Below are 288,358 nucleotides of genomic sequence, written 5' to 3' on the forward strand. Positions count from 1 at the left end.
AGCTAGGATGAAAATCTATTTCTAAATAAGCTTAGGAAATCTTCTATGATAAAAATATGTTGGAGTTTAAAAGAGCTCTTTCAATAGCATCAACAAAAAAATTCTAGGATTCTGTTGTAATTTAATTGGTAGATCATTTCCCCCTGATCAGTTTGTCTTGGACTTGATGAAATACATTATGTCTCCTTCACAGTCCCCCTAAAGTACTTACTTTTTTTTTTTAAGGGAAAAAAGTTCATTTTGTTTAATGACCATGAACAAATGCACACACTCTCACACCCCTAAAACAGTATTTATCTTTACCATGTAGTATGTACTGTGAAATTTTTTATTCTATGTTCTTTCATTTTAAAAACATGCTCAAATGATCTGCCTGCCTCAGCCTCCCAGAGTGCTAGCATTACAGGTGTGAGCCAGCACTCCCTGCCCAAACATACTTTTCAAAGCATCTTAAAGTAGACTTTACGTAGGACCATCATGATAGGTATAGAGACCATGACAATGGGCTTTAGAATTGGGGAGAGAGATTGGGATCCACTCCAAATACAGCATGGGCAAATGGAAATTTATAGCCATGGAGCAAGATGGAGCACAGTGGATGGCAAATTACTAACAGAAAACATCTGAGGGAAGAGGGATTCTGGCTAAATTGACCAAATAGGATTATTGCTGAAGATTGGATATCACCTGGGGGAAGATGAGGAACCTTATCAGAAATGGAGGGTGATCAGATATTAAAATTTGAAGGGGAGAGGTTCTTCCCCAACTGACTTAGCAGAGTTCTTAGCTAAAACCGGATTTTACAAGGAAGTGCGCAGATGGGCCTAGGAGAAGGCTCAGGAGCCCGACTAAAGTTTGGCCAAGCAGAGAATCCCTGTCATTAGCGGAGGATCCCAACACAAGCACTCCTAACACCATGTTTCTTTTCTTATTTCAATCTATAATTCTATATTTGTGTAATGAAGTGGGTGTCTATCCCCCTCAAAGGCCCCCACCAGTCTCTTAAGTTCCAAGAAGGAATGAATTTTATCCTGTTTTTCTCAGTATTTTTTCGCCCAGTGCAATCCATGAACGCATGGGGGATGCTCACTAAATACTTGTGAAGACGTGAGGACAGAAGGTGGCAAGACGGGAAGAAGAGACTTAAAGAAGAAAGGAGGGCAGGGAGGAGAAGAGGGCAGAGGGGAGCAAAGGAGAGGGTGAGGGCGGGAGCGCAGAGAGGGGCTGGCAGAGCAGGGAAGGCGAGAAGCGACAAGGAGATGCTGATCATTCCATTAGGTTACTTTGGAAGCCGCCTGCTTCCTTGAGGTAGCAGAGGGTATATTTGGAAGTGTTATATTGTAATTAAGGGTTTGGAACTCCGTATTTAAACTAGACCTGGATTTAAGTCCCACTCAGCTTTGCAGCCTTGGGCAAGTTACGTACCTCTCTTCTCCTCACTTTCCTTATCTGTAAAATGGGGCTGCTGGGGATGTGAAGATTAAATGAAACAATGCCTTCATGGCTCTCGGGACACGGTTTGGCATGGTCAGCACTCACTCAGTTTGGACACCTATACGTATTGCAATAACTTGCCCCGAGCCGGGCCACTGCGGCACCTACGCCGAGTTTGCTCCCTCGTCGCTCGCCCATTGGCCGAGACGCGGTCCACTTCCACCAATCAGCTTGGCTCGAGAGAGAACCTGGCCGAAGGGCAGAGCCAATGGGCGTGGGGGTTCTGGTCTCCGGGATACGGCTGTCAACAGCAGCGGCGCAGCCGGCCCGGCGGCCCCAGCCTGAAGTGACCGTTACAGACGAGAGCCGGGGTCCGGCGTTTGCTGCCCGCGCCCGGCTGAGAGAAACGCGGCCATGGCGCACGGCCGGGAGCGAGAGGACACCAGCGTCCACCCCGCCGGCAGCCCGAACCTGTCCGTGAGGTGCGGCGTTTACCGCCCCGCGACTGGCTTCTGTCTCGCGGAAACCCCTTCTGACCTACATCCCCTCCCTACCCTCTTCTTCCTCCCGTTCTTGAGACCCGCTCTCCCCGCAACTTCGATCTCTTCCCCGCCACCCCCAGCACTTTCCCGTAGAGTCCCTGCCTGTGTGACCTCTCCTGTTGGCTCCTGCTCCCCTTATTCGATGACCCTGGCCCCAGTTGTCCCCCCCCCCCCCGTTGTTCTGCGGCCGGACCCTCGCTCGCTTACCCAGTCTTCCTCTCCTCCACCCTTCATCTCTGCCTCCTCTTTCCGGCTCAGTGTTCCCTTCAGTGACCCGGCTCCCCTGGTCGTTCATAGACACCTGCCTCACCCCCATCCCAGGGACAGCCCTATGCCGTCCTTGTTGTCTTTGGCGATTTTCCCCCAAAGTTAGGGCCCTCAGTCCTTTCCTTCCAACGCCCATCCACTAACTTGGGGTTTATTTGCATTTACAATGGCCTTTGAAAAGCATAAAGCGCTGCACAGGTGTAAGTGGTGTCTCTCCTTCCACACTGTAGCGTGTTCCCCACACTCCATTCCATACAGCGTCCTCCACCAGTCCTGTGCTCTCCAGTCTCTGGAGGTGCCTCACCAAATCCGTGCTCTTCACTTGCCTTCTCCACTGTCTTTGAGCATGTCCTTAATATTTTAATAAAAATATAATCTCTGTCATCTCCGACTCTCCTTCTTTCTAACATGCTACCACACACTGCTTACTTAAAAGTATGTTCCTTTTGTGTTTTAACTCTTTCGTTCATGTCAACTTCATTCCTTTTATTTTCTGCATTTATGTGTATTTTTAGTTCTAAAATGTGGTAGGATATTGAAATGATTTCATTTGTATAAAGAAACTGTTTTCCTACTTGGCTCACAACCAACAAGCATGCTTTCCTACTCAAAGTTGTTTTTTAAAGTTGTTTTTTTTTTAAATCAAACTAATTATAAAAGTATGGCTCAGGATGCACATTTTTTATAACTGGTATCAAATTCTTTTATTTCTTTGTCGTTTTCACGTTTTCCCTTCCAAGTATACAAGGCCTTAGAACTCCTGAGAGTTTCTCAGTCTTGCTTGGAGCGTTTTCTTTACTGGAAAAGAAGGAAGGCTACTGAGTATTGAGGCCTATGGAACTTTAAGTCCATGTTTAAATTGCCAGAGTTCATTGACTCAAACTGATTTCACAGCCAGCATGTGTTCTTTTATCTTAGAGATTGTTTGGGGCAGAAATGGCGTGAAGAGGGAATAGATGTGTTTCAGAAATATTGATGACCTTGTCTTTTCTTTGTTAAAAAAAAAAAAAAAAGGAAAGAAGGAAAAAGTATTTGAAATGTATTCTACTGACAATGACATCTCTTTTCCCAAAGATGGGTGCAAGGATTCCCTAAGCAACATGTTAATTTTGTCAACGACAACACCTTTTGCTACCCTAGTGGGAATTACGTAATATTTATTGACATTGAAACCAAGAAAAAGACAGTACTGCAATGTATTAATGGAATTGTGGGCGTCGTGGCAACTAACATTCCCTATGAAGTTGTGGCTTTTTCTGACCGGAAGCTAAGACCCCTCATCCACATATACAACTTTCCTGCATTGACCAGAAGGACCAAATTAAAAGGTATCCTATACTACTATATGTGCCACCTAAAAAAATAAAATAAAATAAAAGGTATCCTGTAGGACCCTTCTTCTGCCCATAACTCAAGGATTATGTTATAAGATGTGACCAAATATAATTGTTATAAATGAGGGTGGTTTGTTTTTCTGAAAGGTTTTTTAAAAATACACATAAAGAAGAAATCAGGCTGATCACTGAGGATTTAATTCAATGGGCTAGAGCCTTGCTACTCAAATTGTAGTCTGTTTACCAGCAGCATTGGCACTACCTGGGAAGTTTGTTATAGAGGCAGAAACTTGGCTCCACACCCCCACCCCACCCCTGACCTACTGAATCAGAATCTGCATTATAACAAAATTCCCTAGGTGATTCTTAAGCACATTAAATTTTGAGAAGCACTGGGCTAATAGACTGTATTACCTCTTTTAGAACAGTGATTTTTTTCTTCCCTAATGATTTATTGAAAATCCAGGTGAAGTGATATTTGTATAACTTCTAAAGACAAGTCTCTAAGCCTCAATTTTCTCATTCATGAAATGGGGATAAAGCTTGTATCTATTGTTAAGGCTGCGATGATGATAGATGAAATTTTACATATAGATTTTGCATATGGATACATGCCAAATGCTCAATCAACGTTACCTACCATTTGAATTACTATTGACTCATTCCTAGATCCAGCTGGCCCAGACTGAGCTGTTGCACATCTACTGGAGCCTCCATCTAATGATTTTAATTCATCATTTAACACAACATGGTCAGAAAGCTCATGCTTGAGGCTAGTATTAGTTCTGTAGCTTTATGGGTCAAAAAAACTGTTTGGGTGAAGTCAAGGAAGTTCACTATAATTTATAATTATTACAAAATAAATATTACAAATATTTTGTGGGGAAATTTGTGCTCTCAACAGATTAAGACAACTTTTAAAAGATAACCCACTCACACATTGGAAATTGTCTAGATGGCCTATAACTACTCTTTGTGTTTAAAATTTCCCCAGCTTAGTTATTTTGCTATAGCTCTGTCCAAGCAATTGAAAGTTAATTCAAACCAATAGCCAACATTCCTATTGAATAATGAAGCCCTAAAGAAATTCACAATAAAATTAGGAATAAGTCATCAAGGATATCAGCTATTACCACCATTATTTAATATCAACCTGGAAATTCTAGCCAATGTAGCAAAATATGAAACTGAAAAATATTATAGCTATGGGAAAGGAGATTACCGGTAATGCAATAATCTACTAGGGCCATTAAGAGAATGCTCAATAAGTTGTTAGTTTCAAAATAAATACCCATGCAGTTAGATTTGTGTACTTAGAAATAAACCAAGGAAGAAATCTAAGTGACCTAGATGAAGAAAACTACAGAAATCACAGGTTTAAAATTTAAATATGTAGAGACATATTCCTAGATGGAAAGACTGGCTATTACAAATAAATATATTTTTGCTATTTGTCACAGAAAGTAATTCATAGGTTTGTCATATGTTTTAGATAGCAAGGAATACTTAAATGAAATGATTCCAGAATTCATCTGGAAAAAAAATAGAGAATGAGAATCATTGGAAAGAGAATGATAGCAAGGCAGAGGGTTATTTTAACATCATGATGCTGTAATAATTGGGTGTGTGGTTTTGGTGCAAGGATCACCAGGTCAGTGGAAGAATTGAAGACAACTGGAGACAAGAATCTAGGATACACAAAATCTGAGTATATGATGAAAGAAGCCACCTCCCCAAAAAGAGGATATGGATTATGCAACAATGGTATTAAGAAAATAATATTCGAACAAAAGTATCAAGTTAGATATTCATGTTTTACTGTACATCAAAACATATATCAGATGAAACTAAGCATTCAATATAATAACAAAGGAAAAACTTTAAAAGATTAGCATATTTGATTATGTACAAATTTAAAACTTATGAACATGAAAAAAGACGACTAATAAACAGGAAAATATTTTGAACAAATATGATCAAATATTTTCAGAGTATTTATGAAACAATAAGAAAAAAGACCAACATCCCTTTAGAGCAATGGAAAAGGAACTTGCCCAGACAAATTACAGAACTACAAACAACCAAAGATATCAAAAATTGTTCCATCTCAATATTCATTTTAAAAAGTGTAGTTTAAACCAAGATGCTATTTTTCTGCCTATCAAAGTCACAAAAGATTGTAATTGCTATGCAGAGCACAGTGAAATTGGTAGCACTCTTATTTTTCTGAAGGTGGGAATATAAATTGATAGACTCCTTCTAGGAAGTAAATATTTACTCTCTTTGACCCCGTGTACCCACTTCAAGAAGTAGAATTTAATTTTAAGGAAATAATCAGAAATATGGTCAAAGGTTTGTGTGCAAAGGAGTAACAATCACAGTCATAATAGCAAAAGATTGGAAACAACCTACATCTCCAGTATTATGAATATGGTTAAATAAGATAAAACATCCCATAAAGGGGTATTATGCAAACAAACATGAGTTTTAACTTTTTGAATAAATATTAAGAGAATACAATATAAATAAAAAACCAATAGACTGCAACACTATATATGATCTAAATTCCATTTTAAATGGATTGCTATATATAATATTTAATTCATGATTATTATAGCTATAAAAAGCAAAGTTATATTTAAAGAAAATATATTTGTATATATTTTTACAAGTAAACAGAAGAAAATACTAGAAAGAAATTTACCAAATTTGGTAGTAGGATTACAAAATATATATTTCTTTTCTTATGCCTTTTTTGGGGGGTATTTTTTTCAAATACATTTTTTTTAATTTAAAGAATATATTAAATTAATAATTTTTAATTATGGGAAGAAATGTCCATGTATGTTTCCTTTGACAAAGTCCAGGATAGAAAATCCTGGATGGAAAATCATTCTATCCTTGCCATATAGCAAGGATTTTTTTCTATCAGACCATAGAATAATCATTTTAATTTTTGCATTACATGTTCAATTAATATGTGGGGGTTTTGTTGATTAGACTATGCTAAATACATTCAGTAAATGAAAAGTCACGTTTTAGGGTTATGTTATGGACAGTTAAAATGTGAAGAGTAAAAAAAGCAGGAAATAACCATTAAAAATATACAGAAAAAGCAATAGAGACACAAATGTAAAAAGAGAGACCTAGTTAGGGCAAAGATTGCACCTGTGGAACCACACTGACAGAACATAAAGGAGACATAAAATCAGACCCCCACTTACTTGGAAGCAGAGATAGACACTTCCCTGTTTTAGCATCTCCATCATGCACATTTTGAAGATGTTGTTGCTAAGACTTTTAAAGTCATGATGCATTTCTTCAACTATAGGTAAAACTGAGAATAGAACTCTTATTCCAAGAGCCGAAGATATTATGCTAAGGGCCAGATATTGTCTAAGGTAAAGAGATAAGGAAATAAAATAAGAATGATTACAACTTTCCAAGGTATTAATATTTAAAGTTGTTTATTCTAATTACATCTCATTTATTTATTACATATTTTATGGTTCTTGGGCCTTTTCAAATCATGCTGGGACATACATAGTTCAATATGATCAATTCTGCATTGAAGTCTAGAGACAGTAACTAATGGTCTTAATTCTCTCTAATATCTTTAAAAAATGAATCTTAACTTTGTTTAGCTTTTCATTCATAGTCTTAGAAATCAGCCAGACATCTCTTATTTCAATAGTCAAATGCTTTTGAATTATGTGAAAATCATTAGAAAAGGAAAATAAGTGTTAAGACTATAGTTAATCTGAACATGATAATGAAATCCTTGCAATGGATTTTATATTTTAGGCAATGTTCTTCTGGACTACACTTTACTTACATTCAGTTACTGTGGCACCTACCTGGCTAGTTACTCCTCTCTCCCAGAATTTGAACTGACCCTTTGGTAAGTTTCTGCATCCTGCAGAATTCCTTTCACTGGGTTACATTTTACTCTTATCCCTCTGGATTTTATCAAAGGAAATATACATGAAAATTTTGAAACAAGGAAAAATAAAAGGGAAAAAAATCCTAGGTGTAAAGTTTAATATTGTTGTTATGTTTAGGCATAAAATTTGGTAGTCAAGGCAAAAACTACATAAGAACTAAATTATTATTGTCCTTTTATTAGTGTGCTGTAATATTTTCTCAGATAAAGAATACATTTATAAATACATAAAGTTTCACTTTTTCTGAAAATAAATGGCATCATAGAGTTATTTGCATGCTTTTCACTAATGCTGAAATTTAGATAGTCTCTATATGATAGCTCAGTTTGAAGTAATTGTTTTTAGAGACATTAGAAGAATTACACATTCAGAGAGTGCAACATTATACCACATTTGCCAGCTGTATAGCAAATACCTGTGGATAAGATGCATCTCTCATCTTTGCTGGGTCATTTCATGTGGCCAGCTTCAAGGCTGGCCATCTTCCATCCATAATATAAATCCCTTCGGGATAAATTTGTCTTACTAAGGGGAAGTACAGAATATTCCAGAATGATTAAGGATAACACACCAGCATTTCTTATACAAAAATATAAGAATCTAGGTTCAGAGAGCCACATTTAGTTTATGTAGAGTTTCTTTAAAAAACGACTTTATTGAAGTATAATTTCCATATAGAAAGTAGACAATTTGATAAGTTTTGACTTAAGAATAAACCCATTAAACAATCACCATAATCAAGAAAATAAATGTATCCATCACCCCCAAAAGTTTCCTTTTTTCCATTACGATACCCTTTATTGGCCCTTACTGCTGATGTGGTTTCTGTCACTCTTAGTTTGTGTCTTCCAATATTTCATATACAGAGGGTCATACAGTGTATGTTCTTTTCTTTTGTCTGTCATCTTTCATGCAACATAATTATTCTGAAATTCTCTTATGCTGCTGTGTGTTTATCAATAGTCATTCCTTTCTATTCCGTGGTGTGGATATACTATACTTTATTCACCTGTTGATGGGAATACTATTTTAGCTGACTGTGGGCCTAGACAGGAGGGAACTAGAAGATGAATGGGCAGAAGGATGCATTTGGGTGACAGCAGTTAGTCTATGGACTCTGGGGACTCCCATAAATAATTCAGTGAAAGTTCAAAAGAGGCGAACTTCTGGTCAGACCAAGAGAAGTTCAAGCACCATGATTCAACTCCTGGAAGTAAATAGGTCCAAACAAACTTTATGTTCTAATGTTTAAAATGGATTCATATAGTATTTGTGTAATTAAAAATAATAATTTTGAAAAAAATCTAAAATAAGGAGGGAGTGGTCTCATGGTTGTAGTTCCAGGCTGGTTAGCTTATAAACAACAGAAATTTATTTCTCTCAGTTCTGGAGGCTGGAAAGTCCAAGATCAAGGCACTAGCAGGTTCATGGGTTGGTGAGGGTCTGCTTCCTGATTCATGTGTCCTCACATGGTGGAAAGGATGAGCTAAATCTCTGACGTCTCTTTTATATGGGCTGTAATTTCGATCCCAAGGGCTCTGCCCTCTTGATGTAATCACTCCCCAAAGGCCCCACCTCCTAACATGGGGGTTGGGTTAGGATTTCAACATATGAATTTGGGGGGGACACAAACATTCAGCCGTAGCAGTTCCTGAGTGCTTAAAGAGAACACACACACACAGAGTCTGAAAAAGAAATGTCTAAATAAAATTTCTAGCTTGGATACAGGAATGGTTAACTTCTCAGATGTCTTGAAAATCATAGCACCTTAAACTTAACTGTTCTACCAGGCAGTACAATCATCTTGTATGTCCTAGAGTTAAACTCTAACCAATAAAAACATGCCTGCCTTTATCACATGGGTGCTATTAATTAATATACTATGACAATAAAGTTATACTCCCCAGGAGTGTCAGATAGGGGTCAAAGCAAGGTACAAAGTCCAGTTTTTGTTTGAGGAAGCTTATTGGAAGCGTGATATGAGAAATCAAGCCAATGCAATTTTTATTTTTACCAAGTTTGAATTGTTTTGATCTTATGAGCTATTATTTGCCTAAACTTATGTGGTTAGTGAGTTGCTAAGTGGGATTTAAACTCAGAGGGGTCTGAGCTGTTTTATAGCTTCCAGTGATCTCAGGTACAATGGGAACATACAGTAAGGGTACCTCATCTACCTGATTGGGGTGGTCAGGGAAGGCTTCCTGGGGAGGGGAGGTAATGTTTAAGTTGATATCTGCATTTGTTTTCTAAGTCAGTCATAACAAAGTACCACAAACTGGCTTAAACAGCAGAAATTTATTATCTCCCAGTTCTGGAGACTAGAATTCCAAGGTCAAGGTCTCAGCAGGGTTGGTTCCCTCTGAAGGCTGTGAGACTGAATCTGTCCCGCACCTCTCCAGTGGCTTTCTGGCAGTTTTTGGTGTTACAGAAGCATCACTCAGATCAGATCTCTGCCTTTATCTTCACATGGCATTCTACTTGTGTCTGTGTTTGTCACCAAATGCTCCCTTTTTATAAAGACACCAGTCTAATTGGATTAGGTCCCACCCTAAAGACCTCATTTTAACTTAATTGCCTCTGTAAAGACCCTATTTTCACATAAGGTCGTATTCTGAGAGATTAGGATAACAACATACGAATTTTGGAGAGACACAATTCAACCTGTAGCAATACCTAAAGGATAAGTAGGAATCAACCTTGTGAAGAGGAGAAGGAAGAGGACTCCAAGCATAGGAATGGCATTTACAAAGGTCATGAGGTAGAAAACATGGCAGGTTTTAATTAAAAGGCCATGATATACCCAAAGGAAAAGAAGTCATTTTATCAAGAAGACATTGCACTTGAATGTTTATTGCAGCAAAGTTAACAATTGCAAAGATGTGGAATCAACCCAAGTGCCCATCAATTCATAATTGGATTAACAAAATGTGGTATATGTATACCATGGAGTATTATACTACTCAGCCATAAAAATGATGGCTTAATGCCCTCTGCAACAATTTGGAAAGAATTGAAGACCCTTATCCTAAGCAAAGTATCTCAAGAATGGAAAAACAAATACCGCATGTACTCTCTAATAAATTGGAACTAACCAATAGGTACACAAGTACACAAAGGAAAGTAAAAGTAATTGGAAATCAAGCAGTGGGGAGCGGCAAAAACCCACCTAACGGGTACAATGAACACAATGTGGGTGATGGGCACATTTATAGCCTTTACTCAAGCCATGTATCAAAGACATCTGTACCCCCTTAATATTTTGAAAACAAAAACAAAAACCACAGGCACAGTGGTTTGCCAAAGGCTCCAAGAAACTCCACCCACCCAAAAAAGCCATAATCATGAGAACCAAAGATTAGCCATGAGAGAGGCAATCCCGGAGGGCAGTCTGAGGCCAGTGCTTGAGCAGCCTTATAAGTAGGGGATGATGTAGTTTATCACCCAAATCAGGATACTTTTGAGGCTAAAAGAGGATGTCATTAATAATTAATGCAGTGCAACAGACCTACACCGGGTGTCTGCTGGGCATACTGGGAAGGGTACTCACCCCACATAGAAGCCTTGCTAATGGACACATCCTCTACCTCAAGGGCAATGGGAAGCTGCTAAAGGGTTTTGAGCAGGGATGTGACATAATCAAATGTGCATTTAAGAAGACTCTTTCTGACCTTATTGTGGAAGGCACATTGGAGAGAAGCCAGGCAGGAACGTAAGTGAGGAGGCTGCGGTGGTCCAGGGGAGAGACTACTGAGGCATGGGCAAAGGTGGGAGTAGACATGGAGGAAGTGGAGTGTTCTAGAGGCATTAGGAGGTGGCATCATGGGACTTGGCAACTGACCAAATGTTGGGTGTGGTGCTGAGGAGGGGGACAGGTGGAAGGTCATACAGAGTTATAACTTGGGCAACTCGGGAACATTATGGTGCTAATCAGAGAGATATAGAGGAGGAGGAGGGAATTTGGAGGAGGCAATGCAGGAAGATGGGTTAGGGGACAAACTGAGGTGAGGGTGCCTGAGATTAATAAATGGAGATGTGTAGTTGGCAGTTGATATGTCAGTTAGGATTTAGGTTCAATCCCTGGCACAGAAACCCACATCACCAGCAGACGTTTGTTCCTCTCACATGAGCAGTCTGGGTGTGAGCGGCCAGTCTCCTGTCTTCCACTATCTTACTCTGCCATTCCTAGAGCGTTGCTCTCATCTCTAGTCTAAAATGGGGCACCACCCATGTATTTTGGGGAGCCACTGGGAAGCAAAAAGGAAGAGGGGGAGGGCACAAGCCTTCTGTTGACATGCACAGCGTGGCAGTTGCACACAGCACTGCCACTCATGTTCATGGACCAGCTCAGCCACAGCCATATCTTGCTACTGGGGATGCTGGGACATATGGTCCTCACTGTGAGTGGTCATGTCCTGGCCACAAACCAGGAGTTCTATTACCCAGAGGGAGAAATGGAGAATAGATGTTGGGGGACACACTATGACTCCACCACAGACATCCAGAACTGGAGCTCAAGAGAGAGGTCTGGAGGTAAACATTTGGGAGTAGTTATTGCTAATCGAAGTGATGAAAATAAAAAAGAACACCCCAAGAGAAGCCTGGGACAGAACCTAGAGGGACATCAATGGAAGGGACAGAATGAAGAAGACCCCACATAGGAGACTCACAGGGGTAACCCTGGAGGGAGGAGGAGCACTAGGCAGGGAAGGTTCCAGAATAGCCTCAGCCTGGGTTCTACAGAAAGCAGAGGCTTAGGCACAAGCTCATGAGCCCCTTGTTTAGTAGGAGGTGCAATCCCAGGGAAGGAGGCAGGGAGGCAGCCAATGTGAGGGCACATTACTCTGCCAGCCACCACTTGGTACCAAGTACAATTGATCACTGTGTCTTGAAGGTGGTCTTCCGGGAGGCTGGATGAGCTATTGTGAATCTGGACAGTCTAGGCAGTGGGTGGGGGAGGGGAGAGGAAGAGACAAGAATTATCCACCCACTCCTGTATCCCATCGTACAGAGTGTGAACCCTTCACATCTTCGGGTTTATTGTGACCTCCCACATCTCAGTCTCAGAGTCCACAGGGAAGCCGGTGTGAGGCGAGGCACAGGTGGGCCATGTCCAAGCCCACACAGAGCTGGACGCCCACTGAGCCAGCTAGGCAGGAGATGGGGTCAGAGGCCGGGCACAAGTGGGGCTGCCCCAGGAGAGGCGCATGACAGTCTAAGATGATCCAGTAGGCAGTTGTGGTGAGCAGGGTCAAATTCTGCAGAGCTAAAATGAGACAAGGACCAAGAAGTGCCTGCTGGATTTAGGATGGAGATGCCTATGGATCTCGGAGAGAGCCGTGATGGAAGGGTGCTGACCAGATGCACATGTCCTCGCACGGGGCAGCATGGGAGTGAGGAAGCAGAGGCAGTGAGTTAGAAAAACTCCTGCCAGAAGTTTGGTCCAAGGGGAGGGGAGAGAGGCATAGAAGTCAGAGACTGAGGGAAGCCTTTCTTAAAAGATAGTGAGCACTCACCTGTTGGCAGGAAGGAGACAGGCAAGAGGGAGGGTCTGAAGATGCAGAAGAGAAGGACCCACGGATAAACTCATGTTCCTAAAAAGGCAAGATGGTAAGATCCAGAGCCCAGATGATGAAACTGGCCTTAGGTAGGAGGAAGGATGTACCTTCCATGGTAACAGAAGAGGAGGAGGAGAGAACTGTGCAGACCCCAACAGGTAGTTATACTTGATAGCAGGGATTTGGAGCAGTTCTCAGCTGATGGCCTCTATTTTATTCATGGGAATCAAGGGCATTTGCTGTGATTGGGAAGGCAGTGGAGGTGAGAATATTGAAAAAGTCTGCTTTAGAGAACAGAAGAGATAACTGACCAGAGAAACATAGTAGGACTAGAGATTGTATTAAGGATCTGGAGGGGGCGATAACCACGGATTTATGGTATTACTGACATATGCAGACCTGGAATCTTTGTTCCCATGTCCCCAGCAGCCCAGGCTTCCAGTTGTGCCCATCCAGTGTTGATGGTTGGTACCCGAGGTGGAAAGTCACAGGATCAAGGGAAGTGGGGATTTCAGCAAGGGAATGGTTGATGTGATGGACAGGGTATGTGTGATGGGGAGGGAGGGGCGTGGGAGCAGGAGGGAGCCAGAAGACAAGCCGCGCTCAGTACATGTTAGTCCCGCTTCCTAGCACAACCCCAATGGAGCGCTGGCCCCACAGACGAGGGCAGAGCCAGATCAATTTTTTCCTTTCTTTTCATTGTTCACATCAGAGGTTTAGGGCATTCTCTCAAATGAGTAAATCAATAAATACATTTTAAAATACTACCACTTTGATTTTAAAAACTCAGTAAATGATCAAATGGCTTGGATGAGTACAGTCACCCAGAGCCATATGGAGTACTCAGATGTAGTACTTGGAGACTGGGGCACCCACACTTGTTTTTCAGCAAATGTGATAGTATATTGCAATTTCTAGGTTTGGCTGAGTTATATTCAAACTTAATAAGGAGGCTAAAATAGCCTTGGCTGGTGTAGCCTATGACAGTGTAATATTTTAAAAATATATAGTCATTTTGTTTTCTTAGGATACAGTATAATGAGAAGCATGATCATTTATAAATTTAACATGAATGTCATGGATTACATAGGTTGTATCATAAATTTATGTCCCGATTTATGTAAATTGTTTTAAAATAATTTGAGAAATGTTCTCAAGACATGAAATTCAAATTAATTACTTTTTTCATCAAATGCTATTTTCTTCTAAGGAACTGGGAATCGAATGTCATTTTGTGCAAGAAATCACAACCTGGCGTGGATGTGAGCCAGATGTCTTTTAACCCCATGAACTGGCGCCAGCTGTGCTTATCAAGTTCAAGTACAGTGACCGTGTGGACCATTGAAAGATGTAACCAGGAGCATTACTTCAAACCAAAGTAGGGGGCTCTGTTACTTTACAACAACAATGTAGTCTTTGTTTGCATTCATGTAATGTGATTGGGCCAAACTGATGAATTCAATAGCTTTATACATACATAATCACACACACCTACATACAGCTTATCTTGTTATAACATCTTTCTACATATATAATTACCTTGGAGTAGTTGTTTGCATTTCAGAAAGATTCTCTGTGACTTGGTTTCCCAATGATTTTCTTTTAAATATCAAGTTCTCTGGAAGCTTTTTCCAACGTGGTTTAATTTTCCAAAATTTGATTTGTTGTTACTATTTTAAAACATGCCTATTATATAAAAAGGTCAGTTAGGACTTTTTGCTAGTATTTTGAAGCACTACTGGACTCTCAAAACTAAGAAACTGATATGGAAAGTGTACAGATTATACATTCAGCCACATTATCCACGAACAAAAGGGTAGTTGCATATATTGGAATCATGAGCGTTACCCATGTAAATAGAGCTGGGGCAAAGAGGAATTCTGTGACAAATGCCCTGGTGATAATGGGTGCCTTTGTTGAGAAAGAGTTCAAATGCTCAAGGTGCTGACCGTTTTTAGCATACTCCACAGAGTCAAGGATCAAGAGATGCGGGACAGGCATACCTTTGCAATTGCGATTTTTAAAAAATCATCTTAAGCGAAATGTAAAGCTAGTAAATAAAGTTTCCAAAATGGAGAGCCCTAAGAGAGGCATTTCTTTCCATTGGTACTCTTCATGTTTCAACTTCATTTTCACAGGAACCCATTGATCAGCCAAATCTGTCCCTAGTCAGAGTTGACAATGCTGACCTTTTAATAAACCGGGTAATATCTCTGTCAGATGATTGTCAAGGCCAGCAAGTAATTTATCACTCCCTTTTCTCCCTTTGCTTCCCTCAAACATTCCAGTCTAGTTTTGAATGTTGGGTTGCGACTTTTCTATAAGCAAATAAAGTGAGACAAAAATGGGTGGATCATCCTGGTTCATAAAGCAAGCAGGATTCAAAAACACCTAAGCCTTACATTAGCAGTAGGTACTGTTTTTTGAAATTATTTATCATTCATAAAACATAACCAAGGAAGTTTTAAATTTCATGCATTAGGCCATAAATTCTTTAAACTAACCTTTATAGTCATATTATGGGTTAAAAGTAAATATATGATAAATTTGAAAATGAATTCTTGATATCAGAGGTTGCAAAGGTAGCTGAATACAGCCTACATATATATTTATTTTGGCCCACAGTGGTTTTTATTTGAATTAGTTGCTAACATTTAAAATTTGAGAGATTTCTCATAAATATCCATAGATTGTGGTATCCTCTTAAAATTTTGGAACCAAAATTCTCACATGTCAACAACCCTGTTGGCTGGAACTGAGTGGCACCTGCCACTTTGATGAAGGACAAACACTTCCCAATTTGCCACAGTCCCCAGCAGCCACACACTACCTGCCTAGACCCCATTAACATTCAAATTTACAACTCCTGCTTTAGATAGTAACTTTGAAAAATTTTGATAATCCCTGTGTCCTTAATTTAAAGCTGGGCATAACTTTTCCTTTTATAATATATATTTTTAAATCTACCATTTAGCTTTATCTTAATTGTTTTTTATAAGTTAATACCTCCCCACCTGTCTAACCACTGACATGCAGTCAATGATTAGTTTCTCTTCATTCGATGGTTCTGATGTCTCTTTTTTCTACAGGACAGTAAAGCTACCTCTAGAAGATGGGTCTTTTCTTGATGAAACAGACGTAGTTTTCCCCCAGTCCTTGTCCAAAGATCCCATCTATGGACCTGTGATGCCGCTCTCAGCCATCGCTGGGCTAGTAACTGAAGAGGCAGAGACTTTCAGGGTAATTACCTGGCGTGGCTCCCTGTTTGCCTAACGGGCTGAGGTCCAGGAAGTGAGATCTCATTGGATTGTCACATCCTGACGTACAGGATACAGGGGATCATGTTGGTGTTTAATGTGGATTAGCCATGGAGACTGGGAGAGATGCAGACTCTGAGTTTTAGGTTTGGATTACTGGGACAGTGATGGCACTGCTAACAGAAACAGGGAGCCCAGTTGGGATTGCAATGCTGGACATCCTGAATTTGGGGTGCAGGGAAGACATCGAGGTGGAGGTGCTGGGTGGAAGTCGGCAAAGTGGACGTAGAGTTAGGGAGGAGGAGGTGGGGCTGGAGACACGGATGTCAGTGTCCTCTCACAGACGGGAGGGTGAGAGCATTGAGGGGCATGTGGTGACCGGGGGAGAAAGGGTCCAAGGGGAGAGAGGAGAGCAAGGACACGCTGACTGCCCAAGGTCGGGAGGAGACAGAGGATCTGAGCAGGCACAGTCGCAGAGGAGGAGCAAAGCCAGGAGAGAGGAACAGGCTGTAGAGAACAGAGGGAGAAAGTTTCAAAAGGGAGTTTGTCTAATGTCACACATTCATTAGTTCATTCATCCAACAGGTATTAAGCTCCTTCTGTGTAGTAGACGCTGTTTTAGGCAATGAGGGTCACATGGTGACCAACCAGGGGTAATCCTCATGGAGTTTGCAGTCAGGGAGATAGAACAACAACAACAACAAAAGTAAAGAGACACATTAAATCATTGCAAAATGTGATCATTATTATAACTGAATAAATGACAGTAGGGGCAGCAAAGAAGGGATTAGCACATGCTGGTCAAGGAAGGCCTCTGGGGAGATGACAGGGAAGCTGAGACATTACTCATGCCACAAGCAGGGTAGTGTTTTAGGTGGAAGGAACTACATGTGCAAAGGCCCTGGGGGGAGAAGAGAACTTCGTCTGTGTGAGGAACTGAATATGAACGGAGTGTGAACTCTATACAATAAATGAAGGGGAAGAGAGGTGCAGGTGCGGATCAGGAGGGAGGCGGGGAACAGAGAGCAGCACGTGCGTGCCCTTGGGGTTAAGGTAAGGAGATTCCCTCCTCCTGAACCTGTGTTATACTAATGTTTCTGTTTCCTCTAAGCCAGAGGATAGAGGAAGTGGATGTTCCCAAATGTTTTTGACCACTGCAAGGAATTAAGCTATCAATGGTAAAGGCAATTCAATGTGAGAATTAGTTTATTTAAAAAAAAAAAATCTCTGTGGCAAACAAGAGAAAAGGTTGCATGCCCTTGATTCGATTTTTTTAAATTATGGAAAGAGATTACAGTCAACTCTCTGTATCCATGGCTTCCGTAACCATGGAGTCAACCAACTACAGATCAAAAATATTTGGAAAAAAAAGAATGGTTTTGTCTGTACTCAACATGTACAGACTTTTGTTTCTTGTCATTCCCTAAACAATACAGTATAACAACTGCTTACATAGCATTTATATTAGGCATTATAAGTAATGTAGAGATTTAAAGTATATGGAAGGACATGTGTAGGTTGCATGCAAATACTGTGCCACTTTATATCAGAAAGTTTGAGCATCCGCAGATGTTGGTACCTGTAGGGGAGTCCTGTAAGCAAGCCCCTGGAGACACTGAGGGACGACTGTCATTCCTGTTACAGCATAGGTCTTTGCCTTGGAAATATAACCACATGCAGCCACAGTGGGGCGGCAAAGTGAAAACAAAGAGATCAGCCATCAAGGTTTACAAACTTGAAAGAATGTTTCTATGTTAAGTATTTCAGTTCCCTGAAATTTCAACTATCTCAAATTTGTTTTTGTCCCCAGTAGATTTCTTCAGGGGCCCCCATCTTGCACCAACATGATGAACCCTTCATAAAACATTTAAAAGTCAGACACTTGTCCTTGTCTTTTGAAAAATGCTATGAAATACCTTCTTTAAATATTCACGTGGGCTGGTTGTGGTGGCTTACACCTGTAATCCTAGCACTCTGGGAGGCTGAGGTGGGAGGATCACTCAAGGTCAGGAGTTCGGAACCAGCCTGAGCGAGACCCTGTCTCTACTAAAAAAAAAATAGAAAGAAATTAATTTGCCATCTAAAAATATATAGAAAAAATTAGCCAGGCATGGTGGTGCAGGCCTGTAGTCCCAGAGACTCGGGAGGCTGAGGCAGTAGGATCGCTTGAGCCCAGGAGTTTGAGGTTGCTGTGAGCTAGGCTGACACCATGGCACTCTAGCCCAGGCAACACAGTGAGACTCTGTCTCAAAAAAAAAAAAAAAATACTCATGTGAAGTTACCATTTTAAAAAATACTCATAATAAATAGACATCTTTATTTCCTAGGACTTTTGCACTCTGTATTTTAACCTTTTTCTGGAATCAAAAATTTAATGCTATAGTTTGACATCTCTAAATCACACAGGGAATATTAATAAAGCAATATACTTTATATTTCAGTTAGAAATTAATTTTCCCAGTAATTTACTTTTTCATTTTATACCTGAATAAGGTGAGGAAGATGGCAAAAACATTAGTTAACGTCTGTACATTGAACAAAAGCAAAACAGAAATAGATTTCAAACGTCTTGATTCCATTCCTTCCTTTGAAGGTCGTTTCTTTTGCCCTGGTTATCAATGGCAAAGGAATCAATAACGACTTGATCTATATAAGGGTCTTAAAACTTGACAAGCTGTGGACTTTTAAAAAATTACAAACATTAAATTGTCCCATTATCTTTCTTGTAGCTAACGCTAGAAGGACACATTACAGGCCTTTAAAGAAGGCCTGATTCACATTGCACACTGACTTAGGGCACTGGAAACGTATCCAGTTTCAAGTTGTGGCATGGAGGAAATCAAAGGCAAATGTTATCTGGGTAGAAATTGTATCCAAGTGAAATCCAAATGAATTTAACCCCAAGTGTCTAGTATCCTTTTTCTATCTACCTTTTTTATTTTTTTAAAAAGAAGTTGCTAAATATAAAATCTCTTTTATAAACTCAAATATTTTGAAACATGTCTGGATTTTTACATTTTCTAAAGCAGTATTAAGTTGGACTCTAATTTTTCATGTTTGATCTCCACATCAAGATGTTTGATTTTTGGTTCCAGGGGACTGAAAAAGGAGATGGTGTTATCGACAGATATTTTTAGACACAACTGACACCTTTTCTTTTAAAACTCTCAGAATTTTCAGAATTAAAAACTATTGTTTCTGCTCACATAATCTGTATAATATCACATTCATTTTTAAATGGCACCAAACATATTTACTGATGAAAGAAAATAATAGGAAGACATGCCCAGGTTTATCTTAAAGAAAGAAAAACCACAGACAATTCTAGTTTGACAAACCAAGGCCAGAAAAGTCCAAGTTTTAATCCTCGCATTCTGTTTCATACACACAGATTCAGTGACATTGTGAGAATGAGATATTGCTGTGGTTTTTGTTTTGTTTTTAAGCTTTCGAGCTTATTTTTATACCAGATAAGATTCTATATTTTTGTGATTTATAGTTTGAGGTTAGATGTCATCAAGACAATTCAAGAAGCTTTTAAATAATGATGATTCAGCGAATAACTCTTTTCGTTATGAGTCAAATCTCAGTCAGACACTACAGAAATGTCCTTAATCAGCAGCAGTTTAATCTACTTGGTTGATTTTGCCTTTTTCGTTGTCCACTGGGTGACCAGATCATTACTCAAGTATTTATTTTCTGGTTATCCAAGGCTGTGAGGGCATGAAATAGATCAATCATACAATTAAAGTCAATATATCCTTTAAAAAAATCATCATGATGAATGCTCCTGTGTGATAGCTGCCTTAGTCATACTTCAAGGTCCATCCCAAAAGGTAATTCCTCTCTCCCCATTCTCCTCACTCCAGGAACTAATGTTCCTGTAATATTTATACTCCTCTCTATTATAACCTACCATGCTTTCTCATTCTGATATTTGTTGATACTTTTTCCCTCAGGAAATGATTAACCTGTTGAGAAGAGGAGTCCCTTTGGACTTGGCACAATGCCTGGTATATAAGCAACACCCAACAAGTTATTTATTGAAATATCAATCATGCCACAAATTTGTATCAGTTGAGAATCTAGTGGAAATAGTTACTTGGGCAGTGTCACACTTGCCACTACTTTGAATCTACAAATCTTGTGTAAATTAAAAGAGTAATATATAATATGTTATTCAATCAATTGAATATTTATTAGAAAGGTAGCTTACATACATCAGGGATTTTTGAATAGAAAAATGGCTGTTTATATAGGTTCACAATCTTCCCCAACTGTGAAATCTATTCCAACTTACCCTGCTTTGTTTTTCAACACATACATACACATCATACACAATATATAACAACACACATTCTTACACAATATACACATTCTGTATATTTAACTTGTTAATTTATTTTCACTCTCTGTTTCTCCTCACCATGATATAAACTCCATGAGGGCAGGAACTTCTTTTTTTGGTCTGTTTCATTCACTGCTACATCCCTATGCTCAGAACAGAGCCTGGAGTAGAGCAGTGCCCAACAAATGTTTGTTAGATGAATGAATACCTGTGTGAAAGAATGAAATAAACATGGATTTCTTAAGGAAGTTCAGAATTTTGTTAATTTGGCTTCTTAAAAAATGTCTTCTATGTTTGTGTGTATAAGGATACCTAAAGAAAACAAAGACTGCTTTCTGTTGTAGCAACTGCAATTCTAAATAATAGTATAGCATAACAAAATGCTCAGATAGCATTAAACATTATATTCTCAATAAATAAATAAAAAGTATGCTAGTATGTTTGATTAGTCAAATAAAAAGGATGGGGTGCCATATTATGGCATTCTGAATTCAGAATCTTAATCAGTGCAGTGGGAAGCACATGCCCCAAACAGTTCTTGGAGCTACCTTGACCTCCAAGAGGGCCAGCAGGTGGTCCTCAGTTTACAGGGAGGCCTGCCCTGTGCTGACGGAAAGGGGGAGCAGCCGCTCCCTGCCGGATACTTGAGTGTTGAGTGTTCGCAGTTGCAATGCTGAAGTGTATCATCTAAGGCAGAGATCAACAAGCTATGGCCTGCTTTTTATGGCCCAAGCTGAAGAATGGTTTTTACATTTTTTATGGGTTAAAGAAAAAAAAATGTTTTTTATGGACCTCTGTGGTCCATAAAACCTAAAACATTCACTATCTGGCCCTTTACAGAAAAAATTTGACTTAGACCCATGATCAATATTGTTTTTAGGCCCCTAAGTCAGCTTTTCTTCTAGATACATCCGCTTTTCTTCTAGGTACATTTTGTGCATTTCTCTTTCCTTTGAATCAAAGTCACGTAGGATGTTTCATGAATCAAATTACAGAAGCCACCAGCACCAGGCAGAGGGCTGTCTTCTCGTTCCCATGAGTGCTGCTAAGCAGAGGATCTGGGCCAACCTCTTGACGGAAGCTCAAGGAAAGTCACATCTGCGCCCCCCCCCCCACAGAACCAGGAGACAGAAATGCTGATGAAAGTGTCCTTCAAAAAGGGTGATTTTAGCTAGACAACGACCTTCTTAGATTCAAAACACCAAAAAAGTCTACAAAGACAGAGTTTAGATGTTATTACTTATAACTTCCATGAGAATCTGTGACACGAGGACTAAATACACTAGCATGAACACCTTATTTTTTCTTAGTGAATCAAAATGTGGAGAGAGAATCGTGGGGAAGAAGGAGTAGTTCACTTAGCTCTTGGCAAGTAGCAAGACCAGTGAATTTATGTAGGCCCATATTCATTGGTTTCTTTTGGGCAATTGTTCTGCTGGGTATTTCTCTGGCTCTTAGCCATGATCGTTGTCTCAACACAAGATTTTTATTCTATCTCTGAAGCCGAAAGACGATGTGTATCCTTTGCTTCACCCAACTGTGCATTGCTGGACTCCAACAAGTGATCTGTATGTTGGCTGTGAAGAGGGTCATCTTTTAATGATTAATGGAGATACCTTGAAGACAACCATGCTTAATAAGATAGAGGAGGAATCGCAATTGGGTGAGAAACCAATCTGCTTCATATTCCCAGAAGCGTAGCTGTGGGTGTTGGTTCTATTAGTTTTCCCTGTTTTCCCCTATCTTAGAGACATCCTTGATTCCTCCTCTAGCTGGTTACCAAGTCCTGTGGATGATCCTGACAGCTGCTGCTATTTATTGATGTCACTGTGCTCTTGGCATTCTGCTACCACTTTGCATGCATAAATCCTCAAAACAACATCATAAGGAGACACACCTTTATCTCCATGAGACAGATGAGCTATATTAAGAACCATGCCCAAATTCATATAAACTGTGGAGCTGACACCTGAACCCAGGAAATAAGACTCAATATATTTTACGCAATTTAGAACTTAATTATATGTAGTTTTATATTGTTCACCATTTCCTTCCTACATACTATTTCTTATGATTTTCATGATATATTCTAAATGCTTTCAAATACATATTTATCAAGCCTCTACAATGTGGAAGACATTAAGCAGAGTGCCTTAGAGGTTACACAGATGACAAATGCATAGTCTCATAATTTCCATCCTTAAGGGACTTAGATTTTATTAAAGAGGATAAGACAAGTAGACAAATAATTACGCCCCAGGTAAGTTAAGATGATTTCATTAAGAAAGAACTTCACAATGTGCTATGGAGAGTCAGATGAGGGAAACAGTCCGAGTTAAATCATTTTGAAGGTTCTATTTGAATTGGCCCTTGAAGGATGGTTGCATAGGCAGAGATGTGGGTAGGGGGAATTCTTGGCAATGGTATCTATATGGACAAAACATGAGGAAGCCTGAGAAATAAGGAGTGATTCAGTTTGTCTCAAGCTTCAGCTATTACAAAAAAGTAGAGGACGATGAAGGGCATTTGTACCGTATCTGGCCTTTCATGCACAGCTAAGGTGTTTATACTTGATTCAGCTGACAGTGAGTAACATCAAAAACTCCTAAATGGGGATGTACCCCAACTGGGATGGCTCTTGGGCAAATTAATTTAGCCACAGTTCAGGAAAGGAAGATCCTAGAAGTGGGTGGCAGTAACCAGCAAGCACCTGGGGTGCCCATGTTAGGAGTCATAAGAACCTGGACTCCAGTGGTAGTTGTAAGAGAAGGGACTGCTGGGAGGTGTGAACAGTCTTTGAAGGAAAGGCAAGTGTGCTTCATGGCATCTAGCAAAATGTCAGGCATGTAGTATACAGCAAACAAATAATTCGATGGATGCCACCTGAGACTTTGATTTTGTAGTTCTCATGATTTGCCTAAATAAAATGTTAATAGGCCTTTTTTGTATTTTCCCCCAAAGATAGTATTTTATTAATAACAAATGTTCTTATAGAAAATCTTTTCTTTTCACTTTTTGTCTACTGTAATTTATTTATTGAGGTATAAATTTACATACCATAAAATACACGAGTATTAAGTATACAGTTCCATGATAATATAGTTTTGGTTTGTTGTTTTTTTCCCCTGACCTCTTAAAATCTCTGACAAAACTTCCCTAAAAAATAAATTTATTATATTATTATATTAATATTATATATTAATTTATTATAATCCTATAATGCCAGTTACACAGACCTGGTGATACGGACCTTACAACTTGTGTGATTTATATTAGTAATCATTACTAAGCAATTTTTATTATATATTCATTGTTATATTATAATTTTAATTATGTCACCTGCTTTACCTTCTTTTTCTTTTCCAACAGAAAGAAGAAATCTTATCAGTCCAATAACCTTGGCATATCAAAAGGAGGGCGTGTTTGCTTCTGGAATTGTAATGTATTTTTTTTCAGAATTAATTGCTTTCAAAAAAATACACAATTTCAATTTACTGCCATGTGTTACAAGCCATATTTTGGGAAGCCAGGGCTATTAGGTTATTAATTAAGATTGTTTCCCCTTTGGATGGTACTATAAAAATTTTTATTATGAAGAATTTCAAATATATACAAAAGGAAGGGAACAGTATAATGAACTACCATATACCTATCTATTGCAAATGAACAAAAATAAAATTTAAAAACCCATTGTCCTCCCCTAGTGAAAAAAGTACCTAATATCTGTAACCCAGTTCCATGCCCATTTCTGCACTTAATGTATTAGGTTGTCAGACATAAATTTAAAAACTTTTATCTGAGCTGTAGCTTAGACTCTTGTGCATGCTCATATAGCTTGCATGTATTATCCTGTGATTGTTGATATTAGCCTTAGTATTAATAGCCTTTATTTACCTGGTGCTTACTTTGTGCCAGGCACCAAGCTAAGTGCTTTACTTGTATTATCCTATCAGTCTTCACAATAACTTTATCAAACACAAACTATTGACACCCTCCTTATATAGACAAGGAACCAGGTCTTAGAGAGTTCACCAGCAAGTGAGTAGAGAAGCTAGAGCTGGAACCCGGGTATGTCAAACTCCAAAGTCTTTGCTCTCATTTGTTAGAACACACGCCCTATGTACATATGAAAAGGGGTGAGCCCATGTTTTTCCATGCTGTTGTCATCAATATCACCAATGATAAGGTTTGGAACTGACCTATACTAAAATTTTAGGTTTAATCATAGCTGTCCTGAGTCCACTTTTAGCTTTGTCTGTTCCATTGCCACAGATCACACCTCCAATGCCCTGAAGGCAGCTAGACAATGATGTCAGAGTAAGAGATGTAGTTGCACCCACAAGAAGCCATCTGGAGCTCATACACCTACAGTCAGCTTGGAATTTTCTCCTCTAACCCTCCAGTAGACGATCCCCTTCCCCCTCCTACATTTCGTTTGCATGACTTTCATGACTCTTGTCTCTTGAAGACCACCCTTGGTGTTTGTTTTAACCTACTTTAAAGAAATGATTGTAGCATTTGCTCTGGTGAGGAGTGGAGAATTATGATGAGCTTGGAGAAAGCACCTTGCGTGTTTTCCCCTCCTGGTCCCAAGCATCTTAACCCAGCCATCTCACAAAGACCTACTCTTCTTAGTCATGATGGGGTTTAAACTAGAAAGTGATGGATAGATTTGCCCCAAACTCACTGTTGTAAAAATAACTCAAATTCTTCTTGAGAGTAGTTAAATTAACCTAAGCCTGTTTACCATCAACCAATCAATCAGACCATTTTTATTGGACACCTGCCATGTTCTAGCATGATATGAAGAACTGGAAAAGAGGATGCAAAGGGAATAAAAGACACACTCCATACCTCTAGGTCATTTAGGGAGGTAACAAATGCATATAAAACAATGATTAAAAAACATACCTTGGCAAGGAGGGAGGCTGCTATGCATAAACCACACAATTGCTGCCTCATTTGCTCCCCTCTTGTAAAGTAAAGAATGTGGTAAGAGGAAAGCTGCTAGAGAAGCTCAAAGAAAGGAGAGATCAGTGAAATTTTAGGTAATTGAAAAAAATTTGTTGGTAAAGAGATAAAATTAAAGCTTGACCAGCTAGCATGTTGAAAAGTTACCTAAACAAAGATGAGAGGATAGTGCATTCCAGATAATGTAAACATAGGGTGTTTACATTTAGATGATGATTCCAAATAAACAGTAGATCAGTTGGTAAGTCTTAGCTTATTTGATGAGGAAAGTATACTATGCATTGACTGAGACTGATTTTCTGTATTTATCTCTTTGTTTTTGGTCTCTAGGATGGCTTTGTGTATTCCTTTATTATTAAAGATTTAAGTTACAAAATAGAGGATTTTCTTGAGATTGAAAGGCCTGTTGAACATTTGATGTTTTCTCCCAATTACAGAATGTTGCTGATTCAAACAGACAAGGTATGCTTGGTGGAAATTTCTTTTCTTTTCTTTTTGAGACAGAGTCTCGCTCTCTTGCCTAGGCTAGAGTGAGTGCCGTGGCGTCAGCCTAGCTCACAGCAACCTCAAACTCCTGGGCTCAAGCGATCCTCCTGCTTCAGCCTCCCGGGTAGCTGGGACTACAGGCACGAGCCACCATGCCCGGCTGACCTTTATATACATATATATATTAGTTGGCCAATTAATTTCTTTCTATTTTTATGGTAGAGACGGGGTCTCGCTCAGGCTGGTTTTGAACTCCTGACCTTGAGCAATCCGCCCCCGCCTCGGCCTCCCAGAGTGCTAGGATTACAGGCGTGAGCCACCACACCCGGCCAGGTGGAAATTTCTTGATACGGAATTTTCAAATTATATTATTGTCATCATTCCATGCCAGGAATGAAAAGCAGAATGCACTGCATGGTACTCTACCAGTCAAGACTCTTTAGGTTACAAATAAAAAATACCCAATTTAAAAGGCTGAAATAACAAAGAGTTGTTTGTTTTTATGCATATAAGTGAAAGGGGAAGGAGATGATCTAAATCCAGGAGCTCCCATGATGCCTCTGGGCTTTGTTTTCCTGATCTCTTGGCTCTGTTTCTGTTCTGTTGTCTCCATTTCCATAAAGACTTTATACTTTGTGGTATGAAGAGAGCCTCCTGTAGCTCCAGCTTATATTTCTATCCTCTTGGTGACCCTGGTGGAAAGATAGCAGCTGGAAAAAATGTTCTGGAATCTAGACTCATTGCACTAACTTGGATCACCTGTTTACCCCTGAATCAATCACTGTGGCCAGGGGAATTCCCAGCTCTGATTGGATAAACCTAAGTAACTTACTTGCTGGGTAGAGTCAACCTACTCAAACATGAAGATTAGGGACATGAGTGGTTCACTAAGTAAAATATGGGTTCTGTAAGAGAAGAAGAGAGGGGAAGAAGGGTAAAAACAGATGTTCAATTATACTGTTAGGAAGACTCCTAACTAATGGAATGGCCCTCAAAAATCAGGATTATCAGACATTTATATCATTAGGCAACAATTTTAGATGAATTGCAGGCAAAGTTCAATGATTTTTCTGCCTAAAAGATCACTTAAATTTGAATACGCAACGACTTCAGTTTCTGATAATTACCAGAAGTTTCAAAACACTGTGCTATGTTTTAATAAATAAAAGACAATCTTAAAATATCTTAGCTCATCTTAACAACTTTTCTGGTTTTCCACATTTTCCAAATTCTCTACATAAATAGACATTATTTTCAAAATCAGGAAGTAGTATTTTAGTATGTTTTATAATTTAAAAAACAAATGCCTGGAATTAAAGAAGAAGATCCTATTTATGATTATTTTAAATGATGAATAAAGAAATGAATGAATGAATCAATCAATCAATAAATGAACAAATTGAGCATCTAGATTTTAAGCTCCTCAAGACCAGGTTCTTAGTGAGTTTATCTATGACTTCCCATCACCTTCTCCCACATGGTGCCTTGCTTACCTAGGCATTAAATATTTGTTGTACTTTATACACAACAATTAACCATATGTTTCTTCTTTTTTGTATGTTTACCAGGGATCTGTTTATATCTACACTTTTGGTGAGGAGACAGCATTACAAAAAGTCCTAGATGCTTGCGATGGGAAATTCCTGGCAATTGACTTTGTCAGTCCTGGAACCCAACACTTCATGGTAAGGAATATTCTATGGTGTCACAGTAGGATTTAAGGATATGCTGTTTCAAGATTTAAATCTCTATCCATATGCAACTGGGTAACCTTGGGAGTTCATGTGCAAAGCAATGCAAACAGGAGGCAGTAGAGATGCTAGCCACTTCCATCATCAAATCCACTCCCCAGTGAGAATGACACCATCATATTGTGACTTCATAACATTGTCTTCTGAAAACAGCCAACCAGTTGAGATCTTGGGCGCCATCCTTTTTGTATTCAGCACCCAAGCTCTGCAAGCTGGGCCATTAAACATGTTCATTGCTAATGAGATGTCAATACCCAGTAAACTATTAGCATTTACTTCCTTTCAGAGTGCTGCAGCAGCAGCTGAGGGTGAAAATGGAATAGTTGCTATGCACAATACACGAATTCAGTCTAAGAAGTCAATAATAGTATATCAATATTGTCTCATCAATTGTAACAAATATACCACACTTAAGTAAGGTGTTAATAATAGAGTGGTTGTATGTGTGGAAGGGGAGGGGAAAAGGAAGAGGAACTCCTTGTACTTTCTGCTCAATTTTTCTATAATCTTAAAACTGCTCTTAAAAAAATAAAGTCTAGTAATTTTAAAAAGAACAGAAATAATCCCATTGAATTTCTAAATAACTTTTGTCTTAAATATGGTACATGAAATTTTATACTAAATTACTTCTCTAATTCTAATTAGTTATTATGTATTACTTAAGTTGCATTAAAGATAATAGTGAATATTTGTTCAGAAAAGCACTATTGAGGTTGAAATTGTAAAATAATTATTTGTGATCTATATAAGTAAGATGAAATTTTATACTAAATCATCAGATTGACATACTAGAAAGGAAGATAAAACATGCTTCCATAGAAGAGTCTTATTTTCCATTTAGAGTTTTGCTTTTCTTTCTTTTACAGACACTCACACATTCAGGGGAAGTTTGTCTTTGGTGGATAGAAGATTGTACTTTCGTAAACAAGATTTATCTGAATACCCCAGTAAGTATACCCAACAAATGGATTTTTTTTAAATGTCGAATTCTAATCCAATCTACTTTTTCGTATTCATATGTCAATAGTCTGTGGAAATACTTGCTACAGAGGTCTTACTGCATTTTTATGTTATAGAATGGGAGTAAGCCCTGTGTGTAAAGTGCAAGCCACAGCCCAGAGAGTGGAACACAACATACTCTTTTGGTTATAGGAAAGGACAAGTTGTCCTGTGGTGGCAGTTATTTTTGAAACCCTAGTGGTTTATTTCTTACTCATGCTGTAATTCACAGTTCCTCAGGGAGCTAGGCTGATGGAGATTCCACCAACCAATAGCTCCTCAGTGCTAGGGCAAGAGAGTGCTGGAGGGCCTTTGGTGGGGAGCAGGGAGCTCTTGAATCAACAATTAAGTGCTTTTGCTCAGAAATGAAATATCCCTTTGGCCATAACTGATTAAATGGCCCCATCTAAGTGCAAGGGGATCAGTTAGAAATGAAAGAAAATTGCCACTCTAACCAGCTTAAGCCAAAATGTAAAAAGTAGGGATTATTGGCTCAGTCATCTATAAAGTACGGAATTTACCTGGCCTCATGTGTGCCCTAGTCCTGCAGCTCAAATGACATACCAAGGACGTTGTCTTTCTATCTGTCTTGCCTTTAGTTTCATCCTAGGCCTCATTTAGTGGCACCCAGAGGCCACAGGTTCCAACCTCACATCACACTATCAGGGGAGAGAAACTCCTACAGTAGGGGAAGGAAGAACAAAGAAGTTTCTCCTTTCTAGAAGGTTTGATAAATACATTCTAATGTCTTAATAACATCCCTGAACTAATCACTATGGACAGGGAGACATGAAATGCCAATTGGCATAAGCTGAGCCCTGGAAATGGAGTCAGAGCCATTCCAATCAATCCTGAAAATAGGGGAGGGTGGTCTCTCAGTGGATATTCAAGAAATTTTCAGGAGGGGATATGGATGCTGAGTGGCAAACCACAACTGCTCACAACACCTGCCACAATGTGATACCACTATTCATAGTGCATTTTACATAAAATAATATTACAGGGCCTGGCGCAATAGCTCACACCTGTAATCCTAGCACTTTAGGAGGCCGAGGCAGGAGGATCACTTGAGGCCAGGAGTTCAAGACCAGCCTGGGTAACATAGTGAGACCCTGTCTCTACAAAAAAATAAGAAAAATTAGCCAGATATGGTGGTGTACTCCTGTAGTTCCAGCTACTCAGGAGGCTGGGACAGAAGAATCACTTGAGCCAAGAAGTTCAAGGTTGCAGTGAGCTATGATTGCACCAGTGCACTCTAGCCGGGACAACAGAGTGAGACCCTGCTTCAAAAACAAACAAACGAAAATATTACAAAACATAAAATGACCACAAAGCAATGGTAATGCTGGTTTTTTTTAAAGTTATTGTCATTTGTTGCATTATACAGCTGAAGATGATATATGGATCTTTGTATTAATAATAGGTAAAGAAGTTTCAGTCCTTCCCCTTTATAAAGTTAAAATCTCAATAATAAAAAACTAAGCATCATACCTTACATAAGAGGATTATAAGATGCCAAAGATACATAATTCAATGGGATAAATAAAAACTCTCTCTAAAGAATAAAGATAAAAGTTCTTACCTAAAATATCATGAAATATGAAAAAACTATAATCTTTATGACAAACACTTATATGTATTCACTTCTATTAGAATTACTAGAACTGGAAGAGATCTTACAAGTTCATCTGATCACAACTCCTTTTACAGATGAGACACATGCAAATGTTTAACAACCTATCCAGAGGCCTATGTAATCAGGACTTACCTTGTTCCTCTTGTCCAAGGAGGGGTAATAGGCACCATCAGAAGGCTTTGTTGAACCTTTGTTGCGCTCCAGACCAGGCAGGGTGCACTCACGTGGTTCAGCCTTTACGGGGAGATGCACTGATCTTCTTCACTGGAGGATATGGCTGCTCTATGGAGAACTAATCAGTGGATAGACCCAGTGATGCTGAGGCCAGGTCTGCCTGCCTGTGCCTGGAACTGTGTTGCCTGTGGACTCCTTAGGTAGTGGTCCTTGGGGAGCCCAGCCCAGCACCACAGTGGCAAGATACTGGACACTAGTGGTTTCCCTTGATGGCACCTGCAGGAGTACATAAGACCCCTCTGGAGTGCAGATATTAAAATCACATCTATCACCTTATACTAATCAGGACAGGTATTGTTAGAAAAACAAAAGATAATACATTTTGGCAAGGATATGGAGAAACTGGAACACTTGTACATTGTGGGAATGCAAAATGCCATAGCTGTTATGGAAAATATTATGGATGTTCTCAAAAATTTAAAATAGAATTACCATATGATCCAACAGTTGTACTTTTGAGTATATATATTCAAAGGAATAGAAATCAGGATCTTGAAGAGATCTCTATTCATGGCAGATATCCTCAATATTTTGATTGTGATGATTGCACAGGTATATACATATGTCAAAACTTAAAATTGTATACTTTAAACATGTACAATTTATTGTATATCAATTATACCTCAATAAAGTGGTTCTAAAAAAGTAAAAAAAAAGACTCCCTGTGGCTATTACTATACGTTTTCAGACTAAGCCACTATTGTCCTGGAATGGAGGAGAATGTCAAACTGATTATTTTGGGAACAGACACCACATATACACATTGAGAAAAGGTTTTAATTAAAAATAATAAAAGCCCACTCAGTTTGAGACTGTATGTGTTCTCATGAGGCAGGACACCTGAGTGCTCACCTGAACTTTGTCACCAGCTGTATGCAGATTGGCTATTTTGCAAAATGATGGTCTCGTAAGTTCTTTTCCAGCTCTAACTTTCCATGATTTCATTCAAAATAATTTACAAAGTATAATTATAGAAGAATAATTCTGATTCCATAAGTATTGTGAAAATAAACTTATTCTCTTAGATATTATATTGTGTATAAATAATTGTGAGATAAACAGGAATCTGTTATGCATTTTTTTGCTGACTGAATACATGATCCAGTGATATAGTTATTTTCTTAAGTCTTCCTCAGGCATACCAGCATCTCACGATCTGCCATTATTCCATAGATGAATGCTGATTTTATTTATTTATTTTTTTTTTTTATTTTTGCTAAGCCTGTGCCCAGGTAGCGAATGCTGATTTTAAAAATCACTAACATCCTACAAAAATGTACAAAAGATGCTAGAAATTTATTTTAAATTTCTTACTTTATTTTGCATTATTTTGATCTAATTGTTTCATAATCATTTATGTAGATATTGGTATCATATTTCATCACCATTTAGGGGTAAAAGTGAAGCCCTGATTTAAAGTGTAAGAAATCCATCTATATTTTTGTCATTCTAATTTATGCTAAAAGTTCCTGTGTCTTCCTATGCAATTGATTAGCTCAGGAATGTTGAATCTCTAACTTGGAATAATGCACCACACATCACCTGCCACTCTTCTCATTCAGCAGACTTTTCAAATAAATGGTAGAATTCTTATATGTAGGAGAGCAGGCTTCGTGCTCTGACTCAGTGAAGACAAACCTCTGGGTTTATTTTAAACAGGCCACGGTTCTGGCTTGCTGTCCCTCCTCCCTCTGCGCTGCCGTGGGCACCGTGGGAGGCTCTGTCCAATACATCAACGTCCAGGATCCGGAATCCCTCCACGTACTTCACAAGGCCTTTCTCTCTGAATCACCCGTGCAGCACCTCGTGTAAGTAACTCCTGCTCTGGCAGCAGCTCCGTGTCAGGCCTGTCTGTCAGGAATTCCCATGAAGCCATCATTTCTATTAAGTTTTACATGTTTCATTTATTCAAATAGTAATACATTCACTCAGTTCAACATTCAAAGAGTAGAGAGGGGTGTTTAGAGGAGCCCCCCACCCTTGTCCCCACACACCCAGTTCTCTCCCTGGAGGCAGCCTGGTACCGATTTCTTTATGTCCCTGTCCAGAGATGTTTTATATATAAACAAGGAAAAAGATAAGTACCTCCTTTTATTTATATGAATAATCATCAAGGATTTACCCCCTGCTCTCTGTCCGATAGTTTTTTGTGCTTCTTTCTTAGATTCTTTCCTCTTATTCTAATTTGCATTTGCCCACTTTTTCCTAATTTGATGAAGTTGTAGAAATGTTTCACTATGTTTTTCCTCCTCCTGCCAGGTACCAGACACAGGGTAATGAAACATCACGCCCATTGCTTATTTGAGAATTGCTTATTTGCATTTGAGGCATCAAGAAAGCTCTACTGACACATTTCCTGCACTTATGATGAAACAGTTGCCCATCTTTACTGAGTCTTCTAGAGTGTACTTATAAGTCATAACCTGGAAATAGCATTGGCCTATGGTATAATGATTATACCTATAGATAATCACCCAGCTTTTATGAGGTCAGAGAATGTTAAAAATCACAAACCATAAGAATGACTGGTTTCAAACATATCCCCGTGGTCATTCAATAAACTTGTTAACTAGTAACTATAGTTACAAGTTAAAAAATAAATAAATAAACTTGTTAACTTTCTCATTGGTGAGACAAGTTATAATCTGATAATCAGATTTTCTCTTTTCTAGCTATGACCAGAGAGGAATATTTCTGTTGGTTGTAACATCAGAAGGAAAGGTCTTTATTATCAATGCCAACCCCTCAAGCTCATTTGAGATTATTGGATTCACAGGTACAACATATAATGTGTATTAATTTAAAAGATTGATCACTTAGTCCAAAGAATTTAAGGTTGTGAAAAAATGGAACTCTAAACAGTTATTTATGGTAGATTTTCTAAAAGAGAAACATTTAAATAACTTAAAGTTATTTAGGAGAATTCTCATGTTATATTTAGATGTATTTGGAATATTAGAGTTATCTGCTTGGTACACAGTTGATGCTAAATGAATCTTTTGAATCAATTGTTAAATTAATGAAATGGCTAAACATTTCTAATGTTATTATAAGAAGAAGTTGGGTTGATTTCTCTCTGAAATATTTTTAAAGTAATATTTGATCTCTATTTAATAAAAAACTAATTATTTTCCTCTGGCTTTAAGTACCAAATATGTGTGTATATTCCTCCATCCCCAATTTTAAAATCCATCCATTTATTTATAAAATTTATCAAGTGCCTACCAGCTGCAAAATGCTGAACCCAGGCCTCGTGAGGGATGAAAGCATCGGGGAGACAATTTAGTAGAGGAGGAAAGAGCAGAGTGCTGTGTAGGCTCAGAAAAAGGAGCAATTAATCCTGCCAGGTATGAGGAAAAGAGTGGAGGGGAAGGTGGGCACAGGTAAGGGGGCACAGAAGACTGGGGGAGAGTTTTCCAAGGGTTTAAAGTAATAGGATTCAAGGATTTTCATAAGTGCAGGATGGTGCTTTTTAGTATCCTGTTCAAAATAATAATATGAACAAAGGTACTTGGAATGATAAAAAGTCTGGTGTAACAGGTAAATGGAAGAGTTTACTAGAAGATTATCATGGCAATGATGTCTGAGAGATGATGAAGGGCCTTGAACAAGTCTGGAATTTCTTTTGTGGTTGATGAGACATCATCAGGGCTTCCAAGACAGAACTGGCATGATATGACTTGGTTTTTAGAGGGCAACTATGGCACCAGTGTGAAGGATGGAGTGGAAACAGAAGAGAATGAAACAGAAAAGAGGAGTTAGGAAGCTATAATACTAGCCAAGACAAGAGATGATAATACCCATAATCATAACAACAGCCAACATTTATTGAGGAATGCCTTAACAGCCAGTGTTCTAAGCCCTTGGCATGTGTCCATTCATTTAACTCTTAGATAACTGTTATGAGGTAAATACTACTATTATCCCTATTTTGCAGATAAGGTTAGTAAGGCACAGCGAGGTTAAACACTTGTTTAAGGTCGTACAGCTAGTTAGTGACAGAGCCATGACTCAGACGTAGCAAGTCCAACTTCAGGGTGTGTGCTCTTATCAACAATGCACAAACCCATGTAGCAGTCCTGGAAAGAGAAAAGAGAGGGTAGCTATAAATGATGGAATTAATAGGACTCGGTATTTGATTATATGTGAAAGGGAGGGATCAACAATGACTCCAAAATTTCTGGCGTGGATAGTGGAAGTTTATGTCATTAATTGAAGAAGAAAGTCTGAGGTTGAAAGATAGGGTGAGCTGACAAGCTCTGCAGGTTTAAAGCCAATAAGCTCTTCATTTGGGGATATGTGGCATAAGTTTGGAAATAGAGATATGCAGTACAAGGCTTAATGATAGAATTCTTGATCTTGAAATCATGGAAGCTAATGAGATGGCTCAAGAAACCAGAGTAGAAACAAACCTAAAATGTTCAATGGGGCCAAACAGGTGACCTCGATATGTAAATTAGATGGCACTGAGAGTGGTAGGGCCTGTGGCTGACCTCAGAGTGGATGCATATCCTACCTAAATATTCTGTCCTTTAACGTATCTGACTGGCCATAGCAGGGGTCCTCAAACTTTTTAAACAGGGGGCCAGTTCACTGTCCCTTAGACCATTGGAGGGCCGTTGGAGAGTGCCGCGCACATTCCACACATGCCCGCTGTGGGACTGGGACGAGTTGGCTGCTAAGCAGGGCAGGCAGCGGCAGCAAAAACATCCAGCGGGCCGGATAAATGTCCTAGGCAGGCCGCATGCAGCCCGCGGGCCGTAGTTTGAGGACCCCTGGACCAGAGGGTAGGATGGAAGAAGCTGTGACTAGAACCCTGGTCTTCAATTTACACTGAAGATGAGGCAGTGAAGAAAATTGAGAATGGGCCAGAGTAACAAGAGAACTGGGAGTCGCCCTCTCCAGAAAGCGCTTGAAGAAAGAAGGCTGGCTGAGGTGCAGCCGGTGACAAGTGTGAGTGGAGTGAGAACAGGTACGAGGCCCTCACGCGTTCACCAATCACCGGGTGATCCCTGGGAAAGCTGCTGCTTCAGAATGGAGAGACAAAGAGGTTAGGGAGGAAACAGAGGTAAGAAAATGAAGGCAGTAAGTGGAGACGTATTAGGAAGTTTGCAGTGGAGAAAAGAGAGTCAGATGGTAACTGTTGTGAGGAAGCAGAGTTGAAGGAAGGTTTTATTTGAAGATAGTGGAGTCTTGAGGGATGAAGAAAAGGAGCCATAAGGGACATGAGAAGATGAAAAGAGGTAATTGAGAGTGGATGGTCTAATAGGAGATTGGAGGAATGGTCCCACAATCACAGACAGGAAGAGGTTACATTTTGTTCCCACATCATTGTCAGGAAAGGAAGGGGCAGGATGGAAACAGACAGCTGAGGGTGAGCTTGTGTCAGATGTCCTGGGTCTTGTTAAGTAAGAGGAAAGGTCTTGTGCCGGACACCTAGGGGAAGGCTGATATGGGGGCCTAAGAAAGTAGCCACCCAAGTTCACGGGCACAGTCCCGTAAACAGTGGAAGGGTGATTCTGGAATGAATCCAAGGAGGGCCGCAGCTACGGCACACCTTGCAAGGGTGGATGCTCACAGTCCCTTGACCACAGATGCAGAGGACACTGAGGCCTGAGTTTACAGATATCAGGAGTGGGTCACCTGGCTGGCGTGGGCATGTGAGGGGTCAGAGCATACGGATGGTGACAAGGTGGTAGAGATGGCGCTCCCTGGGGGCCACCGCAGAGATTAGGAGAGAAGCCTGAGCCAAGCTGGGCTGGTTTGAATCTGCTAGGAGCATCCTTCATCTGGTCATCAAAAATGTCCCTGTCATTTACACTTAAAGGTCACTTTAAATGCCTGATAAATTTGAATCTAAAGATTTAGTAAAGGCAAGTCTACGGTGTGATATCTTAATTGGGATGGTAAAAGATTCTTTAAACTTACCAATGACCACTGTGGTGTTGATTTCTGTTTGCTTGTAGAGGTGGGCAAAGAGATTTTGCAAATATCCACAGTGTCTCTTCTGGAATCAGATGTCGTGGAAGTTCTGGTGCTTTCCCCACTTCCAGAAACAGGGAGAAGCAGGCTGGAAATGTTCACTCTGCCTATAATACTACCACAAGGTAATGAAAAAATAGAAGCCAATTCTGTCCTGGGCCCAGATAAGTCATTGGCTTTTTGTTTTTTGTTTTTTGGTTTTTTGTTTTTGTTTTTTGTTTTTAATCATAGAAGAGGAAAAATGGCTGCCTTTTGTCTGTCTTTACAAAGTAAAACTGATATGGCTGCTCAACAATTTATAATGTGACTTACACAAATCTGCTTGATTGCCAGGGAAAAGAGACAGGATCAACTGACACTTTTGTCATGTTGATTTGTCATTTTGTGATATCTCTCGTTTATAGCTTTAAATATACATACTCAAATTCAGGTAGATTACAGTGTAGTTACTTCCACTGATAAAATTACAAGGAAAGCTTCCTGGATAAAAAGGTATGAGAAAATAGACAATCTTTGTTTTAATGACAAATATGTCTGGGTAACAATTTTGCAAATATATGATTATAGAATAGAAAAAGCTGAAAACCTCAAAGTACTTGTATGTTTTAAGTAAGAATCTCTATACCATCATGAATTTCTTTTAATGATATGTCTCTTAAGTTAAATGACAAAATTTTACCAAGGACTTACAAAAGATATTTTACTCACTATCAGTCATTTAATACTCAAGTATTTGCAGTGGAGACAAGTTGTTTTTAAATCACTTTTATCACCTAATACCCTCTGCAATATTAATTGAGCATTTAAAATTTTATTTTGCTTTTCATAACTGTTCATAATGATTTAAAAATAAAATCAATATATTGTGCAAGTGATCTCTCTTCTTTTTCAGATCCAATGGTTTCTGAAACCTTTACTGATGAAAGAGGGAGGCTGAGAGATGAATTAATTCATAAGTACCTGTATGAGGTGGAACACACTCTGTCCTCTGCCGTCTTGGACTTTCAAAGTCACCGAATATGTGGCTTCTGTAATCATGTGCCTTACATCTGTAGCTATCCTATTCCTCGAGAAGTATGTCAAAGCTTAAGCGTGCTCTCTTTTATGTTAGTAATCAAGATTGACATATTGTCCTGATTATATATGATCCTCTTGACTACTTTAATGGAAGCATCCAGTTAAAACAAATGGCTTTATTATATTAACATAATTCCCTCGAGTTAGATAATTAATGTTATTTGTTAATCCATCATAAAATATATTTGAGCAACCTCATACTTGTGCCACATACATCATAATTGTCAGGTAAATATGCAGATGATACTAGTTTATTGCCTTAAAAAACAATATAGCATCAGAAAATCTATTCTACAGATGCCAGGGGCTACGGGGTAAATGATTTTCAGTGGAACTTTGCACCTGGGCCTTAAGGAAAATTGCACAAAATAACAAAACTGTGTTTCTGGCGTCCTTCCATTACTCTCTCTTCCAGCTCCTCCTGCATTGTGTCACTTCCTGCTGCACATATTAGCCCCATGCCTTCCTACTTGCTGCCCTTTGGCCATTGATTTTGCTGTGGATGCCTGTCTTCCTGCCCCAATAGTATCTACCTCCATTCCTCTCTAAGTTCTTCAGTCAAAGCCTTTCTCTCCCACAGTAGCTGGTATTAGACATAGAAATCCAGGAAAGAAAGAAATGGTTCGTGGCAAAGGGGATTCATGAAAAGGCTCATGGGCAAAGCAATATTTGAACTGAACTTTGAAGGTCAGATTTAGACATGGAGAAATATTGTGTGCAGTCTTGCTGGGTGTGGGCAGTGCTGATGCAGGGAGGCAGGGCGGACTTGTGGGGATAGAGTGGACAAGGGCAGTCCTAGCAAAAGGAAGGACACGTGCAGAGGCCTGGTGGGGGGAATGCATGAGACACACAGGGGGAATATTGACTTATTTATTTATTTATTTTTGAGACAGAGTCTCGCTCTGTCGGACTGGGTAGAATGCAGTGGTGTCATCATAGCTCACTGCAACCTCTAGCTCTTGGGCTCAAGTGATTCTCCTACCTCAGCCTCCTGAATAGCTGGAACTACAGGGCATGTGCCACCACGCCCAGCTAATTTTTTCTATGTTTTGTAGAGATGGGGTCTCACTCTTGCTCAGGCTGGTCTCGAACTCCTGAGCTCAAGTGATCCTCCCACCTCGGCCTCCCAGAGTGCTAGGATTACAGGCATGAGCCACCGTGCCTGAACTGATTGCTTTATTTTGACTTGAGTATGAGGACATATGAAAATGATTAGGAAAAATAAAGGTTGTCAGTGTAGACTGGGATCTTTAATGAAAGGCTAACATATAAAGAAGAGTTTCCTTCATTGGCAGAAACAAACTTTTATTTGCAAACAAAGTTGGGGAAAATGTGCAAATACAGGTGCCCACTTTATCCTGCATCTGTTTGTTTTAATGATAACGTCTGTGGATTTGAAGCTGATTGTATATGCATTCACATCTGCAATCCTGAAGAAGACGCTACTCACCTGATCTTTTCTATAATGTGGTTGTTTTCTTTGATTGGCAGGAACATACCGGTGTTGTCATTCTTAAACCACACCAAAAAGTGCAAAGCAGACAGTATGGATCTGGAATGCTCTATCTGTCTTCACATGGATTGTGGCTTGCAACAATAGCCAAATGTGGAATTCTGTGTATCCGAGATATTTATACTTTGGTAAACTCCTTTTAAAAAAAATTATGGGATATATATATATATATATATATATATATATATATATATATATATATATTGATCTTGTATAAGGAACAAAATCCCTTAGAGAAGGAATTGGAACTCTTTCTTAAGTAAATTGACTCAACTTTTTTACCACTGATGATATTAATGACTTTAGTATTTTTACCAGAGTTCCTATATGGTGAGGTTTGAATCTCTAAGGCAGGAAACTCCAAGCAGTACGATGCAAATAAAAAGCACTGGGCAGGGCAGCAGGGAGACGCACCAGCCCTGCTCCATCATCAGCTAGTTCTGTGTCTTGGAAACTGACACAAAACTCAGCTTCACTGAGCTTCAGGTGCTCACCTGTGAAATTAGGGAAGCTCTCATCATCCTGCGGGATTCTGGTGAGAGGGCTGTGCAAAGCTGCTTTGGAAACAGTGAACTGTGTGCAAACACGCTGTCTCCCTGGCCTGGAGAGCCTCCAGGATTGTTGCTGCTGCCTCACCTGAAACTTTCAGGATGCTGCAAGGGCAGATGAGGGCAGGGTGCAGCCCTTACTGAGTCCTCCTCGCTTACTTGCAGCCCTCAATGTCACCACCACGGCTACCATTTCAAATTTTCATTGTCCTCAGACCCCTGAGAAAGTGAAAATAGTTGCTTTTCCCAAAAAGGTGTGGAATCCTTTCCTAGGTTTTGAGACCGAGATGTACTGGTCAATGGTCAAATTTAATTGAGTCAGTGATTCTTTCCCAGCTTTCTACACCCACACACCTGAAGCATTGCAGTCACCCAAATGCCACACCCCCTGGGCCCCAGATCAACTAGGCCCCTGGTTGTGGCTCCTTTTGCTCACCTCTAGGAACGCATACTTGGAATACAATTGGGGCAAAACTGATCTTACTATATAGAGAAAGTCTTGAATCCCTTAGAGATTATTCTTAAGAGAATGATTTGCAAACTCTGCTACACCATCTATTCAAATGTGTTACAATGTCTGGTATACCTGATAGTGGCAAGATAGGCAAGGCCTCGGAGCTGTTCTGGATGATTCTATTACCTATGCTCACATGAAAAGCACCTCATATATTAGATTATTCATGGCAGCACTGTTTGTAAAAGCAACCCAATATCCATCAACAGAGGACTGGGTAAATAAATAATGGCATGCAATTAATACATAAACAGTATGGAATATTATGCAGCCGTGTAATACAACATGAGGAAATCTTTATGTAACAATATAGAAAGAACCTCAAGATATATTGATTGTTAAGGGGGAAAGCAAGGTGTAACATATATATTATGTATAATTTATGTAAGAAAAACTTATATTTATATGAAAATTTGTTTATACATGTAGGAAAAAAGGTAGTGAAAGGACCTAATTCTTGAAAGGTAGTGAAAAGGTAGTGAAAAGGTACCTCCTGAAAAGGTAGTGAAGGACCTAATTACATTGACAGCCACTGGAGGTGTTGGGGGATAGCGACAGGAGATTTCACAGCACACTGTTTTATAGTTTTTGAATTTTAAACCCTTTGAATGTACTAACTATTCAAAAAAATTAAATGAAATAAAAGCACCATGGTTGAGAACCAGTATGACACAGAAATCCCAGTTTTTAGTCAGGAAGTTTAAACTGTTGCCCAATGTACCATATTGGTGATGTGCTTGCATTCTGATTAAAGTGGTTTAATCAGCATCCTCCTGGGCATGTTATCTTCCATTCTTCACAGTGCCACCACCCTCTCGCATCACACTCCTAAATGGGACCTGTCTGATTCTTGAAGGTGTCTGACTTTGCCATCTCTGCTTGCTCAAGGCCCTCCCCTCGCTGTGTAGACTCCCGCACTCCATTCACTTCTCCGTGTCTCGGTTCCTGTTATAAACTGGTGATAATATTCCCTCTCCATCCACGCTACACAAAGGCAGCAGGAGAATAAGTCAGTGTTGGTGCACGTTGTTTGCACTAGGGATTTTAAGTGCTATTTATTGCCAAGAGGCTATTTCCGTACCAACCGAAATGCTGTTAGCAAACAGAAAGATTTATCCTCAAGCAAAAGTGCATGTAATCCTGTTAGAAAGACTATGCCGTAAAATTGTAAAATTGTTGTAATTTCTCCACCTTGTTCCTAAAACTATCGAGGAAACATTTGCTCGGTGCCGGAGTCATTCTCACCAGGGACGTGGGATTCAGTCAATAAGAATTTCAGCAAATGGAGAAAGCATCCTGGTGAATGGGAGAGATGATGGCACCCTTATCTACCTAAAATGGAGGTACGTGCAGTGCACAGTAAGCAACCCCGTGGGGTCGTGTTTTTAAATATATTAATAGATTTTAGGCTGGGAGCAGTGACTCACACCTGTAATTCTAGTACTCTGGGAAACTGAAGTGGGAGGATTTCTTGAGGCCAGCCTGAGCAAGAGTGAGACCCTGTCTCTACCAAAAATAGAAAAAATTAGCCAGGCATGGTGGTGCATGCCTGTAGTCCCAGCTAGTCAGGAGACTGAGGCAGGAGGATTGCTTGAGCCCAAGAGTTTGAAGTTGCAATGAGCTGTGATCATGCCACTGCATTCTTCGCCACACGACAGAGTGAGACTCTGTCTAAAAATAATAATAATATAGATTTTATTTAATTCAATAAATATAATATATATTTTATTATTGCTTAAGTACACACGAGGAAGCACCATCTGGGTCAGGAAGCTGGGGAAGTGGGGAAAATGAGGACAAGGGTCTTTAGTATGGTTTCCAGGGGAAGGATTCACAGGTTCAGGATTGGCTAGTTTGAATACTATTAGTGAGTTCTGGGGTATAGGGCTGCCCAAGATGTCTGGTACTTGGCCATGGGGTGATTAGGGGAGGGAAATGGTGTCCCTGATTGTTAAAGTATACTTTCACAATCACAAGAGGAGGTTGGGGTGTGGCCTCTGGATTGGCTAATTTCCATTTGAAAGTCATGCTCCAGGGAGAGTTGTTTACTATCTCTAGAAATTGGCTTGCCTTCAGAGGGATATGCCCCCACCCTGAGCAAGACCCCAGATATCAAAGCATCTATATATATATCCATAGTTTATATATGTATAAGCATAGCTTATATATATGTATAATATAGAGAGAAATAACTTTTAAAAATTCCTATTTTACTACCAAAGATACACATGATGACCAGGGGGTAGACACATGAAAAAGGTGTCCTCCTGCATTTTCAGTGTTGCCTTGCTTGACCTGCCAATGGATATCACTAGTCAACGAGACTCATTTCATCAAAAATAATATTTCATTGTCTCCTGTGATCAAAGCAGCAGTAAAACATGGCCTTTCTCAGCAACATTATGAAAAATGTTAAATATTGTGGAGATTTTCTATCATAACAATTTTGGTAGCTACTTATCTCAAAGACTCTTTTGAAGACTACATCATTGTGCCCACTTCATAAATGGAATCCTGAATAAAATACTCACTTGTATCTCACCACATAAGTCCTAACATATCCTTGATAGTCAGTGAATGAATAGCATCTCAGGTGACAGCAAACAAGTGTTGGAGCCCTACTTATGACATTATGATCCATCGACAATCACCTGGACTTCTGACTTTAAATGATCCATAACAATGTTATTCCAGTGGAATCTGCAGCATCAGTGAGGTTGTTAGGAACACACACTGTCCAGCCCCTTCCAGACTTTCTGAATCCGAATGTCTGCAGAAAATTGACCACACGTTTGTGTAGATATGGTTAGGTATCTGGAAATAATACTGCTAAGGGTGATTTTTATTCATTGTGATTTTGTAAGCTGTATGTTTTCTTTTTTATTAATACAGGCGTTTTGGAGGAAACTTAGCCGCTGAAATTTTTGACTATTCCCAGAGACTATTAAGTTCTATGATCCGTACCATGAACGAGGAAAATGATTATTTAAGTACAGCATCCGAAGGTCCCTTAGACTTGGGACTGGAACCTGAACCTGAACACACAGTTGAGTTCCAATGTGGCTGGCTAACTAGCTTGCCAGCTTGCTTTCTTGCTTTTTCTTTCTAAGTCAGGTAGAGGTTTGTGGTTTTCTTTAAGAAGATATTTCAATATTTCTCTTTATCCAGGTATCTCATGGTTTTCAGAAAAATATCAGCTACATCTGAGAGAAAATATTCAGCCTTTCTCAAAGCAATCACAAATATTACATCTCAGATCTCATTTAAACCATAGTGCAAGATCTGGGCTTGCCTGGAAAAAAAATCTACTAAAACTGGTGCTTGGTTAAACCACTCTGTATATACTTTCATGTCACATCTGTTGTTTAGGAAGTGTCTAGCTAGAGTACAACATTCATTTCACAAATATATTGAGTCCCTATAAAGTGCTAGGTTGTGGTGGATACAGTCATAAACAAGACACCAAAAGTTTCTGATTTCATGGAGTTTACATTCTAATTGGGGCTGGGGGTGGGCAGGGAGAAGCAGATACATAAGCAAATATATAAGAAATGATTAGATAGTAACAAGTTCTATTCAGCGAATATGATTAGGTGGATGTGATAGTGTTTGGCTGGGTAGCCTCTCCAAAGAAAAGACATTTAAGCTGAGATCTGAATGAAAAGAGGACACCACAGTGCAAAGGGTGTGGGAACAAGAATCCTGGAGCCAGAGGGGAAAAGAGCTGGTGTGGGATGTGTGAGAACCTAGGAAAGGCCTATGCAGTCCAAGCAAGCAGAGGAGAAAGTGCTAGGAGGTGAGGTCCTCAAAGTGGGAAGGGACCAGGTCACGAAAGGCTTTGCAAGCCAGGTAAAGAATTGGATTCTATTTTACATGTAATGAGGACCTAGGCAAGTGTTCTGAGTAGAGGTTAACAAGATCTTATTTAGGTTTTTGAAAAGATTACTTGCTGCCGCATGGAGAATGTTTCCTGCAGGGGACAAGAGTGGAAGCAGAGAGAGGACTCAAGGGCCTTCTGCAGAGGTCCAGGTGGAGGTGCTGGGCTAGAAGAGTCTTGTGGGGCAGGAGAGAAGTGACAGATCCAAGGTGGGTTTCAGGGGTGGAGTTGATAGAACTCGCTGACAGATTGGACAGAGAGAGAGTGGAAAAGAAAGGACTCGAGACCAGCTCCTAGATTGTTCTACTTGAACAACCGTGTAGAGGTAGTACGATTCATGGAGCTGAGGCAGACTGTGGGGGAGAAAGAAGTAATCTGAAATCAGTTTTACCCATGCTGAGCACCAGAAGCCTGTTAGACACCCAAGTGGAGATGCTAAGGAAGCCGCCGCTGGGTAGATGAGCCTTGAGTTCTGGGGAGAGGCTGGGACTGGAAATGTTGGTTTGAGGGTCAAGGGCATGTGGGTGGAATTTAAAGCCATAGAGCCAGGTAAGGTCATCATGGAAGCATGAATGGTGAGAAGCAGATGAGGACCCGACAGAAAAACTAGAGAGCCAGGGAAGCAGGGGCAGCCAGTGAAGTTATGGGAGAGCCAGGAGAGGATGATACCCCATCCCTTTCAGAACATTTTGCTGCAAAGGGGAGCATAGAAATAGGGTGGTATAGCTAAAGGACAATGTGGTCGATAATTGACAGTAGTTTTCCTAAGGCAGGAGATACTAGAGCACTTTTGGATACTATTGGGAAAGATCCAGAAGAAGGGAGAAATGGATGATGCAGAGGGAGATTCAATTTCTAAAAAAGTGTAAAGAACTCAAGAAGGAGGGAAAGATTAAGATCTTAAGCACAGATGGGGGTGCAGCCCTTGATGGGCAGGTGTGTCTGGGCCACAGTGGTAACTGGAAGAAGGCAGAATGGTGATGGTGTGGCCTGTCTGAGCCTCTCTGCTTTCTCAGTGGATGGTGTGGCTGACATAAGGACAGACCGGTAGGAATTAAATTAATAAAACACGACCTCTTGGGCAGACAAAATACTTGATACTATTATTTTTAAGAATGCAACAAATGCAAAGGAATTCAAAGCATTCATTTCTATCAGGGTGTGAGGGGAAGAACTTGATGAATTTTAAATGTAAGAAATATTTGTCTTTTTCTAAGGTACATCAGAGGATGAGGTCTTCTAGCATTGACTCATCACAAGAGGAATTAGTGTCAACTGATGTTGCAAAGGAAATTCCCTGGATACAACAAAAAAGCCAAGAGGTATTTATAAAACATGGGATAGGTTTGAAATTATACTCTGTAGGTGTGCCAAATAAATTAGTTTCCTATGGAAACCTACTGGAAAGTTAGAAGGTAGAACAAGACACTACTTGGCAGAGCATTACATCATACAAGTGTAACTTTCCAGAAAGTAAATAAATAACCTAACCATAGCCCAATCTTTTAGATCAAGTTATATGAGCCTTAAGAACTATACACAGGCTAATAGGAAGTGCAGCAAAAGTGTCCAGGTAAACCAAAGCAATGGATGAACTGCAATACTTCATTTTGGAGTGAGTTTTGGAGGATGCTTGTCTTAAAGGAAAGGGGTGGGCCGGGAAGAGGAGGGAGGATGCTGTGGCGGCAGCTGTCCAGGAAGGTGATGTAGGTAGAAGACTGATTGCAGCTTGTGTATGATTTAGCCTGTTGACCTAGTCTCACTCAAGTTCCCAATAAAAGAGGAGACTGATTTCCCTTTGTCAACTATTCACTATTTAATTTTTCACTACTTAATTATTTTCTTTCCATTGGCCATGTAATTGACAACAGTTTCAAGTTGTTTCAATGGTTGCTTACATAGTAATAGTTAGATTTAAGCAAGGTATTGCGGTGGTGCATTTCACATGTAGTTTATATTATTAGTCTTTAGAAATTCTTTATTTCTAGCTGGGCATGGTAGTGGGCACCTGTAGTCCTAGCTACTCAGGAGGCTTAAGTGGGAGGATTGCTTGAGGCCAGGAGTTCGAGACCAGCCTGGGCAATAAAGTGAAACCCTGTTGAAAGAAAAGAAAAGAAAAGAAAAGAAAAGAAAAGAAAAGAAAAGAAAAGAAAAGAAAAGAAAAGAAAAGAAAGAGGGGGGAGGGAGGGAAGGAGGGAGGGAGAGAGAGAGAAAGAGAGAGGAAGGGACAGAAGGATGGAAGGAAGGAAAGAAGGGAGGGAGGGAGGGAGGGAGGGAGAGAGATAGGAGGAGGAAGGTGGGAGGGAAAAGGAAATAAAGAAATTATTTATTTCTGTTTCTAGAGAAGTGCTACCTATGTATTGCCCCCCCACACACACACACACACACTTCTCTTGCTTTGTTAAATGGTGTACTTGTTCAATTTCAGGCCATCAGAAAGGAAGTTTATAGGTTTTCACGGAAAAGGAAAGAGATAAAAAGAGGAATCAGAGCACTTGCTAAAACTGTAAGTGTTAGCATTTCATACACTAATACATTCGGCCTTTGGTCTACAACTACTTTTTGAACTTGATTTTGTTCAACACAACATGGGGAACTATACCCCTTTTCTCTCTGCCTGTAAGCTCAGTTCTCTGGGGTACTTTAACAGGGTAGAGTTTTTGCCATAGCAGTGGTTTTCTTCTCTGTCTTCCCCAAATACCCTGTCTTATTTGGCTTTTAAATACTCATTTTTATTAAAGTTACACATTTATATTTTTACAAGTTAAATAATACTGAGTTACATAATTAAAAATAAAAAGCAGCACGTACCCTACTTCTCTAGACTCTGATCCCTGCACTTCTGAAGGGACTGCTTTCAACTCTTTTCACTTTTTCGTTTGGCTATTTACCTCCGTCTTTCTAAATTGTCTTCATAATACTGTTGCTATTTCTTGATATCTCTGTTTGACACTAACTGTGGGCTTCCTGGTATGGATGATGAATAGTTAGGTTCTCTTATACTCCCACCACTACAGCACACGTATAAACCCATGCTTAGTATACACATTATTATAGTTACATCAATGTTCTTCAAATCTGAGCACATGGTATATTATGATTACATTTCCATTTTTATAACTTCATTTTCCTTGGAATTAACAATTGCCTTTGTTTTGGATTAAGCCTTTCTATGTACTTACTTCCTATTTAGACTCTCTCAAAATGCTGGAAAACTGTTCTCATTACCGTCAAATACCTGAAGTGATCGATCTGTCAGTGTATTTTTTTAAAGTGACCTCCCTTCTAGAGCTTTCCATCTTCTATCTCCAGTTGTGGCACTTTCTCTTGCTCTGTGGACCAGGCACATGGCTGCTGCCCTGGGGACTTCTCTTGTCCATCTTCCTGGAAATCCTCTCATCTGTCTTCTGAGTTGGAGCCCCTATTTCCTGAATCCATGTGTTTTACTTGTTTCCTTGGGGTGTGTCTTTCAGTTGCTTCCTGAGCAGGGCTGCTGTGTTGCCCCCATGCTTGGGAACATCCTTTATAATATAGCTGTGCTTCTGGGGTGCCATTTAAATGTAGTCCAATGTGAATGGTGCCTGCCCCCAGAGCTGTAAGATGCTTTGGCTCTCTTCTTGAGAAAGGGTACATGGGAGGTACATTTTCTGACACGTGGTTTTTCGTAAAATGTCTTCATTCTACTTTCACATGTATTTGATAGTTTGCCTGGGTGTGTGATGATTTCCCTCAGAGTTTTGAAGGCTTGCTGCATTGTCTTCTAGCTTTCAGTGTTTGCTTTAGAGAATCCAATGTCTTTCTGATTCCTAATTCTTTGTTGGTAACCAGATTTATAACTCTGAAAACCTAAAGGGTCCTCTGTTTATCCCTGTTCCAGGTGCTTCTACCTGGAGGCAAATACTCAGGTTACTACTGCTGAGCCACAAGAAGCTTTACTGGGTGGGGCCACATACAGGTTCTGTCCACTGCCTGTTTCTAATGCAGTACCCCCAACTAATCAATCTGCCAGTTACTTTTAGGTAACTCCTGCCTCCCATATCTGGTATAGCATCTGCCTTTTTTTGAATACTGTCCTGTGGGCATTTGGGGCTATGATCATCCCTCTGATCCATCTGATTTTCCTCTTTCAGATGTTATAGTTTCCATGCTCCTGAAGGATCTTGCTTCCTCTTTTCTTCTTAACGGCAATAATGGATTTATCTATTTATTATATATTTCTTTTCTCTTAATTTTATGTTTTGTGGCAAGAAAGGACAATTGTTAGCTCATTCTCAGTTCATTGTTTTGAAACTGAAGACCCATTTTTCTATCATATTGCCTGCCTTTTGTTGATTTGTAAGGGCTTTTATATATTAAAAATATCGATACTTTGTCATATATGTTGCAGTGTGTATCCTCTGCCCCTGAGTTTTTTGAAGTTATGAGCTTTTAAAGATCATTTTTATTGTACAAAAGTTGAAATCCATACAAAAGTGGAGATAATAATATAATATATCCAATGGCCAATATTGTTTCATCTATCCTCCCATCCATTACCCCTTTCCTGATTATTTTGAAGAAAATCTTAGATATCATACCATTTCATCCTTAATTATTCTAGTATATATCTCCAAGGGATAAGGATTCTTAAAACATATAACCACAATACTATTAGTTTACATCCAATATCAATAATTCCTTAATATCATTCAATGAAGTGATGGAATTAAGCATTTTTACAGTTTCTGTTATTAGATGAATGGTTTTTAAGGATTAAACCTTAAAACTTCAGTAACAACAATAAGCCCATAACCTGATTCTTTACTCAGTAGTACAGTTAGATAAACCGAACATCTGTTTTTTTATTGATTGCTACCTAAAGAGACAAAGAAACCCATCTCTCTGAAGTTTAATTCTTTACTTGTCACCACCCTTTTTTATTTTAAAATTCAGGTTATGAAGATGATGGAAGAAAATGAAACAGTAGATAATATTGCAAAATTAGACCAACGTGAATTTGGCCTGGATCTTGAGGAACTGGAAAGGCTTAATGATGAAAGTGAGGAAGAAGTGGCAAAGGTATGAAAAACTTTAAGCACCATAAAGTTATAATGAAAGAGGTACAAATAGAGAAGGTAACTTTTTCAGAATAATGTGAATAGAACAAAAGCTTTCGCAGTATAATGTGAACAAGGCAAACAGTGCATATGAATGTATTGAGTCAGAGAATGATTGAATCTGGGGGTTGGGGCAAGCAGAGTGTCTAGGCCAGCCAGACATCTGATGTTTGTGTCTCCTCCATGACATTCACGCCAACCATTTTCCACCACATGTTTGAACACTTTGGGAAGTCTTCTCAGCCACCTTATGCCAACTTCAGACCCTTCTGGCTTAGTAAACTCTTTATTAGTTAGAGTTGAAATCTTTCTTATAGTAGATTCAAGGACAGTTAGGTAGATTATAATTGGTTAAACTATTATACCAAAAGGATGCTAATTATTTAACTGACATCTCTAGGAAGGAGGTTTCCAACATGTGTTCTAGGACTTGGTCCTGTTAAACTTGTTTATTAATGACTGGGTGAAAATATGGAAATGAAGCAGATTTGTCAAATTGGTAAATGACATGAGACTGAGAAGAAGAGGAAGTATATTGGATTACATAATTAGGATGAAAGTTTCTCAACAGACTGACTTCCTATGATAAAATTTACCTGGGATAATCATTCATCCATTCATTCTGCAATAGTTAGTGAGCACTTATTATGTGCCAGGCATTATTCTAGGTGCTGGGGATACAGTAAATAAGAGAGACACATTCTGCTCCCATAGGGCTAACGTACTGAAGAAGACAGACCATAAACAAATCTCTACATAGTGTAAGAGGGAAACACATTGGATGCTGTGATAGATGTGGGGTGGGGTCTACTTCTGTGGTCAAAGAAGCCCACTTTAAAGCAGTGACATTTCAGTAAAGAACTAAAAGAGAGAGAGAGATCTAACTGTGCAAAGGGAGCAGCAAGAGCAAAAGCCCCAGCAGGGATGGCTTGTAGTATTCCAGGAACAGAATGGTCAGAAAGGCTGGAGCACAGTGCCTGGAAGAGAGTGTCGCAGAACGAGGTGCAGGAGGTGGGTAGAGGCCAGCTGCTGATCCTGAAGACCTTGTATATTGTGATAAATAATCTGGCTTTTTGCCGGGTGCAGTGGCTCATGCCTGTAATTCCACCACTTTGGGATACCAAGGTGGAAGGATCACTTGAGGCTAGGAGTTCAAGACCAGTCTGAGCAACACAGCAAGACCCTCATCTCTACAAAAAAATAGAAAAATTACCTGGGTGTAGTGGTGCATACCTGTAGTCACAGCTACTCAGGAGGCTGAGGCAGGAGGATTGCTAGAGCCCAGGAATTTAAGGTTGCACTGAGCTATGACGATGCCACTGCACTCTACCCTGGACAACAGAGCAAGACTCTGTTCAAAAACAAAAATTTGGCTTTTGTTATTAAATGTGCAACAGGAAGCTATGAGAAAGTATCCCATTTTCTTATTGCAACAGGTAGGTACCAATCTGGGAGCTTTTAGAATGTTATTTATTTTGTTCATAACAATCCAGAAAGGTAGATCATTGTTTTCCTTGCTTGAGGAAATTGAGGCTTAGAGAGCTAGAATCACTTGGCTGAGACCAGAGCCAAGAAGATCTCCCTGTCTGCCACTACCAAGCTGCAGTCTCCTCCTCCTCCTCGGCTCTGGCTTGACTCAGGCTCGGATGCCCCTTGCTAATCTGCACTAGGTTCTCCAGTCAGTTCATCTGGACCACTTGGCAATCAGTTTGGGTTGGTTGCCTGCCCCTATCTTCTCCCTATCATTGCTTTTCTGTTTCCACGCTCGGTATGACTACTGGACACCACAAACCTGCTCCCCTGGCCCACTGGACTTCTTGCCATTGACGAACTCACCCTACTCATCCCATCCTCACCCTGTGCCTCTGCCCCAAATGCCCCTCCTTGCCACTTGTCAAATTCCTGTGCATCCCTTGAGAATTCTTCTTGATCCTCTGAGGCAGGCTTTGGTGCAGAGAAAGGCTCTCCACATGCTTGTTTTCCTCATATTGTTTATTTTTCCTGAGCTCTGGGCTTTTGAAGAGATATTAGCACCAACTTGGTTGCAGTTGTGGTCCAGGAGAGAACAATGTTAGCAGATGGCACCATAAACCCAGCTGGCTTTTGGCATGTTTGGGAGCAGAATATCAGTCCTTGGGAAGAGACAGTGGCACCTACCAGTCGGAGTTCTCAATCCCGAAGAGACTAGCCAGGCCCAGCCAGGATCTCAACAAAACAGAAAAGACCAAAACCCAATAAAGACAATCTGGACACAGTATCAGGGACTGAGCCTGGAGGATCTGATCAAATAGCCTCAGCAGTGGAGAGAGGAGGACTGAACGGTTTGGGAATTGGGCAGGTTCTGACAGCGGATATGCCAAACCAGCTGTTTATTTAAGAAAAAATAATTTAAAACTGTATTAGTCATTAACTCAATGGATCAGAATCAAACAGAAAGAAATTGCAAATTAAAGTCATTTGATCAGACAATGAATAAAATAAATAGAAATAAAAAAGGAGTGAAAAAATACATTTTAAAATCTGGGAGATATTGTTCTTAGCTGGATTGATAATTATTCTGCCAACAAAGTGAAATGCAGAAAAGGTTCCAAAGAGGATTTTAAAGAGTAAAGATTGGTGGGTCCCATGTTCACACCAGGTCTTTTGGCTTAAATAATAAGCAATAGGATTATTTAAACAGATAAAACTAATTGAAGTACCACATGTGTTTGTAAATGGGAAAATGTAAATCATATGATTCCCAAGAGTGGTGGAGCATTCTTTTTATTGTGATCTTAAATAATTGAAGAATTAAGTGCAGTAAAGACTCCCAAACAGAGGTCACAAACTGGCATTTCAAATATGTGTTGGCAAGAATTAAGCCAACATTTAGCTATCTGACAGCCTCACATAAAAATGTAAATTCCAAACTTCTCTAATGAAACAGGAAGACTTGGCTCGGTGGTCGTGCGTGCCTGCTGTCCCAGCTCGCTGGATCTGCGCACGTCAGCTATGCAGCTCCCCTCGGGGATGCCTGTCTGTCCTGTCCTCACACCCACCTCGCTTACGCGTGTGACCTGATCGCCTTCAATAGTCTAGAGGCACCTGTGTTTGACTTCAAGGAAGGGAGTCCAAGCCTACAGACACAAGCCTCCTGAGACGTTCTCCAAGGCAGAGATGTGTTCCCCAAAAGCACGTCTTACTGCAGGGCAGCTCAAGTGTCAGGGAAAGACAACCAAACTCTGCCTCTGAGTGTGCGGCTGTGACTACTTGGTGAATTTACGGCGGAGGTCATTGTTTCTCAGGCCACATTTTCATTTTTATCTTTTCCCTTTATCTGTGTTCTTTCAGTTGAGAAGGGATGCAGAGATGCACAACCTAGCCAAGAGCTATTTGACTGAACTGATCAAAAATGAATGCTGGGACTCCATGGTGGTAAAAGGTCGAGCTCTTAAGGTAACGGATAAAACCCCGGGTACAAGACTTGATGAGGATTGTCGCTGAAAGTCTCATAGCAGGAGATTTTTAAAAACAAATAAACGTAAGAAAATCCATATATAGCAAAGCACCGAAAGTATGCCTTGCTCCTTCCCATACTGAATTCCTGATGGGCACTGTCTCCTGACTCCTTCTTCCTTCTCTGCTCAGTCCCCATGTGCTTCCAAGCCAGCATCTCCGAAGATGATAGTTCCTGAATCCAGGTCCTAATACCTATCTACTCCAAAAGGTCACCTCTCTCACATTCCACACAGATCGAAGATGGACAAAGTCTTGTTCACATTTCTACTTGTGCCTGCCTTCACATTTTCTAAGGAGCTGTTTTTCATGCTTTTTCACTGAGATTCCTCCAAACACAATTTCCCTCTTTGTATAGGGTGACTGACTGAACAAACGTTTCAGTTTATTCCTGTGGTTCTATAGTAATTATTAACAGCACCCTTTTCACTTTCAAATGTGCTCCCAGTTTTGATAATGAAGTCTGTGGGCACCCTACATTTATGCAATTGAGTATTGCTCTAGAATAGGGTTTCTCATGAGCTGCACGTTTTGGGCTGCATCAGTTTTTGTTGTGGAGAAGTCCTATGTATTGTAAGATGTTTGGCAATATCCCTGGCCTCTGTCTACTAGAGACAGTAATATCCTTCACACCCAGTAATGACAACAAAAAATGTCTCCAGCCATTGCCACATCTCGGGTGGAAGGGCAGAAAGAGGGTGGGACATGGCAAAATTGCTCCTAGTTGAGAACCACTGCTCTAGAAATAAATCCTTCACAAAAGCACAGCATTTTATACAGTTTATGCCAATACTAATGGAATGTTTTATTTTAAAAGAGGTTTCCTTTGTCAATTTCACTAACCTCTTAAGTTAATTTTAATCGGAGAAAACAGCCCCTACTGCACCCTCAGATACACACAATTGTACTAAAAATGGATTTGTTTCATCTTGCTTTATTTCCCAAGTGCTTTCACATCCCCTATGTGGTTGAGAACTTCCCAATGAAAGAGCGCACAGTTGAAGAGCAGAAAGAATTGGAGAGAATTCTGGAGCAAAAGAGGATTGAAGCAGAGTGTCTGAAAGTACAATTTTAAGTCTATTTGTGTTTATACAAGTAATGTGCTTTATTTTAGGGTTTCCTTCATACAGATTTGAGTTAGGGTACAATTTAATGTAAGTTCAGAAATTGTATGCATTTGTAGTTTTATTTCTTGTTCATTTGTAGAATATATTCAAATGAATATAGAAGCCTGTATCCATACCATAAATCAAGAAACCTGTAACCTGTACAACACTGGTTAGCCCTCAAATATGAGGACATACTTTAAAAAATGCAATTTCAGATTTTGTTCTTATCCTGCTCAGAGGTCATCTTCATCCACTCATGCTCTTTCGATCCTCCCTTATCACCAGGGATTGTGTTTTATGATAATTGACCAAAGATGAAGTAGAATCTACTCTGATGGAATTAAGGGTTTTCCTAAATCCCAGACTTTTTAGCAGTAATCTCTGTCAAACAACTAAAAAACACTACCCGTTTGGTGTAGTTTTGTTTTGGCCAGAACTTTGCATCCACTCTTTTTCTGACACAAAATGAAGGCATACTTAATTATCCTTAACCTTTACCCACCAGTCCTATGTGAAAAGATTTCTTTGTAAAATACAAAGAGAAGATATATTTCTCTAATTTTTAAGTACCAAGAAAAACTCAAAATACTTCCAAGTATGTGTCAACCTGACAGAAAAATATAAATATTACCTACTCTCAAGGACAATATTTGTTCTTTTGATTTATCTACACTTTATCAGTTTCTGAAGCTTTAATACTTCTGCAGCAGTTTCGGGATCTATCCATCATTTTGAATTCAGTTGTTGGCAAGACAATTTAGCATCTTAAAATGATTGTTTGTTGAAATAATTAAGTTGTCACATAATTGCCTTTTATAAAATTTTTGTTATTGCATAACTTCCATGTCATCTTTTTCTATATTTAGCTACGAAAGGAAATTGTAGAGGTTCATTCTGCAATTAACTTGGTTAAAAACCATGCTGAAGAGGAGGATGAGGAAGAGGACGATGAAGACAAGCGAGCAAAAAATGCCAACTTGCCCAATTACCTTCTTGGGAGTCTGAGTACTGATTTTGGGGTGGATACCTCATTGCTGACAAGCCAATTGGAACTTCATTCCAAAGAGGAGAAAATTAACCAAATTATATTACTAAAAGTGGGTGAATTTTTTTATCCTCAAAAATCTCTAAAACTCCCCATTAGGTGTCTTTAAGGGGCTCACATTGTAACCTAATGCCAATCAAATGATGTTTTGAAAATACATAGAGAGCCTGGGTGCAGTGGCTCATGTCTGTAATCTGAGCACTTTGGGAGGCTAAAACAGAAGGACTACTTCAGGCCAGGAATTTGGACCAGCCTAAGCAACATAGTGAGACTCTGTCTCTACAGAAAAATTAGCCAGGTATGGCGGTGCAGGCCTGTAGTCCCAACTACTCAGGAGGCTGAGGCAGGAAGATTGCTTGAGCCCAGGAGTTGGAGGTTGCAGTGAGTTAGGATAATGCCACTGCCCTCTAGCCTGAGCAAAAGAGGAAGAACCTATCTCAAATATATATATATATATATATATATATATATATATATATATATATATATGTTTTTAAATAAATAAAATAAAAAACACAGAGAAATATACAGGTGGCCAGTGTCCATGTCCTTTAGACAGAGCTTATGTATGAGAATTGATTTCAATTTCAGACTAGGTTTTTTGATACCAAGTTTTCTAAAGAACATCCCACCCTGGCTGACACTACAAACTCTTCTTCTGCTTAGATCTTCAGTAAGCTCAGAGATAAAAGAAATCCTTGAATTCCGTATCCTTGGCAACCCAGATGCCAACTAGGATCTCCTTGTAAGATCAAATGTGATTGGCTCAACCCTGGGAAATAAAAATTTCCTCTCTAAGATCTCTGTAAACTTGGGGGTTCAGAGATATGGTGTGGGGTCCCTGTGGCTCTAAGCACCTATTCCTTACTTTCTACCAAACAAGTCAGTCTCAGAACACATCTGTACATTACAGGACCAAACTGGGATTTTGAAGATGCACTGAGATTGCACCAATGCAGATAGTTTGAAATTTAATGTTGGCTATTGCTATTCCGAAAGCCATGTCTGCAGTTTGAATTCTAGCTTCCTGCCATGTTCTCAGCTTTCTCTTCCTATCCTTTTATCTTCTTTTTCTCCTCCACCCCCTGGAATTCCTGTTAATTTATACTCAGAACTATTTAGTTATGTCTTGTGGCTCAGCTTCCACTGACCCTTGCCCCCAGAGTCTCACCTTGCTACTTTATTTAGATGTTTTCCTACAAGGAGGTAATTTCAGCCCAAGAGAAATTCTCATGCTATCTGTTAAAATCCCTTTTTTCCCACCCTACTTTAATAATTTCATCTTCAGTAAGATAGATATATAGACTGCATTCTGATGGTAACATAAAGGCCATGTTGAGTTGACCCATCAGCAGGAATAGGGGCAATCCAGTTGGCACCACTCTCCCTTTAGGAGCTAGTTCATCCAGCTGGCCAGCTCAAGTTTCCTTCCTACCTGAGAATGACCTGTCTCTATAGAGGAAAAATATTGTGTATGGTGGTGCTGCTCTGGGAGCTTCTCCAACCACCCTCTATGGGCTCTTTCTTCCTCTCCACTTCCCCCCCAAACAAAATGCCAATGTGTCCAAAGACTTATCAACTTAAGTCCTATATATTGCCTTTTAAATGGGTTTTATGATGGATTTTGTACAAAAGTAGAGAGAATAGCCCAATGAGCCTCCAAGTACCCATCACTCACTTCAACATTTGTTAACATGCCTGCACATTAAGCTACAACTTATATTTCAGGAAGTAGTTATGATATAATATGTGCACTGTTGCCTTAATCCTACCCAAGATTAGATGGCACTGTAGATTACTGAACCAAGAAATGACTCAATATAAGCAAGATTCCAGAAAAACTATTTTACCTTCTTGAAAGATAATTTGTGGAATGATTTTGGAGGGAAAGTATAACAGTGGGATCATGTTGCCAGTAAAGGTACAATATGTGATGTATTTTCAGTAACATATTGATATTTCAGGATATGATTTACAAGGTAAAAACCGCTTTCAATTCTGAGTTTGATGCCGCATATAAACATAAAGTGTTTGAAATTGCACGTGTGAAGGAAAGAAATGTTAGAATCCAAGAAATTATTTTAGATCTGGAGTTGGAAGAAAAAGTCTGGCGACCAGAATTTGAGGACTGTGAGGTGCCGGAGAGAACGCTCGTTGTGGAAAACGAGGAGGTACTGACCAGCTGCGTCCCCTTTCCCTTCTCTGTCGGGTGGTTCTGCCCAGCTCCTGTTCATTCATCCCGTTTACACCACTGGAAGCAGCTGCATTAGGCAGCACTCTTGTCACAGGTAGCAAGGTCAGGTGATAGCGCCTCAGCAATAATTGGATTTCTTTTATGAATGCCCTGGAGTCCAGGGGGATTTGGACACCGAGCCTAGGAAGAAGCAGGGACCAAAGACTGGAGGCTCTCGGGGGAGCCCAGAAGCCCTCTTTCTCCATCTCTTAGTTCACTGCACTCTGCATTTTAGTTTCCTCTGGCAATTTCTACTTTAATCTCCTCCACACAAGAGAGCAGCTGGTCTGAATTAGAATCTCTTAGTCCCAATTCTGGGTTTACCTGGGAAAGGGCTCCTTGGCCCAGCCTTGGTCCGGTGACTGCACCAGCCAGGGAGGTTGGGTCGCACTGTGGGAATGAGGCCAACAGAGCTCCAGTAATTATCCAGGTCATTCGGGCAGTGTGGGTCCCAGAGAAAGGGGGCTTTCTGGACAGCTTTCTTCAAAGGTGTTGGTGCAGAGGCAGTTGCAAATAAATATTTGCTTAACGAAAACAACTAAAATAAGTGTATTTTCATTTTTTAAGTAAAGAAAATGCTAGGGAACACTCAAAGAAAAATCCATGCTCACATGAAACCAACTTGATTACTTGGAAGTATTATAATAGCCAATATTTTTACAGTCCATTAGATGCTGGGCACCATTCTAAGTGCCCTAGATAAATTGAAACAAATTTATCATTATAAGACCTTATAAGTATGAAACAAATTTATCATTATAAGACCTTATAAGTATGAAACAAATTTATCATTATAAGACCTTATAAGTAGGTACCAATATTACCTCCATTTTACAAGTGGGGAAAGTAAGGCACAGAGATGTTAAGTAGCTTGAACATAGTCACAAAGCTAGTAAGTACCAGAGTTTGGGTTTGAACCCCAACCGTCATGCTTCAGAGCACATCTCCTTATCCTCCAGCCTCTGCTGTATTTGTTTAAGCAAGTCATTTTTTCCTGAACCAGACGCTTGCTATGTGACCTAAGACTCTGGAACAAGGTGACAGCAGGGCCTCACTCTGCTGCTCTCTAGGGGTCCCTGTGTGGGGCAATCACTTTGTACCTGGGTAATTAGCTTCTCCACGCTTGCTTCTCCTTGTATTCTAGTCCATTCTACCTTTAGGAGAGTGATCTTGTTACAAGCCAAATGTATTATGTCCCTCCCCTGCCTAACTCTTTGCAGTGGCCAGTCACTTCCCTTAGCACAAAGCCCACAAGCCCCTTCCTGACTGCCCCCCCTTGTCCAGCTGCTGTCCCACCTGGCTGCATTCTGGCCATGCTTCATTCTCATGGGTCATGGAATGCCCCAAGCTCTTGACCTCCTAGGACCCCCACCCTTCAGAATTTGGCTTAGGTGACACTTCTTTGAGTCGCCCTCTCCCCCCTTAATCTAAATCAGGTCCCCTGTAATAATCTCTTTTGTGACGGAGACAAGCTTTGAGAGCTAATAGAGAAGCTAATATAGAAGATCTATTTTCCCAACCCCCTCATGTTAGATCTCATTTTCATTCCAAAATAGGAAATTGGTTGCAAACTCTGGATACCCCTTCCTACCCTTAGTATCTTCTAGCCTTATTCCAGTATGTGGAAGGAAAGTCTGGTTTGAATTTTGTAAGGATGACAGCAGGAAGCTGCATTTTCTCTTTCAGATCACAGTTCGCAAGCACGTTAATCCCTGGCAAAAAGCCAAAGCGGAATTGATTACAGCCCGCGAAATGCAGCGTCGGCTTCAGTCTCAGGTACGCAGTCTCAGGTACACAGGGTACCTAAGACCCTCTTTCCTTTAAGGATACTGGTTCCTGGTTTGGTTTGATCGTCTTATACTGGTATTCCACTGTAGAAACACCTGAAGGCATTTGTCACTGTCAGCGGTCGCTCCAGTTGCAGCTGGCCTCCTTCCCTCTCTCCTCCACACCACTGCCCACCATCCCCAGGCCCAAACGCACTCAGTCATTCCAACATCTCAGAGGGGGGGGAGATGCCCCTGCTGCCATGCCAGATCCCTGTCTCAGCTACCCTCTCTGCTTCCGGCTCTTTCCCAGAGCATGGACACGAGACACCGAGCCCTGAATGACATGATGGGAGGTGTTCTGGAAATGAAGAAGGAAGATATTTTGCGAATGGTGAGATTTCTGGCCATCTTTGTGGAAGGTGGGGTGGGGTGAAAAGAGCTACTTAAATTTTACCATTTGTGTCCTAGATGAACCTGGGTTTTAGAAATTCTACAGCAACAAATATTATGCAACCTGCTAGTCCCTTATAAACTGAAGACTTACCTTCTAATCTGATAAAAAGCAAACAAATGAATAAAAATGAGTAACCGCAGTGCCTTGGGGCCCTACAGAAGGCAGGGATACTGCTTCATCCAATTCTTAGATACACCAGGAAACATTTTCTTTGATACCTGGTATAGGAGTTCCTGGAGCTCAGGTGTAGTTTTAGCTGTGAAGACACCAACACACACCTTTGAGTCTGTCACCTAAGAGACTGGGCATATCCCACACTGCCCACCATTACTCAAGTCACACAAAAACAGGTGTTACATTTTTACATTGTCCTTGCCAATGTGAAAGACTGTACCTCTGTACCTTTTTTTTTTTTTTTTTTTGGAGACAAGGTCTTACTCTGTCTCCCAGGCTAGAGAGCAGTGGCGTCATCACGGCTCACTGCAACCTCCAACTCCTGGGCTCAGGTGATCTTCCTGCCTCAGTCTCCCAAGTAGCTGGGACCACAGGCACACACCACCATGCCTGGCTAATTTTTCTATTCTTTTGTAGATAGGAGGTCTTGCTATGTTGCCCAGACTGGTCTAGATCTCCTGGTCCCAAGCGTTCCTCCCAACTCAGCCTCTCAAAGTGCTGGGATCACAGGCGTGAGCCACCTCGCCTGGCCAGACCGTGCCCTTTTAAAGGGCTCCTTTTTCCTACAGTAGTGATCACTCTGGGGTTTCCCCGCGCTGCCACTGTGTCTGAGCTGCAGCATATGCTTTCCTTCATATCTCCAGGTGATTCCTCAGCCTCCTTTCATGGCAAAACCGGATGCCATGTGGACCGAAGAGGAAAGGAAACAATTCAAAGAGTATGAGAAAAAAGTCAAGGAGTTAAATGAAGAAAGAGATAAGTACAGAAAGGTCAGAAGATCAAAGAATTACTATAACCTACCACCTCCACAGTTTTATTTCAATATCTTTTCAATTGTGCTTTATTTTCTCAGTGTCTTTAATAGCTTAAGGATAGGGTTTCAGAGAGTTTAAAGAAGTAGGTGGAGATAAACTTAAGGAGTAAGAACAATTTAAAACAAGAAAAATGTATAGCAGTGGTTTTAAAAAGTTATTGATTTCAACATTTCCCACATAGTTACAATTCTGTCCTTTATTCATTCTTCAAATGTTTAACGAATGCCTATTATCAGCACATTCTAGTCACTGCAAGGTATTGCTCTGTCTTGTCTTTATGTATTTGAGTTCAGTAATGCTCCTGTTTGATTTGTGTCCAATCTCAAGGACAGGATTTGAGGAAAGCACAGCACAATCAATGCAGTGCACACTCTACAATTCTAATATGAGGGTTTTGCAATGCAGTTCTGCTACTTTTATCCCCTTCTATTGCCAAGAGACATTGCCACATTACAGATGCTCACAACTACAGTAGAGATGTAGAAGAGGATGGTAAGCAACCACAAAAATAATACTTGCTCTTCTATGAAGAAGGTAAAATCATACCGTCACTCGAGGCAGGAAAGCTCACCAGCATGCTGGTGGCTGTATCTCATGAATAGCTTCCTGGAACTTTTGTTCACCTGTCCACGTTTTTATTTACCGCAGTCTTCTAGGGTCCCTTGCATTTTAACCTAACATGATACTTGCCTAAAACCCAAAACGAGTCCCGAAAGAAGTGAAGATTTAAAGGAGTTAGGGAGTACAGATGCCTAAAGAATGAAGGGTGACCTTTGAACTGCATTTTTACCACACGGTTTTGTGTTGTAAAATATTCCCCTGCCTGCACCTCCTGTTCCTTCCTGGTACTCACGTAGGGAAACCCCAGACTTGATTAAATCTAGCACTCTGCCTTCTCTGCACCTGCACCCATGCAGTGGATAATGAAAAGACTCCTGGCTGGTTTCACTCTAAGTGGGTGACCTCAATTTCTACTGGGCCCTTAGAGCTGCTCCACGATGCTGCTCCATGTCCCCTAGCCCAGCGCTCTCACGCTGGAAGACCCTTTGCATCACCCGAGGATCTTGCTAAAAATGCAGATTCATATTCCATCGTGGCCATCCTGGTTCTGGGGAAATGAAAGGACACTGGGATTTTGCACTTGTAACAAGCTACTGCTGGCCAGTGGAGCCTCCTTTGAGTAGCAGGATGCTAGAGGAGCCCTTTGCACCTTACCGGTATGATCGCCGGTAAGGAAGTGTTCTCCAGATGTCTTCACTATAAAGGGTCTCTTGCTCTCCTTTGCATTTAACGAGTAATCTGTGGAGTGACATTTGAGACCATGACTGTTCATTCTGTCTTTTGGCAACCACTGATGATCCTTGCCTGAATTAATTATTACCATGCTGATTGCAAACTGGTGCCTTTCTGGTTTTTATCATTTATTCTGTGTTTAGTTAGTATTCTTCAAAGAAACGCTTTCCCTCTGCCCTACTTCATGTCTACTCTTTTTAAAAATATATCCTTTTTAAAACCTAATGTGCTTTAACCCATTACTGCCATTATTCTCTCTGGTGCTTAAAGCATTCAGAGCTCCTTCTAGTTGTCATTTGTATTCTTTTCAGCTGTCCCCATCAGTTTTTGAGCACTTTCTTCCTTTCTAACACAACAAGATGCTCTAGGCACCTGGAATCTGCTATTTTTCTAAAAATCCTGATTCCTTTGACTGGGCATTGGTATTTAGAGACCAAAATCTGGGAACTAGTTGTGCTCATTGCTACGGAGATGAGGAGTCATTGCCACTAGGTCATTTCAGTGGACAGAGCTAGAAACACACACACAGACACACACACACACACAGCTACCTCCAGCTCCATTGGACAGCACAGGGTTCTTTTCTCTTTCTCTCACTTAATATTGAGATCTTTTTCAGTGAAAACTCTAGTTCCCAATATATAAGTATACTCATTTGCTTAGTCCTACAATGTGCACAAAATACATCTATCAAAAAGAAATCTACTATGTCAATTTTAAGATTTTTGTACTTTTTTTGTTGTTATTAATAGAATATATCCCATTGAGAGTACACAAGCAGCATATCATGTTGAGAATTATTTGAACTAATCCTTTTTCCCCTTTCTGTGTGGATAACATTATGAATTTGATATATAGTTGAGTTCTTTGAGAAATGGTGTTCTCATTTGAAGGGGAAGATGCTGGCATGTCTTCTGACTCCATGATTTTCTTCTGTTTCTGCAAGACTCTGAACCTCCACCTCTTCCTTCCTTTTCTCCCTTTACCCCCACGTCTCGCAGTGGCACCTCCCTCTTTCAACTTGCCTTCTCTCCCCAGGCGCAGCCCTAGGAGAACACACCTCTGCCCTTTCAGGACCCTTCTTTTTGCTTTCCCAGGAGCTGGTCTTCTGACACCTCTACAGCTACACCATAAAGAGTGCTCCCTCCAGAAATCACAGGCACTGGAATCCTCTTTCAGGCTTTGCTTCTTTGACTTAAAACAGGGCCCAAGACTGGGCCCAAGGAAGGCTTCCTTGAGATTGTGGAATTTATGCTTGCACTGGAAAAATGAGAAAGCATGAACAGGTCAAAAAGGGGGAAATGAAGACTCCCCCCCACCCCCCACCAATGTAGTCTTTTTTAAGCAAAAATCTCAGACACACAGCATATTAAACAGATCCAAGTGGAGTATCTCTGGTTGAAGGGGGCAGAGGGCAGAGAACACCTAGCAAAGTTTGCTCTCCTGTCCCACATCGTGACAAAATGTAAACACCACTTCCTCGGAGCATTAGATATTCCCAAACATTGACTTTACTATTGTCTTCCTTTTAGTCATTAGAAGCAGAATTGAAGAAACTTCAAAACTCTATTCAAGAAACCACACAGAACTTTGATGACAATTTGAAAAAACTCTTTGAAAGGAGAGTGAAGGCAGAGATGGTTGTCAATCAGGTAAATAAAAGCTTTACTTGCGTGACTTTTTCTTTTAAGGAGCCTCCAGAGGCCTTCCATTGTTCTTAGAATAAAGACCAACACCCGGCCCTGGGTCCCTCCCCATCCTCATTGTGGCCACCCTCCCCCTGTCTTGCCACACTCTCTCTTTCAGTCCCTTGGACACACCCAGCACGTCCTTCCTCATGACTCTGTCGACTTTGCTAATCATACTCTCTACTGATTTTCATGCCTCCTAGACTATATTTGTCCTTCTGGTCCCAGCTTAAAATTTCATTCCCCAGACTAGGTTATATCTTCCTACTATATACTCTCTTCTTTTCCCTTCTACCACATATTGCACCTGAATTTTAATTTATGTGAGATTATTTCTTAATGCTTCCATGAGTCTTTCTTGTTCATATCTGTATCTCCAGCAAGTAGCAAAGGGCTTGGTTCATAGTATATACTGACTAAATGAATAATCCTCATGCCCGAAAAGATTAGATGAAAAATCAGTCTTAATTTCATCCAGCAGTAGAAATATAAATTAAGTGTGCAGTAACTAGAAGCAAGAAAATCAAGGAGTGATGCCTTCAAATTCTGAGGGAAAATTACTTCTGACATTGGATTCTATTCCTAACCTATCAATTGAGTTTAAGAGGAGAATAATGATATTTTGAGAAATGCAAGATCTCCCAAATTTACACGCTCTCGTTCTCAGAGAACTATTGGAAGATGGGCCTCCCCAAAGCAAGGGTTGAACAAGAAAAAATGATGCAGCACTGGAGGCATGTGGAGGGACTTTCCAGGAGGATGGCTGCACCCTCAGGGTCCCAACAGGCATGATACATGGAACAGGTTACATTTAGCAGACTTTAATGGAGGCACATTTTACAGAAGTATGGACAGGGTTAAGGGAAATGGCAATGAATGGTAAACATCTTGGGACTAGAAGCCACTGGCCACCAGCACCATCTCTACAGCTAAGAGAAGCTTAGAGGCACGGGAAGAGAGCTGTTCCCAGAACCCAGCAAGACCTGTGGCCATAGGAAAGGACAGCTCCTCAGCAGCTGTGGTTGTAGACAGAAGACCACAGCCACTGGCCTGGCAGAGAGTGGTGTGTGTAGAGTAGGAGTGAGAGGGAAGATTGGGAACAAATGCCCCTGAGTAGTCACAACAGCCAAAAGGTGGAAACAACCCAGATGGACAACAGCTGTGAATGAATAAATAAAATATGGTTTATCCATGCAGTGGAATATTATTCAGCAATGAAAAGAAATGAAGTGCTAATGCATGCTACAACATGGATGAACCTTGAAAACATGCCAGGTCAAAGAAGCCAGACACCAAAGGCCACATATTGTATAATTCTGTTTATATGAAATGTCTAGAATAGGCAAATCTATAGAGTCAGAAATTAGATAAGTGGTTGCTTTTGGGGAAAGGAGGAGGCCTCTAGTAGGTAAAGGGGTTAATGGGAAATGACTGGTGAAAGATTTCTTTTCAGAGTGATGAAATGTTCTCAAATTCATTGTGGCAATGGTCACACAACTCTCTAAATATACCAAAAACTAAAAATTATACACTATATTAAAATTATATACTTTAAAGGGTGAATTGTGTGGTATGTGAATTATATCTCAATAAAACTGTTGTTTAGAAAAATATATACTTAGAATATCTTGTCACACGAGATAATGAGGAAACTACTAGGTAATATCAAAATGTCTCCCCAAATGTCTCCCCAAATTTAAGATTCAAAGCTGATAATAATCATAATTAGTTGAAACCAATCAAATTTATTTAAATTCATGAATTTGTGATTTTATTTTTTTAATTTTTTTAGACAGAGTCTTGCTCTGTTGCCCGGGCTATAATGCCATGGCATCAGCCTAGCTCACAGCACCTCAAACTCCTAGACTCAAGCAATCCTACTGCCTCAGCCTCCCGAATAGTTGGGACTACAGACAGGCATGCACCACCATTCCCAGCCAATTTTTTCTATATATTTTTAGTTGTCCAGCTAATTTCTTTCTCTTTTTAGTAGAGACAGGGTCTCACTCTTGCTCAGGCTGGTCTTGAACTCCTGATGTTGAGCGATCCTCCTGCCTCAGCCTCCCAGAGTGCGAGGATTACAGGCATGAGCCACCACGCCCAGCCAAATTTGTGATTTTTAATAAGAAAAATGTTTATTGGCCACTTTCAGAGGATGACGGCCAATTCATTTTCTGCAAACTGATAAAGGGAGAGCACTGAATGTTTGGTCTGCCTTTCCTATATGAACTGTACCACTGGGTAACTAAAGAGTAGATAAAGAGAAGCAACTCTTTATCAAAGCATTTTAATTAATAAGTGAAAAAGGAAACTAGAAATAGACTGTCACCATTTTGCATCTCTCAATGGATTAATGGACCTTGGCACTGAGTATCTACAGCTGCTGACATCACAGAAAGAAGGAAAACAAGATGTTATGTGTCTGCCTGTCAAAGAACACAGACTCACTTGTGGTCTTGCTAAAACCAACAAACCTAGGTCTGATCAGGCCTCTGAACCCAGCTGCCAATTTTTAGGAAATACAAATGATGAAGGAGGCTGATGGGTTTGTAGTCAGTAAAACCCAAATTAGGCAAAAGTTCAGAGACTGCTGAAAACTACAAATAAATTGTGAGGAAAAGAAAGGGATGAAAGTGAACATGAAGATTATAAGATAATTAAAAGACATGACAAATTTTTTTTTAACGAGTAAGTTATACTGTAATGCCTATGTCTCTGTCTCAGTCCTTTTTGTGTTGCTATGAAGGAATACCTACCTGAGGCTGGGTAATTTATAAAGAAAAAAAGATTCATTTGGCTCACAATTCTGCTGGCTGGAAAGTTCACTGTTGGACATCTAGTGAAGGCCTCAGACTTCTTCCACTCAAGGTGGAAAGCAGAAGGGGCACCTGCTTGTGCAGGGATCACATGGTGACAGAGCAAGTGAGAGAGAGAGAAGGAGCGATGCCAGGCTCTTTTTAACAACCAGCTCTCTAGGGAACTACTAGAGTGGAACTATTCATTCACCCCTGAGGGAGAGCATTAATCTATTCATGAAGGATCTATCCTCATGACCCAAACAATTCCCACTGGGACCCACCTCCAACATTGGTGATCAAATTTCAACATAAGGTTTGGAGGGGATAAATATCCCAACCATAGCAGTATACACACTTGGGTAATAAAACTACAAAGAAACACAAGGAAATTATTACTATAAAAGCCATGTCAGTAGTTAATATCAGGGTTGAGATATTGATGAGGACACCTAAAAGGAACTTCTGCAGTGGAAAGTTCTATTTATTGAATTGAGTGGTGATAACAAGGGTGTTTGCCTTTATCATAACTTAATAAACTATGTATTTGCTTTGTGAGTTTTTCTGTAGATGTGTTTTACCTTATAATAAAGTGATGAAAAAAGTGAAGTAACCGAATAGTTACTATAACTATCTATATTCCCTTTATAGTATAATTTTTATATAGTATATACTATATAGCATAATTGTTACTATATAGTAATAATCTGTATTCCCTTTTTCTTTAAAAGATTTCTCTTACTTGTATGCCATAAACTTGTTTGGTCACTGCCAAGTCTATGACCATCAATAGAAAGTCCTCTCTCCAATAGAAGTATTGATCATTTCCTCTCCACCTTTTTTTTCCCAAAATATTTCTACAGGAAGAATTGAAAATAAATAACCTTGTTTTCTCTTTACTGTTGGATGAAGAATTAAGCTCCAGAGAACTATTCCTGAACAACTACCTCGCAAAGCAGCATCATGAGAAAGTAAGTGTCGTGTTTGCTATCTGAGTACGAGCATTTTCTGACAGACGTGCTCATGGTTGAACAAGAGCTCATAAGTCTAGACCTTCCTTCCTTCCTTATGCCATTCCTACTCAGCCATGTGTATCCCTTGGCTTCCCATGTGGACTTTGCTCAAGGGCCAGGTGAAAGTACCCATTCCAATCTATTAATAAAGTTATGTGATTCTGCATCTGCAATCATCTAGTCAAAAGAACTGTGTAGCTTTCACATGACATTGCGTTTTATAAAATGAGGCCATGCAGCTTCCTGGTTGAAAGCACCAGCTTTTAACCACTGAGTGGCTGTGGGATCTTGGATAAGGCATATAACCTTTTAAGCTGCTTACACGGTCTTCTTTAGGGAATATTGTTTCCTCTGGACCATGGGACACATTTTACTAAACATGTAAATAATGGGTTAACTTCCAGAATAAAAAATTTCCATAATCTGAAAAACTCTATCTAAATATGAGCATGAATAGATACAGTTCATTAAAGAGACAATGAATACAAAATGCTTATCATATAATAAGTTTCAACAGATGTCAGCTTTATCGTAGTATTAATAAAGGACATTTATGAATGGATAACATTATATCATAAATGACATATGAACTTACTTTTTTCTAAGAATCTGTTAAACAGCATATGTGAAGCACCTTCTAAATTAACCCAATTCAGAACAAGCCTGTAGTGTACTAGATTTCTTTCACAGAGAAGACCATCTCAGAGAGGCTGGGTAACATGCCTAAGTCACCCACTAGTATGTAATAGAGCAGAAATTGGAACTGTGGAAATAAATGAAGCCCACCCAACTGAGAATAAGCAGAGGCTATTTAGTCAGAGCTTGGCATAGCAAGGGAATCGGCCACCGTCACTTGCATTTGGCCGAGACCAGCTTTCCCATTTTGAGTGGGAAAGCTTTACAAAGAAAAGAAGGGAGGGCTTCAGGTACACCCTGCTCAGAAGTTGTTGGCATGAGGAAGCTGGTGGCAAACCAATTAGAACAACCTATGCTATTGGTTTGGGGAACATATTTGGCTTTCTCTGCAAGGTCCTAAGTTGGAAATGGGGGAAAAATTAGAGAAGCTGGCAGTTATTGACCAAATTTTGACAGTTTGAGGCCAATTGCTACAAAGGTTGTGGTTAGCTGGTTGCTGCAGAGGTTGTGGGTCAGCGTTCTACTTTTATGAATGGTCTCACCATTGTCGTCTGTATATATATTTAGTCTCTCAGAACCCAGGTCCATGAGACTCCCAAGCCTGTGCACTTTGATCATCCACACTGCCCTGCTGAGAATGCGGGGTGCTCCATAGACTTACTCATATACAGAGCTGGCTATCCTTAGAAAGAGGTGATTGGATGTTTAATCTTTCCAAGTCCCTAAATGGTTTATTTTCTTCTATAAACTTTATCTGTAATGGATACTTCATTAACATATTTACCTTGTACTAGGAAATTCTTTGTTCCTTTTAGAATCCCCAGTATTTTTGTTTATGCTGAAAAATCTCCAGTTCCATTTAACTATTCCTGATGTTATTACAGAACAACTCTTCAGAAGCCATCCGGAAATCTAGAGAAGACCTGGATGTATACAAGGAACAATATGACAACTTACTGGCAGAAGACAAAGTGAGAGTCATTGTCTTAGTCACTCAACAATGCAGTAGAGTTGTTGCTGCCTGGATTTGGGGAAGGATAAAAGAGATCTAATTTAATTTGCTCACAGATTTTTCTCCTACTATAATTCTCTGTTATGGGTGAACTTCATTCTATGCCATTACATATTTCTGAAAATCCATGAGTAAAATGAATTTTTGTTAACTTCTCTGGTTTAGGCTTTCTCTTGTTCAGAAAATAGGGACATTATCTAGCTTTTAGGGCTTTTCTCAACTTTAGGTTGCAGACTCCATTAGTTGGTCATGAAATCAATTTGGCAGGCTGTGACCAGCAGTTTTATAATACAAAAAAATAGGGTAGACTAGTCTAAAGTAGACAGAATAGAATGGATAGAATATAGAATAGAATAGTAACTTGCATGCCTTGTGGGTAAATACTATTTTGGAAACTTCTGTTTCTCAAAACAAATAAAAAGTTTCTGAACAAAATTGTAATCCTCACAAAGCAGTCTTTGTCCTTAGGTTCTCGATCGGAGCTTTAAAAAGGAATTTTCTGAAATCCCCAGTCATCAAGTTGAAATACTCTACAAACTTTTTAAACGCCGACCAAGGTTTGTTTCTCCTTTGCTATTATGTTTCTGAGAAAAAGTTTGTAAATGAAAAGGAGTGTTGTTTGATTTCAGCTTTTTTCTCCCAATTAGATGGAAATATTCAGTATAATAGTCTTTTAGGTGGACATGTTTAAGTGTCTTGATCATAATTCAGTGTTTTTTAAGATGATGCCTGTATCTTAAGGTAAGGAATGAAGAAGAAAAATTTAGTTTTATTATGTAAAAACAGTTAAGTATCTGTGTAAGTGTAGTATTATCGGTTCTACTTTATATATGAAAGCAGTTCCTTTTAAGACATAGATGGCATGTAGATTTATAAACGGTTTTTCCCAACACGTATTCCGACAAATATGAGTCCCTTGCAGTATGAATTGTGATTGCATGTAATAGTCTTCCAGGACTCAATGAGTCTGGGAGAAATACTGGGTTTTGAAAAAATAAGATAAACAGCTTTCGTTTATGCAGAATTTCTCGGAACTTGTTATTGCCCTTTGGATCTCCAGGTATAAGAAAAAGAGTAAGCAGTGTTTTCCACAGTTAGTTGACCACAAATATCATTTCCTCAAAGTGTCTTATGTGATTGTGCTCAAGAAAAAGGTTGAAAACACCAGAATGAATAGCAGAAGATAAACATTTTCTAAAGAATTCTAAAATATCTGACTTTTTTTTCTGAGAATAGCTTTAGAATTACATTTCATTGACTTCCAATGTTACACTTTCACATTCTCATAGTTTTCAGTCAAATGTAATCTAAAAATCATAAAGTTTGTCACAAAGGTGTAGGATAATTTTCTGCCTGAGATACAAACTCATTCTCTCACCTGGGACAGGTTACATGCAGCATAGAGAATTGAACCTGGAACATGCCTCATGTCTTGGTTTCCCTGTCTTTAAAGGAATGAGTTACAATAAGCCCAAGTACATACCTTTTCCTCGTGAAGAAAGAAGTGAGACTTCCTATATATTGGGAGGCAGAAGTAGGAAAAGCACAAAGTTTTGTTGTCAAACAGAATTAGTTTTAAATCCTAACTCCACCACCTTTCAGACCTGCAGCCTTGGACCAAAAGCTTCTCTCAGAGCCTGGCTTTCCTCATCTGGAGAAGGGGGGTGAGAATATAGTATCACCCTCACAGTCTCTTGGAAAGCACTCAATAGTTAGTGTTAGGGTATGAAGTTCATATATGGGTGAGAAAGAATTATCAGGCAAAGATTAGGACATACAGAAGCAAAAGTTTTATTTGTTTTCCTGAAAAGGAAAGAAAGAGAGAGAAGGGAGTGGCTTCAGCACACAGAGAAAGGAGTGAAAATGCTGGGCAATTAAGGAAAATCAGCTTGTGTTTTAAAGGGTAAAAACGTCTTTTTTATTCTCTGCTTTAGCAGACTGATAACAGGAGCAGCTGAGAGATGTCGGGGAGTTTTTAAATTTTTCTCTGGGAGGCTGACTTTATCCGAGTCCCTGCAATCTGGTACTGGCGAGAACTAAAGTGGAGAGTTTGCACCACTACTGTCTGCTTAGGGCTCTTCGAGGCTGAGAAAAAAAGTCTTAGCAATAGCGAGTTAGACCACAGGTGTTTTAATTAAATGAAACAAAGGGGGTAGTTGAGATCTGAGTTTCCTTTTCAAAGTAACAATTATGTGCCGTGAGTTTATTTCTCTTACTTTTTGTTCGATAGTTTATTTTCCTCTGTTAGGTAGGTTATTAGTAAGGCCACCTTTCAGTGAGTGCCCAGCACAAAGCTTTGTACCCTCTTTCCTTTCTCAGCTGCAGCCCAGGGCAACAAAACTAATCTATTAATGTGGATTAAAAGAGGCACTCCTCCCGTTTCACATACTTCTAAACATATTACTGGCTACTCACCTGCAAAAAGGATTCCAGCAGAGGGTGTGCAAGACAGAGCCAGGGAATACCCACACTTCTCTTGGGCATTTATCTGCCTGTTTACAATACACAGAAGGAGGACATGTCCTAGCACAGGTAAAGCTGTCAGTGCTGACAACAGTTAGGGACATCTGTAGTCCAGTCACACACAGTCATGTCTGGGAATGCAGAGTATGGAAAAACAGAGCAGGTGCCTTTCTCTGTGGAATAGCTCACCCACAAGCCCTCAAGTGCCAAGGGAGAGAGCCATACAATGTGCCATACCTACTCTAATGGTCTGATTTGTTTAACGTTGATTTTTTTTTTGTCAAACTAGAAATGTTGATGGGCTTTTCTTGATAATACCAGGATTCACAAGCTTAAAGCACACACCGAAACAACCAGTATTGTCCCTTTTGGAGAGCGACCAGGATCTGCCAAGTTGAATAAGGACAACTTTGCCCAGTTAATGAAGGCCATGGACGAGTTGGACAATATTAATAACATGCCAGAAGGCTTGGACCCCTTGGTCTGGGAACATTTCTGCACAACCAGACGAATAAAAGTGGAAAATGAACAGAAAGTATGTAACATTTTAATTTAATCTAATTTAATTCTTAGTGTAATATCGAATATATAGTTTACATTAGTCAGTATATCCACAAAAGCTAATTATTTAGATATTCCTGCTAGGGTATAGTTGGCAATAATAGCAATAAAATAATTATATTAACTTTGGTGCTATTGAGGGCTAAGTATAGGCCTTTGCTTATGGACTGGCGCTGTCAAAAATAGTGGCCACTAGCTATCTGTGGTGATTATGCACTTGAAATAAATGTGGCCAGTCCTAATTGCGATGTGCTGTAAGCAGAAAATTTAGAAGACTTTGAATTTGAAAAAAAGAATGAAAAATGTCTCATTAATATCTTTATATTGATTATAAGTTAAAATGATAACATTTTGGATATATTGTATTAAATAAAATATATTAGTAAAATTAAGTTTACCTGTTTCATGTCACTTCTTATAATGTGGCTACTAAACTTAATATTACATACATAACTAGTAGTTATGGCTCACATTATATTTCTCTTGGACAACACTGTTGTAGATTATTTTGTTTTGCATAGATTAGAATTATATCTAGCTCAGCAGAACCAACTTTATAGTTTTGCTAGAATAAAAAGCCAGTGTAGCAAATGGTAAAAATGTGAGAGCATCTATTTGGGAAGATGCACTTGCTGCTTCTTGACCACTCCCTCAAATTTCCTGAATTCCCATATGCATCAGGCTAGCATATTGTTGTTAGAGTATCTATGATGTTATAATATCACCTAAAGTGATGAGAACAAATTTAAAAATAAGATATAAGAAAAATTCTAATTGTTTGCATACTTGATTTTCACCAAGAGGCAAATTTGGTACTTTTCATATTATTCATGGAACTTACCATATAAGTTTTAGACAGCTTTTACTACATAATGGCAGGGATTTAAAATTTTATTACTTTCTTAGAAAGATGGGCTTGTTAAGGTTATGAAACAAAAAAGTTAAAGGATAGATATTTTCTAAAGTTGGAACTCTGTATCTTCTGATATCTGTGGTTTGTTTCTTCAGGTAAAGCAGAAAGCAGCTGGCTTAGTGGAAATGGTGGCTTTCCTCCGGAAGAGAGTTGAGGAAGATGAAAAGGTGCAACAGGAGATTGAGAAAGTGTTCCATGAACTCATCCTGTAATTTGAACCTTTTTTTCATGTTCACTTATTCTAAGCTTTTAGGGTGGGAATTTGTATTGCTGGCTTTGAAAGAATTCTTGACACAAAGATTAGGATGGAAAGAAGTAAAAAGTTTATTTTATGGTGCCATGGCTCACACTTGTAATCCTAGCGCTCTAGTAGGTCAAGGCAGGAGGAACACTTGAGGTCAGGCGTTCAAGACCAGCATGAGCAAGAGTGAAACCCCATGTCTACTAAACATAGAAAAAATTAACTGGGCATGGTGGCGTGCACCTGTAGTCCCAGCTATTTGGAAGGCTGAGGCAGGAGGATTGCTTGAGCCCAGGAGTTTGAGGTTGCTGTGAGCTAGGCTGATACCATGGCACTCTAGCCAGGGCAACAGAGCAAGTCTCAAAAAAAAAAAAAAGTTTATTTTACTTAGAGAGAGAGAAAATGGCTTGGCACACAAAAGAAGTGCCAGCCCTGAGGGTTAGGGGTTTGGGGGTTTTTACTGGGAGTAAAGGGGAGAAAATGTTTATTGTTGCAAACTGATAGCAGAAGACAGCTGTGAAACGGCTATGTTCATTTTTCCCTTTTATTTCTCTTCTTGAGGCTGGCTCATCAGGGTCCTTGGAATGTGGTCTGGCAGGAACTGAGGGCTCCCCATTCCTTCTATCTGCTCTGTTCTTTTAAAGTGCTGTAAAACAAACTCTCAAATAAAACAATTTAAGCCACAGGTGGTTAATCTTGAAACAAGGAGTTGAGCCACAGATAGTTAATCAAACAAAGGAACAGTTGTGTGTTGTGGTCTTTCTCTTCAAAAGGGAAATTATGTGCTGTGAGTTTTCTCCTTTTTTCCCCTGGTAGCTAGTTTGTTAGCAAGGCCATGCTTTCATAAGCCAGGACTAAATTACATTCATCACTGGGGAAGAATGCCTGTTGACTGACTGGTTTACAGCTGGCCCGAACTTACCTATCTCAACCCCAGCATTGTGCTTTAAAAAAATCTCCTTTTTAAAAAGTGCATTGGGTTATGTAAGGCCTTAATTCAAGATGGAACTTCCCCACATGTTCCCTTGTTCATTTTACAGATAAACAAGTTTAAGAAATAGTTCAGTATTTTTTAATCTGCACCTTCCACATAAAAATATAAAGAACCTGTTTCTGCCAATCAGTACTTTGGGGCTGAAGCTAACTCTGTGGAAAATTAAGCAGATGTCCAAGAACTTGCCATGTAGACAGCCAACTAATATCTTTTTCTTTAGGGGAGCTTATTGTTTTTTACTGAGTGATTGGGATACTGTTTTAAGTCCTTGCTTCACTTTTGGCCATATTTACAGCCACAGTGACAAACACTTCTCTATTGTTCCCAAATTCATTGCTATACATCATTTTTAGATCCTGGCGATAGGGAGAAATATGAACTACCCAGAAATAGATTTGATAAGTAGCATACAGATTAAATAGTGTTAACATAGTATCAGAAATCAATAAATACAGTCAAAACTTTAATAGATTTGTTATTAATACTTAGTAGCATCTCCATTCTCTTCATTTTTACTTTACTTTCATTGCAATCAAAATTATACATTCTTTTCTTAATCCTAAAGTAAAATTTTATAAAGGTATTGCTGTTCATACTATTCTTTGAGCAACCCAAGTGTAATTCTTTATCAATAGGAAGAAGTTTCAGAGCAACCTCTAGGAAAGCTCATCCTTAGGAAAATACTCTGTACGTTAATCTCCAGAATGTTTTCTTTAAGATGATTTGAATTTTATAGTCTCAGATAATAGGTGAAATTTGAAATATAAACATGTTACAACTACTTGCTTTGAACCTTTTTAATTTAGATTACAGGAAGATAAAGTGAAATTCCAGTTGAATTTGACAATCCAACTTCTTCTTAAACAAGGACAAATAGAACTGGAGAATTTCCAGTTAACACTGGACTATCCTGACGCAATTCTCATCAACAAGAACATAATCGAAGACCTGAATTCTGTGATTCGGGTAATTATACTTTTTTTTTAAGAGAAAAAGACAACATATTTTCTGCTGTATCAGATATTTTACATTATTCGCTCATTTCCACGATAAGTAATTTTAATTTAGTTAACTCAGTAGTTCCTAACTGTGGCTGCACATTAGAATCACCTTAAGAACTTTACCAATGTGCCAGACCCCACCTTCAGACATGAGTATTTTTTTTATGGACTCAAAGGTATGAACGTTTTACTTTAAAAACTTACTTAGTTAAGAATCTTATAAAATGTTTATAATAGCTTCCATTTGTATCAAGGCTAGCTAATAAAAATTTGTCAGATAATGTTTGTAAACTATATTTTTACAGCCACTGCATAATCTAATTCTCAGCTTTTGCTAATGGAAGTGTTTCATTGATTGGCCTTCAAGGTGCCACAGAATTTTCATCATTGTTTTCCTTTTTCTTAAGTGGCCTTCTTTTATGTGCTTCTTTAAAATTTCAGAATATTACAGGGGTACAAACATTTTGGTTACATGGATTACTTTTGTACAGTTTGATTCAAAGTTATAAGTGTGTCCCTCACCCTGATAGTGTACATTAGACCCGTCAAGTGTGAATTAACCCATCCCTTCCTCCCACCTCCCACCTGCTTGATTTCCATTGAATTTTACTACCGTGGAATTTAAATTCAAATTTCCATTGAATTTTACTACCATATCTACACATGAATGTTTATCATTTAGTTCCAATTTACTTTTTTTTTTTTTTTTTTTTTTTGAGACAGAGTCTCACTTTGTTGCCCAGGCTAGAGTGAGTGCCGTGGCATTAGCCTGGCTCACAGCAACCTCAATCTCCAGGGCTCAGCGATCCTCCTGCCTCAGCCTCCCGAGTAGCTGGGACTACAGGCATGCGCCACCATGCCCGGCTAATTTTTTTTGTATATATATTTTTAGTTGGTCAATTAATTTATTTCTATTTTTTTGGTAGAGACGGGGTCTCGCTCAGGCTGGTTTCGAACTCCTGACCTTGAGCAATCCGCCCACCTCGGCCTCCCAAAGTGCTAGGATTACAGGCGTGAGCCACCACGCCCGGCCACATTTAGTTCCAATTTAATACTGAGTACATGTAGTGTTTGTTTTTCTATTCTTGTGATGCTTCCCTTAGGAGGGTGGTCTCCACTTCAATCCAGGTTGTTACAAAAGATATTAGCTCACCATTTTTTATGGCTGAGTAATACTCTGTGATCTACATATATCACATTCTGCTAATCCAGTCATGTATTGATGGACACTGTGTTGTTTCCACATTTTTGTGATTGTGAATTATGCTACTATAAACATTCAAGTTCAAGTGTCCTTTTTATAAAATGTCTTTTTTTCCCCCTTTGGGTAAATACCCAGTAGTGGGATTGCTGGATCAAATGGTAGGTCTACTTATAGTTCTTTGAGGTATCTCTATACTACTTTCCATAGGGGTTGAACTAGTTTGCAGTCCCACCAACAGTGTCTAAATGTTCTTTCTCTCTATTTCCACACCAGCATCTGTTGTTTTGGGACTTTTTGATAAAAGCCATTCTCACTGGAGTTAGGTGATATCTCATTGTGGGTTTGATTTGCATTTCCCTGATGATTAGAGACATTAAGCATTTTTTCATATGTTTATTGGCCAGTAGTCTAGCTTCTTTTGAAAAGCTTCTGTTCATGTCTTTTGCCCACTTTTTAATGGGGTCATTTGATGTTTTCTTGCTGATTTGCTTAAGTTCTTTATAGATTCTGATTATTAGCCCTTCATCGGATGTACAGCATGCAAATATTTTCTACCATTCTGTAGGTTGTCTATTCACTCTATTGATTGTTTCCTTGGCTAGACAGACGCCTTTTCATTTAATCAGGTCCCATTTATTTATTTTTGTTGTTGCTGTCATTGCCTTTGAGGTCTTCTTCATAAATTCTTTGCTTAGGCTGATATCTAAGAGAGTTTTTCCAACCTCTTCTTCTAGAATTCTTATAGCTTAGTGCCTTACATTTAAGTCTGTTATCTATCGTGAATTAATTTTTGTGAGTGGTGAGAAGTGCATGAGTATTTTTTTTTAAATCTTCCCCCAGAAATTCTAAGGTACAGGGAATCCAGGACCACAGCTAAATGCTCATTCTAATATAAATTCTAATATTCTAATAAACAAAAAACTATTTTTGTTAGACCCAATCTACTCATCTGAAGATAACCTTAGATAAGATTAGTTAATTTATCTCAGACCTTGTTTCTTTTGTAATATGAACATTTAATATTATGGATTTCCCTCTAAGCTTTCTTTTATCTGCATTCTACAAATTTTAATATTTTGTATTTTCATTTTCTTTCCATTTAAAATATTTTCTAATTTCCCTTGTGACTTTCTATTTAACTAATGGATTCTTTAGACATGTGTTATTTAATTTCCAAATATTTGGGAATTTTATGCAATTTAGGAATTATATGTTAATGTTACCATTTGTTTTACTTTTACAAATGCTATAAACCCAAAATATATTGTTGTTATTTTTGCTTTAGACAGTCAATTATCTTTTAGAATAATTTTAAAAAATGTGAAAAAAGGTATTTTTTATTTACCTTTATTGTCACTCACTATTTCAAAAGATCTTTATGTCTTTGTGTAGATCCAAGCTTCCATTTTGTATCATAAACCTTCTGCTTAAAGAATTTCCCTTAGGCCTGGCGCGGTGGCTCACACCTGTAATCCTGGCACTCTGGGAGGCTAAGGCGGGTGGATTGCTCGAGGTCAGGAGTTTGAAACCAGCCTGACCAAGAGAGACCCCATTTCCACTATAAATAGAAAGAAATTAATTGGCCAACTAATATATATATATAGAAAAAATTAGCTGGGCATAGTGGCACATGCCTGTAGTCCTAGCTACTCAGGAGGCTGAGGCAGGAAGATTGCTTGAGCCCAGGAGTTTGGGGTTGCTGTGAGCTAGGCTGATGCCATGGCACTCACTCTAGCCTGGGCAACAAAGCGAGACTCTGTCTCAAAAATAAATAAATAAATAAATAAAAATTTCCTTTAACTTAACTGAAGTATGGGTCTCCTAGCAATACATTCTCTCTATTTTTCTTTGTCTGAAAAAGTTTTAATTCACCTCCATTTTTTTTTTTTTTTTGAGACAGAGCCTCACTCTGTTGCCAGGCTAGAGTGCCATGGTGTCAGCCTAGCTCACAGCAACCTCAAACTCCTGAGCTCAAGCAATCCTGTGCCTCAGCCTCCTGAGTAGCTGGGACTACAGGCATGGGGTCTAGCTCTTGCTCAGGCTGGTTTCAAACTCCTGACCTTGAACAATCCACCCACCTCGGCCTCCCAGAGTGCTAGGATTATGGGCGTGAGCCACTGCGCCCAGCCTTTCACCTCCATTTTTGAAAGATATTCTGCTGGATTCAGTGGATTGGCAGGTTCATGCATTTGTTTGTTCCCTCTACGAGTCTTTTAGTGGAGTCGTTAGGGTTTTCTAAGTATAAGATCTTATCATCAGCAACAGGCATAATTTGACCTCCTCTTTCCTGGTTTGGATGCCCTTTGTTTTTTTCTCTGGCCTAATTGTTCTGGCTAGGACTTCCAGTACTATATTAAATAGAAGTGATGACAGTGGGCATCCTTGTCTTGTTAGAGTTCTTAGGGGGAATGCTTTCAACTTTTCCCCAGTATGATGTTGGCTGTGGATTTGTCATATATGGCTTTTATTATTTTGAGATATGTTCCTTCTATGGCTACTTTGTTGAGGATTGGTGCTGAAGGGTTGTTGAAGAGGTGCTGGATTTTATCAAATGCTTTTCTGTATCTATTGTGATAATCATATGGGGTTTTTTGGGTTTTCTTTTTTTGTTTTTTGTTTTTGTTAAATATACCTTATAATCCCTTCTGTTTTGCCACTATCATACTTTATAATGATTTTGCCCATTTTTAATATCTGCTATGTTTTTAAAAGAAAATATAATTATCTCTGTGATCCAAATGTTTTATAAGAATAGCATTTAACTTCAAATATTCTGGATCCTGCATGCAGAATCATATTATTTGAATATTAAATGTACTTTTTTAAGACTCAAGGACAAAAGAAAGTTGCTAGCATGATGGAAACTAAAGATGTACACAAAGGAATATTTCAGATTGAATGGGAGCATAAAAAAATGGAGATGGAAATGGAAGATCTAAATCAAAAGGCTTGGGATATTCAGATGCTGTTTTTCTCAAGAGATCGTCAAAAGGTAAGTTCTCCCTGCCCCTTCAACATAGTTTTTATTTTATTCATGAATGTATTCATTCATTTAACCAGTATGTAATCAGAAGCCTCTGTGATGTCAAGTGTATTCTCAGCCAGGAGTGTTTCCTCATGTGTCTATGAATTCTTGTCTTTTTCTCCCAGTTGTTTACATTTGCTACCACCACTTCTTCATGATGTATTCAGTAGAATAATTCTGTCTTACAGTTCCCTAAGGATTTTCTAGTTGTCAAATCCTATGGTCAGATTTTCCCCATCATTACCATCCTTAAATTCTCTGTAGCATTTAACTATCTTGATTACCCATTCCTTTGCTTTTATCACCCCTGATTAATTTTACTTTCAACATGTCAGACCTCCTCTTCTCCTCCTCCTCTACTGGATTCTCTTTTGCCTCTAACTCTTCCATATAGCCATTCTTTAAGATTCTGCCCTTAGCCATGTTTGTGTTTCTTTCCATGCCTCTCCCTTGGTGATCTCCTCTATTTTTCTTACTTCCCTGATCACTTTAAGAGACTAATCCAGCTCTGTGGATTCCAACAAGCTAAGCTCCATTTCTATATTTCCCACCTCTCGGGAGCTCCTCTTCTTAATTTGCTTATTTCTGTTCTTTTCAGCCACTTGCTCAGGCTTGAAGTTTTAGTTATCTTTTGTTCCCCTCTTTCCCATGCCTTCCAAGTCTTGGCTAGTCTATGTATGTATTCCCTCATTTTCTATCCCCACTGCCCTGGTCCCAGGTCAGTCCTCCATTTTCAATTGTTTAAACAATTTTATAATTAATCTCTAACTGGTCTCTTGACCCTGGGTCGTCTTCTTATCTAATCTATACTGTATATTGCTGTTGGATTAGTATTCCTATTCAGTTCTAATGACATTACTATCCTTCTTATCTATCTAGCAAATGAATTATGAAATCCTTAGGCGGGCAGTGTCTTTCAACTTAACTTCAAACTCATGTCTCACTGTTCCTCTTATACATTAGTATTCTCAAATGAAACTTATTACTATTTTCTAGGATTCTACCTCTGTGTTTTTATCCATATTGGCTCTTCTATCTGGACTGTCTCCCCTAATTTTTGTTTTGTATACCCCAAATCTATCTAATTTTCAAGGTCTAGTTTAAAAGTCACCTCCTTTGTAAACCTTTTTTGATTTCCCAAGTTTGGAGGAATTCCATTCCATCACAAACCACCTTTAAATTTGCATGACGTTCTACATATCTTCTGGCAATCAATCATATCTATATGCTCCCTTTTCCTTGAAGGCTAAGTCATGTTATCTATCTCTATGTCTTCCTCAATGTCTTTAAATGGGACACTGTTAATGTGGGACTCAAGTGGAATACTTAACAAATATTTGATGATTTGAATAATAATGAATGAATGAGGAAGTAAACCCTAGGCATTTGTAATAATTTGTGTATTGAGTGAAATCGTGTACATGAGTGTACTGATGGCTAAAAAAGGTAAATATCATTGGCACAAAAGTCAAATCAGGCCAGGCGGTGGCTCACACCTGTAATCCTAGCACTCTGGGAGGCCAAGGCGGGTGGATCATTTGAGCTCAGGAGTTCAAGACCAGCCTGAGCAAGAGAGAGACTCTGTCTCTAACAAAAATAGAAAAGAAGTTAATTGGACAGCTAAAAATATATAGAAAAAATTAGCCAGGCATGGTGGCACGTGCCTGTAGTCCCAGCTACTCGGGAGGCTGAGGCAGAAGGATCGCTTGAGCCCAGGAGCTTGAGGTTGCTGTGAGCTAGGCTGATGCCAAGGCACTCTAGCCCAGGCAACAAAGTGAGACTCTTTCTCAAAAAAAAAAAAAAAAAAAAAAAAGTCAAATCAAACTTACATACATATTTATTATGAAAAAAGTAACTTTCAAAACTATAACAATCATTATGAAGTTATCCACTGAAAGAGAAAAATATCCTTACATATATTGTGGTTTTTTTGTTTCTAGTTCCTAACTGAACCCAACTATGAGTCTCTGATTAGTCTTCAGATTGGCATAATGGAGCAAACCATTGCTGTTATAGATAAGGTAAGTCTCAAAGAAAATGATCATTATAATCCCAAATCTGTGAATCATTTGAGCAAAGTAATAGTGCTTCAAATCATGAATTCAAACAGAGCCTAACAAAATCTTGGGCATTTACTAGAATTCATGAAGTAATTAGAAATCGCTGAATCTTTGCAACCATAACCAGTAGAATGGACTAAAGCACTTCTTTTAATATTAGAATTAACCCCTGAGGGACTGAATGTAAGTGGATTTTCTATTTCACATTAGTTTACAATTTATGTAATAGATGTGTTGATAATCTTTTCTAGGCCTTGTAAAGGCTTTATTTTATCATAACTAAATAAAAAATGCTTAGTTTTTATTATATAACATATAAAATAGAAACAAAGTAATCTCAAGCTTTTAAAATATTCTCTCATTTTTAAGAGTATAATAATTTTTTTCTAAAATGTGGTATTAAGATCCCATTCTATTTTTCAACAATTAATTTGAGTGCCTACTATGGATAGGTAGTATGTTAGGCATTAGGGATATGGTGGTAAGATGTTATCTTAATGATTATAATGTATTTAAAATATAAGAATAATGCCTTTATAAAATAAATTATTTTTTAATTAATTTTGTGGGGTGTCATGTTAACAAAATTTCAGACCCACAAAAAAAATGTGGAAAACTGCAAAAAACTACTCAAAAAACTGGGAAAGTGCAGCAATCAAAAAGATGTAGCAAATTATGGTCTAAGCTGCAATCTACGAGAAGAGTTGGTAGCTGTATCAGAGAGAAAAGACATCTGTAATGCAATGGGTAAGCATTATTTTTCTTTAATCAACTGTTTCATTAAAAGTAATCAGTATCCCTGAAATCTGTACAATAGTTATAAAGCTTCCAGCAATTTTTTCCACATGTTTAATTGATTCTGAGTACTGCTTCTGTGTTTTAAAGTATTGATAATAATCCAGCTAATCCTTTCTTCTCCATTTTTGGAATAGGGTCTAAATTGACTTGTGAAAAGATTGTCAAAGAACGATATGAAAACATGATGCAACAACAGAAGTTAACAAATATTTCAAAACAACAAGCTGAAGAGATTTCAATACTACAGGCTGAAGTAGAAAGATTACGGATGAAAACATTTCCTGCTCTTGTTAAAATGTAAAAACACGCAGGAAAACACAAGGCCAAATTAGTCATTTTAAAAATCATTTCATTTAGGTAAAGTGATTTCTTTTTCTTTCATACTGGGAAATTTAAGTAGAGTCTCTTCTTAGTTGCATATTTTTAATAGCAAATTGTTTAATTTTATCCTTGATCAGCATATAAATTTTTGTCATGCACGAATAAAAGTGTAAAATACCATGAATTGTTTTTATTCATGAATGAGCAAGATTCTAAGTCAGAAAAAAATATTCAAGATCTATGTTATTCATTTACTGTTAATTGGTTCAAAGGTATGTTCAGATTTATGGTATAGAAAATCGTATTTTTTTACTTTAATTCATTTTTAAGAGGCAAGGTCTTACTCTGTCACCTGAGCTGGAGTGCAGTGACACAATCATAACTCAATGTAACCTCAAATTCCTGGGCTCAAGCAATCCTCCTGCCTCAGCCTCCCGAGTAGCTAGGACTATAGTGCATGCCATCACATCCAACTTTTTTTACTTTTTGTAGAGTCTAGGTCTCACTGTGTTGCCTAGGCTGGTTGCCCAAAGTACTGGGATTATAGGCATGAGCCACCATGCCCAGCCTAGAAAGTCTTAAAAGATAAAAAATATTCTTAGCCACTGCTAGTATTTCTAATTTTATGGATGATGTCTTTTTGCTTTTCTATATTTGCCAGATTTTCTTCAGTAAGCATTTCTTCTATAATCAGAAAAAAGTACCAGAATATTTAAGATGATTCCCTGTTTACCAATGAGAACAAGGTAAATTATTTACCTTTTCCAAGATTTACATCATTTGTAAATCATTACATATTTTAAAAACATAATTGTCTACATTTCTTATTTATTGTAACAATTCAATTTTGTGCTCTACCCAATAGGATTTAGCAAATAACAAAAAAAGTACTTTCTCATTTCCATAAAATAGTTTATTGCTTTATTCACAGATATGATGACAATTATGTAATAATGAGAAGACTAACTGGCCAGAAAGCCGCTTTTACCCTTCCCTAGCCTGTGGACTGCTATGTCATTGGGATCACTAACCACAATCTCCAAATGATGCCAATGTCTCACTGTTCTGTAATTTATGAACTAAACACTAAGTTTAATCCACAATACTATATCTAGAATACACTAGTGTAGTAGGTAAAGCAAGAAAGCTATTATAAAATTTTCTACTTAGAAAAAAATCTTTAAAAGATTTATTGATCACCCACATAGTGATCAATGCTCGATGGGGATGATAAGGAACATGACAGGACCAGCATCATTTTGATGACTCACCTGCTTAGTGCTAGAATGATTCAAGTAGTCAGTTTGGCGGATTCAGCATGGAAATGCCCATTAGTAACATTTCTACATCCAGGGTCCTTCAAAATTATCCCTGAGACAAGAATTTGGAGGGTAGGGGGAATAGATCTGAGGGTGAGGGAGTGTTTGTGGGGTGCAAATACTTGACAAGATGGGATTGCCAGTTCTCTGTCCTGTTGGTTTGAATCAACCATAGATATACTAGATTTTTTTTTTTTCTGGTGATACAAATTCTATGTCACCTGGATTAGCTACCTGGAGACTCCATTTGCTAATAGCCAACGCCAAAAATTTCAGTAGATAATGCTATGTGGATTCTCAGGTCTTAACAAACCAAATGGCCTGTGTCATTTCTATTTGTTAGTTATCAACCCTAGGTGACACTGGCAATGTTCCTTATTTGACTGCCTCAGATTTGAGGCATGGAGAGGGTGGGGTTTGACAGGAACCTCCTGCCCTCAAGAGTATTCCAGTAGAAGCCTTTTCAACAGGAGGTAACTTCTGGTTTGGGGGATTGGCAGGTGCTTTGGAAGGGCACATGGGTCATGCAACCCAACCCCCTATTGACACTGTTCACAGTATGGCCTCTCTCAGCTTCTGTTGAACTAACAGCAATCATATCTCTATAATCTTTTACAATATTATATTATCAACTAGTGATATATTAATAATCAATCAGGTCAAACATAGCATGGCCTTAAACATAGAATTATGAATATGGGGTTCTGTTGCTTAGCTGCCTGGTTCAAGTCCTGGCTTTGCCACTTAAGTTTTAAGTAACCACTTAGTTTTAAAATAACTAATCTTAAATTTCTCATGTTTTTCATACTGGATGTTGATCACTGTAATACCCAAATGAATTAATATACTTTTAAATATGGCACAAAGCAAGTGCTATGTTAAATGTTAGCTCTCATTTTTAAAAAATAAAAATATGGCATTCAGTGGTTCCTAATAAATTCACCCCACTAAATGGAGGTGAAATTCAACAGAAGGAGCACAGAAGACTACCGCATAGTTATCACCAGACCCCAAACAGTCCCATAAGCCTCATCCCTCCCCCATGACCCACACCTCTGTGCTGTTTGGAACCTCAGCACCCAGCCAGTCCCTTGCAAAGCCCCATCACTATGCCCCAAGCTCTCCCAGAACCAGAGTCCCACTGATGCTGCAGTTCCCACACGTGGACCTGTAAGGGTTACCCCAGGGAATGTACCTATCAGCAGTGGGCTGCTACACCCTCCAAGATCTATATAGGGACCACACATTTACCTACCAGAATGCCAGCACAAGGGACAATGCTTCCTCTGCCACATTCAGGCCCCTGGCTGGCAGCAAGCAGTGATGAAGGCCAGCTGGTAGGCATGAGAAGAGCACAGTGGCGCCCATCTAGGAATTCCAGGGCCAGAGCAGGCCCATGTGAGGCCTGGGGCAGTCCTCTTGGGTTCATAAAAGCCAGTGTCTAGAAGCAGGAATTTGTGTAGGTGGGCGGGGATGAGTTTACAGGCATGGCACTTACAATTAAACTGATACAAGGGCAGAGTCCTAGGGTCTACTTTTTAAACATAACATTTGTTAATTATGGGAAGACATGGGTCTGAAAGTAGGGTGCACTTGAAGGGAGGGGTTAGAGTAGCAGCTATTTACTAACTAGTAGGGAAGTCTTTTTTTTTTTTTTTTTTTTAGCTAAATAAAGCTCTTTTCAACCCTTCAAAGGACTCAAAAGCAGAAATCCAAAAAGCCCCAGGAATGACTGGCAACTAGAATCAAGAAGCCATGGCCCCACAAAGTTCTCTCTCAATCTATCATCTCTGCCTTTCTATGCAAAAACACACAGTCCTTCCTAAGCCTGCCAGCTCTGTTACTTCCACATTTATACACAGCAGCTCCAGCCACAGAGATGGGCTTGCTTTTCAACTCAATTCCAAATTCCCAGGGACTGGCCGGCTTGAGTCCTATCTGCATATATAGCAGAGATTACAGGTACCCTCCCTCATATAACTTGGCAACAGAAACCCAACCCTGCAAAGGTGGGTTTCTGACTAAGGAGTCACCGTGAATTGGACACTGAAAGTTTCATCTATTTTACAGATGAATGTGAAGGACCTTGTGTGCCACAATACCTTGATGTGGGAGATGAGGAAATGTAGTTTTTTAAGAAACAGATGGCCATTTCACTAAATGAGGAACATGAGAAACAAATGTGAAGAGAGACAGGGAAGAATGCAATTTTGGACATGAGTTTAATTACTTGCTGGATCATCAGAGGGAAATATGTGGTAAATAGAAAAGAGCTTCATAAACTTAGCAGAGGCAGGCATTTTAGACCAGTTTAAGTTCAGACATCTACCCAACTGGACAATTTTTTAACATTTAAAACAAAACTTTTTGCCATAAAAAACAATGTATTAAAACTGGTTTCCAGAATTACCCAAATTATATTTTAAACATGATTTTTTTTTCACATTACTTTAAATGGCAAGTTTTCTTTGGCAAATCTATACAAAATACTAACTTTTCACTCAGAACTTAAGAGTTTATATTTATGTATTAAAGTGCCCTAAACTGATGTTTGGCAGGATACCATCCTCTAAGCCATAATGGTTTTATGCCTTCCCTTTAAAATGTAGAAGTGTCTTTTAATTGTCATTCTCAAAGATATTTTAAAGAAAAAAAACTATTAAACACCTATAAATTCTTCTTCACTTCTGTTATAATGTAGCAATTTATCATCTAACCCATAGTGGTCTATCAATTGAGTAAGGCTTAGTTTCTTGTTCTCTTCAGACAGAGCTGATTGCAACTCATGAAGCAATAGCTGGCTACAGCTTCTCCACTTCTTTATTAACAACTGTAACTGAAATAGGTCATTCTGAAACAGAAAACAAAACAAACATGAATGTATGTCAATAACTAGATGGTCATGCTATTTTAACTTACATAATGAAGTTGTCAAATCAGTTGATGTGCAGGGTTAAAGGCTAACATACCTGGAGATGAATAGGACTTCTACCTAGGAAAAAGTAGGATGGTCACAAGTAGAATGGTTACAATGGCACAACTGAATTCTATGGACATTTTGTTTGTTCCAAACTCTGGACCATCCTTATCCTCAGGGAAAAATCAAATCATTAAATAGGAGAAAACTAGTAAAAAAAAAAAAAATACACTTTTTCTATTACAACTGTACTTTTTAAAAATGACACCATGGTGTACCTTCCACTCAATTTTGCTGTGAACCTAAAACTACTCTTAAAAAATAACAATATTCAAATTAAAAAAATTTTTTTCAACATTCACTATCTCATAAATAAGTCATATTTAGAAAAATCCTAAAAATTCAAGAAAGCAAATGATATACACTATTCCATCATTTTTTCCAGATTGCTGGAGAAGAATGAGCCATTGCATATACATAAATTACCCAAGTAAGAAAGGTTAACTCCTTCCAAGTGCCCAAGTTCTACTTAATTCAGCCAAACTGGGTTGAAATGTTAAATCTAATATTAATATATTAATTTATATTAATATAAGTCTAATATTAATATATATGTTGCTTTCTCAAAATGCCTGAAACACTTTAATTATTTGAGGAAGACACAAGATAAAAATGCTTTTTATTGTACTCTGGCCCATTTTTAGTTTCATTCATTCACCGTCAGCTGTCACTTCTCACCTAATATTTAAAACCTCTAATATTGCTATGGGGTAGAAACTAGAGAGAAAAGCTTCAAATGCATATTAAATGAGTTGGGGCTCTCAAATAAAGATTTTATCTGGTGTTTAGAGGCTTCTTCTACTCTAAATCTATGATTTAGAGTTTAATTAAAGTGTTGGAAGTCAGGTTTCTGAATATTTGGCTTATTGTTTACTAGGCTAAAAAAAAAAACCCTTATTTTCTATTTTTGAAATTACTTTTCTGCAATTTATGTAAAAAAAAAAATTATTCTGCAATGGTCCTGACATTCTCACCTTTGATCTATACATTTTGACTAGTTTTAGCCTCCGAAGAAAGTCTTCTTTCTCCTGAATCTCCTTCACCAATTTTGCTTTTTCTTCATTTAATCCTTGTTTAGGAAGATTCTCACTCACAAGCTCATCTTGGAAAGCACTGCACAACCTATCAAGTGATTTAGATTCACATACATTGACATTCTTGAAGGTGTTTTTCACATATGTACTTTCTTCAAATTCACTGTCCATGTGTTTAAAACTTTCTTGACATTCCAAACAGTTTTCTTCTGTGGAAGATGCTGGTTTCTCTGAACAGGCCTGGTCATTTTCTTCATCCTCTACTTTAAGACGTTTTACCACATTGTAACAGGAACTAAATGAAGATCTTGTTTTCCTTAATCTTTCTCTAAGTGTTGCACTCATGGGCTATAAAGGGCACAAAACATTAAAAATGTTAATCAAGAAAAACATTCCGGGCCGGCATGGTGGCTCACGCCTGTAATCCTAGCACTCTGGGAGGCCAAGGCAGGTGGATTGCTCAAGGTCAGGAGTTCGAAACCAGCCTGAGCAACAGCGAGACCCGTCTCTACTAAAAATAGAAAGAAATTAATTGGCCAACTAATATATATAGAAAAAATTAGCCAGGCATGGTGGTGCATGCCTGTAGTCCCAGCTACTCGGGAAGCTGAGGCAGGAGGATCACTTGAGCCCAGGAGTTTGAGGTTGCTGGGAGCCAGGCTGACACACCGCACTCACTCTAGCCTGGTAGCCTGGGCAACAAAGCGAGACTCTGTCTCAAAAAAAAAAAAAAAAAGAAAAGAAAAAAGAGAAACATTCCTGATGTAAACAAAGTGACTAGAAATAAAGGCCTTACATTTCTAAGATAGACACCACTAGATGGCTTTCTGTCTCCATAAATCTAAAGTAGCCATCACAAAACACCTTTAATTTCCAGCTTCGTGAGTTTTGTTCTTTTTTACCTCAGCAAAGTCAACACCCTTCTAAAACAGTGTTGAGACACTTATCCCAGTAATCACTGTACATTTGTCCAGCATTTAATAGCACATCCCTGACACTACCCTAGGAGCTTCAGAATTAAAGATTAAGGAAAAGACCTAGATCCTGCCAACAAAAAGCTTCATAACAATATTGCACAGTTAAAACTTCTTCACTTTGGAGTATTATAATAACCTGATCTGAAAATAAATGAAATGAATTGATTCAAGATGAAAATCTGGCAGCAAGCAAGTGTGAGGAGTGTCATACACCTTATCTTAGAAGAAAAACCTAAACTTCTACTTAATGAAATATCTACTTATGCTACATATTATGTTAGTTAACAATCTTCAGTATACTTAAAACCACCACTGCCGCAATAATTAAACACAGAATGAATCCACTAGGAAAACTAAGATTTTCATACTTGTTTTCCTGAACTATTTGTATGAAGAGATGGTGGATTTGCACAGGCCTCCGGAGTCCTAGGTAAAATCACAGCTGAGTCTGATGGACTTTCCATCTTGAAAATGAAATCTTGGTTTACCTCTAAAAAAGAAAAAATAATTATAAAATGGGAATCAAATTAACCACATCTCTATACAATCCTTAATTTTTATCAAAGAATTTCTATTGATGTATAAAACATCCACAAGTAGGCCAGAAATTTCTCCTAATTTCATTTAGTTGTAATTCATTCTTGCTCTTCTTGCAGTTTTCCATTTACCTTCCCACAGAGACTAAGTTTTTTCATGACAAATTAACCGGCTAGTATCTCAAAGAAACAAGATTCTCCTTGTTTTGTTTTTAGGTATCAAAATACCTTCAATTCCGCAGTGGGGGAGGGGAGAATAACAACTTTAGATAGGAATTGATTTCGTTATGGCAGCTTCAAATTAAAGGAGATACAGCTTAAAGCTTGACTCAAAAAATATAACCAGACCTGTCAGTCAACCTAACTCTAAAAGGTGTGTGACTAAAAACTGTTAACTCTCCACGCCCGAGGCTTAGGAAACAAGCCGAGATAGAGATACGTTGACGCGCCCCAGCACCGTTTTAAGTAGCGAACAGACACTGAAAAGGAGTCGATCGCAGTAGTTTCCTCCAACAAAGGCATCAAGTTTAGCGGGTAAAACCACAGGGAGGAGTCCTCCCCGTTGCACAAAGCGCACTAGCCCGCCGGAGACTCCAGGCCTGACGGGGAGTCGAGTTCCCCCGGCAGCGGAGAGGGTCCACAGTTGTGGACTCGACGCCACAGCAGACCCCCGAAAAAGTCCAGTTCTCACACCTGCCCTCGTAAGCAGCACACTTCCCCCCTCCACCATCCCCAGCGTGGCCAGAAAGCGCGCGTAGCTGCCCCGGTAAACCGACCTGGTACCAGGGGCGGGGACGCACGGGAGGCGGAAGAGACGCGCGATTGGCCAGATTGAGTGACGCGCGCGGCTGGGCTTCGCCCGCCTCCCGAAAACTACGGGACTGCGCGCGAACGGGGGCGGGACTTGGGCACGCTGAGGGGCGACTGAGACTCGTGATTGGCAGAATTGACTGGCGCGCGCACGGCTCTGCCCTGCCCTTCGCCCGAGAGCGGCGGGATGCGCGCGCGCGGCCGCGATTTTCCTCAGGGTGTCGAGGGCGGAGCTTGTGGACAACTGAGTCATCCCGACGGGGGCGCGCTTCCGCCCGCGGCTTCCCTTCCCTTCCCTTCTTTTCCGGCTTCCTGGTTTATGTGTCTGTGAAGTGCACAGAATGTGTCCCTCGCCCGCATTCTCCCGGCTGCGGCTGGTATCTCTGCGTTCGCCCTCGCCGAGGCTGTCCTCAGGCGTGGCGCGACTGGAGACCACAAAAGAGCAGCGCTGGGTTCCAGCCTGTTGCGAATGAAACTTGTTAGAAATCTCTGCCAGTGTCTCGGCACTTTCAGTCGAGCTCATCTCTAGGCAAACGCGGCACTCCCCTCACTAGGTTTTCTGTGGTATCTACCTCAAAATTCAGGTTCCTCAGCTTCAAATCTTTTAGTCAAGTCTGAGAGAAAAATGTAGCCCAACGAAATGTATTGTGGCGCAGAACGATCACTGAAGAAGATTGTGTCCATCCAGAATCGGGATACTTGAGACAGACGCGGCCCTGGGCGAACGCCCGCGGTTCTGTCGCTGTGCAACGGCAGAGTTGACAGAGAGTTGACAGGATCGGGTGGAGCACTGGGTTTGGGGAAATTCAAACTGAGTAACTGCTGAGTCACCGGGAAGCTGCCCGTGTTCCCAGTCCTCTTATTGAATGGCCACCTTAGGCGTTAACGCTGTCCCTTAACTAGCATCTGGTGATAATGGCTTAGAAGTAGCCCAAGGAAGTTACTTGAGTCCTATACAGTCAAGTATAAATACAGAACCTGAAGACAACCTAATGGAAACATTAGGAACATAAATGTTGTCTAAGCTCAAATCCTGGCACCATATTTTATGTGCTATCTACTATAGTGTTTCTGTGCCTCAGTTTCCTCATCTGTAATCTGACGTTAGAGCTAGGTATCTAGGAAGTACTCCATAGTTATTTTACATATGCAAGTGTATTCATGCCATTCCTTAAATGATTTAAAGGAATGTGTCTCACACACTTTCATTGTTCACTTATCTCTCCCCCCAAAACCCCATATTTAAAAAAAAGAAGTCAGCTGTGAGATCACACGCAATTTAAACCATAAATAGCAGAAAACTTGGAGCCTCCACATATAATTAATATGTATTCCACGTCTGAATTTTTCAAAAATTATATAAATTAACATCAAGGAATTTACAAAGTGAAAGAGAGAACTTGTGGTTTTGTGATACAAGTGTTATTCACCTCACCCAAGTCACAGGTCTCAGTCTGCACATTTATTTCTCCCTTTACTCATCCACTGGCATCAGTTAATCTATGAAAAAAGCAGAATGATTTGTCCACAATGCAAATGATGCATGTTCTTTATACCTCAGGGCATAAGGGTGAGTTGTTTTTATGAGTCCCTAAAATCAGCTGCTCCCAAATCCTTTTATCATTACAACCTAAGCTTAGAGCTGTGTTTTTGCTGGCTGCATAAAGGAAAACATCTTGCCTTGCAAATGTTCTGACTTGCTTGTTATGTGAACCGGTATATTAAAATGGGATTGTTTGGCCAGATTTTCAAAGAACTTCAGAGCACATATTCAGAAAAACCCGTATTTCAGATACGTGCATTTGTTGACCTACATCTCTGACTCCCATGCATTATTAGGATCAAACGATCTCCCCACACATATATTTGTATTTTACTTACTCCCCTCATATAACAAATTGGAAATCCACCTTCCTTTCTTAATTTAATGTAAGACACCTGCAATATAGCCTTATATTTTTCATTGTACCTTCAGAAAACATTTCCCTGTCTTTAGTGACTGGCAATTATATTAGCCTATGGAGAGTTTGTTGTTTCTGACCTAGGACATTGTATGTTTCATATGAAACTTTTCAGGCAGGGAAAATTACCCACCCCAGTGAGCAAAGACTCCTTACCCTACCCCAGTGAGCAAAGACTCCTTACCCTACCATAGAGAATAATTTGAGCAATAGAATTCAATAATAATAGTAATTAATATCAACCTAAGTCAGATTTTCCCTGTATTTTTAAATTTCTTCACTACCCAAGGCTACTGTAGGGCACTTTGTTATTCATCAGGAAGTGGCAAAATGCTTCTTCCTTTGTTGTCTGTGATTGTTGTTTGTGGGATGATGACATAGACCTAAAATCTTTATGAGGTTTTGTTTGTTTTTTATTCTTTTTTAATGACAAGAAAAAAATAGTGAATAGTGTCTCTCTCTCCCGATTTCTCTCTCTCTGTCTATACACACACAAACACACATGCACACGTATTTTCAGCCACAATTAAAATTTTTATTTCTGTAGATTTATTTTTGAAATTCAGGACGTTAGCATTACTTTTAAAGTCAAGAATAATCTCAGGGCCGGGCGCTGTGGCTCACGCCTGTAATCCTAGCTCTTGGGAGGCCGAGGCGGGCGGATTGCTCAAGGTCAGGAGTTCGAAACCAGCCTGAGCAAGAGTGAGACCCCGTCTCTACTATAAATAGAAAGAAATTAATTGGCCAACTGATATATATATAAAAAATTAGCCGGGCATGGTGGCGCATGCCTGTAGTCCCAGCTACCCGGGAGGCTGAGGCAGAAGGATCACTGGAGCCCAGGAGTTTGAGGTTGCTGTGAGCTAGGCTGCCGCCACGGCACTCACTCTAGCCTGGGCAACAAAGCGAGACTCTGTCTCAAAAAAAAAAAAAAAAAAAAGAATAATCTCAGGATGATCTAAATTCCATTCCATAGACTTTTCTCTATTGACAAAAATTATTGTGTCATGTGGACATAACTAGTATTCATAGGTTATTTTATAAACAAAGATATAAATATACACCTTTAAAACTAGGATTAAAATCCACTTGGGGCCGGGCTTGGCGGCTCACACCTGTAATCCTAGCACTCTGGGAGGCCAAGGCAGGCGGATTGCTCGAGGTCAGGAGTTCAAAAATCCACTTGGGTGAGGAATTGTATAAAATCTACAGGATTAAGTTGATGCATAATGTCCATTAGGACAAATTAAACAAACTAAATTTAATACAGATTTATAACACTCACAAGAAAATCTGCTAAATTGTCTTAACTGACTTTCAATATTTCTTATGACATTTGTACATAAGTTAAAAATAACCTTCAAAAACTCTTCTCTCAATCTCTCTTGCCATAAATTCAAGTCACATCTTACAGACCTATCCATGGTAAAGAGCTGTTTTAGTGCTTTGCCACTTCATAAATTTCCCTTTGAGAATAATTGACAAATATTTATATTTCTTTTCTCTATTACCTAAAGATCTCATATGGAACTCCATAATGTGGGGTGGCTACACTTGGAGAGACTACTGAATACTTTGTTACCAAAGGGTGACCTTTATGGATTAACTGCTTACTATTGTTTAGCCAAGTTAAGCAAGAGAGTTTTATTTTCAACCCCAAGATGAAAGGGCCCTTGACTTACCGTTAGACATGCCTGAGAAATTGCCTCACTGAGAATAGGATGGTTACTTGGAACATTAGTGCGATAAAACCTTTCCATCACCAGGGAACTGGAAAATTTATCTAATAAATAATATTCAGGAAAATGTACTAAATAAGAACCTAAAGGGGCTGGGCGCGGTGGCTCACGCCTGTAATCCTAGCACTTTGGGAGGCCGAGGAGGGCGGATTGCTCAAGGTCAGGAGTTCGAAACCAGCCTGAGCAAGACCCCGTCTCTAGCAAAAATAGAAATAAATTAATTGACCAACTAAAAAATATATATACAAAAAATTAGCCAGGCATGGTGGCGCATGCTTGTAGTCCCAGCTACTCGGGAGGCTGAGGCAGTAGGATCGCTGAGCCCCAGAGATTGAGGTTGCTGTGAGCCAGGCTGACGCCACGGCACTCACTCTAGCCTGGGCAACAAAGTGAGACTCTGTCTCAAAAAAAAAAAAAAAAAAAAGAACCTAAAGGGCTCCCTTCACCTAAAGTTCCTGTCCTTTTATTCTACCAGATCTGGCATTTGGTCAACTCCATTAGACTAGAGAAGCAATAGTGTCTATGATTCACTGCTGTTATTGGGTGTGTTTCCTTTAAGAAGAATAGAGTGATTCAGGTTAGATTAAAATGGTGACGGAGGAGGTAAAAGAGGGGTTGAGGGGGGGCGGTAGTGGCATAGGAGTTACATTGTTAAAAGGTAATGGGAGTAAAAATACTGCTCAGGGCACCATCCTTCTTAGATCCTTTTGACTCAGAAATGTCACCCCTGCATTATTTGGAGAAAAAGGGCATTAGATGTCAGCAAATACTTAAGCAACAGAACATGTCTTATAATCATCTTTAACTACCTTGAAGCTTGAGAGAGAACAACCCCCGAGATAATTTCACAGTATTGAAATCTGTTTGAAGTGCCGGCAAACAAGTCAACTCAGTTTTCTACTCTTACCTCTCATTACTGTTTCAGTCTTGAGGGTATAAAAGGCTTCATCTTAGTGATGTTTTTTTGAGCGGGAAGCAAGGGTGTCTAATGGTGCCAGGAAACTAAGGAAATAAGAAACTATGGTCAAGAATAATATTGATCTTTTTGTTTCTGCTCTTTTACCCTTTGGCACACTTTGATATGTGTAGTAGATATGTGTAGTAGAAAAGACAATCTGCGGATTTATCCTAACCAGAAATTTTCTGGCCCACTTCAGGATCTGAGAACAAGATTGAAATTCAGTCCCTTTCCCAACACCCCACCAATTAGAGGAAACCGTAGGTCTCCATTCCCAAAGGCAAGGTAAAATCTCTTTGATGTCCAACACCAACCATTAGGAGCAGTATCAAACCCTCAAGTGCAGAGTCCCTGAACAGGTGATCTGCACTCCCAGCAAGGATCAATTGGAGGCATGTGATCAAATATGGGGGGAGATGGCTTAAACAAGGCACCTTTTTATTGATCCTTTCCCTTCCACCTCCAAGATTGTGCTGAATGTCCATGTCCCCAACACTGTGTCTAAATTGTACCACTTGCTAATGACAGCAACAGTACCCAGCTCTCCACCTCCATGATACCACTATGGCTACCAATATATAAAGTGTGAAATTTAATGACAACACTGGTGAGTCTCAATTGGCAAATGATATCACTCTTTCTTGACACTGAAAATATTATCTTTCTCACAGAGAGGATCTTGGAAAAGAAGCACAGACTACAAATATATTCACCCTTCCATGGACCTCCAAGATTTCACCCAGCTGTTTAGACTTGGTTAGCACAAGATTAAGACAGGGAATATTTTTCCTTCAACAATGTAAACCTTTAACTCAAACTCTTCTGAACTCTCACACCTCCCCAAATTTCTGCTTATGTGCCACTGCGGTTATTATTATATCAATCCCATATATCAAGGACCCTCATCATCTCAAGTATTTTTCACTTGATGTAAGTACCTACCTCTGAGTCAAAGTCTCCTTTTCTTACAGCTACTTTTAAACTTTTATCTTTTTTTTAATCAAGAGAAGGATTACTTGAACAAGTGTTTTCCAACACTCCTTAATACATGGGAACGATGGCTTGATTTATCTCTATTGTACCATTTACTCTCTTTCTTCCTCTCTGTTATGACTTCTATCTATGCCCTTCTGTGAATGCTGGATATTGAAAATGCAACCTCTGCGTTGCTGAAGGTCTGCTGTGAGGGGAATTCCTACCAAGTGCATGGATAACACCCACCAACAAAGATGGTCTTTCCAGACTTTGAAAGCCTGTCACTTAACAGAAAGCTGCCCACATACCAAAGAATACAGTTTTGGGTTTTGGAGGGCAGACAACTAATCACATCCACATTTGTTAAGCAAATTCTTTTGAAACTATAAATTATAACCTACACATAGGTTTAAAAAAAAAAAAAAAAAAGCAAGCATTACTAAAAGTTGGCATTGTCTGAAATGCTTTCCTAGCCTAACTCTGGGCCATTGAAATAGAGATTTTGAACCTGCACGTACAAGTTTAGGATTTTTGTTAAGCTGCCAGATCTTTAATATAACAATAATTAGCATAAAGCTTGTGCAATTAAGCTGACCTGAAAAGAATGAATTTGAATCTTTGGCAAGATGTTCCTTTTAAAAAAAAAAAAAAAGCAGTTTTACCAGTTCTTATTATTTTCACTCAGAGCTGTTTCCCACAAGTCTTGAAGAGATGTAAACCTGACTTTGTTTTATTCCAATATTGTCTTCAGGGATAGCAATTTGTTTCCAGTCACTAGTATTCAGAATGAATCAATCAACCAAATTTATCTACCAATACCGCTTGTCTGCTATGAATACTTTCCATTTTTACAGTTGAAGAGAATCGATTTTACTGCTCCCCTCAAATTAGATAGAATTCTTCCATGTTCAGAATGGATTAAGTCTCCCCCCCCCCAAAAATGTGAGCAAATGAAATTCAGAGACATCCAACAGTAGATGCAGTGAGCCAGTACCTAAAGTGACTTGGTTTTGACGTGAAAAATAGCATGTTATCACAGGTTTGAACGACTGCAGGCAAGAATTATGTGGACTAATGAGAGTATTTGGAAGCTGAAATTAAACATTTGCATACTAATTAGCAGCTCAGGGCAAACCCATCACCTTCCAATCAATAGCTGCTCAAGCTGAGATTACAGGAAGCTTTCTTGGACCACTATATTCATAACTGAAGTCAGTTCTCATGGGTGTTCAAACGTTTTCTGCCAGAAATTATGCAGAAGGAGAAGAAGGAATAGAGGAGGAGAGAGGGGAGGAAGGAAAGGAAGAAAGCAGTTTCTTGCCCTTAAGCAGAACAAAAACTAGTGTTCTAAAACACTATTTTTCATAACAAATTACTGATTACTAGGTTTGTTTATGCCATACTGCAAGGTATTGTGCAGATTTAACCTGGGTTTTGAGATCCAAGCAGCAGATCAAACACCAAGAATCCTAGGCACATTTAATTTGGGCTAAATTCTGAGAAAGTCCTGATTTTTTCCTTAATCAGAAATACATACTTTGTGTTCTTGAGGCCTTTTGATATAATTAAATAAACAGGATTATGGAAGTTCAAGATTTTGTATTTAATAAAGATATAAGCATGATTCATGTGTACTTTCTTAGGACTGGTGGAATATTATAATGATCAGGTTAAACATGATTATACCTTGTAAATTAGATAAGCCATGTTTGGCAGTAGGTGAAATTTTGAATGGGTAAAGCCATAAAGCCACAGACCTTACTTATTTGGGTTTTCTCTTGCATTCCAAACCTTGTCTTTGTTGATTTTTGTTGCTGTATGGAGTGAACTGGGGGTGAAAATGGATGTGGTTACAAACTGTGCAGGTGAGGTTGCTTAAATCTGTGAGATAATCATAGGTTGTTGGTTTAAATTGAGGAAAATGGGAAAGTCTTTTGGGATTTGAGATTTCAGTTTGAATACAAATTTTGGTGAATACAAATTCATTGATGTTTACAAATTTTTTCTCTGAGTCATTCATTTCCATGGAAGTATGGCTGCAGCAGGATAGGCCTGGATCAGAACACCTGAGTTCTTTATTGGCCCTGCCATTAACAACTAATGAGTTGTATGACTTCAGCAGGTTCGATGAAATTCTGTAGCCTCAGTTTTCTCATCCATGACTTATAAAGAGAAAGGTGATGTTTTTCTAGCTCTGAGTTTTTATAATTCCAGTTTGGGTACATTTTGGTACATCTAAAATTGCCAGTTCCCACCAGAGAGTTTAATGAAGTTACAGATAAAATTCCCTGTATTAATACTATGGAAGATGTGCTAGGTGCTGTAGATGGAAAAGTAAATGTGTTTTTTAGGAATCTACAAATTGGACATTACTATTTATCACATAGATTCAATCATAGCCAGCCTGGGAAGAAGTGGCATATAGAGGATTTTTTTTTCTTCTCTTTCCTCTTAGAAGCCCTCTCATGTCATCAAGTCCCACCCTCCCAAGGCCAGGGCTTCAGGCTAATTCTTATCAACCACCACTTGCCTTTGCAAGACTTAGCTAATGAACTTCATGGCATGGTGAATAAAGAGTTTGGGGAGAAGGAGTTATAAACTCCCCAGGCAAAATTCTATTTTAAAAAAATCTCCTGCATTGCTGGTGGGAATGAAATATGGTATAGCCTTTGTGGAAAACAGTATGGTGGCTCCTCCAAAAATTGAACATAGATTTATCATATGATTCAGACTGAGTGCGTTGGCTCACACCTGTAATACCTGCACTTTGGGAGGCCAAGTCCAGGATTTGGAGATCAGCCTGGGCAACATAGCAAAACCCCATCTCTACAAAAATTAAAAACCGCCGGGCGGGGTGGCTCACGCCTGTAATCCTAGCTCTTGGGAGGCCGAGGCGGGCGGATTGCTCAAGGTCAGGAGTTCAAAACCAGCCTGAGCAAGAGCGAGACCCTGTCTCTACTATAAATAGAAAGAAATTAACTGGCCAACTGATATATATATATAATAAAAATTAGCCGGGCATGGTGGCGCATGCCTGTAGTCCCAGCTACTCGGGAGGCTGAGGCAGAAGGATCGCTCGAGCCCAGGAGTTTGAGGTTGCTGTGAGCTAGGCTGACGCCACGGCACTCACTCTAGCCTGGGCAACAAAGCGAGACTCTGTCTCAAAAAAAAAAAAAAAAAAAAAAAAATTAAAAACCTAGCCACGTGTGGTAGCACACGCCTACAGTCTCAGCTACTCAGGAGGCTGAGGCAGGAGGGTCACTTGAGCCCAAGAGTTCAAGGTTGCACTGAGCTGTGATCACACCACTGCACTCCAGGCTGGGAAACAGAATGAAACCTGTCTCTAAAAAATAAAGAAAGAAAGAAAAATAAAATAAATAAATAAATAAAAAAGAAAAAAAAATAAAGAAAGAAATAAAAACATACATACATAAATAAAACTGTTTTTTTAAAAATCATTATATGATCCAGCGATTCCACTTCTGAGCATGTACCTGAAAGAATTAGAGACTCAACCAGATATCTGTACACCCCTGTTCATGGCAGCATTATTCACAGATTCACAGTAATCAAAAGATGGAAACAACCCAATGTCCACCAGCAGATGAATGGATAAACAAAATATAGTGTATACATACTATGGAATATTATTCAGGCTTTAAAAGGAATGAAATTCTGGTACATACTACAACATGGATGAACCTTGAAAACATTATGCTAAGTGAAATGTCAAACTCAAAAAGATAAATTGTATTATTCCACTTATATGAGGTACCCACTGTAATCAAATTTGTAAAGACAGAAAGTAAAATAGTGATTACTAGGTACTGGGGAGAGACGGGAATGGAGAGTTATTATTTAATGAATATAGATCTTAAGTTTCAGATGATAAAAAATTCTGGAGATGGGTGGTGGTGATAGTTGCAGACAATGTAAGTGTACTCAATGCCACAGAACTGTACACTGAAAATTGGTTAAAATGGTAAATTTTATTTTGTGTATATATTATCACAATTTTTAAAAATCTCTGGGGAAGACTATTTTGACACGATTGATATCAATATTGAACAGCTTCTCTAAGGGGGAAACTGTTCCTCAAATTTAATCTAAACCTTTTAGCTTCATGTCTTGTTATTTCTTATCATTGCTTTGGATTGTTCTGTCAGTGGACCTTGGGAGATTGCTTTCACCGTAGTAGAAACAAACACTAAACATGCGCCTCTTCTTTGAATGATGCCACTTTCATCTTTGGAAGAGGTGCCATTTGTGCACAATGGGATGGATTTTAAACAGCTTTGTCTTTTCTCCCCCTTGCCCAATCCTCTTGTGGAGGTAGAATGTGTATTGATTTATTTTAAATGTTTATTCAACATTCAACAAGTATTTGTTTTATAAAAGATTGTGGATTTTGAGGATTTTTTTGTAAAGACTCATACACATGTATTAATAGTTTGGTCACTCTTCTCACTAGCATTCTTGTTTCTAGTTCATATGGCGAAATTAAATATGGCTCCTCTGCAAAGAGCACCCTGACACCCCCTGCTTGACCATCTGCAGAAGTACAGGGTCTGCTGTTGCCAGCATTCCATTGTTGGAAGCTTTGGAGCCCTGGGTTTTAAGACACCCTGAAGACTTTACTGCAATATCCATGGAGAGCCCAACTGGCACTCTCCTCACACCTCTTACGTTACAGGAGCACCTCTTTGCAAATGTAGCCTTTAAGAACAAACAAACTCTTGGTTGCTGCACACTTGTATTATTTGTGGTATACACTATGAAAACAGGGCATCTATATCTCCTGGAGTCACTGTTCATGAGGATATCCCAAAGAATGGGGGTAAGAAGAGAGGGAAATGGAGAGAAAACATGCCCTGTTCCAGCCGTGCTCTGTACCAGTCATCCTTAGGAAGAGAAAGCCCGGCTGTTCACAGCTAATGACTGAACAAGGTTTGGAAAACACACATGATTACATCTTGACTCATCTTCCTCTCAGGAATCCTCTGGGCCTCAGTGTAACTTGTCTATTGCTTGTTCTTGATAAGTAGGCGAGTCTAGAACATTTTAATGAGCATGACTTATTTCTGAGGACTGCAGAGAGCCGATCTGGTGCATGGCCTTGGGCAGCTGTTGTCTCATGGTGTGGCTCAGCGTTACTTCTGTGTTTAACCTAGCAGGTCTTCCATGTCTATTCAGAGGTGTGGAAGAAAAGGGATTTGGAAATCTCTTTATTCAGACACAAATGGAAAGGCTAAAGAACATGGCATAAATGTTGGTCCTTATCTGGCCGAAGGGCCTGGATAAACACTTCAGTTTGAGTGAAGTTTCATTTTTGCAAGTAATGCTTCACATTCAGGCACTAACATAATCATAAATTTAATAGGTACTTTTATTAATTACTTGTCTCAGTTACTGGTTTATTACTATGAAGTGAATATGATATGCCAATAAAAACTAGGACTAGCAATCCATCCTCCTGAGGCTTCTGTACCCAGGCCACAGTTGGATTTATAATATCTTGATGGTTAGCTTTAGTATTAAATAAGGAGAATTCAGAAGCCTTTTGTAAGAATTTCCTAGAAAATTCTTCTTTCTTATTGTACCCATGTGAACCCTGTTATTGCTAAGTAGACCACAAATAAATCCTTAAGTCCACAAAATCTTTTTCTGTACTTCAACAACTTTGAATTTAAGGAATTACAATCTTAACGGTTTTTACTTCTAAATAAACAATCTAGCCAAATCTCAAAATGTATAAAAAGAATGACCAAATTGGGTTTATTATAGGAGTGCAAGGCTAATTTAGTACTTGATAATCAACACATTAATATATTAACAGAATAAAAAATTTAAAAATTATATGACCATCCAAACTGACGGTTAATTAAAAAAACTGATAAAATTTAACATTCATTCATATTTTTTAAAAAAGCAAATTAGTAATTAAAAGAAACTCATGGCCAGGCATGGTGGCTCATGCCTGTAATCCTAACACTCTGGGAGGCTGAGGCAGGAGGATTGCTTGAGCTCAGGAGTTCGAAACCAGTTTGAGCAAGAGCAAGACACCATCTCTACTAAAAATAGAAAAATTAGCTGGGTGTCATCACACATGCCTATATTCCCAGCTCCTGGGGAGGCTGAGACAAAAGGATCCCTTGAGCCCAGGAGTTGAGTTTAAGGTTGCAGTAAGCTATGATGACACCACTGCACTCTAGCTCATGTGACAGAGCAAGACCTTGACTCAAAAAAAATACAAACAAAATTAATTTATGGTGTTGAAAGTTTATGAAAAGCAGGGCTTCTGAGGTGCTGGTAATGTTTTATTTCTTGTCCTAGGTGGTGGTTATGTGGATATGTTCAGTTTATAATTATTCATTAAGCTATATATTTATGATTTTCATAGCTTCCTGTATATATATTATTCTTCTATATAAAAAAGTAATTTAAAAAGTCTCAAGATTTATACCTTTTTTTGAATTCAGAAGTTTTGAGACAGCAACAAGCTTGTCTACATAATATTTGTGAGGTACATTATATATATTTATGGAATGTTTTTCTTTTGTTACTAATAGACTTTTTTTTAGAGTACTTTAAGGCTTACAGAAAAATTGAGCAGAAAGTACAAAGAGTTCCCATATGCCCCTTCATTTCCACCCAACCCCACCCCCGACTCCCCTACTATTAGCATCTTGCATCAGCAGTGTGGTACCTTTGTTGCAATTGATGAGCCAATATTGATACACTATTATTAACTGAAGTAGATAGTTTACACAAGGGTTCACTCTGCGTTGTGCATTCTATGGGTGTTGACAATTGTATAATATGCATCCAGCATTACAATTGAATGGGTTTTTCATTTATTTTTAATTTGTTGTTTGCTTTCTTAGCTTCACGCAGATTCCATAATGATTATTCTTTCACATTATTGATTGATTTTGCCTTCTTTATAACCACAGCTATTTCCTAAATGAGATGCAGATTTCTTTTTATGCCATTAGCCTATGTCTTAAGTAATGTTAAGATGAGGATTTAAGGCCAAGTGCTTGGGCAAAGCATGTTGCTTCCCAGGCCTATAATTTCAAGGATAGCCTATCTTCCATTTGACTTTGGCAGTTAGAAGATGTGTCAACATTCTAGTGAAAGATTCTATCACAGTGCTTCAGGGAAGAGCTGCCATGGGCCATTCTACCCTCAGCCCCCACACTGTAGATCCCTGAGTTGAGCTCTGAATCAGCACGAGATTAAGGACAGGATGTGCAAGTTCCTGCTCTGGCACAGGCATCCGGAAAGGCCTAGGACACCTTCATATGTGAATATCGACCATCCTCAACCTGGAGAAGGTCTGGACAGAAAATTTCTTCTCCCACATTCCCTCTGCACTCCTCAGGGCAGCATCTCAGAGTGACTAACACTGTGACAGGAAAGGAAGACAACTGTTCTCACCTGCCTTAGTTCATAAAGGAGAAGCAGATAGTGGTGGCTTCTAATAGACCTCGGGACTAAAGGGAAAGCTCTAGTGACTGTGTTTTGGTCTGAGAGTGAACTTTGTTGAACATGTAACTGTGAGCACTGGTTAAGAGATAAACCCACTTTTTAGTCATTGAATATAACAATATACAGGGAGTATTGACTTCCCTGAAACATTGCAATAGAATCTTTCACTAGAATGTCGACACATCTTCTAACTGCCAACAACAAATGGAAGATAGGCTATCCTTCAAATTCTAGGCCTGGGAAGCAATATGGTTTGCCCAAGCACTGGCCTTAAATCCTTATCTTGATGTTACTTGACTTAAGCCATTGGCTGATGGCATAAAAAGAAATTTGCATCTTGTTTAGGAAATAGCTATAGTTTTAAAGAAGACAAAATCAATCAATAATGTGAAAGAGGCCGGGCGCTGTGGCTCACGCCTGTAATCCTAGCTCTTGGGAGGCCGAGGCGGGCGGATTGCTCAAGGTCAGGAGTTCAAAACCAGCCTGAGCAAGAGCGAGACCCCGTCTCTACTATAAATAGAAAGAAATTAATTGGCCAACTGATATATATATATAAAATTAGCCGGGCATAGTGGCGCATGCCTGTAGTCCCAGCTACTCGGGAGGCTGAGGCAGAAGGATCACTGGAGCCCAGGAGTTTGAGGTTGCTGTGAGCTAGGCTGACGCCACGGCACTCACTCTAGCCTGGACAACAAAGCGAGACTCTGTCTCAAAAAAAAAAAACAAACAAAAAAAACCAAAAAACAAAACAAAACAAAAAATAATGTGAAAGAATAGTCATTATGGAAATTGTACATGTTGGAGGAAGAGGAGATACACTCAAATATGTTTTAAAACAAACAAAACCCTTGTCACATTAACACAATCCATAAGTAGAACCGATGAAATCCTAAATTAAGAATAACATAAAGACAGCTCAAAGTTGCCATGAGATGGGTTTACCAGCATTCAAAACCAGACAATATTGAAATTACCTCTAGCACAATCTCGTTCTAATACTAACTTTACTAAATCAAAGCATTGGAAAGGATTAGGTTGATGTTTATGGTAGGCTTAATGAACTTTTTCTTCATGGAAATATTAATGCAGTAAAATTATATGGAATTGTATAGAATTCTAAGAAAATAAAACCATTGTTAAATACTTTATTATCTATTTGTATATCTACAATCATGATGATAATTAGCTATTCAATAAAACAGTGCCTCTAAGAGCTACAATGAAGCAGTGTGAACATTACCTGAGTTTGAGTTACTACAAAACAAAGGTAAATGCTTTACCTTCATTAATTCTTCTATGTCATACTTCTCTGCATGAAGTCTTATTTTAAAACAGCAAATATATCGGATTATCCTTCTTTTCTGAAAACAGTCTTATCTGATGGTGCATTATGACCTGTGGGTTCAGGTATAGCTGAAAAGGTCTTTGAGATATGAACAGGCTTCCCACTCTGAGGCCATGTCAATTCTGTTCTCTAGTAAGTGCCATTAGCTGGTTTTGAAGGGCAAAGTTCTCAGACATGTTAAGGTAAATAGAGCTGCACAAACAAATAGCAGAATGCAGGGATTATCCATGGGGTTAGCATAATCATGGAACATCAGGACTCAGCTAAAAATGAGCTGTGTGCTCATTCCATTGGCTGTGTGGTGGGTGTCATTTACTTTATTAAGAATGGATGTGTCATTCTCACATGGAAATTATTCTTGTATTTGAACTCCAATTTCTTAGGCCAATCAATCCTTTGAGCTGTAGGGGGCTGTCCTGAGCCCTAACCTGTACTGTAGCCAAATTTCCTTGTGGGCACCTTGCCTGAGGGCAACAAGTTGTGTTGTGCTTCCAATATTCACTTATTAGAAATCTAGAGAAAGCTCTTAATAGAGTTTGTACAGTATAAATAATTTATTTCTATGAATACTTGTACTTTTTGTTTAAAGATTAGAAAAAAGAATGTCTCAAGTCTCTGGGCCCTGGGTTTCAGCAGGAAGGGACCTCCTGTGTTGGTTTTCACAGCCGGCCTCATGTGCTGACTGAGGGAGTTAGTTCACAAACTCTTCCCCATTTACAAGTCAGTAAAACTCTCCATTCCAATAGAAAAACCTCTCCCAGGAAGCTGGGGTGTATTGATTAATACTCAGCATGTGAGGACAGCTGCCTTAGGAACAGCAGGTGCTTTAACTGGTTAAAAAAAAATCACAGAAGTCCTCTAAGTCTCTTTTTAAAACAAGTGTGTAAAAAAACAATTTCTCAGGAAAATGCTCTTTTCATAGATCTAAGCATTCTTCAAAACTGCCAGGTGTCAGCATGGTTTCACCACGCCCCTCACAATGAGGGGATATTTCTTACAGCTTTCTCTGTGGGCTAGAATGCACCTCCCACAAATAAAACCAAGGAGTGCCTGCATCTTGCCTTTACCTGAAAATGTCTTGGGGTTACAGTTATGACATATCATCACTCAAAGAGATTTGAGCATCAGACTTAAAATAAGTTGGCAACAGAAACCCCCAAAAGAAAACATACAATAAGTTACAAGAGTATAAAAACTCCAGGACCAGAAGAGCAAGCAAGAGCTTGCTCCTTGACCTACCTCAGGCAAAATAAGGGATCGTTCCCCACGATAAAGAAAAACAAATGAACCTCAACCCTGAACCTCATTTCAGAGCCTCATCTCAAGAACGACAAGGTCAGGAACAAGGAGTCTGGTTGCACTTTTTATTTTTGCCAAGTGTTATGCAGAATCATACTTCAGAGTGGAAAACAAACCAGAGGCTGATACTATCTGCAGGAATGGCTGAAAAGGTGGAAACATGCCCATGAGTCCTTTCTCTCATCACACCCACAAAACACTGAGAATCTAACCCAAATTGGAAACAGTTAATAAAATGCCAGAAGGGAAGTAGAATGAGGTGGGAAAGCGCTCTAGCTCTTGTTTAAGGGCTCTACATTCATTCTTTCCCTCTTGGTTTGGGGAAAACCAGCCAGAAAAATATTCTTCTTACCCACTTAGCCACATTCCTCCTCTCCTCTTCCCCCTTCCCCTTGCACCTCTCTGTAGCCTTCATGGCTTTTGTCTTTATTTTACTATTTTTGTTTTTCATACTCCTTTTCCTGTTCTTCCCTTCCTTGCTTCTCTCATTCCACTTTCAATGCATAAGCCAAGCAGTGGGCCCAGCACAGAGCAGGCCCTGCAAGGTACAAAGATGGAGATTTGGCCAAGGGAAGGGAAGAGAGGAGAGAGAAGTAACTAGTGACGGTTTGAACCACCTGCATGACATCCATGGAGGCTGAGAGTAATAGCTGGGAATGCTAACGGGAAGCTCGGAAGAGGGGATGTTTGATGGAATATTATAGGTACTGTGTTTGAAGTCCAAAATGCAATGAAAAGATAAAACCCAGTTCACTTCACTGAGGGCTTTAAGAAAACAAGTGAGAGGTATGGAGATAAAAGTATGGGCAGACGCTGAGGAAATAGGGTTGGATCAGGCCCATGCTGGGGAATGGGCAAGGCCAGCCCCTCAGTTTCACAGAGAAGACCAGCCAGGCAGGATTGGCCCTTGAGGCTCTATTGATGCCAAAGTGTTCCAGCCAGTCTCGCCAAGGGGGTGTTGGCATTTCAAATTTGTGTTCTCTTTTCTCTAACTGCACATTGATCTTCCAGTAGCAGAACAGTCTCCATTTCTACATGGGGAAAGGAAACCTGTGGCTACATGTAAGATCTCCTTCCCATGATGTTTAACACTTGCTGATTTTGCAAAATAGCCAATGATCTGTTACATTTGTTCCCATGTATTTCATAGTGCCCAAGTAAGGAGCCTGAGGGTGTTCTGGGAGGAGTGCACAGACTTTAATAAAGTTGGCAGTCTGATGGGCGGGCTGCAAGAGTTTCTTGGGAGTACAAGTAGATCATTGCTATGGACTTTTTCTATCTTGTGAAATTTGATGAAATTAACTTTCCATTTCAGAAACATTCCCCAGTGTGTGTGACAAAACCCTCTTTGACAATTAACTTATTAGATCTTTGAGCTAATAGAGATTCCCTCCCATCCCTTCCCACCCCACCTGCATTTGTGTGAGCATTAGAGAAAACTCTCATGTCTCTCATCAGCCATTCATTTGTGTGTCTCTCTCCTAACCTAAAAAACCCTTATAGGCTGGTTAAGTAAGTTAAGGTTTACATAAACAACTCAACTTTTCCAGATGCCTGAGTTAACCTAGACAAACCAAAAATGGAAACCCAGAGGGCACATACTTGCTGCATTTTTAGCCTTTAAAGGAAAAGTCCTCTTTTGTATTTTTTTCTCTAGCAAGAACATGGCTTTCTACCCACCAGTTATCACTAAGAAAACAGGCAGCCCTGAGCGCCAGTGTGGAGTTCCACATGTGAGTCACCATGGCCACCGTCAACTTGGATATTTCTTCTCAATGATGTCTGTGTTTGTTTTTCCACGTTTTAAATTTAGATCATTCACTTGATTTCAAAATTTCCTATTAAAGTGTTACAATTTAAATTATGGTCATATATTCTTAATCGTCTCTTGAACCTTACTTAGGATCCTCTTGCAAGTTACAAGAGGTGATTATAAATACTTATATTGAACTTAATGTTGCTTCTTGTAAGAAAGAAAGAAAAATTGCTTACTGTATCTTTATAGTTTTTATCCCATTAAAAAACTTAATTAAGTATGCTAGCTGCAGGCCAAAGAGGTGGAGGATTTGAAATAACTGGAAAAATAACATTTTCTTTTAAATTTTAATACTTCATTTCAGTTGCTCTTCCTGCGATAGCTGGAAGTATAAAGTATATTTGATTTTGCCATTCTAACTATGCTGCCAAGTATCTCATAAGTATATAGGATGGCTGAACCTACTTTTTACTCCCAAGAGAAATGAGTAGATGATAAAAATCACCAAGAACAAGGTTATTCTATTTGAGTTCATCATCATTGTCACATTTTATTGAGAATTGCTGAAACTTGCACAGGATTTTAATGGCATAGAGTTGGTCTGTAAATTTTCAATAATTCTTCAAGCTCCTGATGATTTGGGATGGTTAAGAGGCTGGAAAATAGTTTTAAACAATTTTCTAGAATGCCACAGCAAAAACTGATTCTGCCATTAACTACCTTCAGCAAGTTATTTAGTTTATTTGGGTCTCAACTTTCTCATTTTGCAAACTAGCTGACTCAAACTAGGTAATCTATACGGCCCCTTTGAGCTGTAAGATTTTATGATATTACTATTAGAATTATACCCACTTTTACTAAAATTAGTCTCAACACTTTTAACATCTTCCAAGAGTATTTAATCTCTTCATGGTATTTTTAAGTCTTTTTTTTTTTTTTTTTTTTAATGCCTAGTAAGATTGGCAATATTTTTAAGTCTTCTACTTCTATGTGGTCTTCACAATGGGGAAGTTATAGCCTTCGCATATAAGAATCACTCTTGAACTTTGTAAATGTGAATACCTCTCCTTAAGGTTAAAATATTTTGCAGAGTTCCACATGATGTCACTTGTAGTTTTGTAATCAATTGGTTGCAAAATCAAGTAATGCCTGAGGCCAACTTTGACTCAAGTAACATTTAAAATGAATTTGTCTTTATTATCCATAACTGCACCCCATATGTTTAGAGAATACTATTACTTATTATTTTATACCAGTGAGAATGCTTTCAACTTTAATAACTGAAAATACCAACTCAGATTGGTTTACATGGAAGAAAGTTTATTATCATACATACAAGGAAACCAGAGGTAGGGCAGATTCAGGGCTGTTTATTTAGGCTCTCAACATTGTCACTGAGGAGCATGGATGTTTTCAATCCCCACTGTGGTGACACTGTTGTGAACATAGTGCTTTAGCAGGTCCATGTCACAGCCAGACAGAACAATGTCCTGAAAAACAAAAGGGCTGTCTCCTAGGAAGCAATAAACCTCTCCTAAAAGTCCCTGGACAGACTTTTCTTCATGTATCAGCGGCCAAGAAATGAGTCACATTTATTCCTAAATCCATCACTAACGAGGGCAATGGATAAAGAAGAACAGCTTGGGGAGCAGCATGGGGAGGTGACCACCAGGACCACTCTAATGTATTATATATTCTCAGTCCGCAAATAGTGCTTATGCACAGGGCCCTTGTAATAACTCTACATGTACTGCCCACTTCAGCTCCCAAATATTCTGAAAATCCTTGGTCAATTCCTCTCTATGAGACCAAAGTCCATTAAGCTCATCACACTATTGATGATTTGTATTCTTCAGGGAAAAAATGAAATTAATGATTCTAAAGTCAATCATCCTAACTTGTATATATATATCTTTCCTAGGAAACAAATCTAAAATATTGCAACAAATAGAATATAGAATGGTTTCTTATAATTTAATGTTGCTACTGAAAAAGAAAAGAGAGATCTACCACTCCAATGAAATCATAGAAATTGTAGCTGGATATCATCCCTGCCAACCATTTCTGCCACAGAGTAGTAATAAAAGGAGTCAGAACACCTCTTCTTTTTGAAACTGTTGCCTGATAACAGGCAAAATCCACTGTATCTGTTCCCAGTCAAAAACTGGGTACTCCAGAATTGCTAGGTCGAAAAATAAGAAATCTCAAACAGAGGGCTCAAATTTGAATTATTTTTTTATATTGTATTGGGAAGAGAATAAAGGAACAATAGAATAATTCTTTGATTGTCTAAGTCTCTTGGAGTCCTAAAATCCCCACACTACTGCTTACTTTAAAAAAGAAATTGTGAGTTCCACATGAGCCTGGAATGTACAAAGTTGAAATGGGCATTGCTACCACACAAGTAACAATAAAAAGGCAAATGAACCACAAAATCATAAATTTCCTTGAACCCATCAGAGAGCTGAGGTTGCAGAGCAATCAAATAGTCTGAAATCTGAGGAAAAGCAGTCCTTTCCCTAAGACAGAACACAGGTACTGGTCACCTATGGCAGAACACCGGGGAAGGTGACTTTAGTCCCCTTTCAAGTGGGTAAGAAGAATTTAGGCAAAGTTTTTAACAAATTTCTATAAGTCTTTTTTCAATCATATATTAAACATTCATGAAGAAAGACGCTTTCTGGGATGTAAACAAACCTCAACAAATTTAAAGGGATTAAAATCAAACGAAGTATGTTTTCTGACCACAACACAATTACACTAGAAATTAATAACAGAAGATATTTGGAATATTCTTGAAATATCTTAAAATTAAAGAACATATCCATGATTAAAGAGAAAGTCCCAGGGGAAATTATAGGACATCTCGAATCAAGTGAAAATAAAAACACAGCATATCAAAATTTGTAGGATGCAGCAAAAGCAGTGCTTAGAGGAAAATGTCTAGCAGTAAATGTTATATGAGGAAAAAAGGGAGATCTCAAATCGATTCTCTAAATATCCATATTAGGAACCAATGAAACAAAACTAAGAGAAAGCACAAGGAAGAAAATACTAAAGATAGAAATAAGAGCAGAAATCAATGAATTTGAGAACATGAAAACAATGAGGATTGATAACAGTGATAATAAATAAATAATTAAACTAAATTAAATTAAACTAAATTAAATTAAAATTTAAAATATCAGAAATGAAAGAGGTGACATTACCATAAATCCCACAATGTTATGAACAACTTTATATCTATAAATCCTACAACTTAGGTGAAATGGATAATCTCTTCAAAGACACAAGCTATCAAACCTCACTCAGAAAGAAACAGTCAACCTGAAAATTCTGTATCTGCTAAGTAAATTGTATTTGTAGTTAAAATCTTTCCAGAAAATAAAATTCAATGCTCAGATAACTTCACTGAAAATTATCATTATTATTATTATTTTTTGAGACGGAGTCTTACTCCATTGCCCGGAGTGCCATGGCATCAGCCTAGCTCACAGCAACCTCAAACTCCTGGGCTCAAGTGATCCTTCTGCCTCAGCCTCCCAAGTAGCTGGGACTACAGGCATGCGCCACCATGCCCGGCTAATTTTTTCTATATATTTTTAGTTGGCCAATTAATTTCTATTTTAGGTAGAGACGGGGTCTCACTCTTGCTCAGGCTGGTTTTGAACTCCTTACCTTGAGCAATCATCCTGCCTCGGCCTCCCAGAGTGCTAGGATTACAAGCGTGAGCCACCGCGCCCAACCAACTTCACTGAAAATTCTATCAAACTTTTAAGAAAGAAAATTCTACTCAAATTCTTATAGAAAATAGAAAAAAAAAAAAAGCGAGCAATTCCTGCCGTATTTTATGAGACCATTATTACCCTGTTCAAAAGAAGACAAAAACTTTACAAGAAAGGAAAGCTACAGACCAATATACCTCATGAATAAGGACACAAACATTTTTCATAAAATATCAATAGTCAAATTTAGCACTATATAAAAATGAAAATATGTCATGTCTAAGTGGGATTTATCCAGAGAATACAAAGTTGGTTTTACTTTTACCCCATCTCTAAAAAATAAAAATAACATTAAAAAATCAAATCAATAGGAGTTACATAGTGAAAATGGTGTAGTAAGGACCTTCTGAATATTTTCTCTTCCATGAAGCAAGGAGGAAACTGGGGGGGGGGGGATGGTCAACTATTTTACAACTCTGAAAATTAATCGAAGTCTTGCAATAATCTGGGAAGCATTTATTCAAGAAAACGGCTCAGTAGAAACAGCAAGTTTTGTGGCACTTTTGTTTGCCCTTCTACCCGCCTCCCAGCTCTGTAACAGCCTGGGAAACCAACAGTGGTGAGAACCAGCAGCCTGGCAGCCACTGGAGGGAGCAGAATGAGGTTGGAGTTCATTCTAAGCCTTATTCACAGAGAATTATCATTATTTGACTCATCTGGTCTTCCTTTGGAACACTCCACTTAAAAGATTGTGTTTATTTGACCCTGCTTAGAGCTGATTGAGTGTGAAAAGCCTTTTCCTTAGGGCGTTTGTCAAAAGCAATTAGATGCAATTGTCTGATAATGTGGCTACCTGAGGCACTGGATAACAGTTGGGGCAAATAATAGTCTACCCTACTACCTAGCTTAAAGGAAGAGCTGGGGAATAAGATGTCCATAGGGACTTAAAAGTTTCCAAGATGTTTCTGGGAATCTAGAAGGCCATGCGTGTGCACAGGAATGTGTGCGTACCCAGGGCGGTGTGTGTGTTCAGGAAATACCTGGGGAGGCTCCAAGCCTGCCCCTGTGGATGACTTTGTGGTTCTGCAAAAGCAGGAGACTAGAGATGGGGGTGGACCACAGTGGAGCACCAGGGCACGTCGGGGTGTAGTGGGACTGTTCTATAGCTTGAATATGGTGGTGGTTACATGACTATATGCATTTGTCAAAACACATAGAATACTAAAAAGCATGAATTTTACTGGATAAAAAGTATCTGATTTGATCCGATTCTAGCAAATTGCTAAAACACCAGGGTCCTCAAAACGCAAGTTGGGAACCACTGGCATAACAAATGCTCACAAACTTTTAGAGGCGTGTTATAATCAGGGGGATGTTGAGTCAATGAATATGTCAGGCCCTGAGACCTGATTCTCAGCGTGAGTCTATGTACCAGAGGAAATGTACCCGTGAGGAAAATTGTGGCAACCACAAACCAGACAATAGGGTGCGGTCTTCATGTTAATGAAGACAGTCCTTGTGTGGACATGTTTTGTGAAAACCAAGCCCAGCTCCTGAATCATGGCCTACAGCACAAAAGAATGCTCATCACCTGACGCAGACTTTTCAGCTCTTTGGCCTAAAAGCCATGAAAATCATGAATCCATCTGTCAGGTGGCTTCCTACTGTTTTGTTGAATTGTTTTTCCTTGCTCCCCAGAAAGGATCAAGCGTAACACAAATTTCAATTCACTGGTCTATTTACATAAAATCACTCACTGTCGAGAGCATATGTTTTTCTGTGAGCAGCACTGAATGCACGTTCCCTCTCCTGGACGCTTCTGACACCCCTCCCGTCGTTTCCAAGCAAACAAAGTGCGGCTGAGCTGACTTACCTCGGCTCTTAGACAGCCTTCCCCCTGCCAGGGGAAGCGGGGAAACATTGCCAAGCGTGAGACTAGAAATGACTTCCCACCCTGGCAGGAGGATTTTTACCCTTCCACTAATTGGGGAAATCTTTTGAGATATTTTTTCTCTGATTATGAAAGGTATCTTCATCTGTTTTGTGCTGCTCTGGTATATACCAGAATATACCAGAATATTCTGGTATTCTGATAGAATACCAGAAACTGGGGAATTTGTAAAGAAAAGAAATGTATTTGGCTCATGATTCTGAAGGCTGGGAGGTCCAGGACTAAAGGGCTGGCACCTGGCTGGCATCTGTCTTGCTGTGTCATAACATGGCAGAAGGCATTACTTGGGAGAGAGAAGCTGAATTCATGCTTTTCACACGGAACCCATTCCCATGATAACAACCCACTCCCATGACAATGGCACTAATCACGACAAGATCCCACCTTAAAGGTCACACCTGTCCATGCTGTTGCATTGGGAATAAAGTTTCCATCACATGAACTACTTTCGGGGACATATTCAAATCATAGCAAAAGGGGAGCAACTGCTAAGGCTGATGCTTCTTTGGCTAGTTATTGTCTTTTGATAAAACTAATTTATAAATGTTAAATTATTAGAAACGAGTTACAGATAATTTAGTAGGTCATGTGTTAGAAATAACATATGGTGGTTTAAAACTAATTAAACATATCACCCACAGGGGATATTAATATTATCCTACAGTCTTAACATCTGAATTCTTCAAGATGGAAAACTAAATCCTTTTTTTAAAAGCTCCCTTTCACAATGTGTTAGGTGGTGAACACAGGACAAAATGGGGGCAGGGAAGAGTCCAATCCAAAGGGCACGATCTTGTCGTTGTTTTCACATCCTCCTCTGGAATGTTATCTTTAACACGTGGACTTTTGAGAAAGAAACTTGGCAGGGAAGGGGAGGGAAGTCGCTGTTGTCAGTGGACGGCCTGGAAAAGTCTCAGCATCGTCCTAGCTCCTAGCCTGCAGTCTCTCTCATCCTAACAGCAACCACTAAATGAGTGTCATCGTCTCTGTCCAGTCTCACCGATCTTATCCCGTTCAGTTCCTTCTCTTTTCTCTTCTTTGCCTTGCTAAAGTTCATGCTCTTCTCCAAGCTATCGCTAGAGTGTCCTCATCAGTCTATCTCGTCTCTTTCTGTTCTGCTCCATTGTCTACATCGTCACCAAAATAATTCTTGTTCAATGAAGCCAAATGTCTGGTGACTCCCCCTCAACCTCAGGATGACGTGGACACTCCTCAGACGGGCACTTCAGACTCCCCACGACCACACTGGCACAGCCTGGTCTTCCGACCTCGCCCATCTTCTCTCCTTCCTCGCACCTGTCCCACCATCTTCACCCGAGCCTCGCTCCTTCCTGTGTCTGTGCCTCTCACACTGGACTTGAAATGCCACCTCCACTCTCCGCTCCTTACTGCCAGCCCGTCCTTTAAGGCTCAAATGGCACCTCTTTCATGAGGCATTGGCTGATGCCTCCAGCTGGGAGTGGATTTCCATAGTTCTTAACTCTCTGATGGTTGACATTCTCCCTATGTTGTCATTGTTTGTATAAGTGATGAATATATCCATACATCTTTTTTTCACATTGTAAATTCCTTGACGGCAGGTTTTACATCTCACCCTCAATTGTATCTATACACTGAATGCTCACGGTGGACACTCAATAGGTAGTGGTTTGCTCACTCAGCAAATACGTATGGGTTTTGAATGGATAAATGAATGAATAGATCTGAAGTTGGGAATGGAAGAAAGGAAACCGGGTGCTTTGTCATTATAATAAAGGCAGCAAGGAACACAACTGGGGACAACTCAAGAAGCATTATAGACAGGAAGAACAGGTGGAGACCTGAAGCCTGCAGGTGGAGGGCAGGAATTGATATACTCTCAGCTGCATCCTTCCAAAAACCAACCTGCTACATGAACAGTGACATATGCTGTTGCCGTAAGTGTTTACAGGGAAGCCTTATTATCCAGAAGCACATGCAGAAATATGGCCTTCTAGTCTTAGAACAGTAGTAGCAAACTGTAACAAATAATTATTGTATTATTTTTATTTTAATATGTAGGAATTGGTTTTTGAAAAGTCAGTGGATTTACTGTCCAACAAAAGAGCTGAATCAACAATTGTAGATACTGGAATTATCTCACTAAATATAAAATTACTTTTTCTCACCTCCTTCTCAGGGAACTTGGCTTCTCATTGTCTGTTAGGAATGGAGGGCAAATGCATCCCAAAGCTTTAGAGTCCCTGATTGAAAACGTAATAAGCACATCGTAGCACTGCCATGTGATGCTGTTTAATGAGAGTCACAGAATAGGTAGAAATCTACCCACAGGGTTTATACCCCTTTAAACCAAACACAGAAAGAAAATTTGCATTGACAAAGATGAATGAGGTAGTGAACCAACACTGACAAAAGCACTCACCCTGGCCACCAAAAACTAGATTTACAAATCACTTTTCAGAAACGCACCAGCCACATAAAGCAGAAGCCACCTGTCCTCACATGGCTCAAGAACGATGGTGCGTCCGGTCACTTGGTGCCAATCTGAGCCACATGTGAACAGACATCCTTTCCCCCAACCCCCTTGAAGAGTCAGTGGATAATTTTGGAAGTATGACTATTTTTCCAGTTGCCTTTTAAGGAACTTTTATTTCTAGTCAATCAAAAACTGATTAATGTGACTCATTAACATAGCCCCAAATGCAGTGAGGAAGCAAGAAACACCTTTCCGGTGTCTTAGTCACTTCTATTTCCTAAAGCTGACTCTGCTTCGTTTTGGCAAGAATTTTGTTGTTTTCCGGTTAACTTAAAACATTTAAAAGACAACTCCCTTAGTACCAGGTATATGGTAGGAACTTAAAACATGAATGTTGAACGAATATAAGGTTTCTTCCACTCCATGTACCAATGTAAGTACCAATTAAGTCTTATTCATAGTTTTGCCAAGGACAATAAACTATGAATCTTGAGTAACTAGAAGCTGAGTACTTGAATTCTTTTAATTTTCTTCTCCCCTAAAGTATAGGATTCTGCAAACAGTACTCACACGTCCACATGTGAATGTGCTGGAATATGCGCACACACACGCACACAGGCTTACTAGCTATTCAGTTAGCTTAGTGGATTCTTGATCAAGTAACTTTGGGGATTATCTATAACGGGTCTGCGATCTCCACTGTACCTGGAGAATACCAATCTGATTGTAGAAAGCCAAAGGGAGGATTCTGATGGCTGCTTGGCATGTTTGGTTTTATATATAAAGTTAGAGCTGAATAATTTATTGGTCTCTGGTTGCCGAGTCCCCTAGACAGATTTCTATTTAAAATCATCAACAAGTTATTCCAACACCATAGTGCTGTCGACTGAAAACATCCGCACTACTCAGATGGTTTTGGTTTATATTTAAGTTGTCACTTGCCCTCAGCCTGATCTGTTTCGATATTGCCTATCTTCTTTCATTTCAATGCTTTGGGCATACTTTTCATTTTCATAGCACACAAGGCAGTGGGAAACTAAGGTTCAAGCGTCACATGGAATATGGACTCTGCAGCTTATGAGATTTACGACCTTTGGCCTGTTTACTCAGCCTCTTGAACATCACTTTTCTCAGCTATAAACTGAAGATAATAATGATCCACAGGCCTTACAGGTGCCTTGGGGATTGTGTGAGATAATGGATGTAAGATATCTGGTGCATAATAGACCTTAGAAAGCATCGATTGCAGTCTCTCTTCTTTCCTAGGATTAATAATCCAAACACTCGTACGGCACCTGTAAAGAGTTGCTCCTGAATGTGGATTTAAGGGCATTTGCCGGGTTGTGTGCAGTACAGCCAGCCCTCCATGGCCTCCGAGGCCTGTGTGCTCTGGTCCTGCCCCCTCCCCAGCCTCCCTCAATGATGCCCTCGACACATTGGCCTTGTCTCCGTTCTTCCAACTCACCGTGCTCCTCCCACCTCACGGCCTTCTGAAGACTCTTTCCCAGAACATTCTTGACTTTTCCTGTGTGATCTCCATTCAACCTTCATCTGTTAGCTTCCATGTCACTTTCTTAGCAGGACTTTCCCTAGCAGCCTTCCCAAGACTATGTCTCCTCTTACGCTCACTCATGGAATCTAATACTCGTTCTTTATAATAGTTATTGCGTTCTTAATTATATATTTGCACATAACTGTCTGTTATGGACTGAACTGTGTCCCTCCAAAATTTACACGTGAAGCTCTAATGGCCAGTACTTCAGAAGGTGACTGTATTTGGAGATAGGGCCTTCAAAGAAGTAATTAAGTTAAAACGAGGCCTTTAAGGTGGGCCCTGATCCAATCTGACTGGTGTCCTTATAAGAAGAGGAGATTAGGTCACACAGAGAGAGAGACACCACGGATGTGCGTGTACAAAGAAAGGTCATATGAGGACCCAGGACAGCAAGGAAGTGGCATCTTCAAGCCAAGGAGAGGGGCCTCAGGAGAAATCAAACCTGTTGATAGTTTGATCTTGGACTTCCAGCCTCCAGACCTGTGAGATAATAAATTTCTGTTGTTTAAGCCACCCAGTCTGTGGTATTTTGCTATGGCAGCCCTAGCCAATTAATACACTGTTTAAGGCCTGTCTTCCTCCACTGGGCTGTGAACTCTGTAAGGACAGGGAATATGTCCACATTTCACCACTGAGCTCTCAGCACATAGTTCAACGTCTGGCTCCAAATAGGACCCGATATAGTTCTGTTTAAATCATGAATAAATGAATGAATGAGGCAGGGATATGTCAATTTTATGCTGAAAGCTCTGTGTCTTCTGGGTTCTTAATTGTTCTTCTCCTATGACATTGACCACAGGCATGTTGAGTAAGTATTTATTTGTGGCAAGAACATCCCAGAAAGCAAGTGTCAAATGCTAGCTCATTGAAAGGGTTCTGAAACACGCTATTCCGGCACAGAATACGAGCAGTTTAGGAGCAAGAGCCCCGCAGATGGTTCTAAGTGGTCTGGTATCCCTCCATGGGTGTGAGTGCCCACCATGGGGTACAGACATGCATTAGCGCTGAGCTGTAGGACCCCACAGCACCTTCCAGGATCTGAGAATGATATTGCAGACCTGGGAAAGGGTCCCCAAATGTGCTATGGCCCCAAAGGAGCACTTGTACCAGTTCCAGGTTCAGACTCCCATTTTACCAAAACCAAGAGTCTGAAGCTAGTCTTTGGGGGTCCTGGAAAACCAGACGCTGCCCAGGTATTCATGAAAGCTATCTAAATTGGTGCAAATTGACCCTCTAGGAAAACCTAAAGTCCTCCTGGGATGTACTTGGAGTTACAGGGCATCTGGGAGCCCATGCATGTCCTTGGGTGCATGGTGACTTATGTGGTCGCCTGCTTTGAAGGACAAAAAGGTCCTTACCCTTCCCCAGCAGCGTCCATTATTAGGTGGGAAAATGCCTAAAATCCCATCACTAACATGTCCCATCATTAACTCTTTTAGGTCGGCATCACTGTATCTAGTTACCTCTTTTTAAAAAATGTACCCCTACTCCACCAATTGCTCAGCAGTTTCAGTCACTGACAACTCATTATGAATTAATTAACCAACTATTTTCTCCAGATGGACTTGACCTGGCTTGAGTCAGAAAGGGGGAAAAAGACAGAGGCATATCCAGGGAAAACAGGTCTCAGGTCTCGAATATATATATGTCCTGCCAACATCACAGGTTTTCTAGGGCTCAGGCACTCTGACCACAGGCCCTCACGTGTGTGCCCCGTGAGTCATGCAAACTGAGATTCCGGGATCCTGTGGCACCGAGGAAGGGGAACACCAAGTCCTGGCAGGTCTCCAGCTGTAGGTGACAGCAGTAATACAAGGGACTTTCCTTTATGCTGGCCCTTTCTTCTCTTTGCTGTGGGTCTGCAAGTGGTTAATTTACCTAAGCTAGAAGGAGCAGCTTTCCACCTTCTTGTAAAGTTTGATTCCTGGAGGCAGATTTTTTTTTTTTTAAATCCAGCAAGTGTCAGATAATTGGAAGGGTGGGGTAAGGCTGTAAACCACGACACACCTTTGTCAGGACTTGTTTGGAAGCACAGAGCTGAAAGAAACAAGGTGGAGAGAAGAAGTGAACATTTTTGAAAGATCACTCAGCTTTAACACACCTTGGCTGGGTCTGGATAAAAAAAGTGGGCACTGCGATTTCTAGAAGAAGGCGTCAGGGAAAGAGAGACGGGGGATTTATTGAAAGTTGTTTCCTTCAAAATCCCAAGCCAGGTAAGTAATAAGAAGACTGACCTTTCTCCTTCCTTCTGAGACTTTGATTTAAGGTTTGCCATTTAGAAATTAAATGTGTATTGGAGAAAAGAAGATGAAGTTCTTTAGTTTCTGTGTTCTGGTTGAAGTGATTAATTGGCCATAAACGGTGACTTTGGTAGATGCTTTCTGCTTAGGGTAGGTCTTTTAAAGGAAACAAGGAAGGTCCATGGATGAGAAGGAGGAGAAGACCAGTTAAGATACACAGAACTCTAGTGGCAAGATTTTTCTGTATATTTTCAGTATTGTAAAATGACTTTTATTAAGTTGTTTTATTTAGAATATGATAAGGGCTTATAATTCCTTCTCTCTCCCCCTCAATTTTCCCTCCCTCTCTCTCTCCCCACCAGACAGAATAGAACAGCTCAGAGGTGAAGTCAAATGTAGGGTGAGGGGTCCTTCTAGAAGAAGCCCCTGTGCTGCTGGGCCTCTCTGCTTAAACTGGGGGCCCAGGCAAACATTGCTATTTATCATGCTGTAAAATTGCTCCTGCCCCTAATCTAAAGTGAAATCTTTGAAATGCTCTACCAGGAATTTCCTAGAGTCAAACTTGGAAGAAGACAAAAAATAAAGGAATTTTTTTTTTCTGGGTACATACTCTTACTGGCCAACTATGGCCCCATCTCCCCCAAAAAAATGACTTTGAGGTGAGAATGACCAGTTTAGGTATCTAACCGGACCACGTTAACTGCTAACCGACAAATTATCACTTTACTTTTTGAAGTGAAGGCAAAACCTCTGGCAAATTACTTCTTCTGAGAGGCAGCTGATCAGTTGTCTAATAGTGGGATTTGTTATGTCCTTAAAATGGAGTGAGATTTTTTCAAAGGTATTCGTTTGAAAAGCAGAATTGTTTCTTCTCGCCTCTGTACGTTCTCTCTTAGTGCCAAGGAAGAGATCTAAGTCAGAACTAACCTAAAACAGCTGCCTGGCCCTGACGATGCCTTGCAGAGAATCAGAGGGGGCCTGCTTTGCTCTTAGACCCCGCAAAACGCCCGCGTGAACCTGAGTAGCGTTTACTGGGGGCCAGTCAAAGGGAACAGTCCTGTTTCAAACCTGCACAGAAACCCCTTACACTGGTGAACCTGATCAGACCTAGGAACTAAGCACATTCTTAAACGATGACTGACCGAAAGAAGGCTGTGTTTACCTCATTTGTTTCATCTGCCGTTATTAACAGTAGCAGGACACAGTGGTAAAGAAGCCCCCGCATAATCACAAAGCTGGTGCCCACCTGCTCCCATTCATGAAAATCGAGGCTGCCAAATATTGAGAGCAGCAAACCCATGTCTGGGGTGCTGGAGAGACAAAACCTCTGGACAGTTATAACCCCAGGGCACTGTTTTTTCTGGCCATCAAACTGTGTCCTTGGCCCTTTTGTGTTATCAGGTCAAGAGCCAGTGCATGGCTTTCTCGTGCTTTGGCAATTTTGTTTTCGTTTTAAAATGTAAAGTATACAGAGATTGGAGTAATAGAAGCTGTAAAAATATTGCAATTCCTTAACAGAGTATAAGAATGTTCCTAAAACTAAAGTTAGAGAGAAAAACACTTAGCTTCTTCATTCTCTTCGTTGTATCAAGAACAGAGTGTTTCATGTGTCATTAGAATAAGGCAAGGTCAATGTGATGATTTATTATCACCAACAGTGACTCGTCCTTGTTTGTGTGTGTGTTAGACTGCATCGTCATCTGAAGAGTCTCAGGCGGATCTGACATCATTTAAATAAAGCAGAAAGGGAAAAAAATCATAAAAGTAAAGAAATGATTTTATATTGTGTCTTCTTACACGAGAAAATGACATGGGATCATTTTTACATCTTCAAAAGAGTATTAGCTACGAAATAACCATGAAGCAGCCCTGTAGATTTATGGATGGAAATGTGTATAATTTTGGAATTGAGAACGTGGATGATCTGCTCATCCTTAGCTCTAGTAAAGTGGCCCAAATGTCCAAAAAGTTAGGAATTATGCTCTTTGACAGTGCTTCCACTAAGTAGTACTTCTGGAAGACGAGTGGGCTGGTGAGTCCTGCTAGCAGAGGCAGGCTCGGGCACGTACCTGGGCAGGAAACTCTCCTTTCCCTAATGCTACACTTTTAAAAACTATCAGCACTTAAAATGTTTAAAAAAGAAGTCCGGTGAGCATGCCACAGGTCTCATGGGATGATGCTAGTCTAGGTTTGTGCCTGAACCCATCATTCTCCATTTAATAACTCATTTGGTTTAAAGGAATCCATCTCCCAACACACCCCTGACACCTCAGTCGGACCGTCAGCCTGGCAGAGAATTCGCATAGCCGTGGGACACATGGCCATTTGAGTGGCTTCAGGCTGAGACAGAGGCATCTACCTGTACCTACCTGGAGCAGGTTCTAGGCACAGGGCACCTTCCAATAAGGAGCTTCCAGGCCAGGCGCAGTGGCTCACGCCTGTAATCCTAGCACTCTGGGAGGCTGAGGCAGGCAGATTGCTCCAAGTCAGGAGTTCGAAACCAGCCTGAGCAAGATTGAGACCCCGTCTCTACTATAAATAGAAAGAAATTAATTAGCCAACTAATATATATAGAAAAAAAACTAGCCGGGCATGGTGGCACATGCCTGTAGTCCCAGCTACTCACGAGACTAAGGCAGCAGGATTGCTTGAGCCCAGGAGTTTGAGGTTGCTGTGAGCTAGGCTGACGCCACGGCACTCACTCTAGCCTGGGCAACAAAGCAACACTCTGTCTCAAAAAATTTTAAAAAAAGAGTTCAAAACCAATAAGGAGCTTCCAGCCCCTGAAGGAAGCATCTGATTTCTTAGCAGGCCATCGCTTCATGTCCTCTGGAAGTTGGGGAACCCTTGGATTTTTGCTACAGAAATCAAGATTTTGTTATTAGGATTTAGGGGAAATATCAGGGGCCTAGAAATGCCTCTTATTTTCCTGGATACAGAAAGAATAGACAAAACTTGCCAGGTTTGCTGCCTGGAGACTGAACTGAGCAAACCAAGCCATCATCTGTCTGCCTAGATGGTACAAGTGCTACAGCCAATCCCAAACGTATAGCTGCTGGCAGCAACTCTCACTGAAGGATCAAAATAAGCAATAACTTGTGGGAAGTAAGTTTCCATGGACTGCTATAAACAGATCCTTACAGGATAATATTTTATATCAATTCAGGTGCCATTCGAGATAGTCACCTCCCTACGGGCATCGAGGTGCATTTAAATGTTTCATCTTCCCAAATGCCTCCTGCCCCACAGCTAATGATCAACTAAAAAAACAAAGTATAAAGGGGCTTCCAAGGAACCAAAGGCAATTAATGCTTAGACACAGGATTTCAAAGAGAGTGTCAGCTGCACTGGCTTTGCAAGATACAAGCCACGCAAGTCGTAGCTGGAATGCAGACATAGTCACAGGCCAGGCTTGGCCTTCTGATGCGGCTGGACTCCCCGGCTACACCGTTTACGGAGCCCTCCTCTGGGTTCCAGGAAACACATTTATAAAGATATCCTGTGGCTTCTCAGATCCAGCTAGGATTCTTTCCACGATGCCTCACTCCTTGCCCAGAGCTGCATTTAAGAAACACCGATGAGCAAGAAGTTGGCACATTTGACCAGGCCCTGAAGCTAACTGCACCGTCCAGGTTAATTCCACCAGGTAGTTGATCAACAGGTCTCACGTAATAATAGTTTTCAGCAGGGAAGTCACCCAGAGCCACATTATGACTTTCGTGAGCCCTAGACACTTTTGCCTTGGCTGGCCCCTTCCTCCACAAAAAAACTTTTTGGAATGATACTTTACAACTGCATTGGTATAAAAAAGTGTGTAATCTAGGTTAGATCTTGTTTGTTTTTCCTTCTGATTTTAAAAGAAATTAAAATGTTCTATAGACCCCAAAAGGTGCCGTGGGTCTAGGCACCGGACCCACTATGCCTAGTGGATAAGTCAACCCTGAAGTCACAGGTGACGCTGGAAGGAGAGATCTGCAAGCCAGGGGCACCTGGCAGAAGTGGTGTGTCTCAGAATTCCAGAATCCAGCCTGAACTGCAACCAAAAGACAAACTAGGAGGAACAGACAGTGAGGACAGGGCAGGGAACCACAGGCAAAGCCAGATTTCAAGTCCTTCCGGAACCTGGGACCAGGCACTGGAGCAAGAAGAGCCCAGTGGGGGTGGGATCCTTGCTGTGCACAACCCCACCCCTGACGTCAGCCCTGCCTCACACCACCCATGCTTAGGGACACAGCGCACAAGACTGCACTGAATTTCCTCTTCAGGAGCAGAGTAAGAGTGAAGGGAGACCATAGAAAACACTTACAAATATGTATGCTCCTACATGGCTCTATAGATCTTGCACAGATTCTCTTCATCTATTTTTCCTACTTACGTCTGCACACGAGAGCTGGTTATTATGGAAAGAAAGTTGCATGTAAATATGACAAGTATAATTATTTTTATTCTGATTTAAATCCATCAAGGGCCATTTTCAGATCCAGACTCTAAATAATAAAGCATGAATGTCTCGTGTGCATAGAGTTCCATATAGAACACTGAACATTATGGGATACATCAAAATGAATTAGTCGATAGCACAGAGAGCCTTGACAGATTCCTTCAGCTATTTATTACCAGGGCAAAGAAAGGTTTTACAGTCAAAGGTCAAGGCAGCCCATCTGCTGCACAAGCCCAGCAGGGGGCAGTCTGCGCAATTAGATTCCAAAAAATAAGATCCCAGCACAAAGGAATAGAATCCAAAGTAGAACTATTACATTACTCTCTACTATATTTGACGACAAGAAATGGGAATGACTCTGGTAAAAAAAAAAAAAAATGCATATGAAAGGATTATGCTTTGAATTCGAGAAATCAAGTTCTGGGTTCTCAGGTTGCACAGTGGGGACCTATACTTACTAAAAGCAATGGTAAGGGACATGGCTGTTCACTGTTTCTGGCTTTTCCTGCAGGTGGCTATGGTATGGATGGAACCAAGAAAAACAAACGAGATGGCACTGAAGTCACTGAAAGAAGTAAGAGCATTGGAATTTTTTTAATTTATAATTGTTTCATCATAAAAGTAATACAAATTTGGAAACAAATAATTTATCCATAATTCCACCACAAACACTATATCATTTTAAAATGTGTTCCTAAATGGGTTTTATGCTTCCCATAAGATGGCTCTTGTTGATTTTTATTTTAACATACTTATAACCAAAATGTGTCCTGGTTTTTCTTCAGAGATTAAAGTTGCCATTTTCATGTATAGTTTTCGTAACCAGCATTTTTAATCACAGCATAACATTCTGCTGAATGAATTCACCATAATTTATTTAACCATTTCCCTATTTAGGTTACAGGGCAATAGAAATCTACAGTATAATACAGTATAATATCCCAGTTATTGCAAAGACACAGTTGAAATGACACTAACAGCATAGTCAAAATCTACACTGAAAATTGAAAACACACATTTATTTTGTGAAACTGTCCAAATGATAAATTCCGAAACATTTAAACTGTCCCCCTAGCAACTCTAAGTTAGGGAACTTTTTCACTTAGTCTATGACTTTCATATATCTCCAATAAAAACATTCTGGCTCCACAGACTTGGAACTTTAGGTTAGGAAGTAAATTATTTTTATGTGTCAAAAAGAAAATCCCAAAGGTCTATACAATGAGAGGTTTAGTGGAAAGCTCAAGAACTATTATTCAAATCAAGCTGCCACTTTACTCTGAAAAAACATTTCCTTTTATGGATTGAATGCTGTTTCTGGTGCATTCATAGCCCCATGTTCCTGCTAGGGCAACCACACGCCCGCACACACAGCAAGTCTGCTTTTAAAGACCGGTGACCCCAGCTAGGTAGGTGCTCCTCCTAGGTAGGTAAGCCCACCAGAGAGGGAGGTGGAGGTGGTGGCCAAGGTCAGAGCACAAAGTGGGCCACGCTGTGATTTTGGGAATCTACCCACGTCCCCGTGCTTAGGCACGCAAGATGTCTTTCTCCTACCTGGTGTCTTTTAAAACACCTGAAGCTTTAATTACCCCGATAGAGTCACTGTCACTCAGTTCTTCAAGGCTGTCTTTGACGTTGATCGGTCTCTGATTTCACCAAGCACCAAATGGATCTTACCCAGACGCCCCCCAACTTCCTTCCCACACTTCCCACACTCAGGCTGGCCCTGAAGATTTTAGAATAAATCATGATGTCCTTGAAACACCTCCAAATTAACAAAGGACACAGTGAGGTCAGCCAGAGTGCTGGTCCCAGCTGGACTGGGAGACCACTGGGAAGGAGCAGGGCAGAGAAACAGAGTCACAGTGAGGCCAAGACTACTCATGTTTCAAGTCAGTGGGTAATTTCTTCCGGTTCCATAGGGATATAAACTTATTTCCCAGGTACATTCAACCCCATTGTTTTTGCTCATATTTTCATGTACAGTGAGTGGGTCAGATCATATATTTTAAAACACAAGAACACAAAAATCGATGTTGAAACTAATTTAATATGCTTAGCTTATGGCAGATGTTAGACTTTGCCAAAATACAGAGGTGTCAATGCATTACATAAGATCTCATTTTTTTCTTTGTCTTTTTCTAGTTATCACTGAAACAGTAACTACAAGACTTACGTCCTTACCACCAAGTAAGTGGCTGTCTCAATAGCTTTCTTCTCAGCGGCTCACATGGGAAGGACCCCACACTTTCAACCTTTTCCATGGGAGCTCCAAAAACATCTTTTTTTTCAAATAGCGATATTGACATTAATTTACGTACAACAAAATCCATCGGTTTGAAGTGTATAGTTCAGTGGTTGTTAGAATATTCACAGAGTCATGCAGCCATTGCTGTGGTCTAATTTTAGAACAGCTCCATCACTCCCTAAAAAGAAACCTCATGACCGTTAGCAGTCACTCTTCATTTTCCCTCCCCTCTGCTCAGCTCCTGGAAACCACAGATATAGTTTCTGTCTCTATAGATTTGCCCATTCTGGACACGAAAATGTCAGAAGTCTTACCCAACCTGAGCATAGAGTGGTGGAGGGGAACTTCCAGACAAGCTTATGGTTGAGGCCACTTTTTTCCAGGAGCCCCTTAGGTTCAGTGGATTCTGTAAGAGTGATCTGAGCTACCCCACGGCTACCCCACATCCCCAGGAAGCCTGGCTCTCTGGGATGGGGAGAGCAAGGTCAGAGGAGGGATGGGCTGCCAGGTGGGACACCAGCGACACAGAGCTGTCACGCCTCCCCCTGGCACTTCTGGTGGCTGCCATGTCTGGGCACTGACCAGGCATTGAGAAAAAAGCAGACCCAACCAGGTCCTGGATTCAGGGCCTTTCATCACTCAGCTGCCTTTTCTATCTAATGTTTAAATTTTCCTAGCAAACAACTTTCTATGCTCCACCCAGACGACCTTCCTTTTAAATCAGGCAGAATATTCACTCCAGACATTTGTATCAAAAACAAACCAATAAAACTGGGGCGTGGCAGCTTGCACCTTGCAGTGTGGGTGGGAAAGGGACCCAAACTGAGAAGGTCCTTGTGAGAAACCAGCAAAGGTTTCCACAGGGTAGGGGAAGAGGACCTTCCCTGAAATTGTCACCTGCTTTTGTCTCTGGCAGAAGGGGGGACCAGCAATGGCTATGCTAAAACCGGCTCCCTTGGCGGAGGGAGCCGGATGGAGAAACAAAGCCTGACTCATGGCAGCAGTGGCTACATCAACTCGAGTGAGTGCCCACCGGCGCGAGGGTTGAGGGTCGGGGGAAGGGCAGGTGGACAGGGAGAGCCACTGAGGAAGTCCTGCAAAGGAGACAGGGCAGGCTCGACCCTGAATCAGCACATGACAGGGACAATTCCAACTGCTTGTCACCCAGAGAGTTGTCCAAATGACACACACCCAGGGATGGCACGACTTTCAAATCATCAGCATCTACTTACCACCGTGGGATCAGTTTTCATTAAGTCCTCAATATAAATAACTATCATTAATTAAAAAGCCTTCACGGGTAGGTGGCTGTTTCCCCAGTGAATCACTCTCTTTAAGCCATCTCTTCGGAGAAGAGTGTGCACGCCTGAGAGTTTACAATTTAAATTAACAACAACAACAAAAGAAACCTAACGGTCGGGTTACCGTGCCAGGGGACGCTGGTGACATGTGATCCTGCACTGTGCAAGACTCTGCTGGCCGTGTCCAGCACGAGCCCATTGTTCCCAATGAACCACTCTTTCAAACTAAAACAGAGCAAAGCAAAGAAAACAAAACAAAACAAAACAAAAAACACCAAAGTACCTGTGTAACCCCTGAGAAAACCTTTAAACCTCATTTAAAAAAACCTTGAAGTGAAACTAAAAACTAAGACCCGAGACATAAGAAGGGCCAGGTTGGCCAAGAGAAGCACCTGCCCTTACCTGCGGAGGAAGGTTTCCACGTCGGCCTGTAGTCTAGCCCATCCAGGCAGTGGGCCGCGACTACACGGCGGGGCCTCAGGAAAAGTCCCCGCAGTCCTTTAGTGTCCATGCGCTGTAGTCACGTGCGTGAGGGACACGCCGGCCTTGCAGTGGCCCGCAGGAAAGGCGGGGGGGGGGGGTAAGTCTCCCCTCCCTTGGGAATGCTGAGACGGCCCCCTTGGTGGTGCTCTCTCGGCGTCCCGGGCCCCTCCCCGGCCCCTGCGTCCGTCGTGAGTTGGTTATTGTAACTGGTCTCTGCAGCCGTGTGCTCATCCCTGCGGAAGCACCGAGCATGTACGCGCTTCCCCGCTTGCAGGTGGCAGCGTGCGCGGCAACGCGTCCACCTCCAGCTACCGGCGCGCTCACTCTCCCGCCTCCACGCTGCCCAACTCCCCCGGCTCCACCTTCGAGAGGAAGACTCACGTCACCCGCCATGGGACGTATGAAGGTATCAGCCCTGCCGCTGTAGAAGAGAACTATTCTCCTCCCTGAGTAACTCCACTCATCCTTTGAAGATTCATGTACTGGCCACCTGCTTGCCCGTGTCTGTCCCCACAACTTTCCCCCCACTCCTCCTTCATTTCTTTTAGGGACTCCCATTACTTGAAGATCTCATTCATTCATCCACCCCCTCATTCATTCATTCATCCATTTAGTCACTTTTTCAACTAGTACTTTAGCAAATGCCTGCCATGTGTTAGCACCGTGCAGAACGCCTGGATGGCCGCTTAAATGAATCAGACAGGGGTCTCGTCTTCAAGGAGCCTAGAGTCTAATAGACAAGATGACAGATAAAAAAACTATCATGCAAAGTAAAAGGGGAGTATCATGTTCAGCCGAGGAAATCAGGGAAGACTCTCTGGAGGAGGTGGCATCAAAGCTGGGCCTTCATGAGTGTAAGATTTTGATGGCCAGAGATGGAGGGACAGGAACATCCAGGCTGTGGCAGCTGCAGTGTGAGCAAGGACAGGCCAGAGAGTCCAGGGCTAACGTGGGAAGTGCAGGGGTGCTTCTGTGAAGAGAGATTGAGGGACTCAGATGCAATGCTAAGATAAGATGTTTAGACTTTATTCTGCATATAATGGGAAGCCACAGAGATTTTTGAGCACAACAATCATATTTGATGTCCAGGACTAGAACTCTGGAAGCCACATGCAGGGACAATTGGTGAGAAAGAACTAAACAAGAGTGACAAGTTAAAAAGAAATCCTCAGTAGTCCAGAGAAGGGAAATTTTGCCTGGGACCAAGTTGCTAACAACGGAGGAGCAGAGCAGGGGGTGAAAGGTACCGCCAGGTTCATCTGAAATGTCTGCTGAGGGCTGTAGAGGGGCAGAGAGGAGTGGCCGGGCACTCCCCTGTCTCTTGGAAGCCTTTCGGGCCTAAGTGATCGTTCGTCCTAAGTGTCTTATCCCCTCTCCAGGGAGCTCCAGTGGCAACTCTTCTCCGGAGTACCCTCGGAAGGAATTTGGTACGTCTTCTCCTTATTTTCTAAAAAACCCATCGTGGCACTAGGGAAATGCCTGAGGTAGACAAGGTGGTGGGAGTCAGGGACATCTTGAATTAAATGGATTCTTCTAAAGGAGTTAGCCCTCTGCTGACCTGTTTTCCTCTTGCTTTTTATCCTGAGCCATCTTCAGGGGACTGTCAGCCACATTTACTTGCTGTCGTAAGCGCTTGCTCGTGGCACTACTGCATGCAACGGCAAGCTATTTATACAAGGTTCAGGCTTGGACAGATAAGCTCCTAAGGCCAAGCAATAATAATTGTAGGGATTCTTCCTTCCACGAGATGCACAGAGACCTCCCAGCAGGAGGAGCCGCGGGTAGAACTCACAAATGCCAACCGTCCCAGCACCTCCACTGCCGCGCGCCGCCAAGGGGCACCGTGTGTGCCTAGTGCACCCCTAGGCTGCATCTTCACTTGGCCTTAAGTCTCTGGTCCATGTTCTTGGAATCTTCCTGTGCATACGAATTGATGACGTGACCACTGATTGTACAGTGATTATAATTTGATTTATTTGCTTACAGGGGGAAAACCAAAGCAGTCTCTAATAAAAAATTAAAGGGGAGATTTGGGAGCCTCTTGATACATTTGTTCAGTGTAGTCAGCCAGTCCAAATGGATCGTGTTCCCAAATAGATTATCTTAGCTAACTTGACACTCTGAGTGTTAGCTAACTTAACGTTCATTTAGCTAATTTAACATCCTGAATGCATGGGAGCATTGCAAAACCTTCTCCGCCGCCCTTTAGCTAAGTGGTTATCATTTCTAAAGCATTTCATATACAGAAAAGTCCCTATGTAGATTAGACACGCTATGAAAATAACCTCTTCCCAAATATATCTACCTCCATGTCAAAAATATTCGGCATGCCACGTCTTATACAAGCCTAAGATCGCATTTCTTTGTTTCTCAGCATCTTCTGCAACCAGAGGACGGAGCCAAACACGAGGTGAGCGTTATTGTTGGGTTCGGTTCAATTCATTCAATGAGTGTTTTCTGAGCAGGGAGTGTGGGGAGCATAGAAGAACAGATAAGGCATGCTTCCTGCCCTCATAGAGCTTAAAATATCCTGGGAATCTTTTGCTGGCTCTATCAGGATGTGGAGGTAGCTTTTGACAGTGATCCAACAGGGATGTAGAGGCAGGAATCAAAACTCATGGTAGCGACCTGGGCAGAGTTTGTCCTGCTGTGGATTATATCAAGACACAGAGACATCTAGTTTCACTTTCAGTCTCTTGGTTGACTTTCACAAGATGTGCTTTAATTGCCTTCACACAGCAAAAGACAAATTATTCCAAGGGACAAAGGGCCCCATGATAGTTTTGTAATCTTCTCATCTGGACAAGGATGTAGGAGGTACATGTGGTCCTGGGAGAAGTTGCCCTTGCTAGGCTCCAGGCAGGTGGTAGGGGCAGCGTGTCAGGGCTGTGCTGGAGACAGAATCCTTCAGAGGCTCAGCAGGTTCCCCATGACCCGCCTAGACTTCCTACCGGCCTTACCATCCTAACTTGGAAGTTAGGAGTATACCACCCAGCCACAACTTTAGGCTGATCGTTGAAAGATGCCAATTCTCCACCTTAACTATTCATGTTATGCTGCCAACTTCCTGCCTTTCCCATTTCTGAAGATGCCGAATGGCTAAGTAAACACCATGGGTTTTAGGATTCTCTTGCCAATGTCTGAGAGACCACAGAGGCAGGAGAGAAGCTTGGTTCCGGCCATTATGAAATAGACACGGGAAAGGGGGTTGTCATTGCTGATTGTATTGGGACCTCCCTGCTCCTGGGATTTTACTGGAAAATCTCTGGCTGCCTGGGGAGGTGGGATGTTGGAAATCCCAGAGCAGCTCAGAGCTCAGTGGCAGGCACTGTGATCCAAGCGCCTTCATTTACAGCCTTTTCCATCTCTTTCCCTGCACAGAGAGTGAAATTCGAGTTCGACTGCAGAGTTCGTCCCCATCTACCCGATGTAAGTGGTCACTACCTTGCTGAAAAAAAAGAAAGGACCCAGGAATCCAGTGCTGATGCCGTGTGTGTGTGTGTGTGTGTGTGTGTGTGTGTGTGTGTGTGTTTATGTGTATGTGCGTGCACTCAATCATAAAACATCTTTAAGGGCCTTCTGTGAGGCAGAGGCTGGGCTGGGTGCTGGGGTTAAGTTGCTGAGTAGGCCATGGTCCCCGCTGCCCTGCCGTTCACAGTCTAGCGGGGAGCTGAGAAGTCAACCAACCATTGCCCCGCAGCGCGATGAGGGGGCGCGGAGGAGCCGCTTCACCGCAGCCCGGAGAGGCCGTCCTGGGTTGGGTGTCACGTGGGGGAGACTGACGGGCAGATCAGTTAGGCTGGAAGGGATGAACCAGCACGTGACATCTGCGGAACAGTCCAGGCAGGGACACGACAGGACAGCTAAGATTAAGAGAAGGGTCAGAAGTCGAGTATGAGAGTCTGAGCTTTACCTCAAATGTCAGAGACTCCCTAGTCTCCGTGCATGGAAAACATTAAACTTCTGTTGTTTTTGTTAGAGGTGATTTGCAAAAGTTTGGAATGAACTCAGCTTTCAGGGCAGGAGCCAAGTACAAGGGGTAGGAGGAGAAAGAGCAGGGCCAGGCGACTCGGGACAGCTGTGGGGCCTGCCCAGAGAGCTCGGCGTGGGGCATGGGATCTGACTCCAGGCCCGACACTTTGTCCAACGTCCTTCCAGGCTTGGGGGTGCTGAGCCCAAAGGATGGCGCTATAGAGGTTGGGGAGAGGCCAGGGTTCCTCCAGCAGTGTTGTCTGCAAATCTGTCCAACTCTTCGCGCAGCCCTGCACGATGCCTCCCTCCTCTCCTGCTTGCCACGTTGGGAGGCACTAGCTTGCTCCACTAGTTCACCTTGCTACAAATCAGATCAGCCGGGCAGACTTGAAATTAAATCACATACGAAGGCAGCATAATGTTTAGGAGCGATGGGCCACTGTATGACAGTCCCAGTCATACAAGGTCAGGGACCCAACATCCTAGGCATCCTGCACAGGGAATGAGACGACTGTCAAACCTTTTGTTGCCAGGGCCCGGGTTCTCTGACAGCCTGATCCTGAATGACAGTGCCTTCCAGCCACAGAACCATCTCTGTGTTGTCTAATGAGGGCTAATTGGGAAATATCTCCCGAGGACTTTGACCTCCTTGTGAGAGGGACTATATTTATGAGGCTGTTAATATGACAAAGTGCCAAGCTGACAAGTGCTATAAATTGGCCAAATGCAAACGTTATAAAGCTAACCAAAAGTGCCCCAGGGTGTGAAGTAGCTGCCATCCTCCCTAGTTTCCAGAATAGCCACAAATGTTCCCCCAACTGCAGAGGAACTCAGGAAAGAATCCTGGGCCTAACAGAAAAGTCTGTGCATCCTTCCACAGGGACGGAGTTGGATGATGTTAAGCGTTTGCTCAAGGGGAGTAGATCGGCGAGCGTGAGCCCCACGCGGAATTCCTCCAACACACTCCCCATCCCCAAGAAAGGCACGGTGGAGACCAAAACGGTGACAGCCAGCTCCCAGTCAGGTAAGCCCATGGAGGGAAGGGAACAAGGTGGCAGACCTGCCCCAGCCTGGGCATTCAACTGTGCCCGGGAGGCCTTTCAGCCTTTGCCAGACACTTCCAAAGCTCCGAGCAGAGCGTCTGTTCTGTGACAGCATGAAAATGTGGGCTCTGCCCTTCCTACCCCTGGCTGGTTACTCATCCCACGTGCACACTGACACCCACCCTAAATCCCCAAGTTTCTTCCCAGTTGAATGTGTTGACTGGGTTCCCCAGATGAAGAATATTGGGGAAAGTTACTGTGTTTTCATTCATTCACTCAATGAATACCTATTGTATGTCTCCTCTGTGCCAAGCACAAGCAACTGGGAAAGGAGACACAGTCACTGCCCTTGTGGACAGGAGGGTCTCTGGGGCAGGTCAGGAAACCAAGAGGTCCTGGTCACATAGGATGAGAGCTGTTAGGCGCCCATGTAGCAGGTAGGAGACAGAAAGATGAACTGGCAGGGCCTTGGAGGCAGAGGAGGGAAGAAGCCAGGTCTGCTAGGACAGGAAGCTCCCCTCTCACTCACTCCTAGAGAAAATCCTTTTTGTTTTCACCATAAAACCAAACCTCAGGGCACCCTCTGAGCTGCACGAGCTCCCTCCCATAGGATGAACGGGTGGAACTGGCGGCAGACTTGAGGAAGTGTGAAAATCCCCTCTCTGAGGCGCTGCCCCTTGTGTCTGGCCAGCACATGGGAATTTGAGGGTAAAACCAGGGAAGGCTGCCATCTGTGCGGTGTGGCCTCAGACCTGAGGGCTCCCCTGCCCAGACGTGCACCCCGCACTTGCCGCGGGGCCTGGACTTCCACTGGAAGAGATTTGCTCCAGGGACTCACTTGCTACTCCTGAGAGAGCTGCTCCCTGGCCTCTTGGAAGATGAAGCAGTGGGCAGCTGGCTGGGAGGAAGCCCATTGGAGGGACAGCCGGCCAGGAGGTGGGGAGCTGAGCTTAGAAGGAGACATGGGTGGACCCCAAGGCAAAATTTAGCTACCTCTAATTTCACCAAGAGCCAGCAAGAGTTTCTAACCCAAAAGATCACGTTTTTACTAGCTCTGAGATTCCAGATAGACCTGGCCCTGGTTGCCCTGGCCTGACGGAGTTCCTGGGAAGTGGGACCTTCGGTGCTAACACCAGGAAAGTCCCAGGTTCCCCGTCAGGGAAGCGCTGGCGTGTCTGTCACTGAGGTGTGTGTGTCTATCTGTTTCCAGTGTCGGGCACCTACGAGGCAACGATCCTGGACGCCAACCTTCCTTCCCACCTGTGGTCCTCCACCCTGCCCGTGGGGTCCTCCCTGGGGACCTATCACAACAACATGACGACCCAGAGCTCGTCCCTCCTCAACACCAACGCCTACTCGACAGGCTCAGGTACGGTGACAGGCAGCGCATCCCCCCTCTCTGCCCCCAACTCCACTCACCTTTACCTGGAGCTAGGTGACCCCTTGGTTGTTCACCACCCCCAGGGCTTCATGGAGAGGTTCTCTGTGGCCAGGCCTCCCAAGAGTCTCCCACGGGAACTTCGGTTCAATTAAATCTAGAAGGTATTTCTTCTGGTGGGTCCCCTACAGAAAGGAATATATAGCACAGAGTATCCAGAAAAAATATAACAAAAGAACACTGAAAAGGGATGTAAGAGACCTGGTTTCACTCCACGTGAATTGACTGTGAGACGTTGAGCAAGTCATTTAACTTCTCTGAGCTTCAGGGACCTTCTCTATAAAATGGGTGACTAACAAGGAAGCCTCTGCTGGACCCATTGTCCACTCAGGTGTGACCGATCTGAGATCACCTGCCAGCCATGACCCCAGGTGCACCACAGGCTAGCGTGTGGTTCTCTGCTGCAAGGCAAGAACCTAAGTTTTTCCTAAAACCAAAACTTTACTAAAATATAAAAACTCAGTCCTGGCATTTCCTCTGGCGCTCCCATAGTATCGGATTCCTGCCCCTGTTCTGGGCTGGGCATCCCTCTCACCAGCCTTCCTCCCTGCCCTGCAGTCTTCGGCGTTCCGAATAACATGGCGTCCTGCTCATCCACCCTGCACCCTGGACTCAGCACCAGCTCCTCAGGTCAGTGTCGCCGTCTTGAGTCACCTTGTCTGGGCTGTTTGCTTAACAATATCAGGATGCTGTCTCCTGCTGGGGAGGATGGAACGGTTTCTGGAGGACACATCCTTTCTGCCCAGGAGCGTGAAGAACTTTCCTCCACGCACGCTGCAGCCCAGAAGCAGAGGCCACGGGGCTGCATTTGGGAGGCAGAAGGGACAAAGCCTGTCCTCAAACACAGAGAAAACTCAGTCCCCAGGGCAAAGTTCTAAGATGAGGGGACCTGAGCCCACACTGGTGTGCACATTCTGTGCTGGTACCCTCATTTTCTAGAAGAGTTGGAGCAATGGAAGTAAAGGGGTTAAGTAAGTCATAGTTTAGGACATTTTTGGGTTGAAAAGCACTGTTAAGTTAGAAGGATCTTGTTTCAGATCTTTTTAGGAACAAGTTCATTGGAGTAACTACTATCAGATCTTTTTATAAACATAGTATTGGAGTAACTCCATTGGGGTAAATAATGTTACTGGTTATCTTCCAAAGCAAACATACAACAATTTTAAAGAAATATCTATTCACTATGTTTCTACATACACCATAAGAGCCTATATGTAAATAAGTTACCAGCTCACATCCTTTTTTTTTTAAAAAAAAAAAAAAAGGAATCTGCCTTCTCCCTGTGCTGTTGTGACTAATAAATACAATGATGTGGGCCCTCTTTATTTTCTTGGCTGATATAGCTACAAGTGCAAAGTTAGCATTCAAATTTTCAACACTCACCTCCAGCTGACTAGAATTCTACCAAACCCAGAAGACATCAGCTTCATGCTTTGTTTCTTCCATCTCTGCTATTTTGCTTTGCAATGTCCTGACTAAGCCAGGCTCTGAGGGAAGATGGGCTGATATCTGACCCATGATCTTGTCCCTAAACACTGGACAGGATGGAATATTAATAACAGAAGCTGCTGACTAGGGAGGAATGAGCTTTTCTGCACATCGTTAAAGACAAGCAGGCAATCAAATAAACAAGGGACCTTCAAAATCGTGATGGAGGTGAGGGGAGTTGTATGTGTTTGAGTCAGGAGAAGAAAGGGTTACAGGGAAAACTAGGAGTCACTAGGCCAACGTCTTGCCTCTCAGCCCCCAAAGCCCACGGTTCCTACACTGGGCACTCAGGTGCCACAGGGAACAGGGAGCCCTAGGATGTTTTTAAATTTTGAGAGAGAGATGGCCATATCTGTCAGACTCTGTGTGAACTGTTGCTTTTAAGTTGTGTGGACCTGTTAGTAACTTTTGGCCTAGGTCAGGAAGATGGGGGCATTAAAAAAAAAAAATTACTGTGTCACTAAGAGTGTGGGAACAGAAAGTTGGGGAATTTCTGTCATCTGCAAAGGCCTTCGTCATAGTTTGGGGACTCCAGGGGCCACCTTAAGCCAAAGAGCATCCTCTGTGCACCCCGTACTCACCTGTCCTTATTGCTTTCACAGTATTCGGCATGCAGAACAATCTGGCCCCCAGTTCACCTGCCCTGTCCCATGGCACAGCCACCACTTCCACAGGTTGGTAGCCTAGGTTTGGAGCTTAGGGGCTGGGAAGGGACACCTCTTTGCAGCTGTAACTGACAGTATCCCTTTTCAGCAACTGAATTAGAAGGACCAAAATACCCATGACCAAAATCAACCCTTCCCACCAAAGAAACAGCACTCCCCCCCCAACACACCTTAGAGATGCCAACCTTGGTCATTTGCTGGCTCTGAACATGAGTCAGACACACAGCAGAGGCTGTACTGTGGACAGCACCTGCGCCCTGGGGGGTGTCACCTGTGTGTTCCTGCATCACTCAGAGCCAAGCTGATCAGCCTGGTGGTCTTGCCAGCACACTGCTGTCCTTGGCAGCCTGCTGTCACTGCAAATCAATCACCTGCTTGATTTTAGGGTATACCCCCCCAGGACATGGCCCCTGTGCAAACTTGGGAAGGGGGAAACACAGAAGGGAAGGAGATGTGTGAGGGTCTAGGGTAAGGACTAAGAACGTTCCAGTTAAACTCTCCTTGCTGCCCATGGGGGATGGAGAGAGTTGATTCATCATCCACTTCTCCCTGCTTGGGCTGAATGGGCTACTCCTGAGCCACGGGGCCCTCCCTGCTGCCCCACTCACTCACTCGGTGCGCTCTCTCTCTCTCTGTCTCTCTCTCTGTCTCTCTCTCTCTCTCTCTCTCTCCAACAGCAATGGCAGCAGCATATGGTGTGAAGAAAAACGTGCCCCAGAGCCCTGCTGCTGTGAACACCGGCGTGTCCACATCTGCCGGTGAGTGTTGTTTCCTGCTGCAGGGAGAATTACTCTGCCCTGACACATGGCAGATTAGAAGACAGAATTGGACCATGGGAGGGTCTTAGGTCCACAAATGCAACTTACCCCAAGGTCTGATGGATGTTTCCAAGAGTGAACAGACATGAGTGTCCCCTAACCTGTCCAAGGAGGGCAGGAAGCTCCACCCTCCACACCTGCCTGGGGCCATGCACTTGCACTCCACCCTTTAAGCCCTTGGCTTCACCTGTTACTTGTACCCTGTCACAAGAGCCAGGGAGCCCCTCAAAAAGCTTCTAGCTCCCTCCCTGTTTTCTACATAATCTATATGACTTGGTCCACACACCATGTCACCACATGGCGAGCTACTTTTTCCATTGCTCTGATCCTGGTATGTTTTCCTTCCATTCAACAATTCATTTATTCAGCAAATATTTACTGAGCACCTACTTTGTGTCAGATGGACACTGTTCTAAGTGCTGGGCATACAGCAGTGAACAAGACAGGATCTATTCCTGCACTCGCCAAGCTGGCACACCCATGGGGAATGCAGATGACAAACATGTAGACAGAGTGTAAAGATAATTACAGAAAATGACATCGATTTTTAAGGAAAGCAATGAGCGATGTGATAGAGACAGCAATGTGTTTATGGGGTGGGGGCTTTTGGTGGCAAGCCAAAGCCTCCCAAGAAGGTAACACTTAAAACCTGAAGGATAAAGATAAACCCACTGAGTCAGTTCAGGTAGGACCCGTCTGACAAGGGGGACTTTTACCCACTCAGTAAAGACCTATAATTTCCAGATAGGGTGGCAGCCCTATAGCCCAGCCACCCAGAGCTTCTGACATTGCCCCAACCTCTTGGTGGCCAGGCCCAGCCAGGCAGGGAGGGAAGCCTGGGCCCCCACCACTGTCTGCAAGAATAGGAGACCCTCATATGCACCTGCATTTTTTCTCTCCCTCCTCTCTCTTCTCCTTCCTCTTCTGGGCATTTCTTCCCTCTCCCTTCTCCTGGCACCTTTTCCTTCCCCCTCACCCACTCTTTTCCTCCCCAGCCTGCACCACCAGTGTCCAGAGTGATGACCTCTTGCACAAGGACTGTAAGTTCCTGATCCTGGAGAAGGACAACGTGCCCGCCAAGAAGGAGATGGAACTGTTGATCATGAGCAAGGACAGCGGGAAGGTCTTCACTGCCTCCCCCGCCAGCATCGCTTCAAGTACGTCTGAGCCCTTGTGACTCAGGTTTCAGAAGGCAGGCAAATAGTGCAGAAGACCGAATGTCCTAGCAAGCTAGTTTGACACATTTTAATCATGAAACCACAGCTGTCCCATTCTAATGAAAAATGACGACCTGGATAGGGTACCACAAGGTCTGCCTTGAATGCAAAGGAGCCAGAAAAATTCAGATGAAGGGTTCCCAGAGGGGTCTTTGGCCAACAGCAAGTCTAACTATAGGCACAGATCGGCAGAGATGAACCCCAGGAAAGCTCAGCTCTCTTCTGACCAGGCTAACCTTGACCTTGGGAGGTGAGGGATAGAGAAGGCAGGTTGTGGAGAGAATATATCAGATTATCATGGGTTCTGTGCACAGCTTCCTTTTCAGAAGACACCCTAAAAAAAGAAAAGCAAGCTGCCTACAATGCTGACTCCCACCTAAAAGCTGAAGCTAATGGTAAGAACAAGTATAATCAACATTAATCTTGACTTCAGCCAATGTACATTTCATCTCTTTGTCTTCTGAGATCTTGCAACTCAAAGTGTGGTCCACGGACCAGCCACATGGGCAACACCTTGGAGTGTGTTAGAAAAGCAAAAGCCTTCCTCTGGTGTGTCTACAATGATTTTTTTCTTGCCTTGATGGTTCTCCCATAATTTTCAGAACTAATAGAAAAATGCTCTGTGAGACTTGTTAGCTTTCCTCTGCCCTCCCCTTCCCAAATACCTGGATTCTTTCTTGGATAACCACATTTCTTCAGAAGGTCCTATAGACTAGACTCTCTCCAAATCATTGATTTCAGAGAGGTGAGTAAAGGATGAGGAAAATTAAGTCATAGAATGTTTTTAAATCAATGCAAATTAAATCAGTTACCATTTTGACAAGGTGGGAGATTTGAACCAGACTCCAAGTCTTTGAAGTTAGCAATTCCTTACATTTTTCCAGTGGAGCCAGGGGCAGTGCAGTCTAGAAACTCTTTTCAGAATCTGATGAAAGCTATAGAAAAATTTCCCAGAAAATTCCACACACGCCCACAAACACTCCATTTTCACATTGCATCAGTGACGCACGGACAACCCTCCTCCAAGTCCGTTCTTGCCGCTCCCAGATCCCTCCACCCCAGGTTAGGAACCTGTGTCCAAAGTCCCCGAACCAAGAAATTGGAGTCATTTCTCACAAGCACATTTATTGTTTGAATGCAAATGGCACCCCTAACACGCTCTTCCAAAACCATTTTGGGGTTTAAAGGTTTAAGGTCACAAGGGGGTTAAAACACTGCTTTCGTCCACCATTAATTCTTTCCCAAGCCATGTCATCTATGTAATTATTGCAAAGAGCAGGTTAGGGAGGACCCAGTGAGTGGATGTTTCTGCGCATTGTTGTTTTGCAAAGTGCCTGGGGGACATAGTTACCTAAAGCTCTACCAAAATCAACGTGAGGCACCCCTCTGGAGGAGTCTTGTGGGCTCCTCCAGTTTAAAAGCTCAGGTCCAAACCTGTGTTCTTGGTGTTTGTCTTTCAGGAGACCTGAAGACTGTGTCCACTAAGGGCAAGGACACCTCTGCAGGTGGGTGAGAAGGGCGGACCCTGCAGTGACAAGATCCAACACAGGGCTACTTATGGTTAATGGACCTGTCGAGGGCTCCTTGCCTAGAACCAGTGCACACACGAGCCACCTGAGCCACCCAACTCTAAAGAGTTTCCCTAATGGCTCAGAAGGGAGTGGGCAGAGGGCAGGCTACTGGCTGGAGGTGGCAGTAGAAGGGGCCTGGCTCAGGGACGGTGCTTCACAGGCCCTGCCACCCCTAATTAGCGCCCGCTGTGGACTCTCAGGCCCGCGTTGGGGCAGGAGCAGCGCGGCAGGGCTGCCGTGCATCTTCACAGAGCCTCGGAGCCGGGCTGCAGAGGACGCCCAGCCCGCACACCTCCAGCCCTGCACCCTTTCCTCACTTCTCCCCAGCCTGTCATAGAAGCAGGTCAACATTTACTGCCCTGCCTTAGGGACCTAAAAATCCTTTTCATTAAAAAAAAAAAAAGAAGAAGAAGAAGGTTATGGGCAGCCCCCAAGCGCTGAGTGCTATTCTAGGCATGGGGGGATTACAGGGAGCAGCTGTGGGAACTGAGGCGTGGCGAGGGGGAGCTTTAGATCTGGACCTCATCAGAGGCAGGTGGCAGAGTCGGAATCTCCCTAATGGAGACGTTAAGCTCGTGCTGTGAGCCACATCCTCTGCTAACTACTTCCTCGCCTGGTCTCATTCACCTGCCACCCTAGGAAGTAGGTCATCTTTTAACCCCATTTTATGAAAAAGGAAACAGGTCGAGTGACCCTCTCGCGGCGTCCCACAGACTTCTGCTGTGCCCCAGCCCCAGCCCGAGCTGCGCAGGAACTCGAAAAGCCCCACTCAGTCACTCGGGCCCACTGGAAGTCACCTGCAGCCGGAGGACTTGCAGGGAGAAGGGCAGGAGCCGCCTGCATCTGCCTCACCGCCCTGTCTCTCCCACAGAATTTCATGGCTACGGCCACCACGGCGGCAGCGGCGGGGGCCCGTGGGTAGCGCCAGCCTGGTGCCCCTGCGGCTCCTGCTGCAGCTGGTGGAAGTGGCTGCTGGGCCTGCTGCTCACCTGGCTGCTGCTGCTGGGGCTGCTCTTCGGCCTCATCGCTCTGGGTACGAGCTCTGGGTACCTCGTTTGTGCGGAGGGGGAAACTGAGGCTTCCCGCCGGGCGCTCGTTGTTCAGTGACCTTTGATGTTAAGGCCAGGGCTGGCTCAGCCCCTCTGCTTTTCCCCCACCTCTGTTTGCCAGCGGGCGCCCACACCGCCTCCCAGGGAGAGTGGGGGGAGCTCGGCCACCCGCGCAGGGGAGGGGACCCGGCCAGCCTTCTTTAAGGCTCCCATCCTGCTGGTGGCCACAGAGACTGTATCCGCGTAAGTGTCCCCCGCCCGCTGACGCCGCCTGTGTCGCGTTGCAGCGGAGGAGGTGAGGAGGCTGAAGGCCCGCGTGGACGAGCTGGAGTCGGCCCGGGGCGACGTGCTGTCCTTCCAGGAGAAGATGGAGCGCAGCAGCAAGGACCGCCTGCAGGGCGCGGCGCCCGGCGCGGGCTGGGACCTGAGCAAAAGCGGGCTGAACGGCCACAGCCAGGAGGCCATCTGGCTGTTCGTGCGCGACAAGCTCATGACAGAGCAGCAGAACGGTGAGAGCACTGCGGGGCGCAGGGCCCGCTCGCCCGGGTCGCGAGGTCCTGTGCGCACAGGCTGTGGGCACCGCTCCACCCGCTCCCAGCCCCTCTCCTCCTCCCCACCTCTCGATAGCCCTGAGAGGAGGGTAAGACCAGGGCTGTGGTCCCATTTGACTGCTGGAGAAACTGAGTCCTGGAGAGAAGAGTTGCCCAGCGTCAGTGGACTAGCCCAATTTAGAATCTGACTCCCAGTCTTTGCCTCTGTTTCTTCCCGCCATGCCACGACCCCCTTCCTATGTGCGTGTGAGGGACACTGGAAGATGTGAAACTCACTTGGGATTTACTTTCTCCTGCAGGAAATCTCCGAGGAAGCCCTGGCCCGAAAGGTATTATGGTGGATCAAGCTTTCCCTGTGCTCATTTCCTGCAGTTGGAGGCCGGTGTATTGGAAAACTTTTTTTCCAGATGGAAGGATGAGAAGCTGATCTTACAGTGTCTGTTGGGAGGGCTGAGAGTTGGCTTTGGAGTCAGAATATCTCAGAATGGGAAGGGACCTACGGCAGCACTAAGAGAGGCCCAGCACCGAGCCCAAGGACACAGCCCCAGACCGCAGTGTGGCCTCACCTCGAAACACTGTTTACATATGGTCACGTGGTTTTTAAATACTAGGGAGGCAATGGCCCTTGGGTTCTTACCCTATCCCACAGCTTCCTAATCTTTCTGGTTTCAGGTGACATGGGAAGTCAAGGCCCTAAAGGTAAATATAATACGGAAATTTTTTACCTTAAATACTAGTGAGGGTGGATGGTTTGTTTCAACCAATCGGCAAGTGTCAGAAAACCCACCTCACACTCTGAAAAGTGATTTGAAATCAATGGGACCGGCGCATAGGCAGGAAGAGGTTTCCAAACCCAGTGACCTCGGCTGGACACAGAGCAGCCCTCCTTGACCAAACTTCAGTGTGTACAAGAACCCCAGAAGATTCTGGGCCCAGTCTCGGAGCCTCTGGTTCAGCAGGTGTGGGCAGAGCCAGGTGTCTGATCGTAATCGCCCAGGTGATTCTGTCACCAAAGTACCAGAACCATACTGAGAACCACCAAGAAGACGGGGATCCCCTCTGCCCAGCTCCCCTGTGCTTCCCAAGATACCCAGGGCAGGGAGTGGATTTCTCGGGGGTAGCGGCCCTCCACTTCTCTTCATCCTCCTGCCCCCACACACCCTGGGGCACTGCCCCATGCCCCCTCTCCCAACCCTCCTCCCCCCAGGCTCCAGCCTGCAGCCCATGCCCCTCTTGACTGTGCCGGGGACGGGGACTGATGCTCCCAGAGCCCCTGAACCTGCAGTTGTCAGATAAAATGCAGGACTCCCCGTTAGGCTTGAATTGCAGAAAAACAACAAATAATTCTCACTGTAAGTGTGTCCCAAATGTTTCCTGGGACATACTTATACTAAAAATATTATTTGTCTGCAATTCAAATGTACTGGGACATCTGTATATTTATTTGCCAAATGTAGCAACCTACCTGCATCCTGCCAGTGAGGAATCGGGCAGGGTCCCCTGGCTGACTTCTCTCTTTCGCCCTTGTTCCCGCAGGAGACCAAGGCCTCCCTGGGATCCCAGGTGTGTACTGTCCCGTGACCTCTGCTGCTGCTGGCATTGCGGGCTCTTGTCCTAGCTGCCAGCTTCCCAAAGGGACATAGGGCTGAAGTATTCTTGTGTATCCACAGGTGTCCCTGGACCCCTGGGCCGCCCAGGTCCAGAAGGACCAAAGGGACAGAAAGGCAGCGTGGGTAAGGACAGCTTTTTCCATTCATTTATCTCTTCATTCTTTTATTCATTCAATAAACACCTATGACGCCTGCTGTGTACCAGGCCCTCCCTTAGGCACTGGGGAGACGTCAGGGAACAAAACAGAGAAAGCCCCACTGGGGTGGGGGAGAAAGATAGCAAGTGTGATGAATTAGTGAAAAGATGGCCGGTTAGGAGGTGATGCGTGAAGTGGACAGACTGAGCCCGCAGGGACTTCGGGAGTGTGTGCTGAGGAGCCGAGAGAAGCTGCCATTTGAGTGAAGTCTTGAAGGGAGACAGGGAGCCCGGCTGAGGGGGTCTAGGGAGCACATTTCGGGCAGAGGGAGCAGCGGAGGCCAGGCCCCGAGGGCCAGTTCAAGGGCAGCAGGCAGGAGCAGGCACGGGAGCTGGGCCCAGGGGAGGCTGAGGTGGAGACATCAGCTTTGACTTCCAGGGATTTGAGAAGCCATCTGCAGGTCCAGGGCAGAGGCGGGACATGATCCACCTACATTTCCAAAGGGTAACTCTGAGCTGAGGCTACGGAGGCCAGGAGAGAAGCAGGGAGGCCAGGGAAGAGGCCCCAGGGGAGTGCTCTGCTGCGGAGGCTACCTGTGGCACCCCTGGCCGTGGCACCAGATCCTAACTTTGAGCTTGGCCGTTCCTGTCTGTAGGAGATCCCGGCATGGAAGGGCCCATGGGCCAGAGAGGGCGAGAAGGCCCCATGGGACCTCGCGGTGAACCAGGGCCTCCTGGGTTTGGAGAGAAAGGAGACAGAGGTGAGAGGCGATTCCTTTGCCATGCCTGCCCCTCCTTCCTTCCATCTCCCTCCCTCGCCCCTGCCTTCGGGAGCACTGGCTGAGCACCCGCCCTGAGCCAGGGGCTGTGCTGGGCCCTGGAGACAGCAGTCTAAGGATGGGGCCCAGGCCTGGGGCAGGGACCAGTGTGCAATGCTCACAGTGCACGGGGAAAGTGGCCGCGGGGGAAGTGGCCTCCCCAGAGTGAGGGGCGTGAGGAGTCAGGCCAGGGTGGGGAGCAGAGGGCAGGGCAGGGCTTCGTGTGGAAGTGGGCTGGGGGGCAGGCCTTCAAGCCTCTCCTGGCTGGAGCAAGGCAGGATGGGAGTTAGAGGCAGCACCGGACAGTCGCAGCCCAGCACGGAGGGGGCTGGGCAGGTGTGTCACAGTCCAATCCTGAACTGTGAGACCGCTTCCATCAGGGGAACCAACGAGACACCAGAAATCCTCTCAGTGCCAGCGGACTGTGAGCAAGAAGCTTTATTTTTAGTTTTACCTTCTCTTTAAATATTGCTCAACCAAGCAACAAATATTTACTGAGTCCCATTAGGTGCCAGACTTCATGGGATACAGAGGCTCTGGGGGCAGGAACTGCAGGAGTTTTGCTGGCAGGTGCCCTCACAGAGGCACCAAACGGATCAGAGACCTCCAGCAGGCGGGCAGCCACACTGGGGGGTCTCTCAACATACTCACTCCTCCTTTCCTCTTCAGGAGATTCCGGGGAGCCGGGTCCTCCGGGCCCACCTGGTGTCCCAGGTTCCGTGGGTCCCAAAGGTAAGTAAGTGCCTGGAACAGTGCCCAAGTTTGCCAGGGAGGGGCCACGCGCAGGCACAATCCCAGGAGGCCCTTTCCACTGCCCAGGCCTGTGCAGGGGTGGTGGGTCCAGAGAACATCCCCCGACAAAAGCGTCCCTGATAGGGGGAGTGGGATCAAAAGTGGGGCTTTAACTTTAAACATAAGCCCAGCCATGTTTCTCTTTGGCCCCATAATGTGATCCCTCAGTGGGTGGACGGATCATTCAGGAAATCAGAAGTCAGATCATTTCTTTGACTCGCTGGGGCCCAGATGCACATATTGAAAGCAACATGTCTGATGACCCAGGGAGGACGGACGGGCCCCTTATCACAGTGCAATGTCCATCTGGTCACCTCTCCTCCTGACCCCTGCCCCAGCCCACATGTCTTGCTTTGACCAGGAAGGAGTAAGGGGTCTCTTGATCTACCCCAGCTTCAGCCTCCTCCCAGGACATTGCACTGGGTCACTCCTGGCGCACTTGTTTGGGGTCCTGCCAAGAACCCGTGCTGCCCCACCTGCCCTTCCCCAGGGGGTCAGGTGCCCTGGCCTGTCCCTGCCCCTCTGCTGATTGCTATCTTGTCCTCCTTCTCAGGTTCCAGCGGCTCTCCTGGCCCACAGGGCCCCCCAGGTCAGTGTGCTGCTTCTTGTAAATAGGTGCTATTTCTGGGACAAAGCAAGGGACGTTATAAGGAAAACCAAGCATTTTTAAAGCAAAAGAAGCAGTTGTAAAGACAGCCTCCTGGAGACACAAAACTCCAGTCTGTGCATATATGTCCCTTGTGGCTGAGGTTGGGTCCCGCAGTGGGTCCCGTCCAGATCCACTCTGACCTGGCTCAAGGTCTGAGACCCTCCAGTGGCTTCAGCAATAGGAAGTACCTTTCTGCCTTCCTCTGAGCCGGTGTCTGCCTCTGCATCGTCCCCTGTGGACACAGAGCTCCTCCTGCTGTCTTGGGAAGCTTGAGCTGCAGCGAATGTTTCTGCCGAGGTTCTCCGGGTGTTCTGATGCCTGGTCACTGGCAGGGGCTGGGCACCCGGACCAGGACGACTCAGCGGGGACTGGGGGAGGATCTGTGGGAAGCAGCCCTTGATTTCACTGCAGGGACATGTCCCTGTGTGTGCATGTGTGTGCATATGTGTGCATGTATATCCATCCCTTCCAAGACTGGGGACACTCATCTACCTGCATGGTTTCCTCTGCTTGGCAGGTTCCATGGGTCTCCAAGGGCTCCGAGGTGAAGTGGGACTCCCTGGTGTCAAAGGTGAGCTGGGGGAGGAGGTCTGGGGGGACAGGGAGGGTCTGATGGAAGTGACCCACAGCCTGTGCAGGCTGACAGGTGTGAGAGGGGTAGGTGAGGTGAGGGTGGGGGACCCTGTCTTCAGAGTCAGACATTGCCCCTTCCTGGTCATCTCCTGAAGGGCTTTTTACCCCCAGGGCTCTTTATACCGAGGTGTCCACTTCTTTTTCAGGTGACAAAGGACCAATGGGACCACCAGGACCCAAAGGTATGCTGCCTACTTGGTCGTCACCGTGGTCTACCTCACTCCTGAGAGCCCAGCTGGGCCCTTGGCCACAGGGTCCAACATGCACAGGGCTCTGGCTAAGAACCAGAGGGACTCTGAGAGGGACCTAAGAGCTCATTCCAGTCCATCCTCTCAGGGCAGTGGGGCACAAAGAAGGGAAACAAGTGTCGATGTCACATGGCTGTGGTTGGTGGTCCTGGGGTGGTGAGGATGCAGCATTCCCAGGTGTGTCCTCTAGTCTGGGCCTCCCTCTGCCCATGGCATCCATTTGTGCAGCAGCCGGGGCCGGGGTCAGTGGCTGGGAGCGCCAGAGATGGACTGTGGTGCTCCTCAGCCGCGTCCGATCTGCATTATTGCCGTGTTCTCGCCAACGTCACGCAGTGAGAACCATCCCTCAGCCAGGGGGCCTGTTACTGGGTGAGATTGTTTTCCTTGCTCACAACCGTTGCTTCCTCCTCCCCTCCCCGTGTTTGTTTTAGGTGACCAGGGAGAGAAGGGACCCCGAGGCCTCACAGGTGAGCCCTACACAGGAATCAACTTTAATCCATTCATGACTTTTTGTAAATCCATCAGTCACTGGAGATGGGGAAAATTCAGAAGTATGAGACAGAGTCTCCATCTAAAAACCTTCGGGAACTTGTGCTCTAGAAAAAGCACAAGAAAAAGTAAAGCCCTGAGTGAATAATACAGAAGCATCCAAATACCATGTTTCCCTGAAAATAGGACCTACCCATAAAATATGCCCTAGCAGGATTTCTAAGCATTTGCGCAATATAAGCCCTGCCCCAAATATAAGACCTAGTGATGGGTGTGGCTACGCAATGTATCTGCACAACCCATGCATTTCATTGCGGAGCGGTAAAAAAGACCAGCAGCCCTTCTCATCTGCCCCGTCGTGACAGCTACTATCCCAGAGGTGACCAGAAAGGTGCGGGCAGCCCCACCAACAAGGTCGGCTCCCCCTGTCAGGTCCCGGCCATCCTGTGCGGGCTGCAAGCTGAGGCTTTGAGGGGAAAATAACACATCCCCTGAAAATAAGCCCTAGGGTGTCTTCTTGAGGAAAAATAAATATAAGACCCTGTCTTATTTTCAGGGAAACATGGTATGTAGTCTGAACAGTAAATGGGAGAAATGGGGAGTTCAGGGCTGTCCCTGATTCTTTTGGGGAATCCAGTTAGGAAAAGCAATCTCTTCCCAAAGCAGCAGAAAGTGTACACCACTTGTATCCTCTCAGCCACTGACCTCCTGCCAACTTGCAAGATTAAAAAGGAAATTGACAGTCATAATGCTTTGACAACAAGGGGTAGCTTTCCTTTCCAGGGAACCAAAACTCATACACATGCCCCTTCAGGTCAGGCATGGTTTCTGGGTCAGCCCATGCCCGCTGCCCAGGAGAGCCGGGGGCCCCTGACCCTGGAATCAAAGCAGAAGCTGGCTAGGGAGGGCAGGGCTTGGCAGGGGCTGGGGAGGATTGGGAGACGAGCTACCATGATGAAGCACACATAGCTTGCAAGTCCCACCAGCTAGTCCTTGTCCTTTGCAGGCCAGCCTGGCATGAGAGGTCTGCCTGGTGCCGTGGGGGAGCCCGGGGCTAAAGGAGCGATGGGTAAGTGTCCCAAAGGAACGGATGCAGGGGGTCTGCCCCATTCAAATGGTCATCACGGCTCTGGAGAGATCCTTCCAGAGCTGTCTACCCTGCTTTCTGACTTGCCCACCCTTGGTGTAGTCTCCCTTTTAGGCCATTTCCAGGTCTGGGCAGCCCTCCCGGGGCTGGGAGAGCTGCAGGTACCCGGAGGCTTTCTCGTGCTCTGGGGAGGACTTGGCAGGGCATGGCCCATTCACCCTGGAGTCTGCCTGTGGGTTCCCGTGGACACAGACAATGTTGAGGTGCCTTGGAACCCCGGGGTATTCCAGGCCTCCCAGGGCAAGTCTCACAGCCAGATCCAGGTTTTAACCCCCTGGCTGGCCCTTACCAAGGTGTCTGTCAGCCCAGCTGTAAAAGCCGACCAAAACCTCAGAGGGCCAGGCGTTCAGCGCCAAGCCCTGGAAGAGTTTAATCCCACCCCTTGGGATGTGACATCTGCACTCTGATCACTCTGATCTGCTTGACCAGCTGTTAGTGAGGGACGGCGACAAGTCTCCACCAAGGCCAAACAAGGGCAGATTTCTCAGGGCTGCAGGAAGAACAAACCAAAACCAGCCAAGAAAGCTGAGCAGTCGAGGCAGGCGTCCAGGGGGCCTCTGCCTCCATGGCTGGACATTGTGCTGGGCAAGTGAGGTCCTTTACCTCTCTTGAGGGCAGAGAAGACTTGCAGGAGGTGACACGTGCCTTGAAAGATACAGAGTTCTATGAGGATACAGTTGGAGGAGAGAGTTCTTCCAACCAGAGGGATGGAGGAAGTAGCATTTCAGATGGTCCTAAGAAGTCAGGAAGATTTTAATTACAGCCAGTTTGGAAAATTCCATGCAGGGACAACATGAGTGAGAAGGGAAAGAGCAGACAGTCCCAGAAGGACACCACTTTGGACAGAGGTTAGGATAATGCCTAGCGCAGAGGAGACAAGAACCTGGGAGACCTTGACTTCCAGGACCTCAAGTAAACATGACAAGCATTGGGCATCTCGGCTCTTGCCATTCGACGGGGAGTGACTGAGCAATTCTCAGCAGGAAAGTAGACAATGGCTGGTTTAGGAGAAGGGGGCAGGGAGAACACTGGATCCAGAGGCCACGGCAAAGACAGGGCTTCTCCCGTGGCTGGCGGCTGCAGGAAGCTGCGTGGGCCCCCACCCGGGAGACAACGTGCTTCGAAGCCGCTGGGGTGGGCGAGAGAGGAGGCTCGGAAGTAGTTCCAGGAGCCACTGATGGACTTTGCTTCTGCTTTACCAGGTCCCGCGGGCCCCGACGGACAGCAAGGCCCTCGAGGTTGGTCACTGCTCTGCTGTCCTCAGCCCCACTGCCTGCCCTGCCTCCCACTCCCTGCACTGCCCGTGTCCCAGCGTGTGGCCCTCGTTCTGCTCCCGTTCTCTGCCAGTTAGGACCCGGTCAGCCCAGATGCGCTGGCCATTCCGCTTTCCTGTCAGGAAAACATTTCCATGTTGGTCGTGCTCTCTCCAGGTGAACAAGGTCTCACAGGGATGCCTGGGATCCGCGGCCCGCCAGGACCTTCTGGAGACCCAGGGAAGCCAGGTAACAGCGAAGGGAGCAGGAGCCACGCCCTGCGGGGGGGGTGTGCCTGTGGGTGCGGCTGTGGGTGTGGGTGTGGCCGTGTGTGTGCATGGCTGTGCGTGCGTGCGTGCACAGGAACACCCACGCAGGAACACCCACCCACCCGTTGCCGCTGGCAGCTCAGCAGGGAACTGCCACACTGCTAAGTTGTGCTGTGCCACACTGCTAAGTTGTGCTGTGCGCAGTGGCTGTGGGCCCTGGTACACACCTGAGTTACCAAGTCTGGCGATTTGGAAGAGAAAGAGTAATAGCTGAAAGCAAGGAGGTCTAGAAAGGGGCAGGGACTCTTTTAAAATCACAGGCTTGGATGTCACCTCAGTATCGTGCCACTCTGGGCCCTTCCCCTCCTGTCCTCTCCGGGGGCTGTACCCAGACCCTCGCCAATACCCACCAGTCCAAGGAGAGAGCCATGGTTAAAGTCTCCACCAAGGCCAAACAAGGGCAGATTTCTCAGGGCTGCAGGAAGAACAAGCCAAAACCAGCCAAGAAAGCTGAGCAGTCGAGGCAGGCGTCCAGGGGGCCTCTGCCTCCGTGGCTGGCGCCAGACGGGAGCTCGGAGGGAGTGTGCCAGCACCCTGGGTTCCGGGCTCCCCTCAGATTCCGAAAAGGTCCGTGAACCCAAATAGGCTCAGAACCACTGCCCGATGGAGCAGGGGGTGGCTTCGCTGCACAGCCCAGAGGGTCGCTCTCCGTCCAGAGCTGGGAGGAGCCTGGAGTCCAGCTGCCCCGTGTGAGGCATGTGCTGTGCCCACCGCCCCTCCTCTGCCAGGACCACCTGCTGCCCCTGCAGGGGACGGTGTGGCTCCTCAGGGCCGGCCCTCAGCCCCTCAGCTCTTCTTTCTTGTGTCTGATTTTCTGCAGGTCTCACTGGACCCCAGGGACCTCAGGGTGAGTCACTGGGTCACTCCCACCCGCCACACCGCCCACGACCTCCTGGGGTGGCTGTTGGCCAGTGCTGCTCCTGCAGTCACTAAGAGTTTCTTCTCCTCCCCCGACTCCCCGGCAAACACCCCTTTCTCTGTGCCTTGAGAGGCACCTTAGGTAGGTAAAATAGGCACAGAACAGTCCAGAACACCATTCTACTAGAAATGAGGTGTGTGCCGATTCTGTCTGCCTGTGCCCCATTCCCCTCTGGTGTAAGAAGCCCGAGGGAGGCCCCGAGCCCGCCCGGGAGCTCCATTAGCCCCATGGAGGCCCGAAGTCCCTGCTGGCAGGGCAGGGCATGGACACTCACCCCCGTTCGGGAAGGCCCAGTTTCCCTGGGACAGCCTCCGTGTTAAAGCCTGTCCTAAGTTGGACCAGTGTGCCCCCCTTTGGATTTGAGAAATTGTCATCACACCCAGCCCCTCATTTCCTGAAGGAAATCAGGCAAAGATTTAAAATGAAATCAAGCTGCGGGCCCCTGCCGTTGGACACACAGTGGCATCCTTCAGATACTCTCAGGGGACAGTTCAGTAATCAAGGCAGGAAGGTGGCGCTACACTGGGCACAGGAGCTGGCCCAACTCTGCAGGCCCATGGGGTTAAGGCCCGTGGATGGCATCCCCCCAGAGCTGAGCCCAGGGGGCCTCAGCCCACCCCCAAGCCCAGCTGTTGCCCCACTTCCCAGAGAGGGGCAAGGGCTCGGGGCAAGAAGCTCCCCAGGGGCCAGGGACGGCCTGGACTGAGGTGGAAACAGAGCGGGTGGGTCTCAGGGTTTCATCCGGCAGCTGTGGCTGTGCTGGGTGACAGAGCTCAGGCCGCCACCCTGGGGGTCTGGAATTGCTGGGCCTTCCTTATTCTGACTGACTTGTTTCGAATCACATCAGGACTTCCTGGTTCTCCTGGCCGACCAGGGACTAAAGGTAAGTGATTTTCCAAATGCGATATCCTTCGGTTTTTGCAGGAAGGGAGAGGGAGGGAGGGAGGCCCCTCTCTGGCAGGAGCCTGGATCAACAGTGGCATCTAGTGGCTCCAGTGGAAGGCTGTGAGGCTGGGTACTGCGGGACTTGTGCTGAGTGACAGAAGTCTGAACCCCCAAACCCCACCCCACATTCCTCCCCACCCGACACCCTGAGACCCACTTTCATGCCCAGGTGTCTCTAGGCCACTGCTGCAGGAGGACCTGGAAAGGTGCTGTCTTTCCACCCCCTGGTTTGCCTCTAAAATGCCCCCATTATTGCTTGGTCCCCAACAACGTGTCTCTTCTCCGGGGACGTTCTTTCACGTGATGTGACCTTGATGTAACTGAGTACACCAAATCCTTCCTAAGAGGTGGCTCCAATATGGGCCAAGAAGGGTGTTAAGTGCTACTAAGAGAGCAAGTCCAAGTACTAAAAGGGGAAATAATCCGTGGGGTGGTCTGGTGAGGCAACATGGTGACACTCTTGTCCAGTTCTGCCCCTCAGCCCCCGACCCTGAGCAAGTCCAGGGATACACAATGTTCAGGGATGGTCTTTCTCCTTCTGTCCCTGCAACCCCATGCTCCTGAACCCGACACACTATGGAGCCATGCTTTGTCATGAGCAGTCACTGCCACCCTCGGTGGGACCCTAAAATAACTACTTTCCAGAAACTATTCCCAGTGACCAGTTGAGCCAAGGAGTTCTTTAGGGATAAGTAAATGTAATTCCAGAATGACGACAACCAAGTTCATACATCCCAGGCAGAAAAGTCTCTGGGCCCATAAATCTGGTCATGGGTAGATGATACCTTTAATAGAGTCTCCTGGTTTGGGGATTCCTGAGGGTTCTCCAGGACCCATGACTTCCCGTCCAAGGTAGACTTCAGACCCTCCCTGGACAAGGTGCACAGGAATGGATGTTGTACCTAATGTTGGATGTCCAACAAGACAAACTCCAGGGCTTTCTCCTATCTTGGCCTTGACCCAGAACTGGGGTAGTGAGCAGAGGCCACCCCTCTGCTGCCCTCAAGGGGGAAATCAGTGTCATCCTTTCATCATGTGAATGACATCATTGCTCACAGACCTTGGAAAGTGAAAAAAGTAGACCCTAAAAGATGATTTCCCTAAGCCAGTCCCCAGATTGTTAGTTCTGAGAGATGCATTCAGTGGTTGATAAGTTTGGGAATGTATGAATCTGATGTCCACTTCTTGAAAGTCCTCCATGCACTTTTGCATTTTCCATGCTCTGAGACACAAGGCAGAAGACTGCTAACCTGCATGTAACTCACAACTTCCCAGACTTACCAAGCGCAGAGCCCCCTTTAAATTCTGCACAGCCCCTACAACTGTCCCAAGGAACACTGTGGGAAGCCTGATCTACCTTGTGGCTCACCGCCCCTGTCTTTTGACTTTTAGGTAATTTTCCCACTTTGGGCAATTCCCCAGCAGAGGAGATGGAATGTGGGAGCATGAGCGGCTCTCAGGCTATCCTTATTCTGGCCTCACGGAAAGGCAAAGCTTCCCACGTGCCCCACTGCAGCCCCTGCTCTGGGCAAAGATGGATGAGAAACCCATGCTTAATGCATCCTGCACGCTCCCCTGCAGTTCATTAAAATGCCTTTAGCCCAAGAGTGAGAGGCCCGGGGGTGGGTCTCAAATGCAATCAGAAGCCTTGAAAATAATTTATGGAGCCACTAATTGATCCTTGAAACACCCATTCTCCTCCTCTTCATTCCCTCCCAGGTGAACCAGGAGCACCAGGCAGGATCGTGACTTCAGGTATGCAGGTCTGGGAGGGACCCTTCTTCTTGTGTCTTTCTCTCTCATGTGCTGGGCACCTGCCCTGGCTCTGCCTTCCAAGAAGTGCCAGTCTGCAGGCATGGTGCTCTGGACAGGATGTGGCTGTGAGCTCTTTGGATTAGCAGTGAGGGAAGGGGGAAAGTTTAGGTGTGAGGAGAGGAAGAAACTCGAGCCTTCGCAGCCCACAGCCTGTCTTGGGTCGAACACCTCTGAGCGAGAAGAGCGGAGCTCATTGTTTCCTGTATCTTCTGTTTGCAGAGGGGTCATCAACGCTCACTGTCTCAGGCCCCCCGGGACCTCCTGGAGCCATGGGACCCCCAGGACCTCCAGGTGCTCCAGGTGAGTCCATTCTTTCACTTTGCCCCAAATCAGCAGCAGGCCTCGGCTGCAGCGACGCCAGCCGTGTTTGCTCAGGTGCTAAAGCCCAGGGCGGGAACGTGGGAGAGAGAGTAAGCAGTTTGGCCTGAGAAAAACAAACTCTGTCATCTGAGAAAATTAGGTGGGTCAGTTACCCTACCTTACCACGGAGGAGGCCTATGCTGCTCTCAGATTCACCGGTAGGAAGGTGGAGGTGCACTGCCAGGAAGCAACAGGGCAAGGATTTGGCCCAGATTGTCCTAGAGCCTGTGACCAGGAAGAACACTTGAGCCCTTTGTTTCCTCTTGGAAGACAATTTGATAATATGCATCAAGGGCAACAAAAATGCTAGGAATCTAATAGGAGAATATATCTCCACATTGTCCAACAATGATGGGATAGAGACAAAAATATGAAGACTTCTGAAGAAAGTTGCTAGGAGATAACAGTATCATTTGAAGAGCAGAGGACTCAATAGTGAGTGCTCTGAGGCTGCAAGTATATTTTTACAAGACACAAAAAAGTGCTGGAGGGAAACAAGACAAAATATTCACAAGTTAAAGAATTATGGGCAATTTTTTCTGTATTTCCAAAATGCCTGTTATTTTGTTATATATATATATATATATCTTAATTATTTAAACTTTTTATATACGAATGAAGCACATGACTTAACACGACCAGTGTATGCACCAGCCTTCCATGCTGACCAGCTCCAGTGAGAGGGAGGACACTGAGAGAACATAGAAGTCCCCAACCATTAAAGGACAGTACCAGAGAGGGCAGCCCTGCCCAACCCACGGGTCCCAAGACCCATCAGAGATGTTCTTACCAAGCTGGACCTCAGGGCTGCTCTCAAATTGCTTACTGGTCTCAAATTCAAATAAGCAAGTTGGCTTCCTTGGCCACTGTTCCATGCCTTGTGAGGAATGATGTGTGCACTCATGTGACTGCCCTTTCTTCACTTGTTCCTGTGACCCCAGAGGTGTGACTTATCCCTTTCTTCCCCAACCCCATTTCCAGGCCCTGTTGGCCCAGCTGGTCTCCCAGGACAGCAAGGTATGTCACACCCTTGAAGAATACATGGCTGTGGGCTCAGTGAAGAGGACTTTCCTCCCCCAGGGTTGGGGGGGTAGACTCGGGGATGGACTGTGCTTTAGATGAAGAGGGACGTGTGTTTTGGAAAGGGAGGCCAGGGGTGGCCAGGGCTCTTCACCAGGAGCCTTGCAAGGTCTCAGCGGCCAGGGGAGACACCTCCCCTCACCCCCTCCCACGTTTCTGAGAAGGTGGGGTCCTCAGGGCAGGGAGATGGAGATTGGGGCTCTGTGGCCCCCTGGTCAGGGTCGACCAGGGCTGCTTTCACAGGCCTCGGGCCGTTTGTGACAGACCTTGATAATCCCGCCATCATTCTGCTGTCCAGCGATTTATCCAAATGGCAAAACAAGCTCAGGAAAAACTGGCCCAGTTCCCCCTGGGGGCTCTGGCCACTGACTCGCCCGTGATCAACATCTGTGCCCCGCCCTCCACCGGGCCCCGCCCTCCACCTGGCACCAGGCCCCGCCCCTCCACCGGGCCCCGACCGTCACCTGGCACCAGGCCCCGCCCCTCCACCGGGCCCCGCCCGTCACCTGGCACCAGGCCCCTCCCAAGGGGAAGCGGTTGCTGCAGGCAGAGCCCACCCTAACTCTGTGTCCTCCCGACAGGCCCGCGCGGGGAGCGAGGACTTGCTGGCGAATCGTTCCTGGCTAGTAGCAGCTCCATCTCCGAGGTCCTCTCCGCCCGTGAGTGGCACCATTTTCCCGGGCTGGTGGCGCGAGGGGCTGGGGGGTAGAGCGAGGGCAGCGCAATTGGGGCGTGTGGCAGCTGCACCAGCAGGTCGTCCCGATGTGAGGGTGTTAGGATGAGAAGTCCTCCAAAAGCAGTGAAGGCTGAAAGGAGCAGCAGGGGCTTGTCTGGGGTGAGAGGGTGAGAGCTGGGGTTGGGGCAGCTGCCGAGGGCAGACCCCGCCTTGAAAGTGCGTGTCTGGCAGGAGTGCGGGCCCCACTCAAAGAGAGCAGCCACCGGGGTCCGTGGGGAGGGCTGATTCCCCGTCCCCATGCTCACAGAGTCCTGCAAAGAGCCCAGGTGGAGATGCGCTGGGTCTCCACCTGGACACCTGGAGTGACAGAGGGCAAAGGCGACAGCCACACCCGGTCCAGTGCTCACTATGCGCTCTTGTCATGCCAGGGCTTAGCATTCAGCCGTGTCTCACTGAGTCTTCACAACACCCCAGCGATGTGGGACTCATTGACCCTGGTTTACAGAGGCAGAAACTGAGGCTGAAAGAGGTTAAGAACTTGTGCAAAGTCGCCAGCTAGATGTGTCAGAACAGGGCTTTGAACCCAGGCTCTCTGACACCCAAGCCCAGGTTAGCCGTCGTCCCATATGCCCTCATCAGCTGTCAGGGAGCTTGACTGCAGCCCCGCTCTGCCTCTGAGTGAGGGGCACCCTTAGCAGACGGAGCGCTGAAGGGTCCCGTGCCACGAAAGGGTGCCTGGGACTGCCAGTCCTGCCGAGGGGATTGCAGCAGAGAGCAGCCTCCTGACAGCTTTTGCTCATTTCTGTTCTCTTCTCTCTACAGAAGGTCTTGATTTACGAGGTCCCCCAGGCCCACCTGGGCCACGTGGGCCACCAGGTGAGCATCTCAGGGATCTATGGAAGGTGGGGCGTCTTGGGGCACAGGGGACAGCACTTGGTGAGGAAGCCAAGGTCCTGCTCTCAGGTGCAGTGTCAGCTGCCTGAGCTCAGCGTCGCCTCTCCCACCCTCTCTTCCACAGGGCCTTCCATCCCAGGCCCGCCAGGACCCCGAGGCCCACCAGGTGCGAGCCGGGCTCCCTGCTGGGAGGCGGGGCTGAGGGGGGAGGTGAGGGGTGGGCAACAGTGGGACCCCCAGCCCAGACTCCTTGGGGCTGACTCTTAGCAAAGCGTCTCCCCACCCTGTCCTGCTGGGCAGAAGGTTCCTAGCCCTGCTCTTGGCACTAATAAATCTTGGGGGTTCTCTTCTAGGGGAAGGCTTGCCAGGCCCGCCGGGCCCTCCAGGATCTTTCCTGGCTGAGTCAGGTAATGTTGGGGAGTCGGATGACAGCTGTTCTCCACCTCAGCCCTCGCCCTGGCACGGGCTGTGGTCACAGGCGTGGTCTTCCTGGCTGACTCACCAACTCCCTTCTCCTGACTTTCCATGGGGCACGTGTGTCTGATCTCCCTACTGCCTGCTGCTCCAGGGGAGCAAACCATGCAACCCAACCACCCTGGCGGCCCGGCCTGGGGGAGGGAGCCAGCCCTCCCCTTGGGGAGTTTCTGGACTGACTGGAGACACCTGGTTCCTGTGCTTCGGAGCCCGGGTCTGATAAAGCAGATAGGACACATGCATGTGAAATGAGATAAACGCTGACAATACAACATAGGAACTTACGGACATCACTGTAGAGCAAACAGTAGGCCAGAACTTGTCCCTAGTGGAATTCGTCCATCTATTCATCTGTTCATTCATTCATTCATCCATTCGTTTATTTTTATATCCAGCCTCCCAACCATCCAACCACCCATCCATCCACCCACTCACAAGTACTGATTGAGCATCTATATAGTGAGCCAAGTGCTGTGCTAGGTCCTACATCCACACTCAAACTATTTCTTTCCTCTGCAGAAACCGTCTTCTCTGGCCCCCCAGGCCCACCTGGCCCCCAGGGCCCCAAAGGGGACAAAGGTCAGTGAGGGAGCAGCCAGGAAGAGTCAGGGCAGGCCTGGTGCCCAGAGCCCAGAGCCCAAGAAGGCAGCAGTGCTGTTGCTGCTGAAGGCTTGGGAGGGAGAGGAGCCAGAGGGACGGAGGGGCGAGCACGTGGACAGGCAGTCTCTGTGCACAGGGCTCTGTGGTGTCATTACAGAAATGTGGCCAGGAGTTGTGGGACAATGTTGTGCCACACACTAATGAGTGTGGCTGGGCTTAACCAGGGAAGGCTTCCTGGAGGAGGTGATGCAAACAGGGTTTCTTGTTTTGGATGCCAGGTGATCCCGGTGTCCCAGGAACTCCTGGCATTCCTGGTGGTTCCGCTCAAGGTAAGGACCACAGGTGACCAAAGTTCCTCTCCCCAGCTCTGCCCCTTTCAGACAGTGGCTGCCATAGGCACTCCTTTCCTCTCTCTCAGGGATCCTTCTCTTTGCCATGGCCCCATTTTCCCCCTGGGAGAGACCCTTCCCCCTCAGACTGTGGAAGCAATGCCTGGCCCCTGTGAGTCTGACCCTGGGCTACAGAAGCCAGCTCAGGCCACTTTCTCCTTCCTGCAGGAGGGTCATCGAGCACCATGTACATGCAGGGCCCACCCGGCCCCCCAGGGCCCCCGGGGCCTCCAGGCGCCATCAGCAGCTCTGGCCGGGAGATTCAGCAGTACATCTCTGAGTACATGCAGAGTGAGTGGCCGGCCACCCAGCCTGTAGGCCTCGTAGGGCAGCGGGAGTACGTGAGTGAGTGAGTGTGTGAGTGAGTGTGTGTGTCGGGGAGCCAGTCTGTGCGGAAAGGCCTGGGTCTTCCACCCATGAAGCCAGGCCTGCAGGCCGGGAGCCCCCAGTACCGGCCTCACAGCTGCCCACCCAGCCTCGTCCTTACCCCCACACCAGGGCAGGGTGGCTGGCACACTCACACGCTCACCCACGCGCCCACACACACGTTCACACGTGCACTCTCCCACCTCATGCCTGCACGTGGGTCATTTGTCAAATGGGTGGCTGACCGGAGTCTTGTTGGACCACAGCCCCCACGGACCACCTGACCCTGACCGAGGACAGGCTTCTGCCTCAGTTTCTGCATCGGTGACAGGGGGAAAGACAACAAGAAGAATCTAGGCTCCCTGCTGGCCCGGCCCTGGGCCCACGTGGGGTTCAGGCCAAGCATTTCATCACATGCTCCAGGTCACCTCTGTGGGGAGGACCTGTCCTCTTGGGGACAGGCTTGACTGTGCTTTATTCCTTTGTTGGCAGGTGACAGTATCAGATCTTACCTGTCTGGAGTTCAGGGTCCCCCAGGCCCGCCTGGTCCCCCAGGGCCTGTCACCACCATCACAGGCGAGACTTTCAACTACGCGGAGCTGGCCAGCCAGGTCGTGAGCTACCTACAGAGTGAGCGTCTCCCACGCCCGGGACCTGGGCGCCTTCCTCCTCAGGGGCCACTTTGGCTGCCAGAGCCCCTCTCTTACTTTGCTGCTCTCTTTGCCCTTCTCTTGAATACGATTTTTAATTCTGCATTCATAATAACCAGGCCACTGGGACACAGCTTCAGCAGGGCTCGTTCAGGTTAGGAGCACACGGGAGAGCCATGCTGAGGGAGCCTCCTGCGCTTGGCTAGCCGCCCTAACTGGGGGTCGTCTTACCTGTTCTGGAAAACAGCGCCTTCAGGGCGGCAGTATCTGGTAGGAGTTAGGCTAAAGCACATTCTTGAAAACAAACAAACAACTTTTGACCTTTTCAAGCTTTCAGAATAGCTTCATAATGCCCCCATTCATTCGCTTCCCCCAAAGAGAAGTGGCTAGTTGACCGAGTCTTTCAGATTCTGGAATAAGGAGGGCGTTGCTCCAGTACCCGCTATGCAGGTAACCTGGGGTTTTCTTCCTGGCAGCCTCGGGGTACAGCGTCAGCCGCTCCTCCGCCTCCATCTCCTCCGAAGACATCCTGGCCGTGCTGCAGCGTGAGTGCCTGCGGTGGGCTCGAGGGTGGGACCCTCTTTGTTCTCTCCTGACCTCACTTGTCAGGCTGCAAGTGGGAGGCAGTCCCCGGGGCAAGGAGCCACTTGGCTCTGATCTGCTGGCTGAGTCAGAATCTGACCGGAAAGGGGGCAGCAAATCCCCCAACCCCAGTGCCAGGCAAGCAGGCTGTGCCCCTTCAGGAGCCTGGCCAGAGTGGGCCTGCGAACCCAGAACTCGCCAATGGCCCTTGGGAGCCAGTCCGTGCAGGGGGTAGGCTGGGACGCCTGCGGCCGGGGTGCGTCCATGCTAGTACATCCTCTCCTCTCCAGGGGATGACGTGCGCCAATACCTACGTCAGCAACTGATGGGGGCCAGTGGGGACGGGGCCCTCCTGTCTTTGGACTATGCAGAGCTGAGCAGCCGCATTCTCAGCTACATGTCAAGTGAGTGTCTGCCGCCTGGCCTGCCCTCTGCAGGCAGGATGGTCAGGAGGGGCGGTCAAGAGGCGCCTGGGATGAGGACTCGGTGCTGGGCTTCCCTGAAGTGGCCCCACTGACCTGCCAGGCTCCAGACCAGCAGAGGGAGCGGCGTTCCGAGCTACTCAAACCTGCGACTCCAGAGCAGGTCAAGGAGTGTGGCCAACAAAGCCAAAACCAGTGTCTGGGGCTCTGACCTTCGTGGAGTCCACACATGACTCTCTCTCATGCACACACACATGCACACACTCCCACACACACACACTCCCCTATGCACACATGCACACACACACGTTCCCATACACACACTCTCCCATGCACACACTCTTCCATGCACACACACACTCTCCCATGCACTCTCCTATGCACACATGCACACACACACTCTCCCATGCACTCACTCTCCTATGCACACATGCACACACACTCCCATGCACACACACTCTCCTATGCACACAGGCGTGCACACACACGTTCCCATACACACTCTCCCATGCACACACACTCTCCTATGCACACGTGCACACACGCACATGCACACACACTCCCACACACACACCCATGGACACACACACACACACACACACTCATACTCTCCCGTTCATGCAGCAGCAGGGTGACGCAGATGGGCAGCCTTGACCTGCACTCTTCTTGGCCCCTCCTCTCCCTCCTGCCCTTCCTCCCTCTGTGTCTGTCTCTGCAGTATTCCTCTCCGCCTCTCTCTTCCTGCCACCTCCTCTGCCCCCTTCCTCAGACCCTACTTCGGTCTAAATCTCTGATGTGTGACCTCCTCTCCGACAGTCTTCTCTCTGCCTTCCCCTGCCCGATCTGAATCCAGCACAGCTTGAGATTCTCTCTCCAGGTTCTGGGATCAGCATCGGGCTCCCTGGCCCCCCCGGGCCCCCCGGTCCCCCTGGCCTGCCCGGAACGTCCTACGAGGAGCTCCTCTCCTTGCTCCGAGGTAAGGCTGAGCAGGGGACGTCTGTCCAGGTGGTCTGGGAGGAGGCAGAGCCCCTGGTGCAGGCCAGAACTGACCCCCTGCCCTCCCCTGTGTCTCAGGGTCCGAATACAGAGGCATCGTTGGACCCCCAGGACCCCCAGGGCCCCCAGGGATCCCTGGCAATGTGTGGTCCAGCATCAGCATGGAGGACCTCTCATCTTACTTGCATAGTAGGGCGCTGGGGAGCCAGGATGAGGAGGGCAGAGGGCAGCCACGCAGAGTTAGATCAGTGCTCCTCACCAAGGGCTCCTGGGGGAGTGAGGAGAGACAGCGCCCTAAGTGGAGCCTGGCCTGTGCCTGGGGCCAAACCGGGGCTCAACCTCCCAGTGACGGAAGGGCTGGGAGGAGGCGACAGGATTTGGGTGGAATGAGGCTCAGACTTGGGAGTGGGAGGGCCTGCGGGGGCAGCCATTCCTGGATGGTGCCAGCATGTGGGCCCTGCCCCTCACCCGGGAGGCCCAGCCTCTTCGCCACCTTCCAGGAGGGGCCCTGGGCCCTGGCTGGGTCCAGCTCCCCCGGCAGCATGGCTCTGACCCTTCTTTCCCTTCCCTTGCTCAGCTGCCGGCTTGTCATCCATCCCAGGCCCTCCAGGCCCTCCTGGTCCCCCAGGTCCTCGAGGCCCCCAGGGTGTCTCGGGAGCTCTGGCAACCTATGCGACTGAGAACAGTGACAGCTTCCGGAGTGAGCTGATCAGCTACCTCACGAGTAGGTGCCCTGACATTGGGTCCCCCGCCCCTCCCCAGACCTCACTTTTCCCGGTCGGTGGGGCAGCAAGGTGCTTGAAGGAAGCGGGAGGCCGGGCGCAAGAGCGCCAGGGGTCGGTGTAAGCCCGGTTTCTTGCCGACCTGCATTCTCCTGCTCATGTACGAGGGCCCTGAAGTTCACTTCTGCTTGCGAAGAGGTGTTGAGACCCTGGGAGAGACCCTCTAACTCTAGTCTCTCTCCGCCGAGATCTGAGCTCCCACTCACACAGCTCCCCACCCCGCAGGTCCTGACGTGCGCAGCTTCATTGTTGGCCCCCCAGGTCCCCCGGGGCCACAGGGACCACCTGGGGACAGTCGCCTCCTGTCCATGGATGACTCCTACCGGCGGACGAGCAGCTCCTCCTCACACAGCTCGTCCTCCAGCCGGGGCGGCTCCTACAGCTCTTCCATGGGCCTGGGGGGAGCCGGCGGAGGCGCTCTGGGCGAAGGGGCAGCCTTTGGTGGGGCCGGAGATGGAGGCTACGGGGCAGCGGCAGGTGGCATGTATGGTGGTGAAGGCGGGCCATTCTCGGCTGGCTTCGCTGGAGGTCTGGATTACAATGAGCTGGCTGTTCGGGTGTCGGAGAGCTTGCAGCGTGAGTAGGGACATTTAGGCCTTGGTGCTGGGGGGAGTATGTGGGCATTTCCATAGATTGGCCTTCTCGTGTTTGGAGCACCCAGGCTCTGAAGACAGCAGTCTGGAGTCAGATGGGCAGGGACTGAAGACAGGAGGCCCCATGCTAGTTCTCAGCTCACTCAGCTCAAAAGGCCCCTGTGCTGGAAACTAAGCTGCCGGGCACAGCACACCGGGGTCTGTGTGCTTCGCTTTCCCAACACCGAACCTCTTCTCGGTCCCAGAAGAGTGGTTAGGACCATGCTAGTCTTCTGGCGGTGCTGAGGGAAGGATGTTGGCTAAGAAGTCCTTTCACTCTATAGTTTATCCGCAGTTACATTTGCCTTTGCTGAAGGCCTGCAGCGGGCAGACACCTCTGCCAGTCACATGGGAATACAAAGGAAGTCAGCAGAGCTGTTCCCTTGCTAGGAGTGTCACTACTTTGGGGGCACTGCCTACTGAAGAGGGTACCAGGCGACCCCTGCTTCCTGGGCCCACGCTCTGGTGTTTTACAGGTCAGGGCCTGCTGCAAGGCATGGCCTACACTGTCCAGGGCCCACCAGGCCGGCCTGGGCCCCAGGGGCCACCTGGCATCAGCAAGGTCTTCTCCGCTTACAGCAACGTGACCTCGGACCTCATGGACTTCTTCCGAAGTAAGGGCATGCCAGTTACTCTCACAGCATCTGACTCACTGCCGTCTCACACGGGGCCTGCTCCAGAGACAAAAGTCTCAGGAAAAACCTCCAGTTATTAACACTTGAGATGCTGAAAACTGAACATATTAATTCTAAACTTTGTTTCCTCCTACAAGACCAAACTCCATCACCATCTATCTGTGTTACTTTGACCTCCCAAGCTTCAGGGTGACTCTAGTCTAAGGCCAGTTTTTCTACCCCTTGTAGCTTATGGAGCCATTCCAGGACCCCCTGGGCAGAAGGGAGAGGTGGGCTCCCCAGGACCCAAAGGTAAGTGGTAGCAGGAAGCCAGCCCCCACGATCCTACGTAACAGTGACCTCTTGCTAAAAAGCAGCTCCCTTGCTGGTGCTACATTGGCTCCCTCATCCTCAGTCCCCACACTCATGCATCACTTAGTCATGTCCCCGTCTGTCCTTCTAGGTGACAGGGGCCCTGCTGGACCACCAGGTCATCCTGGCCCTCGAGGGCACAAGGGAGAAAAAGGAGACAAAGGTAAGCCTGGCTGCTGGGGGTTCTGGAGTGCTGCAAGGCAGGTGCTCTGTAGAGAAGCAAGTGATTTGTTCCAGAGCAAGCCTGAGAAATTCAGACAAATGGCAATCACTGAAGGCAGGCGCTGCCAAGAACAGAATTTGCATAACAATCACACTCACAATGAGGGAGAAAGGAAGGAGAGTGCCAAGGCAGGGAGGAAAGGGAGAATGAAGCTGGCTGGCGATGAAAGTGGGTGATGTAAATAAACTGAGCTTTACAAAAGATTTAACCTTGAAACCATCTTTGCAGGGGTCACATTTGCAGTAATTGCCTGAGCTAAGGTCCCTGCAGACCACAGATATTTTTAAACTTTCTACTCATCTTCTTTCAGGTGACCAAGTCTATGTTGGGCGGAGAAAGAGAAGTATCGCCATAAAGCCATGAGCAAGCTTTGGTGGGACAAACCCCTGGACCAGTTCTCTCAATGGATATGACACTTAGGTCAAATGTCTCCAGAGGGTGAAAGCTGGAGTCTGTCAGTGTCCTACGGAGATAGCATAGCCAAATAGTCACCTAGCAACACTTGTTTTAGTCTGAACAAAATATACGTATATAGAACTCAGTCAAAGACACACAATCTGAAACAGCTTCATTGAGTAGATTTTAAGAATAGTTGCAATGTTTTTAGAATGTGACTAGCTTCTCTTCTATCTAGACCCGAGCTCCCTGGCTTCAGTAATACTTAGTACAAGCCTCAACCTACGAGAGCCAGCTACATAAAAGTTGGCTCAGGAGTCTTAGAGCTTTGCCTAAATATGAGCCCAGAAAATGGAAGACGGGAATGGGGTGCCTTCCTGGAGGTGACACTTGATGGGGGTGTGTTCTGGCAACTGCTGCAAGGCTGTGCTGTCAGCTCCTTCCTCCCCTTTCCACTCTGCATTCTCTGGTCACAGAATCGAGTTGGCTAAGAAGTGACTCTTGGAACTGAAAAACTTAAGAAATTCACTTCCCCTGTAGGAGGTGACAGGGTTTCTAATGGTTATCATATTCTATATGTATAGCATATTCCCACTTGCTTAGAAGTCTGATTGTAGCTATGATCTGTCCATAGGTCCATGCTAGAGTTCACAGATACATTATACTGAACTAGGCTACAGCAAATAGGAAAAGAAGGGTGAGGGGCAATGGGCAAGGAAGGGGGAGGGGAAAGAATACCTGATGCTGGGGACAGATGGCTTCAGCTTGAGATGTCACCCTCTGTTCACCCTCTGTTCTGCACTTAGGAAATGGCATGGGGGACTGGGCGTGGTTGATTTTTAAGCACTTTTCAATGTCTAAAAACATTTGTAGGTGGTCTATAAGATAAAGTCATTTCAATTGTAAAATTTCCAATTAAAGGTTTTTTCTTTTTTAATATCATGTTTAATATGATTCATCTGACCAAAGAAATATTAAAAAAAAAATTCTGGGTTAACAGGGTCTAACACTATTATAAACACAAGAAAAAAAAACTGGTTGTATTTTGGGACACAGCTTCTGGCATTTCATTTAATCACTAAGATGTTTAAAGACAGACCTTTGTCTGCAACTATTAACTCAATCTGGGCATATTACAAAGTATATGAAGGTTTTCCCTAAGCATGAGTTACTAATAGTTGAAATAAACACATATGCAATAAATGAGCAACGAGATTACTTGCAATTAATGCAATGCTTTACCCTGGGGCAAATTATGACTGTAAGGCAAGTAATATATGGAATAACAAAACTCCTATTAAACAAAAATGTACAACTATCAAATGCCTCCAAGAAATTCACAGTAAAATCAGACACTCAAATTCAGAAAAGGCTATACTTGGCCAACTTTTGAATTTATAACAAATTGTGACCTCTCAATTACTGGATAATTTTAAGGATAATTTTTAATGAGATTAAATTAAATCTACTTCTAAAAGACTGTGATGTTTGTTTTCCATATGGCCTCTCCTAAGTATCCCACATATTATCCTAGAAAAAGCACATGATTTAGTTAGTTCCACTGTATCAAACAACTGCTAACAGAAAAACCCAGTCAAGCACCCAATACTACATGGTCTTTTTGCTTCCTTTATTATATCCTGATAGCTACCTGCTGTGAATATGGGAATTTTAAAAATAAGAATTTCGAACAACTTTTTACTCTAATGAAAACTTATTATTGTATATAACGAATGTGATGTGCCTTTTTAAAAATTTTTTCAAAAGAACTTACCAGTTTTATCCAAAGGCCAAATTTAATTTTACATTTTCATAGCTTTGACTCTTGTTAAAAATAGCTTCAGGGGCTTAAGTATTATATCTCCCTTAATAATGATTCTTATCTTAATTAATCAGACTTAAGAGTTTTTCCCTTGTTATTAGATTTACCTTACTAAGATATCCAAAAATCTTCAAGTGAAATAGGGCAAAACTCCAAACTTGCTACCTTCTCTGGACAAAACCCAGAAAGAGGATGAGCAGATATGAGATATGTCCCCAGCTGGATAGCAATGGATCTGAGGCTCTTTTGTTTAAAAAAAAAAAAAAGTCAAGAATGAGCTCAATAGTGCATGATGCTCCTTGATTAGAAAATGACATGCTATGCCTCCCTGCAGCCAAGCTGAACACTTGCCAAATGATGCTGCCTAGTGTCTACTAAATCCTGCATGAACTTATAAATGACAAAAAGAGGTTATTTTATAGAAGAAGTGAGGTCATATGATTTGTGAAATATTTGGTGAGAAAAATAATCTGTCCCAAGGGGAGAAAAAGGAAATATATATATATATATATACACACACACACACACACATACATATATACACACACACATTGATAGAAATAGTTTAGGCACCTCTCAAAGGAAGGGTTGGCATGCTGAAAGACACCTTCCAGTAAATTACTGGTAAATACTATATTTACTGTGTAGTAAATAGTACATAATACACATACACTGTGTGTATGTGCATGTGGTGTGGACTACAGATGGCAAGGAATGCTAATAAGTCCGGAAGGATCAGAACACTTGGAGGATTGTACGTTTTAAAATACAAGTAGGACCAAAAAACCTGCAAAGTGTTCTCATGCAGGACAATCTAGTTTCAAAGATTCTCAATAAAAGACCGCTTCCCAAGATAGATTAAGAAATAACTTTATTTTTATGTGTCAATCTCATGATTGAAAAGACATGTTGCTCTCAAATAGACAAGTGGCATAATCTGAAACAAAATTCTTGCTGAAAATTTAGCTTATGAACTCATTACACTGCAAATCAGAGAAGGATCACAAAAAGCTGCAGCCAACATTTATAACTGGTAAAACACTCTATCCCAGGCTTAGTAGCAGAAATTTTAAAGCTTTATCAAAACCACATCAGCCACAGAATAGCAACAATAGAGGCATTAACTGTTGTGCCTTCAACCTAAGAAAAGCATTTAAAATATCATCCCATTTCCTATAAAAAAATCATTTCCCAGAAAAGAATTGATTTATTTAAGCAAAAGATTATTAGAATTGGAACACTCTTCTTCCACTTCAGTCTAGGTTTTTCTTTAATCAACATCTCTAGCTAATACTTTGACAGAATTTGGCTTCTCAGAAGTCTGTCATTTAAGCACAGTGTGGAATGGGAAAAAGTGTGTAGTTACAAGGAAACTAGAAGAGTACAAAAAATAGTCACTTCTGAAACTCACTGAAGCTCAAGAAATCAGAGACCCTCTAGTAAGGTGAGTCTCATATGCCTGAGAGCTTTGTGCTTGAGGAAATACTACTTAGAGGTAGCTCTGGTTCTGGTTTATATTTAATTACAATTTGCTGTATCCTGTCACAGGAAAGTTCTAATATTTTTAGCAAAGTAAAAGCACTCTAATTTCCTCCTTACCCACCCTATAGCTTCCCCATAGAGAAGGGTAAGAAAAAGCTTAATGTGACTCCACATAAAATAGCAGCTAATTCAGCAATTCATACCCTATGGCTGACAGGACTAGGAAGGCAGCCTGGTGCCCCAAGCTCTAGGAGCTGGACCTACAAAAGTGTGCAGGTCTGGTGTGTTCACAGCACTCAGGAAAAAGAGGAGAGGGGACTGATTAGGGTGCACCTATGAAGAAGTACTTTTATGCATTTCATGGCACATTTTGCCACAGCAACAAAACAACCAAATCAGGAAGAAATTTGACTGTACTCTTAGATTTCAAGGAAGTCTGTGCCTCTCGCCCACTCCCTACCTACACTTCATGTAAGAAAGAATGATCACTATTATCTATTTGAATATAGGGCCTAAGGAGAGGTGGGCCAGTATGGGTACAAACAGTATATTCTGTAACAAAACACTTTTTGAAAAGATTTACATAACTTTAAGTATGAAAATGAATGCTTCACCTCTACATAGGTACCACTGTATAGTCTTGCACCCATATGATTACGGTCATGTTTGAAAGAAAACTCAAGCACAAACACTGAATCCAAAAGGCAGCTTTAAGGGAGATGAGAGTCGCTAATAATTTCACCCACAGCATCAACCATGCCACTCTGAGCCTTTCGCCTTGAGTCAATACTCTGAATGTCAAATTGAAAGGAAAAGAATCAAATATTCAGACCAAATTAATTAGGCGCCACAAACTTTAGCACACAGAGTATCATTTCAATGATACTGAAAAAATATCCACTGCCTAAAGTATTCATTTTTAAAAAGCTAATAAACTGAAAATTTCAAAGGAGAAAGTGGTTATGAGAACCTTCCTCCCCACTCCATCATCAAATAAATCATTAAATACACTGGGCAACATTATACTGTCATTTTTATCATAACAATATAAACAATTTCCATCATCCTGAATATTACTCTATAAAGATATATATTTCAAAAGGCTTTAAAAACATTTTTCAACCCAGCATTTGAGAATAAAGCATTAAAAGAGTTTTGTATACAGTAACACATTTATGTGATAAGTGTATGAATTTACAACCATACATAATATATATATGTATATATATTTATATAAAAAACAAACTTGGCCAGAAGTTAAGGCTACCTACAAAGTTGTCCAAGTTATGCTTGTCAAAACAATTACAAAATTAAAATCGCACATGCATTTTTAAATCCTCTAAACCACTGATAAAATAAGGTTCAGCATCTAAAGTTTTCAAATTAACTGCAAGAAAGTGCTACAGACATTTACATTTTCTTAGTATAAATCAGTGTTCCCACAAAGTTGCATTTAAATTTTTCACCAGCCTCAAAAGTAGTATAACTAAAAACAAACTTTTATAATTTGGTACCTAGCACTCTTAAGAGAGAATAGGTTGTAAATGGCGGGCAACAAGCATCATTTACAAATGTGCTGTCTCTCATACCAAAGTCCAGTTCATAATACTGTCTGACCTGACACATGGTTGAAATTCCAAGCCTCAAAAGGGACTAAGAGTGAACATTTCATTAATAAGTACATATATCAGCAACCACATGATAAAGGTTTCAGGCTTTTCCCAAAGTAAATAATTTAAATACGGAACAAAATAAAACCAAAATGTAAGTAGCCTGATTTCAAAACAATGAAAAGTCATTTCTGACATTTGCCTAAATATTTAAATCCTTTTTTAAAAAAAAGTATTCTGAATAAATGCCTCTTTTAAGATTAATTTCAGAAAATATATTTATAAATATAACTCAGAGCCTGTAAGCTTCTCACAGAATTTTAAATGAAGAGAATTCACTAAGATGGAGGGAAGTCATTTAACTTATGTATTATTTTAGAAAATAAACTAAGACAGCTAAATCTATAATACTTTTAATTTGGTGTTCTACATTTCCAATTTGCACATCTAAAAGCTACTTTTTTTTGTCTTTTCAAACTTTGTACAATATATATTTTAGGAAGAATATTTCCATCCAATGGTAATAAGAACAAGATTTTTAACACAGTAATGTTGAATGCTAAGGATGTTTATGTCCCTGTTGATAAAAAAAAATCCTATTTTAGACTTGATTAAAATTTAGTGTTTTAGGCACTATCTTAATAAAACTAGCACCTTCAATTATTAGCTCATGCCTAAATAAGTAATTATTTTCAACAAATTACTGAAATAATTTCTCTCTTTTAAAAGAGTTTATTCCTATTTAAAGATAAAATATATTTATTCACTGAATCAACAGAACATTTTGAGCAATTCATAGCTTTTTTATGAGAGCTGATTCACCAAAAGAAAATCATTTCAACCCTCTACAGCAGAGCTTCAGCTATAGAATTTAGGCATCACTGAGAAGTTAGGGCAGGTAAAAAGACATTTATTAATACTTAGTGATGTAACAGTTTTTTAAAAATAACTTTAAACATTATTTCTTGTAACAATTTTTCAGGTAACAGTGTCTAAAGAATACAATTTTTAAGATTAATATACAAAATCACCTTAGGGAATTACTACAAGATGCTACTTTGCCAACATGGCCCAGCATCTTAGTTTGTTTTCCCTTCATCTTTGCTTCAAAAAAAAAAACACAAAAAATCCAAAACAAAAAACAAAAAAACACCTAGAACGTGAGGCAGGTGATTGTCTTCGTGAGCTATCTGATATAGACTGTGGCAGAAGATGAAGAGAATAGAACGACATATTTAAAAAGCCAAACCCAAGCACAGAATGCTTCCCATGTTATGATCCAGTGGAATGCAAGCTAGGAATAGGATAGAATTTGGAAATACGGCTCTGTGTTGATGGGTTAAGGCATTCAGACTCCCCAGTCATTTTAAAGAACACTTCCTGTTCCTGCAGTTTCCTGGCAAACTCTTCTTCCAGCGTCTTAAAAAGAAAGGAAAAATAAAATTGTTATGTGCTGGTATTACATACGGAATTTATACTGACAGCCAAGATAAAATGACTTGTGCAAAGCACTTTCTCTGTATGTTATCCCAAAGAAGACATGACTGCTCAATAGTTAAGAGCATAAGCTTTGCACAGCCCTACATTCAAGTCCAGCTCACCCATATGAATAGATAACTTGGGTCCATTACTTAACATCTTTATATTAGAGAATCATTTAATTCCTCTGCTGTAAAATAGGCATAATACTACCTACCTCACTGATTTGCTATGTGAAGATTAAATGTGATAATGATGTACTTAATGCATACTACGCACTCCAATAAATGGCACCTATTATTAACTATTATCTGTTTCTTCCATATGGCACTTATCTCCTTCTACTTTTTATTTTAGTTACTGATGTGCTTGTCTTTTCTTATACACTAGACTATAAGTGGTTTAAAGGCAGAACCTAGGCCGGGCGCGGTGGCTCACGCCTGTAATCCTAGCTCTCTGGGAGGCCGAGGCGGGCGGATCGCTCGTGGTCGGGAGTTCGAAACCAGCCTGAGCAAGAGCGAGACCCCGTCTCTACTATAAATAGAAAGAAACTAATTGGCCAACTAATATATATAGAAAAAATCAGCCGGGCATGGTGGCTCATGCCTGTAGTCCCAGCTACTTGGGAGGCTGAGACAGAAGGATCGCTTGAGCCCAGGAGATTGAGGTTGCTGTGAGCTAGGCTGACGCCACGGCACTCACTCTAGCCTTGGCAACAAAGCAAGACTCTGTCTCAAAAAAAAAAATAAATAAAAATAAAGGCAGAACCTAAATAAGATTCATCTTTACATCTCCATAACAGAAAGCAAAATAGTAAGTGCTTGATAAATATCTGAGGCATTGTTGTGAACGGAATGTCTGTGTACCCCCAAAATTTATCTATCAAAACCTAATCCCTAACATGATGGTATTAGGAGATGGGGCCTTTGGGAGGTGATTAGGTCATGAGAGTGGAGCCCTCAGGAATGGGTTTAGTGCCCTCATAAGGGCCTGAAGAGGAAGTTCTTTTTTCACAGTGAGAACACAGTGAGAAGTCAGCAGTCTGTAACCCAGAAGAGGGCCCTCATAGAATCTGACCATGTGAGCACCCTGATTTCAGACTTTCCAGCCTACAGTTTATGGTATTTTGTTATAGGTGTCAATGACTTTGTGGACAAGTGATTCAGGGATAAGTGCTATTTCTAGATACAAAGCATAGAAAAGATGGAAGGATACAGAAATGTTTCTCAGAAGAGGTGAAACATGAGTTTACGTTTGAAGGCAAGACAAGAATTTGACAGGCAGGATGGGGGAGGCATGCCAGAGAGAGGAGCTGAAACCATGGCACAAAGGCAGGAAACCAAGGAGTTGGTGTGAGGAATGGTGACTACACGCAATTCTGGAACACGGACTAGAAACAAAGTGGCTAGATAAAGCTAGAAAGGGTGATGTGACCCAAGTGTGGTACTATGAAGACTTCAAAGACAAATTAAGGGATTAATGTTATTAATTAATTCTGATGGAACTGAAGATTTACTACTGAAGATTTACACCACCAGGACAGTATCAGAGAGTTCTTGTGGATAAACAAACACTCTGATAAACAAACACACTTCCCAGGCAAGTGGGAAGAAGGGGAATGGAACTAGAAACCAGAGGTCCCATTAGGACATTACTGAACAATTTAAGCAAGTAGGATAGCAGTGGGAAAGAGAGAAAACATTATGAAAAGAGGGTCAAAATTAACTGAATATGTGGTGTGACAGAAATGAAAAATAATTCAGGTTTCTAGCCTAGATGTCAATTAAAAGAACAGGAATATAGGGAAGAATACCTGATAGTGAGTGGACTGCAGGGAGGGAGGAGAGGTGACACAGAGAGGAAGGAAAAAAGAATGTTGAGTTTGGTTTTGTCTCCACTGAGTTTACATTCTTTAGTCAACACTCATGTACTGATCATTTACAATGTGCCAGGAACTGTTCTAGAAGCTGGATATATGTATGAGTGAACAAGAAATAACGTTCCTGCTTTTAAGGAGTTTATATTCTCATGAGATATGACAATAAACAAATGTGGGCCAGGCGCGATGGCTCACACCTATGATCCTAGCACTCTAGGAGGCCGAGGCGGGCGGATCACTCAGGGTCAGGATTTCGAAACCAGCCTGAGCAAGAGCGAGACCCGGTCCCTACTAAAAATAGAAAGAAATTAATTGGACAACTAAAAATATATATAGAAAAAATTAGCCAGGCATGGTGGCACATGCCTGTAGTCCCAGCTACTCAGGAGGCTGAGACAGAAGGATTGCTTGAGCCCAGGAGTTTGAGGTTGCTCCATGGCACTCTAGCCTGGGCAACACAGTGAGACTGTCTCAAAAAAAAAATAAATAAATAAACAAATGTGTCTCATGGTGATGAGTGTTATAAAGAAAAACAAAGAAAGAAGAGCGGATACAGAATGCTTGCTTGAGCTGGGTATGGGGGCTATTTTATGTATAGTGATCAAAAAAAGGAACCACTGATGAAATATTTGAACACACAGACGCCTGAATGAAATGAAGAAGAATCTAACACCCAGATGGAAAATGGGATCTTAGAGCTCAAACTGATATATAAACAATAATAGCAACAGCAACCATTCATTGAACCTGATTATGGCTCAGGTTCTAGATAAATGCTATAAACACCTCACTTTCTTAAACTTTCTTAACTATTCCAATTGGGTAGTTAGTATCATCCTAATTTTATAAATGAGGATAACTGGGCCTACAAATGGTAACTGACAAAATTAATCCGTGTCAGCACTGAGACTTAAACCTACATCATCTGTATGACTTAAGAGTCTGTGCTCTATACAACCCCAACTATTCAAGTTTAGGAATTGTCCATAAATATGCAACAGCTGGAACCAAGACTAGCTATAAGATCATCAAGGTAAAGAATAGAACAAAAGGTGCAAAACTGGGAAATGCTCACCTTTTAGGAAGACAAAGAAAAGATGATAAAGAGCATAGAGAATGAGTAGAGTTATGTCACAAAAGCCAGGTGAGAAGAAAATTTTAAGAAATAAGACTTTTAATGAGAACAGTTAGATAAAGCCGTAGTATTTGGTTATTAGCTACTCATTTATGACTAATGCCAACAAGTTCAATTGGGGAATTTGGGGTGGAAGCTAGACTACAAAGAGTTACTTCTCCTGAGCTCAAGCAATCCTCCCACCTCGACCTCCTGGAGTGCTAGGATTGTAGGCATGAGCCACTGAACCCAGCTGACTACAAAGAGTTAAAAAGAGAAACTGAGGAAAAGGACTTTTCACTGCTTACCATTCTGTACTTTCTGAATTCTGAACTACATCAATATGTTACCAATTCAAAAAATTTAACAACAAATAAAACTGAAATTAAGAAGCCGAGAGATGCCGCAGACCCGCGACCCAGAGCAGCTCAAGAGGCGGTGAATAGGCCGGGCGCTGTGGCTCACGCCTGTAATCCTAGCTCTTGGGAGGCCGAGGCGGGTGGATTGCTCAAGGTCAGGAGTTCAAAACCAGCCTGAGCAAGAGCGAGACCCCGTCTCTACTATAAATAGAAAGAAATTAATTGGCCAACTGATATATATATATATAAAAAAAAAAAAAGAGGCGGTGAATAATAGCTCTTCAAGTCTGCAATAAAAAATGGCCTCCAATAAAACTACATTGCAAAAAATGGGAAAGAAACAGAATGGGAAGAGTAAAAAGGTTGAAGAGGCAGAGCCTGAAGAATTTGTGGTGGAAAAAGTACTGGATCGACGTGTAGTAAATGGGAAAGTGGAGTATTTCCTGAAGTGGAAGGAATTTACAGATGCTGACAATACTTGGGAACCTGAAGAAAATTTGGATTGTCCAGAGTTAATTGAAGCATTTCTTAATTCTCAAAAAGCTGGTAAAGAAAAAGATGGTACAAAAAGAAAATCTTTATCTGACAGTGAATCTGATGACAGCAAATCAAAGAAGAAAAGAGATGCTGCTGACAAACCAAGAGGCTTTGCCAGAGGTCTTGATCCTGAAAGAATAATTTGTGTCACAGATAGCAGTGGAGAATTAATGTTTCTTATGAAATGGAAAGATTCAGATGAGGCAGATTTGGTGCTGGCAAAAGAGGCAAATATGAAGTGTCCTCAAATTGTAATAGCTTTTTATGAAGAGAGACTAACTTGGCATTCTTGTCCAGAAGATGAAGTTCAATAATTGTTTGCATTGCTTTTTATATATATTTATATATACATGTATATAAAATCTGGGTCTTGGTTTTTGATTTACTAGTGTGAAGAAATAACTACATCTAATAAATCAAGTTTGATTAAAAAAAAAAAAAAGAAATTAAAAAGCCACACTATCAACTTAGTCATCTCACTTCCTCTAGAAACCTTTGGTACTCGGTAGAGGCTAAATACATATTTCCTTCATTGATTGGATGGATGGATGGAAGAAAGGAATGGCTAAAATGTATAGCAAGTAGGAAGCCCAAAAGGAAATGAAAGTTTGAGGGTCGGCAAAGGGAGAGGGATTATTTAGTGATAGAAAAAACAACACTGAAATGGTTAATTAATAAGACCAGGCTAGTATGGAGTCAAGTACAAATGAGGAAAAGGAGAGAGAGAGGGAAGCCTTCCCTATTTTACTGGATTTCACATTTACGTAGCACACCAAAGCCTTGTAATACGGCTCCAGTAGACCTTGTCCAGACTTAGCTGTCATCATTTTCTTTCTTCCCTCTTTAATGCCTACACATAGGCACACACACAGCCTAATGTTCCAATGACAGGGATCTCTTTGTAATTATCTGTATGCAGCATTTTCACTCATCCTCTTCTCTCTAGTTAAATTACCCAATTCCACCCTAATCTGTCTATCTACCTAGCAAGCTCTTACTCATCCTTAAAGCCTCACTTGGCTTACAAGGCATCTCCTCTCTAAGGCCTTCCCCTGACTTTCCCAGTCAGTTTTCCACCTCCTTTGCTTAGAAATGCTGCTCCTTTACCCTTACCTTGCACTTACCTCCTTTCAGAACAATGATCCTACCGATTTGTAATTGCTTGTATTAGATTCTGAAACTTTTGGAGATAAGGACTTTGTCTTTTCATCTCTATGTCCTGCTCTAGACTCTGTACCTGACACATACTAGGTAAAGAGCCAATAACTGGGTAGATGGATGAGTGCAAACATTATCAATTTAATTAAAGCTTTTAAAATTACCTTTTTCCTAGGTCTCAATTTCTCTCTCCACTCCTTTAATTCTTGGCTGTGTTCCTCATCTAACTCCTTTAGTTTCTGAGTCTCATGCTCAACCAACAGGTGGCATTTTTCATTCTGAAAATAAAATTGGATTAAAAAAATTTTGATCAACTAAGCAATTTTTCACAAATACAATAACTTCCAAAATAATAAATTATTCATTGATCATGCTATTACTGAGACTTATGTTTTCCTCTAAAAACCAACGGCCAAGAATTATGAAATCAGTCATAGCTTCATTTTCACAAGTTTAGAAGCTAGATGTTATATACCATACAAAAAGAACTTGAAAAGTTCTTCCTTCTATAGAACTATAGAAAGAATTAGTTTGAGCCTTTTTGTTTTTCCTAAGAAAGTTTGCTTATGCTTAAAACTGACATTTCAGAAGGCAGCTTGCATACATTTCACCCAATGGTACCAGAAAGTGGGATCAGCACTATTCTACTCTAGTAAATTAAGCAAATACATAGAGCATGCACATCGTATACACTACTCTGCAATTTTAAATATTTTAGGTTATAAACTAGATGGGCTACACACTCCAGGTATGGTCCAAATCAGCCCTGTCTAAAGTAACCTATAAATTTCTTAGGAGAAAAATTCCCTTATATTTAACTATCACTTTTTTCAAAAACCTAGAAGAAAAATCAACTATTTCCCTCTGAATGGAAGAGAAATTTTAAATTCAGAATCTGACCAAAAAAATTTAGAAGCTGACAACAAAACTATTTATCTCATTTTTGAAAACTTTGTACATCTTCTTGCAAAATATACTAAAAATACTCAACACTGCTTTTGAAAGACAATTTCCTGGGTTATAAAATTTAGCTTCATGTTTACATTAATCATGGTTATATAAACCAACTAAACAAGTGCCTATATAAACTAAACAAGTGCCTATGATACTAAACAGATCTTCATGTGGAGCTACACAAAAAACACCACCTTAAATCCTAGTATTTTCATAAGTAATATGCAGCCATTTGTTTTGGCTACTATTTTCTCAAAACCAGCTACTTGTGTTGCGCCCATGTACTACAAGTGTGGTTATCATGCTCCTGTATCTAACCTGCAGCTGATGCAGTTCTCGAACATTGGCTTCACACTGCAACTGAAGATCCCGCATTTGATTTTCATGTTTCTGATGCTGAGCCATTCTCTCATTTTTCTGCCTCTTTTCTTCTTGTGCAGCAAACTAGAAACAAGAAAAAACAAAAAGATAACTTGTGGTTAACAGGCAATGTAATTTCTACATATTCTGAAGATATAAAAGAATTTAACAAAACAAAGTAAAATAAACTAAAGCTACAAATAATAATATGCTGTGTCTCAAACCTGGAGTCTCCATCATGGGGAGAGGAGAGAACTGCTGATGAAAACCTCGATCCTCTTATCTGCTTAGCGTTCTGGGTTAATTTGTGTGTGTGACTATGACTATAGAAGTATCACAGTGAGGCCATATATTTTGACTTAAAAAGTTGTCCAAGTCATCTTATTCCCAGTGCTGGTCTTAGGACCAGTCTAGCCAAGGATCTGATGTGAAGCATAGGAGGAAGGGCTTTGCCCTCTGTTACCACCACCCTGGGAAGACTAAGTTGGTACATGTCATTTATTTAGCCCCAGCCCACAGATTTAAAGTGAAAATCAACAAACCCAAAGTGGCTCTAAATGTTTATAACATAATTATGTGGCACTTCTAAAAATCATGTGGATTTTATAAACCTAAAGAGAATAATTTGTACACTTACCTGTTTAATTTTGTCACGGTCCTGATCTGGTGTAGCTGTTGAGTTAATTCTCAAACTTTTCTTAAACATAGCCATTCGAGTCTTAGCTTCACTACGTTGAATCTTGGGTAATCTTGCTCTTTCTTGAGTCTGTCTGTTTTTCAATTCCTCAATAAGTCGTTGATTGTAACGCTGCATTTGTTCTGTTTCCTAAGAAAATTTTAAACAGAATCCAGTGATGTATTAATAGATATAATTTAATACTCATTACTCACATGTATATTCAAACATGTCATTTTATTGTTGTTTCCCATAATTACTCTCTCCCTTGTTGCATAGTGACCAGAAAAATATCAGACAAAAAATAATTTATAAGAAAATAAAGTTACTAGTGATAAGAGTCTTACAATGAAACTCTGTTTTACTAAGTACAGGAAGTCCAAAATTTTAAGATACTTGAACCACATATGTAAGAGGTCTTTAAGCACTGTAATTAGTTACCTTCCTTGTAATTTGTAGAAGTTTGCAATCACCATCAAGATACAATTAATTACTCCAAGCTTCATCAAAGAAATTTTAGGATAAAATAAAGGAAATCTAAAATTCATTCTTTAAGAAAATAAGCTTCGGGCCGGGCGCTGTGGCTCACGCCTGTAATCCTAGCACTCTGGGAGGCCAAGGCGGGCAGATTGCTTGAGGTCAGGAGTTCGAAACCAGCCTGAGTAAGAGCAAGACCCCGTCTCTACTATAAATAGAAAGAAATTAATTGACCAACTAAAAATATATATACAAAAAATTAGCCGGACATGGTGGCGCATGTCTGTGGTCCCAGCTACTTGGGAGGCTAATGCAGGAGGATTGCTTGAGCCCAGGAGTTTGAGGTTGCTGTGAGCTAGGCTGACGCCATGACACTCACTCTAGCCTAGACAACAAAGTAAGACTCTGTCTAAAAAAAAAAAAAAAAAAGACAAAGAAAAGAAGCTTCAAAACTAAACAGGTTTACAACTTTAAAATGAATAAAAAAGAAATTTTCTTTTCACTAACCTTCTCATGGCGCTTAAGCAGCTGATGTCTTTGCATGAAATATTGATCTTTAAGTTGCTGTTTGAGCAGTTGGTGTTTTTCTTGTAAGTGTCGTTCTTCAAGCTCCCAAATTGCAGCTTCTCGAGCTAGAAGACAGCAGTTTTCAAAATGTCACTTTGCTCTCTTTACTGATGTACTTTGCTCTTCATTTTAATATTACATAAGTGTTCTATATACACTAACTTATACACATATATTGACATTCTCAGCTATAAGTAAAATTTTACCAACATAAAGATTATATCCATTCCTCTTTCTATTTTGTTCTAATGCCCTATAAACAGAGAATGTCCTACCCTTGAATCAAAATTCCATTTAGTCATAATAACAAAGGAAAAACAAATCTAAGCTAATTTTTTAGGGGTAATAAGTACTTAAAATCCCATTCTGTCATGTAGCCATTAAGTATACCAACAATCATAAGGTATAATGAATACACAAAATCAATGAGATATATTTCTAGCACCATCTGGACAAGAGAAATTTTACGGATTATATGTCCATGTCATAAAGGAATTCTATATTTTGCTAAACTTTAAAAGACTCTCTTCTCTTATTTACCACAACTTTCTTTATCTTTGCCTTTACCACTCCAGCAAAGAAAAGCATTCAAATAATTTCCAAGGTATATCTCTGCAATATTTTTGAGATCTCACTTCATATACGCATTCATGCTGCAGAATTTAATATACCTCTCATGAGCTGTTGTTTGTTATTCAGGCACTCTCTCTCAATATTGGCCAACTCTGCCTTCTGTTGTTGGATGATCTTTTTCAGAGAGCCATCTAATTCTTGTTGCTGCTTCTGAACAAACTCTTGTTCCTATTAGACACAGTTAACCAACAATTAAATAAGTATCTAATGAACTTAACATCTACTTATCTATATAACTGTATACGTTAGTGATTAATAAGATCTCCAAACCAAGTTTGCAAAGTTAGCTGGATTTAAAAATTATCAAAATTATATAGTACGTATATAATATAAATGTATTAGTCACCCAATTCAATCTCCTCAAAAAGTATCAAAATACATAATATTCAAAACTCATTACTAAGAATGATACATACAAAAGAAGTTTATAGCCCATTCATAATTAAAATGTCCTATTACACTAGCATTTTTGGGAAAATAGTAAATTTACAGCTTCTAAAAGTGACTATTCACTCCACTAAGGTATGACTAAAACAAGAAGAAACAAGAAATATCCTTTAGGGAGAAAGGCAATAAAGAGCTAATAAGTAAAACAGATATCAGAATTTTAGGATATAAATAGGAATAAATATCAGAGCTACACTAACAGAGGAAGAAAGTTTCTGTATCTACAGCCTATGCCTATAAAGAAGAAAAGTTTGAGGGCCTAAGGAGAAATAATGCATTGCTAGAGAAATGTAAACTAGGAACAAGAAAGTGAGTTACATATTATAAACCTACAAACAAAATTCCAATAATCACAGAATTTTATCAACGTGTTTGGGATTCACTAATTCATTCAACAAATATTTATGAAGTACATACTATCTGCCCGAATGCCAAAATTACTTTAGAAAAAACTCTTTCAATTATTGTGTAAGAAAAAATGTTAAAGTGACATATGGTCTTTCTGCTAGAATCACACATTACGAAAGAAAAGGAGGAATATTCAAATTGAACAAATGTAAATTTGGATCTCTATCCTTCTCTTGGGAGTTATAGCCAGTTGATTAGCTCAAGGGATATTCACATCAATTTTTGTGTGGATTTAGAATTTAGGATTCAAACAACCATAAACCCTCCTCTTACAAATCCAAGAGAAGATCAACTCCTGAGATCTACTTTAAAACTATTCTTTAGGCCGTGGACAGAGTTTGACAAGGTCTGGATCACCACCAGCCTGTTCCTCAGTGCACAAAGAAGTCTAGCAATGGTCCTCAAGATGTTTGCCTTACTAATGTCTCTGGAGTTCATGCTGTAGTGTTAAAGTAATGTGGAATCTTAAATACTGCTTTCTCATCTACATCAGCACTTGTATTTTAGCATAAATACAAATATTTAGTAGCAAAAAGAAAAAGCTAATGAATTGCCTCTATAAAATACAATTACCAACTTGACTACAGTCACCTATAGTGACTGCAGTCACTTTATCATTACAACATCATTGACCAGATGCAGTGGCTCACACCTGAAATCCTAGTACTTTGGGAGGCTGAGGCAAGAGGATCACTTGAGGCCAGGAGTCTGAGATCAGCCTGGGCAATAGAGATCTCATCTCTACAGAAAACAAAAAAATCAGCCAAGCATGGTGAAATGTGCCTGTAGTCTCAGCTACTCAGGAGGCTGAGGCAGGAGGATCACTTGAGGTTGCAGTGAGCTATGATGATGCCACTACACTCTAGCCCAGGCAAAAGAACAAGACTGTCTCAAAACAAAAACAAAAGCCACACACAAAAAACAAAACAAAAAACAATCATTAACAATGTCACTGAAAAAATTTCAATGAATATTTAAATTCAGCTATAAGGACTTCTGAGTTTTACTTAAAGAGATGCAAAAATCTCCATGCCTATCTTTTAAGCAGTTATAACAAAAAATGTTGTTCAAGATTCCCTTTTTTTTATACTTTTTTCTCTGTGTATAAGCTTCCCTTTCTCCTATAGTAAATATTTGTAACAAAACTAAATTGTTTCTCTAATTTAAATTGTAAAACTTCTATATGCAAACTTGTTTAATAAACTTAATATAACCTGCAGATATATGGAAGGGTTTTCTTTTGTTCAACATTTTTATCATTGATTTGCATACAGGATTTTAAAAAATCTGTGCAGACAGAAATGATGGGTCTGAATTAACTAGCATTAATATAAATCTTACATTTAGACTCAAAGAAATCAAATGCAAATGTGAAGGATAGGGTGAATAAATATTTCTGTGAAAATAAAAAAGGTAAATATAAGCCACTGCTATTAAAAAAGTGAATATAATTTCTCATCTATAGACTTTTTATTTATATTACTCTATGTCTAGATTAAACAAGGTAAGAGAAAACTTTTATTATTACATGTCATGAGTTGTTCTAAGGAAAAAAAACACAAGAAAGCTTTTATTAAGCATTTACTGCTGGGCACTATATTACTTACAGGGTTACTAAAATTGATAAAAGACAGTTTTGCCTTCAAGGAGCTTCCACTCAATTGGTCCCAAGTACCAACAGTCTTGGTCTATCAGTCCACATACAGAATAGTGGGCCCTTTCCCTTAGCATCACACTTTTGGAAGTTCAAAAGTAAACTACAGAAAACTCAAAGCTGGGAATAAAGGGTTCAGAAAACATGCCTCACAATGAATGACTGAAAGAACTACAGAAGTATTCCTTGAAGCATTTAATACATAAAGGGTAAAGAGCTGAGACTGTTTCATAGAAGCAGGGAGAACTAGTGTTGTGCAGCTCCTGAAGGTAAAAGAAGAATCACGCCTGTAATCCTAGCACTCTGGGAGGCCGAGGCGGGAGAATTGCTCAAGGTCAAGGGTTCGAAACCAGCCTGAGCAAGAGCAAGACACAGTCTCTACTAAAAATAGAAAGAAATTAATTGGCCAACTGAAAATACATGTAGAAAAAATTAGCCAGGCATGGTGGTGCATGCCTATAGTCCCAGCTACTCGGGAGACTGAGGCAGAAAGATTGCTTGAGCCCAGGAGTTTGAGGTGGCTGTTAGCTAGGCTGATGCCACGGCACTCTAGCCCCAGCAAGAGAGTGAGACTCTGTCTCAAAAAAAAAAAAAAAATCAACAAGTAAAAGTCAAGGTAGGCAGATGTAGAGAGGTCCTAACAAACAGAGTTAGCAAAGAACCCAGCTGCCTTATAGAGCTATGGACTTGAATAATAAAGCAGAGTCTGGATGACTACATAGTAGTAGACACTGCATAAAGGATTTTTTATATTAAAGCTGAAAAGTATTTGAAAAGGTCCCTCTCATATTAATATTTTTCATTACCTCAAAAAAAATGAAATGTTAGTATTATTGAGCATTCACCAAATTTCCTAACTCAAAAGCCAAGTATGATACATTCACAATGGAATCTGTAATTACAAATTACTTTTAGGAGTTAAAAGAGATCTTATATTACAAAAAGACTGCACAAATTACATTTACCTTAAAAAAACACACACACACAACACATGGAAATAATCAGCAGTAGTAACAAAAGACAACAAAAGAACCCAAACTATTAAGGCCAAATTCATTTTTTAAAATGGACACATAAATTGTAAAATGAGTGCCCTTTAAAAGTACCAGTTTAAATTCTGATAAAGAATTTTATTATATTAATCAGATAACCATAAACATGAAGAATACCACTTTGAGTTCAAGAAACTGTAGGAAAGGGTTATGTATATTGGGCTCTTTGTACAGAATGCGATCACATTAACTCAAAACAAAGGCTAAAAATGGTAATGATCAGAAAAGTGATCATAATTCATAATTTCTCCCTGTCATTTAAAAAAATCAATGTTTTACTTACTCTTTTAGAAAACTGTAAAAAGAATCAAATAGCTGCCAATAATTTAACAAATACGTCTAATTTCAGGAGAGGGGAAAGGAGTAGTTGAAATCAAGCTGTATTCTATCTATTCCAATTGTATATATCAAACATCACAAACAAAAATTATAGTGTTAAATGAGGAAGTCATCTCCCTGTGGAAACTGTGAGAAAGAATACAGTCTGGAATTCCAGACTTAACTTAAAACTACAATGAGGAGAATAGCAGCTCATTTATTCATAACTATTTAAATAAATGGAAACTAGAGTTAAATGGAACTAAAATCACTACTTTTAACACAGCTTTTCTGACCATATCCATAATTAAAACATCTAAATAAACATATATGCAATCAAAATGTCACTTCACACAAAGATAAAAATCTAATCACAGCATTCAATTTCTCACATGTGCAAAGTTTATAAAATACTATTGGGAAGATATTTTACTTTTCTTGAAAAAAGGTGAAAATTTCAAATTAGAATTTATGGTTTTAGAAATTAGAGGTAGATAGAAAAAAGAACACTGTATTAAAAGTGTTCTAGTTCCAGCTCTACCATCAATCTCTTATGTGACTTTAAATAGATCACTTAGTCTTCTATGCCTCAATTTCTTCATCTTTGAAATGGATATACTCCATCCCTATCTTAGGATGGCAGCAGTGAAAAATCAAATGTGAAAACTCTTTGAAGAATACTGTACTGTACTATAAAGTAAGTCAGGTTATTACTATTATTTTCATTATAGATATTTATCATCTATCAATCTTCTAGATATCAGCAAATGAAGCCAACAATGAAAAGGCACATGTGAGTCGAAGAAAAAGCAGGTAAAACAGAAGGCATCCTCCCAACAGGCACGCGGGACTTACGTCCTGCATTTGGGCGTTGAAGACTGCACAAGATGACAACTGAAAAGACTGAATCATGACCTGAGCAACACCCTGTGGATCAGAATATAATGCACCTCCCAGGTAAGAATATATCTGAATGATTTTTTGTAAATGGAAAGAATAATTATATGAGTTTCTAGAGGCCTGGAACAAGCCACTTAACAAAAGAGCCTCTTTCTCATTTACAAAATGAAGGATTTGAACTTGATCAGTCATTTCCAAACTCCAGTGTGTTGCTGGTTTTTTTTTTTAAATCAGTAGAATCCTCTTTTTAAAATCTCACCAAAAAATCTCAATTTAAAAACAGATCAAAACTGGTGTTGCTTTAGTTAAAGTACAAGCAGAGGCCTACAACCCATGGTTCTTGTCTTTATAAGGATTCCCAGAGTTGCTTTTTCCAAACTCAAAAGCTCCTGGGAGCTCAGTTTGAAAACCACTGGGCTCAGATGATAAAATACATTATAGCTCCATGAGCATATAGCTATTATTTATGAATTCTCAAAAACAGTTTAAAATAGACTCTGTAAAGTTATCAAGTTCTGGCACCTTCATTCAAAGCAGTAGATAGAAATACTTTTAAAATTTGTTAGATTACTAAATTCCTCATTAAATGTACCAAAGAAATTTACTATTACTTTCAGCTCTAGTTGTAAAATACAGGCCAGCCCCAAAAATTGTATGAAAAATACCAACAAAATTTTATTAAAGCATAAGATCACCTAATTCATTCAACACTAAATTCTCAATTTTAACTCTAGAATTTAATATATTACCTTTTGGAATTTAAAAAGTCTATATTCCTTTACAAGGCAAAACCATATTGCTATTAACTAGTTTGAAATCCAAATTAACCAAAAGTAGATGTGTGGCCAGCAAGGACTTCCTCTTCACTTGTTAACAATACCTGGCCACTGGGTCAAGCTGATAAAAGTTTAGATGCAGCACAGAGCACGTAGCTTAAATATGAGAGGCAGTATGGTGTGGTGGTTCAACGTAGGAAATGTGGAGCTACTTATCTGGATGAGAATCCTGGCTCTACAACTAACCAAATATGTGACCTTGGAAGAGTCACCCATCTTTCCTCTGCTTTAGTTCCCTCATCTGTAAAATGTGGATAATAAAAGTAATTACCTCAAGAGTAATTAGATTAAGTGAGTTCAGACACATAAAGCATTTACAACAGTGCCTGACACAGTAAATGCTATGTTTGCTATTAGCACCTTAAACTAGCAATTTCAACACCAAGCCAAGACAAAACATTTTAATGGCTCATGGCAAGGAAAAAAAAACAAAAGCAAACTAAATTTATTCAGGTAAGCTGGCTTTATTTAAATTTTAAATTCCAAGATTATGTTTTCCTTATTTTTCATGGTATTAAAAATGTTTCTCCTTGGAAATCATAATGGCCAGTGAATGGCAGTTTTTAAATATCTATATTTAGCAAAATTAAAAAAAAATTTTTTTTTTTAATGACACTCTATGCCATGGTCCCCAGTGCTTTTTGTTGTTTCTATGCTTCATTTTATGGGTCTATAAAATCTAAAAGTCTGGGAACCACCTTTTAAATCACATAAAACCACATTAAAAAGATAATTTGAAGCAACAATACATAATCCATGTTTCTTTTTCCTTTCATTGATATATGTAACTAAAAATTGTGCAAAAAATTAAAAGATTCGCCTTTCTTTGTAAAAACAAATCTTGTAAAGTCATATGACATAATTTTAGAAAATTCTATTAAAAATACTGGCCAGGCGCAGTGGCTCACACCTGTAATCCCAGCACTCTGGGAGGCCGAGGCGGGAGGATTGCTCAAGGTCAGGAGCTCGATACCAGCCTGAGCAAGAGCGAGACCCCATCTCTACTAAAAATAGAAAGAAATTAATGAGCCAACTAAAAATATATAGAAAAAATTAGCCAGGCATGGTGGCGCATGTCTGTAGTCCCAGCTACTCGGGAGGCTGAGGCAGAAGGATCTCCTGAGCCCAGGAGATTGAGGTTGCTGTGAGCTAGGCTGACGCCACGGTACTCTAGCCTGGGCAACAGAGTGAGACTCTGTCTCAAAAAAAAAAAACAAACACAAAAAGCTAATTTATCTAGTTTAGTAAAGAATTCACTCATCTTCTGATAAGGCTCAACCATATCATAACCTAGATCAAGTGTATTTATTTAACTCTATAAAGTAAAAATAGTCTACTCATTTGACTGCTGGATTCTGAACCAAAAAGAAAAATAACATACTTAATATCTAAAATCTGGTTTTAAAGTTGCTTATGTTGTTGAGCTTAAAAGTAATGTTTGATCTACCATTTGACATTACCATTTACCATTTTTCTTCTAACTTTGAACTTTATAGAAATTATGACCTTGTAATAGGCATACTTTTTGTAAGCCCAATGCTTATATATTCACCTTCTATTTTTCTTCCTAAAACATCATCTATCAAAAATTGGCATTACTACTTAACAATGTAAGTTCTCATGATTAATATCAGATAACAGTGGATTATTCATTAATATATTTATTTCATCTGGATTCCACTTTCCAAACATTCCATTTAATTTCATATTAGCAACCTAAATGTCACCTTAGTGTGAATTTAATACTACATAAAGCTGATCTTGGGAATCTTTGGATGGGAGAATTCAACGTTATATAATAATTACAGTTAAAATTTACCCTTTCAACCATGGTTCATTGAGCTCTGAGAAAATGGTGCTTTCTGTTTTTAGTAGCATTAAGCTGCTGCTGTTACCTGAGCATGCTGGTTTTGTGCAAGCTCCTCTTTCCTGCGTTTCATGAGCTCTTTTCTCAGCTCTTTGGGTGCTTTCTCCACTTCATTTATAACCTACAGTGTATAAGCATGCAGGAGGTGGGGAAATAATACTTTCTCCACAGCAAGCATTTATGTGAGCAGACAAGCTACAAGTCAAATATTAAAGGTGTTAAAAGATTCCTTTCAACATGCATTAGCACAGGTGTTAGTTTGGTGAAAAAGAATAAAAGGATAGAACATGCGTAATCTCAGTGCAGAAAGGGACACTACACCATAGGAAAGGTTAATTAGTTGCTTAATTATCCCTATATATCATTTTCTCTTTTAAAGGTCCAAAGATTATCGGTGAAGAATTACTTGCAGCACTGATGCTGAACTAAAGGTGATAAACTCAACTGACTTTGAAATATTTTCAAATTATAAACATAATCTATTGACATTATTTGAAATATTAAACATAAGGAAAACTAATGGCCATTTATAAAAGGATAAAATTTCTTAATTGGCTTGATCATACCCAAGAAATAATTCTAAATGAAATCCACTTAATGAGACCAAGAAAAAAAGGATAAAGGAAAGCATGTCTTAGAATACACAAAGGAGAAATAAATGGATACAAAGTTGTTTTTTTCATAAAATGCACCATTTTATACATGGTGTGATAAAAATGAACATATCTGATAATCTTGTGTAGTATTAGAATAATATTCTCCTTTGCTGACAATTTAAGCCAAACTTGTCAACTTAAAAATCAGTAATATAAGCACTCTAACAATTTAGTAAGCTATGATTTACTATACCAGATAAAGTACATTTTAGAGTTTCTTCTTTTAATCATTTCAAAATCCTAGATGTATATTTCATCTAACAATAGATCTACAATCCAACTATGAAAAATGATCATGTAGAAGCACCAAAAGAAACCAGATTCCAAATCACCACATGCTATTGATGGTCCGTGAAAGAGACTGATTTTGATTTAACACAGTGTATTTAAAAATTTCCCATCAGTAATCCCTCATGAAGCCAAATCACCATTAAAAGGAAGAGACTCCCCAAATGCAAGAAGTTTAGCGATAAGGAAAAAAAAATACATAATGTAATTATATAAAGTAGCATTGATTTCAAACATGTTCACTGGCTAAAACTCTCCCACACCAAAAGGATAACAATAACTAGAGACTTTAATACATTTAGGATTAAGCCACATATTTACTTGTAAAAATTTTTTTAATTTAATCTGATATTTAAAGAATAATCTCAATAAAAACTACCCATAGTTTTGACAAAATTAACATATAGGCCTAGTAAAGTCATACCTCATGGTACATAGAGAGCAAATTCTACATACAACATAATGAACAGTAACAAAATAGTGATTTCTAGAAATGGAAGCCACATCAAATAAAATTACACAGCACTTCATCCATCTTTTTACCTAAAGAAATCAAAGAACATACTGTATTTATTAATGTTCAACTCTATCCTTTTTAAAACAGATCCTGAAGAGGTAGCAATATGACATTCAATTTTCTTCATAACTTAAATGTCAGAGTCAATGAACCTGAGTATTTGAGATGTGTAACAAAAGTAAAAATGCATTTAGTAGTTTGGTTGAGGTTGTTTTTTTTTTTTTTGATTCAACCCTAATCAAACTGATCATAATTTTCGTCCCTATGGTCTTTTATATCACAGAAAGGTAACTCCTCCTCCTACATTGAAGATATAAAATAAATCATAAAATTATCTCTGAAAACTGCTTATATGTAAAGGTTTCATAGTTTTATTTTAATTTGGGATGAAGAGAGACACTAATATAATACGCAAATCACTCTTCTGAATCAATGATAATCTTTCTTAGTAAATAATACTGCAAACCAATTCTATAACAACATAGAACAGTTTCAGGAAAAATGAATAAACTCATTCTAATCAAATGACTTTATAGATTCTTTTTACTTTTGATTCTTCACAGAAACTCACAATTTCATGAGCTTATAGATATTATTTAGAATTTCAGGTTATTCAGCTTTTATTTGGCACAATGTCCAAGAAAAGCAATAAAGCTAATCAAGAAATAAATTGCTAAAAGTATAATAATTTATAAATAATGAATTATTGCTGCCACCAGCAAACACAACAGCAAGTTTTCATAAAAAAATGTTTCTATGTAAGGCCTTAAATATGTTGTACTAATAAAAAGAATTAAACTCAATTTGAAGACTTGGTTCAAGGTTTAGCTGGATATTTAGTGGTAGTTTGTGAACCTGAACAGGCCATTAAAACCTCTTTTACTCCAGTCTTCTGGGCATAAAATGGGGATAACACCGGACCTTACCACTACCCTATGTGACTGTTAGCGAAGACTGAATGAAAGAAGGAATGAGTGCTACTTAACTATCAAGTATTATTCCTATTTCTTTAGTCAGTCTTAAATTTACATGTAAAAAAAAAACAGCTTTAGTAATTAAAAACAGTAGTTAGAATTACCTCCTTCTTTCGGTTCTTTAGAATATTCTGAAATTTGGACAGCTCTTTCTCTTGTTCTCCTTTAATGCGTTTGGCTTCATCTCGCAAGCGATTTGTGTGTTCTTGTTCCAGACGTTCAATAGTTTGTTTCTGCTGTTTTTCTAGATTCTCGATTTCCTGGTCATATTGTCGCTTTTTACTCTGTAAAACAATGTAACTCAAGATGACTGAGTATCACCCATATTAACTTACTATAGTGAAGATGTGTACTAAGAGCACATAACTAGTATGTAAGTTTAGTGATGTGCTACAATCTTTGCAATATCAAACAACTCAAATGCACTAAAATGTGTTATGAAATTTTTCCAAAAAATGAGTTAATTTTTTATTTCTAACATGGAAAATGTTTTCTCTATTATGCATGTAGTAGAATGTTCAAAACTTTGAGACAATCCAGAATACCCAGTTGTTATGAAGTACTAAAGCATGTTAGAAAAATGTCAATATTTATCCAATAAAAATTCTGATAAATTAAAGAGCTTACTTGAAGTCTATTTTAATATAACTTGTCATTTTCAGATTTACTCTTCCTCATTAAGGTTATTAAAATAAATATCCTATTCCATAGAAACAAATCTTTTGGAATTATAAATCTACTTTGTCCACAAGATTCCTATTTATGTAATACTCAAGTAATAATGCAATTCTGGATATAGGTATACTTAAATATTTGTAAAGGAGGCTTTTTAAAAAATTGAAAAGCAAAACATTTTAGAAAATTATCTGAGCAGGGAGACAGTTTTTATAAGGTTGTAAAAAACAGAATATAAGCACTATAAAAATACTCAGTGAGAACAAAAGTTCATTTTCTTAGGAATTATCAGTTATAATCCAACACATGTAATCAACAATGTCACACTTCCCATAAAACAATCTTTATCACTAAGAATTACAAGACAGCAAAAGGACGATATTTAAAACATGAATACTTCTAACACTCCAAATGATCTTTTTTCTAACCTAATGTTAAGGCAGATATTCAAGGTAAATTACTGACATTTTCTATCACATTACTAATTTCTTCCCCCAATCTGGACACAAGGTAAAAACTGAAGGACTCAGTGACAATTACCCTTGACTAGTCAGCACTGTTTGTTCTAACAGCAGTGAATGGGGATTTTGAGGCTTAACTGCAGGTGCCAGGAAAGAAAGTATATTTTTAAAAAGCCCTTGAGAAGTCCCACTACTCAGCCAGGTTCTTGAAGACAACTGGCCTTGATTGGCTTAAAATCTTGGATTCTAATTCTGAAAGATTAAATTGGAGCACTGAAAAATTATCCAGCAATAGGCACATGTAAGAACTTTCTAAGCCATCTACTGGCTTTGTGATTTTAAGTTTTCATGATGTGGATGGACAATCCTTACAAGAAAAAAGAACCACACACACACAAAGGCATCCAAAACACCAAAAAGATAAAGGCCAAAATACATCACAAAGCCAGAGAAACAAGTTCTAAAACCCGCTAGTGGCCAGGCGCCATGGCTCACACCTGTAATCCTAGCACTCTGGGAGGCCGAGGTGGACGGATTGCTCGAGGTCAGGAGTTCGAAACCAGCCTGAGCAAGAGCAAGACCCTGTCTCTACTATAAAAATAGAAAGAAACTAATTGGCCAACTAATATATATAGAAAAAATTAACCGGGCATGGTGGCACATGCCTGTAGTCCCAGCTACTCGGGAGCCTGAGGCAGCAGGATCACTTGAGCCCAGGAGTTTGAGGTTGCTGTGAGCTAGGCTGACGCCACAGCACCCACTCTAGCCTGGGCAACAGAGTGAGACTCAGTCTCAAAAAAATAAAATAAAAATAAAATAAAACCCGCTAGTATGATTTTTCACTAAATTTCATTAACACAAAATGGTACAAAAATCTAAGACTTTACCATCATTTCCTGCTCAAAGCGCCGGAAAATTTGTTCTCGTTGTTGCTGCAGTTTACTATTAAGCTGTTGTTGGGCTCTTTGCTCTTCTTTTTGAAGAAATCTTAATTCCCGAAGTTCCTGACGTCTGATGAAATTTAGTAGAGAAAGACAGTAAACATTACACCTTTGAAGTAACACTTTGAAACAAAAGCTTAAAATTTTTTTTCAAAGGGAAGAGTAAAAGAATAATCCAAAATCAGCCAAGAATTTACCCTTGTTTCTCTAGTCTTCAGAGACTGAAAAGAAGTTAGAAACCAGTTTTAATTAACTGTTTCTCTACTCACCTAAGAAACCTCAATTCTTCAGTTTTGGAATCACTATCTGTAACTATCTTTGACGTTGTTACACTCACTTCTACACCATCAACAATAAATTTGCGTGTTTTCTTCAATGTTTTCTTTTGTCTTCTTGTCTCCTGAGGGAGATTTTATTTTAGTTAGGCTGTGTAGAGGCAATACTGAAGGTAGAGAACATTTTCTTCTTTTATAAAAAAAACAACTCAACAGCAATGAAGACTATACATATAAAGTACGAATATAAAACAGTAAAGATTCATCTGTGGAACCAATTATATCATCTTAAACCTTATCTGACTTAAACATGACTTTACAGATGAAATCAAAATTTTTAAAAGTGAAATTATGCATTTTGATGATGTATATGTATAATTTTATGATATCACATCATAATTAGGCAAAAGTGATAATGAGCAATTCACATAAATAATTAATATAACTTTTACATGTTAACCATTTTTCTTCAACTTTTCATGTTGTAGGTTCTCAGATATCTCTGCTTTTTAACTGACAAAACACTTAAAAATGAATTCTGGGGTTCATCCCTTCAATCAATTAAGCCTGATAGCTAGGAATCTATTTTTTTAAAAAGCTCTAAGGTAATTTTTTTTTTTTTTTTTTTTTTTTGAGACAGAGTCTCGCTTTGTTGCCCAGGCTAGAGTGAGTGCCGTGGCGTCAGCCTAGCTCACAGCAACCTCAAACTCCTGGGCTCGAGTGATCCTTCTGCCTCAGCCTCCCGAGTAGCTGGGACTACAGGCATGCGCCACCATGCCCGGCTAATTTTTTTATATATATATCAGTTGGCCAATTAATTTCTTTCTATTTATAGTAGAGACGGGGTCTCGCTCTTGCTCAGGCTGGTTTTGAACTCCTGACCTTGAGCAATCCGCCCGCCTCGGCCTCCCAAGAGCTAGGATTACAGGCGTGAGCCACAGCGCCCGGCCTTAAGGTAATTTTTAAACACTGCCAAGACTGGGAATAAAAATCTATTTAATCATTAACAATAATATCAACAGCCCTCCTCAGGAACAGAGACGAATGTGTGATCTTAGAGTTAGTAGAAAGACAGCACCTCTACTGTACCCAAAAGTACCAGATCTGGCCAGGCGCAGTGGCTCATGCCTGTAATCCTAGCACTTTGGAAAGCTGAGGGGGGAGGATCACTTGAGGCCATGAGTTTGAGGCCAGCCTGAGGAACATTAGCGACACCCTATCTCTACATAAAATAGAAAAATTAGCTGGGCATGGTGGCATGTGCCTAGAGTCCCAGAAACTTGGGAGGCTAAGACAGGAGGATCACTTAAGCAAAGGAGTTGGAGGTTGCAGTGAGCTATGATGGCACCACTGTACTTTAGCTTGGGTGACCAGAGGAAGACCCTGACTCAAAAAAAAAAAAAAAAAAAAAGTACCAGATCTGCCTGCTAGCTATTGCCTAAAATTCTTTATCAAGATTAAAGTCTGGGGGGAGGGGGGTGGGTATATACATACATAATGAGTGAGATGTGCACCATCTGGGGGATGGTCATGATGGAGACTCAGACTTTTGGGGGGAGGGGGGAAATGGGCATTTATTGAAACCTTAAAATCTGTACCCCCATAATATGCCAAAATAAAAAAAAAAAAAAAAAGATTAAAGTCTTCATTCCTCAACTCATATCCAAAAACTTTTAAATGCAAACAAATAATAGAAGATAATAGAAAGATAACACCCCTAATACATTTTGGTAAAGAGAATAAGTGTTGAGAGAACAAGCAGGTAATTACTTGGTTTTGTTGTTTTGGTTTTTGTTTTTTGAGACAGGTCTTGTTCTGTCACCCAGGCTGGAGTACAGTGGCACATTACAGCTCACTGTAACTTTGAACTCTTGGGCCAAGGGATATTCCCACCTCAGCCTCTGCAGTGGTTAGGACTACAGGTGCATGCCACCACATCTGGCTAATTATTATTATTATTGTTTTTAGAGACGGGGTCTCGCTATGTTGCCCAGGCTGGTCTTGAACTCCTGATCTCAAGGGATCCTCCCACCTCAGCCTCCCAAAAGGCTGGAATTACAGTTGTGAGCCACTGCACCTGGCCAATTACTAGCTTTTGATACAGGGGAAAGGCTTAGACAGCAGAGAAAACAGAAGTGGAAATACTAAACTCAAAATACATTAGAATTGTAAACAGTTTGTCTTTGGTACCTTCCAATCACCTTTCTACAGTCTTCTTACTGTTCTATTCTCCAAGGTTCCAGTATCCTCATGGTCCTCTTCCTAAGCCCTGAACTATGGTACCATATCTAGGCTTCTTCTAAAATCTAAAACTGGCATGCTCTAAAAAGTACATCTATCTCCTCTTAACCTCCAAGCTTCACATTTCTTCAGCTCCTACTAATGTTCCACAATTAATATTTTAATTTATACATAAGTATTTGCACTTTTAAAGATGCTGATTAAGTCAGTGAATGAGTGTTAGATTGGCAGAACTTCAGTCAGTTTTACCAATCTATTTTTTTTCTTTTTTTTTTTTTTAGTTATTTTTGTTCAGCTTTGGGAACAAGTAGGGAAGTTTTACCAATCTAAATTGGTAAAACTAACTAAAGAATTGGTAGAACTAACTAAAAAATCTAAATCGGTAGAACTAACTAAAGAAAATTCAGGGAAGATATATAATCATTTGGGGCAGACAGGCAAGCTGATCAGTCATACCCTGGAGTCCTGTCTCTTAAGTTAGTTTTCCTAGGTTGTTACTGCTTTTTTGTCTTCTCTTCTGCTACTTAACAACCAACGGTCTCTAAGAAGTATTTTCCAAAGGGTAGTACATGGCTCACCTGCACTACAATTCCATGGGATCTTTTGTTACAAATAACTAATTCCTGGAACTTATCTTAGACTTCTACATAGCCCCCACTGGTAACTCCTAAGCAAAGGAAGATTTCAGAATTATGCTCTAATAGCTTCAGGTGTACTAGGTTCTAGTGTTTGGTTTTGTTTGTTTTCTCCACAATGGTTCTCATGGCAGTAACAGTATCTGTGACTTTGTGGTTCAGTGGTAAATCTAGGATTGTTTACACACTAAGCATGGTTAAAAAGAGATCATTCTTTCATATATTATTGATTCTTGCTAAAGTCACATCCATATACATGTGATTAAAATACCTAAATCTAATCAAGCAACTATATTGTACTGTTTATCTATATTAAGTTTGCAAAAATAGGTAGGTCCTACCAAAAAATTTAAAGATTACATCCAGAATCTCTGTCCTTAGTTCTTTTCAACTGATTACCTTCATAAGCCACAAGTATTTATAGGGTTAATATTATTATACAGTAATCTATTGCTGTTTTATTTTTAAGACATCAATTTCACATGAACTCTGAATTGCCAAAATGACAAAGAAAATCCCAAACAAGAACCTATGTACACTTACTTGTAAAGATATTGATCCACTGTCTTTAGTTTTACTGAGGAAGCTAGAGATGGATAAATTCAAGTCAATGCTGCTGTTATCAGCAGTGGAACCAGTGCCTGAATCAGCATCATTTTCCTTTTGATTTTCAGATTCTGGAAGCAGCATGGTTTCAGTTTTTGACAAAGCACCAATTTCTCCTTTATTTTCTGCATCTCCAGAGTTGATATTAATACTGGGTATTGGAACAGGCTGTAGTTCACTGGGCTGTGAAGCTGCAGTAACCTGAGGTTCTGTTTTAATTGGCACTTCACATGACATTTCTTTTTTCTCTGTATCTATCTGAGTAGTGGCTTTGTGAGCATCCTGAGTTTCACCTCCTAAAACCTTCTGGTCAGCATCAATAACTACATTTCCAACCTCTATTTCTTCTGCACTACTTGACTCAGTAATTTCTTCAACCTCATTTGTCCCTGGTTCTTCACTGGTCTCCAATATGTTCTCTGAACTGTTTATTAATTGTTCCTTATTTTTATCTTCTACAGATTTTTGATCTATCTTATTAGTTTCAACTATTTCTTTAATAGAAACTTCCTTAGTACCACCAGCCTCAGGACCCTCCTCAGGCTTGCTTATTAATTTCTGGTCTACTTCAACCACTTCCTCCCCATCATTACTCTGAGTATCCTCAGCACTGTTTTCAACAACCTTCTGAACAACATCTACCGCTTCATTTATTCCTACCACATTACTTGTATCGCTAATCACATCTTTTTGAATTTTGTCATCTTTTCCCAATTTCTCTTGGCTGTCTTCCTTTTTAAGTCCAACTTCACTATCAACTGCCTGAATATCTGCCTCTTTTTCTCCAGTCTCTTGAGAAACTAAATCTATTGTTTGAATAGCAGTATCTTTAATTTCTTCAGATTTTATAGGCCTATTGTCGAATGTCTGTTTCTCTTCCTGATCTCCTTCTTCCTCAGATTTTAGATTATTTTCGATGTTTGTTTCTAAAGTTATCATTACATTATTCTCTTTTCCTTCACTGACTGAGTTAGTGTTCACAGTTTCTTGGTCTTCTGTATCAGGTAGATTTTCAAACTCAGGTCCCTTCTCTCTCCCATTCTCTTTGATTACTGTTGTTCTAGTATGGAGTTCAGCCATGGCTTCTAAATGAGCATCATCAACATGTTCCTTAATTCCATCCATAGCCTTTTCGGGTTCATCAGTGGTAGGTTTTTCAATAAGAACTTTGTTGTTGAATTTATCTTCAGAAGTATTACGTTCTGTCTTTTCTGAGACAGATTCCAAAATACAAGCATTTTGTGAAAGTTTATCTTCTTCAGAGCTGGCGATACTAAGGTCAGAGGAGGCACGCTTATCTGAAGGTATTGCCTAAAAAATATTTTATACACATTAGTGTTAAAAAATGACCTCAAGATGTTAACTAAAACAACATTTACGTAAAGGTGATGATGTAGTATCTTTATTCAATAAATGTTGAAGTTATAAAAATAATTTAAAGAACTGACAATTCTTCACATAATAAATATAACAAAAATACGTAACAAGGAGCAACTTTGCTACTAATATTCATCTCTAGAATTAAAAGTTTTGTATTGCCACTCATCAATCCTTAGATACAGGTGCAACCACATCTCAAAACCCAACTATAAAAATTAACTCAATAAAATTTCCTTTCTAAATACCAACCAGAGAATTTTCTGTTTCTTCCTCATCATCCTCCTCTTTACCATCTTCAACTTCTTCTGTTACTTCAGCCTTTGCCTCTGCAATCAATTCTCGGATTGGTTTGTTGGAACCAACAGTAACAAAGGGATGCTGTCGATCATTAAAAAGAGCATACTCAATAACAACTAAAATACCTGCTTGTAAACTAAGTTTCAAACACACAAAATATACATTTTTATGTGGTAAAAATATAAACATATGGGGAAAAAAAAAAAAGACAAACAACCTCAGGTAATGTTACACCTGGGAAAAGAAAGAGGAAAAGAGGGTGAGCAAAAGTAGGGACGATCTGCAATTGGATCTATTTTTTTTAAGACTCCGAAGCAAATCTGTCAAAATGTTAAGAATTGTTACATCTGGAGGATTGTCAAAAATGGCGGACTAGGGATGACCTCCTGGCTCTCTGCTCTTGGAGTGGGAGGTGAAGAAGGCAGCCTGAATCACTCAAGTGGGTAGCTCTCCCACATGATCAGCTTCACGGAATTGCAGGGAAGCTTCGAGGGGCAGCAGTGCCGGGAAAAGGAGGAAAGTGACTCAGTGGATTTGCTGTGAAATTACGAGAATCCGAGTGGTACTGCGGGGATTGGAGTGTAAGCTGGCCGCGCTCAGTGGCCAGCCAAATGGCTGTGTGATCCTTCCCACAGGGGAACGACTTCTCCTTCACCGACCTCTACGTCCACGCAAGCAGGGATATGCCTGAAGACAGCGTGAAGAGGTAACACGGACGGGCAGGCAGGTTGGAGAGGAGGCAGGGGTGGAAAGTAATTTGAAATCTCCAGGGCACGGTGTAAGGTTGCCTTTGCTGGGAGATCTATAAACACCAGCAGCTTATGCCTCGCTTGTGAAGGGACAGAAAAGAGAGACAGATTGCTCATTTGACTGAGTTGCCCGGTGGACCTGGGCAGCGGCCCAAGTGCTATGAGGGAGGGAGCAGAAGAGGGGAGTGAGAGCCATCCTCCGGGACCCTCCCCGGGGATCTCCAGTGGCCCAAGCCCCGCTGCCACCAAGGATGCACGGATAGTTTTCGCCCCTCCACGGAACTTGTCCAGTTCCCAGCTGCGTGAGCTCTGCCAGTGAAGGGACAGAAGGCGGGGTGAGAGGCATCCTTCACGGACCCTACCCAGAGGTCTCCAGAGGCCCAAACCCTGCAGCCGCGGAGATGTGCTGATAGTATTCACCCCTTGGCAGAACTTGTCCGCGATTCCCAGCTGCTTGAGCTCTGCTGGTGAAGGGATAGAAGGCGGGGTGAGAGGCATCCTCCGCGAACCCTCCCCAGAGGTCTCCAGCGGCCCAAGTCACCCCGCCGCGGGGACGGGAGGATAGTTTTCACCCCTCCACGGAACTTGCTCGCGATTCCCAGCCCCCTGAGTTCTGCTGGTTAAGGGACAGAAGGCAGGGTGAGAGGCACCCTCCACAGACCCTCCCCAGAGGACTCCAGCTGCCCACGCCCTGCCACCAGGGACTGAGATGTGCAGATAATTTTCACTCCTCCGCGAAACTTGTCCGCAGACCCCAACCGCTTAAGCTCTGCCAGTGAAGGGGCAGAAGGAGGTGAGAACCAACCTCCATGGACCCTCCCCAAGGGTTTCCAGCAGCCCAAGACCCACCACTGGGGCGCAGAAAGTTTTCACCCCTCAGTGTAACTTGTCCGCAGACCCCAGCTGCTTGAGCTCTAACGGGGAAGGGGCGGAAGAGGGGTCTAGCGCCATCCTCCGTGGATCTTCCACAAGGGTCTGCAGCGGCTAAAGCTCCACTAGTGATATGGTAAAGGGATAGTCTTCACCCTTCAGTGGAGATTCTCAGTGGTCCCTGGCAGCTCAAGCACCACTGATTTTAGCTCATAATCCATCCCCTGCATCTCTGATCCTCAATAAAGCATCCAGATGAGAAAGAACCAGTGAAAGTTTACAGGAAACACGAAGGACCAGAGAGAAAAGTCACCTCCAAAGCAAAATACTCATGTTCTATCGTCTGACACCAACTTACATGATATGAGTAAACTGACAGAGGAAGATTTCTGAATATGGATTGCTACAAAACTAAATGGAATTGAAGAGAAAATAGAATCACAACATAGAGAAACCACAAACAGGAAATGAATGAAAGATTCTCCAAAGAAATTGAGACTATCAAGAAAAACCAAACAGAAATTCTGGCAATGAAGGAAACAATTAAGGATCTCCATAATTCAGTGGAAAGCCTAAAGAACAGGATGGACCATGCAGAAGAAAGAATCTCAGAACATGAAGATTATGCCTATGCTCTAAACAAATCAGAGGAAGAAAGGGAACACAGAAACAAGAGACAAAACCAAAGTTTATAGGAACTGTGGGATTATGCTAAAAAAAAACAAATATCAGATTGATTGGGATTCTGGAAGGGGAAGAGGAACATTCTCAAGGGCTGGAAAACCTATTTCACGGAATACTGGAGGAAAATATGCCAGGCCTGGCCAGAAATCTTGATATCCAGATACTACAAGCACACAGAACCCCTGGGAGTCTCAATGTGAAAAGGCAATCACCTCGCCATGTGGTTTTTTAGGCTGACCAAAGTAAACGTGAAAGAAACAATTCTCCGTGCAGCGAGACAAAAGCAGCAAATGACCTACAAAGGTAAGCCTATCAGACTAACAGCAGACTTCTCATCTGAAACCTTACAAGCCAGGAGGGATTGGGTCCCTATCCTTAATCTTCTAAAACAGAACAAAGCCCAACCTAGAATTCTTTATCTGGCAAAATTAAGTTTCATCTATGAGGGAGAAATAAAGTCCTTCTCAGACAAACAATCACTGAAGGAATTTGCAAAGACCAGACCATCCCTACAGGAAGTTTTTAGACCCGTATTTCTAACCGAACAGGCCAGTAGACACCCTCAAAGTGAAATCGTCACAGAATTAAAGTTTAGATCTTGAACTAAATGATGGCTCAAGGAGTAAAACCAAGCAACAAGACTCCACCCAACAATATGAATGGTAATCTTCCTCCAATTTCAATCCTTTCAATAAATGTAAATGGCTTAAACGGTCCTCTGAAGAGACACAGACTGGCAGAGTGGATAAAAATTCACAAGCCTAGTATCTGCTGTCTACAGGAAACACATCTAACCCACAAAGATGCCCGCCAGCTGAAGGTCAAGGGATGGAAAACTATCATCCAATCAAACAAAGTCAAAAGAAAGGTGGAGTAGCTATACTATTTGCAGATAATATAAACTTTAAAATAGTAAAAGTAAAAAAGGATAAAGATGGCCATTACATAATGGTGAAAGGGAAGATCCAACAAGAAGATTTAACAATTCTTAATATCTACGCACCCAATACAGGAGCACCCAATTACTTAAAGCAAACCTTGTCTAATATAAACACCTTGTTACATAATACTACCATAGTAGCAGGGGACTCAACACTCCATTGAATGATCTGGATAGATCCTCCAAACAGAAAATAAGCAAAGAAATAATGGACCTGAATAAAGCCCTTGATCAAAAAGGTCTGACAGATCTCTATAGAGCATTCCATCCAAACAAACTTGAATTTACATTCTTTTCAGAAGCCCATGGATCCTACTCCAAAACTGATCACATCCTAGGCCACAAATCAGATCTCAAAAAATTCAAGAAAATAGAAATGATACCTTGTATCTTCTCTGACCATAACGGTATAAAATCACAGTTGAATTCCTATGGAAACACTCAACCCCTCACAAAATCATGGAAACTAAACGATCTATTATTGAAAAAGTATTGGGTAAAGGAAGAAATTCAGAGGGAAATCAAGAATTTCTTCGAACAAAATGATAATGGTAATACCTCTTACCAAAACCTGTAGGATGCAGCAAAAGCTTACCTGAGAGGAAAACTAATAGCAATTAATGCTCACATCCAAAAAGCACAAAGCTTAGATACAGACAACCTAATGAATAAGCTCAAGAATTGGAAAAAGAAGAGCAAACAATTTCCAATCCTAATAGAAGAAAAGAAAAAACAAAGATCAAAGCAGAACTAAATGAAATGGAAAACAAGAGAACTATACTAAAAATCAACAAAACCAGAAGCTGGTTTTTTGAAAAGATAAACAAAATTGATGGCCCTCTTGCTAGATTGACAAGGACCCAAAAGGAAAGGACTGTAATAAACTCAATAAGAAATGAAAAAGGAGAGATCACAACAGATACCAAAGAAATACAAAACATTATATTTCACCACTATAAAAAACTATATGCCAAAAAACTACAGAATGAAGATAAAATGGACAAATTCTTGGATTCATACAAACTCCCTAAGATCACGCAGGAGGCAACAGAATTCCTAAACAGACCAATCTCAAGCTCAGAAATTGAAGCAGTAATTAAAAACCTGCCCAGGCTGGGCACGGTGGCTCACGCCTGTAATCCTAGCACTCTGGGAGGCCGAGGCGGGTGGATTGCTTGAGGTTAGGAGTTCAAAACCAGCCTGAGCAAGAGCGAGACCCCGTCTCTACTATAAATGGAAAGAAATTAATTGGCCAACTAAAAATATATACAAAAATTAGCCAGGCATGGTGGTGCATGCCTATAGTCCCAGCTACTCGGGAGGCTGAGGCAGGAGGATCGCTTGAGCCCAGGAGTTTGAGGTTGCTGTTAGCTAGGCTGATGCCATGGCACTCACTCTAGCCTGGGCAACAAAGTGAGATTCTGTCTTAAAAAACAAACAAACAAAAAAAAAACCTGCCCAAACGGAAAAGTCCTGGGCCAGATGGCTATACTTCAGAGTTCTACCAAACATACAAAGATGAACTCATACCTATACTACAGAAACTATTCCACACCATTGAGAAGGATGGTATCCATCCTAACTCATTCTACGAAGCCACTATCATCTTGATACCAAAGCCAGGAAAGGACACAACAAAAAAAGAAAATTACAGACCAATATCCCTCATGAATACAGATGTAAAAATCCTAAATAAAATTTTAGTGAATAGAATTCAGCAGCACATCAAAAAAATAATTCACCATGACCAGGTGGGCTTTATTCCAGAGATGCAGGGATGGTTCAACATACGCAAATCTATAAATGCAATTCACTTCATAAACAAAATCAAGAACAAAGACCATATGATTCTGTCAATAGATGCAGAAAAAGCATTTGACAAAGTCCAACACACCTTTATGATAAAAACTCTTAACAAAATAGGCATATGGCTTATACCTTAAACTTATCAAATCCACCTATGACAAACCCACTGCTAATATCATTCTAAACAGGGAAAAATTAAAATCTTTCCCCCTTCGATCCGGAACTAGACAAGGATGCCCACTATCTCCTCTCCTATTCAACATAGTGCTTGAAGTCCTAGCGATAGCAATCAGGCAGGAGAGGGGTATTAAGGGCATTTAAGTGGGGGCAGATGAAATCAAACTCTCGCTCTTTGCCAATGATATGATATTATACCTAGAAAACCCCATGGACTCTTCCAAGAGACTCCTAGACTTGATAACCAAATTTGGTAAAGTTTCAGGTTATAAAATCAATATACACAAATCAGAAGCATTCATATATGCCAAGAACCATCAAGCAGAAACTCAAATCAAAAACGCAATACCCTTTACTATAGCCCCAAAGAAAATATCTAGGAGTATACTTAACAAAAGATACAAAAGATTTATACAAGGAGAACTATGAAACACTAAAAAAAGAAATTGCAGAAGATTTAAACAGATGGAAAAATCTACCTTGTTTATGGATTGGTAGAATCAATACAGTTAAAATATCATTATTACCTAAAGTGATCTACAGAATCAATGCAATCCCCATCAAAATACCATCAGCATATTTTACAAATCTAGAAAAAATAATTCTTCACTTTGTATGGAACCAGAAAAAACCTCGTATAGCCAAAGCAATCTTAAATAAAAAGAACAAACTGGGAGGCATCAGTCTTCCTGACCTGAAGCTGTACTATAAAGCAATAATAGTTAAATCAGCCTGGTGCTGGCACAAGAACAGAAGCATAGATATCTGGAATAGATCTGAGATACCAGAGATGAAACCATCAGTATACGGTAACCTAATCTTTGACAAAGCTGACAAAAATATACATTGGGGAAAAGAATCTCTCTTCAATAAATGGTGCTGGGCTAAGTGGACACATAGGTACTACAGTAATAGGGTATTGGGCAGGTGGGAGGGGGAGGGGGTATATACATATATAATGAGTGAGATGTGCACCATCTGGGGGATAGTCATGCTGGAGACTCAGACTTGTGGGGGGAGGGGGGGAATGGGCATTTATTGAAACCTTAAAATCTGTATCCCCATAATATGCCGAAATAAAAAAAAAGTTAAAAAAAATAAATGGGCCGGGCGCGGTGGCTCACGCCTGTAATCCTAGCTCTCTGGGAGGCCGAGGCGGGCGGATTGCTCGAGGTCAGGAGTTCGAAACCAGCCTGAGCAAGAGCGAGACCCCGTCTCTACTATAAATAGAAAGAAATTAATTGGCCAACTAATATATATACAAAAAATTAGCCGGGCATGGTGGCGAATGCCTGTAGTCCCAGCTACTTGGGAGGCTGAGGCAGCAGGATTGCTTGAGCCCAGGAGTTTGAGGTTGCTGTGAGCTAGGCTGACGCCACGGCACTCACTCTAGCCTGGGCAACAAAGCGAGACTCTGTCTCAGAAAAAAAAAAAAAAATAAAAAAAATAAATGGTGCTGGGAAAACTGGTTAGCTACATGCAGAAGAGCAAATCAGGACCCCTACCTCTCACCTCTCACAAAAATTCACTCAAGATGGATAACAGACTTAAAATTAAGACATGAGACCTTAAGAATCCTAGAAGATGATGTTGGGAAAACCCTATCAGACATTGGCCTAGGCATAGAATTTTTGAGGAAGACCCCCAAGGCAATCACTGCAGCATCAAAAATAAACAAATGGGAACTGATCAAATTAAAGTTTTTGCACAGCCAAGGAAACCATCGGTAGAGCAAATAGACAACCCACAGAGTGGGAGAAAATATTTGCTCTCTACACCTCTGATAAAGGTCTAATAACAAGAATCTATCTAGAACTTAAAAGAATTAACAAGAAAAAATCAAACAATCCCATCAAGAAATGAGCGACAGAAATGAAAAGAAACTTCTCCAAAGAAGACAGAATAATGGCATGCAAACATGTAAAAAAATGCTCAACTTCTCTAAGTATTAGAGAAATGCAAATCAAAACCACAATGAGATGCCACCTAACCCCAGTAAGAATGGCCTATATGAAGAAACCCCAAAACAACAAATGCTGGCGAGGATGCGGAGAGACAGGAACACTCCTACACTGCTGGTGGGACTGCAAATTAGTACAACCTTTGTGGAAAAGAATTTGGAGATACCTCAAACAGCTAGAAATAGAAATACCATTCGACCCTGCAATAGCATTGTTGGGCATCTACCCAAAAGAGCATAAGACATTCTATTATAAAGACATCTGCACTTGAATGTTTATAGCAGCATAGTTCACTATTGCAAGGTCATGAAAACAACCCAAATGCCCATCAACTCATGAATGGATAATTAAAATGTGGTATATGCTCACAATCGAATATTACTCAATCCTAAGAAATGACTGTGAGCTAGCACCGTTTACGCTATCCTGGATTAAGCTTAAGCCTGTTATCCAAAGCAAGGCGACACAAGACATGGAAAATGGGCCCCAGATCTATTCTCCATCAAATTGGTACTGACTGATTAAAACTATGGTTTTCAAATGGTGGCAATGCTCACCAGGGATTCGGGGGCAGGGAGGACCCAATCTTAGGGATGTGGTGAGCACTTCAGAGGGGAAGTGCATAACTCTAACCCTTCTTAGGGAGAGCCAAAGATATACAATGTAACCAAAATGTCAAAAAAAAAACAACCCAAAACACTTTTTATCGGGTGGTGGGCAGGTGGGAGGGGGTAGGAGGAAAGGGGTATATGCTTTCATAACCTGTGTGGTGCACACCACCGGGGGACTGGACACATGGGGGGAGGGAGGGGGGGCAGGGGCAATGTTTGCAACCCTAACAATATTTGTACCTCCATAATATGATGAAATAAAAGGAAAAAAAAAAAAGAATTGTTACATCTGGATAGTAGGCTCATGTACTTTTTTGTATGCCTGAAAATTTCATAATTGAAAATTTAAATTAAAATTTAAAGCAAGTTTCATGTCAGTACATTATTAGTTCTTAAAAAGCAACAATTATCTATATAAATCCTACCAAAGCCTCAATATTCCAAAACCTTAAGAGGTCTGTTAAAAGTGTCTACAAACACCTGTGTTTTGGGCATGATTCTGATATTCTTGAGGCTAAAAAGACATTTTTTTTTTATTTCGGCATATTATGGGGGTACAGATTTTAAGGTTTCAATAAATGCCCATTTCCCCCTCCCCCCAAAAGTCTGAGTCTCCATCATGACCATCCCCCAGATGGTGCACATCTCACTCATTATGTATGTATATACCCGCCCCCCTCCCCCCTCCCACCTGCCCAATACCCTATTACTGTAGTACCTATGTGTCCACTTAGGTGCTACTCAGTTAATACCAGTTTGCTGGAGAATATATCTGGTGCTTGTTTTTCCATTCTTGGGATACTTCACTTAGTAGTATGGGTTCCAGCTCTAACCAGGAAAATATAAGATGTGCTATATTACCATTGTTTCTTAGAGCTGAATAGTACTCCATGGTATACATATACCACATTTTATTAATCCATTCTTGGATTGATGGGCACTTGGGCTGTTTCCACAGCCTTGCAATTATGAATTGTGCTGCTATAAACATTCGAGTAAAAAGACATTTTATTCATCTCTGCACGAAGAGACCTTCAAATGTGGGGGTAGCAAAATACTACTAGAAAACATGGGCCAGGCACAGTGGCTCATGTCTATAATCCTAGCACTATGGGAGGCCAAGGCAGGAGGATAACTTGAGGCCAGGAGTTCAAGCAGCCTGGGCAACATAGCAAGACTCCATCCATACAAAAAATACAAAAATAAGCCAAGAGTGGTGGCACATGGCTATAGTCCCAGTTACTCTGGAAGCTGAGGCAGAAGGATTATGTGAGCTCAGGAGTTTGAGGTTGTAGTGAGCTGCGACGGTGCCACTGTACTCCAGCCCAGGCAACAGAAAGAGACTCTGTCTCAAAAATAAACAAACAGAAAGTGTGTTCCAAGGATTGTACTTGTTGTATACAAGGCAATTTTCTTGCTTTTTTCCCCCAGATAAACAAGTCAATCTAAAAACCCACAATAGGAGTTACACAATAACTCAACCTAACAGGAATTGTCTCAAGATTTGTCATTCTATTTGTCCATCTGTAATATTATTTGACAAATTTTTATTTAATGTATGACAAACAAGTCATAAACCAAAATTAAACTTATCCAATAACTTTAATGCCACTTTTTAAAAGTCAACAATATTTACTGAACACTTACCCTCACTGTAAGAAATATAAAGAAATATATATAAATTAGCTCATAGCCCCTGTACCTAAGGTGCGCCTGCTTTCTAATAATGACAGAGCACATAATGGAAATAACAAAATGAAAAGAACATAATTAAACTGAATCAAAAAAGCACAGGAGAAATGACTTATAAGCTGAATGCCTGTTAGTAACTGTAGCACTTGTGTTTGTAAAGCAAATACTATCATTATTTTGATTTCCATAGGAAAACTCAAGTGGAAAGACAGCACATTGAATGAATCTGAAATTGCATTCTTCTTAAAGAGATATTAAAATAATTATTAATACATGTTTTGCTATTGTCATACTATTTAATAGTTATATCCTACCTGCAGTAGCTGAGATGTGTTCCACCTAGCATCTACATTCTTTTCCAAGCATTTCTTTAGAAAGTCCTTAAAATTTGAAGACCTTCAAAATAAAATTTTAACAATGACATTCTATTTTACTTTATTAATCAAATCGAACAAAACTCCTTGATAAATTACGCTTGTTTCATTATGTTTATGACAATATTAATTTAACATAAGAAAATTAAGGCTGGGCGCGGTGGCTCACGCCTGTAATCCTAGCACTTTGGGAGGCCGAGGCGGGCGGATTGCTCAAGGTCAGGAGTTCGAAACCAGCCTGAGCGAGACCCCATCTCTACCAAAAATAGAAAGAAATTAATTGACCAACTAAAAATATATATACAAAAAATTAGCCGGGCATGGTGGCACATGCCTGTAGTCCCAGCTACTCGGGAGGCTGAGACAGTAGGATCGCTGAGCCCAGGAGATTGAGGTTGCTGTGAGCCAGGCTGACACCACGGCACTCACTCTAGCCTGGGCAACAAAGTGAGACTCTGTCTCAAAAACAAAAAAAAAAAAAAAGAAAATTAGTTGATACTATGAAGATTTTATAAAACTTACTTATCATATTAGACATATATGTAAGTAGGTACATAGTCACTGAGATATAGCTATATATTCACAAATATGCCAAAATCACAATATCCTTCTATTTAATAATTCCACAAATATGATACAATTACATATATGTCTCACTTTCTCATAGTACAGAAAATACCTTTTTCATATAGAACTCAAATCATTCACATTTTCAGATATATGGAAACAGTTATTTAATAATTAAAGAGTTTTTATGGTCCTTAAGAAAAATTTACCAAAAATCAGTTTTCTAATTCATACAGTCTTTGTACATATACCCAAATGTAAGTATCTCTGGAAAATTATGAGAATAAAACATCAAGTTTTGCTTCTTAATAAGCTTTTGTTTAGAATATTTTACCATTTTGATGGCTGTGCTAATGTAGGGGGCTCAGATTTTGCTATTTTTAGCAGCACTCGCATTGGATTTAATTCATGATGAGGTGGTTCTATCTCAGCCATTTCTATTAAAGTGATACCCAGGGACCAAACATCAGCTTTGTAGTCATAGGGTCTGTCCTTAGATGTTTCACACATGACTACTTCAGGAGCCATCCTATGAAGACAGAGAATTAAACGTTAAGATGTTTAACTTAAGAACCATGATTGCAAGCCATATGGGGGTGGCCACATGTGGCCCTCCAGATCCCCCTTGACCAAATCCATACTTCACAGAACAAATCCCCTTGTTAAAAGGATCATGTTCTATAAAATTTGGATTCAGTCAAAAAGCTGCACTCAAGGATCCAGAAGGCCACATGTGCTCCCAAGGCCGCAGGTTCCCCACCCCACTACTGACATGACTATTACTGTAAATTCATAAAACCACATACATACCAATATGGTGTGCCAATAAAGGAATCTCTTCTTTGAATTGTCCTTGTGTTTTTAGCTGATACGCCAAAATCCGCTTGAAATAATCATATAAAAGCATTAATGACAGCTTTTAAGCATTGTTCACTGTATTCAACAGGTAAAAAAGCATTTCAAGTCTTTAATAAGGCCACGCTTATTAAAAGGTAAGTAAAACAATAAATAAGTTCTCTACCATCCTAATCTTGACTGCCCTCTTTCTATCCCCTTCCCCAAAGAAAAGATCCTATCATTAATACACTTAATACCACCATCTTTATACATCTTGAGATGACAAATTCTTCAGAAATGAAAACAACAGTAACTTATCCACTTCAAAACAAATGCCAACTAGTGTTACATGATTGCAATTAAATTAATAGACACATTTTTCTCTATAGGGTAAAAATATATATATATACCAAAGCAGCCTTTGTGACAGCATACGTCTTGCTAACTTCCCCATAAAATCATATTACAAAGAAAAGATGTTTTCTAATTTAAATTATAAAGAACAGTAAGTAACATTATAGCTATATCAATTATGAACCCCATCTTTTCAGCTTGGAGCTCAACCATTAATAGCAACATAAAATTGCCACTGCTGCATAATTGATATCATGCCACATATATGTAAATGTTTTAAGTTTCACATTTGATGCCATAATTCTCAAAACTGAATAAATACCAAAAATCCAGTATTGGATGCCCATGCCTAGCACAGAGTCAATAAATGGTAGCTACTATTATACATCATGTTCACAATTCTAACTTTTGTGATATTTTGTTGTAGAACTCCTAAAACTCATGAAATTCTGCCATAATTATTTGTGCCTATTATGTGGTTCTTGAGAATAGGATAGTTCTATACATTTGTGCTGCAGAAATGAAAAGTTCTCTGTATTTGTGAATAAAACAGAAATTACAAAAGTTTTAAATGTCACCTCAATATTATTTGAGAAGTCCTAAGTCTTCAATAATACATATATATTTAAAGGTATATATTGTTTTACACAAAAATATGTCCCTATACTCAAATAAAATTTTAATATATTTATAGAAAAATATGCCCCCCAAATGGATCAAAACTATAAAATTCTATTTCAAAATGAGTTACAAGATTTTAAAAAATTATTAAAGATATAAAAGAGCAACATAAGCCAAAATTAATCATAGAAAAACTTAGATAGGTGATAGAACATAAGAAAAAAGTTAAGGAAAAAAATTTCTTTAGAAACAAAGACTAAACTAGGAGGAATACAAGAACAAATAAATAACAAATTCATACCTATTTCCACTTCACATCCAATAGTACGGCTATTATCAATAAAATAAAAAAATAACACACATTGACACAGATGTGGAGAAACTGGAAGCCTTGTGCATTGCTGGTAGGAATGTAAAATGATGCACGTGCTATGGAAAACAGTATGGCTGCTCCTCAAAAAATTAAACATGGAATTACCATAGGATCTAGCAATTCCACTTCTAGGTGGAAAAATTCCACTTTTGGGTGTATACCCAAAAGAACTGAAAGCAGGGACTAGAACAGATATTTGTACACCAATGTTCATAGCAGTATTATTCACAATAGCTAAAAGGTGAAAGCAACTTAAAGTGTCCATTAATGGATGAATGGATAAACAAAATGTGGTGTATACATACAATGAAATATTATTCAACCTTCAAATGGAAGGACATTCTGACACATGCTACCACATGGATGAACCTTAAGGACATTATGCTAAGTGAAATAAGCCCATCACCAAAGGAAAAGCATTATATGATTTCACTTATATGAGGTACCTACAGTAGTTAAAATGATAGAAACTAAAAGTAGAATGGTGGTTGCCAGGGGTTAGGGGGAGCGGAAATTGGGGAGTTAGTGTTTAATGGGTATGAAGTTTCGGTTTTGCAAGATGAAAAGAGCTACAGAGATAGATAGTGGTGATGGTTGCACAGTAACATAAAATGTACTTAATGCCACAGAACTGTATACTTAAAAATGATCAAAATGGTAAATTTTGTTATGTATATTTGGCCGCAATAAAAAAAGGAACATAAAAATAACTTGACCAAAAGTTATAAATATTGATGATAGGCAAAGATCCAACAAATAAATAATCAAAGTCCCTAAAGAATAAAGTCAAGAGAATATAACAAATATTCAGATTTATAATTGCAGGAAACCTTCCTAGAAAAAAAAGGACTTGGACTTGAATACTGTTAAGAGCACAATATTTATTAGAATAGACTAGTCAAACTATTGCTCCTTAAAGAAAAAAAATTCTTTAGCATCTAGGCAAAAAGAGCACGTGACTTATAAAGGGAAAGAAAATTAGATTATCAAACTTTTCAAAAGCAACATATTATGACAGAAGAAAACAGAGTATCATAATTCATATAGTCAAGGAAATAAATGTGAGCCAAGAATTTTCTCTACTTTTTTTTTTTTTTTTTTGAGACAGAGTCTCGCTTTGTTGCCCAGGCTAGAGTGAGTGCCATGGCATCAGCCTAGCTCACAGCAACCTCAAACTCCTGGGCTCAAGCAATCCTGCTGCCTCAGCCTCCCGAGTAGCTGGGACTACAGGCATGTGTCACCACGCCCGGCTAATTTTTTTTTCTATATATATTAGTTGGCCAATTAATTTATTTCTATTTATAGTAGAGACGAGGGTCTCGCTCTTGCTCAGGCTGGTTTCGAACTCCTGACCTCGAGCAATCTGCCCGCTTCAGCCTCCCAGAGTGCTAGGATTACAGGCGTGAGCCAATGCGCCCGGCCAGAGCCAAGGATTTTCTATCCAGTAAAACTGATCTTCAAATACAAAGGATACAACTGCTATCATTACATAAGAATGCAGAGACCCCTTCCAGAGGAATCTACAAAAAAATGAGCTTCAGACAACCAACATGACCAGAGATGTCAACATTAAGTGTGGTAGTAAGCATTAAATATAGAAACAAGGGTTAAAATGAATAATTAGGGGGTATCCTAAATCTATTATCAATACCCCTGAGAATTAGAATTTTTAATGTGGAAGAAAGGAGATAAAGATGCATTACAGAAGAATTTGGATTAAAAAAACCTTTATCCTGGACACAGACCTACCATTTGATCTAGCAATCTCACTACTGGGTATTTACCCAAAGGAAAAAAAGACATTTTATAAAAAAGACACTTGTACTTATTTATAGCAGCATAATTCACAACTGCAAAGAAGTGGAAACAACCCAAGTGCCCATCAATACATGAGTGGATTAATAAAATGTGGTGTGTGTATACACACACACACACACACACCATGGAGTATTACTCAGCCATAAAAAATGGTGAACTAATACCTTTTGTTAACAACCTGGATGGAACTAGAGATCATCCTTTTAAGTGAAGTATCGCAAGAATGGAAAAACAAGGCGGGGCGCGGTGGCTCACGCCTGTAATCCTAGCTCTCTGGGAGGCCAAGGCGAGCGGATTACTCGAGGTCAGGAGTTTGAAACCAGCCTGAGCAAGAGCGAGACCCCATCTCTACTATAAATAGAAAGAAATTAATTGGCTAACTAATATATATATATATATAAAATTAGCCGGGCATGGTGGCGCATGCCTGTAGTCCCAGCTACTTGGGAGGCTGAGGCAGAAGGATTGCTTGAGCCAGGAGATTGAGGTTGCTGTGAGCTAGGCTGACACCATGGCACTCACTCTAGCCTAGGCAAGAAAGCGAGACTCTGTCTCAAAAAAAAAAAAAAAAAAAAAGAATGGAAAAACAAAAACCACATGTACTCACTACCAAATCAGAACTAACAGATCAACATTCATGTGCACATATGGTAGCAAAATTCAATGGAAATCAAGCAGGTGGGAGGGAGGAGGAGAGGGTAGGTAAATTCACACCTAATAGGTACAATGCACACTATCTGGATGATGGACACACAACTTTGACTCAAAGCATATAAAAGCAATTCCTATAACCAAAACATTTGTATTCCCATAATATTCTGAAGTAAAAAAAAAAAAACAAAAACCTTTATCCTGAATGTGAATAGGAAATATGTATAAACTTATGCGGGCCTACCTCTGTCCTCCGAAAGTCCTAGAACCACGGCCAACATAGAAAACTATAAACATGTGTAACACCCAGAGTGTGGTCTTGAAATACCATATCCTACCTACAAGAAACCAGGGCTTCTTGAAGAAATAACTAATTACAGGTCTGACAAAGGAAATATACAGGATAAGCCTGAAACATCTCAACTGTGGAGTAAGCTATCAAATATTAGTCATGTCAAAAAGACTAACAAACCAACTTGAAGAGGACCCCATGACTAACAAGGGGACAATGTGAGCTTCAACAAGAATAAAAATTGCAATGGATTGGAAACCTACCAAATAAAATTAAATCCACAAATTAATAATAATATTTTTAAAAATACTGATCACCAACTGAGGATAAGAGAAACCAACTCTTTATCTTTTTTTTTTATTTATTTATTTTTTTTTTTGTGGACTGGCATAGTCCAAGAGGTGGACAATTCTTTATCTTGAAAGCTAAATAAATGAATGCAGGATTTTTCCTGTTTTTTTCTATATGAATTACACCCCTAAGTAACCAAATAATTAAAGTATCTTCTCATAAAATTATTACTTTTAAATTAAATGAAAATGAAGCAACTGATTATATCAAAATGATTAACAAAAATAATAAATGAAAATAAAATGATAGAATTCATTTTGTAAGCCCAAAGAATGAATCTAAGCATAAAACACCGAGAGCTGCAAACACTGAACAAGAACAAAAAGCAGACATTGTGTGCCTCCCAATGAAAGAATATAAAACCACCTGTATCAAACCTTTGGATTCATCTACCAATCTGAAGGAAATACAGAGAGGAACTTACTGAAATCATCATGTGCATACAATAGCAAAATGCAGTTTGAGGGAAATGCTACAGGTCAAACAGCAGAGATTTCTTTAATTATTAGCCCTTCTAAAGAGCTGTTTTAGACATTTTTTCCTAATCGTCACTTCCCTCCATGAAACTTTAATGCCACAGATGTGGTGCATATCTGTTCATGTACTGTTGGCCTTTGGAGGTCACAAACCATTGCAATATTTAAGTTTTTTTGTCCCCAGAGAATTGCTCCTATGCCCCCATTATGCATGCCATAACATAAAGAAAAGGATGGGGGAGGACATGTTAAATTAATAGAGATTTAAAAGAAAAATAAAGTTTTATATATGGGTAAGATTAAACTCTAACATCTGGAGATGAACAAAGGGTGATTAAACCATAAAGAAACACAAGGAAGTAATTACTATAAAAGTCAGGATAAAGTGTGGAGAAAGGAGGGACAGTGATTGAGATGGGCACATGGAAGAGCTTCTGGGGTGCCTGACAAAGTTCTATTTCTTGATCTAGGTGGTGATTACAAAACTATTGTCTATAAGGCAGCAAAGTCACTAAGCTATACAATTTTTGTGTGGTTTTCTATATCTGTATTTATTCCACAATAAAAAGGTTAAAATTTAGTGCATCACCTGTTTAGATGTCATGACAAACATATTAGGTCATTAAATATGAAATGTCCAATTTCGAATCAAAAGTTTAGTTTACTGTATCTCAAAACAAGCAGTACAATTAATCAAAGTATATGCCCAAACTATCCACACAGTTTCGCCATCTTAATGGGAGATGTTTATGCCAGCAGCAAAGAAGTCTGGAGAGTGAGTGGCGATGAAATCATGAACGGTCTTTTCCACAGCTTGTTGAGAATTGAGTATTTTTCCTTGCAAGAAGTGGTCCAAAGCCTGAAAGAAGTGGTAGTCAGTTGGTGCAAAGTCTGGTGAACACTGTGAATGACAGAGAGTTTCCAAGTCCAGATTCTGTAATTTGAGTAGCATTGTTTTTTGCAACATGTGGTCTTGTAAGAGGATCAGCCCATCTCTACTGACCAATCTCGGCTGCTTAATTGCAAGCATCCTCATCATTTCGCCAACTGGTTGCAGCAGACATCCGCTGTAATCGACTGACCAGGCTTCATAAATAGTAGATAATACCAGTGCTGGACCACCAAACAGACACCATTAGCATTTTTGATGAATATTCGATTTGGGACTGTGTTTTAGCACTTCATCTTTATTCAACCATTGTGCTGAATACTTGCGATTGTCAAAAAGAATCCATTTTTCATCATACATTACAATATGGTATAGAAATGGTTCGCCTTTATATCAGGACAACAAAAAAAGGCAAGCTTCAAGATGATTTCTCTTCTGACATTCGTTTAATTCACATGGTACCCATCTATCCAGCTTCTTTACTTTGCTGATTTGTTTCAAATGGTCCAATTTTGTTGGAATAGTAATGTCAAACCACTGTTCATAAGTAGGTTGAAGATGGATTCACTTCCACTACAGCTTTTACCTCATCATTATCCACTTTGGTCTCAGGTCACCCACATGGCTCATTTTCAAGATTAAAACCACCAGAACAGAACTTCTCAAATCATCGATGTACTGTGCATTCATTAGCCACATCCTTCCCAAACACTACAATGATATTTCAAGCTGTCTGCGCTGCACTGGTTCCATGGTGGAACTCATATTTAAAAATAACACAAATTTTTGACTTACCCCTGGTTTCACAAAAATTGCTCTAAAAAAAATTTGAAAGATAATCACAAGCCAAAATGTGCATTTGAAAGAATGAGGATGTACCGTCACAATAAAAAGAAAAAAAACAAAAAACAAGAAGCATAAAAGTGGCTGGGTGCGGTGGTTCACTCTGGGAGGCACTCTGGGAGGCCGAGGCGGGCGGATTGCTCAAGGTCAGGAGTTCAAAACCAGCCTGAGCGAGACCCCGTCTCTCCCATAAAAATAGAAAGAAATTAATTGGCCAACTAATATATATATATATATATATATATATATATATATAAATTAGCCGGGCATGGTGGCTCATGCCTATAGTCCCAGCTACTTGGGAGGCTGAGGCAGGAGGATCTCGCTTGAGCCCAGGAGTTTGAGGCTGCTGTGAGCTAGGCTGACACCATGGCACTCACTCTAGCCTAGGCAAGAAAGCGAGACTCTGTCTCAAAAAAAAAAAAAAGAAGCATAAAAGTGAAATGTCAGTGATATCAACTGTCAAACTTAGTACTTAAGGAAATCGGACATTCCATACTTAATAACCTAATAAAATGAAACAGCTATAATCATTGGTATCAACATGGCCTTTAAACATATTTTGTCCTTTTAATATCCTTCTAAGATACACAAATTTGGACTTCATCTCCAGATTTTTTTTTAAATTCATATATTGGGTATGTATATTTAAACAGGATGATATCTTCCATTTGTATGTAGGTGTATATTGCAATTAATTAATTTCCAATCTAATTTTGTATTTAATTATTTTTATGAAGTTAATCATTTACTCCCTCAGTGTAAAAAGCAAAATTTAAGATTCTAGTCCTTATACTTATTTTAGCAATACTTTTCAGAACTAAGTTTTACTTTGTTAGTTTAGTCAACATACAATATCAACAAAATAGAGTATAAAATTAAACAGAAAGAAACCCCACTAGACATGATTTGGGAAATAAAGATAAAACCGAATTAGTTTTACATACTATATTATATTCTAAATGTAAAATATTTACAAGTCTATACAAAAATTTAAGGAAAAATTTTTAATTTTTAATCAGTCTTTTAAAAGTTTGCCTTTTTGAAAATAAAAATGCATCTTTTCTTACTTTGTTTTTAAACTATCTTTACATTAGTTGCCAATACTTAGGATTTCTAGATCAATGAATATTTATCCAAGAAAAATTGTTTAAAAAAATAACATGGCATTAAATAACATAGCATTCTCCATGTTTCACGTATTTGAGTAGTAATGTAACAGTCACATTCATATGGGGGAAATCTCAGAGCACAAATTCAAATGTTTTATTTACGTGAATAACTTACCCAATTTAATATCTCCATCTAAAGTAAAAAGAATGTTGCCAGCCTTTAGATCTCTGTGGATGATTTTATTATCATGTAAGTAGTTCAATGCCTCTAAAGTCTGTTTGCAAACTACTTGTATTTGGGACTCAGTTAATGGTCTCTCAAGTTCTATAAAAAGAAAATAAACAAATCTGCATTTTTATAAAGTGAAAACATATTAGCATGATATATATCTGTGAAAACATATTAGCATGATATATATCTGTCTGTATATACCATCACTGTCAAAGATCACATAAAGTGAAATTATTTTGGAAAAACTAAATATCTACAAAGATTACTTTACTTATATATTATACTTAACATTTCATTTTAGAATTTTATTACAACTATCCAAGAACATAAAAATATAATTAACTTGATTTCTTAATTTATTGAACTTTTCACACAGAAGTGGATACCTAATGTAAAAAAAAAAAGAAATAAAATAGTATATAAAATTATAATAAAAGGAAAAAAGTTTATTGAACTTCACTCAATAATTATATATGTTCGAGTATATACTAATATATGGATGTCTGAAATTCTTTTTTATTAAGTATAATTTAGGCTATAAACATAAAGAACAAAAAGGTATTTACCAAGCATCACAGCATCTACTGCTCCACCTGCACAAAATTCAATAAGGATCTGCATGCAAAAAAACACACATACATGTTTACAACATTGAATTTCAGTATTTTTCTTCAATTTAGCAAAAAAGATAAACAAATACCTATCAAATAATCTAGGTTATGGAAACAGTATTATACTAAACATGATATTTTCTTTGTCAAAAGAGTTATAAGTCTTAAACGATATGCACTTGAGAAGGCACAAAGAGAGCTCACTGTGGAAGTATGTGCATTTTTTTTAATGACCATGTGTAGAGTTCCTGCTTCTCTAAAATGACCAGGTACAGAATTTTTATTCAGTACAGTATTACATACCTATTTTTGTCACTACTGAGAGATGTTATTAGTTGCATTTTTAAGGTAACTATTGTGACTTAAGTGACCAAATATATTTTTTAAACTTTTTAATGGGATAAAAAAAAAAACAGACCTTTTAATTTCCAGTCGGGTATTCCTTATACTACTTACTCTTCTCTCATAACACTTTCCTTCTTCCTTCAAGAAGAAAAACTGAAAATCCATTTTATTTATTTTTTAGACAGAGTCTTGCTCTGCTGACAGAGCTAGAGTACAGTATTATCATATCTCACTGCAAGCTCAAACTCATGAGCTCAAGCGATCCTCTCACCTGGGCCTCCTAAAGTACTAGGATCACAGGCGTGAGCCACCACACCCACCTGAAACTCCATTTTAAAAAGCCCTCTGGATTAAACCAGTGTTAGAATAGAGCAAGTGACGAACTGGTTATTATAATTAATATAAACATGTACTTTCTATAACTATTAGTGCCTAATTTTTCTAAAAATAAACAAAATTTATACATATACCCTTATCCATTACATTATGCCCTAAAATTGAGCCTGATAATATAGGGAATATTTAACATTCCTACTATTTTATAGTTGATTACATGATTTAAACAAAGTTTAAGATAAAAAAATTATAAACAATTTCTAGGAAAACAAAGAAACTTTAAAAAAACTTCTAAATGCTTAAATTTAAGTTACAAATAAGAACATGTAATTTCATATTTTAGGAAATTTAATATTCTTAACTAAGTTTCTCCACCTGGATCCAATGTCAGACAATCATGATGAAACAGTACAATCTGAAACATAAATCTGAACATCTGCTGAAGCTGAGGATACTAATGTTGGTATGACTTGCTCATCAGCAAATCAACTCTCATTCAAGTAATATAAGTAACAAAATAGAAGAGGTAAGACAAAAAATAGGGGCCGGGTGTGGTGGCTAACGCCTGTAATCCTAGCACTCTGGGAGGCCGAGGTGGGTGGATTGCTTGAGGTCAGGAGTTCCAAACCAGCTTGAGCAAGAGTGAGACCTCATCTCTACTATAAATAGAAATTAATTAGCCAACTAATATAAATAGAAAAAATTAGCTGGGCATGGTGGTGCATGCCTGTAGTCCAAGCTACTTGGGAGTCCAAGGCAGAAGGTTGCTTGAGCCCACGAGTTTGAGACTGCTGTGAGCTAGGCTGATGCCACAGCACTCAAGCCAGGGCAACAGAGTGAGATTCTTGTCTCAAAAAAAAAAAACCTCATAAACCTCTTTAGGACAATTAACTCATTTTGGCTACTCCTATAGATCAATAGAAAAATACCTACCCAAAGATTATTCTCATAATAGAAGGCATCTAGAAGCTTGACTATATTTGGGTGATCACAAGATGCTAATATATCAATCTCAACCATGTAGTCTTCAAGTTCTTCTTCAGATTTGGTGTCAATCACCTTCGCAGCAGCTAAAACATTGGTCTCTTTATTCTGGGCCTAAAAATGAAAGGATCAGAAGTATCACATTTAAAGTGCATACTTTTTAAAAATTTATTATTATTTTAATAGATTTAATTTTTTAGATTGGTTTTAGGTTCATAGCAAAATTGAGCAGAAAGAACAGAGAGGTCCCTTATACTCCCTGCCTCAACACATATATAACCTTCCCCACTATTAACATTCTATACCAGAGTGGGACATTTGTTACAACTGATGAACCCACATTAACACATCATTAGCACTCCAAGTCCATAGTTTACCGTAGGGTTCACTCTTGGTGTTGTGCATCTATGGGTTTCAACAAATGTATGACATGTATCCACCATTATATTAATAACAACATACAGAAAGTTCACTGCTCTAAAAATCCTATGTGCTCAGCCTCCTCACCCGTCCCTTCCCCTAATCCTTGCATATCAACGAACACAATTGCTAAACTGTATGGTGAGAGTATATTTAGTTTTGTAAGAAACTGCCAAACTGTCTGTCAAAATGGCTGTACCAGTATGCATACATGTTCCTTGGTATTTACCAAAACATGCTGAAAACTTAAATCTCCAGAGAAACCTGCACATGCATGTTTATCACAAATTTATTCACAATTGCCAAAACTTGAAAATATCCAACATGTCCTTTAGTAGGTGAACGGAGAAACTGTGATACATCCAAACAATGGAATATTATTCAGCGCTAAAAAGAAAGAGCTATTAAGCCATGAAGACATTGAGGAATCGTAAATGCATATTACTAAGAAAGCTAATCTGAAAGGTCTACATAACTCTATGATTTCAAATACCTGACATTCTGGAAAAAACAAGACTATGGAGGCAGTAAAAAGATCAGTAGTTTCCAGGGATTATTAGGGGAAGCAAAGAATCAGACCTTAAAAGCCTAATTAAGTTGTTTTTATAAGACATTTCAATATTACATATATTATCACCACTTCAGCAAAACTGTACCTATTAAAACTGTACCTTAAAAACTAAACTTCTAAAAGCTAATAATAATTGTTTTAATAAATAAGTGCCCAAATACCACTTTTTTAGTTTAGAGACAAGGTCTCACTATATTGCCCAGGTTGGTCTTGAACTCCTAGGCTCAAACAATCCTCCCACCTTAGCCTCCCGAATAGCTGGGAGTACAGGCACATGCCACTACACTCAGACAAATCCCACTTCTAAGAATTTATCAGAGGGAGATAATTTTATAAAATAAAACATATACATACACAAAAATATTCATCAAAGCACCGTTTGCAATAAGTCAAAACTGAATCAGCCTAAATGTCCATTAACAGGAATCAGCTTAATCATGTAGTACAGTCTACAATGGAAAATAATACAGCCACCATTAAAATTAATTGACTAATCAATTAATATGTCTTAAGATTCAATAACAGTCACAATACATTTTTGACTGGGAAAAAATAGCAACTTACAAAAAAGCATGAAAGGTATATAGTTTTATAAAAACCACACATTGATTTTCACATATGGATAGCCACATAATATCTAGGAAGCAGCCGTCAGTGAGGATGCTGAAGTTTCAGGCACTTTTCACATTTTCTATATTTTTCATAAAATTTAAATATTTTAAGTGGACATGTATTATTTTATAGAGGCAATAAAGTGTAAAAAAAATAGTATATAGAAAATTTTTTAGAGATCTATTATCTACCTTGCAGATGATGAAAAATATAAACAAAACAGCTATTAGCTTGTATATGGAAATTTTCCTAAATAGATTATTGCTAAGTTTTACTTCCTTTGGAAAAAATAGCAGTAACGAGTAATACTAATGCTTAGGGCTCAGATAACATGTTCCAGATAAAAATATAACTTTATACTGGTCAACCCTACCACCCTAGAAGGATATTCTAATCTATTATATTCTATCAAATGTAGAAGGCCATTTTATCAAATCTAGAATGCCTTTTAAGAGGCATAATTATATTATATTCCACCAAGGAAGAAAAGCTGCTAATTAAATTATGACACCACTTCATCTTCTAGAATTTTTGTTATATCTTGAGAGGGTTCTTCTGCACATAAACACAAATTGTTATTGTATATCTATTATTCTTGTGAATACCAAAAAAAATCAAATACTTCATATTTAAGTTTGACTATTCTGAATCACTTTTTGACTCTGAGTTATCTAATGCCTGTGTTTTTCCATAGGCTACCACCCTCTGGCCATTAGAAGCTTTGGTGATACAACATTTCTTTTTTTTTTTTTTGAGACAGAGTCTCGCTTTCTTGCCCAGGCTAGAGTGAGTGCCGTGGTATCAGCCTAGCTCACAGCAACCTCAAACTCCTGGGCTCAAGCGATCCTCCTGCCTCAGCCTCCCGAGTAGCTGGGAGGGACTACAGGCACGAGCCACCATGCCCGGCTGATTTTTATATTATATATATTAGTTGGCCAATTAATTTCTTTCTATTTTTATGGTAGAGACGGGGTCTCACTCAGGCTGGTTTTGAACTCCTGGCCTTGAGCAATCCGCCCGCCTCGGCCTCCCAGAGTGCTAGGATTACAGGCGTGAGCCACCGCACCCAGCCGATACATTTCTTAAGTGTCTCCAAAATTTTCTTTGAATGTAACAGACTCCAATTTTGCAAGTTATACTGATACTCTCTTGATCTTATGAGAGGTGCTAAAAGAAGATTTTTAGATAACAACCAGGACTCACACTCTCTCTTCAAATGACCTTAAATAGTTTATTGATTAAAATATCAAGTGGTTATAACTGCATGACACAAAGGCTACAACTAAGTTCACGATGCACAAGCAATGATAGATACATCATGAATGCTACCTGGCCAAAACCAATTACAATAAGTGACACTGATCAAAAAAAGGCACATCCCAATTCCCCAATTTCAGAGATGTCTAAAAAAAAAGTCTTATCATAATTGGTGAAATACAGTATTAAGTTTGTCTCCCTAAGAAAGATACTACAGTTGGGTCAATAATAATTAGAACTTACCTTCCCCTGAAGCAGAAAAAATAAGCTAGTGAGAGACTGGCCCTTCTCCCATCATTTTAAATGTAACACTTTGGGAAAAAAAGAGATCAGAGGGAACCTGTCCTTAGAGAGGAACACAATAAAATATGAGCCCTGGTAAAAGACTAAGAATACTGGGGAGGAAGTTAAAAAATCATCCTGCTTCTATCTACATGCTTCCACTGATGTCCTGAGAGATTTTAAAGATGTGTCTTTTATATTTGTGAATGTGATAGCATGAAGGGAGAAAAATAACCAGTACTATTAATAGATAATCTCTAAAGTTCTTCACAGTAACAAACTCTGTCATTCCATTTGCCCTGGATATACTGATTAAACCAAAAGTGATATCATTTGGTTTAACATAACAAATAAAAGTTACACTAGAAAGTATATTGCCTCAAATTATTGCTTGGAAATAACGATTATCAATCAGGATCTGGTTCTAAAAATCTCTAAAAATTCAAAACTGAAATAGGCTGGGTGTGGTGGCTCACGCCTGTAATCCTAGCACTCTGGGAGGCCGAGGCACTAGGATAGCTCAACAGCAGAAGTTCCAAACAAGCCTGAGCAAGAGCAAGACCCCCATCTCTACTAAAAATAGAAAGATTAATTGGCTAACTAAAAAATACATAGAGAAAATTAGCTGGGCAAGGTGGTGCATGCCCAGCTTGGGAGACTGAGGCAGGAGGATCGCTTGAGCCCAGGAATTTGAGGTTGCTGTGAGCTAGGCTGATGCAACAGCACTCTAGCCCGGGCAACAGAGCGGAGACTCTATATCAAAAAAAAAACAAAACTGAAATAAACATTGATTAGTATGTGACACTATTCTGTAAACAAATGTCACAGGCAATTAAACACAATGGATACACTAAATTCACAATGATACTTTATTTAAAAATAAAAGGGCTCATCTACCTAATATCTAAGAGCATGAAAATCGTTCACATAAAGGCCTAATGAAATAACATTAATAAAAACAAGAATGGAATAATATCCCGATCTTAATTTAAAAATATAACTTCTGTTAATAAAAAGTTTTCAGCCAGGTACAGTGGCTCATGCCTGTAATCCTAGCACTCTGGGAGGCCGAGGTGGGTGGATTGCTCGAGGTCAGGAGTTCGAAACCAGCCTGAGCAAGAGCGAGATCCTGTCTCTACTATAAATAGAAAGAAATTAATTGGCCAACTAATATATATAGAAAAAATCAGCCGGGCATGGTGGCGCATGCCTGTAGTCCCAGCTACTCGGGAGGCTGAGGCAGTAGGATTGCTTGAGCCCAGGAGTTTGAGGTTGCTGTGAGCTAGGTTGACGCCACGGCACTCACTCCAGCCTGGGCAACAAAGCGAGACTCTGTCTCAAAAAATATATATATCAATAAAATTAAATGATCCCTTTAATGTTTTTTAAGCTATTTAAATTGGAAATTTTAGTATTTTGAAAAGAAATGGGGTAAGAAAAGTTTCATATTATTTCAAATATGTTATTCTATAGAATAGTATCCATTATGCTATTAAAAGATATTATTATCCAATTACTGTGTCAGACATTATTCTCTACACAGTCCATTAAGTAACTTCTTTAATCCTTTTATCAGTCTGGCCAGGAGGAAAATCATATTGATTATTATAATATAGACAATTTAATGTAAAGTGTTAACTCTTTTGTTAACTAGGTAACTAAAAAGATAAAAAGAAAACACAAAGGATCAGGGAAGTAACAACTGCAGGAAAAAGCTACCACCCCTAGGACTAGGGGAGCCAAAGGAAGAGACTGGAATTATTAAAACTCAGGAGCTTGAAGAAGTTTTACATAGCTGAAACTCAGACCCCTGAGGAGAGAGTGCTGCTCAGCACATGCTACTGTCTCTGAACTAGGAAGAGGGGTCCAGTGAGACTGGAACCCAAACTTTTGAGAAAAAGGGTGCCAGCCAACTGGTACTGGTATTATGAAGGGTTATGATGAGGCTAGTTCTTCTGTATGTTGGAGAAACTATAAACTTGTCTGCTGCTGCAGAAACTGCTGTTGCTGTAGTAAAAAACTTCCAATACGGTGATGATCATAGTAACAACAGGAAACGCACAAGAAACAAAGAGAAAGGTCTAAGTCCTTTCTTCCTCCCCCTCTAGTGCCCCCTACTTGTGAAACTTAAAATTGAGCAGCTGGCAAGGTAGAATCGTGATTTGCAGTCAGCATCACAGAGCAGAGTTCAAAAGGGTATGTTTGGAGCTGAGAGACAATAGCTTAAGAACTGGCATAATCCTTCTAAAACCTATAAGGATCATAGATGGGATAACTAAGGCACAGAGTAGTATTTCTCTTTGACATAAACAGGAATACATCCCATGTTCATATACTGGAGACTTAATATTGTTAAGATGTCAACACTACCCAAAGCTATCTACAGATTCAATGCAATCCCTATTGAAATCCTAATGACATTTTTTGCAGAAATAGAAAATCTCATCCAAAAATTTACATGGAATTTCAAGGGACCCCAAATAGCCAAAACAACCTGAAAAAAAGAACAACAAAGCTTGAGGAGTCACATCTTCAGATTTCAAAACTTACTACAAAGCTACAGTAATCAAAACAGTGCAGCCCTGGCATAAAGACAGATACAAACCAATGGAATAAAATAGAAGGACCAGAAATAAACCCTGGCATTAATGGTCTAATGATTTTTGACAAGGGTGCCAAGACTATTCAATGGAAAAAGGAAAGTCTTTTTAACAAATCATGCTGGGAAAACTGAATATTCACATACAAAAGAATGAAGGTGGACCCTTACTTAACACCATATATAAAAATTAATTAAAAATGGCCCAAAGACCTAAATGTAAGACCTAAAACTATAAAACTTATTGAAAAAAATATAGGACAAAAACCTCACGATACTGGATTTGGCAATGATTTCTGGAATGTGACAGCAAAGGCACAAGTAACAAAAGAAAATACAGACAAACTGCACTTTAAAATGAAAATTTTAAAACTTTGTGCAACAGAAAACAATATTAACAGTAAAAAGGAAACCTACAAAGTGATAAAATATTTGCAAGTCATATATCTGATAAGGAGTAATATCCAGAATGTATAGAGAACTCCGAAAACTCAATTACAAAAAAAACAACCAACCCAATTCAAAAATGGCCAAAGGACTTGAATAAGTATTTCTCTAAAGAAGATAAGCATATGAAAAGATGTTCAAGATCACTAATCATTAAAGAAATACGAATCCAAACTATAATAAGATATCACCTCATACCCATTAGGATGGCTACTATTTAAAAAAAAAAAAAAAAAAAAGTATAGCCAAAAATGTGGAAAGCCTGGAATCCTTGTGCATAGTTGATAGGAATGTAAAACAATAAACTATGAAAATAGTATGCAGTTCCTTCCAAAATTAAAAATAGATTACTACATGATCCTGCAATTACACTTCTGAGTATATACCCTAAAGAATTGAAAGCAAGGTCTCAAAGAGATATTCATACAGAGCAGCATTATTCATAAAAGCTAAAACACAGAAGCAACATAAGTGTCACTGACGTACAGATAAGCAAAATCTGTATATACACATAATGGAATATTATTCAGCCTTAAAAAGGAAGGAAATTCTGATATATGCTACAACATGGATGAATCTTAAGTACATTATGCTAAATGAAATAAGCCAGTCACAAAATGACAAACCTATATGACTCCACTTTTATGAGGTTCTTAGGGTAGTCAAAATCATAGAGTCAGAAAGTAAAAGGATGATTGCCAGGAAATGAGGGGAAGAAAGAATGGGGAGTTTGTCTTTAATGGGTATACAGTTTCAGTTTTACAAGATGAAAAGAGGCATGGAGATGGATGGTGATGATGGTTGTAGAGGACTGACGTATTTTCCTAGTTTAAGAATTAAAGTTAGTAACGTACCTGTTCTGCCCAGATCATGTGAAAGTAATCTGTTCCGGACAGGCTCCCTGTGATAAACAAAGGTGTTGCCTAGAGGCATAACAAAGGACCTGAGCTGCAACTAGCAAGAGCAGCCCCACCCCACGGCACTGAGGTTCTGGAAGCCACACAATAAACATATTGTTCCTGTGATTGCTGCATACACCCCATAAGATGGCTGGTTAGTCAATGACGGGTAAGACCCCTCAAGGGAGGGGCGACCTAAGCCAGGCACAGTCGCCAGGGTTCAGCAGAAGATCTTATGGGGTCACCCTAAGAGAAGCTGGGGATGAGAAATGCCCCCTGTGGCTCACCTTGCCCATCCTTGCTAATCTCGGTCCTTTATCTATGCCTAGTGCCTAGAGCAACCACCTTGAGATTCTGAGTCTGGGGACGTCTGCTTCCCTAAGGCTATTCCGGAATTTATAGCCATTGTTGCAATGCCGGTGCGGTTAAGTACAAGGAACTAACTTTAATCTTTTAGAGTATAAAAATAAAACTGACTCGGTGTATTATTACTCAAGTCAACTGTTTGTATGTGTGTCCGTGTTTTTCTTTGTTTTCTGCACGTTTGTGTTTTATGTTCTGTGTTCATCCTCCATCCTGTAAACGGGCCACGACAATGGTTGTACAACATTATGAATGTATTTATTACCAATGAATTATATATTTAAAAACAGTCAAAATGGTGACTCTTCATAGGGTATTTAAAAATAGCCAAGATGGTAAATTTTATATGTATTTTACCACAATAATAAAAATTGGGGAAAAAACTTGAAAACAATAAATAAATTTGCACAACCTTTCTAATTTCAAAGAATTAAAGTACCCTAATAATTCTCCTTCTAGAAATTTAACCTAAAATAATAAATGTCATAGAAATATACCATATACAATGGACATCTGATATATGACAGAGGCATTGCAAAGCAATAAGGATGGTCTTTTCAGTAAATAGTGTCAGGTCAACTGTGTATCTACATAGAAAAGATGAAATTGGACCCTCACCTCACACTATAGGCAAAAATCAACACAAGTTTAATTATAGACCTAATATAGAAGGCAATGCTATAAAACTTTAAGAAAATAATGTAGCAGCAGGCCCCAGCAAGACCCCATCTTTTAAAAAATAATAATAGTAATAATGTAGGAAGACATCTTAACTATCTTGATAGGGAATTTCTTTTCTTTTCTCTTTTTTTTTTTGAGACAGAGTCTCACTCTGTTGCCTGGGCTAGAGTGCCATGGCGTCAGCCTAGCTCACGGCAATCTCAACCTCCTGGCTAAAGTGATCCTCCTGCCTCAGCATCCCGAGTAGCTGGGACTATAGGCACGTCATGTCCAGCTAACTTTTTATTTATTTATATATATATATATTTATATATAAATATATATTTATTTATTTATATTATATATAAATAAATATATATTCATATATATTATATATAAATAAATAAATATATATTATATATATATATATATTTTTTTTTAGTTGTCCAGCTAATTTCTTTCTATTTTTTCAGTAGAGACGGGGTCTTGCTCTTACTCAGGCTGGTCTTGAACTCCTGAGCTCAAGCAATCCTCCCACCTCAACCTCTCAGAGTGCTAAGATTACAGGCGTGAGCCACCACGTCCAGCCGGGAAGAATTTCTTAAGACAAAAAGTAACTGTGGAAAAAGGTTAATAAATTGGACACTAAAATTTAAAATGTCTATACAAAAAAAGGACATCATAAATAAAAAGACAAAGCAAGAGAAATATGTGCACCAGAATGACCAACAAAGGATTAGTAACCAGAATACACAAAGACTCCCATAAATCAATGATAAAAAGAAACAGAGCCCAAAAGGCTTTAACAAGCACTTCAGAGAACAGGAAATCCAAATGGTCAATAAACATGAAAAAGAGCTCAACCTCATTAGTAATCAGGAACGATACTACTTCATATCCATCAGGACATAGGCTAGAAAAAAGGGGCCAGCAAATCAAAATGTTCTAACAAAGCTGGGTAAAGAAACAAAATTAGATATGCTATGTTAGTTTCTTGGCCATTCTTTATGAAATTTTGGTGGTATATTCTGAAATAAACTGTGTAATATTACTTATCATTGAATGTAAACAAGCCATAACCACAGACCCTTAAAATTTTAAGTGATTTCATAAATTTCATGCCATACAAGATGCCAACTGGAAATAAAATATATATGCTTTACAAGAAAAAATGAAACAAGATGTTCTGATTTCTACTGTATTTCTTTAAAAGTGAGATGCTAAAATAATAGCATACAAAAAGAAATGAAATTTATTTACTTGCTCACATTTTGGGTCATGACAAGGAAGGAAGGAAAGGAGGGAAAGAAGGACAATGGAAGGAAAGAGGGAGGGAAAGAGGAAAGGATGGATGAATGGACAACAGACAGAAGGATTCAAATACCTTCCCTTTTTAAAGAAACCACTCAGATTAACTAATATTTCACACCAATTTATAGGAAAAACTGAGCTGGTAAATTGGAAAAATTGACCACCTTATAAAAGACCAAGAAACAACAAAATATTCTGTTTTTATATTCTATATGTACATTCAGTGGTTATATCCTTACAGATAAAAAAAACAGGAGGATAATAAGAAACACAGGAATATAAAGCAACTGTCCCTGGTCTTGACATTTTTCTTCTTATAACTTTGAGACGAGATTGTCCACTTAAAAACTTCTGAAAATGATTCATCTCTAGAAAATAAAATTATTCACTGAAATTCAGATTAGTATTTTCCATTAAAATTCTTAAATTTCAAATAATTCTTAAAGTTATTAAATTTCAAAATCATCTCAGTTCCTAAAAGTGACAGATTTTTATAACAAAAATGCAACATTTTATACAGTAACAGTAACAGCATCTTATATTCAAGTAGAAGTATACCTTAGCATTGGCCGGGTGGGGTGGCTCACGCCTGTAATCCTAGCACTCTGGGAGGCCGAGGCGGGCAGATTGCTCAAGGTCAGGAGTTCAAAACCAGCCTGAGCAAGAGTGAGACCCCATCTCTACTATAAATAGAAAGAAATTAATTGGCCAACTAATATATATAGAAAAAATTAGCCAGGCATGGTGGCACATGCCTGTAGTCCTGGCTACTCGGGAAGCTGAGGCAGCAGGATCACTTGAGCCCAGGAGTTTGAGGTTGCTGTGAGCTAGGCTGAAGCCATGGCACTCACTCTAGCCTGGGCAACAAAGTGAGACTCTGTCTCAAAAAAAAAAAAAAAAAACAAAACAAAAAAGTATACCTTAGCATAGATTATGGTGGCAAAATAAGAATGAATTGCTTCTGTTACTGAATTGGGAAAAGATCTGTGTAAATTTAAAGAGACTTACAAAGAGGAGAAATGAGAATATAGTTTTATGTCACTTATCTGGAAGTCTATGTCAGCACATAACACTAAGTCTCTGCTGTTAAACAGAAAACTAAGAAGGAAGGTTGAAAAGCTTAAACCTTCTGTCAAAAAGTTTAAAAGCTTAAAAGAAATTTTAAAAGTTTAAACTTCTGCCAGAAAATATATTATAAAATAATTCACTAAAATTGCTAGCACTTCAAATGTCAGATTATTTAAAATTTTTCAGGAAGAATTAATCAACATAATTAGATAAATGAAAGCAACAAGGAATAAAAATAATCAAAAAAAGAGAAAAACTTTCAGAGAACAGAATGAAAAAGATACAAGAGATGTGAATGGATAAATGGATGATTAGATGAGTAGATGTGTAACAGAGTAAATATAGCAAAATATAAACTGGTGAATCTAGGTAGTTTATATGTGTATGTTTGTTCACTATACAATTTTTTCAACCTTTTTATAAGATTGAAAATTTTAATAAGAATGCTGGGTGAAAATTAACAATAAGAGAATTCAGTAAGGTTAAGAAATTACAGAATTATGGCCAGGCGTGGTGGTTCATGCCTGTAATCCTAGCACTCTGGGAGGCTAAGGTGGGTGGACTGCTCAAGGTCAAGAGTTCAAAACCAGCTTGAGCGAGACCCCGTCTCTACTAAAAATAGGAAGAAATTAAGTGACCAACTAAAAATATATATACAAAAAATTAGCCAGGCATGGTGGCACATGCCTGTAGTCCCAGCTACTTGGGAGGCTGAGGCAGGAGGATCGCTTCAGCCCAGGAGCTTGAGGTTGCTGTGAGCTAGGCTGACACCACGGCACTCACTCTAGCATGGGCAAGAAAGTGAGACTCTGTCTTAAAAAAAAAAAAAAAGAAATTACAGAATTAACAATAATTAATAGCCTTCCCACATCCAAACAATAACTGCAAAACATAATGGGAGAGTTGGGATATAATGGTGACAAAAAATAATGGGAGAAATATCCCATTCAAAATAGCAATTGAGGCTGGGCGCGGTGGCTCACGCCTGTAATCCTAGCACTCTGGGAGGCCGAGGCGGGCGGATTGCTCAAGGTCAGGAGTTCAGCCTGAGCGAGACCCCGTCTCTACCATAAAAATAGAAAGAAATTAATTGGCCAACTAATATATATAATATAAAAAAATCAGCCGGGCATGGTGGCGCGTGCCTGTAGTCCCAGCTACTCGGGAGGCTGAGGCAGGAGGATCGCTTGAGCCCAGGAGTTTGAGGTTGCTGTGAGCTAGGCTGACGCCACGGCACTCACTCTAGCCTAGGCAAGAAAGCGAGACTCTGTCTCAAAAAAAAAAAAAAAAAAATAGCAATTGAAAAGATAATTTAAAGGCAAAAATTGAATGAGTTAATGCAGAACTTAAACAGAAAAATATTAAAACTTTAAGACAAAGTGGCCAGGCGTGATGGTTCATGCCTGTAATCTGTAATTCTAGCACTGTGGGAGGCTGAGGCCGGAGGATCGCTTGAGTTCAGGAGTCCGAGACCAACCTAAGCAACATAGCCAGACTCCATCTCCACAAAAAACAAAGGACAAAAATAGAAAAATTATCCGGCAGCATCCGCCTGTAGTCCCAGTTACTTGGGAGGCTGAAGCAAAAGGATCACTTAAGCCCAAGAGTTTGAGGTTGCATGAGCTTCATGATGATGCCACTTACTCCAGCCAGGCAACAGAGTGAGACTCTGTCTCCAAAAAAAAAAAACAAACAAAAAAAAGTGACCTCAATGTCTCTGGCCTATGCAACCAGTAGATGGAGATGGCAATTACTGAATGAGAACACAGGAGGAAAGAATTGGGGGCTGACCCCATGAGCTGAATTAGTTCAGGTTTTGGACTGGCCAGTTTAAAGTATCTGTGAGACATTCAAGAGAAAATCTCTAATAGACAGCTGGATGTGTGGATCTGGAGGTCAAAAGGGAGGTTTTGGGGTAGAGACATAAATCGCATTTAGATGGTAATTGAAGCCATGGGAGAAGACATATTCTCATAAGAAAAGGAAAAGAGGACCTACCCCCAAGCACTGTGGAATCTCAGTATTAGAAAGTCAAAGTGGAAGAGCCAGCAAAGGAGTCTGAGGAACAGATACTGAGGTAGAAGGAAAATCAAGAATATGGTGACCTAAAAGCCAAAAGATGATCTTTTTAAAGGAAGGAATGGTCAAGTGTCTCAAATGCTTCTGAGAGGTCAAGTAAGATAGAAGTGTCCACTGAATTTAGAGACATGGAGAATCCTAAGACCATGGTAAGAGCCATGAGGGTGGGGGGTGGGCAGGCTGTCAAATAAATAACACAAGAAAATGCCACAGAACTGAAGGACACAGGACTTTGGATTGAAAGGACTAACAAAGGGTCCCCCAAAATGAAAGGAGGAAAAAAAAGAGGCCTACATCAAAGTACATTACTATGAACAAGGGATAAAAAGAAAATCCTAAAAGGTATTAAGAGAAAAAGATCACAAAGAATCCAAGAAAAAAAATTCTATCAGACTTTCAACAGCAATACTTGAAGCCAAAAGACAATGAATGGAACAAAGTGCTAAAAACGCTAACAAATTCTACATCTTAAAAAGTCTAAGAAAAACTTATTTTTGAACCAGAATTCTATACATCAAGCATGACATTATAATAAAGACATATTCAAACAGGCAAGGTCTTTAAAGATATATTTTCCATGGATCCTTTCTCAGAAAGCTATGATAGGTAGTAAACAACAAAAACAAGAACATTTCGATAGGAAAAACAAAGTATTTAAGAGACACTTGAAGTAGTTTATGTTCCCAAGACTTCTAGAGAAAAAATGATAACCCATTATTGAGAGATACTAAAAAAGATCTAAATATAGAGAAAACATATGCATAGATGGGAAGACTCAATATCCATAGAGAGGTTAATTTTTCCAAAGCTCATTTATAAATTCAATAAAATCTCCCTCTCTCAAAAAAAAAAAAAAAAAAACAACAGTAGTTCCTTTGTGTAATTCAACCAAGTTAATTCCAAAATGTACACAGAAGCCCTGAGAACCAAGAATATATCAGACTATGTTGAAGAAGAAGAAGGGGAACTCTAAATCTAGCAGAGATTTGTTTTAATGCTTTCCTAATTAAAACAGTGGGATACTGGTACAGGAATAGACAAACATATCAATGAAATGAATAGAGATTGCAGAAAACAACATATGTTATATAATAGACAGGCCACTTCAGAGCAATGGGGAAATATTTCTCCCCCCAGTGAATAGTTCTGGGGCAACTGGGTATCCACATGGGAAAAAAAATGAAATTGGACCCCTACCTCCTACCATTTACCAAAATCTATTCTAGGTGGATTATACACCTAACTGTTAAAAATAATAAGGATTTCAGAATACAGGAGATTATCTTCATGATCACAGGTTATGAAAGAATGTCTTAAACATAACACAAAAAGCATCACACACACTCTACAAGTAAACAAGAAAAAGACATCAATAGAAAAATGAATAATAGGCCGAGTGTAGTGGCTCATACCTATAATCCATGCATTTTGGGAGGCCAAAGTGATAGATAGGATCACCTGAGGACAGGATTTGAGACAGGCCTGGGCAACACAGTAGGAACCCATCCCTACAAAAATTACAAAAATTAGCTGAATGTGGTAGCACACACCTATAGTCCTAGCTACTCAGAAGACGAAAGCAGGAGGATTGCTTAAGCCCAAGACTTGGAGGTTGCAGAGAGCTATGATGATGCCACTGTACTCTACCCCTGTTGAAAGAAAAGAAAGAGAGAAAGAAAGAGAATGAAAAGAAAAATGAGTAACATACTAAAAAAAAAATGAGTAACTGAAACACAAAAGAAGAAATCCAAATTACCAATAAAGATATGAAAAGAATTACTTATAAGTAATCTGAGAAAGGTGAATTAAAACCACAATAAAAAATATACCACCAGATTGTATAAACTACCCTATAAGCCAGCAATTCCACTCCTGGATTAAGTTTTAGCAAAACTCACATATATGTGCACCAGCAATATACGTAACAGCCAAAAACTGGAAATGACTAATACGTCCACTAACAGTATAATGGTAAATAATAATTGGAAACATAATCATATAATGGAATACTATGCCACAATGAAAGTGAACTAACTATAGCTCTAGGCAGCAACAAAGATGCCCATAACAAATATAATGTTGATATTGAAAGAGGTAAGACACAACAGAATACACTCAATATGATTCCATTCATATAAAGTTCAAGTGCATACAAATGCAAACTTACAATGTTTAGGGATACAAACCTAGATAGTAAACTATAAAGAAAAGCAAATAAATGAATAGGATAGTGGTTTGCTTTGGGGAGAGAAAGAACCAAAAACAGAAAGGAGGCGGGAGTAACTCCAGGGTGTTGGCAGAATTCTTCAACCTGATTGTTTTTAATAAGAATTCACATTATTTTTTGCTACATGTCCATATGTTTCTGTACTTTCAATACAAAGATTATATATTCCACTATTTTTCAAAAGGCACATACCCATCAGTTGTCATAAAAAAATCATTTCCATATAGCACACAGCAAGGAGTTCAACTTCAACTGGTTTGATAGATAAAACAGCTTTCTAAAAATGCAATCCAATTCACAATTTTATGTCTTTTTTTTTGTTAAAAATAATAGATATCAGGCCAGGGGTGGCTCACACCTGTAATCCTAGCACTCTGGGAGGCCGAGGTGGGTGGATTGCTCAAGATCAGGAGTTCAAAACCAGCCTGAGCAAGAGCGAAACCCTGTCTCTAAATAGAAAGAAATTAATTGGCCAACATATATATATATATAAATAATTAGCCGGGCATGGTTGTGCATCCCAGCTACTCGGGAGGCTGAGGCAGGAGCCTCAGCTTGAGCTCAAGAGTTTGAGGTTGCTATGAGCTAAGCTGACGCCACAGCACTCTAGCCCAGGCAACAAAAGTGAGACTCTGTCTCAAAAGAAAAAAAAAAATAATAGATATCTAAAAATTTAAAAAATTATGATGAGTATGACATATCTTCATTAACATGTCAAATACTATTTTTAAAAGAGAAAATAATTTCAGGCAAGGAAGCAACCTTTTAGAGTTGTATAGTGTCGGACTGAGCGGAAGGAAAAATGATTCAAATAAACTAAATACACAAACATGATTACCTACAGGTTGAGCATCACAAATCCAGAAATCAAAAAGGCTCCAAAATCTGAAACTTTCTGGGTGCTGACATGACACTCAAAGGAAATGCTCACTGGAGCATTTTGGATTTCAGATTTTCAGATGCTCAACCAGTAAATATAACACAAATATTCCAAAATCCGAAAAAAATCTGAAATCCAAAACATTTCCAGTTCCAAGCATTTTGGATAAGAGATACTCAATCTGTATGTACAATTTAATCTTTGTAACAGTTACCAATTTCCATAAGCAAATGATAGTTAGAATCAAGTTTATAAACAATTTTCTACTACATACCATTACATACAATGTTAAAGTTTGACAGCTTTTTCCCCCAAAGAGAAGGAAGTTTATAAATTCTCAATTTCTAGGGAATCTTGAAAAACAAAAACTTTCAGGAAAAAGAGGTCAAAAAAGATCAGACCAGTTTTAATTTCAAATTTTCTTTTTTTAAAAAAAAATCTTACACCTTAGGACTAGGGCAGTTGGAAGTATAGAGTAGTGAAAGGAAAAAGATGGAAAGAACCCATCCAAATATGATCCTAAAACATAGTCATCAAGCCCACAGAAATGATCCTTGACATAACTTTATAGTATTCAACTACAAAGAGAAAGTCTCTTATTTTTCAGAAAATTTTCAATTAATGTTTCACCATAGGAAGATATGTAACTTTGTATAAGACCTCATGAAATATTAATAATTTAACAGAGCTTTACTATCTCCACACAATCTGCCTGTGCCAACAGAAACCAAGAAAATGGTTTATAATATCCTTGGTTCCTTTTCCTGTCTCATCCCGTATTTTGCTTCTATGAGCTCTAAGTGTAATAAGAGTAATTTCTACTGTTTACTGAGCTCTTTCTATGTGCCTTATACTTATTTATTAACTCCTTTAGTTCCTCACACACTGAGGAATAGACCTTACTGATGAGAAAGGTCAGGCACAAAACAAATAAGTAACCTGCCCAAGGTCACATGCTGCTATTGAGTGAGGGAGCAGAGATATATTCCAACTCCAGAGCCAGTACTCTTAATACTAAGCTGTTTATATTTGACAAAACAACATATTTACACCATGAAAGCTGTCCATAATCACCTACCACCTTCTAACTATAAGATTCTAGATTCCTTGAGAATTTATTTTTGCCTTTCCCAGCTATCTGCATACACACAGAACTTTAATGGGTGAAAGAATCTAAACAAACTTTTAGGAAATCTATGATTTTACAGCTAAGAAAATGGAGGTCCAGAGAAGTTAAGTGTTTTGTGTAGGACCACAAAACTGGTGTGTGACAGCTAGCACTGAAACACAACTCTTGATTTCCAGGAGTGATCTTCCCACTACACTAAAGCCCTTCCTGCCACTCATATAACTCTGGCTAAAACCCATACTCTACCCTCCACACAATTAAGTTTACTTTTCCAACTTTCACAGCATATGATAGGTTCAATAGCATTCACATGTAGGTAAAATACATTCTTTCATTTCAACAAATAAAGAGACAGAAGCACTATGTGCAAAGGCAATGGATGAACCCAAATGTATACCATAATTTTGGCCCCTTATTATAGAAACATAAACACATCAACTGCAATAAATGACAAGTGCTATAACAACCACGTGAACAATGTGTTTTGAAAGCACACAGAAAGGAGTGGATATTTTAGCCTGGGTAAAGAATGAGGACTAGAGTTTTGATGAGACGCATTCCAGGCAGGGCAAAGACCGAAGTGTAATGGTGCTTAGAAAGTAGGAAAATGCTATCATTTCTACCAATGGATACTAAAATAAAAAACAGTACTAAATATGGGGTCAGAAGACATGAGTTCAAGTCTGGACAGTGACTCCTGTGACTGTGAACAATTTGTGAGTTTCACTATTGTCATCTGTGAAATGTAGATACTACTACTGACCCTACCTACTTTGTAGGATTTTTGTGGGGGCCAAATTATTTGAAAACATTTAAAAACTGCAACATTCTGTATAAACATAAGTTATTTACTTATGTTTTCACTTCTAGGCAACTCTGTGGGTCCTGCCCCTAAACTGTGTCTCATAAAAACCTCACCCTTCAGGATGAAAATATTCCGATGACATCATTCTTATGCTCCTTAGGAGACAGTAAATAGTTAACATTAATGCTGTCAGGTTGAAATGCCAAACCTTTTTCCACTGAAATAAACGTGTGTGCGTTTTATTTCTTAAGCACTCATAATGACTTCTAGTCAATGCTTATTGTCATTAAATTCAGAAACTAGTACCACCTGCACGTTTTCTTACAGAAATTTTCTATCAAAATTCTACTCCATTTTATGGTATACTGTCAAGCAACCAACTCAAGAATAGACTGCAAGTAGCAATCGCTTAGCTCTGATCCCAACAAACTGGTTATGCATTAGTATAGATACAACCAAATTTATGCCCTGGACTCTAAAAAAGGAACTATCAGTACTAGCATGCATGCGAATGCAAAGTTTACTGGACAAACACAAATCCACTGAAAAGTGTAATGAGTTTCTAATTTTAAAATACTCGAAGTGTACAACCAGACCCCTCCTATAAATTAAAGAACACTCTCGTTTCCTTTGAAGTTCAACACAGTAGGCTGTATAACCCTGCCTCTCTTCAGCAATCGCTCTTTAAACTACACCCAGGCCCCATTTTGTTCAACCGTAAAACCTTATTTCTTAGCTACTCCTTGGATAAACTAAGTTTCAACGTACCACTACAAAGTCAAAAAAAGGGGCGACAGACAGGAAAGGGACAGGAGCGAGAAGTCCTCGTGCCACTCCCGGCCAGTGGCTGTTTTATCTTAGAAGTGCAACTTCCCGTTTCTCCCTCTTACCTTGTACACTTTCCCAAAGGCTCCGTCACCCAGTTCTCCTATAATCTCCCAAAACTCCTCGGGGTTCAGGTCCCTCTTCACATGTTCGTACTGCTTCTTCTTCTTCTCGCTCCCCAACTTGAAGATCTTACGGAAATTGAAGAAGGACATTTTTCCTTCCAACACAGAGTTCCTTGCACTTAACGGCTAAAAACAATAAAAGGCAAAGTTTCTCCTCCCTCCTCTCCTGCGCGAGCCCGGCGGGCGGCGGCCGGCGGCCGGCGTGGGGTCTCCCGGCTCCCGCAGCTCCGGGCGGGCCGTCCCCCAGAAGGCGGGGCGGCGACTCGGGCTCCGGCCCGCGGTGGGGGGGCTGCGCGGGCGGCCCCTCTGCCAAGCCCGGCCCGCGGGCCGCGGGTGGGCGCCTTGCCCCCGGCCCACCCTCTGGGGGCGGCACCTGCCGGGACGCCCGTCCCGACCCGGCCTGGCCCGACGAGTCCGAGCTGTCCGGACGCCCGAGTCGCGGCGGCTTAGGCCCGTGTCACGGCGCGTCTCCAGGGGCGGCGGCCACTCCGGGCGACGAAAGCGGCCGCTGACCGCTGAGGCGGGCAGTCAAGAGGCTGAGCCCTCTCGCCTCGGGCAGCAAGCCTGGGGTCTCCTCTGCAGCCGTCTGCTCCCGCGGCGCGAGGCCCGCGCGTTCCCTCGGCTCTGGGGCGCCGCCGCCGCTGCCACCTCCGCCTGGCTCCCTCCACAGCCCACACAGCCTCGGCCTGGAGCGCGCCGACGCGACGCCGACTTCGTAGCGCGCCCGCGCGCTCCCCCGGCTGCGCGCCCGCCCGGTAACGCGCCCGGCTCACCGCGCGCTCGCGCGGGGGCGTCCCCTCTGGCCCCGCGCACGCGCGTTGGATCCCGCCAGCTGGCGGCCCAGAGAGGTTTGCTGGCGCTTGTCTTTCGGTGTGTGGTGGACGCTTATACTCTTCGATTCCAGACAGCTGTTCCCCATTTGCCCTCCAAGCCCCAAATCCTGTCAGTCCATGGCCTTAGTGGAGCGGCCCCGGTTGGCACGACCCTATTGATTGTGGAAGCGGATGTTGCCTCCATCTGCATTTGGGAAAAATGGTAAAGAGTGAAAGGTGAGCTGTCCGGTGGATTTCTTCCCCTCTCAAATGGGCCCCAGACAGAATACAGTGAGAGGGGAGTCTGTGTAGTGGATGTGAGCTTCGGCTTTGGGGCCAGAGCTCTGTGACCTTGGGCAGGTAACCTCTCCAAGCCTCAGTTTCCTCACTGCGAAATGAAGGTCCTAATAGTCCCCACCTGAAGGCTGTGGCGAGGAGTAAATGAGGCAATGGATGTGAGCCCTGTGCATGGTGCCTGCACTGGCAAGCGCTCATCTTAGTTCTTACTGCTCTAAGTGTGCAGGTAAGACAGACACAGATACATAAAAATTGTTTCAGCCCACTTCCCAAGGGATGAACGCGACACTCCCTTGAAGGTGACCTAACTTCTGGCCACCTCCTCAGCCATAAACCTGCTGCCACCCTTCGTGACTCCACCTGAACTAAGGCCTTCGCTTCCTGATCTGCCTCCGCCCCTTGGGCAGCACTGCCTAGTGGAGCAGTGTGAGCGTTGGTTGGAATCTGTCAGACGGTGACCTACCTTCCCCACCTCCACCAGACCCCAGCTCTTTCAGGGCAGTGGCTCGTTGGTCTAAATGGTATCCAAGTACCTGGAAACATTCCTGGCAATATAATGGGCAGGCAGATAAGGTGAATGAATGAACAGAGGTATCAGGAACAGAGGCAATGTTGCTATTCATATAATGCCCACCCACCCATTCCCAACCATTTTGCCCTCCAGCCCCAAAATGGTATGTAACAGAACCCTCCTTCCAGTACGTGGCTTAAAATTATTTGGGTTCTCAAGACACTTCTTTTTTAAAAGTGCTATTGAGGTATATTGATATAAACTGGACATATTTAAAACATGTGCTTCTTGGCCGGGCGCGGTGGCTCACGCCTGTAATCCTAGCACTCTGGGAGGCCGAGGCGGGCGGATTGCTTGAGGTCGGGAGTTCGAAACTAGCCTGAGCGAGACCCCGTCTCTACTAAAAATAGAAAGAAATTAATTGACCAACTAAAAGTATATATACAAAAAATTAGCCAGGCATGGTGGTGCATGCCTGTAGTCCCAGCTACTCGGGAGGCTGAGACAGGAGGATCACTTGAGCCCAGGAGTTTGAGGTTGCTGTGAGCTAGGCTGACACCATGGCACTCACTCTAGCCTGGGCAACAAAAGTGAGACTGTCTCAAAAAAAAAAAAAAAAAAAAACATGTGCTTCTATGTTTTGATAAATGTATACACCTGTGAAAACAATGCCATAATTAATCTATTTTTACTTAGTGTCATTTATGGAGAAAATGAAATGCACGAAGAAGAAAATAGTACTATAATTCTACCATCCAGACACAACCATTGGTAAGATTTTATTATATTTCCAAACAGGATTTTTTTGGCTGTGCATTAACTTTTTTTTATGTAGATGAGATTATGCTACATATAAAGGTTTGCATCCTGCACTTTTCATATTTTAGTACAATAGTAATTGTTCTCTTCCATCATGACATATTTAGATTATTTATAATATTTCTGTTTTAAATAAAACATGGATGAATATCTTTGTACGCAAATCCTTTTCCACATATTTGATTATTTACTCAGAATAAATTACCAGAAGTAGATTTTGGTCAAGGAGTATATGTCTGTTTCCTTTTTTTGTTCTTTTCAAACTAGAAATAGCCTTTGCTGTTTTCTCAAATTAGAAGATAGTATTGTTTTTTTTGTTTTTTGGTTTGAGACAGAGTCTCACTCTGTTGCCTGGGCTAGAATGCTGTGGCATCAGCCTAGCTCACAGCAACCTCAAACTCCTGGGCTCAAGCAATCCTCCTGCCTCAGCCTCCCAAGTAGCTGGGACTACAGGCATGTGCCACCATGCCCGGCTAATTTCTTTTTGTTCTATATATTTTAGTTGGCCAATTAATTTTCTTTCTATTTTTAGTAGAGACGGGGCCTCACTCTTGCTCAGGGTGGTTTCCAACACCTGACCTTGAGCTATCAGCCTGCCTTGGCCTCCCTAAGTGCTAGGATTACAGGCGTGAGCCACAGCGCCCAGCCAGAAGATAGTATTCTTGTTGTAAATAATTCCAGTAATACAGAAATTGCAAAGTAAGAAGCTATCTGTAATTCTCCCCTCCTGCCTTCCCCCTATTCAAATTCACCTCCAACCCAACCACTGTTAAAAGTCAAGCATGTGATGATGGATATTTTTACAGCATAGTTGGTGGTGATGTACATTTACCTTCAAACTCATCAAGTTGTGTACATTAAATATGAACAATTTTTGTATGTCAATCATATTTCAATAAAATGGTTTTCAAAAAATCACTAGCAAAGCAGATAAAGTTCAGATACCATTAAGAAATAGGCTTGAATCCAGCAGTTTGAGGTTGCAGTAAGCTATGACAACATCACTGGATTGTAGCCTAGGCAACAGAGCAAGACTCTATCTCAAAAAACAAATTAAAAAAAACTAGTTAATTAAAATTTTTACAACTGATTGATTACAACCAGTTACATATTCCTTTGTTCCTTCTCTACTCCCATTGCTTCACTTGACTAACCTTAAAAAAAAAAAGAAATAGAAATATTCTCATAGATTTTTTTCATACATTATGAAAAAAAGAAACAAATCTCTTATGAAAGTTTTTCCTTTTAATAAAATAATGCATACAGTCCAAAAAAGTTAAGCCTATGGGCATGAGGGATTTTGGGGGTAATAATAAAAACATCTGTAACAGGGTTATAATGATGATTATACTTAAAATGATTACACTTACAATGGGTGAACTATATGGTATGTAAATGTTACCTCTGGTTTTAAAGTTTGCTATATATATTTTTTTCCATGCATACCTTTTTTTAAAATACAATAACGGAATCATCCCATATATGGAACATTTAGATCTTTCTATGCCAGCACCAATAGATCTGTCTCACCCTTTTTAATAGCTGCATAGAGTTCTACTGTCTAACTCTACCATAATTTTCTTAAACATTTTTCTCTTAGTAGGCATTTAGGTGGTTTCCAATTTTTTGTCATCATAAACAATACCACAGTGAGCATGCATATGCAAGCATCTTCATGTATTTGTCTTTTTGTATTTCCTTAAGATAAAATTCAAGGAGTGGAATTAATGAATCAAAGACTATGTTAAATTTTTTTTACCTGTATTGCCAAATTGGCCTCTAGAAAGGTTGGTTGTACCAATTTACGCTCCTATCAACAATGCATAAGAATGCCAATTTTACTACACCCTCAACAGCACCAAGCTATTGCCCATCTTTTTCATCTTTACCAAGCTGATAGCCCCAAAATAACCTGCCATTTCAATTTAGAATTCTGTGATTATTAATGATATAACACCTTTTCATATCTATATTGACAACTTTGTTTCTTATTTTATGAATTGCCCATCATATCAATGAATAACAAATGATATTAGTATTCTATAAATGATGTATCAGTCTAACATACTTTGGTGAAATGATCATGGAGTTAACAAAAATTTATGCATTTTCACCGTAAGGTTATAGCCACAGAAATTATTTAATAATACTAATGTCATTTAGGCAGATTCATATTTTCCCAGTAAATGCCATTATATACAGTGTTTATGTTATTTATAAATCATAATTTGGCTTCCCAAAACTTTTTAGACCTTTAAAAGTAAGGTTTAACCAGTTAACATTTATTCATTTAATACACAATTTTTTGACTCCACTCACCTTCAAAATAGTTTAAGACATTCTCTTTATTTTATTTTTTGTGGGGGGCGGGCAGAGTCTCTCTGTTGCCCAGGCTAGAGTGCCATGGTGTCAGCCTAGCTCACAGCAACCTCAAACTCCGGGGTTCAAGCAATTTTTCTACGTCAGCCTCCCGAGTAGCTGGGACTACAGGCATGTGCCACCATGCCCCGCTAATTTTTTCTATATATATTTTTAGTTGGCCAATTAATTTCTTTCTATTTTTAGTAGAGACAGGGTTTCACTCTTGCTCAGGCTGGTTTCGAACTCCTGACCTTGAGCGATCCTCCCACCTCAGCCTCCCAGAGTGCTAGGATTACAGGTGTGAGCCAAGACATCTCTTTAAACAGCTTAGTGAGGGGAGTACTATCTTCACAATTTACCTGGTAAATAATCTTCCTTGATAATAATAGGCTATCATTACAAATTGGAAATTTATTATGTACTGAATGCTTGCTACATGCCAGGCACTGTGCTAAGTGGTTTACACACATCATTTTATTTAAACCTCATATCAACCCTATCAGGTAGGTACTATGAAAATCCCTATGTAAAAGAGAGGAAAATCAAGGCAGAGAGTTAAATAACTTGGTATGGCTTTATAGATAATAATGGTAGATTTGCAATTAAATCCAGATCTTGGTAAACCTAACTCCCTAGTATTTAACAACTCCATAAAGACTGTCTCCTTAGCCTCACCGAGCTTTTGTAATAGCTGTCTCACAGGACTGAGAAGGCTGCCACTGTTATGTCTTTCTCCTTTCCTTCTTAACTTGAAAACGTACTCTTCTTACTGTCTGTACTTTGTTAGCACCCAAGCACGTATGTGTGTATGTGTTTATATGTGAATATATATGTGAATGGGTATTTGTGTGTGAACATGCATGCATGTTTTGTGTAAATGTGTATATGTGCGTGAATGTATGTGTGTATGAGTATGTGCAGGTGTGTTTGCATGGGAGCATGTATATCTGTGTATGTAGACGAGGTGTCTGTATGTTTCTCCCTCTAGATTGAAACTACTTTGAGGGCAGGGACTATGTCCTACTCATCTTGTACCCCCGTGCATCTAACCTAGTGTCTTCCTATTTCATAAATTATTCTAGAATGAATGAATGAAAATTTTAAAATTTTATACCTAGTGAAAGAAATTACTGTCAGTTCCTTTCTGCTTCCTTATGTCTGAGACAGTAAATTTACTAGTTAGTTCTTTAAATGCTACTGTGTAGGTTAGATAGAAGTAGCAAGTTCCTTTGATGCACAAGTACTCTGTGACATAAATACATTTTTCTATCCTTCTGGAGTTATATTTTTAGAAAGGAATTTTTTCAGGTATTTTAAGAAAGTAACCTGCAATTATGAAAATTATTCTCCTGAAGTAAAATTGTGTGTGATTCAGAAAATTCCAATTCACATTTTTGGTCATTTTTTTCCCCATTTTAAAAACAAAAAAGGTAAACAAATCACCTGATTTAAACTCTTTTTTTGTTTCAAAAAAGGAATCTAAAAATATCCTTCCTTCTAATTCATCTCTCTTTCTGCGTCATACTGAACTGTTACACACACACTCCCACCTTCTCCTCATCCCTAGTGACTTCTGCTAGCATGAATCATAAGCATTTGGCAGTGTAATGAGAAGGCTTAACATATCCAAGTCTTGGGAAACTAGAAAATAAAAACTGTATAAACATGTTTCTTTTGCCAGTGGTATTCAAATTTCTACTTAAAAATCTAGATACCTACAGAATGTTTGGGAATGCCTAAAAAAAAAAAAAAAAAAAAGAAAAAAAAAAAAAATCTAGATACCATCACATCTTTTGAAGTTTAAACACTTGAATGGTCAACATTAATTTTTTTTTTTTTTGAGACAGAGTCTTGCTCTGTCACCCACAGTAGATAGAGTACATTGGCATCATCATAGCTCACTGCAACCTCCAATTCCTGGGCTCAAGGGATCCTCCTACCTTAGACCCCAAGTAGCTGGGACTACAGGTATGCACCACCACACCCTGCTGATTTTTCTATTTTTAGTAGAGATGGAGTCTCTCTCTTGCTCAGGCTGGTCTTGAACTCCTGACCTCAAGCAGTCCTTCCACTTCAGCCTCCCAGAGTGCTAAGATGACAGGCATGAGCCACCTCACCTAGCCTCCCTACTTTTATGTGTTACATTTCTTCTATCTTTGTTTCATAAGATGTATGTTTGATGTGATAGTTTTGATCATTGCCTCAAAATTATCTATCCTGGCATCAGCTCTATGACATTGGGCAAGCCACTCCTCCACACTTTGTGGCTTCCACAGGAATTTCACTTTTTTTTTTTTTTTTTTTTTTGAGACAGGGTCTCACTTTGTTGCCCAGGCTAGAGTGAGTGCCATGGCATCAGCTTAGCTCACAGCAACCTCAAACTCCTGGGCTCAAGCAATTCTACTGCCTCAGCCTCCCAAGTAGCTGGGACTACAGGCATGCGCCACCATGCCCAGCTAATTAAGGAATTTCACTTTTAATAAAGGTATCTTCAGAGAGAGAAAATAATTCAGAATGACTCAGAAAATGGGCTATTTCCTAAGGTAAAATTTTTGTAGCACTTCACCTTGTCAAAATGACTATATGATCTCTAAGAACTTTGCAATTGTAAAATTGTATTTTCGCTATGCCCCTAATTTTAGTTGCCATATATACTGGTAAGGTAATTGTGTTCATTTTTCTGACATAATTGTGACTGAAGAGTCAATACATGCAGTTAGTAATTTCAAAAAGAAGGACATACAATATCCATCAAAATTCATGGAGGACCCTGTTTCCACTGAAAACTATTCTCAGGGTAACGCTTAGGAAATTTATCTAGTGAGATAGGAAAAGACTGCCACAGGCACTGGGGAGAGAGGGGGAAATTTTCAGAGTAATAATAGTGGCTATCTTGTAAAATAAATTTTCAGGTTTCTGCTGTAAAGAAATAACTACCCTACCTGAGTGCTTACTACTGCCATACTCTTCCTCTTTTCCTCTTCTAATCTCTTAGAATCTAGTACCTCTTCCAGGTTCTTAATGAAAACTTCCTTACTGTGTATTCCTGTTTCACAAAGCTGTTAAGACAATTACAAACCACAATTAGAGGCTTATTACATTAAATTATTAACACCATCATGAGGCACTGCCTATTTGTCTGGGAAATCCCAATCTTTTCTATTTCCATGGCTCATATTTCATGTTACTACAGTACGAAATTAACGAATCTAGATTCTTTTTATTTTTATTCTTTTTATTTATAAAGTCTTTTTTAAAAATTTTTTTAGCGTATTATGGGGGTACAAGTGTTAAGGTTACATATATTGCCCATGTCCCCTGTAGATTCTTATTAAAGGCAAATATATTCTTGCATTTTATACCAATGTCAACTTCATAAAAGGGTAATTTTTTTTTAGCTTAATAGACATTTATTCCTTTCATTAAACCACATCTATACAAAATCCAAATGTATAGTTTTTTTTTAGAAAGTAATTTAGGTCTTAGGTCTCAAGAAATTTTATGCACCTATTAATATTTTCTGGACATCGATTAACTGAACTTTTTGAAACCCCTAGAGAAAAATTGGTTCAGGGAAACCATCAATTGAATTTTGAAATCAAACTACTTACTCTTAAGGCAGCAAACTCAGAATTTGGAAAAAATGGAGCAACTCCTCTTCTTTATTTCCTTCACACTCAAATTTACCCTGGGAAACATTAGCCTAGTCCACTGAACACATGAAACATAAATGCAACACAATGTGGCAGGGTGCTTAAAGTTAAGGTGAGCGCATAATTGATGGCCCAACTTTGTGAAAGGCTAAGGATTTTCAGGGTATTTTGATCAGAAACAAACTGCTGATATGTAAGGTTAGATTGGAAACCATGAATTTACATTGACACCAACTATGTATGACTCTTCCCCACAACCTTATGGACTGGGTTGACCCAAGATGATTTGTTAAGAATGGACTGAGAATGACATATATTTTTAAGCAGCCAACTATACTTTTACCCCTAATGTGGCTAGAGGATTTATAATGGTCACAAATTAGTGTTACAGATAAGTATTTAAAAATCTTGAATAAAGGTGACTTTAATTTTCTCACCTCACATTTGAAAGGTATTTACCTAATGGCCACTGGCTTATCAGCTTACAAACATAAGGTTAATGATTCTTATTTACCTAACATTCAATTTCCATCAGTTTCAAAATACAGTGTAAATACCACTACTGTCTACTATGTATAGAATCCAGGACTCTAGATTTCATGGAGCCGTGGGATTGAATCAGGAGCAGCTTTTATCTCTTATGTTAACTTAAATGGCACAGTGGAGACTGAGGCAATTTTTAGGTTAACCCAGATGTTTCATTCATAAGATAAGCCTCTTGCAACAAGTATATTCAGTTCTGAAAAATGGTGGCGTTTTAAACTTTTCTTTCAGAAACAAATGGAACACTGGATTAAATCTGAAGATGTGGGCTCTACATGAGCTCATATTTTTCTACATATGACCACGACATAGGGTTAGGATAGCCTCCTCCCACTCTACAAATTTTTAAACAAAACCCAATTAAAAAGCCAGCAGAGCATTGCCATCATCCCAGTAAAGCTGTAGGTTTCACCACATGCACCAAACAAATCTACAGGGTAGTTGTAGAACTCCTCTTTTAAAGAATTTATTTTACACCTATTATACCACACAGCATGTTTTAAATACTGACATAAAACTCCCTAATAAGATAAAGCAAAGACAAAAAAAAGCTTATCTTATTAGAAACAAGATATACCATCACTTTATAGTCTTCAAACATTATTGTACTTTTAACTTCATATTTGACAAAGCATTCATGAAACAATCTGCAGACTAGTTTAACAGACAAATAACACCTTTAAGCAGACATGACCATCCTAAATTGTTTATTAGGTATGAATTTTACAAACATTACTTATTAGCGGTAACGGTGGAGCTGCAGAATATTGCGCCTTCTCCAAGCTGCATGGCAAAAACCACCAATAGTGTGGTGGAACTTATGGCCCTTTCCAAGGCTACGGCTCTTGCGGCCTGCAGATGTCAGCCCACGCATCTCCCTGTGCTTGTGGACTGGTTTCCTGATCCACTCGGTATCAGGATTTCTTTTGATAGCTTTATGGAATGGATCGATGAGGATAATCTCAAAAAATCTGTACATGGAATCTTCACCAACCCAGTAAAAATTCAGGACTCTTAGAGCCCCACAATGGCATCCAGCTCGCTCCTCGGCAACAGACTGAAGGCTTCCCGCAAACTTTAGCTGGTTAACACCATGATGGACAGGCTTGCCATAAGTTGCGCCCTTAGGAACCGGGCGTTTGCGGCCACCAAGGCGCACATGAATCCTATATATGACATAACCTTGCTTGAGCTTGTATCCCAGTCTGCTTGCTTTATCTGGTCGGGTGGGGCGGGGAGCCCTGTGGAGCGCAGAGAGCTGCCGGTATTGCCAGCAGCGGACCCTCAGAAGAACGCGCATTCCATCAGACTGCTTCTTTCTCCACAGCTCCTGGATATACTTGTATGCACCCATCTTGGCTTACCTGATGGCTGCCACCAGACAGAAAGGCAAAAGGGTCATTTTTAACAAAAATGAACCAAATGATTTGTGATTGAGGGTTCAGCTTAATAAAAAATACATATTCCAGAGTTGACTCTTTAAATAACTATTTAGAATTGCTACCTTTCATTCATTTATTCGTTCAACAGATAGTCATCAGTTTTGTACTTTATGCCAGGCAGTATCCTTAAGACGGAGGAATCAAAACAGAGAAGAAAAAAAAAATCCCTGCAGTCTCTTGGAACTTACATTCTAGATGATTAAGTGGTATTTAGACAAATAATATGAGAGAGATTATTTTTTAACTCAATGATATTTGGTAATTTGTGGAGACATTTTTACTTGTCACAACTAGGAGAGGGGATGCTATCAGCATCTGGTAGGTAGAGGCTAGGAATGCTGCTGAACATCTACAATGCACAGGACAAAGACTTATTCAGCTAATGTTGAGAAACCCAGTACTGATATTTGGTATTAAAAGTCAAGATGTTAGTTACCCTTGAGTGGGTAGTGACTGGAAGAAGAAATAAAGGGGGCTTGAATGGGTGAGTTTACTATGTAAAAATTCACTAAACTCTGAATTTATAATCTAAGCATTTTCCTGTATATATAATTTTAACATATAACCCCTACATTCTTTGAAACTCCTCCTATCAAGGAATAAGAGTTTATGTCCCCTCCTCTTGCATCTTGGATCTGTGACCACTTAACCAACATAATGCCTCAAAAATGACATTGTACCAGTTTCCAGACCTAAGCCTTGAGAAATTAGTAGTTCTCACTTCCTGTTACCTGGGACACTCTATTGTAGAACCCACTACCATGCTGGATGCAGTGGCTCACACCTATAATCCCATTGCTTTGGGGGACTGAGGCAGGATGATCACTTGAGGCCAGGAGTTCAAGACCAGCCTGGGCAACATAGTGAAACCCTGTCTCTACAAAAAATAAGAAAGATTATCTTTCACAGGCCTGTAGTCCCAGCTACTAGGGAGGGTGAGGTAAGAAGATCACTTGAGCCCAGGAGTTAAGGCTGCAGTGACCTATGATCTCGCCACTGCACTCCAGCCTGGGCAACAGAACAAGACCCTATCTCTAAAAACATTTAAAAATAAAAAAATAATTTACAAAATAGAACTCACTACAATGCTCTGAAGAAGCCCAAACTATCCTCAGTCATGACTGAACTCCCAGCTGACAGTCAACATCAACTTGCCAGCAATATGAGTGAACCATCCTGAACTTCATCTTTCATCCCATAGTCAATCTCTACCCCTGCTGACACCATGAAAAGACAAGCTTTTCCTCTTGAGCCCCACCCAAGTTGCAGATTCATGAGCTAAAAAAAGAGATTGCTGTTAATTTAAGCCACTAAAATTTAGGGACATTAAGTATGCAAAAATCTATAAGTGGAATAATATTAAGTAAATTTAAATTTCACTCTAAAAAGGAGGCTGGGCTCAGTGGCTCATGTCTGTAATCCTAGCACTCTGGGAGGCTGAGAGGTGGAAGGATTGCTTGAGCTCAGGAGTTACAGACCAACCTGAGCAAGAGTGAGACCCATTTCTACTAAAAATAGAAAAATTAGCTGGGCATAATGGCATGTGCCCGTAGTCCCAGCTACTCAGGAGGATTGCTTGAGCCCAGGAGTTTGAAGTTAAAAGTTTGAAGTTGCATGGAGCTAGGATGATGTCACTGTACTCTATCTACCCTGGGTGATAAAGCAAGACTCTGTCTCAAAAAAAAAAAAAAGAGCACTATAGTCACATAATTTTGGGAAATTCTTAGTTAGATAAAGTTTTAAAAGTTTCTCTTACTGCAGAACTTTTAATGGGCTAATGTGTTTTGTGTTTCTACACAAGAGTATCCAGTGTTTCTCAAACATTTTTAAACCCAGAATCTATATTATTAAGTGCCTTCTTGCATGATTGGTGTTCAAGGGACCAGACTTTGAGAAAACCATACTAACCTTTCGGTAATTCAGTAATTGAAATTCTAATCTTTAAAATTGCAAAGAGTTAACACCAGAATAGTTTTAATTTGAAAATTCATGTTATACTGTTAATTTTGATAAAAAAGTAAAATACCCTAAATTTGCCTAACAAAAAAAAATTAAACTATTTGAAAAGCTTTAATGACAGTTTAAAAGCTTAGATGACAATTTGGTAGGTATTCCAAAGTCCCTGAGGCTATAAACAATGGCTATGTAAGTTTTTGTAAAGAAATCTAAATTCTAGGCGGGGGCAGTGGTTCTCTCCCATATTCCTAGCACTTTGGGAGGCTGAGGCAGGAGGATTGCTTGCTACCAAGAGATCAGCTTGGGCAACAAGGCCAGATCCCATCTCTACAAAAAGTAAAAAAGATTAGCCAGGTGTGGTGGTACATGCTACTTAGGAGGCTAAGGATCCCTTGAGCCCAGGAGTTCGAGGCTGCAGTGAGCTATGAGCCCGCACTCTAGCCTGGGTGATAGAGTAAGACCCTGTCTCTCAAACAAAATAAAATTTTAAAAAATTCTCTTTTTCCTTGGAAAGTAATAGTGGCAATATAATCTGACTCAGATGTGGAATGTTACAGAATAATTTCCGTGGTTCCTTAAATTGATCTTAAATTGAGCTACACAACATAGTTCTAATATGCTAATACAAAGTTGCATATTTAGGCCGGGCGCTGTGGCTCACGCCTGTAATCCTAGCTCTTGGGAGGCCGAGGCGGGCGGATTGCTCAAGGTCAGGAGTTCAAAACCAGCCTGAGCAAGAGCGAGACCCCGTCTCTACTATAAAATAGAAAGAAATTAATTGGCCAACTGATATATATATAAAAAAAAAATTAGCCGGGCATGGTGGCGCATGCCTGTAGTCCCAGCTACTCGGGAGGCTGAGGCAGGAGGATCGCTTGAGCCCAGGAGTTTGAGGTTGCTGTGAGCTAGGCTGACGCCACGGCACTCACTCTAGCCTGGAAAACAAAGCGAGACTCTGTCTCAAAAAAAAAAAAAAAAAAAAAAAAAAAAAAAAAAAAAAAACAAAGTTGCATATTTATTTGTCTAGGTCTTAAAAAAAAAAAAACATTGGACTGAAGTGGATAAATTGAGATAATATGTCCTGTTTCATGTCTGGTGGAATTCAAGTTTACTCCAAAATCAAATGGAGGGTGTTGTTTGTTTGTTTAGTTTTCCTACCAAAGGCCAATTCCCAGTCCCCTCAATACACGTTCAGTTCCCCCATATATCAGTTCAAAGGTGTCCCTCCAGCATGAGGAAATTTCTTTGGAATAGAAATAACAGGCCAAGCACTGCTTCATGACCAGTTTCCCAGCTGCTCTTTATCATCATTCTTCTTTAGCCCTTCAGATCCTCCACTAGAACTTGACCTCTGGAGATAGAATTCTCCATTCATTCTGTATTCCACTCTTATCTTGCATCAACAGTGCCTCAAGGCCGGGCACGGTTGCTCATGCCTGTAAACCTAGCACTTTGAGGGAGGATTACTTGAGGCCAGGAGTTCAAGACCAGCCTGAGCAACATAGTGAGACCCCCATCTCTACAAAAAATAGGAAAATTAGCTGAGCATGGTGGCGTGACCCTATAGTCCAAGCTACTCAGGAATCTGAGGCAGGAGGATCCTTTGAACCCACAGAGTTTGAGGTTGCAGTGAGCTATGATGACACCACTGTACTCTAGCCTGGACAACAGAGCAAGACCCTGTCTCAAACACACAAACAAAAAAACAGTGCCTTGATTTCCATCACTATTGAGTCTTATCCACCCTGATCTCTACCTGATTGCTGGAAAAGATATTGTATGTTGGAACTTTTGGGTTCAAACTGTGACTGAGTTAGGAATTCAGGTTTCTAGATTTCTCTTTGGCTTGTAGAAAGACCACATGTTTGGCTTTTGTGCACCACACAAAAACTCACAGCCAAGGGCTAAGGGAAGACTGAAATCTAGCCCCACAGTTCCTTAACCAGGGCAAGTGTCTGTGAGTCTGTGTTGGTCCAGAGGGACACCTTTTTCTGGTTTTAACAAAGGTGACTTATAAAGTAGTAGTAGTCCTGGCCTGTGACATAGACCTCATTGTAATCATTTAAACATCCAGGATCTTACCTACTGCCTTAGCCTCTGTCCCATTCTATGACATTTCAAATATGTCCTTTAAATACTAGCAGTTTGACTGAGTGACTTACAAAGATCTCTCTCTACCCTCAACTTCTATTATTTTATATTCTGTTCTTCTCCTTTTTTAAAATTTTTTTCCTTAAAATAACAGAACTTTATTCTCTTTCTCTTCACAGTTCCAGAAGCCACAGTTCCAAAACTAGGGTGTCAGCAGGGCCAGGGCATGCTCCCCTCCAGAGATTCTAGAGGGATTTTGTTCCTTGCCTCTTCTAGCTTTTAGTAATGGTAGGGTTTCTTGGTTTGTGGCTGCATCACTGCAATCTCTACTTCGGCCTTCACATGGCGTTATCCTCTTCTGTCTTCTCTTCTGTGTGTCTCTTATAAGTATTCTTGTTGTTGGATTTAGGGCCCACCCAGATAATGCAAGATTATCTCATTTTGAGATCCATAATTATATCTAGGCTTGCTCATGTGTCTGTCATCAGTTAGCAGGAAGGCAGAGGACTGGCAAGTTATGGATAGCCTACCCACAGCCCTGCTGGTTAGCTCCCAGGCAGCTCGAGCATGATAGTGCACGCGCCAGGAGTCTCCTCATCCAGCACACAGGACCAGCCTCACTCACATGGCCACTCAGAGTTCTAGTTGCATCAAGGGAGCTGTTCTTCTTATCTCCCCTCTTCTTATGGATACAGTGCCCTGCCCCTCCACTTGGGAGGCTGTCATCTACTCACCTGCTGCATCAGAAGTTTCATTTCTTCTTGACCCATCTGGACATTATTGCTTTTACAATAGCCTCAGTTAGAGATGCCCAAACACCAAATTGGATTTTAAAGGTAAACCCTATTGACCTCTATTATAACTTTTTTTTTTTTTTTTTTTTGAGACAGAGTCTCACTTTGTTGCCCAGGCTAGAGTGAGTGCCGTGGCGTCAGCCTAGCTCACAGCAACCTCAAACTCCTGGGTTCAAGCGATCCTTCTGCCTCAGCCTCCCGAGTAGCTGGGACTACAGGCATGCACCACCACGCCCGGCTAATTTTTTTGTATATATATTAGTTGGCCAATTAGTTTATTTCTATTTATAGTAGAGACGGGGTCTCGCTCTTGCTCAGGTTGGTTTCGAACTCCTGAACTCAAAGGATCCGCCCGCCTCGGCCTCCCAGAGAGCTAGGATTACAGGCGTGAGCCACCGCGCCCGGCCTATTATAACTTTTAAAACAGTTGAAATCTGTGATCACTTTTTTTTTTTTTTTTTTTTTTTTTTTTGAGACAGAGTCTCGCTTTGTTGTCCAGGCTAGAGTGAGTGCCGTGGCGTCAGCCTAGCTCACAGCAACCTCAAACTCCTGGGCTCAAGCGATCCTCCTGCCTCAGCCTCCCGAGTAGCTGGGATTATAGGCATGCACTGCCATGCCCCGGCTGATTTTTTCTATATATATCAGTTGGCCAATTAATTTCTTTCTATTTATAGTAGAGACGGGGTCTCGCTCTTGCTCAGGCTGGTTTTGAACTCCTGACCTTGAGCAATCCGCCCGCCTCGGCCTCCCAAGAGCTAGGATTACAGGCGTGAGCCACAGCGCCCGGCCTTGTGATCACTTTTTAATGAAGTTTTTGTTTTTCAGAGGGTTTAAAACAATTCTAACATGTTATATATACCTAATTCTTACAAATTTTTTTGGTTGAGTTTTTAACAAAAATGTATTTGTTTTTGGTTATTAATTCTGAATTACAGTTATCTGTTAAATAAATATATATATATATACATATATATATATATAATTTCTTGTTAAGGTGACATAAAATAAAGCCCCTTCCACTTATTAAATACAATTTTGAGCCACCACTAAGGAAATTTTCCCCTTTCTGTCATTCTTTCTGTAATACAGAAGCTACTTTGTTGGTTTTTGTACCTGTCATTAGCACCAATAATTGTACTGGGATTTGCAGAACATCTTGCTTCTAATTGATATTCACTAAATTTTGCAGAATGTAGGCTTCAGCTGGTACCCTGCAAGTCATTTGGTCCCATTCAACCTTTCTGCCTCACTCAGGAGACCATCTTAATTCCATGCTACAGCTTTGCCTTTCAAATGTTTGCTGGTTCACATAACAACAAGGATTAGAAAATTATTAAAGGATAAAGACTGCTTTGAAGCCAAGTATTGCTTCCATCCAGCACCAGAAGCAATCCTGCTAAACCAACAAACTCAGAAGCACTTGCTCACCCCCAGAGAGCTTTCCTTTGTCTTCCCTCAAGCTGCATGGTGTAGTTTCCCAAAGGGAAGTTATGTTCCATTCAAAACATGTTTTGAATGTTTTGATAGTATCCAGATTTTTCATATAACCAGGCCAACTGAGTTATTTTCAAATTACCCCTTTATTGAGCTGGCAAAGCCCACTAGCTCAATTATTAACATAAAAGGGCTGTAAAGTGATGTGCTGCTTCAGCTTCAATAAAACATCATTTTTACTAAAGAATGAGGGTTTCTGTATAGTCAGAGTATTACTTATTCTTATTTTCCTTCACAGAAGGAAAAATTCAGTATCCCCTTAATTCCCAAGAGCATGTAGCAAATTAACCAGAGGATTTAAAAGCCCTTTAATAAGAATTTTAAGCAATGAGTAGAAGCAGGGTTTTAAAACCGAAAAAGAACAGTGATTTTTTTCATATGGAAGACATTTCATCTGTTCACAATTTGCTTAACACGAGACATTAAGCATTCAAGAAGACCAGTAATCGAATGATGTTGGTCAATATTTGAATACAGGAAGCCAGACTCAAGGAGCAGGAGCTAACACCAGTGCTGTCCTAGCTGTAGCAGCTGCCTGAGAAAGGGATAACTGTGTGGGCTTTTACTGACAACTTTAAATTGTCATTGGCCTGCAGAAAACAAGTTTTGCTATAGAAGTGGTACTAAAATGTGCCACCTTCAGGACTTTTCAGAATTGTCTCAGCTGAAGAGTTTTCCCTCCCCAGGCCACATCCCCTTCCTGAGACAGCCCTCATCCATTGACTGGTTGATGCCAGGGTCTAGCAAGGCCTGGCCCTCCCATCTCAACTCAGGACAACTCTGAAGGGCCACCCCAACTTCAGGGACCCCAGTGGGGTTAGCCGAGGCCTTTGCTGAGACTATTTCACAGTCTAACTTGTCCCTGTCCAATCCTGCTTCCTTTCCACCCCTCCCCTCCACAGGTGTTAAACCCAAGTGTACTCATCACCAAACATCACCAGGTGTTAAACCCAAGTGTACTCACTCACCAGCAAACTCCTCTGACTCAGAGCTGTCTTCCTCCACACTCTTTTGCTCTTTTGTTTTCATCTTATTCTTATTTATTTATTTATTTATTTTTTGAGACATGGTCTCACTCTGTCACCCAGGCTAGAGTACAATGGCATGATCATAGCTCACTGTAACCTTGAACTCCTGGCCTCAAGCAATCCTCTTGCCTCAGCCTCCCAAAGTACTGGGATTACAGGCATGAGACACCATGCCCAGTTTAGTCTTTAAAAAGAGTTGAACAGGCCCAGGCGCGGTGGCTCACACCTGTAATCCTAGCACTTTGGGAGGCCAAGGCGGGTGGATCGTTTGAGCTCAAGAGTTCAAGACCAGCCTGAGCAAGAGCAAGACCCCATCTCTACTATAAATAGAAAGAAAATTAGCTGGACAACTAAAAAATATATAGAAAAAATTAGCCAGGCATGGTGGCACATGTCCGTAGTCCCAGCTACTCAGGAGGCTGAGGCAGGAGAATCTCTTAAACCCAGGGGTTTGAGGCTGCTGTGAGCTAGGCTGAAGCCATGGCACTCTAGCCCAGGCAACAGAGCCAGACTCTGTTGAATAATAGAGTTGAATAATAAAAAAAAGAGTTGAATAATAAAATGGGATAGAAAGTAAAAGATTAAGATCCTGTATCCCTATTCCCCTAGTACCATTTCCCAGAAGGAATCATTTAATTATTTGTATATCTTTCCAGAAATAGCTTATAAATCTACAACCATATACACATATATGTCACCTTTGTTGCACAAGTGATAGTATAACATGTAAACTGCTCTGCAACCTTATTGGTTGTATTATGGCATTTATATAATTTTTTAAAAATATTGTCAAATTGCTTTCCTTAAAAAGCAACACCAATTTAAATTCCAAAAATTCCCAGAAATCAATGCAAGAAAATGCCTCTTTCCTTACATTCTCACCAGATGTGGGCGTAATAAAACTTTTTTTTTTTTTTTTTGAGACAGAGTCTCACTCTGTTGCCCAGGCTAGAGTGCCGTGGTGTCAGCCTAGTTCACAGCAACCTCAAACTCCAGGGCTCTAGCGATCCTCCTGCCTCAGCCTCCCGAGTAGCTGGGACTAAAGGCATGTGCCACCATGCCCAGATAATTTTTTCTGTATATTTTTAGTCGGCCAATTAATTTCTTTCTGTTTTAGTAGAGACGGGGTCTCGCTCTTGCTCAGGCTGGTTTCGAACTCCTGACCTTGAGCAATCATCTCACCTCAGCCTCCCAGAGTACTAGAATTACAGGCATGAGCCACCTCGCCCAGCCTAAAACTTTTTAATCTTTGCTGATAATAATAGGTGGAAACTATTACTTCACAGGGACCCTCCAAACTTATAGGTGCTTTTGTGTGAATTTTAAAAAGGTGTCTTCTATGGGTAAATGAATTAAAAAATATCCCTCCTCTCTTCATTCCCTGTAATCTTCTAGGTGGATAGAGATCATGCCAGAACATGGGGTTCGCCATTCAAAACTCCATTTCCACCCCACTTACCCTTTGGCCAGCTCTCGTTACACGGTGTTCAAACTGAACAACTATACATGGCAGCCTTTAGAGCCTCCTTGTTTTAAGTTGCATTTCTTTAATTGTGAATAAAGCTGAATACCCTTTAGTATTTTATTGGCCATTTTTTTTTCCTTTATGGAGAGCTATTCTGAGTAGCTCAAAACCCATTGAGGCAATCTTTTCATGACTGTGCAATATCCCAATAGAATAAGTGAATGGTAAATGATAATATCATTTGATACTTTATTTACTGTATTGAAACAAGTTGTCTTGAAATTTAGTGATTCATTCCTGTACATTGATTTATAACCTGAGACTTTGCTGAATTTATCAATTCCAGTAGTCTCATGGCAGAATCTTTGGGGTTTTCTAGATATAAGATCTTATCGGCCGGGTGCGGTGACTCACGCCTGTAATCCTAGCACTCTGGGAGGCCGAGGTGGGCGGATTGCTCGAGGTCAGGAGTTCAAAACCAGCCTGAGCAAGAGCAAGACCCCGTCTCTACTATAAATAGAAAGAAATTAATTGGCCAACTAATATATATAGAAAAAATCAGCCGGGGCATGGCAGTGCATGCCTATAATCCCAGCTACTCGGGAGGCTGAGGCAGGAGGATCGCTTGAGCCCAGGAGTTTGAGGTTGCTGTGAGCTAGGCTGACTCCACGGCACTCACTCTAGCCTGAACAACAAAGCAATACTCTGTCTAAAAAAAAAAAAAAAAAAAAAAACAGATCATATCATCAGCAAAGAGCAATAGTTTGACCTCTTCTGCCTCCATTTGGGTGCCAATGATTTCCTTCTTGTCTGATTGCTCTGGCTAGGACTTCCAGCACTATGTTGAATAGAAGTGGTGACAGAGGGCAACCTTGTCTAGTTCCAGTTCTAAGCGGGAATGTTTTCATTTTTCTACATTCGGTATGATGTTGGCTGTGGGTCTCTCATATATAGCATCTATCACTTTTCGGTAAGTCATGTCTATGCCTATTTTGTTAAGTGTTCTTATCATAAAAGGGTGCTGAATTTTGTCAAATGCTTTTTCTATGTCTATTGAGAGGATCAGAGGTCTTTATTTTTACTTCTATTTATGTGGTGAATTACATTTATAGATTTGCATATGTTGAACCATCCCTACATCTAGAATGAAGCCCACTTGGTCGTAATGCATTATTTTTTTGATGATCACCTGAATTCAGTTTGCTAGTATTTTGTTGAGAACTTTTGCATCTATATTAATAAGGGATATTGGTATGTAGTTGTCTTTTTTTGTTGTGTCCTTTCCTGGTTTTGGTATCAGGGTGATGATGGCTTCATAAAACATGTTGGGGAAGATTCCTTCCTTCTCAGTGTTGTGTAATAATTTCTGCAGGATAGGCACCAGTTCTTCTTTGTAGGTCTGGTAAAATTCAGGTGTGAAACCATCTGATCTGGGACTTTTCTTTTTAGGAAGTTTTTTGCTGCTTCAATTTTGGTATTTGATATTGGTCTGTTCAGGAATTCTATTTCTTCTTGATTGAGCCTAGGGAGGCTATGTGTTTCTAAGAATTTGTCCATTTCCTCCATGTTTTCAAGTTTATTTGCATAGAGATTTTTATAGTATTCATAGGTGATACTGTATATATCCATGATATCAGTTGTAATTTCTCCTTTTTCATTCCTTATTGAGCTTATTAGAGCATTCCACCACCAACAGTCAAACTGAGAACCAAATCATAGACTCAATACCCTTCACAATAGCAACAAAGAAAATAAAATACCTAGGAGTATATTTAACTAAGGAGGTGAAAGACCTCCACAGAGAGAACTATGAAACACTGAGAAAGGAAATAGCAGAGGATGTGAACAAGTGGAAAACCATACCATGCTCATGGGGCAGCAGAATCAACATTGTTAAAATGTCTATACCACCCAAAGTGATCTACAGATTCAATACAATTCCTATTAAAATACCAACATGATTTTGTGCAAATCTGGAAAAAATAATTCTATGCTTTATATGGTACAAGAAAAGACCCCATATAGCAAAGCAACCTTAAGCAAAAAGAACAAATTAGGAGGCATCACTTTATGAGACTTTAAGCTATACTACAAGACTATAGTAACTAAAACACCATAGTACTGGCACAAGAACAGAGACATAGACCAATGGAACAGAACTGAGAACCCACATATAAAATCATCCTCATATAGCCATCTAATCTTTGACAAAGCAGACAAAAACATACACTGGGGAAAAGAATCCTTATTCAATAAATAGTGGCAGGAAAATTGGATAGCCACATGTAGAAGACTGAAACAGGATCCACACCTCTCACCTCTCACAAAAATCAACTCATGGTGAATAACAGACTTAAACCTAAGACATGAAACTATAAGAATTCTAAAAGAAAATGTTGGAAAAATTCTTATAGACATTGGCCTAGGGAAAGAATTTATAAAGAAGACCCCAAAGGCAATCACAGCAACAATAAAAACAGATCAATGGGACCTGATCACAATAAAAATCTTCTGCACAGCCAAGAAAACTATCACAAGAGCAAACAGACAACCTACAGAATGGGAGAATATATTCACATGCTACACATCCAATAAAGGGCTAATAACTAGAATTTATATATAACTCAGGAAAATCAGCAAGAAAAAAATCAAACAACCCCATTAAAAAGTGGGCAAAGAACATGAACAGACACTTTTCAAAAGAAGATAGATAGACTAATGGCCGACAAACATATGAAAAAAATGTATAACATCTCTAACCATCAGGGAAGTGCAAATCAAAACCATAATGAGATATCATGTAACTCCAGAGAGAATAGCCTTTATCAAAAAGTCCCAAAACAATAAACATTGGCGTGGATGCGGAGAGATAGGAACACTCATAAACTGCCGGTGGGACTGCAAACTAGTACAACCTCTGTGGAAAGTAATATGGAGATTACCTCAAAGAGCTAAAAGTAGAACTTCCATTTGATCCAGCAATCCCATTGCTGGGCATCTACCCAAAGGAAAAAAAGACATTTGCACTAGAATGTTTATAGCAGCACAATTGACAATTACAAAGATGTGGAAACAACCCAAGTGCCCATCAATACCTGAGTGGATTATTAAGATGTGATATATGCATAACATGAATTTCTCCTCAGCCTCAAAAAACAATGGTGATCTAGTACCTTTTGTATTATCCTGGATAGAGCTAGAGCCAATTTTACTAAGTGAAGCATCACAAGAATGGAAAAACAAGCACCACATGCACTCACCATCAAATTGGTATTAACTGATTAACACATATGTGCACATACAGTAATAACAATCATCAGGTATTGGGCAGGTGGAGGGGAAGACAGGATGTGTATAGTCACAACAGATGGGTGTGTTACGTACCATCTCGGGAATGGACACTCTTGAACCTCTGACTAGGGTGTAGTAAAGGTAATATATGTAACCTAAACATTTGTATTCCCATAATGTGCTAAAATTAAAAAAAAAAAGATTTAAATAAATAAATTTAGTGATTCATCTGCCTCAACTAAAATTGCATAGTCAAATGTATAAAGTAATTCCTAGAGTTGTCCTCTTTAAACAGCAAGAGAAATAATGATACTAGATACTATTAATTAAACATCTAGTATATGGTGAGCAGATTAGAAGCAGGATGGCTGACAGGCCTCACCCCTCACCAGTGGTGCCTAGTATATGGCACAGGCTGATCGACTCCATTCTGCCCCCTGTTCTACCTCTGACTGCGTAACTTAGAGAATTTACTTAATCTTTCTGAAACTTAGTCTCCTTAGCTCTAAAATTGGGATGATATAAATAATAGTAGTAATATCTTCCTGGTGGGGCTGTAGTAAATATTAGATGATATAATATATGAAAAGCTCTTAACATGGTACCTGCTACCTAGTACGTGCTCAACAATTGTAATTTATGTTGACTGGGCATCTTATGTACATTATGTAACTTTCCTGTTTAAACAAACACACAAACTTCAGTGATTCTCTATTGCCAGCACAAGAAGATTGTTTGCAATTATGTTCTTGGAACTTTAGCGGTGCCCCAGGGACTGGGAAAAGGACTGAGAGAGAGGTAAGGCCAGTAAGGCTTCTAGGCCCCTCCTCTTCCGTCAGAATAGTTCCACTTTTATCTGTCTTTCATACTGTGGTTCCAAATAACACTTAATATGAAAAAAAAGTTTCCACTATTTTTTTATTTTATTTTATTTTTGTATTTCAGCATATTATGGGGGTACAAATGTTAAGGTTACATATATTGCGTGCCCCACCCCCTCCCACCCACCTCCACTATTTTTTTAAAAAGTGGAAATTTCTCTGAACTGTAAGAGGGAAATCCTGGCTTTAAAGGCCTTCCAGCTTTAAAGAACCTCCTCTTCCAGATTTATCTTCCTTGGTATTCAGCCATAGCCTTATCAACGTATTCATTACAATGGCTTATTTGCTGCCTGCAGAGTAGATTACTTATTCCTTAAAGATGGGCCTTGTGTAACTTATACCTTGGTATTTTCAGAAACTAGTAGTTTCTGCCACCTACTAGGCATTCAGCAAATGTTTGCTGGATCAATAAATGAATCAGACAATGAACCCTCCACTTCAGTTAAATTCATCTAGATACCTCTCTCAAATATCTCTTGTGTCTCTTTCTTGCCCTTTGCTCATGAAGATTCCCTTGTCTGGATAGCCCCTCCCCATCTCACCTCCACCAAATTCTAAATTCAATCTTTAAGACTAAAATCAAATTGTGTGTTTGACTACAAAGCCAATCCTGGTCATCTGGTTGGAAGGATTCTCTCCCTCATCTAACTTAATATGGTTTATGAGTTGCCTGTATGTTCATGTAGTGCTTTAGCATGTATTCTTTCTACTGACATTATTTGCATATCTTATCTTCCTGTTTTGGAAAGCAATGATGTCTTAAAGTCTTCTTTTTTCCTTCACTGCTTACTTCAGTCTCATACAGAGTATGTGCTTAGTAAACATCTGAGGAATAGATCAACAAATGAATGAATGAATGAATGTTCTTTGATATCCCAGCCAGAGTAGCTCCAGAAACTGGGGGTTATACAATAGGAAAGTGAGGGTAAGATATTGTTTCTTTTTTTTTTTTTTTTTTTTTTTTTTGAGACAGAGTCTCGCTTTTGTTGCCCAGGCTAGAGTGAGTGCCGTGGCGTCAGCCTAGCTCACAGCAACCTCAAACTCCTGGGCTTGAGTGATCCTTCTGCCTCAGCCTCCCGGGTAGCTGGGACTACAGGCATGCGCCACCATGCCCGGCTAATTTTTTTTTTTTTATATATATATATCAGTTGGCCAATTAATTTCTTTCTATTTATAGTAGAGACGGGGTCTCGCTCTTGCTCAGGCTGGTTTTGAACTCCTGACCTTGAGCAATCCGCCCGCCTCGGCCTCCCAAGAGCTAGGATTACAGGCGTGAGCCACAGCGCCCGGCCAAGATATTGTTTCTTAAAAGTTTCAAATACTTGGCTCCTGGATATGAGTGCTCTTAACCCTAGAATAGTTGGTTAGGGGGCCCTCAATTCCACACTTATCAGCCATATAGATTTATAATAGTGTAAATTCAGATTGCAAAGCTAAAATAAAAGGAGGCATTTTTCTAATCTCTGCAAAGTACACAATAAACTAATATCTTTGGAGAGAAATCTTTCTTTCTGCAGCCCCTATGAAGTAGAAGCTATTTGGTGGCATTGGCATCTATGAAGAGCAATGTTTCAGACATCTATTCCTATGTAACAAACCACCCCAAAACATGGTCATTTAAAATACCAATCTTACATTATGTCTCACAATTCTGTGTTTACGATCTGGGCTCCTCTTTTTCAGTCTATCTGGGGTCATTCATGTGGCTGTGGTCATTGATCTGCTGCCTGGAGCTGGAAGTTCCAAAATGGTCTTATTCACATGTCTGGCAGTGGATGCTGGATGTTTGTTGGAACCCATTGGCTGTCCTTCATGTAGGCTGACCTGGGCTTCTCACACATACAGCATCTTGGGATTTCAAGATGGCAAATGTGGAAGCTGCAAAGCCTCTTGTAGTCTAAGTTCTGGAATTCACACAGCATCGTTTCCATCACATTCTATTAGACAAGGCAAGTCACAAGGCCAGTCCAGATTCGAAGAGTAGAAATTAGACTCCACTTATTGATGGGAAGGACAGCAAAGTCACGTTGCAAAGGGATATGGACTGAGGGGTGGGATTCATTGAAGGGCCATTATAATGCTCTATCACAGGCCGCTCTATACACTTCATAAATACTGCTCATCCCATGTATACTCCCATTATTCCAGTGAGTGAGAACGACCTGATTACTTTTGGTTGAAGGAAACTAACTTCTGAGTTTTTCTTATAAAAAAAAAGTAATATTGACTCTGGAGAAAATTTAGAAATTGTGTCAAAGCAAAGGAAAGAAAATAGCAATCACCAATAATCCCACCACTCCAAATAACCATTCTTAGGATTAGGTATATATCCATCCTGTCTTTGTTCTAAAATATTAGCAATAATATATAGTCTATATAGCTATGTATTACTGTACACTTTCTCACCAGGCACTGTACTTTGTATTAATTATCTCTTTTAATACTCACCACAATGCTATGAGATAGATACTATTATTATCATCTTATTTACAGAAGAGGAAATAGAGGCTTAGAGACCTTGACTAAATTGCTTAGTGTTTTATATTTAATACATTATATTATATATAATGCTATATATATTATACATATATACCTTATACATCTATAGCTTATATATCTTGTATATATGTGTATATCTTGTACTGTTTTGTAAACTCTCTCATATAATAGTATATCATGCACATTTCCTTACTTGATAGCTGTTGAATCGGCTGAATCAAAATTGAAAAGCAACAATGACTTTGCAGTATTTGGATTCCTGGTTCCTGGCCATGTTTGCTCCTTGAGTCTGTCAGGTGTTTGCAGATTAGAGCAAAATAACGATGATGTGTGCCCTTTGCTGCAAAGTATTAGCTTTGAAATTTTAATCTTTTATAAGAACCTTTTGGCAAAGTTAGTTGGTGGAGAATATAGCATCTGAATTTTTTGAATGTTGTGACACATTTTCTAAAAGCCCAGCAGTGTGAGTGCAGAGTTGGAGCATGTCCACCTCCTAGAAGCCAAAGTGAGAAATGACGGCATCAAGGACCACAGGGAAATCAAAAGTCTTTTTAGCTGTAAGGTGTTTGTGGTTTGATATGAGATACTTTTTCACTGATCACCTAGCTCTCAAGAAATGAATAGGTCCTACTAATAACATGGGCCTTACATATCTATCTTTAATCTCTAAATGGTGTATATTCTAGGGCAAAAATTGGCAGGAGTTTGTGGTAAGTGGGAGGAAAGTGGCAGGTGGAAATGTTTGGGAAGAGAAACTCAGTAATGTCCCTTTTTACATGAAATCATAGATTAATTGCCTAAAAAGATTGAAAATAGGAAATGAAACATGAGAAGCAACATAAATATATAAAATAAAATTATATACTTTACAATTATTTTGTAAATTAGGGCTTCTTTATTCTTGTTTGTGAGGGAATGATTTAGTATGATTCACCTCAATTTCTAGCTGTCAGAAATAGAACATTCAGTAGGCTTTGCAGGAAAGGTTTTTTAGAAATAAAGACCTTTAATCCACTTATTGAAATGGTGCTCACAGTTCTCATTTCCAGCTAGCAATACAATAAGGAAGATAAACTTGTTTTTTAAAAAAGCACTTTACTAATAAAGAGGAAAAATTTATATAGGCCGGATGTTGCTTTTTTTACTTAAAAGATATCATTGTGTTTTCAGTTTATGAAGAAGTACACAAGAAGAATAAACTAATTAAACAGACTGAGCTTTCTTACATACTGGTGATTAGGTAGCCCTCCTGTGGATATTTACCTTTGGAAATGAGAAACTCTAAATTTCTCTTTCATAACAGTACCATATGCCCAATCAACAAAACATTAAATACTATTGGTTTGGTTATATTTGAACCAAACCAGTAGTAAATTGGTAGTTCTTTTTTGTATGCCAATTACAATAGATAGGAAATGGCTGCCTAGAACACTGAGTTGAAATGGATTCTGAAGTTGACAGTCTAAGCTCAGAAGAGTTTGAGATAGTTCAGTGATTTTTGCCGCTGGGCAATACAGGAAATGGCAGCATGCATGCCACATTGTTGCTGTCCCTGTTAAGATGTAAAGAAATAATACTTTGCCTGCAACATCTGTCTAATATTAATACTTTTCTCTTTATAATTATCCAATACGTGTTTATTGAGTACCAACTATGTTCCAGTAAATGTTTTAGGTACTGAGGACACAATAGTGAAGAAACAATATATATACACACATATTAACTGACATTTGAATATAGTACTTCACTATTTTCAAAGATATTTCCTATGTGATATCTTATATAATTCTCACAATAGCCTAGCAAAATAAATGAAACAGGTAGTGATGTCTGTATATTACAGATGAGAAGACTAAGACATTAAAAAGTTGAATATATTTCCTTAGCTTAAGTGTATCCTCCAAAAACAAACAGCAAAACAAACAAACCACAGAGCAAACAAAAAACTTAATGGTGAAACTTTAAGACCATTTTCATCGAAGCAATAAGATTCACCACATCTATTTAATACTGTACAGGAGGAATATAAGAATTGAGAATGAATGACCAAAGCTATTCTTTTTTTTTTTTTTTTTCGAGACAGAGTCTCACTCTGTTGCCTGGGCTAGAGTGCTGTGGCATCAACCTAGCTCACAGCAACCTCAAACTCCTGGGCTCAAGTGATCCTCCTGCCTCAGCTTCTCAAGTAGCTAGGACTACAGGTATGTGCCACCATGCCTGGCTAATTTTATATGTATATTTTGTTTAGTTGTCCAGCTAATTTCTTTCTATTTTTTTTTAGTAGAGATGGGGTGTTGCTCTTGCTCCTGCTGGTCTCAAACTCCTGAGCTCAAACTATCCGCCCACCTTGGCCTCCCAGAGTGCTAGGATTATAGGCATGAGCCACCACGCCTGGCCAAAGCTATTCTTATTAAATAATATAGTCTGCCTACAAATTCCAAGTACTCTATGGACATAATTAATATGGGGGCACAACAAGATTTCTGGGTAAAAAAATCAGTATGTGAAAATCAATAACATTTCTATGCATCATTAGTATTAACTAGAAAATGTAATAGTAAAAAAACTCTTTCTCAACCACAATAATAACAATAGAATGCAAATGCAATTTCAACCAAAATCCCAACTTAGTTATTTATAGAATTTAACAAGCTTAACCTAAAGTTCATATTGAAATACAAAAAGTCAACAATAGAGAAGACAATAATGAAAATTAACGGCTGAGCACTGTGGCTCACGCCTGTAATCATAGCACTCTGGAAGGCCAAGGCGGGCAGATCGCTCAAGGTCAGAAGTTCGAAACCAGCCTGAGCAAGAGCGAGACCCCGTCTCTACTAAAATAGAAAAATTAATTGGACAGGCTGGTCCGAAGGTAGTGAGTTATCTCACTTGATAGTCCATAGTCAGTTACAGATTGAACTCCTTGTTCTACTACTTTCCCCCCTCCTCACTATTGCACTTGACTAGTCTTAGAAAAAAAAAGAAAGAAAGAGAAGAAAGAAAGAAATTAATTGGACAACTAAAAATATATACAAAAAAAAAAATTTAGCCGGTCATGGTGGCACATGCCTGTAGTCCCACCTACTCGGGAGGCTGAGGAGTAGGATCGCTTGAGCTCAGGAGTTTGAGGTTGCTATGAGCTATGCTGATGCCACAGCACTCTAGCCTAGGCAACAAAGTGAGACTCTGTCTCAAAAAAAAGAAAAAAGAAAATTAACATGGAGGGATACTTTACCAGATAGCAAAGCTTATTTCAAAATTATAGCAATTAAGACAACATGGCCTTGACATAGGACAAATAAACCAATGAAAAAGAAAAGAGAGGCCAGGAGCTGCTGTGGCTCACGCCTGTAATCCTAGCACTCTGGGAAGAGGCAGGAGGATCGCTCAAGGTCAGGAGTTCAAAACCTGCCTGAGCAAGAATGAGACTCCGTCTCTACTAAAAATAGAAAGAAATTAATTGGCCAACTAAAAATATATAGAAAAAATTATCTGGGCATGGTGGCACATGCCTGTAGTCCCAGCTACTTGGGAGGCTGAGGCAGGAGGATCGCTTGAGCCCTGGAGTTTGAGGTTACTGTGAGCTAGGCTGACGCCATGGCACTCTAGCCCAAGCAACAGAGTGAGACTCTGTCTCAAAAAAAAAAAAAAAAAGAAAAAAAAGAAAGAGACTATAAACAAACCTCTACATAAATGGAAACTTAATATATGGCAAAGTTGTGTTACCATCAATGGAAAAGATGGACTAGTCAATAAATGGTCTTAGGAAACCGGCTATTTTTATGGAAAAATATAATGTTCTTACCTTACACCCACACACACACAAACTGTTACTTTATAGGTGAATTAAAGGCTTACAAATGAAAAGCAAGTCTCTAAAAGTCCTAATTCCAAGCCACTGCAGGAAAAAAAAAAAAAAGTCCAAAAGGAAATATAGAAAAATATCTTTAAGAGTTATCTCACATGATTGTTCACAGTCAGTTACAGATTGAACTCCTTGTCCTACTACTTCCCCCTCTCCTCGCTACTGCACTTGACTAGTCTTAAAAAAAAAAGAAAAATATCTTTATGACCTTGAGATAAGAAAGAATTCTTACACAAAACATAAGAAGAATAAGATTGATAAATTTAAACGTTTATACAACAAAGATACTGTCTGTAAACTAAAAAGATAAGCTTCATACTTGCAGAAAGTATCTGCAGTGAATGTAACTGGTAAGACATTGGTTTACAAAATATATAAAGTATTCCTACAAAACACTAGAACAAGGAACTCACCCCTCTCCACCTCAACCAATGTGGGCAAATGATACAAATAGGCACTCACAGAAGAACCCAAATGACATGCATTTGAAAAGCTGTTCAACATCACTCATAATCAACAAAATCCAAATTAAAGCAATGATTTCACACCATTGTGCCAGCAGAAAAATTTTAAAAGCTCGCAAAACTCTGTGTTGATGAAGATGCAGAGCAAGAGAGATTCTCAAACACTGATCCACAGAGTGATTCAGGGTACAGACTGATGATGGCTCCAGAGTCCTCTCATACCACCATTTGAAAACATTGCTGCCAGGATCTCTGCTACAGTGATATAGAGCCCACAGACTCGGTCATTCTTTCATGCTTACCCTGGAAGTGACACATACTACATCTGCTTACAGCCCATTGGCAGAACTAGTCTCATGGTACCAATCTAACTCCAAAGTAGGCTGAGAAACACAATCTTTTTGTGTGCTCAGGAAGAGGAAAATGAAATGGGATTTGATGAACGTGTGGCATTCTCTCTTGCCATATTTAACAAAATATTAAAATTATATATGGCCAGGCGAGGTGGCTCACACCTGTAATCCTAGCTCTCTGGGAGGCCGAGGCAGGTGGATTGCTCAAGGTCAGGAGTTCGAAACCAGCCTGAGCAAGAGTGAGACCCCTGTCTCTACCATAAATAGAAAGAAATTAATTGGCCAACTGATATATATAGAAAAAATTAGCCGGGCATGGTGGTGCATGCCTGTAGTCCCAGCTACTCGGGAGGCTGAGGCAGTAGGATCGCTTGAGCCCAGGAGTTTGAGGTTGCTGTGAGCTAGACTGACGCCACGGCACTCACTCTAGCCTGGACAACAAAGCAAGACTGTCTCAAAAAAAAAAAAAAAAATTATATAAAGCTAGGTAGTAAATGTTAATTTTACAATTCTTTATATTTGTCTCTGTGTTTAAATTCTTCATAATTCTTCTAAAAGAGGAGGGTATGAAGAGAGATTAAATGGTCTATCTTGGGTAACAGATCTAGTAAGTGGTGAATAATTGTCTCTTTCTATAAACTCTCCTCCTTCAAGAGTCAAATACAGGTACTGAGTTCAGATTATTAATTTAAGAAATATTTATTGAATTCCTCTTATAGTCTTGCCCTTGAGGAGGGCATAGTCCAATGGCAAAAGAGACAGACACATAAATTATTACAATACAACAAAACATGAAGCAAATTATCTACAAAGTGCTCCTGACCATTACAACTTGGTATCTGGTATCATAATCACTGGAGACTTGTTCCTAACTCACTGAGAGTTTAAAAATGTGCTTTAGCAGTACATGAGATCACTGTCATCTTCAATTACCAGAGCTAAACTTTTGTGGAGTTATTTTAGAAAATGCCTGAAGTAAAACTTTGTCGTGAACTCCACCTGATTCATACTCAACCTGTGCAATACTTGCTAGAGAGGTGCTGCTAAAACAATATAGTCTTTGGCCTCATGTCTTCAAATAAGAAGTTCTTGGCTCTTCCACACCAAAGAAAAATAGAGAGAACCAAGTTCCCAATGGAGAGGGAATTGCTCAATTTGCTATTATTAGGATATTGTAGGTCATTGGTGGATCACCTAGGCTGACAATTCTCAATGTATGGCAAATCTGTGCAGGTCAGAGACTGAAAGATCTAGCATATTTTCTAGACTATCCTCTATGACCAAGAGCACAGTTGCTTCTGATAATTTATCTCTTTGTAGCCTACTCAGGGTTGGTTTTTAAAATTCCCATTATACAGACAGCTATGTTTCTCCAGTGGGTTCTGTATCTACTTTAATCATTCATTCAAGACCACAATTTTTTTTTTGGAAACTCACTCTGTTGCCCCAGCTAGAATCCCCTGGTATCAGCCTACCTCACAGCAACCTCAAACTCTTGGGCCCAAGCGATCCTTCTGCCTCAGCCTCACTAGTAGCTGGGACTACAGGCGTACAACACAACACCCATCTAATTTTTACTATTTTTAGTAGAAAGGGGGTCTCACTCTTGCTCATGCAGGTCTCTAACTCCTAAGCTCAAGCGATCCTCCTGCCTCGGCCTTCCAGAGTGCTTAGGATTACAGGTGTGAACCATCTCGCCTAGCCCAACACAAATTTTTGAGTTGGGAATATGGTAACTAGCAAACCAACATGGTCCCTGACCTCATGGAGTTTATATTCCAGTTGGAGAAGTAGACATTAATTAAACAAGTACAACAATAGGTATGTCATATATGGATAAGAGTTTTGAAGAAAAATAAAGGGTGTTGTGAAAGAGAATAGAGGTTACTAGGGATTCTAATTTAGAATGGAAGGATTAGGAAATGCCCGTCTGGGTTGATGCTGGCTTGGACTAGGGAAGTGGTACAGAGAAATCTAGATATTTGTGCTACTTTTTGGTGGCTAAAGTGATAGGATTTGATGATTCATAGATACGTGGATGAAGGAAGATAGATGTTCAGGATGAATCCCAGGCCTAAATCCTCAAAATAAACATCTCATTTACATTTTTAGAAAGTTTTCTCTTATCTGTTTAGAAAAAAAAAACATTTATCTATGTGCTGCATTCCTTGCATAGGTGTTTGATCCTTAGATATGTCCTTACCTGACCAAAGACTCATTGGGATATTGGCCACCTTTAACCTCACTGTACGCAGTACAACTAGTCTTTTTTTACCTGTAGACAGAATGTTGCTAAATCCAGACATACAAGGCTCTCAACCCCCTCCTACTCTCTGTAGTTAGTTTATACTCTTTAAAGAATAATTTAAAATTAAAATTTAATCTATTACATCACAGTTCCATGTAAATTAACATGGTACAAATTTCACAAACACAATGAATACAGTGTCTTTGGATATACAATGAAAAGTAGGTCTCTTTCCACTCTAGCAGCTTGTGGTCCACCTGCTCTCCCCAAAGTCAACCACCATTATAAATGTCTTAAGTGTCCTTCAATATATCACTTTTGCATATGTAAACAAATATTTGTAAAAAATAGAATAGTGCTATACACCCTGTTCTACACCTTGCATTCTTCACTTAATATATCTGTAAGATCTTCTTGTATTAATGATAGCATAACTTAATTTAAGTAATATAATTTATTTATTCTACCCTTTATTGATGGGCATTTACATTGTTTCTAATTGTAGGCCATTACAAACAATGCTGCAATAAATAATTTTTGCATACTTCATTTTTTTTATTTCAGCATATTATGGGGCTACAAATGTTTAGGTTATGTATATTGCTCTTTCTCCCTCTTCCCCCCCAGAGTCAGAGCTTCAAGCGTGTCCATCCCCCAGACTGTGCGCATTGCACTTATTATGTATGTAAATACCCGTCCCCTCCCCCGCCACCTACCAGACACCCTATAAATGTTATTCCTATATGTCCACTTAAGTGTTGATCAGTTAATACCAATTTGCTGGTGAGTACATGTGGTGCTTATTTTTCCATTCTTAGGATATTTCACTTAGTAGAATGCGTTCCAGTTCTATCCAAGAAAATACAAGAGGTGCTATATCACCATTGTGCATACTTCATTTTATACATACGAAAACACCCCACAGAAAAAATTCCTATATGCAGAACATGAAACCAAAGGATATGTTCATTTGTAATTTTTATAGCTATTGCTATAATTTTTAAGTACTCTCCAATTTACACTTCCACTTGCAATGTTCCTGCTTTCCCACATCCCCACCCACACATTATATCATCAAACTCTTTGATCTTTGCCAATCTGAGAAGTGCAACTATTACTGCACAATTCTAATTTGCATTTCTCTCATAGTAAGATTGAACATCTTTTCCTTTGTAACAGCCCTAAGATTATACCTTTTCTGTGAATTTTGCACATCTGCTGCTTTATGTGAAAGAAACTTTTCAAAATTAAAATTAAATAAAAAGTATTCTTGATCAACTATGAGTAAAGATAGATTGTCAAATCCGGTTGTACTGTCTTTTGAATATGAAAAAACAAAGATCAATTTTGATGAAGTCATTAGCCAATTTGCAGAAGTTAAGTCATAAAATGCTATTATTCATCACTGAAATAGAACTAAAATTGGTATATTTTCTCCCTGTTTTTCAAAAGGAACAAGCTATTCATCCATGCACCAGTAGCAATGAATCTTAAATGCGCATTGCTGGGTGAAAGAAGCCAGAATGCTAAGGTTACATGCTGGAAAAATCTATATTATAGAAAAAGCAAAACTTATAGATATGGAATGCAGATAAGCCAGTTACTGCAAGGGAATTGGGGAGAGGGGAGGGTTGACTACATGAAGCACAGGGGATTTGGGGGGCCACAAGACTATTCTGAATGCAACTATCGTGGTAGATATATGACACTGTCCTTTTGTTGAAACCCTTAGAACTTTACAGAACAGTGAATCATAATGTATGCAAAATTTTAAAAAATCAACTAAAGTATGGGGGATCCCAGGATGAAATACAGACAATGACAAAAGAATCTAACTATATACACACATATAGCATAACCTCACTGAGGAGGATTGGGAAGAAAGGAAGCACTACGTAGTTTTTGAGATGAGGGAAATGGTAAGACTGAAGACAAAAGGAATTGTACTTTGCACTATAGTTGGTACAGGTGTTTGTCAAGGGGTACAAGTTAACAATTCTAGAACTGCTGTACATGTATGTTGGGATTGAACAAATAAGTAAGTGGCTGGCAGATGCTCACTCTCAGAGAGGGAAGCTTTGGGGTAAGCAAGGGGAAAAGGCTATAATGAGGTGTGTGGTTGTGGATTAGAATCACAGACATAAATATGAACTCACATTTTAATTAATAGAGACATTGATGGATGGATATAGAAATAATTACAGGTATGTGTGTATACACAATTTAGTATTCATCATATATTTCTTAGCCCTATCCACTGAAAGGACCTAGAAGCAACAATACTCCATAGCAACAAGCACACTTAGTACCCAGATCTTGGTTTCTAATACCGTTTCCCAACAAAATGAACTAGGGCTCTTTGGAGAAATGACTGATTCTAGGACTGGGCCAAAGAACATATAATAAGATAAGCCTGGAGCATCTTGTAGTGTAAGAAAGCAAGGAAATGCTCAAAAAAATAAAACAATGGGGATATATTAAAGGGACACAAGAGCCAAGTGAAAAAGTTCCCAGTGGCCAAAGCTGGAGAAATTGGGGCAAATAAAAAAGCACTGGGTTATAATCTTTTGTACTGTTTTCGTTTCAAGACAAGGTCTTGCTCTATTGCCTGGGCTAGAGTGCAGTGTTGTGACCACAGCTCACTGTGGCCTTAAACTCCTGGACTCAAGCAATCCTTCCTGCCTCAGCCTCCCAAGTAGCTGGGACTACAGACAAGCACCACCATACCAAGCTAATTTTTCTCATTTATCGTGGAGATAGGGTCTTGCTATGTTGCTCAGGCTGGTCTTGGACTCCTGGTCTCATGTGATACTTTTGCCTCAGCCTTCCAAAGTGCTGGGATTATAGGTGTGAGCCATTGCGGATAGCCGTTTACAATCTTAAGTATAAAACAATCGTAAGTCTATACTAATATAAATAAATAAATGGGTGAAAAGAGACAAATCTCCCGTACAGAAGAACTCCAAATAATTTATGTAGATAATTTTGCCCACAAGGACGTAAAGCTCCCTACCCCTTAAGTGTGGGTTACACTTAGCGACTTGCTTCCAAGGAGTGCAGTATGGAAAGGAGGGGAAAAGCAACTTTGCAATGAAGAAACCCTGCAAACACCATCTTCTCTAGGTGATCAAGTTTAACATCACCAGTGGAAAAGTCATGTTGATAGTTTGTACCTTTGATATGACATTGAGAATGGCACTTGATTTCTGTGGTCTTCTTCCCCAAAACCCATAACACCAAGCTAACCTTGCAAAAAGCATCAGATGAATTCAAAGTGAGGGACAGTCTACAAAATACCTGACCAGTACTCCTCAAAACTGTCAAGGTCGTCAGAGAAAGTCTGAGAAACAGGAAAGTCTGAGAAACTGTCACAGCCCAGAGGAGCTTCTAAAGAGCCTAAAGAGCCATGACAACTAATGTAATGTGATATCCTGAATGGGCTACTGGAACAGAAAAAGGATATTGGTAAATCTAATCAATGTATGGAGCTCGGTTAATAAAAACATGTCAATATCATTTCATTAGTTGTGATAAATGTACTATACTAATATATTAATAATAGGGGAAGCTTGGTGTAGGGTATGTGGGAACTCTCTGTACTATCTTTGCAACTTTTCTGTAAATCTAATACGATTTTAAAGTAAAAGTTTAAAAATAAGATTGGTAGATGGATAGAGGAATGGATAGATAGCTATGTGATAACATGTATATACTAAAATATTATTGGTAAGATCTAGGTGCTGGTCACATAAGTGTTTACTGTAAAATTTCTCCAACTTCGCTTCTATATATTTGAAAATATGCATAATAAAACGTTGGCAAAAAGTACATTCATATAATTCAAAGTTACTACTCTTGTAAATATTCTTCTCCTTTTCTTGAACTGTAATCTTTTTTTTTCTTTATTATTTATTTACGGGCATGATTACATATACAAAGTTTAAAAAAAGTTTTTCACTGTTGCATTTCATTTGTGGCCACCACTATTCATTTTGTGTGTGTGATTATTACTGAAAATTATTTGGTCATATGGAAGGGTGTTTAAAAATGATACCTCTGGGTATCATATCACTAGATATGCTACTGCTGAGTACAACTGAGTGCGTATTACCCAAGTTGTCCCCCAGCCAGCTCCTGTCCTGGAGAGAGGCTGTGAAGGCAATTTCACTGAGCTGTCTGTGGGGCGCTGAGAGCCCAAAGGGCAGCAGCTGCAGTGGCAGCGTGGGGGCTGGCAGCCTGGATGGCGGTTTCACTGCCCTTGCGGCAGAGGGAAGCATGCTGTCAGGACAGGCATCTGCTGCAGAAACCGAGCACACTTTTGTACTAGGTGTTGGCAGCCTCGGCAGCAGACAGACTCCCAGGGAGCTGGAGCAGAGCAGGACAGGGGCCTGGTGATGCCACCTGGTATCTGGGGAAAAAGCCAAAGAAATACAATTTTATATCAGAGTCCTAATTATAACCACGTTCTGGGCACTCTGGGCTAGTCTAGAAACATGGGTTAGAGCTACCTTTATATTTTATATGCAAATTGAGAACAATTGTGGAGAGCATTACCATTTTGTTGCCTTTTATAACTCATTTTTCTCTTTTTTTTTTCTTTTCTTTTTTTCTTTCTTTTTTTGGGGGGGACACGATCACAATCTGTCACCCAGACTAGAGTGCAGTGGCATCATCATAGTTCACTGCAACCTGAAACTCCTGGGCTGAAGGTGCTCTTCCTGCCTCAGCCTCTTGAGTAGCTGGAACTACAGGCGTGCCACCATGCCCAGCTAATTTTTCTATTTTCAGTAGAGATGGGGTCTCACTCTTGCTCAGGCTGATCTCAACCCATTTTTACATTTTCAACAACTCCTCCCCACCTTCCTAATTTGTATAATGATGAATTAAATGTGCAACCCAGTCATCAGCTGGGACCTCCCTGTACATTCCATCTTTGGCTTCATTTCCCTGGTTTTCTGAAAAATTCCAGGGGTACTCAGGATATCCATGGCCTCAGGATTTACACGTCCACATTAGCGTCTCTGCCCTACAACACATGAATCTAGATGTAAAACTCCACTCCTGCTTGCACCCACCCTTGATGGGATATACCTCTTCACAGAAGATTTGAGGGGACTGTTGAAGCAGTTTAGAGACAATGCAAATGACTTTGAATGTAGAGGTCTGCTGCTTAGAAAGGTGCAAGTGGCAGGGCTGCTCTCCCTACATCCTGGACCTGCTTTAAAGCCCTGGTCAAAGCAGGAAGTCTTCCCAGTTACCAGCAAAAGAGCAGAAGCAGTATTTCTGAGTGTGGAAAATGCTGCCTCCAGAACCCCATCTGGCACTGTGCTTCCTTTTCAGTAGTGGAGGCATGAAATGCAAGCATTTGTCCTTTATTATGGAGGGGATGTCCCATATAGCCCAGCCTGTATACTGTTGTGGCATTGTGTCGTCTGAAAATTTCACTGCTTTGGCAGTGTGTGAAGCACAAGTGCCTTATCAATGCCTCCAACGTCCTTGTAGTTCTTGCTCACCTAGTATGATTAGCATGATATTATTGATATAAAAGACCAATCTGATGTAATGTTTTCTCTAACTTCCAAGAGACATCCTAGCAGTGTGACAGCTAGTGTTTCCTGGGGTCCTTGCTAAGGTGAACTCCCATGAGAGAACATTCTTTTATCAATGAATTCTTCCTTATACAACTTTATGTTCTATCCACCCCTTGATTATACATAATCGGGATTGTAAATGAAAAACTAGACAAACTAAATTTAACAGAGTTTAACTGAGCAAAGAACCATTTCCAAACTGAGAACCCCCCTAACCCCAAAAGATTAGGTTCAGAGAGACCCCAGTGCAGCCACGTAGTTGGAGAGGATTTCTGGAGACAAATTGGAAAGTGACATACAAAAAAGGGAATGAGGTACCCCAGAAACAACTGGATTGGTTGCAGCTTCGAGTTTGCCTAATTTGAACATTGTTTTAACACTTGGCCTCCTGTGATTGGCTGAAACTCGGCTGATGTGATTGGTTGTGAGACTCAGCTGCTTATTGCAGGAGTAGGTTACAGTCCATTTACACATCCAGTTAGGTTGCACTTCACTGTGTACGGAGAAACCTTTAGGCCAAACTTAAATATGTAAGGAGGCAACTTTAAACTTAATCAAACAAGCTCTATATATACTCTTCTGGCTTCTGACAATATACATTCTGTAGGTCCTATGGCTCTTTTCTCCCAGAGCAGGCCGATCAATTACGTTGTGACATCACTCTCGGTATTGGTTTGGAGGCAGGACAAAGGGGGGAGTTAAGATGCTATCTGAGAGGCCAAGCGCGGTGGCTCACGCCTGTAATCCTAGCTAGCACTCTGGGAGGCCGAGGCAGGAGTCAGGAGTTTGAGACCAGCCTAAGCAAGGGCAAGACCCTGTCTCTACTAAAGCAAGAGAGAGATCCCATCCCATCTCTGCTAAAAAAAAATAGAAAGAAATTGCCTGGACAACTAAAAATTGGCTGGGCATGGTGGCATATACCTGTAGTCCCAGCTCTTTGGGAGGTTGAGGCAGGAAGATAGCTTGAGCCCAGGAGTTTGAGGTTGCTGGGAGCTAGGCTGATGCCACAGCACCACTCTATGGGAGAAGGAGATGTTTCCTTGCAAGGCAAAAATCTCTGTATTGACTTCAAAAGTGAGGAGTGGTAACCTTTATCCAACTGGGAGAATGGGCCCCTCTACAGGCCCAGAGGATTCAGAGGAAATCCGGGAAGTCAAAATGTAGAAGAACATCTGCCCATATGCCCTTATCCCAGATCTCAGGATCTCATTTTTTTCTAAGTTAGGACTATGACTTTGACATGGTCTACTCACTGGGATTGAGAATTCTGCTTTCACTGGAGCTCTGCGACTTTATAATTTAAGTCTGAGTCTCCATCCTCAAGAGGTATACACTCTGACTGCAGGAGATGAGAATCTCTTTTGCTGCCAAGAACATCTTCTGGCTTTTACATTCACCCTTAAATTGGTGATTAATCACCCTCAGGCTCTCATTGTCTCTGTCCCGCCCCGCGTTACTGGGGGGGATCAAGGGGGACCTTGCCTGAAAGAGATGGGCGAGAGAAAGGAACGAGACCAAGCAAAGGGTTGTCAAGGTCTACTTTACTTAGATTCTTAGTAGGTTTTATAAGCATACAGAAACAAGGAAGTAGAAACAAAAAATGCAGTGGGGTGACGGTGAGTCTTGGGTTTGGGCTAATCAGCCCCAATCAGTATCTTATCAGTATCGAGGTTTGTGACTGATTACTGGACCCCAACCTGGCAGGTGGTCGGGAACAATTGCAGTTAGCACACCCTGGAGCATTTTGGAACGCGCATTCTTTTCGGAGCTATAGCTGGAGGGTGGTGTGTTGTTTTTGTCCTAGGAATTTTTTTAGGGCAAGGCCCGTGTGTAGGACAAGTCATAGGGGAGTTGAGGGTCTTTGAGGGGCCTTGCCTCTAACATCTCCCCCTCTTTTTATTAATATGAGGGATATTTATATAGGTTGGTGGAGAGCCTGTCTTAGGCTACGCGATGGGCTTCCACGACCAGCACCCCAAATATAAGATCGGGCGATAAACGTGAAGGTGAGGCCTCTGTCTTAGGCTATGTAGGTGGCATCCAGCTCCGGCACTTCTGATTATGAAGTGTGCCCCCGGGCATGGACCTACAATATTCCCGTCATGGAGTTACCTCACTGCTGGCGGGGTGTGCACCTGGTACACGGAATCGCGATAATCCCGTCATGGGCGTCTCCACAGCTTTTGGAACCAACTGCGTTCCATGTCTGCGGCAAGGTCTGAGAAATTTAGACCTTCAGTGGGTGTTTTGGGAGACTCTTCATGGAGGTCTTCTCTGGAGCCTCTTAGTTCTAGCCGTTGGTAAAACACGGAGACCGATTTTTGTGTGGCTGCATCTACCTGTGACTTGACAAAATCAGTTAGTTTTTTGAATGCCCAAGGCCCAAAGGTGAGGAGCAACAGAATGCCTACAAGCGGCTCTAAGACACTGGGAAGCAATGTGGATAGCCAGGGGGATGTAGAAAACCAATTTTGATACCATGCCTCACTTTGTTCTCTCCGTTTTTTTCTATCTTCTAGGCTCTGTCTAACTCTCTCAATGCTATCTTCTACCAGACCTGTTTTGTCTGCATAAAAGCAACATTCTTCTTTAAGTGCTGTGCACAAACCTCCCTCTTGGAGGAACACTAAGTCTAGGCCTCTTCTATTTTGCAACACTACCTCAGAAAGCAAAGCGAGGGATTCTTTGAGATATTTTAGGCCCTGCTGTAGCTCTCGGAGGTCGTTATCGATGGCAGCAGAGAGCTGCAGGTACTGCTGGTTGGAGGTGACTAGAGAGGCTATGCCTGTTCCAGCCCCTGTGGCACCAAGGCCTAGAACAACTGCGAGTGTTATGGCCGTGATGGGCTCTCTCTTTTCTCGGGGCATTGTGGTGCCATGCTCCCAAAATTTAAGCAATTCTTCAGCAGGACGTATAGTGAGTCTGGGGAAGAGCATGACTAACACACAATATTCTCTATGCTCAAGGAATGTTGCAATGACTACATACAGGGTAAGGCCGGAAGAACAAGCAAAATAAGAGGTATTAGATGCCTGAATATACTGAAAAGTGGAGTTGACAGTAATTGACTGCTTGCATATTTTCTCTAAGGGTGCGGGAGGGAGCATTCTTGGGCTAAGAAGGCAAAGGCCTAGGCCTGTGACTTGGCTGAGTGTCAGGCCATCATGGGTCTCTAGGCCCCATCTGAGTTTGCTGGTGTCGTTAGTAAATAATAGTTTACCAAATGTAGCGACACCCTCATAGAAGGGAGGCCAGGGGGAGTAGCATACCCAACACTCCTGATATTCTGAATTATTGGCCTCTCGGATGGTCCTGACAGAGGCGTTGACTAAGGTAAGAATTAGTTCTGCAGAGGAGGGGGGCCCCTCGGGCAGGGTAGGTCGGTATAGGGAGGTGCTAAACGGAAAAGGGGACACAGTTGGGGGGTAGGGTAGGTCCCTGGAGGGATCGTGAGGTCGAGGTGGGTGAAGTTTGTGGTTAGGACCTATTGCGACTGTAGGATCTCTGGGGAGGCTTTTAATTAATTTGATTTTAAATGTGAGACCAATGTCTTTCCCAGATGTGTAAAGTCTAAGCCCCCACTCAAATCCCCTGGACTGATCCCAAGAAACCTTGGGATCACCGGTGGTCTCACAGCCCCAGGAAGCACAAAAGAAGTCAGGGGCATAACCACATTGGTAGTTGTTGGTACGAGGTCGATGGGCCCCTGGGCAAACATAAAAGTCTTTATCTTTTGTCGCAGAGCGTCCGGCTCCCGAGGAGCAAAAGCCTGGGGAGGAGTCAGTCGTTGGAGGAGCTGGCTGAGGGGCGAAAAGTGCGGGAAGGGTCTTTAGCCCCAAGAGCTAATACGCATAGGTCAATTTCTAATGGATCCCATGGTACAACGGCGGAGAGACGTGAGGAGGAATTAACAACGTCTCCTGCCTCATTAATTACCTGCCATGTATAGTTGTAGATCTGATGGATGTTGGTTGCGATGGTGCTCTTGATCACGACTAGAATCAGGCATAGGAGGGGCAGCGCCTTTTCTCGGGGAGTCATTGTATTTCTGGAAGAGAACAGAATTAAGAATTCTTCTCAGGGGATTCCCTGGGTGGGTTATATAACTTAATCGCTCTCTCTGGTAGCCATCTGGCATTTCCTGCCTGGGTATCGTAGATGCAGGCATGTCCTTTTCCCCATATGAGGACAGGGTCAGGCCTCAGCCATTTGCCTGTAAGCGGCTCCTTCCATAAGGCCTGTGCATAAGTATCTGTGGTGGATGGGTGCCAAAGGCGGTCGGCGGCTGTTTTACCAGCGGTGTCAAAGGTGAGAAAATTTAAAATGAACAGGGCGTGATTAAGCAGGGTTTTGGAATTACCTGTCAAAGGGTACAAAATTCCTCCTCCCGATTGTAGTTTGGAGAGCGTATTTTTTAACGTCTGATGAGCTCTCTCTACAATACCTTGGCCCTGAGGGTTATATGGAATGTCTGTAATATGCTTAATGCCTAGCTGAGCACAAAAACTTTTGAAGTTGGAGCTGTCATATCCCAGGCCGTTGTCAGTCTTAATAACTTTAGGCTGAGGGAGGGAGGTGAGACAGGCTATAACATGACTAATAATGTGGCGGGTGGCTTCGCCTGTTTGTAGGGAAGCAAAGATAAATCCACTACAAGTGTCTATAGAGACATGTACATATTTAAGCTTTCCGAAAGAGGGGTAATGAGTGACATCCATTTGCCAGAGCTCCCCAGGGATCAGGCCGCGAGGGTTGACTCCTAGGTGTGGCTCAGGGAGAAGGGTAAAACAGGCCCTGCATTGGCGGACGATTTCTCTGGCTTGTTCTCTAGTAATAGAGAATTTAAGTCTGAGGGTATGGGCATTGAGATGGTGTAAATTATGAGCTTGGCGTGCAGCGCAAACAGGATCAACAGTGATAGTGTGGACTGCGCCTGCAATGCAGGTTGCCTGATCAACAAGATTATTTCCAGCAACTAGAGGTCCAGGAAGGCCAGTGTGGGCGCGAATATGGCCTATAAAAAAGGGGGCAGAACAGGAGTGAATGAGTCCTTGTAGTTGCTGGAACATTTGAGTGGTATTGTTGGAGGGCCGAATATGAGGTACAGTTTCTAAGGTGGCGACAGCATGAGCAACATAAGAACTATCAGTATACAAGTTAAATGGTGACTGATCTACGTTTTTGAAGACTGCGACTAAGGCTGCTAACTCAATGAGTTGAGCAGAGGAGAACCCGGTAGGAAAACTGCGAACCTGGCCATTAATGCTATAGGCCACGGTGCCTGAGGAGGATCCGTCGGTAAAGACTAAGACGGCTCCTGGAATGGGGAAGACTCTTGTTTTTTTGGGAAATATTACAGGTGTCCGATAGAGGAACTGAATTAGTTTATCAGGGGGGTAATGATTATCTAGTTTGCCCTGGAAAGACGTACAGTTAACTGCCCAGTCATCATCATTTTGTATTAGCCACTGAATTTGAGAAGCATCGTAAGGGAGTATTATGATATCTGGATCTTTTTCAAAGAGCTTAAAGGAGTTTTCTCGCCCCAAGCGAATAATCTTAGCTACTAAGTAAGGGTAGGTGGGAAGGACTTTAGGGGGGGAAGCCGATAGGTGAACCCAAAAAAGGGGCTTGCCCTGCCAAAAGAGTCCCGTGGGCGAAAAGGGGGTAGGGAGGACAATAAAGTACAAAGGGGAATCGGGGGAGAAATAGCCAATGGCCTGGGCATTTATGGCCTGCTCGACCAAATTAAGCGCTTGCTGCCCTTCTTTAGTTAGGGAGCGTGAAGAGGTTGGATTGGCATCTCCCTGCAGGATGTCAAATAGGGGTTTTAACTGTCCTGTGGTGAGTTTTAAATATGGGCGAAGCCAATTAATGTCGCCCAGAAGGTGCTGAAAATCATTAAGGCATTGAAGAGAGTCTTTTCTGATTTGTACCTTTTGGGAGAGGACCTTATTGGGGAACAATTCAAAGCCTAGGAACAGGTGAGGGGGGCAAACCTGAATCTTTTCAGGGGACAAGCGGAGCTTGTAAGGCCGAGACAACCTGCATGGTAACTTGATGTAAGGTTGCCTCATCGGCTCCGGCAAAAAGAATGTCATCCATATAATGAATTATATATAGCTGAGGATGTTGAATTCTAAAGGAATCAATTGTCTGAGCTACATATTTTTGGCAAAGGGTAGGGCTGTTGGCCATGCCTTGAGGCAATACTCGCCATTGGAAGCACGGGGAGAGTCCTATACAGTTTACTACCGGGAGACTGAACGCAAAGCGTTTGCAGTCATCCAGGTGTAATGGTATGGAGAAAAAGCAGTCTTTTAGGACAATGACTATCTTATAGTAGCCTTTGGGGATAGCTACAGGCGAAGGCAAACCAGGCTGGAGTGCCCCCATGGGAACCATTGTTTGGTTAACAGTTCATAAGTCTTGTAGCAGCCGCCATTTGCCAGTCCTTTTTTGAATGACAAAAATGGGGGTGTTCCATGGTGAAGTAGAGGGCTCTATGTGTCCGGCAGCTAATTGTTCCTGCACTAACGCTGTAGCTGTGGCTAGCTTGTTAGACGGGAGGGGCCACTGATCGATCCAGACAGGTGAGTCACTTTTCCAAGTGATTTTATCTGCCTGAAGTGCAGGGGGATCAATGGCCTTTATGAAAAATGGTCTTTGAACCCTAGTCCTGATCTGTCTGACTTAGGGAGGGTGGTTAAGGGTGCTCTTAGTCCCTGACTCTCTTTGCCTAAACCCTGTCCTGGTAGGAATCCCTGTTTAAGCATTTGGCTGGTTACAACTTCATTGGGGCTGCACATAATGACATTCATTTGTGCAAGGATATCACACCCCCATAAGTTAACAGGTAGGCCTGGGACTACAAAGGGTTGAGTGGTACCTCTGTTTCCCTCAGGGTCTTCCCATGTCAAAATTTTTGAGCTCTGGAGAGTATCTCTAGACTGTCCTATGCCTTGTAAGTGCGTAAGGGAGGGCTGCAGTGGCCATGAATCGGGCCAGGCGTCTTGGGCAATAACTGTGGAATCGGCGCCTGAATCAAGAAGGCCTTCAAAAAGTTTACCATCTAATTTTAGTCGCAGGGTGGGCCATTCTTTGGTGATAGCTTGGACCCAGTAGAGATCAGAAGAGCCAGGGCAAGAAGCACCTCGGTTGGCGGCGATGGCTGGGTAGGATGTATTAAGGGGCAAGGGTAATGCCTGAGCTAAGCGCTGTCCCTTAGAGACATACACAGGGCCTGTAAGCGCACTGGCTAAGATGTTAATTTCCCCTGTAAAGTCACTATCTACTATGGAGGGGTGGACTATGAGCCCTGCAAGAGTGGAGGAGGCTCGGCCCAGAATAAGAAAGAACATGTTAGTGGGGGGGGGAGTCCAAAGGAGCCAGTGGGCAAAATTTGAACACCATCCTTAGGTCTTAATATTGTGTTGGAGGAGGCACACAAGTCCACTCCTGCGCTCCCTGGGGTTGCTCGGAGGAGTCTAGAGTCTGGGGGCTCTCTTGTCGGCTGTTCCCCGAGGCCAACTGAAATTGAATAGGACAGGGGGCCCGGGGCTGGCCCCTCAGGCCGTTTTTAAAGATGTTCTTGAAGCGGACCGCGACACGAGTCGGAGGCAGAATTCTGCTACTGAGAGCAGCTGCTTTTTATTGGGGTCTGAATCTGCCCCCTCAACAATATCTCTAATTAGTCCCCAGTACGAGAAAACGGATACAGGGACGGCATCTGGGCCCTGATTCAGAAGTAAATTGTTTAAATCTCTGCCTACCTTCTGCCATTTGCATGGGTGAATCTCAGGTCCACCAACAATAAACCAAGGACAAGCACGATCAATGAACACAAAAAACTTTACTAGATCCTTTTTCTTAACTCTAATTCCTCTCTCTCTGAGTGAGGCCTTGAGATCCTTGATAAAAACGGCCTCTTTAGACAATGAATGGCCCATCTCGATGGGGTGACAATGTAAAAATTTACTCACCAGACCGTCGACTTTGTGAGCGGCAGAACGAGGGTCTCTGTAGGGTTTCCTTCGGCCGAAGAGCACTCCGCGGTGTCACCCGACAAAGGTCCGTACCTCGGGCCCCACGTTGGGCGCCACTTGTCCCGGCCACGGGACCTTCTGTTACTCGCGGGGGTCAAGGAGGACCTTGCCTGAAAGAGATGGGCGAGAGAAAGGAACGAGACCAAGCAAAGGGTTGTCAAGGTCTACTTTACTTAGATTCTTAGTAGGTTTTATAAGCATACAGAAACAAGGAAGTAGAAACAAAAAATGCAGTGGGGTGACGGTGAGTCTTGGGTTTGGGCTAATCAGCCCCAATCAGTATCTTATCAGTATCGAGGTTTGTGACTGATTACTGGACCCCAACCTGGCAGGTGGTCGGGAACAATTGCAGTTAGCACACCCTGGAGCATTTTGGAACGCATTCTTTTCGGAGCTATAGCTGGAGGGTGGTGTGTTGTTTTTGTCCTAGGAATTTTTTTAGGGTAGGACAAGTCATAGGGGAGTTGAGGGTCTTTGAGGGGCCTTGCCTCTAACAGTCTCTCTCCAATGCATTGCTAGTTGCCAGTAACAGCTACCCCATTCCACTGTCCTTAAATCACTACTTCCCTGGATGGCCCCTGGATGCCCAAGATATTGCACACTTGGGCACAGCCCCTTCCACTGGCAGCCTCTCCTGGTTCACCGCTGAAAGCTTTACCTGGCGGAGGACTCCACCTACCATTAATGTAGGGTTCTCATCACCAGCTAGTCAGCAAGTGACCCAGCCCCCAAATCCTATTTTGGAGTCTGCTTCCTAGGATCACCTCACATCTGTGCCAGCTGTGTAGTTCAGCTTCCTCCAGACTCAGACTCAGAGATTTGCCTGTAGGGAAATATTAGGGAGTGCTTTCAGAAGCTGAGCCGTTGGGGAAGCAGGATTGGGTAGACAGAGAAGTTGAATTGCAAGACAGTTGCAATAGAGGCTTCAGCTGATCCCAACAGAAAGTTCTGGAACTGGGATGGCCAATCAGAGATGTCATGAATTGAGGCTTGGGGCTGCATCAACCAGTTACTGCCCCCGAGGAGAGGGCATAGTTTTGGATGTGAGAGTTTTCTGGGGAGAGTCTCAACTGTGAGCTGGGGAAATAAGTACCCTGGCCCTGAAGCGGGGAATCTGGGCAGCATACCATGCCATCTGCCACAGGTGGGGTGACCAGGAGCCAGCAGGGCTGAGGAATAGCCTAGGACACAGGCATATCAGTGCTAAAACTTTAACAGTCTCAAGCATGCTGAGATGTTTGGTCACTCTAGAAGCCCTGGCCTTGAAATACACTAAAGGAAGTTGCATTGTTGCCAATTATAATTTCTCAATAACAATGGATATATATCAGTAGTTAAATGTTGGGTGAATATTAAGGAGTAGCTTAATTGAACAAGGCTACTAGAATATTTGTGACTTTATTTGAATTGTAATCTTTAGTGAATCATTGAACAACAATATTAATATCTTTCAAGTCAAGTCCCTGATAAGTTGCTCAAACAAGGCCACAGTAAGGAAATAAAAGATCAAATCAGAAAAAATTGAAATATCATAGACATCACTTTGGCTAACAAGAGCATCAGGATCATCTAGGGATCTTACTGCAAATGCACAGTCCCACCAGCAGAAATACCAATTTGGTGACTCTAGGCTGGAACTAGGAGCCATTGGGAGCTGCCTTTTTAACAGGTTCCACAGGGGATTCTAATGCAAGTGGCACTAGACCACACTGCACTCTAAGAGACACTGGTGTTTCTACAATTCACTTTCTTTTAGCCCATTGATTAATCACCAATTATGTTTTTAAGTTTCTAGCAAGTTGGGTTGCCAGATAAAATACAGACTACCTAGTTAAATTCACATTTCAGATAAAATAAGTAACTTTTTAGTATGTCTCATAGGAACATTAATAATATAAAAAATGATATTCACATAATGTTATAGTATGAATAATATTGTTATAAATATATGACTAAGTTAAATAGGTATGGATATTATAAGTGATAAAATATAATTAATAAGAACGTATTCATTGTTTACCTAAAATTCAAATTTAACTGAGCATCCTGCATTTTTATTTGCTAAATCTGCCAACTCTGCTACCAAGGAAATTTTCAAACATGCACAAAAGTGGAAAGAATACTAGAATAGATCCATGTGTAATCATCCCCCAGCTTGGACAATTATCAACATTTTGATCCAGTTATTTTTTATTTAATTTTTGTGCTTATCAGCCTTAATGCTGTGGGAGGATATAGAAAAAATGATGTCTTTAAGTAGATTACCGTCAAGTTAGAGGAACAAGGTACATATTCACAAAGTAACTAGGGAAGAAATAAGTGCTAAAGTGTGTGATGCCGATTGTAAGGTCAGGGAAGGGAGCAGCAGGCAGTGTTGACTGGGGTGGTCATGGGTGAGGGGAGGCTGGAGTTGAGATTGTGTTAGTTGTGGTAAAATTTGTATAAGAGGAAATGAATGAGCAGGCTTTCCAGGTAGGATAACCAGCATAACTAGGTTGTATTCACTCTGGCTCTATAAAAATCTCTCTCCATTTGAGAGCACCCCTCCCCCACCCTCATCTCCACCCCTGTGCTTCACACTTTAATCATCCAGGCCCAGAGCAGCTGTCACCCATCAGGCTAATAGACATCAAGCACTACCGCAAATTACATCATCAGAACCGATTAGCCCTTGAACGTGTCAGCATAATAGCTGTTCGATCTTCTCTGGGTGACTCGTTAATTAACCTCTGGAATATGCTGTCTTTGACATCATTGGGGAGTTAAATTTTTCCTTGATTGAAATTAGCCCTGGGGAGAATTATAAGTTGATAAGAGAAACACAATTCTATTCAGTTGTCCAGCTTTATGCTAATGCTTATGAAATGCCATGGCTATTTGAGCCTGTAGGCACATGTCAAATAATGAAGGAAAGTACAGGATGATGCTATATCTCTTCTCTTGAATTACATTAACATTTAAAATGATCTTTTGTCTATGCAAGTGACAATAACACAAAATGTGGGGTCTTACACTTTTAACATGTTCATTTTTTAATGCAACTTCAAATACTAAGGATGCAAACTTGAAAAAATATTTTATTGAAATATAATATAGATACAGATCGGGAAACACTAAATGACCAGTAGTCCCACAAAAGCCCCCATCATGGTCCCTTTCAGTCACAACCCCCCACCAAAGGGTCACCACTATTTTGACTTCTGATAGCCCAGAACATTTTTGCCTGGTTTTGTACTTTATATGAATAGAATTATACAATAGTACTCTCTTTAGAGTATCTGGCTTCTTTCACTTACTATTACATTTCTGAGATCAAAGGGATGCTAATTTTAAAATAACTTTTGTTTATTAAGTAATATATACTCAACATTTTAGAAATTGGAAAACATACCATTTTAGATTACTTTTAAAATTGTATGTTCATCTGTATATAATTTATTTGTTCAAGATTGCAAGCTTTTATAAAGATCCTGCCTAAAAAGAAAAGTTCTCATTTCTTTTTCTTTTTTTTTTTTTTGAGACAGAGTCTTGCTTTGTTGCCCAGGCTAGAGTGAGTGCCATGGCGTCAGCCTAGCTCACAGCAATCTCAAACTCCTGGGCTCAAGCAATCCTGCTGCCTCAGCCTCCCAAGTACTACAGGCATGTGCCACCATGGCCGGCTAATTTTTTCTATATATATTAGTTGGCCAATTAATTTCTTTCTATTTATAGTAGAGACGGAGTCTCACTCTTGCTCAGGCTGCTTTCAAACTCCTGACCTCGAGTAATCCGCCCACTTCAGCCTCCCAGAGTGCTAGGATTACAGGCGTGAGCCACCGCGCCCAGCCTCTCATTTCTTTTTGACATTTTATTTATTTAGTGTAGAGATGGGATCTCTACATGTTACCCACGCTGGTCTTGAACTCCTGTGCTCAAGTGATCTTCCTACCTCGACCTCCCAAAGGGCTGGGATTACAGGTATGAGCCACTCCACCCAGCCTTTGACGGTTGTATTAATCCTTTTATCCTGGCCTATTAAAATGATTATTAATCCAGTCTCTCCAAAACTTAATCCTTAGCTCCCTTACAATCTTTGTAGCATCTTGTTTTTTAGCAACAGGGTCTTGCTGGAGAGCAGTGGCATGGTCATTCCTCACTGCAGCCTCAAACTCCTGGGCTCAAGCTATCCTCCTGCCTCAGCCTCCTAAGTAGCTGGAACTATAGGCACTCACCACCACACACAGCTAATTTTCTTAATTTTTGTTTTTTGTAGAGATGGGGTCTCACCATGTTGCCCAGGCTGGTCTCAAACTCCTGGCCTCAAGCAATCCTCTTGCCTCGGCCTCCCAAAGTACTAGGATTACAGGCATGAGCCAATGCATCGGCTATAGCATCTTTCTGGTAAGAGAAATATAAGAATAAGACAAAGATGTTTTCCAGCTGGTATTCTCACTGGTAGCTGGTGGGCAGTAGAGAAGTAGAAATGTTGCCCGCTGTGTCCCATGAGGACGTCTGTTGTCAGACATCAGAGCACGCTCTTGGACTTTCTCAGAAGAGTGGATGCCCCTAAGACTTGAGGTGAAGAACCAAGGTTTGATCGTTTCCACTCATCTCATTATAAGCATGAGTCCAATTTTGAAAAAAGTCCATCTCATAAACATTCCCCCAAAATAAGACCTACCCATAAAATAAGCCCTAGCAGGATTTCTAAGCATTTGGGCAATATAAGCCCTACCCCAAAAATGAGACCTAGTAATGGGCATGGCTACACAACCTATCTGCACAACTTATGCGTTTCCTCGCGAAACGGTAAAGAAGACGAGCAGCCCTTCTCATCTGTCCCATCGTGACAGCTACTATCCCAGAGGTGACCGGAAAGGCGCGGGCAGCCCCACTAACAAAGTCGGCTCCCCTTGTCAGGTCCTGGCCATCCTGTGCGTGCTGCAAGCTGAGGCTTTGAGGGGAAAATAACACATCCACTGAAAATAAGCCCTAGGGTGTCTTCTTGAGGAAAAATAAATATAAGACCTTATCTTATTTTGGGGGAAACATGGTATCAGTAACTATGGG

The 288,358-nt window shown here is 41.0% G+C and overlaps 6 protein-coding genes and 1 long non-coding RNA gene across 17 annotated transcripts; 3 read left to right on the top strand and 4 right to left on the bottom strand.

Moving 5' to 3' along the window:
- Window positions 1–1,732: 1,732 nt before the first annotated feature.
- Window positions 1,733–83,282, top strand: CFAP43 (cilia and flagella associated protein 43). Of its 4 annotated transcripts, XR_001155583.3 has the most exons (39): window positions 1,733–1,916; window positions 3,318–3,571; window positions 7,382–7,478; window positions 14,287–14,454; window positions 16,166–16,316; window positions 22,185–22,344; window positions 24,051–24,118; window positions 25,983–26,114; window positions 27,707–27,823; window positions 28,756–28,836; window positions 32,418–32,566; window positions 33,431–33,534; window positions 36,725–36,865; window positions 37,633–37,814; window positions 39,309–39,458; window positions 41,605–41,735; window positions 43,285–43,438; window positions 45,487–45,591; window positions 46,698–46,775; window positions 49,202–49,327; window positions 52,696–52,800; window positions 53,807–53,923; window positions 54,836–55,066; window positions 56,979–57,185; window positions 58,934–59,023; window positions 59,327–59,407; window positions 60,289–60,414; window positions 63,285–63,404; window positions 67,099–67,206; window positions 68,769–68,855; window positions 69,365–69,453; window positions 71,681–71,894; window positions 72,929–73,041; window positions 74,875–75,034; window positions 79,101–79,265; window positions 81,239–81,319; window positions 81,952–82,105; window positions 82,291–82,513; window positions 83,139–83,282. XR_001155583.3 is itself a non-coding variant. In XM_012770650.3 (38 exons), the coding sequence occupies exons 1-38, from the start codon at window positions 1,849–1,851 to the stop codon at window positions 82,455–82,457; spliced, it is 5,031 nt and encodes a 1,676-aa protein (XP_012626104.1). In that variant the 5' UTR covers window positions 1,733–1,848; the 3' UTR covers window positions 82,458–82,657. The 4 variants fall into 4 exon arrangements, 3 of the variants coding, with proteins under 3 accessions (XP_012626104.1, XP_075865918.1, XP_075865919.1); XM_012770650.3 differs by lacking the exon at window positions 83,139–83,282 and having other exon boundaries at window positions 82,291–82,657; XM_076009803.1 differs by lacking the exons at window positions 53,807–53,923; window positions 83,139–83,282 and having other exon boundaries at window positions 82,291–82,657.
- LOC142875463 (uncharacterized) lies at window positions 59,032–70,455 on the bottom strand. The gene is made up of 5 exons (XR_012922817.1): window positions 70,380–70,455; window positions 68,669–68,807; window positions 62,813–63,012; window positions 61,675–61,758; window positions 59,032–59,374 (listed from the first exon to the last, which is right to left on the bottom strand). It is a non-coding gene; the product is annotated as an uncharacterized LOC142875463 (long non-coding RNA).
- Window positions 83,283–85,999: 2,717 nt separating the features above from the next.
- On the bottom strand, window positions 86,000–90,199 carry SFR1 (SWI5 dependent homologous recombination repair protein 1). Of its 6 annotated transcripts, XM_076009806.1 has the most exons (5): window positions 90,014–90,098; window positions 89,153–89,274; window positions 87,748–88,155; window positions 86,766–86,788; window positions 86,494–86,647 (listed from the first exon to the last, which is right to left on the bottom strand). In XM_076009806.1, the coding sequence occupies exons 1-5, from the start codon at window positions 90,048–90,050 to the stop codon at window positions 86,620–86,622; spliced, it is 618 nt and encodes a 205-aa protein (XP_075865921.1). In that variant the 5' UTR covers window positions 90,051–90,098; the 3' UTR covers window positions 86,494–86,619. The 6 variants fall into 6 exon arrangements, with proteins under 6 accessions (XP_012626133.1, XP_012626115.1, XP_012626140.1 ...); XM_012770679.3 differs by lacking the exon at window positions 86,766–86,788 and having other exon boundaries at window positions 86,000–86,647; window positions 90,097–90,199; XM_012770661.2 differs by lacking the exon at window positions 86,766–86,788 and having other exon boundaries at window positions 86,000–86,647.
- A 29,144-nt stretch (window positions 90,200–119,343) lies between these two features.
- Window positions 119,344–164,850, top strand: COL17A1 (collagen type XVII alpha 1 chain). Its single transcript, XM_076009807.1, has 54 exons — window positions 119,344–119,553; window positions 124,533–124,595; window positions 126,167–126,211; window positions 127,186–127,290; window positions 128,328–128,459; window positions 129,433–129,480; window positions 130,428–130,463; window positions 131,435–131,482; window positions 132,906–133,049; window positions 134,279–134,437; window positions 135,065–135,136; window positions 136,597–136,668; window positions 137,337–137,417; window positions 138,473–138,634; window positions 139,009–139,089; window positions 140,155–140,199; window positions 141,137–141,298; window positions 141,602–141,823; window positions 142,165–142,194; window positions 142,538–142,564; window positions 143,402–143,428; window positions 143,536–143,598; window positions 144,268–144,372; window positions 145,099–145,161; window positions 145,775–145,810; window positions 146,388–146,441; window positions 146,650–146,685; window positions 147,183–147,218; window positions 148,247–148,309; window positions 149,590–149,625; window positions 149,818–149,889; window positions 150,790–150,816; window positions 151,736–151,771; window positions 153,553–153,588; window positions 153,868–153,948; window positions 154,990–155,025; window positions 155,670–155,747; window positions 156,587–156,640; window positions 156,783–156,824; window positions 157,012–157,065; window positions 157,652–157,711; window positions 158,011–158,061; window positions 158,290–158,412; window positions 158,980–159,117; window positions 159,614–159,682; window positions 160,010–160,123; window positions 161,019–161,117; window positions 161,216–161,326; window positions 161,715–161,861; window positions 162,145–162,495; window positions 163,028–163,165; window positions 163,415–163,477; window positions 163,629–163,700; window positions 164,071–164,850. Exons 2-54 carry the CDS (start codon window positions 124,544–124,546, stop codon window positions 164,121–164,123), a joined length of 4,347 nt encoding a protein of 1,448 aa, XP_075865922.1. The 5' UTR covers window positions 119,344–119,553; window positions 124,533–124,543; the 3' UTR covers window positions 164,124–164,850.
- Window positions 164,851–165,078: 228 nt separating this feature from the next.
- Window positions 165,079–237,753, bottom strand: SLK (STE20 like kinase). 2 transcript variants are annotated; one of them, XM_012770608.2, is made up of 19 exons: window positions 236,747–237,753; window positions 218,197–218,361; window positions 216,538–216,586; window positions 215,915–216,064; window positions 207,933–208,005; window positions 207,457–207,651; window positions 206,496–206,577; window positions 196,644–196,772; window positions 194,952–196,325; window positions 191,527–191,657; window positions 191,204–191,327; window positions 189,285–189,464; window positions 186,774–186,866; window positions 179,302–179,431; window positions 178,571–178,695; window positions 177,548–177,736; window positions 176,869–176,994; window positions 175,761–175,874; window positions 165,079–170,489 (listed from the first exon to the last, which is right to left on the bottom strand). In XM_012770608.2, the coding sequence occupies exons 1-19, from the start codon at window positions 236,894–236,896 to the stop codon at window positions 170,343–170,345; spliced, it is 3,726 nt and encodes a 1,241-aa protein (XP_012626062.1). In that variant the 5' UTR covers window positions 236,897–237,753; the 3' UTR covers window positions 165,079–170,342. The 2 variants fall into 2 exon arrangements, with proteins under 2 accessions (XP_012626062.1, XP_012626071.1); XM_012770617.2 differs by lacking the exon at window positions 186,774–186,866 and having other exon boundaries at window positions 236,747–237,752.
- Window positions 174,168–174,752, top strand: LOC105874622 (chromobox protein homolog 3-like). Of its 2 annotated transcripts, XM_076009809.1 has the most exons (2): window positions 174,168–174,366; window positions 174,440–174,673. In XM_076009809.1, the coding sequence occupies exons 1-2, from the start codon at window positions 174,201–174,203 to the stop codon at window positions 174,577–174,579; spliced, it is 306 nt and encodes a 101-aa protein (XP_075865924.1). In that variant the 5' UTR covers window positions 174,168–174,200; the 3' UTR covers window positions 174,580–174,673. The 2 variants fall into 2 exon arrangements, with proteins under 2 accessions (XP_075865924.1, XP_075865923.1); XM_076009808.1 differs by having other exon boundaries at window positions 174,168–174,752.
- An 8,739-nt stretch (window positions 237,754–246,492) lies between the features above and the next one.
- Window positions 246,493–247,175, bottom strand: LOC105875776 (large ribosomal subunit protein eL15-like). The gene has a single exon (XM_076010375.1). The coding sequence runs from the start codon at window positions 247,154–247,156 to the stop codon at window positions 246,542–246,544; it is 615 nt and encodes a 204-aa protein (XP_075866490.1). The 5' UTR covers window positions 247,157–247,175; the 3' UTR covers window positions 246,493–246,541.
- Window positions 247,176–288,358: the final 41,183 nt, after the last annotated feature.

This window comes from Microcebus murinus, chromosome 14 (assembly GCF_040939455.1).
Source record: "Microcebus murinus isolate Inina chromosome 14, M.murinus_Inina_mat1.0, whole genome shotgun sequence".
Lineage (NCBI taxonomy): Eukaryota > Metazoa > Chordata > Mammalia > Primates > Cheirogaleidae > Microcebus > Microcebus murinus.

Coding starts and splice junctions, on each gene's coding strand:
- SFR1 (XM_012770661.2), bottom strand. CDS start 90,050: ATGGTGGAGGGGGGAAGTGTGCTGCTTACGAGGGCAG. Junction 89,275..90,013: donor TGTGCTGCTTACGAGGGCAG/GTGTGAGAACTG, acceptor TTTCTTTTTTAG/AGGTAAACCAAGATTTCATT. Junction 88,156..89,152: donor CAAATAGTTCAGGAAAACAA/GTATGAAAATCT, acceptor TGCCCTTTATAG/CCCATGAGTGCAACACTTAG.
- SLK (XM_012770608.2), bottom strand. CDS start 236,896: ATGTCCTTCTTCAATTTCCGTAAGATCTTCAAGTTGGGGAGCGAGAAG. Junction 176,995..177,547: donor ACCGTGACAAAATTAAACAG/GTAAGTGTACAA, acceptor TCTTGTTTCTAG/TTTGCTGCACAAGAAGAAAA. Junction 175,875..176,868: donor GAGAACTGCATCAGCTGCAG/GTTAGATACAGG, acceptor TTTTATTTTCAG/AATGAAAAATGCCACCTGTT.
- COL17A1 (XM_076009807.1), top strand. CDS start 124,544: ATGGATGGAACCAAGAAAAACAAACGAGATGGCACTGAAGTCACTGAA. Junction 146,686..147,182: donor GGGACCACCAGGACCCAAAG/GTATGCTGCCTA, acceptor TGTTTGTTTTAG/GTGACCAGGGAGAGAAGGGA. Junction 155,748..156,586: donor CTCCGAGGTCCTCTCCGCCC/GTGAGTGGCACC, acceptor TTCTCTCTACAG/AAGGTCTTGATTTACGAGGT.
- CFAP43 (XM_012770650.3), top strand. CDS start 1,849: ATGGCGCACGGCCGGGAGCGAGAGGACACCAGCGTCCACCCCGCCGGC. Junction 32,567..33,430: donor TCACCCGTGCAGCACCTCGT/GTAAGTAACTCC, acceptor TCTCTTTTCTAG/CTATGACCAGAGAGGAATAT. Junction 33,535..36,724: donor TGAGATTATTGGATTCACAG/GTACAACATATA, acceptor GTTTGCTTGTAG/AGGTGGGCAAAGAGATTTTG.
- LOC105874622 (XM_076009808.1), top strand. CDS start 174,201: ATGGCCTCCAATAAAACTACATTGCAAAAAATGGGAAAGAAACAGAAT.
- LOC105875776 (XM_076010375.1), bottom strand. CDS start 247,156: ATGGGTGCATACAAGTATATCCAGGAGCTGTGGAGAAAGAAGCAGTCT.